The sequence below is a fragment of the Tiliqua scincoides genome, chromosome 4 (genome assembly GCF_035046505.1).
Source record: "Tiliqua scincoides isolate rTilSci1 chromosome 4, rTilSci1.hap2, whole genome shotgun sequence".
Lineage (NCBI taxonomy): Eukaryota > Metazoa > Chordata > Lepidosauria > Squamata > Scincidae > Tiliqua > Tiliqua scincoides.
Window position 1 is genome coordinate 126,573,530 of NC_089824.1, and position 254,420 is coordinate 126,827,949.

A 254,420-nucleotide genomic window follows, 5' to 3' on the forward strand; every position below is an offset into this window, starting at 1 on the left:
GACACATTCATGGAGGTAAAGGCCATCACAGGTTACAAGCCATGATGGGTATGTGCAACCTCTTGATTTTAGGCTACCTCAGAATGCAAGATGCACTAGAATGCAGGTCTCTTGTTGTCTTGTGCTCCCTGATGTGGGCCACTGTGAGGATACAGGAAGATGGGTCTTTGGCCTGCTCCAGCAAGGCTCTTATGTTCTTAACTTGCACCTGATGCAATGGGCTCTCCATGAAAGCATATGCCACAAGGTTGATGTCTTAAGGTGCCACAGCACTTACTAGGTGCACAGTTGATCCAGTATAATAAAAATCAGTTACTATACATTCTGCCACATTTCAGTGGGCTGCTTACTTCCAGGTAAAGTGGGTATAGCATTATAGCCCTAAAAGGGAGAGGGGAAAGAGCAATAAGAATTCAGGTAACTTAGGGAGAAGTAGTGAGGCCTGTCTTGTCTACAGCCGTGCTTGAGTAAGCTTTAATTGCCAAAGATTGATCAACAGCCCAATCCTAGGCATGTCTACTCAAAAGTAAGTCCCACTGAGTTCAGTGGGGCTTACTTCCATGAATGAGTACATAGGATTGCAACCTTAAATACCTAAAGGTACTGTCTTGTTGGCATCCTTCAGTCTTGGAAGACTATGGTATCACGCTCTGAATGGTGGTTCTGGAACAGAGTGTACTCTCCAGTGCGCGAAGCCTGGGTAAAGCAGATATGGAGGACAGACTGTTTCCCATGCAGCAAATCCCCCCCTCTCCATGTCGCTGAAATGGTCCAATAGAAAGGCAGAGGCCAATACGGTTGGTTCCAGTGGCGTTGCAGGAGTTTCCAGAACATGACTGTGTTCAGCCATGAACTGCCTCAGGGACTCTGGCTCCGGATTTTGCCTCGAGGCAGTGGAGGTTTGGGATCAGAATTTTCCTACAGCCCTCAGTTTGGCTGTACTTGTTGTAAGAGGCAACTAAACAGCCACCGAGTAGATGGGACTCATTAGCCTGGGAAGGCAGCTCATCTGAGAGAAGGAAAACTCTGATCCCAAACCTCCACTGCCTTGTGGCTACATCCAGTTATGGAAAAGGCTTCAGGAGTCAACCTCGAGGCAAAATCCAGAGCCGGAGTCCCTGGCCTCTGCCTTTCCATGGACCATTTCAGCGACATGGAGAGGGGGGATTTCCTGCATGGGAAACAGCCTATCCTCCATATCTACTATACCCAGGCTTCGCGCACTGGAGAGGACACTCTGTTCCTGAACCACCATTCAGAGCGCGATACCATAGTCTTCCGAGACTGAAGGATGCCAACAACTGAGGTTTTCATGACCAGAATGTCCAGTAGTCCAATTAAAAGTGTCTGGGCTTGAAGGCCCCAATTCAACAAAATAACTTTGCCTGATGTCTCATCCCTGTCTGTGAAGGGCAAAGGTTCCATGATCCAGAGCATCACCACTCCATTTCCCCTCCCTGGAAGAAAGCAAAGTTTTAAAAATGCCCTTCAAGCTCAGCCACTTTCAACTGGACTACAGAATTTCTGTTTGTGGCCTTGGAATCAATACTTAATCTTATCACTTGAGTTGTACATCGGAAGAGTTTTCTGCAGTGGCTCCTATCAGTTATACTAACGATATCAAAATATCTGGGCTAGAGTGTCAAGCTCAAGTTGATTATTCTGCTGGCAGCCAAAGATAATACACCTTAGAACACTTTGCACTTAATTGTATACACTGCATAAGAATGCTATTGTAAACTGTATGACACACATGTGCATCATTTACTATAAATGAACTCTTTCTAAATGCCTGAGGTGATAACCAGTAAAGTATATTTTGGCAAAATTGTTTCTTCTCAAACAAAAGACTGAAGCAGCAGAGTTAAATAAACCTGCAGCTACAGCTGTCCAGATTTCATAGCTAATATAACTAGAATTAAGAATATTTAAGTACATATGTAGCACAGGTAAACATAACTTGGGCAGGACCTCAAAGTGGGAGCAAGGCCTATTGAACTCAGTGGGACCTGCTTCCATTCCAAGTAACCATGTATAGGATTGGACTGCAAGAGTGACATTTCCTTGGTGATTTTTGGTTCTGCATTTACACTGTATTTTTCTGCTAAACATCCTACTGGGTGTACAGGTATTTTGATAAAATCAGCATCATTATCAACTTTTGCTTCCAAAGGATTGCCACAACTCTAGTTTAAAACATATCCTCTGAAATACAACCAAATTTTATAGGGAGGTCAAAAGCAGTTCCTTATGCTTATTAGCATTTAACATTCATTGATTAAACTCTCATCCACAGAGAACAAATTAGAACTGAACAAGACAGTCTGTAACTGTCTGTCACAAAGCACTGAACAATTAAAAAAAAATCCCAAGTCTATAGCACGAATGCACACTGCTGAATTTGTATGCCGAACGATACTACAACTTTTTAGAATTCATGAAAATATGAATGTAGCCCCACCCCCACCCTTTAAACAGTATGAGAAGTTCATCTTTTACAACATATAAACTGAAACCTGATTTGGGGAAGTTTTAAGACTGCCAAGTGTAGCCAAGTGTTAAAAAGAAAGACTAGGAATCCAAAAACTTAAAGCAGCAGTAAAATATTAGTCAATGTCTATGAGAAATGAGTCTGTCCCTTTATTCAGGGTGTATGTGTTTAATGGTAAGCTGGGATGCATATAAGCTAGTCCAAGCATGAAGGGCAGTAGGACACTCATATGGAAAGCCAACTTTGTCCCTCAGTTATCAAGATAAGAAACCTGTCATTTCTCTCATTCACTCTGTCAGCCTTGAGATACTCTAAGCAGACTTACCTCTGTGTTGTACACCCCATATATCAGGAAGATGAAGAGACCCTGTAAAATAAAATGGAGGGAAAAAGCTGTTAACTCTAATCATTTCAGCAGTAGAAATACCTGAAATAAACTTTCCTGGGAACAGACAAAAGAAGACACACTTCATCAAGGTCAATTTATTTTTCTATTTTTCAACATTATAAGCTGTACCTTGAGCATTTATTTGATAACGTGGGAGAGCAGTGTCTACCATCCTTGCGCTGCTGAACAATTGGGCATAATAGACTCCCAAGACCTAGAATGTTAATTAAAAAATAATGTCCTATCTAAATAATTGTTACTCTATGCATTGAAAAACATGAGATATGCTACTTTAACAAAAAAAATACCCAAATATTTGAATTAATAAATACTTCATTATTGTACTTCATTGCTGTGTTCCAGACTAAGATATGCATGTACATACTATGTAAGTAGGTACATTAAATTGAGAACGTAATACTACATTGGTTGGATAAATTAAAAAGCAGCATTTCAGAGATTCTAAAGCTAAAAGTAGAGACCGGTTTAGTCAGTTTTCCTTTAGGCAAATCTTTCTGTCAGATGTCAAAGACTAAGATTTTCAGGATGGACATGCTTCATAGTCAAGTAGACTTTCAAGAAAACTCACTTCCAATAGTGGATAGTTTTTTAAAGAAAAGAAAAGCATTCATTGAGTTCATTATGACTCTATGCCAATTCATGTATTTTCTGTGTACACTTTCAAGATGAAGTCTGCACCCAGCAGTGTGCACACTGCTAAGTCTACTTAGAGCATAATTATCATATAGATCTTAATACGTGGGATATGGATTTTCCTTTCAGGAATTTTGATGTTTCAATAAAATTTATTTCCAGTATTTTACATGCACAGTTCCTATCTGCAATAACACTGAAATAAATACATTTAAAAAATCAGTTACAGATTTAAAGCCCTCTTACAAATTGGGCAACAAGCTCCCCTTTTATGGCATTTTTATTTTCCATGGCATATGTATGCAGTCTGCAATATCACACTGCATACATCTTCCTAGAAATAAAAAGCAAAAGACAAAAAGTACATTTAAAAATCTACATACCTTTAACAATTATTGCAAAAAAAAAATTAGAATTTCACAATTATTTTGAAACCAAGATATAATAATTTTAAGAGTCTACAGAAATTCACCATCTGCCAAGCTACATCATGCAAAGAAGCTTGCAGAAAAATTTGCTTGTTCAAATACAATGCAGTTTATGCTGTATCTTCAGGCACAACTACAGTTGCCTATTTAGCAAGACACCCTGACAAAAGAACCCACACCTTGTTTCTCATCTACACTGTATTGCACCTTTAATAATTTTTTTTCTCTTGTTGTTCTTAAATCTACCCATGAATCTGCAAAAGCATGTAAATTACACAAAGGAAGTTATAAATGGTGTCAGGTGCATAAACTTTGAAAAATTAGTACTTTAATGTGAAAAGAGAAGCATGAATCATTGATTGTTAAATATCAATTCCAGATTTTCTGCAAATGCATTGGAAGTTCCTTGTTAACTGAATTTCAAAGACACTGACATCCTAGTCTCTATCAGATGTTACTTGACATTATTTTTCATTCATTTCAAGAGGACTGTATCAGGTATCTGAGTAATATGTTTGGTATCAAGGTAAAGCAGGTCAATGCTAAACATGTTTACATAGAAGCCAGTTTCACTGTACTCAGTAGGGCTTACTCCCAGGAAAGTGGTATAGGATTGCAGCCCTTAACCCACACCAATAAATGTCATACTGTAGCATACACACCATTTCACTGGGAGCTGCACAGAGGAAGGTGACAAAATTGCAACTGTTTAAACACTAATGTACTTAAGCATAGATGTGAGACTTCAAACTCTGAAACATTTTAAAGCTCAATCAGCACTTCATATAAATATAGTTGTTTTGAGCTTTTGTTAGCATAAAGTATTCTTCCCCCAAAACATTTATACTGAAGTTTTGCTCTGTGCATTGCTTACAGCTTCCTGGTTACAGATTTCCTGGCAATCAATCCAGGCTATTTTAGATAGTATATTCAATAAACAAGTTGCTATGGCTTAATACGGGTGCAGACTTCTGTTGCAATCAGTGAGAGTATCCAACAGAGTAAAGTTGCAATCATAGTATGGCAACTTTCACTGCAATCAGTAAGCCTATCATTTGGGCTGCATTCCTATGGACACCTAGCTTTATATTTATTTTATTAACATATTTATAGGCTGCCCTTCTAAGGAGACATCAATGTGGTTTACAAACTTCATAAAAGAGCAATAAAATCCAATAAAAATCTAAAACCACAAATAGCCAATAAACAAACACAGCAGACGAAAGTTGTGTCTCTAACAAGGAAATGCCAAATGGAACAAAAAATGATTAGAAATATGTCCCATTGTACTAAGTGGGACTACCTTCTAAATCAATAGGCATAGGGTCAGACTGTTAGTTTTAGAAAACTAAATCCATGGGACTAAGGTAATTTAAGGATTGTCTCTACTGCTCTAAATATGAGACAAAGGGCACAATCCTAACCAGGTCAACACAGAAGTAAGTCCTATTTTGTTCAATGGGGCTTATTCTCAGGAAAGTGTGGTTAGGATTAAAGCCAAACTCCTATATCTTTAAAAGCTGAACTAAGGGGGAAATTCAGTTGGTACAGTTTCTTGCACCACTGTCACCTTCCAAAATTCTCCCTTGTAAATCAACTGTTGAAAAGCACATGAACTCTAGTGGTTTGTAGATGCAAACCTGTACTGGATTTTGCAATCTGCAGGATTAGAGCCCTCTGCAGCATAGTAGACTAATTTACCCAGAGGGTGCTTTCACAGAATGTTCTGTCAAGACTTATCTGTAAGCTGTCTGGGCTGGGACTCTCACTATGCTGGCCAAAGTAATTTCCTGATTAGCCAATACACAACCTAATTGGAATCTTGTGGCGTTATGACAGACCTGGAACACACAGGATCATCTGTGACCATTTGAAACAATGAATCGACATGATAGCCTCTAAAATGATTACATCTTCACTAAACTAACATTACAAAGTCCCTGATACTTTGTAAGCTGCAGTCGTAATCTCTGTACAAATCTCCAGCTATGTCAACATCTGCGTTCAGCTAGAACTTTGAAACAGAATCATTATAGTTAAACTGAGTACGTTTGCAATCATCTGAAACCAATTCCTTTGTTTACAAGGTAAAGCAAAAAAATTACTTCAATAATATGTTACCCTACAGGTTTGAGCAATATAATAGTGGCACTTCATTACTGATTATTTGTAACAATTGTTCAGACTCTGTTTACACATTCTTGGGTTTCTGGCAAGTGTGTTGTAACCAGTTAGCTTATTTTATGCAGAGCTAAATAGTACAATAAAAATCATACACTGGTCAGTTCACAGAGTCACTGCTTAGGAAGTCCAGCCCAAGGCCCCCTGGTACCAGGAACTAAGGTCCAGTACCTTGCCCTTGATCAGCCTCTCTCCTGAATTACTTGGGGATTAGATGGCTGGGTTTGTTGGGGGGGGGGTGTCATTTTTCCTCTCTGCTCTTCTTGCTCCCAATACTTGTGGGACCTCTGCCTAGGAGCTCCTGGCTGTATTACCCATTGGGGAGGGAAGGGAGGATACAATCAAAGCACTTTTTCTCCCTTCCATTCCCAGCAGCCAATCGGTGTTGTTCTGAGAGGCCCTCAAGTGCCCTGGTAGAACATTACTAGCTGACATTGAAGTCGCAGCAGCCATGAGGCAGACCACTGAGATTCTAGTTCAACTTACCTCACTCATCCTCTTCCTCTGGCAATAACCCTTCTCCTCTCTGACCTCCTGCCACCCTTTCAAAAGGGTGAATGGGTGGGAAGAGTGGGAGGAAATAGGGAAAAGGGGTGGACTTCTGCTACACTCCCTTATTCCCTTCCTTTCCTTGTCTGCCTTGTGAAAGTGCCAAGAAACTTGGGTTAGGAAAGTGAAAAACAGTAGCACTCCAGAGGTGGCCATGTGTCTATGGCAACCCATTAGGGGAAGTGGCCCAGTCACTATCCCTAATGGTTTGCCCCGGTCCCATTGTGCCACCTCGTTCTATACTGACCTGCTGGTTAGATTTCTCCTTTGTGCCTCTTGCAGCTCAGTTTCTTGCAGTTTTTACATGGAAGTGTCACTGAGTTCCATGGGAATTGCTACCAAGTAAGTTCTCATAGCATTGCAGCTAAAGGGCAAAACAACATGGGTCTCCAGTTTTGAATATGCTGCAATATTTATGGAGAGTGCTTGCAGGAGAGCTCTTTTATACACACCTCTCATCTATATGATTCTGATAGTCAACACTTATTTTTACTGGGGAGAAGGAGCAGTTGCAAAAGAGCATGACTGAACTCAGTGAAATACATTTCTGAATAAATGTACATTGGAGGCAGCTGCATGACTGGTTCAAGAGCCGCTATGGCTCTGCTATAATGGGTTCCAGAAGGAGCTGGGAGCGACTCTCTCCTTTAATTTAGCCTCTATTTATGGCCCAATTTGACCCCACCACCACCATTTTACGCCATGCAGCCAAAGTGATAAGAGCATGCACTGCATGCTATGGCGGTCAGGGGACCAGATGGCCCAGTAGAGTTAAATGATATTTTTCTCTATCTCTCTTTGGGCTACCTGGCCATCAATGGGTCTCCTCTGACCTACGTCAGCTATTCTGCTGTCATACGTCCAAGGAGAAGCAGGGGGCATGCGCTGGGCCAGGTAAATGTGAATAGGATCCAGCATGCCCTGCTGCCGCTGAGATAGCAAGGATTGAACCTGAAATTGCACAAAACTCTCCCAAGAAAAACTAATTCATTTCAATGAAATCTGCATAAAATAAGCAGGAATGATTTGCATGTCTAAAGAAATTGTTAGCTTCGTTAGCTATCATCCAAAATGTTAACCTGAGCTGCAATGTTGCAGTATTTATTTTAATTGGTGGATTAATTGACCAATCAGTTAAATGTAAGACAGCGAAGACACTTGAAAACCTTTTAGCAGCTGACAGCTTGAACTTTAATGCTTAACATTTTTCAATTACTAAAATTAAAGCAGGAAGGAAACATACAAAATCAGGATTTCGCCCTTAGTAAATAAACTATAGATATGAGCAAAGAATACCACTTTAACATATGCATTTAATATTAACAACCTAATAAAACTGTTTATTAGAGAAATAAGTTCCTATGCTGAAAGATACTTACCGTTATATACACAGAGCATGGGGAGATAGACAAAGAAAGACAATACGTCACATGAAGACCCGCTGAATTAATTATGCTCATTTATTCCATGAACAAGAGTGAGGACATTTTTTCCTTAGCATTTGTCGAATGGCATTTTAAAAAATCTTCTACTTAGATTAGAAAAATATTTGCCACATTATTTATACAAATAATACTACCAAGTTCATAGGGAAATTATATCAAATGATGTTTTTGATGAAGAACATTTTATCAATTCCAGACCAGGCACTGTACTCCTAGCTATGTTTGTCTATGTAACAATGGAGAGAGGATCTCTGTCCTAGCACACAGCCTCTTAGTGGTCATGCTTAAAGTAGAATCAGAGGTATTTCTTCATTGATCAACAATTAACATTATCTACATTAAAAAAAAATCACATAAGTCTTCCATATTAGATCCTAATATTGCTTTGCATAATTATTGTTGAAAACTACAGTAAATTGTAGACTATTATTATATATTATTATTATTATTATTAAAAATATTTATAGACTGCTTTTTAACAAAAAGTGGTTCACAAAGTGAATTACATAGCTAAAGAAAGAAATCATTCTCTGTCCCTGAAGGGCTTGCAATCTAAACGGATGCAGAAGAATCACCAGCAAAGAAGCCTGTAGAAAAGACTGTGCTGGGGTGAATAGGGACATTTATACTCCCCCTCCTAAATACATGATGTGCACCACTTTAAAAAGTGCCTCTTTACCCAATTAGAAAGGGTTTGTGGAAGCCTCCTGGGATTTGCACATGAACTAGTGAACCATCCAAACTGTGTAGCCATAAATAGTGATATTCCTCTCAGTCCCACGCACAAAATAGCACAATGTACAAGCCTCAAGCATTCACAGTCTGTGACAACCTGTGTATTATGAGTAGGCTGTATGACACAGATGTCTCAAATCTATTCATGGACTGAAATGAACTCACAAGACATGAACTTTGCCAACTTTGCCTCACCACCACCACCACCACCACCCTGATTTTGCTGTTGTGTATGCGAGTCAAACTATTTTACCACATACATCTCTTTTCATGTGCACAACATGAATAGCAGCCCATGACTGAGCAGCTCATATGGACTGGACACCCCTTAGTTTTCAGGGGAAGTTGAAAATTTTCCAAAATGTTTGATAAGAGGGGAGAGGGGGCTACCTGACAGAACAAAACTGAAATTAAAAATTCAGTTGGTGCGTGTGTTATAAGGACCAATGCATAAATTAAGTGCATTTATTCCTGTCATAGTGCCTCTTGTTTCACAAATAGTTGCCACAGAATAATATGTTGTAGATTGAGGGCCCAGTCTGATCCAAATGTCCAATGCAGTTGCAATGCAGCCCTGAGGGAACATTTGTTCCCTTATCCTGAGGTGGCCTGTGTGACACCCCCCCCCTCCCCGCGTACAGGATGACCTGTGGGCACAGCTGCATCAGCAGTGGAAAAGTGGATAGGATTTGGCCGAGACAGCAGCGTCTAGAGAGGAGGATTTCACTTCTCCACCAAAAAGCCCTCCCCCTGAAAGGGCTATTTGCCTCCAAAGCAGCTGCTTGAGCAAATTATCACTCTAAGGGTGCAATCCTAAACTCTTATGTCCAGCACTGACATAAGGGCAATGCAGCTCTGAGGTAAGGGAACAAACATTCCCTGACTTTGAGGAGGCCTCTGTGAGTGACACTCAACTACAGGATGCAGCACATGTCCCATTGGCACTGCTATAACAGAAGGGGTTAGGATTGCGCCCTAAGGTATAGATTTTTGGAAGGAAAATAGCAGAGGGAGAAATGTTTAACAACTTCCTACTTATAAATCTGCTCTCCCCCCACACTGGCCCAAGTTTTTTTTTTTTTTTTTTGGGGGGGGGGGGATAGACTTTTCTGGTTTTCAGCCTCTCTTAATGACAAATTGAATATAATATGTAGTTTGATCCTGACCCATAGGGAGCTGAGACTTCTCTGACATGGTAACTAGTGCATACAAATGTTTTACTAGGGCTACTAGCCACATGTGTGTCAATCAAATGCACAGAACCCTGCATGGATCAGCTTTTGCATAGTATTGCAGGTAACATGATCTGTGCAGAGTTCTGACCATGACCTACAGTCACATGTTCAAATGCGGCAATGCATCACTGTGTAAGTGTACACAGAGGTGGTCTGATAACTAGGCTAGATCATACCAATCTATGTTTATCTCAGGGTGTAATTCAAAGGCCCAGTTGGGCTGGTGCAAGTCCCTTGTGCCAGCCCAAAGATGTTGCAAAAATGTAGACCAGGCCCAAGAGGAGGTGGAGCCAGTATCTGGCACTTAGGCCAGATCCTAACCCCCTCCTAGGTGGCCTGGCCTAGTGTCAGGCTGTTCAGATCTGCTTCACCTCTTTAGGTGGCACAGATCCAAGTAGGTTCATTCAGGTCACTACCACATTACTCACGGAATCAATAGCCCTTGCCCCTGGTTGCACTGCAAACCAATGTAGAATTGAGCTGCCCATCTTGTAATAAGTACATAAATTGATAGATGATGGTAGCTGTGGCTAGATGGTCTAGTCCTGGATCAGATTAAGGTTTAGTGGACAAAATGTTGAACTGGAAAACCCATTCTCAGCATACCTCACACCATTGCTGGGTGAGGATCATGTCTGCTGTCCTGAGCTCCTAAGAGGAAAGGTGGGATTGAAATGTAATAATAACTAATATAATTTTGGTCTTTTCCATCTGTGAGGCCTGGAGAAATGGAGAATCACAGTCCCTTCCTTCCTTACTCACTTTCACCCATGCTTCATGTTTCACTTGATACACTCATGTTTCACCCATGTTTCATTTGATACACTCATTCCCTGAGCAAAATAGTTTGTTTCATACATCCTCCTTCTGTGCCCTTGCAGTGGCTGTACTTTCATCTTATTTGTAATTGTTTTAGGATATTCAGTTCTGATATGTTGTATAATTTGATTTTAAATTGTAAAAGGCTTTGGAAATTCATATTGAGGTGAATTTGTATCACCTTAAATAAATAAATAACCTTGCAATGAAATAGTTTGCAAAACTGCCTATGGGCCCAATCCTATTCAGTTTTCCACTGCTGGTGCTGCTGTGCCAATGGAGTATGCACTGCTTCCTGTGTTGGGGAGGCAATTATAGAGGCCTCCTCAAGGTAATCGAACATTTGTTCCCTTACCTTGGGGCTGCATTGTGCCTGCACCTGTGCTGGAAAGTTGGATAGGATTGGGTCCTAAGTGATTAATAATGGTTAACAGTGAGTTTTTCTTCCATTCCCATCTTCTTTATTGAAACCATTGCTGGGGCAAAGCAATGCTGAGAGAACTACTTTTATATAAAGAGAACACCAGCACAATTTAATTTTGCTTCTCTTCTTGTATGTTTGCAAAACCTCTTTTTCAGTTTGACTTTGGTGACAGAAAAATAAGTAAAAGAAAGAAAACTAAATTGGTGTTTGCCTTTGGAAGGTGGGGGTACACCTTACATCAAGTGATAACCAGAGATTATTTCACTTTCACCATATATCAGACAAATATGCTTGAATGAAATATAACATTCACCTTCCAGCTTCTCGTCTATGATCTCCCCCTTTTTGACAGACACCTTTAATATCTTCTTTATTAAAATTGCTTACTGATTGCTTAGTATAAAAACAGAACACAAAATATTTGCCTTTTTTCCCCCTAACCCAACAATAAATTCTTAGAATTTATACAGTGTTTTTCAAAGTGCTAGGAGCCTAGAACCTGCATCATCAAGTGCCGGGAGTCAGAATATACTGTAGAACAACTCTTCTAGTGTATTACAGCCCATTCCTATGCATGTCTACTCAGAAGTAAGTCCCATTGTGTTCAATAAGGCCTACTCCCAGGAAAGTATGGATAGGATTGTAGCCTTAGCCACCTTGCCATCAGCCCTATTTTTTTTAAAACAAAACAGAAGGAAAATTCTACCAACTGGTAATAATTCCTCACTTTTATGAAGATGCTGTGCTTTGCAAATTATCTATTACCTTGCATTTTCTATTCTCTCTTCCTGTCTTCCTTGCCCACCTTTCCTTTTGTGTCTCATCTTTGTTTAGATTAGCAGCTTTTCTGCGGTGAAATGTCTTTTTAAATTCCATATAAAATTCCTAATTTATTTCAAGTGGCAAATTAATAATAAACCATAATTGTTGTTCTCTCCATATTGCAGATTATGGGTTGTGGCAGAGAAACTGTGGCTTGCCTTAGGCCGCCAAAGTTAAACCATAAATATATTCCATAGTGTGATGAAAGTGGTTTGAATGGTCCTTCAGTGCCCTCAAAACAAATACCTTGAATGGGGAAGTGCTCTTAACACTTCTATCATTTTAGTATGTGTGTTTCGCTGCACCGCTAGTGAGTTTATAGCAAAACTTGGGGGTTGGGCAATTTGGATCTGGAAAATGGCTGGGGGAGGGTTCAACACCTTGTGCCCCACTGACTTTATTCCAGGCAAATTCCATGTTTTAATTTTTCGTTCTTTCTTTTTTAAAAATTGCATTGTGTGTAGTTTGGCCCTTAGTTACAGAACAAGAGTCTGGCTCAGAGTGCAGCAGATACAGCAGCTTCAGGCATGTTCATATTGACTGAAAGGAAAATGAACTAGTGTTCAAGTCACCTTGAGCCCCACCCTCTCTCATTTTAGAAGTGACACATTTCCTCAGCCGCTCTACCTAGATAAGGAATCAGTGACATGAAAACGTTATAGTCAAATGTCCTCCAACATTTTCCCATTCCTTTCTTCCCTTCCCAGGGTAAACCATTTCCCATGCACATAACCGTTCTTCCTAGCACACATTTCCATCTCTTCATACCAATCACCCAGCCTTCCAAAAGCCCATCTCTTCCTGTGAATTTTAGAATTAAAGCTTCTTTCCCACCTCTGTCATTATCTCCTAAAACATGTGAATGGCCAAGGAAAACAGGTCATTACTGATAAACCATTGATATCGATAGACCATATTTAAATAGGAACTCATGCATATTATATCAGTAACTCCATATTGTGTGGGTAATAGACAAGTCTTGGGGCATCAGAAGATACCCTAAAGAAAGATGTAGTGTCAGTGAATTCCTAGCTATATTCACTTTTCTACTAGCTAAACAGAAATATCAACTGGCAGTGTGCTAGTGTCTTGGCCATGTGGGTAAAACCTATCACAACACTAAGAGAAAGAAATCCACAAAGTCCTCTTTACCAGAGCATGCTTAATATTCCTGAGATGACATCCCTCAGTATTACCGATAATGGATTGACAACATGTTTTGGTGTGTTCATACCACATGGAGTACTAATTGTATTCATGGAGTAAAACAAGCACCAGGGTTTTTGTTGGCCAATGGACTGAAAACAAGAACCCTGACTTATACGGTTACTCTGCTAAATAATAATTTGCTGGTTAACTCATTATGGAACACCTTCTATAAAAACGCTACAGTACATCTATTCTGGGATTGCAGGGTTCCAGCAGAATTATCTGTGATTTGTTTATGATGTAGTGATGATTGACTCTGTCAGTTACTAATAAATGGTAAATAAAAAAAAGTAACCTGTGATATTAAAGTACTACATTAGCTACATCGCGATTAAATTACAGTAACATCACCAGCTATAAACCTTTATAGAATCTTCTCAACCGTGCAGTAATTCTCCTAACTATACGATTATGTAGAGCACAAATATTTCTTTGTAAGTCCAGAGCAATACATCAGGGGAGCATTTACTGCTAAAGCTAGATTGAGAGTAAATGCATCTTGGGTTGCTATGAATAAAAGCTCTAGCTTCTCATTACTTTATGACAAGACACAGAAATTCACTTTACTTTTCATTTAAGCTTTTCTGCTCCAGTTTATAGATGTATGCCTTCACGCTTTTATTCTCTTCTCGCTTCAGCCGTACGTAATAAATGATTATAAATTTTCACATTTGACCACCTCTCTGCTAGTCTCATGCTTAATGCACAAAGTTAGGAAGCTGCAGGTAAAAATTTCACAAACACTTTTATTTATGATGTTGTCCTTGGTAACGGAAATTTCAATGTACTGAAATGAAAAGTATGATTAAAAGGATACGACGACCTGACAAGGATAGTAGAGGGCAGCCTTCTATTTCCCACAGAAAATATATAATACTTTTTTGACATCAATTTCATAGAGAATAGACATGGGCTATTCATGAAAAAAAAGACACAAACATGTTTCTAACTTCAGCGCTCTTGTCCCTTAAATGAAACTTCTGCCAAAACCCATCGAGCCTGAATTAATGAATTCTGATCTGGAAATTATTCAGTTGAAATCATAACTAATTGTCAATAAGTGTAAATGGCAAACCAATATAAAATAAATAGTTACCTTTTGACCTTAAAATCAGTATCTCTGAAGCTTAAAAAAAAATTGTACACGATCTAGTGTGTTTGAGATGCTTAACAAATAGTAAATAACATATTCTAGAATTATCACTTTATTATCACCCCTATAGATGTTTGATGTTTTTTGCCCATGTTATTGAAACAAACCAACGTCAACATTATAACAGATAATATTTCTGTCAACATATTTTATTACTTACTTAATTTTTCAAATTAATTACAATCAACCCTACTTTCTAGCCACTACAGGCTCTCAAGGCTCCTCACAATAAATTTCCTACAAAAACAAAACAAATTTAAAACACAGAGAGATAATGGTAAAATTAATTGAGCAAATTAAATGAAAATTAATAGATAAAACAAGATGAACCTGCTTTGAGGTTTACATAAATAGATATACATTCCCTGTGCAACATTAGCTGTGGTGTCAAATTAAACATTTCCAATTCAGAATTTTTTTTTTTGCCCAGCATTCCTGTCATATCCGCCTTATAGCAACAAGGCCAGGCTGGATGTGCATGTAACACCCCAAGTGCTTTGTACTCTGCTGAGAGGTGTATGTGCAAAGTTATAATTTCTGGCCTGATGATTAGCTAGCACTGATTAGCTGAACCGGTTCAATTCAGTTGCCCCGGAAACAAAACAATGTGATCCAACTTTTGTGAAGGACAAATTGTCAGTTTGGCTGGGATTACAACTTCCCACTAGAAGGTGTGGAAGAGAAACAGAAGTTCTATGCAGGCTGGTAAAAAGGCACATGATCTGTGCAGATGGTCAAACCAGGTACAAATATATATGTGGAAGGGGAGTGTGCAAGGAGGAGTCTATGGAACCTGCTGGTTCCACCCTTAATCATCATTTATTGTTCACTACTTCTGTGCAGGGCCAGGCATGGTTTGCTGTGCAGGAGTTCTGATCAATGAGGGAATGGCAAGGCCAGCTGCAATCCTGATCCCTTTCCACCCATATGCACACTTGCTTGTACCCAGTTTGACTATCTGCAGTGTAGGGCTAGGTTGGATAAAGGAAGTGGTTGCTATGGTTACAGTCTCTAGACCCTGACAAGGAAATTGTTCTTCAGTTTTTTTTCCCGGTTGCTGCTTCTCCCTCCTTACCTAACAGCAGCTTCAGTCAAGTGGTTTGCATCAGAGAATCAGAACCCTGGAAGCGTTAAACCCCAGCACCCAGTCTTGATCCAGATTGGATCTCCCACAACTGTTTTAAGTAACAGAAAAAACACACTGTGAGAGCGAGTCTCAGATCTCCTGTCTCACATGCAGTTTAGACCAGACTTTCCTATATAATTTGTTGTTGGGGCAGGGGCAGATGTTTTAATTTCTGTGTCCATTCAGGCTGGCTACAACATAGAACTAAGAAAAATCTAGAGCAGTGATTGTCTACCTATTTCATGGCATGCAGACAAGGCAGTGTCAATTTTGACAACTGGCAAGGTGCACTGCAGTGCCGGTGAGGAGCTCACATCCCCCAAAGGCCCTACTAATTAATGACCCCCCCCCAACTCCCATGACACACCTGCAGGCTATTCACAGCACGCAGGCTGAAAATAGCTGATCTAGAGTGAGACAGAATCTTCATTTCCAATACCAAATTAAAAAGTTGCATTAGGATTTTATAGCCATGATACAGGTAGGGGTGTTGTTCTATTCTGCATCTTTATGGTCAAGCTCCATGGGTCCTTGCCACCAGGAATTGATCAGTTCAGGTCCCAGCTGAGGGTCCACACCTATCAGAGGACCCACCTGGCAAGGCAAACCTTCTGGGGGCAATGGTAATGCTTGTGGTAGTGCACCACCAGTGGGTTGGTAGGGAGTCATCATGGCTAGTTCAAGGCTTTGCTACAAGGCCACTAGCAACCTGGTGCCAGTCACTCAAAATGGCCTCCCTTATCCAAAATAAGTAGCACTGCTCAGAATGTATTAGAACTTGGAGCTCTTGGGTTGAAGAAGTGTGCTTTGGAAGATGTGCAGAATGCTCAGCTGGTCTTAGTGGCCAAACATCCTGTGCAGGGGCTGTGAGCCCCCTCCCCATTCTGCACTGCAGGCAATTCACTATAGTCAGAAACTCTTATGCATTTTAATGGTACTGGATTATACCTTTTATGTTGGTGGGATCTGCATTACCTTCTATCACCAGGAATGCTTCTGTTGCAGGATCCAAGAAGTGCCATAAGAAATCTTGCTTAATGTATCTGCTGCTGTTGGATAATGAGAATAAGCAGGAGTGGGACTTGCTATGCTATGTGTGACCCTGCTTATTACCTTGTTAGGGAAATATTTCACCGATCTGTATACTTAATAATTTGCAATATGCACTTGTGCTCCATGAGCATTACAACCTTCACCAGGGGGAAGCTGCAAATACTTTGTGACAGATTCCATTTGTTGGCTGGCAATTGCAAACCCTGAAAACATATTATGTCTCATGTCAGCCATAAAAATAACACCACAAATTACAACCTAAACAAAATTATGTAGCAATTATCATTTGAGGGTTCATTTTAATCCATTTCAGATTTACTGTTAAACTTGGTCTTTTTTTTTCTTTTCCTTTTTCTTTTTTTACACCTAAAGATCTGATATCAGGTCAGGCAATTATAAGCTACTGTGGCCCTTTAAATTGCTCTCTTCACAAATCGTCACATTCTAATGCAAGCAATCTACATTGCTGGGCATTCTGTGTAGTGTCCCAACCCAGAAGTACATTGCTTTCTAAATAAATTTGATATTTGCAGTTTCTATTTGACAAGAAATGGTTTAAAAGCTGGCATGTGGGATCAATTAGGGAAACATAGCAAGCATGCAGGTTAAAAGTGCAACACCAGAGCTCTCCCTCTCTTTTAACTTCCTAATGTCTCTGACCCCCTTGGTACAAAAGTACTTTAATCAACATTATATATATTATATTTTAGTCTCACCATTTAGCAGGCTGTAAAAAATGTTTGTCCATCAATTATAGACATCAAGTTGATATGCTGCAGGACCAAGGGCCATTTAAGTTTGCAATTAGAGCAGAGGGAGTTTGGGGGAGCCCACATAAGGTACTAGAACACACAGCTTTTCTTCCCCTGTGGAAATATGCTTTAAAGTTTGCAGGGAGAATGAAAGGATGAACCTTAATAAAATAAAAACAAAGACAACTGTCTCATACACTTGGAATTTTGCAGAGGGTGTATTTGGGTTTCCTATGCATGGTGCTTTTGTTCCTGTCCCTGCATATACTTCTACTATAGCCAATAACAAGATTGTCCCAAACACGTGACAGCATTAGATAAATTTGGGACCTGATTTCATTTTAAGGCCCTAATACAATGTAGGAACGATGGCCTGAACCTGGCTACCAATAACTGGTATGAGTCATGGGTCAATGCACATAAGTGCTCTATTTGTAACCATAAACACAAGATAATGTATAGGATGCTAAACCACTGCTTTACATTCCCTTCACCTTATGAGGAAATTGATGGTCCATTTTCATTCAAGGAGGATGGGAAGAGAGTGGTCATTTAGAAACTTGATGTTTGGGCTGGCAACAGGCACATTTAAAGCTCCCTTTATTTCAAGTTCTTTTGACACTGTGGTTAAGTTTCACTGTCAACACTATTCTGGACTGCAACACAGGAAGCAATCTGTCCACCAGCTTCAGCTGCTTTAAGACCATCTTATTGGCCTGAACATTTTTTTTATGTAATAAGTAATCCCTCTATGACCCAGGGCTCAATACTATCCAATTTTCTAGGGCCGGTGCAGCAGTGTCGATGGGGCATGAGCTGCATCCTTTCGTGGGGAGGCAGTCCCAGAGGCCTCCTCAAGGTAAGGGAACATTTGCTCCCTTACCTCTGGGCTGCACTGCTGCTGCACTAGTGCAGGAAAATTGGATAAAATTGGACTGCCAATCTGATACAATTATCAGTCCCACCTCCAGTGGTGTCTATTTAATATGCACAGTTAATTCTTTTCATGTCCCGGTATCCCCCTGTATCCGTATATCCCCTATGTCCCAAATCTGTAGTTTCACTTATCCATGGTTCTCAAATTTCCCCCCATCGTGTTCAAGATGCACCTCTCATTGTTAGTAAATACTTTACAAAAGGCGGATTTTCCTTTCATTCGCTTTGGAACAGGAAGCAAGCAGCAAGAAACTAGATTCATAGCTGCTAGAGAAATGCTGCAGGAGACAGTTGTGAGAATGCTAACAGGAAGTGCACAGCAGAGGACTATCCACCTCCTGTAGCATTTCTCTAGCAGCTATGGGCCTTGGTTCCTGCTGTCTGCTTCCTGTTCCAAAGGAAGAAAAATCTTCCTTTGCAAAGTGTTTGCAAACAAAGAGAGGTGAGTCATGAGCGGGATGGGGGGAATTTGAGTAGGGTCCACTGCTATGCACGGTTTCAGGGTATCCACAGTTGCAGCAGGAACCTCTCTCCCATGGATATGGGGGACACACCTGTATACCAGTTGTTGTGTATTAAATGCTTGACCAAGTTTGGTGTATATCCTTAAGGATGGCTGTTAGGGCTTAGGCACTGCTTTGTCCTTACTCTTCAATCATAAAAAGTTAAAAAGACCCTAGGTGGGTTCAGAAAACCAAATAATTCATGGTTTATTTGGTTGTGAATAAGGGCCCAATCCTATCCAACTTTCCAACACTGATGCAGGCACAATGGAGCCCCAACGTAAGAGAACATTCCCCTACCTTGAGGAGGCTTCCACGATTGCCCCTCCACTCCAAGATGCAGCACGTGCCCCATTGACATGCCTGCATCAGTGCTGGAATTTGGCCCTAAGTCAGCACACTCACCCCCCATCCTCCCCTTATATTTGTTTAACCTTCGCAGACTTCAATTTTGCTTTCAAATGCTGGTTTAAATGTGGTTTGTAAACCACAGTTAAGTACAGTTCCAGGTTCAGATAAGCTGTGATTTAACAATATTGACAGATGCAAGTGAAAGAGGTAAGAGGTGGGAAAGAGGAAATGCGAAGGTTTAGAGTTCAGGTTTATTCCTATGAGTATCCACCCTGTTTTCAGAACATCTCTGAATGTACCGCAGAATACAATATGGCAGTGGTTCTCACACATTTGCACTGGGACCCACTTTTTAGAATAAGAATCTGTCAGGACCCACCGGAAGTGACATCATCCAGCAGGAACATTTTTAACAATCCTAGGCTGAAATCCTACCCACAAGTCCGATTTACTATCATTGTTGAAAGCATATACATAGTAGCTTGTTGAAAGTACAGGTCTGTAACATTTTCCAAAATGCAGTCACATACATGGTAGCATCATGTCTAATATCTTAAAAATAAAATATTGAAATGAATGGGGACACATCTGAAATTGGCTGGTGACCCACCTGGTGGGACATGACCCATGGTGCTATGGCACCATCTGGCAATATGGTGTCAGAAAATCCCTTAAGAACATAAGAACAGCCCCACGGGTTCATGCCATAGGCCCATCTAGTCCAGCTTCCTGTATCTCACAGTGGCCCACCAAATGCCCCAGGAAGCACACCAGATAACAAGAGACCTGCATCCTGGTGCCCTCCCCTGCATTGGCATTCTGACATAGCCCATTTCTAAAATCAGGAGGTTTTTCATACATATCATGGCTTGTAACCAATAATGGATTTTTCCTCCAGAAACTGGTCCAATCCCCTTTTAAAGGAATCTAGGCCAGATGCCATCACCACATCCTGTGGCAAGGAATTCCACAGACCAACCACACGCTGAGTAAAAAAATATTTTCTTTTGTCTGTCCTAACTCTCCCAACACTCAATTTTATTGGATATTCCCTGGTTCTGGTGTTATGTGAGAGTCTAAAGAGCATCTCTCTATCTACTCTATACTTCTCGTGCATAATTTTGTAAGTTTCACTCATGTCCCCCCTCAGGCGCCTCTTTTCTAGGTTGAAGAGGCCCAAACACCGTAGCTTTTCCTCATAAGGAAGGTGCCCCAGCCCAGTAATCATCTTAGGGCCCAATCCTATCCAATTTTCCATTGCTGGTGTAGTTGTGCCAGTGGAGTGTGCGCTGTATCCTATAGTGGAGGGGCAGTCACTGGGACCTTCTCAAGGCATGGGAACATGTGTTCCCTTACCATGAGGTTGTGTTGTGGCTACACTTGAGTTGGAAAATTGGATAGGATTGGGCCCTTAGTCGCTCTCTTTTGTGAGAGTGTAAAGAGCATCTCTCTATCCACTTTATCCTTCCCATGCATAATTTTGTATGTCTCAATCATGTCCCCCCTCAGGCATCTCTTTTCTAGGCTGAAGAGGCCCAAATGTCACAGCCTTTCCTCATAGGAAGGTGCCCCAGCCCAGCAATCATCTTAGTCACTCTCTTTTGCACCATTTCCATTTCTACTATGTTGTTTTTGAGATGTGGCGACCAGAACTGGACACAATACTCCAGGTGTGGCCTTACCATAGATTTGTACAACGGCATTATAATACTAGCCGTTTTGTTCTCAATACCTTTTCTAATGATCCCAAGCATAGAATTGACCTTCTTCATTGCCGCTGCACATTGGGTCAACACTTTTGTCAAGCTGTACACCACCACCCCAAGATCTCCCTCCTGATCTGTCACAGACAGCTCAGAACCCATTAGCCTATATGTGAAGTTTTGATTTTTTGCCCCAATGGGCATGAATTTACACTTACTGACATTGAAACGCATCTGCCATTTTGCTGCCGATTCTTCCAGTTCGGAGAGATCCTTCTGGAGCTCCTCACAATCGCTTCTGGTCTTCACCACTCAGAAAAGTTTGGTGTCGTCCGCAAACTTTGCCACCGCACTGCTCAACTCTTTCTCCAGGCCATTTATGAACAGATTGAAAAGCAGTGGTCCCAAGACAGATCCTTGGGGCACACCACTTTTCACCTCTTGCCATTGTGAAAATTGTCAATTGACACTCTCTGTCAGGAGACACTCTGTGTCTCCTGGTCTTCAATCCATGAGAGGACCTGCCCTCTAATTCTAACTGTGGAGTTTTTTTTCAGGAGCTTCTCTCCACAGAGCAGAATTACCACATTCTGAGGGCACAATGAATATGTTTTTCCAACTCCCAGCTCACTTTGGATTAATGTCCAATGAACAGTGAGCTCAAGGAAGCTCATAGAAACTACCTCAGCCCAATTATCAGAAATTCCTCCCTCCTTCTAAAACTTCCTGTACCTATCCCATCCTTTCCTGAAGGTGCCCAGATTCTTCAGAAAAGTTTTATTAGTGAGCAGGGCACTGCTGTGGGGAGTGAGGGGGGGAAGTTGCCTTCCAAAAGCTTTAGTAGTTGTTGTTTTTAATACAAGTCAAGCTAACTGAAGTTGCAAACAGCTGCTGTCTTTAACAGCTAATCTGGTCTTTAATGGTCAATTAAAAAAGATGGGAGCAGTGTCCCCACATTTGGATGGGACTCTCAGGAGCTAACAAAAAAATAGGAAGAAATGTCTTTATGTTGTGAGCAATACACTCCTGAAATGCCTGCTTTCTTTGCTTTATTGTCAACTTACACAAACTCTGGCAAAACAAATGTTAAGCTGACAATAAGGCAAACAAAGAAGGGATTTGTTGATCCTTTTTGTAGACCCGATTGCTAAAGGCATAAAAACAAAAAATTAAAAAATAGCACACAATGCACCAAAAAAAAATTAACCAGGCAATAGGACTATTAGACAATGTCGGTGTGAATGGATTATTGAAGAGGGAGAGGTAAATTGCAAAAGAACTGAATTTTTTCCTTTTTTTATCAGCTATTTTCATATGTCATTGAGCTGGGTATTCAGAATAGATTTTGGTGTTCCAATTTTTATAGCATAAGTTTCCATTTGCTGGGAAAATAATTATTTAAAAATCATTCCATTTATTGCAGTGATCTCTCATGTGCGCATAGAGCATTTCCAACAAGAGTGATCAGTTTAGTGCCTACAAACAATTCTCAATCCAATTAAAGCTGAATCCCACCACTTTCTCCCTGTCTCAAGGGATGGGTGGGGCTTAACAAATCTGGTCTTGAACTGCTTCATTTGGATGCAGATTCGGGCAGCTAGGCAGGACTCATAGAGTTCCATATATATAAAGAATAAAGAGACAATTGTAAAAAGGGTGGGAATTGACTCTGGATCTCAGATGATTGTTCTACCTTTTAATATTTTTGCACCCCTGGGTTTTTTGCGCCTGGGGCACATGCCCCACTCACCCCACCCTAGTAATGTTTCAGCTGCAATTGTTTTTGAAATAACAAGCACAATAGCCAGAACAATAATGATATAAACCTATGAAGATGTTCTCATTCACCTTTATAGAGATCCGCATGGGCTTAAACAGATGTCTAACCTATTACCTATGCGCAGATCCGACTTCAGCCCAAAAGTTGCCAAGGTTTTATAAGGAAGCAATAAAGCTTTCTTTGCATTAGCCAGCCAAGCACATAAACATTTAAATGAACTGTTTTTACACGGTTCATTGGAAAGCTCCCAGTCTCCTATAATACAAATCATTCCTCTGTCATGCTCAGTCCTCTCACAAGGCGCTTCCATTTCAGTTTACAAAATGCTAATTGAATAGCAGCACAAATGGAAGGTTCAGCAAATGCAGCAAGTTATGAAGCAGGGCCATCAGCCTCCTTTTTAACTGCACAGTGCTAACACTTTGTGTGGGGGGTGGTCACCCAGCAGCCCATAAACTATATTTGGCTCCTGTCCTGACTGCACCCACCGATCCTGGTTGGTGGCACTCCTGAAACAACTTCAGTCAGGGAACATGGTTGGGCAGGCCAAGCTTCCACCTGGTGGGCACTCCTCCCAGTGCTCAACAGGAGAAGACCCCATAGGACTTTGTGTTATCACAGACACCTGTGGAGTGCCCAGACACTTTACGGGGAGCCTGCAGAGTCATTGACATTTTGGGCGACTGGGCTCTCTACTAGGGAGTGTGAGGTGCAGCAGTGAGATAATGGCCAGGGGAGGGGTCTTGCCCTTGAATAGCTTCACATGGGCACATCCAGCCATCTAGACTGAAGAAGTTGATTGTCTTTCCTTTAAGGGACAATGGACCTTCCCCCTTTTATATTTATCAGGGAGGAGAGCAACTGTCCCTATTCACTCCAGCATAGCATCTTCTCCAAACACTCAGTATTTGCTGGTGCAAAGGCCTAAAGATGAAGAAGGAGGAGCCTGTGAATGCTTTTGGAACATGGACTCATTTGTTTAGCTACATGAATTGTTTTGCGAATTTTTTGTTGTTGTTTTTGAAACACTGTATGTAGAGGTTCTTGATGATGATGAAGAAGAAAGTCTGAAACAATGATCCATTGTAGGCAAGCCCCACATCAACAGGTTTCGGAAAGGCAAGCTTTATTTTTAATGACTAAAACAGTCTTGCAGTTACCATCTTACTTTTATGGGAAGACTTAAGACAGTCAATCTGACAGTGTTATAGTATGTTGGGGAGCTGGGTTATCATTAATAATCAGAGAAAGAGCTATCTCCTCAAGCAAGTATTTATTTTATAATGACCTGAAGGCAGAACTGAATTATTGAAATCAACATCAGTGCAGAACCCCTTAGAATAATTAAAGCAGGTTAGTGACAAACATTTGGGTGTGTTCAAGTTAACCTTCCAAAGCAACATGGAAAGCATCAAATATTGATTGTCATCTTGTGTGTATGTGTTTGTTTTTCTAATAAGCAGTAGTACTCATTATGTATTAGAGCTACCAGTCCCACCCGCCCCAGTATTTTACTGACCCAACCAGTAAAATGGATTTTCTGTCAGCTAATAAGGTCTTGGACCTAAAAGCTGTTAAAGCCCAGATTCTAACACACACATGTGCACTGTAACTTATCAGGTCCACCCCTATCCTAGCAAATTCCACCCTGGTTGCACTCATTGCCACATTTCTCCAGGTTCAGCTCCTAATTTGCTAGTTTGCAGTTCTGCTTCTAATCCTGGGCAGGAGGTCTGGTCTAGAGGGTAGAGCCTCAATTTGCCTGAAGATAACATCTGAAGGTTGCCAGTTCGAGGCCACCAGCACCGTGCGACCTTGAAGCAGCTGACAAGCTGAACCGAGCTATTCCATCTCCTCTGAGCGTGGGAGGATGGAGGCCAGAATGTGAAACCAGATCAGAAAGAAACATCTGAATGTTGTGGTTTCTTGAAAGATAGAAACTTTCTTTCAAATTGTAAAAATCCCTACAGGGATTTAAATTGCCTGCCTATGTAAACTGCCTTGAATAAAGTCTAAGGAGAAATCTGAGGACCAAGAAAGGTGGTATAGAAATACCTGTATTATTATTATTATTATATCCTCCAATTGCTCTTGTTCCACTTGCTCTGCCCAAGCTCTGCTCTGCACCAAGCCAGTATTTTTTAAATCAAACAGACAATCCTATTATGTATTTTGAAGATTAAAGTTTCCACCTCCATAGGATTCGGTAATGAATACAAATTATGAATGAATACTTAACAATGCACATCACGTTTTAATGTCTTAACATTTCCTTTGTCATTAATGGGGCCGAGTGAGAAATAGCTTGAGGAGAGACCATCCCACTGCCGGAGGAGCTGGTCTTTTCACCTTGATGTGGCCTTTTCAAAAACATTAATAAATTTGTTAGCCTTTAAGAAATGTTGTGTTAACATGATGACATAAAACAAAGAGAAGACTGTTTATATCCAACCAGCCATGCAATAATAGGTAATATTTATTTTTCTTATTTGGCCATTTAATTCCAAAAAAGATATAGAATGTTTATTTCTAAGATGAGCCCAGGATTAAGTGGTACTAATGGTACTATAAAGTTGTTATATGGTATTAATATAACCTGAGTATTAAAAACATAATGGATTCACTATTTATGAACCATTAAGTTTTACTTCACTCCTCAAATAAACTTCATATCATTATTGGCCTATTAATACCTTTTCCTTTCTGTCTGTATTCCTTCAACCCATTGTTTCTAACACACACACACACACACACACACACACACACACACACACACACACACCGTGATCATATCTGCTGCATGGTATGATATGTAACAGGATATGATGAGTAGTTCTGAACATGTGTTCAGCATCCACAAGATCAGTGCCTGAAGTCTTTAAAAAGTCCATTTATACTAAGTTCAGTATATGCAAAACAATGATGTAGATCAACCTGCTTGCTGTAAGACTGGAGCAGCAGAAGGCAAAAAATCTGGAGCTCAGGCCTGCAGATGCAAGATGCAGAGGTGTAACTAGGGTGGAGCCTGAGGCACACCTGCCCCAGGCGCTATGCCAATGGGAGGTGCAAAGCCACCAGTGCCTGCTCCTCTGGAGAGGACCTAGAAGTAACTGCCTTCCTCAACTTGCAGTGGTGGCTTCATGCCCCTCCTTTTGTGAAGGTTCTCCTTTGAAGAGGGCACCCCTTCAAAAGGGAGCCTCCACAGGAGAAGGAATGCCGCCAGCACTTCCTCCTCCAAGCCGCCAGCACTTCCTCCTCCAGGGAGAACCTGAAAGTGATGTCACCTTGTCACGTGACATCACTGCCTCAGGCAACGGGGCTTCTAGTTATGCCCCTGGCAAGATGGTAACCACAGGGAAGCCACCAAAACCAACCTCCCCACAGTAACTCAGCTTTGTAACCTCTATAACAACTTCATGTGGACCCACTAGTGGGTCCAGAGGACGGCAGTTAGGATGATGAGTGGGCTGGAGACCATGTCTTATGAAAATAGGTTAAAGGAGTTGGGCATGTAGTTTGGGGAAGAGACAGTTAAGAAGTGACATAAGGGGGCAGGAAGTGTGATCTAGGGATTGAGTTGTTGCCTTACCTGAAAAGTTATGCAGGATCAGTTGCTTGGATGGGAGACCAAGAATGCCACTGGTGTATCTCTGTGGAAGAGTGATTGAGAGCGGAAACCGATAACTGAGAAACCAGTCTGAAGCTTGATGTATCTGCCTATAAGAGCTTGAAAATGCAAGTCAACAGCCACAATGACAACTGCACTATGAGGGAAAACAGCTGGGAAAATGGAGGTTCTATGAGATTTTCTCATGGAATAATACTTGTAAAAACCCCATTAAAAATGGGGTTTATGTTCATCCTGCCTTTGTAATCCATCTTGATTCTGTGAGAAAGGCAGAATGTAAATACCGCAATAAATAAATGAATACCTGAGGAGCTGTCATGTGAAAGGAGGAGTGGATTTGTTTTTGGCTGCTCCAGAAAGTAAGACCAGTACAAATGGGTTTAGATTACAATAAGATGATTTTGATAAAAATGTTAGAAAGAACTTCCTGGTGGCACAAAGTGTTTGGCAGTGGAACAGTCTACCTTGGATGATGGTTCACTCTCAATCACTGGAGGACTTTAAGCAGAGGCTGGATAGCCACCTATTGAAGATGTTGTAGCTAGGGACATCCTGCATTGGCAGGGCATTGGACTTGATGATCTTCTAGGTCCCTTCCATGTTTCTGGGTTCACATCAGGGGCTCCTCTGCAGCCACTGGGAACATAGAAAGTAGATGTGGAGATTAATAAAGCAATAGAGCCAATTAGTTGTTTATTTATTCAGGGATTTTTACCCACTTTTTTGCCACTGAAGGAGCAAAAGGAGCTTCTCAGTGTGACTTACAAAACATTCACCAAAAATGCGATAATAAGAAGAAATGAAACAGACAATAATAAAATGCTAAATAAACTAGAACAATTCAAACAATATTTAAAAACAAAATCCAACTGAGATTAAAAAACCAGCTCAGAGAACAGGGAACATTTGGAGTGGAGGACATTTCGGCCTTACAGATGCGATAGGTCTGATTTTACCATGGGAAGGTTGTGTTTGGTAGGGTCCTCATAGCAACTGTAGTGTATGTGTGTGTCACCATCAATATGTATGGCACTTGACAACAAAACAGGTCCCTGCCCCAAGAGGCTCACAACCCAGAAGCCTCTATAGAACTACAATTGTCAGAGAGCAAGGAGGTCTAAACTGTACATGTGGAATAGCAGTGAACTGGCTCCATCTCCTCAAGCATTCTCTTGGCCCCTCTTTCACTAGGCATGTTTGCATAGGCACCCTTGTTGGGACAGCTAGGGATGTGATATAATGACACTACACACTAGGAGAAGTTTAGGAAGTCATTAGACTGCAAGCCCACAGGCAATTCCTGTCTGCAATTTTATTTATTACACAGTATTTTGTTTTGAAATTGGTGTAGCACTTTCTATTACCATCAGGGATGTGCGGTGAGTAGGGAAGCAGAGCTTCCCCACCAGAGTCCTTTGAAAAGCACCGCTGCCGTGGGAGGCACTCCAGCACTCACAACCATGCACAACCACTCCAGCAGGGATGTTCTACCTCACCTGTCTCCCTGCCCATCCATGCCTACCCACCCACCTGTTTTCTGGACCTTTTAACAAGTTGCTGTAAACTAACTGAAGTTTTGCTTCTTCACACCAGTGCATTCGCGCACATGGGCTATGAGTGCTTGTTCACCTCACATGGCAGCGGCAATTTTCAAAGGACTACAGTGGAGAGGCTCTGCCTCGCCTGCCTTCCCACCCACTGCACGTCCCTGGCACAGGTGTTTAGTGCAAGTGGAAAGGTCCTTCTCTGGTGCAGGGGGAGGAAGCAATGTCTGCTCGTTCTCCATAACTACAACACTGTGCCACTCCATCGCTGAATGTCCCTTGAGCTTCAGGATCTACTTTCCAGGGTGCAATGTGGTAGCACTGGTAGCAGGTAGGAAAGTCTCACTCCATAAGCAGAACGCTACTTGTGGGTGTTGACATTCAAGCCGTTATTTTAATAAGAGAATGACAAGAACAAATGACAGTTTGTTCAGCAGTGCAGTTCAGTTGTTCGCCATGAATCTTTCCGATTCACCTGGAATAGTTCTGGATCAGCCATTGCCATGACAACATGTTTGCACTGCAGCTTAGGCCAGCTGGGTGTTGCCTGGTCAATGTGTACCTAAAAGCAGTCTCATGGATTGCTGTTGCTGCTGCCAGACAGGTCATGAACACAAAAGGGCTGTGCTTGAGTACAGGCCCCATGCATCAACAGTTTTGCCCTACAAGGACAGAGCTTGCTATCTGGAACAGATTTCCATATCCACAGACTCTCAGATGCTCTCTAATCTTTTCCTCTCTTTAAAAAATAAATGCGTATTAAAAGAGGCATGAGGAAATGTAAGAACCTGTAAGCAGCAGTCTTCATCATAATCATCAAAATACTGGCAAGTGATATTGGAATAGGAATGCTGTTGTGTCGCATAATAAAATAATAAATAATAAAATAATAAAAGCTTCTTAAAATATGTTAGAAGCAGGAAACCAGCCAGAGAAGCGGTTGGCCCTCTGGATGGTGAGGGAGGGAAAGGGGAAATAAAAGGAGACTTAGAGATGGCAGAGAAATTAAATGAGTTCTTTGCATCTGTCTTCACGGCAGAAGACCTCTGGCAAATACCGCTGCCTGAACAGCCCCTCCTAACTGAGGAGTTAAGTCAGATAGAGGTTAAAAGAGAAGATGTTTCAGACCTCATTGATAAATTAAAGATCAATAAGTCACCGGGCCAGGATGGCATCCACCCAAGAGTTATTAAGGAATTAAAGAATGAAGTTGCTGATCTCTTGACTAAAATATGCAACTTGTCCCTCAAAATGGCCATGGTGCCAGAAGATTGGAGAATAGCAAATGTCATACCAATCTTTAAAAAGGGAAGGAGGGGGGACCTGGGAAACTATAGGCCGTTCAGCCTAACATCCATACCGGGTAAGATGGTGGAATGCCTCATCAAAGATAGAATCTCAAAACACATAGACGAACAAGCCTTGCTGAGGGAGAATCAGCATGGCTTCTGTAAGGGTAAGTCTTGCCTCACAAACCTTTTAGAATTATTTGAAAAGGTCAACAGGCATGTGGATGTGGGAGAACCCGTGGACATCATATATCTGGACTTTCAGAAGGCGTTCGACACAGTCCCTCACCAAAGGCTACTGAAAAAACTCCACAGTCGGGGAATTAGAGGGCAGGTCCTATCCTGGATTGAGACCTGGTTGAAGACCAGGAAACAGAGAGTGGGTGTCAATGGGCAATTTTCACAATGGAGAAAGGTGAAAAGCGGTGTGCTCCAAGGATCTGTCCTGGGACCTGTGCTTTTCAACCTCTTCATAAATGACCTGGAGACAGGGTTGAGCAGTGAGGTGGCTAAGTTTGCAGACAACACCAAACTTTTCTGAGTGGTGAAGACCAGAAGTGATTATGAGGAGCTCCAGAAGGATCTCTCCAAACTGGAAGAATGGGCAGCAAAATGGCAGATGCGTTTCAATGTCAGTAAGTGTAAATTCATGCACATTGGGGCAAAAAATCAAAACTTCACGTATAGGCTAATGGGTTCTGAGCTGTCTGTAACAGATCAGGAGAGAGATCTTGGAGTGGTGGTGGATAGGTCGATGAAAGTGTCGACCCAATGTGCAGCGGCAGTGAAGAAGGCCAATTCTATGCTTGGGATCATTAGAAAAGGTATTCAGAACAAAATGGCTAATATTATAATGCCATTGTACAAATCGATGGTAAGGCCACACCTGGAGTATTGTGTCCAGTTCTGGTCGCCACATCTCAAAAAGGACATAGTGGAAATGGAAAAGGTGCAAAAGAGAGCAACTAAGATGATTACTGGGCTGGGGCACCTTCCTTATGAGGAAAGGCTACGGCATTTGGGCCTCTTCGGCCTAGAAAAGAGATGCCTGAGGGGGGGACATGATTGAGACATACAAAATTATGCCTGGGAAGGATAAAGGGGATAGAGAGATGCTCTTTACACTCTCACATAACACCAGAACCAGGGGACATCCACTACAATTGAGTGTTGGGAGAGTTAGGACAGACAAAAGAAAATATTTCTTTACTCAGCGTGTGGTTGGTCTGTGGAACTCCTTGCCACAGGATGTGGTGATGGCATCTGGCCTGGATGCCTTTAAAAGGGGATTGGACCAATTTCTGGAGGAAAAATCCATGATGTGTATGTGCAACCTCCTGATTTTAGAAATGGGCTATGTCAGAATGCCAATGCAAGGGAGGGCACCAGGATGAGGTCTCTTGTTATCTGGTGTGCTCCCTGGGGCATGTGGTGGGCCGCTGTGAGTTACAGGAAGCTGGACTAGATGGGCCTATGGCCTGATCCAGTGGGGCTGTTCTTATGTTCTTACATTGGGAAGCAACCTTATCTGTAGGCTTGTTTAGCTCAAGTTGTTTCTTTAATGGGTACTGATGTTTCTTTAATGCATACTTATAGCTAAACAAAGGTTCCTTAAGTGAGCATTGATTGCTTTTGAAGGCCAGTGGCTACTAGCTGTTGAATACACTCTACTGTACTTGGAAAGAGACTTGGACAGTTACATTTGGCAGTTTGACTAGAGAACAGTGAAGGAGATGGAAGGTTGCCCCTGGGTGGCAAGAAGCCATCTTTTGTGGGGTATGCTGTTCATCTGCCCCAGTGTTTCAGATCCAGTGTGATTATTCCTCAGGACCGCCTGTGTTTCTGACTTTCTTACTGGTTTTACGCACTTACTATTTTTAGTGGAACAGAGTACTAGATGTACTCAGGCAGAAATCTCTTTGCTTCAAAAGGGCGACTGTATGAAGGGTTTTGCATCTTTTTAGAAATTGAGAATACATCTATTTTCATTTTTTTTTAAAACAGCCTTGGAATTGCTATTGTGTGCAGAGAAGTGGTAATGGGAAGGATTGCTTAGCTTTTTCCATCATCAGCTATGTTCTCATTCACTATTGTGCCCCATAACTGTCTCCCCACAGGATTACAGATGTGTGAAAGAAAGAAATGTTAGAGTTTTGAAGTGACAAAATGCACTCTGAGAAGACGTTGCCATGCAGAGAGGGAGATGCTCTGTGGCTTCTCTTGCCACTGCATCTTCAGGTGAGGAAAAACAGCAAAAGAGTTTGGGAAACAAGGGGTGGGACGCAGTGAGGGCTACGGGACTCAGAAGATATAATGGAACTTTCCAAGTTACCAACATTTCATATTTGCATGTGTCTGGTATGTGCATGTGCAGGTCTCGTTATCTGGTGTGCTCCCTGGGGCATTTGGTGGGCCGCTGTGAGATACAGGAAGCTGGACTAGATGGGCCTGTGGCCTGATCCAGTGGGGCTGTTCTTATGTTCTTATGGTATCCATAACTGCACGTTGAAGTTCAAGCAAGCAAGAAAGGCTAAGATAATGAACTAACAAATTAAACAGTTTAATTAAATGGAGGAAAACAACACCACCATACTTAAAGCATAAGCAGCATTATGCTAATTCCCAGGACAAGATTGCAAAGTGTTGGTTGAACTGAAAGTCACAGGTTCCCCAGAAAGCCACTCAGTTTTCTTTGGCTATAAACTGTATTCTGCCTTCAGGAAATAAACAACCATGGGGGGGGGGACCCAGGTACACAAGCAATTTAGATGTAAAAGGTAGCACTATTTGGACTTCAGTGGCGTGCAAACAGCAGACAAGGATCAAACAGTGGCTTCATACCAACAACAATGCTCTCAATATTTCTATATGCATCCTTAGGAGTGATGGGGGGGGATAAATTCTACTCAGAGGTATAGACAAAGGAGACAACATCCCCGAGGAGCCTAGCATGATAAGTAGCCATAGCAAGAAATGCTGTGATCAGTCAGAAAGGCAGAAGAGTTATTAGCTTAGCCCTGAACCTCCTACTTAATGTGGGACCAGTGGTGATAGCTAACAGACCCTGGCTAAGGTGACAAGCTTTGGACCTGCTCGAGGAAATCCAATTGAAAAGCAGCCAAGAGGAACAGCGAGTTAGAAACAGATGTTCCAGCCACCAGGATGTGCACACATTTAAACAGAACATGTTTTTTTAAAAAAAATTTATTTTCTAAATACAGGATTTCATCTCTTCCTGTGTCCCTGTTAGTGGCAGCTCCTGTTATCTTTAGGGGATAGAAAGGGAGCCTGGTAAAGGGAGGGGGCAGAATCACCCTTCTAATTATGAAATGCCTCTTAAACCACCTAGTTGCCCAAGTGACCATCTTTTCTGAACCAGGATTTAAAAATAGGAACCAGATTCTTGATTGATCCTGAAGATAATTACAGTGCTTTGGCACAAAAGAGAGAAAAAAGTGGTTATGTTCCAGTGGATAAGGATGAAAAAATTGGATTTCTAGCCTAATGTAAAAATGCTCAATACTTAACATTTAACATACAGAGGGCAAAAATGTTATTTAATTTTCCTTTGATTCTCTGGTTATTTTTAGCAACTACTGTTGACTGTATGTGCTGATACACATCTAAGTGCTCCGAAAAAGAGAGACAAAGGATTGTCAGAAGGAACTAATTATACTCCAAGGAGAATAATGTCAGGCGCAACAAAAGAAATGTCACTGCCCTGGGTAAGTCCTTTGTGCATCTTTATATTCGATACCGTGTCCAAGAGCGCACAGACGTCTGGCGAGGATATTAATATCTAGTACATAAAACATATATTGGGCTATATTCTCCTTTGGCTGTATTTCCATAATTCTCATTAACATTAATGGGAGTTATATATGCACCCCAGGAGGGGACAGTGGTCCCACTGTGTTGATTTTTACAACATATTTACTATTCTCAACACAGTATATCCGGTGCATATGATCCCATTTGAGGAAATGCAACAGTCCAAATGAATTTATCTGTAGTTCTGTACTAGAGAAATAAAACAAGGAGAAAGTGGTTCAGGAAATAACATATACTAATTACTGTGGGCATTATATCCTGTGAATATTTCTATCATTGCTGTGGAAGAACACAAGGATAGCAAGTCTGTCAACATTCTTTCATGTGCTTCCGTCTTAATCTTGTATATGACATGAGGAAAAAAATTAATATGTTTTCTCTTTAATTCTAACTATGATCTTTTATTTTTAAAAGGTGAATATAGTCAAGGTTCCTGGGACAGCTACAATGTAGGTAATCAGAAAGAAAATCTATGGTTGGCAACCTTCAGTCTCAAAAGACTATGGTATAAGTCTACAGCACCTGGTATTCCCTGGTGGTCTCCCATCTAAGTATTAACCAGGCCTGACCCTGCTTAGCTTCTGAGATCATCAAAGTTTCAAAATAACAATTCTTCAACTGAGAGAATGGGTAACAGAATAAACTGTGGTTTTTAGCCCGGTCATGGAGAATTTGGATTTGCACACTTCCTATCTCATCTTCACAACATAAGGGAGCTTTTTACTTCTTTTGCTGATTTAGAACAAACCATAATTTGTCATGATAGTCAAACCTGGCAAATTCTATCTTGTTCTAACCACAGTTTGTGAACAAGCCAAGATATGAAACTGGGACTTAATCATAAGCCATACTGGCATGATGTCTCAGCTGGGCTTATGTATGTGAAATGCTTTGTACCCCACTGGCATAGCTAAGGCATCTGCTACCCAGGTCAAATACGATTTTGTAGCCCTCCCCCCCGACAAAAATCAAATTTATTAAGTAAATAATTAAAACGTTTTCTGCTTAATTTGCCATACCTTTTGATTGAATACAAATATTCCAGCGTGATTTGTTTCATTGTATTCAGCATTAAATTACCTTTCCAATGATACATGATGGTAATTATTTGTACATACCAAGGTTTTCACAATTTTGGCCACTAGTGTTAAGCTCAGTTTGTTGCCCCCCTAAAGCTTGTTGCCCAGTGCAATTGCTACCCCCTGCATCCCCTTAGCTACACTGCTGTTGGACCCTTGAACCCTACTACATATGTGAACATACTGGAACAGTTCAGATTATATGTCCCATCATGTGAACATGCATTTCCCACTTTTCCTCCAAGTGCACTTTTTCTGCTTTACATAATAATGATGGTCTGTGGTTCATCTGAAGCCCTCCCTTATACCTGATTCAAATTGGTATATAATAGGGCAGTGTTTCTCAAACTGTGGGTCAGGACCCACTAGGTGGGTTGTGAGCCAATTTCAGGTGGGTCCCCATTCATTTCAATATTTTATTTTTAATATATTAGACTTGATGCTACCATGGTATAAGATTGCATTTGGGGAAATGTTACAGGTTTGTACTTTTAACAAGCTATGTATATTCTTTTAACAATGAAAGTAAATGGGACTTACTCCTGGTAAGTGTGGATAGGATTGCAGCCTAGGATTTCTACATATTTTCCTGCTTGATGATGTCACTTCCAGTGATGACATCACTTCCAGTGGGTCCTGACAGATTCTTATTCTAAAAAATGGGTTCCAGTGCTAAATGTGCGAGAACCATTGTATTAGGGCATAGACATCTATATTTTGCTTCTCCTACTCTTGCAATAGTAGAGTTCTGAGAGGCCCAATATAGTGTGGTACATTGGGTGTAGTAGAGGCTCATCTTCCAGTCCCTGCTCATACATGAAACTGAGTGGGTCAACCTGGGATAAGAATTTAAAGGGGCTAGTATATTTTAAACCAAGATTTCATTTGATCATTTGCGAACTTTAATTATGGTACTCTATTCATTAAGCAGGCTACAGAAACCACTGTTCCTTTTACTATTTGTAGTTAAGGAGAGAGTTGTGACTACCATATTGACAATTAATAACAGACAATGCTCAGTTTTAGATTTCTGTGTTTGATAGTGCTTAAAGTTGCTAACCTCTTGTTCTCTGCATTTACAATTATTTTGTCACTACATATGCATCAGATTCAAATCAGTCTGTTTTATGCTTCCCTTTCTAATATCCATTATAAAACCCATGACCTTCTTAGTACATTCAAATCTATTGCCACTACACAGCTGAGACCTTTTATTTAGAATGGCTTAACTACCTTTTGCTTTAGGCAACATGACATGGCTCATAACAAAGGCACACTCTACTTAAAAGATTTTCAGGATAACATGTAAAAGTAGAAGAAGAACTGTTCTACGCTATGGCCACAATAAAACACAAAGTTACGTTTAATGGAAAAATAAGTGCTAATACAGACATGACACAGGAGATCTACAATTAATGACTCAGTCCTATCAAAAACTATCACAGAATGAACATCCCACCAGTGCAGGCTGTCACAAAGCAGCTGTAAAGTACTTTGCAGCAGTGTAAGCAGCCGGCATGCTGGCGGGAAGGCCAGAGCCTTTCCATGTATGCCAGCTGACCTTGGGAGGCCTGCCAGAGTGGGTAAGCCTGGCACACAGGATGGAATGGGGTGGGGGAAGGTGGGGAGCGGGTGGAATGGGGCAGGGGTGGGCAGAAGGTGAGGAGATGGGTGGGAATGGGTGGATCAGGCCAGAGAGAGGGCAGGTTCAGCAGCTTCAGTACCTGCCAAATCCAAACCTCCTTCCCAGGCCTGATCTGCCTGCATACAATATTGCTGGCACAGGTCTGAATTGACTCATGGTGACTTCTGGAGCTTACCCTGAGGCCCGGAGGATACCTCCAGCAGCCAACCCCCCCCCCCACCACAGAATACACCAAAGGTCATGCTGGCACCACTGCTTCGCCACACCGGGGTGGGGGTGTTTAGGAAGTATTGGGCTGTGTATTTCTTGATATTGTTGTGTTTGTTACCATAGGGGTTGGGTTAATCCTTTCCTCCTGCTGTTCTAGATTGCAACTGAGATCCAACTCTTTTGTTTGTTGAACTTAAGGCAGTTGCAGTGTGTTCTGTTGTGATCAGAGCAGTGGCACACCAGAAAGTTGTTTTCATCTTTCCTCTGCACCAATTTCTAGATCTAAATAGATACAAGTAATAAATGCATCCAATCATGGATCTCCCATATCATCTCTGTTTTGGCCCTAAGTTAGCTTTTGCTCTTTCTCTTTTAAGCAATATAATCAATACACTCAGCTTCATCTTGAATGTCTTCCTAGTAACTGTATTATATGAATGGCAGATAAGTCAAATTCAAAGTCCTTCAACACTAAACCCAATAATTTTCCCTCTTTTTTTCCTAGTTATCATCCACTGACTGCAGGGAATAATCATTTTGTTTCAAAGGTCCCCAGTCTGCCTTGGATATTATTTAACTTGATTAGAGATTTTGGCATATTATTATACAAGTCTTCAACTTTATGCATGGCAAGTATAGCCAAAGTATGAGTCAATGACTTTCAACAGCACATCATTCATAGCATATAAATAAAACCAAAATCAACCAGAGAGGCTGCAGGCTTGAACTCAAATGCCTAACAAGTGCTAAATGAGATCCAGTTTCCCTTCTTAAAAAACACACAACAACACTATCACATCCATGCATTCCTTTGTGCCAAAATGGACATCAGAAAAGGGTTTCAGGTTGACGCATTTTATTAAAATATACAGGCACCCCCCCATATCTGTGTGGGTTCCATTCCAGCCCCCCCATGGATATAGAAACTGCGGATGCAGAGGAACCCTATATAAATAGCAGCCCCTCACACTCCCATTATAGTACCTTTGCTTTTCCTGTAATAGTGTATAGTCCTGCTTCCTGTTTACATTCAGTTAGTCTCCCTCTAGCCATAAAATTGAGTAGCCCCATTGTGGGGCTACTCTGCTCACCTGGAGGAAGGGAACGAAAGTGCCCTTCTGCTGAAGAGCCGCCAGTGCAGTCCGCGATGTGCACAGGATGCAGTGGCAGCCATTTTTGGTGCCTCTGCAGCCCTGGGAACACAGGGTTGGGCTGTTCGGTGGCAGGAGCTTGGTGGGAGCCACAAAAGGGAATGGAGCAAATGCAGAGAGGGTTGGCAGAGATGAGAGGAGAGGACAAGAGGAGTACAGATGATGGGAAGGATACCAAGAGGCTGTCTTGAGCAAGAGACACAGAAGGATGGGGCAGGGTCTGACCAGATACTAAGACCCAGGTCAAATGCCTCAGATAACCTGCTCCTACCCTGCCTTGCAGCATTCTGTGTACTGAACTACCCAACAATAAGCCTTTCCCTGCAGCATTTGTCTCTTTCAGGTAGCCCAAACTTACCTAAATCCCCCAACGTGGGGTAAGCCCCAACAATCACTACGGGTCAACTTGGACCTGCTCTGACCAGGCCCAGAAGAGGCTCAGAATTCAGCATGCACTGCCACCACTGATCCCACCCTCCTCCAAAGCCTGATCTGTCCATCCCTGTCCCATCTTTTCTCCATTCTATCTTCTCCTGCCCCATTCCATCCCATGCGCTGGGCTTACCTCCTCTGATGTCCAACATCTGCCGGTGTGCATGGGAAGCGTGTGCTGCCACATACAGTTGTTTTGTGGCAGTAGAACATGTGTTCCCCCAGCACTACTTTTGAATAAGACTGGGTTGCTAGTCTCATACATGTTATTCCTGTCCCCTAGTGACATTGACCCTCCGTTCTGGAAAGGGGTGGAGGCTTCCTCAAAATATCATGAGAACTGTATGTTACTGAGCGTTTTCTGTTCAATATCCCTATCACCCATCAAGAAACAACAGATCCCAGGGATCCCTGGAGAGAGGAAACAGCTTACATCTCATTCAGTTATACCTTGGAAGATCTGGGACCCAGTTTCTGTCATAGTCTTAAGGAAGTTAATATCTCTCAGCCACTATAATTCCACAACTATAAAACTGGAGAAATAACAATCCAATTTTAGGGATGCATTTGTGACTTATTTTTAAACAGGAAGGATATACCAGGAAGGATTAAAAAACAGAAAACCTGGGCATGTTTTTTCAAGTGGCACTCCTCTTATATCTAGAAGGGGGAAGTAACTATCCCTTTTCACCCCCAGCATGGTGTCTTTCCTAGTGGCTGTTTGCTGGGGTTCGTCTGCATCTTTTTAGATTGCGAGCCCTTTTGTCACAGGGAGCCATTTAGTAATTTGATTTTCTCTGTAAACTGCTTTATAAACTTTTTTGTTGAAAGTGGTATGTTATTATTATTAATATGAACACATTCCTCTAGTTCAGTCCAGACTGTGGTCAAGAACCACTGCATATTCTGCTCTTTGTGCATACAGAGTGCAAGATTGCAAGCTGCTACCAATGCAACAACCATTGTTTTCACTGGAGTCAAAGAACATATGAACATAGAGAGCTTAACAACAGACTCCCAAATACTGTAGACATTAATATTCTATCATTCTTTGGCAGAATTTTATATTTGCCAAATTACCACATTTAATAAAATACCAGCTCCATAGATATCCTTCATATATACATGTGTATGTTTATGAAAAATACAAATGTAAATCTCTTGTAAGTGATTGGTGTGTATAAAGTACGAAGTTGATTGACACACGCTTTCACTTAATGAGGGTAATTACAAAGAACAACAATTCCAAACCACATCTGTTCAATGTAACCATCTCGTAGTGCAGTGCAGAATACATTGAGAGCTATCAGAAATGCCAGTTTTGCCACAAATCATGCACAAGCACACTTGTAAGACAAGAAACAGATTAATAAGCATCAACACTTTCCCATAAACACTTGTTGAAGGGAATAAAAGCCGTTAGCAGTGAAGGAAATTATCCTGAAGTGGATACTTTCTTTATCAAACATGGAGGGGGGAAAAAAATCACAGGAAGGACAGAGGGAGAGAACTTATCAGAATATTTCTGCTGGTAAAGAACGTAACTGTTGAAAAGCCAACATCTATATTTCAGATAAAGAATAATGGAGTATTTCTATTCATTGTATTTAACTGCTCCGAGTAAAGATATGACTTTGGTACGCTAAAATACGCCATGGTTTTTTTCAACTGATCTTTCTTTTTGAGAGAAGGTGAGAACAACAGATTTAGCAGAAAAGTTGAGAATTTTTATATCTTGGGTTTTATTTTGAGACGCAAGTGATACAGGAAGTGCCCAAAAGGAAACTTCCCCACCCCCTCCTCCTCCCCACACCCTTGAAACTCCAGGGTTGGGGGAACCTCCAGAGCAGGGAACCTGAGATGCAGCATGAGGGACTCTTGAGGGGGCTGGCAAGAAAATCTCACCCTTGCACAAATGAAAGTGCCTTCTCTTTGTGCAGAACTGGCTTAGGATGCAACCTTTTAGGATCTAAGTACCCACTACATGGTTTCATCTAACTCCTGGAGGTTTTGAGTGGTGTTTTTTTTTTGTTAACTGCAATCAAGAGTAGAAGATCATATGGATGGACGGCTTTACCCTTATCCCTGACGGCCTTTTTCCTTTCAAAACCACCCCCCTGGAGTATTTTTCCCCTGTGGAAGAAAGTGGCAAGGATTTCTGTACAATGTGTAGTTTGACCCTAAGACTAGAGGGAGACAATTGTTGTTGAGTCCATTTGAAAGAGTTGAAAGCAGTGTGAAAGAGGGATCACTGTTGTCCAGCCATAGCATTTTCACCCCCGGTAAACGTATTTTACTGGCAGTTGTATTGTTTCATAAGCCTGTGAAACCTCAGGCTGCAGTCATATGCACAAGAGGGATTTGCATTGAACTCTGTGAAACTTACTTCCAAGTAAACATACATAGGCTTGTGCTGCACATCTGTAGTTTCATTTAATTTCAACAAAATTCATAGGAAGCATGAGATAATATTCAAATAAACATACGCAGAGAACCACAAAATGAAAGAAACTGAAACAGCAAAATCATAAATAATATCATGAACTTTCTTAACCATGTCCAAAGTGTAGGTGCTTTTATTCAAATGCTGTTTAAGATTCAGGGTCATGTTTTTAATAGCAAAGGGGCATGGAATTATAGCCAGTCAGTCATATGATCTCAGACAAGTCATTAATGCAACATGACTTTGTTTGCTTTTATATGACAGAAGACATTATAAGACATGGTTGACACATGGTATTATGGTTGAACAAATAAATAGCTTGATTTCGAAACACAAAGGTTCTTAGATATGTTTTGTAAAATAATGTTCCTTTTTATTTTTTTTAAACCCAAGATTTATTCATGTGTTTGATGCAGAAATAGTTTTCCATCAAATGTGTCTTGCTCAGCTACAAATAACCAAAGTAAGGTTTGTCATATATAAGTGTTAGCATACGCTATGGAAAAAACTAATAAGCTGTCTTCCCAGAGAAATATATATATATATATATAAACACACACACACACACACACACACAGGTTTTCCGATGTTGCCCTTTACACAATCCTTAGTAATAGACAGAACATCAGGATTTACTCAAACAGAATTAAGTGAGAATTTTTGTGTCATTTCATTTAGATCTGAGAACACTAGCCAGCCAGAATGAAACCGTGTGTTCCATTGATTTCGGTGACACAAAAGCATGTGCTTCATTTTGAACCTTTTGTGTCTTGTGCATCTTTTTTAGAGGGGAAAGGCAGGGTAAGAGTGCTTTTAAATGAATAAATAACTTTCCCAGTCAGATCAATGGAACTTAAAAGTGCTTGATTTTGAATAATTTAAAACCAAGGAATGATCCACAGGCTAGAATTGAAAGAGAACTTGGGCACATCTGACGAAATCTTTGATTTTTTTTTTCTTTGAGCCAAAACCTCCTAGTCCCTATTATGATCTATTCTGGAAATGCTCAAGTTCCCTTAGTTTCAAAAGTAGTTTGCCATTCAGGGAAGGATGTTGTTTAAGGAACACTTCTACTAGTTACTTAGTTCTTTAGACCCCCACCAGACCTTTAACAGAGACCATATTTTTTTTAAATAGGCATTTGGTGGCTGATGAAAATACTTACCTATTTTAAATCAATATAACATAACCAAACTACATGCAGTACTTATATACATTAGAGTTGATGTCATATAGTAGCTAACACTGCAATTCTGTACATGTCTCCTCAGAAATAAGCCACTTATGAGCTTATTATTTATTTATTTGCTTCATTTATACACCACCTTTCTCCCTGAAGGGACCCAAGGCAGCTTACAACAATAATTAAAAGAATACAGTTAAAAACCAGACTCCCAGGTACACCTGTTTAGGACTGCAGTCTGAGGGACTATGAATCAGGAAGTCCCGGTTTGAATTTCACATCTGCTAAGAATTTATTAGGCAAGCCATTCTTCCCCTCTTAGCTTCAACCTTCAGCTATCTACAATATGGGCATACTAATGTTCACTTACCTGACATAATTGTTGGAAGGATGAATCAAAATACATGCGATTCACTTTAAATACTCCAAAACATAGTATAATTTACTACTACTACAACAAATTACTTATCCATTATATTTCATATATGATATGGAACTGTAGGAAATATGAACTAATTCAGTACTTACTTATGGCTAAATTTCAGAGCTTTTGATTCTTTGGGAAGTGGAGTGATCCATTAATTAAGAGCCATTCCATCAAACTCTCCAAATCCACCACAACCCGAGAAGCCACTGGCATTGTTGTCAACAAGAGTTTCACAGTTTGTGATGTTGTATTGGGGTTGGTGGAGCACGGCAGGTTGGGATGAGGTCTAGCCTCCAAAGGAGCAAAAAAAGTAAACATTCTGATGAATTAGTGCAAGCTCCATGTGTAAGACAAAGCAATTCTTCAGATCCCAGTTGCTATCCATTACATCTATACCCCACTTTTCCTCCAAAGAACTGAGAGTAACTTAGGTGCAAAAGATAGCGATTAAAATTACTGGGCTGGGGCACCTTCCTTATGAGGAAAGGCTACAGCGTTTGGGGCTCTTCAGCCAAGAAAAGAGGCACCTGAGGGGGGACATGATTGAGACATACAAAATTATGCACAGGAAACATAAAGTGGATAGAGAGATGCTCTTTTCCCTCTCACACAACACCAGAACAAGGGGACATCCACTAAAATTGAGTGTTGGGAGAGTTAAGACAGACAAAAGAAAATATTTCTTTATTCACAGTGTGTAGTTGGTCTGTGGAACTCCTTGCAAGGGGATTGGACAAATTTCTGGAGGAAAACTCCATCACGGGTTACAAGTCATGATGTGATGTGCAACCTCCTGATTTTAGAAATGGGCTATTTCAGAATGCAAGATGCAAGGGAGGGCACCAGGATACAAGTCTCTTGTCTTGTCTACTCCCTGGGGCATTTGGTGGGCCACTGTGAGATAAAAGCAGCTGGACTAGATTGACCTATGGCCTGATCCAGTGTGGTTGTTCTTATGTTCTTATACCTACAATTCCCAGCTGGTCTCCCATCCACATGGCATAACGTACTAGACATCTTTTGCTTTAGCAGCAAACGCACATCACATGCCTTCAGACAATTCTCTCAATCTATATCCCACTCATTATGGGTTTTGGAATTCCAACGTATCATGATGAGAAACATGCTGGCTCCTTCCCACTTCTGCCCTGAGTACACCATTCCATTCCAAGTGAGAAAGCGTTTCAAGAAGGGGTGTTCAGCAAAGACTGACACAAATACATGTAGTTCCACCGACATCAGTGAGGCAGTTTGAATGAATTCAGCATCAAGCTGAGCTGAGGCATTGCCCTTTCGGATCATAACTACCATTCACCTCCTGGCAACTTGACCATGTGAAACAGCAATCCCAGATCTAACAAACATCACTGAATTTTTGCATCAACTTGAACTAGCTTTCAATGGAGGCTGAGCACATGTACACTGTAAGTCAACAATGATGTCTTATTGAGGGATAAACATCAGTAATATGTGGAATACATTATAGGAGTAGTTTTTTGGTTGTTGTACCAAAAGTTAACTCCTGTATATGAACCTTCTCCACCAGTACCATGTATAAGAACCTTGTCCACCAGGTTGTTTGGACCTCAGCTTTGCATGAAACTACCTTGGCAGAATGCAGTCCTCGGGGCCCTAACGCCCTCTTTTCACTGCTTCAGTAGGGAGGCATTGCCACAAGCAGTATTCTTACCCATACCAAATATGTAAGTCTGAAGCAAATTTCCAGAGAACCAGCTGTTTCTGGGGTATCTTGGCATCTGATTAAATGATTTGCAAAAAAAATTCCAAAGGGGAAGAAGTACTTTAAAGGCTGCCGGGGAGTAGGATAGGGTTAGAAGAAGAGTGAAGAGGCACAGCTGTGACAGCTGAAAGCAGCAGAAGCCGTCACTGATCTGTTTTCCTGCTTATCACAACACCCATTAATCAATTCCGATCTCAGCAGGCCCACCAAGTCAACCACACTCCAAGTCTCAAAAAACTGACTGCTCAGCCTTGTAATCCGCTGGAAAAACTGTTCATCTGAGGAAACGGCAGAGGAACTGTAACCAGCTAATAGTAATGGCATTACTGTACTAGGGTTTTTGTTTTTTTTAAGGACTCCATTTCCAAAGCTTTTACCTTGCAGAACTCTTTTACCTCACTTAACGTTTCTTTCTACAGTCTTGTTCAATTTTCACACAAGCGCCGTTTGTCTGACTTTCTTGTACGTGTTGCTACAGACTTTCCATTGTAGACAGCCTAAATCCCAGCTGTTAACTGTGACTAAATTACAAGCTAACCTTTACCCTAGCCAGAATGAAGAGCGTCATTAAAAATATATCCTAGGGGTATGTAAGGAAATTAATTAAGACTCTGGGATCAAGCTATGAAAATAATATCACAAAAATACATCAGCAATTACACAGCAAGCACTGTTAACCCAGTTGCAACTGAATAATGGACTGGAGACAAACAATAGTTTTGTTTTTTTTCCCCAAAGTGTTGAAGGTGGTATAGGAGAGACGCTTTATTTTCTATATTCATTCCACTACTACATATACTAAAGCAGCTTTGCAGATTTTGGCAACATTTGAAAACCTGTAAAATGTTTTTGAGCAGAGATGGCAGTGGTGCATGTGTGTGCACGTAAAGGACAACAACACTTTGGAGCACAAATTCAGGATGACATTTGGGAGAAGTAAATACTCCTCATGCAATCCCACAGGTTCAATCATCTTCAAAAATGAACAATTATTATTAAAAATATTTTTACCCCACCTTTCAAAGTTTAAAAACCTCTGTGGGTGGTATACAAAGTAATCAACAAAACAAAACCAATCAGCTAAAACCAGCAAACTAAAATGGGCCATCAATGCGCAGTGACACAAAAAAAGCTGTCATCACCTGCCAAAAAAAAAAACAAAAACCAGCAAACAAGGTCACTCTATAGATTCCTTTAAAAGGGGAGTTTCACAGGTTTCAGCACTGCAGAAATCACCCATTCTTGGTTCCCACTAGCTGAACTTGTGTCAGTGGCAGGCCAGAGGCGCCGATTTGAAAACTCAGACAGGCTTATGTAGGCAAAAGCAGTCCTTAAGGTGACTTGGGCCCAGAGGTCAATACTAACACCTTGGGTTGACCCAGAAATAGTCTTGTAACCAGTGTGCTGCTATCATACAACAATGTGATAGACTAGAGGTATATTACAAAACTCCTGTACTGCTTTCTTCACAGATGCACACACTTTTAAATTACATAATAGATATCTAGACTAAAAACGTAATTTCAGAATAATCATTCTGTTAACTGCCTGTTTATTAGCCCAGTCATCATTCCTTAATTGTTCATTTATATTTCTAGCCTTTTAAGTGGCGGTGCGGGGAAGAACAAATGTGTATGGATAGCGCTGCTGCTTCTCAAGAAGTGAATTTGTGCCATGGAAATTATGGGACATTTCTCAGGATTGTTCAAGCACTTGATAAAGATAGTATTGCAAATTCATGCTGTTTTTAGTGCTTTGTAACATGCTTTACTGGGTAATTTATGTGCTATACTCTTGCTTATACACCACCAACTCAGCTGACATTCAGAGGAGTGAATAAGTGCTCCAGCACAGTACTCAGTCATAGGTCAGCAGCATTTGTATAATTTATACTAGAACTACATTCCACATAAAACCATAGGAGACCTGCATCTTGGCCAAGTTCAGGTTATGCCTGCTAGTAGCTGGTGCAGTTCACTTTGCAGCAAAGTCCCAACTCTTTTGCTTATTTTACTCTAAAGTAAAGGTAGCGCTGGGGTCAGGATCCAAGTACTGCCCAGGGGGACTTTTGGCTTGTTTTTTCAGACAGCGTCCCCTTCTGTTCATAGCATGTGGCAAACTGCTTTTGAAACTTTCCAAAAACAGAATTTAATATGGCACAGGGACCTTCTGCTCAATATGGGCATCATCATTACTTCCCTGTTTACACTTCACCTCCGTCGTGCATCATAAAAAGGGATCGTCCATAGAGCGCTCCATAGAGCATCCACTGTAATCCAGCAAAAGAGATCTGTGCATGTTGCTGAAGTTTAGCTATACCTACCTCAACTGCATGATGATGCTCGTCCAATCCCTATTTAAATTGATGCATCTTTTGATGTAAATGGGGATGCGGTTCCTTAGTCAGGGTTACTAACTGTTGCACAAGTACTTGCTGGTTACAACTGGACCTGGCCCTTAGAATTGTTGAAGTAACTGCTACAGCCATTAAAATCTAAGTTAAGGTAATTCTTTTAGTACTGTACAGACCATTTTGCTTCTGTCCTTTTCACCTTTATTGGGACACACTGGCTTGGGTCGAGTATCCATAAGCATGCAATATATATGTTTCTTTTATGTGAATTATGTGTATGCCAGCCTATTCATCAGAGAGTTCTCTTTATCTTATACTTTGTTTAGCACTGTATCAAGAAATACGTTATAAAAGGTCTATTGCCCTTCTTGGGTTTGCATTTTTCTACAAGACTGGATAGAAAAGGAAAACAAATAGGCATTTAAGAGGGGTGTGGATGCATGAGCAAATGCGCGCCCTACTCCGCTTTCGGTTAAGAGACTTGAAATGTAACAACTTCTGGTTGTTTACTGACTTATTTGTTATTTTCAAATATGAAGACTGCTTGCAAGTCTTATTAAAGTTTACGTTCCACCTGTTATAGCTAGTATAGTTTCACAAGTCACATGGGAAGATCCAAGAGTTATGTTTGAATAAAAAAGACTGAATTAAGTTATCTGCAGACTGAAATCATTTTTTTCTGATTTATCCTGACTTTGCATCTGCCCCACGATTCTTGCCTCACAGTAGCATCTTTTGAAAGGTTTTTGCTGCTTTCTTCTTGTAGAGATGTTGTATAAGCCCAGTCCAATTGCAGCAGCTATGGCCCACAGACATGCCAACACAGCCACATATCATTGTCCAATATGGGAAAGACATTGCCCTATGAATTGGTACCATGCCACTGGAGAGCAGTTGTGAATATCACAATCTGAATACATTGGGGTGGAGCTGAATACATAGATTTTGCCTATTCCATTAGCACTTCTTCAGGTGAAAGGTCTCCATAGGGCTTCTTCCCAGTTGAAAGGTATCTGGGGGGTGGGAATAAGGAGTTTATTTTTAGCAGGACACTTAATCCTAGCTAAGAAAGCTAGGAGAAGGCTAGGCTTGTTTAGAGCAAACAGGTATATTGTACTTTGAGTAAGACCAATTTTATTTATGAACACTACCTGCAGATTTGAGTTAAGCAAAGCATTTCAAAAGGCTGCAAAATCCCCAAACACAGAGCCCCATCCTATGCATGACTACTTAGAAGTAAGCCCCATTAAGTTCAGTGGAATTTACTCCCATATAAGCATATTCAGGATTGCTGCCATAGGGTACAATCCTAACCAACTTTCCAGCACTGGCATAGCTGTGCCAGCGGGCATGTGCTGCATTCTGCAGTTGGGGGGCAGTCACAGAGGCCTCCTCAAGGTATGGCAATGTTTGTTCCCTTATCCATGAGTTGCATTGCCCTTGTCAGTGCTGGAAAGTGGGTTAGGATTGCACCCATAGTCTATAAGATTTTCTCCTTTATGTTTTCAGATGATGTACCTCTCATCCACACCAGCAAAGAGCCTAAGAAGAGAAGGCAGATAGACCCGCAGGCAAAGAGCTGGCCCAACAAATGAGGCAATCTAAGCCACACAGGGTGCCAGAATTCCAAGGGACTTGTCTTCGCTACATATTAAACCACTGCCTCCATTTGTTCAATGCATACCTATAGGTGAAATGAGGATTCTAATGATGAGACACGGGAATCTGGGGTTGTGCTGTACTCAGATTAATCAATCTGTAACACAATCGTCTGATAAATTACAGTAATATAAACAAGAAAATAGTATCCCAGTTCATTCTTGATCATTGAGTATGCTGTGACTATGCTGCTCAGCATATGCTAAAAGACAAGACAAAGATTTTAAGGCAACAAAAAAACACAACCTTAGGCCAGCCCTATATAGGCATCTGGGATAGCATTATTACAGAAGATTGTATTATACTGTATTATGTTCTGTCTGAGATGTCTTTCTCTGCTATCTTTTGTCAGAAGTAGAACAGGAACAGAACAGAAGCCAACCTGTACGAACCTTTTCGTCCCCTTAGATCAAGGGTGTCCAAACGTTTTGGCAGGAAAGCCAAATTATCTCTCTGACACTGTGTCAGGTGCCAGGGGAAAAAGAATTAATTTACAATTCAAATTTGCATAAATTTACATAAATTAATATATTAGAGATGGCAGTTATATGAATGAATGAAGATCTTGCAATAGCTCAAGGCCTATAAATGGCCTTGCACAAAGCAAGGCTGGCCTTTTCTTTGCTGCCACTTCACAGATATGAAACAGTAAGCAATGGAGGGAACCCTCAATGGAGGGAACCCTCAAGCAAGAGGTCGAACAGTTGCCCTCAAGCTGAAAGCAGTTGTGTCGGGCCAGTACAGGCTCCAGTAAGTCTTCCGGAGGCCATGGGCTCATTGAATACCAGGGGCTCCCTGCGGGCTGAATTGAGGGTCCTCGAGGGCCGCAAATGGCCCCTGAGCTGGGGTTTGGGCACCCCAGATGCCCTAGATGAATGGAAAACACTATTGCTTTTCAACACTGACAAGCATGGGACACCTGTGGGTCTCTATCACAGTTGTGATCCAGCTCACCACCACCTCCTGCTGCAAGAAGAACATTCTCAATAGCATCAGCAAAAGCTTTCCTCTTAAAACAAATAGCAGTATCCAGATCAGGGATCAGATGCAGGGATCCAGATCAGTACTGCAGACCGTGGATAGTTGAAGCCCCCTTCCCTTAACCTGTGGTCTCAGCCCAGATCAGAGTCCTCCACAACTGCTAATTGCTGAGTAAAGATCAAACCTGTTCAGCCCAGTTAATGAGCTTAAGGCTACATGAATGTGACCTAATATATCTGCCAACCAAGGATGTCATTTCATGCATCAGATGAAACAGACTTAAGTCCTTGAATACTTATGCCACAATAAATGTGCGTAAGCATAACAAATACAAAAAAACACTAAGCAGCAGAAAAACCAGACACCAGATAAAGAGTACATAAAAATGTAGCATATTACGTTAGGATTGAATTGTTCATCTTTCATGCGTTACTGAACTCCTTGTTAATTATAGTTCAGCTTCATGCCTAAATAATTATACTGACTGTACTACTGTATAGTACTGCTCCAGTTGTTACCCTGCACATGCCCGATCTCATCTGATCTCGGAAGCTAAGCAGGGTCAGGCCTGGTTAGTACTTGGATGGGAGACCGCCTGGGAATACCGGGTGCTGTAGGCTTATACCATAGTCTTTCGAGACTGGTTGCCAACCACTACTGTATATGCAAAGTGCCAAATAAAAAGGTCTTCACTTGGCTCCAAGAAGATATCAGACATGGTGTCAGGTAAGCCTCCCCAGGGAGAGCACTCCCATGCTGAAAGGTACGGCAGATAAGTAGAACCTTGCTGAACTCCACTGCATAACTACCACAGAGCAGAACAATAGTTCCTGAGCACCACCTTCCGAAAGGAACCATCTAGTTCCCAAGGGAACTGCTAAAGCACAGTTCATCTATCCATGTCTTACAGCCCAATCTTATCTTCCCCCCCCCATCAATGCCAAACTGGCAACTGCTGAATTAGATAATGATGTCCCTTAGTCAGGGGTAAAGGTACAATAGCACTGGTGGGTTTACTCAGACCTACAACAGCTAAATAGCTGGTACAGGTCCATGTGCACTTGCATCACAGGATTGGATCTGGGAAGGGGGGTTAGGATATTGGCAACGCTGATCCCACCACATCCCAAGATCCAATCCACCCTCCCCCACCCCATTCTGCCCTTGTTTGGCCTTCCTGCCACCCCTTCCTGCCTCCCCTGCCATCTCACCTCCTCCACTGAGTGGAAGACCCAATGATGACATGAAAGGGAAGGTGCGGGTGGGAAGGTACAGGGCGACCCCCCAGTGCTGCCAGCAAAATCCCAAGTAGTGCACTGCCAGGGCACCTTTTGTGGCTGGCAACAACTGCTTTACGGTAGTCAATACCAACAGAGGACTCGTCATGACATTGCACAGCAAGTATAGGATTGGGCCCTTAAGCAACCCATCCAGAACAATACTATGATCAGCGGTATCTACAGCTTCTAAGAGGTCCAAGCGAATAAATAGAATTACTCTTCTCCTAGCCTTCTCCCAATATAGGTCATCCATGGATGGTCCCCAAGCTGTTTCAGTGCCAAACCAGACCAAAAACCAGATTGAAATGGATCCAGAAAAATCTGCTGGATATCACTTCACTGGTCCCAGTTGAGATTTAGGCCCATTGCACACAACAAAATTTACCCGCAGATTATCAGCAGACCTGGCCTTTACAAGAGCCTCACCCAGACATGTTGCTTATGAATTACATCAGTATATACCTCATTTCCCCTGGGGGCTGGGGATAAGAATAGGCCCTCAGTTTGGCTGTACTTGTCGTAAAAGGCGACTAAACAGCCACCAGGTAGATGGGACTCGTTAGCCTGGGAAGGCAGCTCATCTGAGAGAAGGAAAACTCTGATCCCAAACCTCCACTGCCTTGTGGCTACATCCAGTTATGGAAAAGGCTTCAGGAGTCAACCTCGAGGCAAAATCTGGAGCCGGAGTCCCTGAGGCAGTTCGCGGCTGTATACAGTCACATTCTGGCAACTCCTGCGACGCCGCTGGAACCAACCATATTGGCCTCTGCCTTTCCATTGGACCATTTCAGCGATGTGGAGAGGAAGGATTTGCTGCATGGCAAACAGTCTATCCTCCATATCTACTTTACCCAGGCTTTGCGCACTGGAGCAGACATTCTGTTCCAGATCCACCATTCAGAGCGCGATACCATAGTCTTCTGAGACTGAAGGATGCCAACAACATACCTCATGGAACTTTTTTTTCATGAAAGATGTGAGCTTGTGGTTCGCTTATGAAAAGGACATGCTGTCTTCAGCTATTTTGGCATTGAAAATTAGTGCTCAGAAGGACGTTCTCTAGGACACGAGTCAGTTTGCAATTTGGAAAGATGAATCAAAATGGGCAGAAACACCCTCAGTACTCGGGTGATAAATTCTGCACAAATCATCACCTTGCTGAAACCAAAACTTGTGTGAGGTGTAAATACTAAGCTAGCTACACTAGACTCTGATAACACTGACTAGTTAAAAGGAAACATTGGATGCCTTTGATGAAGAAGGTTCTAACAGCTCATGAAAGCTCCTTCCACAAATAAGCCTTCCAGATGTCACAAAATGCTTATTGTGTTGCTGCCACCACAGGCTTAAAGTCAGTTTACAGAGCCATCATCATCATTCCCTGGCATGCAACCTCGACAAAGAGTGGGCATGAGAACAAGCAGAGAAAATCACTGTGGACCTGCATGTATACATGCACATTCCTATGCTTACAGTTGTGCCTCAGCATCTGCAGTGGTTCTTTTCCAGGAAGCTTTGCAAATAATAAAATCTGTGGGTCAGGCACCTGTAGCCCTCTAAATGTGACCAGAGTTATGTGACCAGAGTCACATCCTGAGGGCCTTCTGAGGACTGGGGAGACAGCGCCCTCCAGTTAGATAAACCCTCAGGCCCCGAATTCACAGATAAAGAGTCTGGACCTGTACAAATACATTATCAGCAGCAGGAAAGGGTGATGATGCTAGTGAAAACAGAAGAGTTGGGTTTAGTCTCCAGTCAAACCCAACTTGAATTAACCAAGTGGCAATTTGTGTGCACCATTCCATTCCAAACAGTCCATCCATTCACCATCTATTTCTCAGCTATTGGAAGAACTGACTGGGGGGAGGGGAAGGAGGAGTTTTAAATTTTCCCTATTTTTCTGAGGCAACTTTCTGTTTTGCCAGATTCCCGGTCCAGGCTTCACTTAAGACAACTTATGCCCACTTTAAGCTAATTAGCTCTCCCCTGTTCCCCAACAATGGCCCTAGTTCTGAACTGCAGCACTGCCAGATACCACCACCACGGTAGCTCGCGTGTTCAACCTGCAGAGGTCCTCCTTCCTCCCCTCTCCTGCCAGCAGCTTCTCCAGCCACCACAGCAACACCTTGGTCCTCAGCAGGTCTTGGACATGGCAGCCACACACCAATCTCCAGCAGTCCCCATTCCAGCAACCCTCAGAAGTCCATTTGCTCATCAGTCAGTTAGCCCATTGGTCAGTCAGCAGATCCCGTAGTCCATCAGCTAGTCCATTAGTTCCTCAGTTCATAAATGCATCAGTTTAGTTCTCTCTCCTCCAAGCTCCTTCGTTCTGCTCTCTCAGTCTCTCCAAGCTCCTTCCTTCTACACCCACACCCTTTTCTTTCCTGCAGGTGCTGCTGTTACCTCCAAGAGCCTTTTTGCCTCCAAGTGGCTGCAGTTGTGCAGCACATTCATTGCAATCTAAGGCCCTGGTGTTAACCCCATGCTTGCCTGCCAGAGCAAGGGGCCACTGTTGACACCACACCCTATCTCCTTGAGGGATCTTGTGCATTTCCATTACATTTCCTCTCCCAAAACCTGTTCTTTTCCTCCTTTCACCATATTGGTGTGAGCGAACACACCTGAAGCTGGGAAAAGTTGGTTTGGGGAGGGAGTAGCTCCTTGAAAGAAGGAACAGCAGTATTAAAATGTGAAAAAATAAACATGAGGCAAAGACAAGGGAGATAAAGGGGAGTTTGTGGGTCTTTGGTGAGCCTGCACTAAGGACCAAAGTTACTGATCCATTTCCAAGAGGCTTGAAAGTGTTACATTGCAGGAGACACAGTACCAAGAGAGTTGGGTCAAACAAGTAGCCCTGAATAAGAACTGAACCTCAGAGTCAGAAAGAGGGTTTTGAAACGAGCCCCTGCATACAATTTCAGTAGTAGCTGTAGTCACAGGGAAAAACAGGGCAAGGAGCCACATTGCTTTCCCAGAGGGCTTTGGGATGTGGCCTAAAAGTTAGCTGAACAGCCTGCACTGACTCACAAGTTTCAGTGGTGCTCAGGAATGCGGAGAGAAAAAGTCTGCAAAGGAAAGGCAGGATGTTACTGATCCTAGGGGCCAACTGGCACAGTGGTCCTTGGATGGAGGTTGGAGTGGGGGTGATTTAAATGCAGCACCAGCAGATTAACAATCCACAGACAGCAAGGCTGTACCTTCTATCAAGGCAGAATGGGAACCAGGTGAGAATGGGAATCAGGTGAGAGATATGCCAGGGAACAAAGAACATGAGGCTCTAAGTGCCTGTGAGATCATAGGTAGGGTGAACTAATCAGGGAACCTTTCTTTTGCTAACCAAGGGTGCCTACTAGGTTCTGCTTTTGTCTTTCATATCTAGTTGAGGGCACAGAGGCTAGTTTGGCTGGCCACGGGTTTTTGAGCATTATTATTATTATTAACAGTATTTATATACCGCTTTTCAACTAAAAGTTCACAAAGCGGTTTACAGAGAAAAATCAAATAACTAAATGGCTCCCTGTCCCAAGGACTCACAATCTAAAAAAATGCAAATGAATACCAGCAGACAGCCACTAGAACAGACAGTGCTGGGGTGAGGTGGGCCAGTTACTCTCCCCCTGCTAAAAAAAGGAGCACCCACTTGAAAAAGTGCCTCTTACCCAATTAGCAGGGGAAAGGGGTAAGGGGCATCCAATCAAAGCATGCCTCCTTTGATTGGATTACAGTCATGGGGTTGGTGTGGACCATTGTTCATTGTTTTGTTAAACTTGTTTTTCCCCCAAGTTAGTAGCACTTAGTCAGGCAGTGGTTGTTGTCACAAGGTATGAAATCTGCTGTTCCAATACAAATTGAAGTCAAGTTTCATGTGAATTTTGGCATTGTGGAGACTCCATTTGAATTTAAGGAGTGAACAAGTCTTCATGAGCATTCCATTAAATCAAGAATTGGGAACTATACACAATTATCTGGCTCCATCTTCATGGCCTGAGTGGTCTTCATGGCCTGTGAATCTGAGGCCTGTTGCCATCAGTCTAACAAGCAACCATGTTACTGGTCTGGTCCATGCTTTCTAATCAGGCGCTCAGTACAAGGACACGCATGTCTCCTCCACACCTTGAAGGAAAGGGAAATAAAATATTGAACATGTTACAAAATAGAAATTTGTAGATACATGTATGTGGTTTATTAAAATTGGAAATATTTTTAGGCATCATTGTCTGAAACACATACCATCTACCTTCAGAATTATTGCTACCCCAAACAACACACACACACACACACACACACACACACACACACACACACACACACACACACACACCCCTACACCTCTTTCAGACTTTACGAAACACTGTGGGGCAGCAATATAATTAACAGCAGCGTAATTATGATGTAAATTTCACTGGTCAGATAGCATGGGGGGTTGTTTTTAATTAGACAGAGAGTACAGGATGCAAATGTTTATTCCCTGGGAGAGTAATCTCTCCTAGTTATTTTCTACTCCTCAACAGATATTATCAAGAATAAAATGCACATTTAGAGCAAGTTCTTATTTTGCAAAAATTGTAGGTTTTCTGCATAAGGACTCTACCACCTCCGTTTTCTACATAGGGTATACCATACCACTGCTCGATGAATACGAGTCAAAATACCCTATGACAAAGTAGTGTACAAGAAGGGTTATTAAAATTTGTAAAATTTCATACAGTATTCAAGTTGCTGAACAATCCAACAAAAAAAAAGCTATTAAAAAAAACATTTTTTAAAAATCACAGAGCACCAAACTCTTGTCAGCCACTAAGGGCCCAATCCTGTCCAACTTTCCAGCGGTGATGTAGCTACAATGCAGCCCTAAGGCAACAAACATTCCCTTACCTTGAGAAGGCCTCTGTGACTGCCCCTCCACCACCACCACAGGATACAGTACATGCCCATTTGATAGGATTGGGCCCCAAGTTCTTTTACAAATTCAAAATAAATTCCTGGACCGACATCAGCTATCCATTTAAATATTTGACAAAGTACTTCACTGACTCATGACTCGGATGGGTTTCATTTAAAATTACAATCATGTTTAAAGAGCCTTGTTAAGCCACAGTTCTCAAAGCATGTAAGTGTTTTGACTTATTATATAAATGAGAAATGAAAATGTTTAAGTAATTTTGTAGAAGTTTTTTGTTTTTGATTTTAAGAAGGACCTCATCTCCTCTACATGTAGTTTGATTCCCAAATGACACAGGGCACAGCCACTAAAATGTTCACCTGCACATGAATGGGAGCTATGCAGTTCCGCTCTGGATCATTGACCATTCACTTTGATGGGGCTCATGAACATGAACTTCCTACTGGATGGCACCCAGAATTGGGAGCAAGGAGGAACCTTCACTGATTTTTTTCCTTTTCCCTTTTGCCATGATAAAGAACTCATACAAAGAGAGCTTCAGCTGCTGCTATGCATGAAATATTTTGTCCCCTTCCCATTTTAGAAGACTAATCTTATAAAGAAAATTTAAATATTCATCAGTCCTTGATTTCATAGGATATAGAGACAGAATTCATCACCCTGCTATGCTTAATATTAGAGCTGATTACCAGATCTCATGTTTTTCTCGGACAATTGTTTACATTTCTGCCCTGCCTTTCACTTTCTTATTTCAAAGAGCCTTACAAACAGTGAAACCCAAACAAGTTAATAACTATTTAAATAAAACCAAGAAATGGCAAAACAAATCAACAGCGAAATCCACAAGCATATATTTTTAGTGTGATGTGTGCATCCGTTCCATTACCTAATTAATTATACGGTACACAGGAAGGGCTATTTCTGTTGCTCCATATAGACACTACAGGGGGTTGTTTGTGTTTATGGGAGTCTTGTTGTTTTACACAGAAACTGCTTTTCAGGGTTCTGTTGAAAAAGGCTCTTTTTACTGAGCCTTTGTGACTTCACACCTTGGATGATATTTAAAAGCTCCTTAAAAGGCCCTCAATTTGTAATACCATTATGAAACACTTCCATCTAGTGGAAAAGGTGGGAAGTGCATGCCATTGCAATAAGCATAGAAAAGAATAGAATAATTACATTATTGCCCAAAACAGAAGAATACCCTATTCTGCATCCTATATCAGCACATCAAAATATCTGAATCAGTCTTCCTATCAAGACACTTATCAGCTTTGGTGATATATGTTGCTATCTGACTATGACATTGTTTGGCCCATATTTAAGTTTCTATTGGAGTTTTGTTTTGTTTTTTTAAATGAAACTGTGCTTCATGGCTGCTTTGCTTGAGATGACATGAAAATTTTCAAAGATAAGACTTGTCAGCCATCCACTGGCTCATTGATCAGATCAGCAAAGCTATATTCTACCAACTATCCAATACTAAGGTCTGACAAGATGAACACTTTTTTTGTGTGCTATAGCCACCACTCCAGACCTGCTTGCTGTCTGCCCCCCCTCCCCCAATGTACAATTTTCCAACCTGCTCTGCTCCCTGAAAAGTACATGAATATTTTTAAAATCAAAAGTTAGCAACTGTTGGAGCAGAATGATAGCCTTACTCAGCCCTTAAGAAAATTCTAATTGTGTCCCATCTACATTTTTCATTAGAAAATTTTTCATGCATTTGTTGAGTTCCTCTGTAAATGATGGAAAACAAAGTGATATTCTAAGATTAGCGGGTGACTTTTTGTATTGTCTTCAATATTCATTTTTAAATCTCGGAAATTTTATGCTGAATTAATCAGGATATCCCCTTATTGCATGTAATGCTTGGCACCTAATTCTGCTTCCTAGAACCAAAACAAATGGAACAATTTATTATTAACAGGGCCAGTCCACCCATGAGGCCAAGTAAAATGGTCACCTCAGATTGGCAGGGGACACCCACCTTCATCTACCCAGTTATCTCCTCTACTGTGATAGAGCATCGGCGCTTCTCCGTTCTTCCTCTTCTGCACCATCAGCTGCATAGCTGAGGGGGGAGGTCACAGGGATGTTGTGACCCTGGGCGGCTCTCCATAGTGGCCGTCCTCACTGCGGCTTCCAAGGCTCTCCCCCCCCACTCACAGCCAAGCTGCTCAGAGCAAGGTTGCCCACTTCAGCCAGCTGAGCTCTCAGTGGCGCCCAACCACACCAGTAATGACTACAGGGGCAGCCAGCTTCTCCTGCCTTCCCCCATGGTCGTTCTCTGTGTAGTTGCTTAAACCAAACCGACTACTTCTTCCAAAGTAGGTGGCATCACCCCAACCATTCTGGAAATAGTTGTAGTGACGTCATCACATCACCGCAATTACATCCAAGGAGGAGGGGGCGGGGCAGAGGGGACAGCAGAATGACCACTCTACCCTGGAGTGGCATGCCAGTCAGCTACACCACTGCACGCCATCCCTGTTTTTCAAATCCAGGGAGTGGGAGGAGTAGAGGCCAGTCCAATTCAATTTCAGCAACCTTTAATGGCATAGCAAAAAGAAAAAAAAGAGCTACAACATACACACAACATACATAATTAGTTAAATAAATAAACTGCACCAATACAAACCATCAGTTAATTATATATAACCACAGAGAGATTACGCCCACATGCGCCAATCAGGGCTGCTTGGAACTATTAGCAATAAGGACCTTTGTGAGGAATTCAGCAACGAGAGATGTGATATCGTGCGAGAAGTCGTGTAGAAGAAACGCTGCGAGAAGATGAGGGGGGCCAGAATAATTAGAGATAACAGGGCCCAAAATGGAGCAGCAGAGCTTATTAAATGTTGGGCAAATACAGAGAAAGTGGATAACAGAATCAGGCTCAATACCACACCAGTTACAGCGCCTTTGATCAAAGGGAATCCGAGAGTAACGGCCATCAGAGGCCAGTCCATTGTCAGGACAGCAGTTGGTACAGCTGCTCAGGTGCCAGGAGTCTTGGACTGGTCCTGATTAAGAATGTATAGACTGCTGTTCACCACCACCCCTCAAAAATTCACAAGGCAATTTACAGAGCAAAGTAGTTCCCTGTTCCAAAAGGGCTCACAACCTAACGCAATCTTCACTCTTGCACAACAGATTTTTAAAAATACCTGTACTCTCACATTTAGAGTTTACAGCTGGGCAGTTTCACCATCAACTGCTTTAAAAGGTTATAGAAAGGCTTTGGCCTTCTATTGCAATATGTAACCATGCTCAGCAGCTCAATTTAACAACAGAAAGATACTGAGGCCAGACGATTAAAATTTCAAAGGCTTTTCCTACAACATAAAGCTTCCCACCTCTGGCATTGTCTGTAAAGCCGCAACATTTCCCACCAACTGCAGGGGTGGGCGCCCTTCCTGGCTTGTATAGAAGATGTTCGAGTGGGTGGATATAGCTATAAGCTACAGTCAATACCATGCAATTATCGTTTAGAAACATAACCGTCAAGTGGTTCTACATTAATTAGGAGTACCAGTTTTTAAATTTAAAAATGCTCATGTTCTGCTTGCCAAAAAGGAAATGGATTTTACTTCAAAATCACTGGAAATAGAAGCAGATGAATGCTTTTCCCCTTGAATGTATATAAGCATTAAAACAAATACATGACATCACCATTCTTGCATTTCCCAGTAATTTTTTCCAGCATTGAACTTTAGTGGCTGTAAACTTAATTTTTTAAGGAATACCAGCTGCACTTTTTTTTTCTTTTCTTTTTTAAAGAAGCAGCAGCTTGACTTGCTAGTCAAGTTTTGGCTCCTGGGCACTGAATAAAAATAATGTTAATGCAAAAAGGCAAGTTAGTTTTGCTGCTTTTCTTTTATGGAGACATCAAGAATCGGGTACTGAAAAAACACTACTTTCCTGTATAATGCAGAAATTAAAGGAAAAGTCAAAGCAGGGAGGCCAACTGTACTTGAACCTAAGATAATTTTTTAGCCAGAATCACAACCCAAATCTAAAATTTCTCAATTGGCTTAAATCTAAAAACACATACGTTTGGCATTTTTACAATTTGTAACTGGTTCAGTAATCAGTTGCTCAGAATTTTCTTTTTAAAAAAATGATACAAAAATAGAAACATAACAATACTGTTATTTTATGAAACCTCTCCATGTGTACAACATTCAGCTTTCTCAGACCAAAGATAATGTCTCAAAGTAAAAATGACACTGGAGTTCATTGTTCCTGCTATAATATTGTGAGCTCACATATTTTTTGCAGGATGCTGAGAATGATGACACAATCTTAGAGAACCAAGCAAGAGCGGAGGCCTATAGTATCCATGATGCTTTCAGAGAATCAGGAGTATCGCTCCTGACTCCTTCATCTGCCTTGGGGCCAAGGTTCTGACTGCTTCTCTCAGAAAAGAACAAATAAGATAACCTAAACACACACGGAATAATATGAATATTCAAAAAAAAATCTTACATTCTAAATGATGTCATGTGTGTGCACATGATTTTTCAGTTAAGGTATTTGCTTTGGCATGGGAAAGGCAAGATATAGATTTTTTTCAAAGAAATAAATGCCTGGGTACTTCTTATGAGTGACTTGAGCCAATTTACAGGATCAGGTAGAAATCTTTTTTGCAGCTATTGTGGTCTGCCTGTGCAATCTGGCTGGGGTGTACCAAATGCAAGTCAGCTTGTCAGGATGTTGAGTTTTCCAAGTGCAAAAGTATACAGAGCTGTTGTCAAACACATGCTCTTAACTTTCCCATTTTCAGCAGTCCGTAATTCAAATAATTTCTTACAAATAAATGTTTGCAGGCTTTCCTTGCTACTATGGGTTTTAGTTTGGAATAATCAACTTTGCATACCTGTTTTAAAAAAACAGCTTTTCTGGCAGGAAAAAGTTGTTTGTAGGCATTATATTCATAAGTAAATTAGAAAGCAAAGAATAAAGCATACAGCATTTTGAGAAAAGGACTTACTGATAGTTGCATTTGCAGGAGCAAAACAGCTGCAATTCTGTCTCTTACCTGCAGGTGCCATTATTGAACCAAATTAAAGCTGAAACTGAAAGTTAAATGATTCAGAGAGACAGCAAGTCTATTTACTTAGTCCTAATGTTAAAAGGTTTATTTTCTTTTAAACATGTGCTTTTAAAAATGCATGCAAATTAAGGGATGCGTGTGTGTAGTTTATAAATAAACTCACTCCCTGTGGTCTCCCATTTAGGCATTCATCAGGTTCAGCCTCTCTTAACTTTAACAATACTACAGCATTAGGTGCTCCTAGATAATTGAAGCTTGAAGCAAATTGTTTTAGATACCTAAGGAATTTTGGCATTAGTTAGATAGAACATAAGCAGCCAGATATATGGGATAAACTTCTAGTTTAAAAAAGTTTAAAACTGATTAGACAGTGAACATCATGTACAATTAAAATCCAAACAGTTCCAATTGTTTCATCTAGTTCAATACCCTGAGAGGCAGTACAAAATAGTGTAACTTTGAACTTGATCCAGGAAAACCCAAGTGGAAATCCTCATTCAGCCATGAAGGTCATTGGGTAATATTAGAACAATCAGCTAATTTCACAACAACCTTGCAAGGTAGAAAGAAGTAGGGTAATGCCACTTATGCTAACCTGAGCTCATTGAAAGAGTAAAATACAATTAAAGATCTACAGTTCTTGGATAGTGGGTCCAATGTTACAAGAACTGACCTTTGTGTATGTCCATAAAACTGGCCTGTCAAGATGATCTGAGAGTTTTGAGCAAGATAAATCCTTTTACATCCTCCCAACATTTCATGGGGAAAGGATCCATCTCCAGAATCTTGACATTTCAGTATAAAAACGGACACTAATATACAGCTTGCTTACACACCAAGGAGGGAACACACACAACTTGGGAAAATTTTTAACAAAGTAAGCGTGTTGACATAGGTCTCAGCTAGCAGCACTAGGAGCGCAGGAGATGTGTACGTAAATCTCCTCCAGCATGGTATGGTCGCATGTTTTTCTAGCTTACTCACCACACTTGCAATGTTTCCTCTGACCTTGAAGGTATTAAACATAGTGGCCTGCATGCATCACGTGATCAGTTGCCTCCCAGATGAAGAAAAGCAATAATTGCAGTCAACAAAGAAAATTATGGATGAATACGTGCGTGTAAAAGTACAGTACTGATGTTAAATTTTTACCCAAGTTATTTTGGTATTTTATTACAGTACTCACATTGACGCCATTTGCCCTCTTCCCAGATGGCCGTGCGGCATTTTTTGCCTGCTTCTCTTAATCCTGGAGTAGTACGAGAAGCTGTGTTCTGTTCTTGTTTGTTAATGAATCAGCTCAGTAGCATGCTAGTGATGTCACTTCTTGCTAGCTGAAAAACACACGCGGCCATAGAAATAGACTTGGAGCAAAAATCTCACCCATATGACTCATGTGCAAATATGCGGCATTTTTGGGTTAGTCAAGAGGAAGTTAGGATCCAAGCCACCATTTGTGCAGAATGCCCAAGAGACATTTAGCTTGAAAGCTCTAAATGAGACTCAGAATGCAATCCTATCTACACTTACCTAGGAGTAAGCCCTATTGACTATAATGGCATTTGCTTCTTACATGCACAGGATTAGGCTATCAAAGACTTTAGCTTTCATTTTAGTTTCATTTTTCTGCTACTGCTTCAGTGATTGTTTTAAGAGAATTTTAACACTCTTTGCTACAACTCCTTTTGCTGGTTTTATTGCTGTCTTCTGTTATTTTAGAGTTTTTAAATTTTGCTGTGGGCATCTCCCAGTAGGGAGGGGAATAGCGGGATCTAAATAAGAAAAATGTATAATTTAACCTAGCGTGACTACGGGCTTATGCATGCGTTTACCTTTCAGTAAGTCAATAACTGGAATCCACAGGGCATGTGCAGAGTTTCACATGCATACAAGGGGTTTTCAGCTTGCCTCTTCTGGTGGCAGTGCTCACCCTGGTACTCTGAAAAGCCAACTCTCTGCAGCATCATCCCATGAGTCAAAAAACACTCCTGCTAGAAAAGAGGGCACAAGTGGCAACCATTTATAGATGCACCCTTGTGCAGAGTGCACAGAAGACAGATTTTGCTCACATACTAATTTAGGTCCCAGTCAACAGCAAAATTCCATTATCTGTCAGACAAATGCATGCACTACTAGTAATAAAATTTATAAATTTTATTAGTATGTGTGAGCTCCAAAATATAAATACATAAATAAGACAACTCTAGACTTGAAAACATACCTATATAATATGTAATATATTTATATAGCATTTTAACATCCTCCCAAACAGATTTCAAGGCTTATAACTTAAAGAAAATAAATGTTTGTCAAGGTTACACAAAATATAATTTGTCTAAATTTTTACAGTTCCATTTTAATATTTAGAAGCATTTATACACATGTGTGTGCGTACAAGTATATACACATGATTATGATTATACAGTTACATTTCCAAACATTAATCAAATCAGACCCTATAAAAAATTTGAATGCCAACATGGTATTTTTGTTTTAATTAACCTTTTTTGATTCACAAAACGTTTCCTAGCAAGCGAAATAGTTTGTGACAGGTTAAAATTCATTTTAAATCTGTTATGTTGCATGTATGTTACACTATTAAATAAATGAGAAAAAAATGTTGTTTCAAATGTCTCAATAACTATGTTGGCAAACCATAATTGTACTGAAAAACATTGCTGGAATGAAACAGTATTTTTCCCTACAAAATAGGCTTTTATTGATTTCCTCAAAATGCAAACCGAGGGAATCCACACATTCAGAGCTACCTCCCTTTTGTAAAAAATAAAATAAAAGTTTCCAAAATATTTGCAATCCCCAGAATGACATGATGCCTTCTCTTTATTATTTTTTTTTAAAAACCACCTTATACACCAACAGGGAACCAAAAGGCTATAATGCAAACTTTCTATCCCTTTCCTATTGCAGTCTTCATGCCTCCCAAAAGCTACCCCAAAGATCACCCCTCTGGAATGGCTTTCCATGAGGGTCTACTGTTGGAAAGGGAAACTGGCACCCACCTCGCTATATGCAAACAAGCCCAAGCACAAGCCTCCCTTAGAGATCAGACATACCAATGGGCAATAGAAGGGCTCTTTTGAACCATGTATTTTTAGAAATTGTGCTTTACTTAAGATGCTTTTCCAAAATGGTTGAAAACAGGAGTGTGTTATTCTTTGGTACCAATTGAAGAAAAGAAAAAAACTTACACACTCTAGCAGCCAAGCAACAATGCACCCATCTCCTCAGAAAGAAAGGATATCCTTTAAATATTTGGCCTTGTTACAGCCAATAAATACTGCAACTCTCTAGTAAAACATTAAACATTCATAAACTTTAAGAGTCAAGCAATGCCAACCCATAAGGTTTATACTGCTCCTTTAACATGGCATCATTTTGAAATGAGGCTGCTGCACTGCTGCAGAATGAATTCATTCAATAACACTGAGTGTTCTGGTTGGTGCATACCCCAAAATCTGTATTTTAAGATTAGATTGTATTCCTGCATGAATCAATGGTTTCTTCATGAAAGCGCCAAGCTGATTCATACACTCATCTAGCTGAAAAGCATTGCTCCATGGTAGAGGCATACACACTCTTTTCCACAACACATGTAAGATGTTTGGGACCAAGACATACAATACGCACCATCTTTATAATATAAAAAATAATTGATATGTACACTTTCCCCCTACTGCTCTATTCATATAGGCATACAGAGAACACCCAGCTCACACCACACCCTTATATGCACAGTGAGGAAAAGCTTGCACACTCACTCCCTTCACCACAAAACAGTCTTGAATGGGTAGCACATGAACCAGCCTGAAAGCCTTCTCATTTCAAAGCCTCAGAGATACTTGTTTCTACAACGAGATCATAACAGCCAATATAACAGTTATGGTGTTTCACTATTGCCTTCAATCTGAACTATTCTACAAATTAAGCAAGAGTTTATACCCAGTGTATTCCACTAGGTGAAGATTCCCTTAAGCTTTCAGGTGAAGAATAAAGTTCATATTCCTTTTTTGGAACTCCTTTCTGCTTCCAGGTAGTTGTAGCTTCTCTTCTTTCAGGTTGTTTTTCTTTAGTCTGAGCATTTCCTATACAATTGTCCTCAAATTTCAGTGAATATTGTCCCTGTTCAAGTTCAAAAATTATGATGAGTGACTTTGCTACACGGTCCAATTCCCCGCAGTTCACAAGAGGGCAATCCATTGGCCCAGTAGACGAAGCAGTTGAACTGCAGAGTGTGTTCAAGTTCTCAGCTAAGCTGCAAATCTGTTCTACGAAATGTCTGAGTGGACTTCCGTTCCTGTATGATCCTGTGGAAAGCAAAGTCAAAAAAGAACCAGGTCCAATAAGTTTAAAAATTAAATAAGAAGCAGTTGAATGGTCTCGACATTATTTGAAGTGACTCAAAAGGAAAAATGGATTTATGTACTTTGACTTAGTTTCCTTTCTGTTTGTTTTTCTTTTTCATTAGAAACCGTTCACCGAGTCTTTTGAACAACTGCAGGAATCAGATTGTTTACCTTGTTATAATTTGTTCCACAAGACGTGGACTTGCTCATGACTTCCACTGATAGTATCAACCACTGGCCTTGCATACAGGGCTTCATTCTCAAGAGTCATCCCAGAAAGTAATAATGCATGCAAGCTGTTTATCTAGGTATAAGTTATCCTTCTGTATGCCTTTTAAACTCATGTTTTTAAAAACGGACAAATGCTCTACACTTCCTGTACCACAACTGATTTATAAAGAGAAAAACATATGGGACTCAATTTGCTAATACCTAACGAAGTAAAAGTGGTAAAGGACAACAATGCAAACCATGTAAAACGAACCTTAGTATCCAGGAAAGTATATCAGAACTCAATCTAATGGAGGCTTACAATGATTTTGCAGTCATGCCGATTACCATGTGATACTTAGAAGGTGTCAACCTACTAGGTTCCCAAATACTTGGTGGAATCAATACTGTATGATACAGTATTGACTCCAGCAAAGCATTTGGGAATCAATGAATATTTGAAGAATATGACGCCTAAACATTTAGGAAAGGCTTCAGACAAGAGAGAAGCATAGGGAAAGATTTTCTGGTGGAGACAATACAGGTCATGCCTCGTTAACCACTGGGGTTCCGTTCTGGAACTCCCAGTGGATTTTTTTTAAAAAAATCAGTGAATACCAAATCAGTGCAAAGATTTCTTTAAAGCCCAGCTTCTGAATTTCTTGCTCCTCAATTGCTGCTAGAGAATGCATTGGTATAGACGATATTCCACTTTCAGCCATTAGAATGAATGGGGTGATTAATGGAATCTAATGGAAAGAAATTGCACATGACACATGATTCACTCTCACTCACTAATAAAAGGAAAAGATTCAGAGCTCATACAGTTAGGGTTGTCCTGGCATGTTGTGAATTTTTTTTCTTGACTAGGATCACTGCTCCGAAGTATAGAAAGCACATTAAATATTGTTCTGCACTATATCAGTGTTGCTCCCAGTTTCTTGTTCTGAGTAATCCAACTACAATGGCCCTGAAACTGTGCACTTTGCTTAATAAAAATGGCAAACACTGCATGAAGAAAGAGAAAAGAGTGCCATTTAACCTTAGTGAAACATAGACGTGTACAATATTGCATACATTATGGAATGCAGTCCATGGACATGGTGAATAAAGCTGGCACCTAAAGCTTTAGCATGCTGCACAAAGAAGAACACCCCAAGTGCCACGAGATTCCCCAGAATTTTTTTCCCCTCGTGGCTTTACTGATGTCTGCAGCAAGACTATCACTGCAAAATGGCATTCCGCATTGCACTGATGAAGCATATACTCCCCATGCCAGCACCTAGACCTTCATTCGTTATTAGGGTCACTGATGTTGGTGAAATACTGAGATGATTTGTGCAACCCAAGCAACCGGAATTTTTACAAGTTATCAAAGAAGTGTAGGAATGGCTTCTGAAAAGCGGTCTGCAGAAGTAAAGTGTAATTTTGGCCTTGATCATTGATCACAAAAAGAGTAAACACGGTAAAAACAAAATACAGTGGCTTATTTCCACTGCATATATACTATAGAGAGCCCCAGAACTGATCTATGCTTGTCTGTATCATAAAGAGCCAAAATAAGTTTTGCAAGGCAATTCAGCAAAAATACCTTCTAATGAAGAAGTAACGATCTGGTAGACTTGATCTAGACAACGATGTAATTCCAATAATTCCACAGCTTTACTAGTTGCTTTCTTCAACTCCTGGTCAATATATTCTTCTCTCTTTGATACAGCTGCTATTTCTTTCTGCATTATCAGTTAAAAGGTTTCCCAAAGGTGAGAGAAAATACAGATATTTTACCAAACAGACTTCACAGAGCAGTGGTTATGTCATACTGAGCTGCCTCAAATTGAGTCAGACTGTTGATCCATCTACATCAGTACTTACTGCATTGACTAGCAGCAGCTCACTGTGGTGTTAGGCCCTAGCTGGAAATGGCAGGGACTGAACCTGGGACCTTCTGCAGGTGAAGCCTGTGTTCTGCCACTCAACTACCATAGATGCTCGCCTATAAGATTAGAAATTTCTGCTAATAAATCCAGTGTAAATCATCTCCTTGCCTTATCTGTGGGTCACTCAGAGGTCTGAACTATTCAGGCAGGCAGAAGTCCAGAGGAGATCAGGACGGACAAGGCAGAGATAATTAAGTGCTATTAGTTTCCAGGGCAACCAGAGCATTAGTTTCTGCAAGTGCAGCCAAAATTAACCCTTTCACTTCTTCCTCCTGAGAAAAGTCTAAGCAGGGCTCAAGGCTTCCATTTAAATCAAGCAAGCCTCATTCTCTTTGGCAGGATCACACACAACCCTTCTGCACCATTTTGCAAACATCTGGCAGAGGTTTGGTTTTTAAAACACCAGGATGTAACCCTCATTTCCATCCGAAACAAAGTCCAAGGCTACAATCCAGTGTACCGTTACTTAAGAATAACAACCATGAAAAGCAATGGGTCTACTTCTAAGTAAATTGATTTGCAACTATGTGTAGCTGTGCTCAGTCCTTGTTGCTCCAGTCATGCTCAGTCCTTGTCGCTTATCTCTATGCTGTGAACTGAATCGCATGCTCCCAGTTATGTGTTATTAGTTGTATGTTCTATGCGGAGACTGGCTTAACACACCAGGCACCTTAAAGAAGGATTTGATTAATGGTTCTACTGGCATGTCATTTTCAGTGCACTTACTCTGATAGTGTTTGCTTAAAGGTTGTGAGAACCAGAATTAAAAAGTTAATGAATAAAAATGTATCTTATGATCTTTTACTATATTTTTAATAAATTAGAGACTGTACAGTTCTTGGGTAACAATTACTGGTAGCTTATTTTTCAGGATCTGGCCTTGGTTAAAAATCAGAAAAAATTATAGTCAGGCACTCCCCCCAGTTTGAACCCTCCCAGGTTTAAACCCCCCCCCTCCATTTATCCGAGGGTCATATAAAATTCAATTATTTTTGGTTCATAACCTGCCCTCAACTTATCTGTGGGATCAACTTATAGGCAAGTATCTATGGTCACACTTCCGTCACACTTTTGTCTGTCAGGGTTGCTTCTCATACTGCTTTTGAGAAACAAGTGCACTTGCGCAAGCTACACAGTTGTCTCAAGAAATTCAGTCAATTCGTTTTCACACAGTGGTTTGGTTAAGATGATCCAACAAACCACAAATTGTGGGAGAATGAATGTTAGCGCATGGGAAGAGAAGTGAGAAAATAAGCACCAAGCCTGCGTGGTCTCCCCTCATCTTTCCTCCTCCTCCTCGCACATGCTCAGCTGTGAGGGATAAATCCTAGTTAGCTCTAACTCAGGAGCTGTAGTTTACCTGTGGTTTACAACTAGTTTCCTTGTTTGAACCCAGAAACTGTGGCTTAACTAATCAAGTTGATTGTGTCATAGCTCTGCAACAAGGAAAGGTAAGGGAGAAATGCATGGGCTCAGTGCTCATTCATGCCACATTTACAACCCAGCACATCACGATGTATTAAATCTTCTGGTCTAGCCTATTATGATTTAAAATGTGAACATGACAAATGAGGTGTCTGAAACCCAGGAATCATATACTTATATTCCAATGTAAGGAGTTATCTCCCTCTTGACCATACACTTAGTGACAGACCTTTGGGAATAGAGGGAAAATGCTGAATTCCTGAACAGTACAGTTAATGACATTTTGTTGCAATGTAACAAACTGCTAAGTCTACAGTGAAAAATGTCAATGAGCAAAATATTTGATTTACCTTTTTACAGTCAGATATTATATTTTCAAGGCACTTAGCCACAGCAATAGCTTTGGTCTTTATTTGATTTTGAACCTGAAAAGAAAGCATTAGACATTTAAAGCCTGCAACAGACCTCCAACAGTCAAACAGGGCAAACAGAAGGCACCATGATAAAAAAAAATCAAAAAATCAAAACTTTAGATATAGGCTGATGGGTTCTGAGCTGTCTGTGACAGATCAGGAGAGAGATCTTGGGGTGGTGGTGGTGGACAGGTCAATGAAAGTGTCGACCCAATGTGCGGCGGCAGTGAAGAAGGCCAATTCTATGCTTGGGATCATTAGGAAGGGTATTGAGAACAAAACGGCTAGTATTATAATGCCGTTGTACAAATCGATGGTAAGGCCACACCTGGAGTATTGTGTCCAGTTCTGGTCGCCACATCTCAAAAAAGACATAGTGGAAATGGAAAAGGTGCAAAAGAGAGCGACTAAGATGATTACGGGGCTGGGGCACCTTCCTTATGAGGAAAGGCTACGGCGTTTGGGCCTCTTCAGCCTAGAAAAGAGACGCTTGAGGGGGGACATGATTGAGACATACAAAATTATGCAGGGGATGGACAGAGTGGATAGGGAGATGCTCTTTACACTCTCACATAATACCAGAACCAGGGGACATCCACTAAAATTGAGTGTTGGGCGGGTTAGGACAGACAAAAGAAAATATTTCTTTACTCAGCATGTGGTCGGTCTGTGGAACTCCTTGCCACAGGATGTGGTGCTGGCGTCTAGCCTAGACGCCTTTAAAAGGGGATTGGACGAGTTTCTGGAGGAAAAATCCATTATGGGGTACAAGCCATGATGTGTATGCGCAACCTCCTGATTTTAGGAATGGGTTAAGTCAGAATGCCAGATGTAGGGGAGGGCACCAGGATGAGGTCTCTTGTTATCTGGTGTGCTCCCTGGGGCATTTGGTGGGCCGCTGAGATACAGGAAGCTGGACTAGATGGGCCTATGGCCTGATCCAGTGGGGCTGTTCTTATGTTCTATGTTCATGATAAACCTTCTGGTCACCATGGTGGCCTGAACTACAGCTTCTGGCTAAACCTCCCTTCATGTGCCTCAAATAGTTATTATTTCCACATTACCTCATTTTGGGGATACCATTTTTGGAGTCCATTCTGCATCATCCTAGATGTTTTCTGTATACCATTCAAAAGATGCTCCAATCCCAAGGCCATGCCATCACAGATGTCAAATATGAACAGCTTCTGTCAAAAGAGAGAAGACATTTTTAAAAGATCAGCTATCAGTGTGAAGAACCTTGGCCAGTACTTATGAGTGCCAACAGTAGACTTTTAAAACCAGTTTCCTAGAGTAGGGTATCACAGCTTGTACATGACGTTTGATATAGAGGTCTTAAGCTGCAAGCCTACATACACTTACCTGGGAGTAAGTCATACTGAAATCAGTGGGACTTGCTTCTAAGTAGACATTCATAGGATTGCACTGCAAGAGGTTTACATGATTTCCTGTTTAAAGTTTTGCAATTAACCCATTTTTGCCCAGCCTACAGGTGTATACATTTTATCCCTATTGTGTATATGCAACATTAGGCAGAAATGGCTTAATTGGCTTCAAGACAGATGTATGAATCAATTCTTTAAATTTATTTAATTGAGAGCATTATCAAAAGCATAGGAACCTTTTTGATATATTGAAGGAAAAGTGAAAAACATTTTGTTTCATCATAAGCAAAATATTTTTAATATTTGCCTCTTCATTCCTACTACTTTAACAGATGAGAACCACAAGCAGTTTAAAAAAACTTTGTCCTAAAGTCCAATTAAAAAAGACTCCTGCTAATTAATCTGCCCATTAAGGCTTGCAGCTCTATAACATTTTGAATTCAGATTTGTCAGGATAGCTTTGTGTCAATTTTCTTTATACAATTGGTAGCCCACACCACTAGGAAAGATAAGAGTATTTACATAGGTTTAAGAAATATGCCAGATGTTAACTTTAGAGATATCTATGAAATTCAAACTATCTTGCTCTCCGATTTTTATATAGCTTCCAATCTAGAGCACGATCTTCAGGCGATTCAAAGTGCACTTACAGACATATTCATAGTCAGAGTAGCATGTCTTATATTGGGGTAGCATGCACAGTTTCTTGCTCCAGATGAAGAAATTCTGTAATTGCCTTATTTTTTATTATAAAAATTCGCTTGATCAGTGGTAGTTCTCCTTGGACCCCAAAGGACCCAATCCTATGCTACCCTGGCATCACGCAGTACAGCAACGCTGAAACAGCTGCCGCTGTATCCTGCAGGGCCAGAGCAGCAGCTGGAGGTCTCTTTGGGGTAAGGGAACATTGGTTCCCTTACCCCTATGTACAGCTCCAGCAGTCCTAATTAGTGTACTCAGTGAGGCCCCAGTTCTACTCAGAGCTGCGTACAATATTTAGCAGGAGCAGAACCCCCATGTTGGGCTCCAAGGTCAGGAGGGGGGATAGGATCTGGCAGCAGCCTTTGCCACCATCCCTGCCCCCTTCTCATGCCTGATTTGCCTTCCAGCCCACCTTCCCTCCACCTAGTTTTGACCCCTCCCCGCCTTTCTCCTGCCCACTTGGTGGGAAACGTACCATGTGCTGCTGCTTCTACTGCCAGTGAGGAGGCCCAGCACCGAATGGTATGAACCTCCCCACTGGCGCCACTTACCTGGCAGCCACCATAATATAAAGTAGAACTGGGGCCTCACTGAGTACATAACGTGCCTTACGGTATGTTTGCAACAGCCATTGACAGGGCAGCACATAAGCAAGCAGGTTCAGGATCAAGCTGAAAGCCTACTAGAATAATCTTTTAAAAGATGCTATTTTTGTGCTCTGTACTCTCACATATTTTAAGAGTTACTTTACCTTTGGCGTGCTTGTATCACCTTTATTCTCGGCTGTGAAATTTACATCAGTGCCTGTAAGCACCACCAAGTGCCCTACATATTTTACAATCTGCTTCAGCGTCTGCATGATTTTCTTCCGTGCTTCTGCTACAATGGAAGACAAATCCGAACAACCGCCCTAAGAGACAAAAATATGCTGTTCATGAATGTTGGCTCTACATATCTTCACCATAATTTCCAATTCATACGGCAGCAACATAAAGTGGATTATGGTTGCAGCATCAGTACGATATTTGTGATTAGCTCCCTCAGATAGCAATCAATCCCTTACCTGCAACAGCAATTGTAGATACCCTCCCAAACGTTTCACATCTTCCCTTAGTTCACCATGAATTTGCACAAATTCATCATTTTTGTGGAAACTCTTCAGCCAATGTTTTGTTAGAACCACAAGCTGTTCAAAAGCTGAAGTAATCCTAACGCAGCAGGACTGAGCAGCTTGGTCAACAGAAAAAACTAAAAACATAAGAAAAATAAATCAAGTTATTTTGGCAAAATGCATGCAGAGGCAGGGGGACGACACTTGCACACCCATTTTTTTGTAAATAGATGTTCACAACGGCTGCAATTTTTAAGAAGGGGCTACTAGCTCAATTGTAGAGTGCATGCAAAGGTTTCTATAGCAATTCTGGTTATAGAATCTCAGGAATCCAATGCGGAAGTGATCTGTGCTCAAGATAACCAAGGCTAGATGGAGCAGTGATCAGATTCAAAAGTTATCAAACAACTTCATATGTTCCCACAAAACAAGGTACAATTCATGCAAAAATGCACAAATTTTTTTAACAAAATGGCTCTTACAATTCTCTTGGCTTTCTTCAGCTTGATCATAAGCATTTGTCATGGCAGTCACGCCAGTACAGATGGTGAACAGTGCTGCTAAAAGACTCTGCGCCATGTTCACTTCTTCTTCGCACGACTGTCCCAAAGCATTTAAAGCTGAACCTATCAATTCCTTACAAATACCAGGTAGAAAGGATTCAGGTGGTTCTGAACTCAGGCTGCCCAGTTTATTTCTTGAGCCTGTAATAACAGAACAGCTTCATGAGATCTTACATTTAGAATTAAGTCAATACTGTGATGAATTTCTTGTCCATCTTTTTAAAGACCAGGTAAACATTAGGACTAAAGTCAAGTCAAGTCAAGCTTTATTAGGCATAAACATTAGGTAGGTGAACACTCTGTACGGAAACCGTAGAGATGATATAAACCTAAGTAATACACAAGTATATGTATACATTAGGACTAAAACAGAATTCCACCTTCTATAAATACAATTTAAGTCTTTTACATTCACAAGTTTTGGGTTTTTTAAGAAGTCACAGGTTGCTCAAAAGGGGCACAACATCAAAGGCGGCAGATGTTGAGGCCACACTATTATCACATACACATACCTGGCAAGCATGAATCATGTAGTCCCATCTTTACTTCAGATAGACATCCAGAAATTCGCTTGCTCTTTCTCAAACTGAAATTTGAACAAGAATAGAGCGGAACACAATTCTGATATACTGACTGGTGTTACCTTTCTGAAACACATTCACAAGTTTCCCTCTATCGCATTTTTAGATATGTTATTAATTTACATGTCCTGTACTGAATCAAAACAGCAACAATTCCCTTTGCTAAATTTCATCAGTCAGTTGCGGACCTGCCATTAAGTCTGATGGGGCGAATGACCCAGATGTGAGCCTCTAGGACCCCGTGGAAGCCTCTCTGAGGCTTCCTACAGGGTCGGAAACTGTGCTACCGGTTTTCTGAAAGCACAGTTTATAGCTTTGGGGAACCTCAGAGAGGTTTCCCCAACGCAGCCTTGGGTTGTGCAAGGCTCCGTGAGCTTCAGGTGAGTAGGGGGGACAGATTTTCGCGTGAGGGGAAGCAACAGCCTGCGGGGGGCGCCACTGCGGACTTTTGCCCCGGGGCGCGGAGCTGGGGAGGTCCGCCGCTGTCATCAGTGCTTATCCTTGGCTGCTTTGGTAGCAAACTCGGTGCTCTCTAGAGGGGTAGGAAAAAGCTGTATTAATTAATGGCCAGGCTTCACGTGAATTCTCTGCTTCTTGCTGGTTTGGGTAGCAGACTTATGGCTATGCCCCTAGATTCTAAAATTAAGTATTTTACAGTATAGATACTGCCAACGTGCAAACAGTATCTTACTGAACTACTGGCAAGTATCCTTACTGCCCATCCTTGCAGCTGCTTTCTGTTCACTGTTAGTGAGTTGTATCCAAAGAAAGCCAAGATTTAAGCACCACTGAAATTAATGACACAAGATGTTTATGAATAAGACTGCAATCCTATACACACATTCCTAGGAGTAGGGCTCATTGAACAAACATTCACACTTCTGAGCAGACGTGCACAAGATTACACCACTGAGTTACGTTCATTTCAATGGGATGTACTTTCTTTAGATACAAAGGTTGCGCAAAATGTCTTTATAGAACTAAATCAAACTTAACTTGAAATCTGAAACAACGAATTGCTTACCTCCTTCTGGACAAGGAAGAAACAGATGCATTTGAAAAATCAGGCTCCCATTCATCCATCGGATCATAAAAAATCTCATCAGCTTTGTCGTTACTGTTTGCCTAGAAAGAAAACAAATCAGTTTTCCTTAGAGTTAATGAGATGCTTTCATATTTACTTCAACCACCAATTAACAAGATTAGCTTCACATATTTAACTTGGAATGACTCCTTCACATTAAATTCTTATTCCTTGTTACAGTTTGTTACTTTCTCTGGCAAGATTAAAAGTACAGCAAGAACCTGGCCGCATGAATGCAACAGAAGATTATTGTCCAGGCCTCCACAATCTACATCAGTTCTCAGCACTTCCAGTTGAAGATAAAACTTTGGTTACATTTAGTGCAACAAGCAATCTGAAATAATAGACAGCCAGTGGGCAGAGAGCCTAGACCCCAATCAACGCGTCTAACTCCAAAACCAAACTGGCACACATGAAAACCCACATTGTTTCTTCCTATACAGGTAGACAATGAATTCTACATTTCTGTTAAAAAGTAATAAGCAAATAGTCTAACTTTACAATCATGTGGTAGTATTCCAGAGTGCTGTTCCTTTCATAAAAGCATCATTCAAGATATCTTCCATTAAAAAGTTGGTGAAAGTTAAGAAATAAAAAGCTGGGTGAAAGTAGGTTTCAGCTGAGTCTGGAAACCATTAAAAATGAACAATTAAAAATGGAAACCATGCATGTTGAATCAGAAATGGCTTTGCTTGCAATACAGAACCATGGAAAGCAGACATGCAAATCTCTCACATGCGTTCTTTCCTAACTTCATGGGAAGGGGCGACAACACATGCACTTCCAGTGCAGAGAAAGGCACAAGTAATCTTTGGGGAAAGATATGCAAGTCCTTCCTTTGCATAAGTGCATAGAAAGCCACAGTAGGAATCGCTCATGCATTCCCCACTGTCACTATCACATAATATATGAAGAGGCATCAAGCTGGCTTTTGCTCGGTTCAGAGCAGACAAAGACTGCAATCCTACACACACTTATCGGAGTAAGGGCACAATCCTAAGTGCGCCCTGGGTTGCGCAAGTCCCTTGCATTGGCCCAGGAGGGTCACAAATGTGCCATAAAGCATATTTGCACCTCCTCATGGGTCAGCTGGTCTGGCACAGGGACACGGGCTGGCCCATGGAGGCTGCATCCAGCCTTCACGCCAATGCAGAAGGGTAAGGCTGTGTCAGCTGAGCTCGGCCAATGCAGGGGTCTGTGGAGGGTGGAGAGGAGGCAGGAGGGAGGCGGGGCTGGGAGCTGGCAGTTATGCCAGATCTCAACCCCGTTCCCCAAGCAGCGCGGAGCTGCTCCATTCTCCTCAGACTTGCATCACCTCCTGAGGTGGTGCAGGTCTGAGGAGACCCATTGGGGCCATGGTGGCTTACTGAGGGGTAAGAGGAGGCGTTTCCGCTTGCCTCTAGCTGAGCCGATTCTGTCCTCAATCTTGTGCTGAATACAGCACAGGCCTCCTGGCCTACCTGTTCCAGTGCAAGATAGGGACTTACAGTGCAATCCTTTGTGCTTAGTGGGGCTTACTTCTGAGAGGACATGGATAGGATCGGCTGTAGATCCGGGACTGACATGCTGCTGCAGTTAGATGCAGAGCAGTTAAGAACATGAAACTTCATGGCATGCAGTGACACGGAAGAAAGCAAACTGTTAGAATGAGTTAGTTTAAACAAAACTTTTGGATCTATATGCATGACAAATAGATTTTATCAGGTTTTAAGTTTAAGGGTGGCAAATTCAGAAGGAAACTTTTTCACCTAAATAAAATATTTTAGAAGTCAAGGACTTTTTTTTTTTTTTAATTCCTCAACAAACCTCATAGAGTTCTTTCATTGCAGCAAGCTTGTACTCAAACTTCTGCAGACTCCAGAAAGTTGTAACACCCAGCCTGATATTCCGGACCTGGACTTGAAGTGAAGAACCAGTGCTATTTTTTTCATCCATTGCATCATGTCTGATAAAAAGAAAAACCACGAACTTCTCATCAGAAACAAAATACTTGAAATTATTACACATGTCCAATAGCCATCAACATTTGAAGAAAAAGAATCTAGTCTTTTTTGCATATATAACAATGCAAAATATTTTGTCATTTTATGTGGTCATTTTTCCTTGCAAATATGTGGTCATTTTTCCTTGAAAAGTGTAGAATTTAAAGCTTGCAACTATATTACAATGTTACAGCAGCATTTTTTTTTAATATTGAAAGAGCCAGAAGTGTCACTGAATTAAACTCCAATTCCTAAATGCTAAAACTGGTTTTAAAGGGAGACTATAGAAATTTCTCTAAAATGTATTGTCTTAATTTATAGAAAGTCATCAGACCACATCAGATCAATATAAAAAAACAAGCTGAGCACAGCTTCCAACATTTTAAAAATCATACTTACCTACAAAACACAGTGTGCTTCTCTAATTCACTGCTAATAGTGTTGGCTTCTTTGATCATCATGGACAGTTTCAAAGAATTCCAGTTTGGTTCCACTAAATGTTAAAAAAAATGGGCAGGTTAGGATTATTCCTTAATAATTATGCAGTTAGTTCAGTAAACTGGCACTTCCTGAAATAATGGAAACACTTAGTGAAGTGTATCCTAAGGCCGTCTTGCATTCACACAAGGGGGGGAAAGCAATTTGTTCTTGAATGTTGGGGGACTCTTGAGAGCGGATATTCAGAGTGGGAACAGGGAACTGTAGAGGGAATAGGAGGTCACGCCTTCCCAGTTGTGCAAACAGGGCTTCTTTCACAAATGGGATATGATCTTAGGGTATAACTCAATGCTTTCAAAATATTCTAATTATTATTATTAGCTCTATGGCGCATTAGTATAAAGGGCAGCCAATTCAAGAATTAGGCACTTTAAAAAGTTGCCAGATAATGTATCTGTATGGGCCTAGAGCTACAGTGAGATCTAAATGTCTCCCAGTTGACTCTGAATGGATGTATAGTAATCTCTTCTTTGGCTTTTCTTGCTGCATCAGATATTGCTCTGATTCTGGAAGCTAGTTTCTGGAGTGGCCTCAGAAATTCTGATGAAGCCACAGATGCTCCCTTTGCAACATCTTTTGCATCCCAAATATGAAGAGACCCTTGTGTTTAGTAATAAATTTCACATTTTATCCACACAATATTAATTTTTCAGGAAAGAGTTTTTAATTTACAACAGTTAGGCCACCACTGCCTCTCCACCTCTGGATTCTGTGCTGACTAATCACACTCAGCTACATGTTAGTCAGTTATACTTGTGTTAGAAAGTTTTGGATGAAAATGGTGGAATACAGATAAAAGCATATAAAGGTCAAACAGAAGATGCCCATGCCTTCTTTTCAATGCTTGTGTGCTAACCAGGAACTGTAGGAAAGTACCCTTGCAGCAGTAGGTACAATTTAAAAACCACATGCATAGGGCAACATCTACCTTAGACTACAAGGCTGACACCAATTCTGTGATTGCTTACACCTGTATTTGAGACTGGCTGTTGGACAGAAGTCTGGCTTGAGAGGAAGCTCTGGGCACATGTGGATTGGCTATGAACACCTGCCTCTGTTCAAAAGTTGTGAAGGAGCACACCAAGTAATACTCGTAATACCAGCACCCCCTCCCTGAATGTCTGTTGCAGGGAAGAGCAAAGTTGTCCTTATAAAGCCATTTCCATATATTTGCAGGCACCCAAACAGAAGTAGCCACATTATTTTATAACCATACCCTTATTTCTCCTTCCGCGACTCTGTTGAAGAGTTTGCACTTCCTGGGCAATTTTCTGCTTCTCAGCCTCCAGAGCATCAAGAATCTTGGCACGACGAATTGCATGATCTTCTAATGCCTAACACAAAACAAGAGCTATGAGCTTTTTCAGAAAAGGTTGGACACTGTTTAAAGAGGGAGGAGCAGATGTTTTACTCTGTTCAAGCTTTCTCCACTACACTGGTTTGGCAACATAAACGTGTGATCACTTTTATTAAATAACCTTGCCTTGCGCATAAGCATATTCTGCATTTAAAATAAATACAGAAATGGTAGTGAGATGAGATATTCCATCATTAATTCAAACTAGGGGAAAAAGGGGATAGACTCAGCTAAAGCTGACTTAAAGAAATCTTCATTTAAAATTATATTTACATAAAACTGAGGCAATATACTTCAATGACCAGATAACGGAGGCTAATGGCAATGAGGTTGCCATCACTTTCAGACCTTATAGCCTTCCAAAGGCTTCAGGCTGCTGTTGAAGACTGAATGCTGGACTGGGCAGAGCTCTTATCTGATCCAGCAAGGCTAAGAAAACCATCTGATGTTATTGAAAGTATCCCTAAACTGAATTAAGCGTTCCATTCACAGGGAGAGATCCTAAACAGTTTCTTCAATGTTCAGATTAGCTAAAATCTATTTTAAAAGATATTTTGGCTACTTCAAATATGTTTTGAAATATCTAGCATTGCAAAGGTACTTACACAACACCTCCTAAAGATATGCCTTTCAGTGGCCCAGTTTTGATAGGCACATCAGCAAAGCACCCAAGTTACATAAGCCCATCTTCCAAATAGCAGCTTGATTTCATGAAAGTACAGTGCTGGAGGGTACCCAAAACATATTTTCTTGAAGTCATACCGGATAAAGTTTATAGAGAAGTTATGTCATATCAAGATACGTTGTCCAATTGATCAGACAAGATGTAGTTTCTTTTTTCACATTTACCTCTCTAGCGGCCAGCGTCTCCATTTCCAAACGCTTCTTGTTGAAGTGTACCTCTAGCTCAAGGCCTCGCTTTGCTTTCTCCAGCTCTTGAATTTTATTTGCAACCATTTGATTATTCATTTCCTGCAACTCTTTCCTCTGTGATTCTTTTTCCTAGGTAAACAATGGAGAGAATGAATGGTATGTAGCACTAAATCGACATATAGGTGAACTTTACCCATCAAAGTCATTCTCCCAAACAAGCATTTTGTTATTGTCTATGCTTGAGTAATTTTGACAAGGACTATTAAATCCTGATATCTCATTCAGTTTCTCATTTTTCCCATACAATTCCTTCAAATATCAAATGATGCAATTTAATTCTAGATAGCATCATGGAGAAGGGGAGGGAAGGAAGTTTCAGACCAGAGAGGTAATAAAACTGCATGAAAAGGCTGCAGAGTCGTCCTGTCCCACCCAGTAAGGAAGATCCATGCACAGGCAGACAGTGTAGATGGTGGTGCACATCTACAGGTGTCCACCACTCATTTGACAGGTTAGGTCATTTGACAGGTCCCCCACTCATTTGACAGGTTAGCAACCAGAGCCATGGTGAAAAGCAGAAACCGTTGAAAAGTGGAATCTGGTCTTTTTTTAGTTCACTGATGATTTTTTTAGTTGACTGATGACTTTTTTTAGTTTACTGATGTTGCTTCCAATGCTTTTTTTAGCTAGCAAATTGCAAATGCCTTTTTTTATCTTGCAAATTCCTGCTGCCACACAAAGATTTCTGCAAATGGACTGTCACCAACGCCTAGTGGAAAGGGAATAATCCCAGAGTTAAAGTTGGCGCACTCTGCTCTCGCGCTCTCTCACTCTCACCCCAAAACAGTTTGAATCACCATGTCATTTGCAAATGAACATGGGAAGGGCACTATTAGCCTTTGGAACAGCAGAGAGAGATTGAAAGAGCAGAGCATAATTTCCGGGTACAATTGAAATGTGCTGAAAGAGCATATTGTCAGAAAACGAACCTGCAGAAAGCGGGGGATATTTGTACTGCATCGCAATGTTTATATAGGTCTGCTGAACAGGCAGCATGCATCTTTGGGAGTTACATGTTTCTGAATACAATGAGCGCAGCATCAAGGCCATTTACTTTAAATCTCCAAACAGTGACTTACTAGTTGTGCTTCTAAAGATTTTATCTGGCTCTCATACATTCTTTGCTGAGAAGCAAGTTCTTCTTGAGCCATTTCTTTTGCAATCTGGATACCTTGCACCATTTCTTCCTTGGCTTTCAGTCTTGCCTCTTCTATTTCTGATTCAAGTCTAAAGGTTAAAAGTAAAACAAGGCTGCAGTCATAAGCACACTGACCTGGCTGTAAGACATATTGAACTCAATGGGATTAATTCCCATTGAGAGACATGCATACAATTGGGATGTCAATTATACCCTAGATCAGCATGTTTTCAAATTTTTCAGTCTCTGGAACCCTTTACACTCCTAAATGGACTTTTGGGGACCCCCAAAATGCAAGCACAAACACAGAATGGCACAGTGCAGATCCCAAACACTGAATCCTCAAATATAGGAGGGGCACAATGAAAGCACGATGAGGGGCACAATTAAGGAGAGTGATGAACAGGGGAGGTGGGAGGGAGAGATGAGTAAACTGGGTAGGGGACAAGTGGCGGTCATGCTGTGCTTGTAGTGCCTCTAATGGGGTCTTAGGGAGCCCTAGGGCTCCTAGGAGCACACTTAGAAAAAGACAGAGGGGAAAAAATCTAAATACCACTCTGGTTATCACCAAGTACAAAATAACTTTTCCAATCCCCAAGCATACATACATTTCCAAAAGCATTAGCTTTAACTGTCTCTAAACTGTAATCCACTGCTTGAGGAAAGGATATTTAAAAGGTTCTGCACAGTACATTTAAACGTCAATCTAAACCTTATTCTTTTCTCTCAATGAAGGGATTTTTTTTTTTCCAAATTCAGGTATCATTGCATTGTATGTGACATGACATAATCCACTTAAGTCAAATAGGAAATAATAAAGCCAATAATGTTCTTGACAATCGCAACAAATGCATTTTACTATAGTTCAGTGCATCTACGTTAGGACTACAATGAAAGGCAATTCATTTTCTGTGAACTTTAAGGGAAACTACAGATGAGTTCCAGGGGCAAAAATGGCTATAAGCCATCTAGTTGTCTAAATTTTCAGGGTCAACAGCACTTCTAGCTTTGAATTCAAATACTGTTAAGATGCCTTTCTTACATATTCAGACAGGTTCGATCTCTAGCTTATACAAAAATAACCATACCATTTTGTTTGATTTTAATTATGTACACATCAAGTTCTAGAAGCCAGCATGAAACATTGTTATCATATGCAAGAAGGAATACACAGCCACTACTACTACTTACTGAGCCTTTTGGGCAGCCAGCAATTCGTTTTTTGCAAATTCAAAACCTTTTGAACCATCATCAGGCAAGGCAGCCCCAGAAGAAAGACTCTTTCCTTTCTGTACTTCTATTGGATGATTAAAACGAAAATAGTGGTCTCCTCCAAGAATTATGCGGTCGGCCTGTAACATTATTATTATTAACAGTATTTATATACCGCTTTTCAACTAAAAGTTCACAAAGTGGTTTACAGAGAAAAATCAAATAACTAATGGCTTAACATTCAAGTTATAACATTCAGATGTTATTTGCTAACGTCCTATTATAAAGTATACAATAAAATATATATAATATTATAATGAACTTAGAAAAAGTTAAATAGCATAATATCATGTTTAACCGTCAAAAGCCTACTCTAAGGCAGCATATGGATCATGAGTTTAAACTTTTATTTCAAGACCCATATATAAATCAATCTATTTATTGCCTGTTCCAATCAGCTTACATGATGCAGAAATGTAGGGTCCAAGATACATTTTCCATTAACATAGGTCTTTGCTTCTCCCAGTGGAATAATACTCACAACACCATCCATATGTTTAATAACACTGTAAGTAAGAAACATTCTGTTATGATAATAGAGCTTCAAATAAGAAAAAAAAGATGTGTTGATGCACATGTAGGTCAAGATCCAAGATTAGGTTCCCTCTAGACCAGTGGAATTCATGACTGCCACATCAGAACAACCTGCTTTGGAAACTACCCTAAGTCTCAAAGGACCATGTTGCATCAGGGGGCTCCTGTCCAAGAAAAAAGGCTGTAGCCCTCTTGGACTTGCACAAGGGGTTTGAATCTTATATGTTCATACTTGGGTACAGCAACTAGGGGACTTGAAATTCATATGATTTTGAAAACATTATGGAACTTAACTTGACCTACGAGACATCTGTATGGAATGCTGCCCCATTTACTTGCAAACAAATACGTTTTAAGACTGCACTGTGTCTCTACAGAGGCCGACACACAGATTTGTTTCAGTCAAAGTGCATTTGCCTTCACATGGTCATCCTACCCAGGGAAATTGTGCCACAGCAATGACCCTTCTCTTATTATATATAAAACGTATTTCTTTCGAGGAATACGCACCAGTGGTCATCAGCAATCAAGGCCCCAGACAGTTGGATATCGTGACGTGAATTGGGCTTGCTTTTTCCAACGGTTGTTTCTCCTTCCTTTATCATGTACAGCAACATCTCTGAGAGCTGTGGATCTTCATTGAGATTGACCAAGTTAGGCAGACTGTTGTCTACCTTGAAGGTAATGCCTGCTTTCTAAAATGAAGAATTCATAAAAAATATTTGTGAACAAAAATGATAATTATATTAATAAAAGAAACTGACTCTTCACTTGCAGTTACACTGTGTATAGTATAGCATTTATTACACTATAGTACGTAGAAACATACTATAGATCAGTGGTTCTCACACATTTAGCACCAGGACCCACTTTTTAGAATGAGAATCTGTCAGGACCCTCCGGAAGTGATGTCATGATCGGAAATGACATCATCAAGCAGGAAAATTTTTTACAATCCTACTCACACTTACCAAGGAGAGAGTCCCATTTACTATCATTGTTAAAAGAATATTAACATAGTAGCTTATTAAAAGTACAGGTCTATAACATTTCCCCAAATACAGTCATAGTATTTGGTAGCACCAAGTCTAATATATGGTATATTAGCATATATGGTAGCACCAAGTCTAATATATTAAATATATAATATTGAAATGAATGGGGACCCACCTGAAATTGGCTTGCAACCCACCTAGTGGGTCCCGACCCACAGTTTGAGAAACACTGCTATAGATAAAGATGAAAATGGATCTTTTGGAAAATTCCAGTATTTGTAGTATAATAAAGAATGGTACCTGCAACTCTCTGGTTTCTTCAAATTTCTTTTTTTCTGCTTGCTCAAGTTTTTCTTTCCAAGCCCTTTATGTATCAGAAAAGACGGAAGTTTAGCAGTACCAAAGAGTAAATGTTATTTTGCACAACATTGCAAAATATTGTTACATTGCCTTCTCCCATTTGAGCCCAATGTATGGTCCCCCAGGGTCATCCGAGAGGGCCGTCCTTCAAGAACTGAACATGCCTGAAGCCAGATTGGTTTGGATAGAGCTGTCCATGCTATTTTAGATGCTATTATTATCTACTTTTTATGCTTTTTTGTATTATGTATGTATTTAGCATGTTTTGTGCAGGTGTGTTTTGTTTTTTATTGTTTTTACCTTTTTATTGTATTTTTAATGAATTTTGTAAGTTGCTGGGGGGAAGGGAAGTATAAATCTTTTAAATAAAGTGTACTTATCATCTGTCATGTATATGTATTTATATACTATTAGCTAGATTTTAATATTGAAAACAAAATACATGACTCATTGAATAAAGAAAACCCAATTTAAGCCATTCATATTATTCACATGACTGGTACTTTACCTTTGCATCTCAGACATCTCCCTCTCTTGCTGGTGTAGCTTCATCCTTAGAGAGGTGATTTCCTGTACATAAAGTCTCTGTTTTTCAGGGTCAACATTCTGAGCCTTTTTCTGAGCAGATTTCAGCCTCTCAATTTCAGCTTTCAATTCTAGATTAAACAAGAGAGTTCAGAAACTAGTCAAAACAGTAACTCATATATTAAATAAATGTTCTGAATAATAAATGTTAGCCTTAAATTATTGTGACAACCATGGAAAGATAGATCCCATTAAACAAAGTCTACTGAAATAGTCATGCCTGCGAAAGCAATCACTATAGCTTTGATTCACATCTATCACCAATTTCGAGACAAAAACTCATGTTATATTTTAGATCAGCCCAGAAGGTCTACAGCAAGGCTGTAGTCGTGCCCACACTAATAGCACAGCCCTGTACCTGGAGGCCCTCTTCACCACATACTTTATGAACGTTATGAACCTGAATCTTAGCTTGCAGTCTATGGGGCTGGGCAATACTGAGGGATCATCAACATCTCTTACATCTGAAGCTTCCTCCCCTTTGCTGACTATTCCTTGACTCACTGAAAGCTGCTGGCCCAACAATGGCTACCCCTCCTAATTGGGTAAGAGGCACTTTTTCAAGTGGGTGCTCCTTTTTTTAGCAGGGGGAGAGTAACTGGCCCACCTCACCCCAGCACTGTCTGTTCTAGTGGCTGTCTGCTGGTATTTATTTGCATCTTTTTAGATTGTGAGCCCTTTTGGGACAGGGAGCCATTTAGTTATTTGATTTTTCTCTGTAAACCGCTTTGTGAACTTTTAGTTGAAAAGCGGTATATAAATACTGTTGATTGATTGAACAATGAGGCCTCATTCAGTAGAAGGGAGGGTGTTGCTTCACCCTTCCTCCTCCTCCACCCGTCTCTTGCTTGCCCCAGCCCCAGAGCAGCTCTCAGGTATCCTTCAGAGACTTCATCATCAGCCTCGGAGCATTGCCAGGGTTGTGAAGATTCAGCTGGAATCCCCAAGATGGTGTCCAAGATGGTGGGGCAAGTTTGGAAGTCGACATAAATATGTCCAACAGTTCTCCATGGGCCAATACCAATGCCTGACTGATGAGAATAAAATGACCCAACCCAGTCAACATTCTTAAAAAACAAGTATAATTGACTGGACGTGATTACCACAACCCCCCACATCAGCTATATCATAGCTGCGCTGAGCCCCCCACCATCCTGAGTGCACCATCACAGTATTCACAGATAAGAACAGAGTTGCAGATAACAAGAAATAGGTGGCAATTCTGCACCTCTGCGGACGGCAATTCTGCAATGTGAAGAAGCAAATTGACATATAAAGAGAACTGACTATAAAATGGGTGAAATAGCCCTTTTAAGGAAACAAGTCCAATACTGTTATGCTTACCTTGGATTAATTTAGCATTCATATCTTCATTTACTTTGGCAATGTTGATTATGAAACAAGCTTGCTTAGCATACCGAAGAGTACTAAGTGTTTCCTCTACGTTGCTGGCAGCAGGGCTTATTGTGGCAACCATAGCTGTTTTTGAATTTCCACCAAGACTCTCTTTTAGCAGCCTTAATTTGGAAGGAAACAAAGACACAGCTGAACTTCTTGCAGATTCTGAATGTTTTTACAGAATTGATTCCTTTATTTGAATCAAAGGAGGTGTGCCCAATTTCTTCACCTGTGGAATCAGATCTCTACCTTCCCCAAACAAGCTGCTCACTGGCCAGTCACCCCTACCAGTATGTCACAACTCAGACCCAAGAATATATAAATAATAATTAAGAAAAGGATGAGCTGAAAGCCTTTGAGATTATACAGCAGGTTCTGAAGCATGCCCCCTTTCAGCAACAAGAAGAGTGGGTTGGCTCTACTCAGAGGCTTTATTGCCAGCTCAGCAGCATCCCTCTCAGAGCTAGAATGAACAAACTCCCAGAAGCCTCTTCGCCATCACAACAGCCCCTGGTATCTCTCTTCCTTGAGTGCTGGCAGCCCTGTCCAGGCATGGTTCACCAGTGTCAGCAAACTGTCATGTGGCTTGTAAGTCCCATTAATTTCAATGGAAGGGACGTAAGCGCATGCTTAATTCTCTCAAAATTGCTTGGCAGGCTTGTGCCTATTGTAAATATTAAGTTGTTCTTGGTTTCCAGTAAGTGAAACTAATTCGGAGAAATAGAATAGGAGAAAATCAAAATAATTGCAAGTGAAGAGGGAAGAGTGGTTTGACTAGAGTAGGTCAGAGCTGCAACAAAACCCAAGAAGGAATGCAGTTCTAAGATTTACCACCATAGGCAGCATTCCCATGATGATTTGCCTAACTCAGTAATAATTCAATAGAGCCAGGAACCAATTGGGAAGGACAGGATCACTACAAAAAACAAGGAGGAGGGGGGGAAAAAACACACCTTACAGCATGTAAGATGGATACATACCATGTAAGGACAGAGTCACGATATGGAACGAACACCTTCGTCCTGCTCTGAGATTGCTCAGACAATGCAGAAATAACTTTCCCCAAAGTTAACAGGGATTTGTTAATACTCACACCTTCCTATATTAAAGAGAAAGAAATGCTCAGTGTAATCAATACACACACACACACACACACACACACACACACACACACACACACACACACACACAGAGTTGGACCTAGGTCTCCACAGGGGATCCGTTCCCAGATTCCCCCCCACAACAAAATCTGCAGGTTTAGTCCAATAGGACCTCTGGACAAAACCAGAAGCGCTCTGGTCACATCCGGAGGTTTTCTGTGGGTCCTTCTATGGATTCAGAACCCGCAGTAGAGCACACTGCTTTGGAGCAGAAGGTCCCAGGGTCAATCCCCGACATTCCCATCTCAGAAGGGAGGGTGAAGGAAGTCTCCTCTCTGCTTCCCTAGACAGACACAGCCAGTCAGTATAGACCAGGGGTGCTCACACTTTTTTGGCTCGAGAGCTACTTTGAAACCCAGCAAGGCCCGGAGATCTACCAGGGGGGAAGGAAGCATCTGACAGACATCCCCTTTAATGTATGGAGCCCCTGCTGGAGTCTAGTCAGTTTCGTCAGTTTTGTTGCTGCATGCCTGAAGAGCAGCTAAAGTGTCAGTTTCAGTGTCAGTTTAGTGTCAGCTAAATATGTCAGTTTCGTCTAGTCACTAGACGAAACTGACATATTAACAGTTTGGAGAGACAGGGCTCCCCGATCTACTCATTTTGCCTCGCGATCTACCGGTAGATCGCGATCCACCTATTGAGCACCCCTGGTGTAGACAATAGATGAATGCAATGGCCTGACTCCATATAAATTCCTCCACATGTTCACATGTTCATATTTTTGTTCGTCTTACCTGTTATACAGCATACGTTTACAAATTATGCTAAAGTAACATTTGCCTGCATGATGAACAAGGCAGCTCATTTCATTACAAAGCTGTCTCACATTGTTGTTGAGAGTAAATTCCCAGCACAGTAACTTATATCCACTTTACCTTCAGTCTATCTGCAGTGGCTTGAGCTGTAGAACAGCGTTCACTGCCTGCCAAGTCTACAAGATTAATGCGACTGACAATTCTATGTTCATGCTCCTCTTCTTCCACTATCTCTTTCTATACAAAGAAATAGCCACAGTTAGATATCTCTACCAAAGATGCAGTCTATGAATTACATTCAAAATTAAATTCAATATATATATATTTTTAAAAGTTATAAAAGTATATAAAACAAACACATTCTTAAAAAAAAATAGGATAACGATAGCATCAATAGGTAGTGCATGCTAATTTTACATTAGAAAATGAAACCTTATGGGGAAAAAATACTTATTAAAAACACTGAGTAGCATCCCAATTAGTGTGTCTGCCACATATGCCTCCTTCCATTTGTGGAGGGATGGTAGACATGCTGGCTTGGGTGCCACTTGTATTGTGCAACCAGCCTATTTGTATAAGACATTATGTAGATCAATGGTTCCCAAATTCACACAGAGGAGTTGGGAATCTCTTAAGTGTATGCGGGCAATGGGAGCGACAGGATGCTTAGCATATGTCTAGATATGCAATCATGCAGACTGGGAGTACTTAAAACATTGCTATTAGCACTCAGGCAACATAGTGATAATTTGAACTCCCATCCTTCCCTAAACTGTTTACAAGTACGTAACTGAATGTTCTCGTCAATTTCTGCTGTGCTACTTAATCAATAAAAACCCAGGTCACTGGCCAAATAGTACCTTTGTTTGTGTCATCACCAGAGTGAAAACAGAATGAGATCGGGAACTCTTGTCATTCATGCCTGTGGCAGCAGTAGCTCTGTGTTTATTTCCTAGCTGGAGCCAACTCTTGACAATGCAGAGAAGAAAGAGTTTTGAAAGCAGGTTGAACATATGAAAAAACAAAACAAACTTCATTAGCAGTGTAAGCTAAGGGAACCCACAGCTGTAATTTATCTAGATTTTCCGCTTGCCTAAAGATTTGAAAAGACTAGCAACATTTTGATGCAATGGAGAACAAGGGCATTAAAAAGGAATGTGGTGTGTGCAAGTCACTGAAGAAATCCACTGCTTATTCTTGGTAATTAAGGGTACAATACAAATCTGCTGGCTCTGCACAGTCTGAATAGTATATAGAACCATCCCACAGAAGCTTATAGCCCTTCCTTTGCCTACAAGGTTGCAGCTGTCAACACAACGTTTCTAGTTTGTACACTTCAAGGTGAGGTCTTCCATACCTCCTCCTAGATGTTCTCTGGGAACATCTAGCAGCTCAGCTTTTTCCGGGATCCTAAATGCAGCTCTGCCCCCTTTTTCTTGCAACATCCTGCACACTAAGGCCCCGATAAAGGACAAGCTATTAAGTGTTCTCAGAAAGTTGAGGAAGGTCTTACCTTGGAGCATACAGGTTGCACATGTTGCTGTACATCCAGCAAGGAGGCAACAACCCAACCGTGAAATAAAGGGCTAAACTGCCTCAGATAATCTAGTTTACAGACCTTTATTTCATGGTTGGGTTGTTGTCTCCTTGCTGGATGTACAGCAACATGTGCAACCTGTATGCTCCAAGGTAAGAGCATGCAAGTATGCTCCAAGGTAAGAGCAAGTACAAGGTAAGGTATGCAACTCTGAAACAGTAACACCAATACATAAAAATGAAGTCTTTGACCATTTATCAATGAGGTTCAATGAGCAGTAAACCCAAAAAAGACAGAGGGACCAATCCTCACCAACTTCCAGCGCTAATGCAGCCCCGAGGTAAGGGAACGTTTTGCTTGAGAAGGTAACTCCTGCAGGATACAGTGGACATCCCACTGGCATGGCTGCATCAGTGCTGGAAAGTTGGACAGGATCAGGCCCTGGTCCCACAGATAACTTTGTACCAGTGCAAAGATCCTATTACAGAACTAATCACTAGTTCAACTATTTATTATTTACTTGTACGGAAGCAAACAAGATGTTAGAAAAACCCACTCCACTATTAAAAAGTGATAATAAGATTTTGGCATGTCTTTTTTGAAAAGTTTATCATTAATACTGTACCAGACCAAAAAAAACTTACCTGGATATCTGAGTAAGAACTGACAACATTCCTAAGAGAGGGAAAAAAAGTGATTTCAACTGGCAAACAAACAAAACCAAGTATATAAAATACAGGTTTGATCCAACAAACTGTTTAGCTTAATGTTAAATATCTAATAACTTCAACGTGGTCAATGGATAAATTATTTTATTAATACACATTTCTGGCCGAATAAACCACATTCTTATTCCTAAAAGGACAGAAATACACACCTGCTTATAGAGCCCCTAGAGCAGTGGTTCTCAAACTGGTGGGCCACGACCCACCAGTTCGTGTAACACTTCCCCCGTCTTTTAAGGGGCAGGGGAAGGAGAGGGAGGCAGCCACACGATCCCCAGGATTGCGTCGCTAAGGGGGGCGAGGGGCGGTGCTTTGCACTCACTTTCAGAAGGCAGGGCTGCAGCAGGCTACAGGTGGTGCGGGCAGCCCTGCAGAGCGCTCCCCGAGACTTGGAACTTTCACTAAAAGCAGGCGCAAAGTACTTCCGTTTTCAAGGAGGTGCTTTGTGCCCGCTTTTAGCGAACGTTCCAAGACTCGGGGAGCACTGTGCAGGACTGCGCAGGGCTCCCCGCACCTCCTGTAGCCTGCTGCAGCCCTGCCTTCTGAAAGTGCAAAACACCCCCTCACCCCCCTTAGCCCCCCCCCTTATTGAGGGAGTAAAGCTCCCTCAAAGTTTGAGAGCCACTGCCCTAGAGTGTACATAAGAATTTATATTCTTTTGTGATTATGGTGGCAAGGTTTCCATTCCCTATTAGTTAAGCTATTGGAATATCATAAAAGTCAGATTCAGATAAACCATCAGCATGTACTTCCTTTTGCATGAACATTTGGAACGTGACAAACTGTGGTTTGTGCTAAACCAGAAACGGAAGCTGAACTTCCACTGGCCACAACCAGTAGGGGGCGCTGTAACCTATCTTGGTATTTGATTAAATGCTAATGGGTTGCTTTCCCCTACTGTTACTAGATTTGTTTAGCTTCTTTTTCCAGTTCTCTTGTTCTGCCTGTGTGTAACAATGGCTGCAGTTCTTTCCTTATTGTAGTAAAGTTCTTAACAAAACTCAGCTTAGCTGTGTGTAGGGCCAGTTGATTCACTCAGCTCTGCTAATAAAGAAGACAACAGAAGTACAGATATCCAAGACTTACTATGGCTCATTCATGGTTACCTAAATCATCATTGACTGAACTTAGACAAAGTCTTTGCAAACATCCCCATTGCTTAGAGAATGAACAGTAACAAAATGTTTGCAGTCCACCTTCTATAACAAAAGCTGTATGTTTGACTGGGATTAAATATCTGATGTAGGTGCTGGAGTATAAGAACCAAGTGAAAAGAGGATCCAGAAAATTAAAAAAGCTAAACGGCAGAGAAACAAACAGGAAGAAGCCTTAAGGAAGGGTGCTGAGCAGGCAATGGCAGGGCCCATGACAGAGGGTAATTTATATCCAGTCCTAGGATCAAAAAGGGACCCAGGAGCCAAAGGGGGCCCAGGAATTTCTTAGTATCTTATATTTTCCTAACTCACCTGGATTCACTGCCATCGTGGGATGCTGTGTGTATGAATGCTACTGCTGCTACTGAAAGCCATGTACTGGTCCAAATAATGCATTCGTGACACTCCTTAACACAGCGTCAAATCTGAGAGGAAACTGGCCTCTCAGCTCTACATGCCAAAGAGCTACTGGCCTACAGTAGCTCTTTGGCATGTAGATCCACTTGCCATGAAGGAGCATGTAGGAGCTCAGGGACACAGCAGCTACAGCTGCTGCAGAAGTATGTTTTGATGCAAACAGGACACTTTCCATTCTAGTGTGAGCCTAAATATAATAATGCTAATTTTCTGCATGATTTTCTATATTTAGAAGATTTTACAGAGACTTAGGAGTCTCTTTTGGTTTTACTGTATCTAGCTGCCGATGCTGCACAGGCAGGCAGACCTGGGCTCTTCATTGGAAAGCCCAGTAGACCTAGCTGTAGGCCTGGCTCCAGCTGTCACTATCCTCTCCCACTCTGTTTCCTTCAGGAGGGGGTGCAAAAGAAACTTTGTACCCTCTGATAAAATTCCTCTTAGAGGCCTGGGCAATGGGCTGAGAAACAAGAACAATGAGTTAAGGAGGCAGAAGCCCAGGGGGAATGGAAACATAGTTTGAAAGGATACTATGAAAAAGGCATGTTAAGGCTAACATGCAATTTGGTTTTGTCTCGGCTGAATTTTATATATTCGTTTGGAGCCACCGGCAAGTTTCTTGGCTGCAGGCTTCTAGTTAATTACTGTATCAACATAACAAGGCATATCACCCATCAGCACAAAGACATTTGGACAAAACTCAAGGTATAAAAACTTACACTGTCAAATCTTCCACATAGGGTCCAAAGACTGGATGTTCTCTTACACGAAGCTATTAGGTTTAAAAAAAAAAAAAAGTAGTGATTAGAAGACTGAATCAGTCCTAGAACCATTTGAAAATTATTCATACCACAATATACATTTCAAAAAATCCTCTGAACATGGCAATCTGCTTCTACACTTTGAAAATTAGCTTCACATACACACACCCGAAGAGCAGTTAAAGCTCTTGGCTACAAGAAGATCACCAGACAAAGTAGTATGAACACAATGTTTTAAACCAGGGGTGTCCAACCTCCGGCCCTGGGGCCACTTGCAGCCCTCAAGGACTCCCAATCCGGCCCTCAGAGAGCCCCATGTCTCCAATGAGCCTCTGGCCCTCCAGAAACTTACTGGAGCTCGCACTGGCCTGATGCAACTGCTCTCAGTGTGACAGCCAACTGTTTGACCTCTCAGATGAGCTGTGGGACAAGGGCTTCCAAGGGTTTCACGTCTGTGATGCAGCAGCGGCAGCGAAGGAAAAGCCGGTCTTGCTTTGTGCAATGACCTTCTTTCATTCATATAAGTTTCATCTCTAATATATTCATTTATGTAAATTTATTCAAATTTGAAATGTAAATTATTTTTTTTCTCCCAGCCCCCAACACAGTGTCAGAGAAATGATGTGGCCCTCCAGCCAAAAAGTTTGGACACCCCTGCTTTAAACAGTAAAATATGCAGCAAAAAGATAGTAGAACAAAATAGAGGAGGGAAAAGTCCTGTTGAAGGGGTATCCTTAGACTTTCTCCCAACTAAACTAGAGCCATTATCCACAAACAGCACCTGCACAGTGACAATTGCAGGGGTCATTCTCATGGAACTGCTGATGCTAGAATAAGAGTCCTGCAATCCTGGATGCCTTTAGTAGTAGGAAGCACTGACTTTATCAAAAACTCCACCAATTCACAACCAGGTTGGGTTGTGGAGAAATGCTGCATGGAGCCAACTGCCCCTGAGAATACTGAGGTCAATTCCTGATTCCGTGCTTGAAACAGCTAAAGTGGTCAAGCCAAGCAATGACCATTCTAATTCCATATACCGTAATTTTGAGAACCATCATGTCCAAAGTTACACGGATTACTGTGAAACATGCAGAACATTAGTAACTTACAGGTTGTTTCTTCAGTCCATTATCAGTTCTGGTGACAAGCAAATCATGAATTTTCTCATTGTAGACTTCAAAATAGCTCATCTCAAGATGATATGTTGTCTGGAAAAATAAACGTTTGGACAGATAGGCTTTCTGAAAGGGAAAGAACTGTGGAAATTAGACAGAAAGCAAATACATCTCTAGATCATGTTCCTTTTTATATATAGTAGTGTGCACATTTGAAGCCAAGGCCCAGGCCAGTTTCTCATTATATATACATTGGCTTCATGACAACTTCTTCCACTACCAGAAGGTACTTTCATTCATGTAAGGTGTGAGGGATTTTAGCTTATTGTCTCTTTACTATGCACCTGTTTGGGGGGGAGTCCCTCGATCTACTAGAATGAAGTTTCAGCAAATGCAAAAAACTGCTATGATGAGGAGGTAGACAGCAAGCTTGTTACATGAACTTCTTTCTGTGTATGCTCCTTAGGATACAGTTCACTATTTCAAGAATCTTCAGTATATAAGCCAGTCCTAAATGAAGATCAACTTGAGCAAAAGCTTGTAATCTTGTGACAAAATCTAGGACAAATCCTATTTCCTTTTCAATTATAATTCTGATGAACCTCAAGTATGTTTTTCCTGCTAGAAGAAAAAAGGTAGTTCAATCCTGTACAACAGAATCATATTAAATCAATACCTCTTGTGCTTCAGTTTTTGCTATTTGAGTAAAGAGATCTTCACAGAATCTTGGAATGATTCCTCGTTCCTCCTCATCAAATCCCATCATGCTGTAATTACAAATATATATACATATAGGCTAAAGTTTTAACTCTCCAGAAGCAGGCTTCACCATTTCTCTAACATTATATTAACATGCACATTTAAATGACAACTTTCAGCTGAATCAGTGAAACTTCCAGTAGAACGCAATAAAGCTCAACAGGATTAAAGATACGTAGATTAGCCAAATTCATTAGATCAGTCAGGAAAACATGGCCACAACAACAGGAGATTTCTCCTGAAACACCAGGTTTGTCTTTATATCCAAGGACGACCACAGTCAAGTTCTCTCTTAAACAGGTGTGCAACCAAGGTTATCAACTGTGTCAGCCTTGTTTACATTTCACTATGGGTGGATCCAGGTAACCAGGAGCAGCAGTTATCTGTATCAACTTCACTGGCTGCATAACTCACATAACCAGGTGGAAACGCACTCATCTCTAGCCTCCAACCATGTGGTTAAGCTCACTGTAGCCTCTTGGAACTTCAGGAAAGGGGGCTGATGGTTATGTTTAGCTGCATGATTTAAAACCACAGACAATCCACACACTACACAGTCATATTTGGCTACCACACAGCTTATCATAATTAAATCCATACTAAGTTGCTGGCAGGGATACCAGACCTATATTCATAACATTTTAACAATGTTCAACATTTATATTGTACTTTAAAAAACACACTTCCCTACTTACGTATATGACTTTCCAGAACCAGTCTGTCCATATGCAAAAAGGCAGGCGTTGTACCCTTCAAAGGCTCTTTCCAGGAGAGGTATGGCCAAAGACCGATATACCATCTCTTGGCTTGCAAAGTCAGGGCATTTCTCAAAAGACCAGAATGAAAAGTCAAAAATGAAACTGTATGTTTGCTTCGTATCAGGATGCTGCACAACAGTCTCTTGCCCAGCCATTGAAACTACTTGGAATGTTTCTTCATCTTTGTCTCTGAATAAAGACACAAAATAAAAATTATTTACAGGAGAGGGGGGAAAAAAACCTGAACTCATTAGGTTATCATGATGATTTGAGTAATACATCAGTTACAGTCCAGATCATGTTATATTCTAAGAACTGAAGCTGTGTTATTATTTCTGACATCAGCATTACAACTTAGTGTAGAAAGAAAAACCCATCTTATTCTTGCAGAGTGCAGTTCCTGAACAGTTTTCTTCAACAGTGATTTTATTTGCTCAGTTCCTTTTAAATAGCTTTTCAGGCTGCAGTCCTAAACACATTCACCTGGGAGTAAGTACCACTGAAGAAAATGGGACTTACTTCTGAGTAAGCATGTATAGAATTGTGCTGCAAGTGCCATAGCTAAAAAAATTCCAAAAATTAGTGTCCCTAGGACAGGGGTGTCAAATATAAGGCCCTGGAGCCGGATGTGGCCCGCTGAAGCTTTTTATTCGGTCCTCAAGCTCTCAGCAGCTGAAGTAGCACTGCTGAAAGGGTGGCCAGCATGATAAATGGGTTTTCCCATATCTTGAAACATGATTAAGATTTGCATATTTTCTCTTGCAAATGACAATTTGCAGCTAATGAGTTCCTAAGTGGGAAAAAGTGGTTATTTCTTTTTATGATCTGTTTAATGACATCACTTTCTACATAATGACATCACCTCCAGCCCTCAGCAGGTATCATGAATGCTAGCTGGCCAGCTGTATGAAACACGTTTGACACCCCTGGTCTAGGACTATGGTAATACAGCTAAAAAAAATCCTTGCTATACTTTTCTTGATCATCTCTCTAATTTAATACATTTATAACTCACCTTTCTTGCCTTTAAGACAATTCAAGGCAGCTTACAAGCAAAGAACGTGAACAAAGACTGAAATAAACTATCTGACATGACATTCAGGACAGAAAAACAGTTCAAGTATCTACCACAGTTTCCTACCTTTTGATGCTAGCATCCAGAAACACATAGCATTTTTTTTCTCAACCCGTTGCAGAGCCTAAAATTTAGAAGGTGGCCAAATGCGGACGAAATAATGCTGGGCCAGTTAACAATGGCTGGCTGGACTGCAAATGAATACCGAGACTACACACTCTTTTGTACGTCTTTGTCTTGCATGCCCAGCTGAACTGAAAACATTCTGGTTTCTTAAATCAGAGTTTCCCATGATGTCCATACTTTGGTTTGTAAGACATGCTCATTTGTTGGACCAAGATAATTAAACTTGCATTTGGCTAATGCTGCGGTTTTCAAACTCTCCAGGAGTTTGAAACCCGCAGTAAGTCTTTGCAGGGGCAGGGGGAAGGCAGCAGGGGCAAGGGGAAGGCAGCGACACAATCCCCAGGATCACATCACTCAGGGGGCTGCAGGGACTGGGGTGCAACCTCCAGTCCTTGCAGCAGCCATCCCTATGTGCGGGGAGCCCTGCACGAGCACCTGCAGGGCTCCCCAGGTCAGGGAAAGGGAGAGTGGAGTGATCTGCTCTGCCTCCGCAAAAGCAGAAGTGGGGCACGATCGCCCCACTCTGCTGCTGCAGGGACTGGAGGGTGCCCCCCAGTCCCTGCAGCCCCGTCAGAAGGGAAAGCAGAGTGATTGTGCACCGCTTCCGGTTTTGCGGAGCGGGGCGCAATCACTCCGCTTTCACTTTTCCTGACCTGGGGAGCCCTGCCGAAGGTTGCGCAGGGCTCCCTGTACCTCCAGGAGGCTGCAGGAGGTTTGGGCAAGTGCACCCAAGTCCCTGGAGCGCCACTGCCTTCCCCCTGTCTCATGGCTGCCGCCGCCTCTTAAGGGGGCACAGGCCAGGATCCACAGGCTGGGGCATCGCGACGCCCATTTGAATACCACTGGGCTAGTGGCTCATAACAATTTGATGCCACTACTAACAGAAAAACATTATCACTAGAAAAAACAGATTATCATTGAATATCTTGGTAGGATATAAGAACTGTATAATTACACACAGAAGTTTTCAAACAGGATGATTACAAACCTGGTGCTGAAGGGACGCACTCTCACAGCCACGATCACTTTACTGTTCTCCACCTTGAAAGGGTCATCTTTAGTGCACATGCTCTGCATTTGAGGATCTACTTTCAGTGAAGCACTTGGGGTGTACCTGGCATTTTCTTGTACCCTTCCGTTTTTATTATTTAGAGACACCAAGCTAGAACTATTAGTTGTCTTTTGTGATGCTGTCTGAAAACAGTGTGCCTTATTCTTTATGGTGGTAGCAGCTGGAGTCTTGACACATGGAGCAAGTTTGCATTTGGGTGTAGAGCTAATTCTTTCTCCCGTACCTTTGCTTGGTGTCTTCTGTCTTTCCAGACTCACCGTTTTAAGTGATTTATTTTGTAAGCTTTCACTTCCATTTTCCTTACTGAAACTGAAATTTCCTGTCACTTTCAACAGAGATATCTTGCTTTCAGGTTTTGCGGTAGTTAAGAGCAATGATTTAGCAACCTTATTTTGGCTCTGAGAATCAGCAACCATTGTCCTGTGTTTCAAAGGTGTGCATCTACCAGTTCCATTTGAACCATTCTGATGAAAAAGCAAATCCTTTTTTAAATCAGATGTTCTCTCTGCTTGGCCTTTAAGTAACTGAAAGTCAGTTTTTAAAAGTGGAGGATCACTGCCACTAGCTTTTGGTCGAAATAAAGTGTTGTTCTTCTGTGGCACAGACTCTGCACTTTCTACCGTAGCTGTGCAAGTGTTATTTGTTTGACTCTCTTCTGTTGATGCAGGCCTCATACGACGCTGTAGCACCAATCGTCTTTCCACTTGTGTTTTTCCGCTGTCATGCCTTGTGTTTGCATCCGATTGTTCTTTGCTTGTCACAGTTCTCCTTTGGAGAGTCAACCTGTCTGCAGTTTTAACTGTAGCTGAGGCATCGTTCAGCCTGTGACAGGCAGAAAGCACGTAAGTCCTATTTATTTCTTTAATCTTACACAAGGATTGCGACAGCAGATTATCTTTCTCCTTCTCCGATACTTGCAGTGCAGGCTGCTGTCCAAATCTGTTGCTTCTAGACAAGTCATTTTCTGAGGCATGCTTTTGTGAAGAAGCCCCAGACACACCAGTACAGCTTCCTTCACATTCAATATAGATAGGCATTGGAGCGGCAAGCAAGCTGCAACTGCTGAAACTATTTCATACAAGCTCTTCCCAATAGATATGCTTGACTTTCTTATTTTCTCTATAATAGAGACAAAATATGTCACCATGGGATCTGTTTTAAAAAAATGTGATCATTATTTTCTGAGATATATTGAGGCAAAGCATATTCCCCTTTCCACCTGCACCTCATGCAAATCTCCTGCCTAACCCAGACTATGCAGCTGGTTTTCAACCTCTGTACCTGGAGGCATCATTTGGATAAAACAGCTACATTAAATGTGCAGCAACAAATCAGCAGTGCCTGTTTGTATTGGCATGTGTGGAAAAGAAAACTTTCCATTTAAGGTAGTGGTTCCCAAACTTTTTTGACTGGCCGCTCCCTTGACCTACCGGGCCATTGGCAGCAGCTCCTTGTTAGGGATACAATCCTATATATTATATAGGATGATGGGGTTTTAGCAGGGATTCCGTGGCTGGTTTCTGTGGCTCCCTGGGGAGCCACGGCTCACAGTTTAGGAACCACAGGTTGAAGGAGAAAGAATAAAAGCATGCTTTGGAGCAACATTGGGTCAGCTCCTTCACATATAAAAAGGGAAGAAAGCTTCCCTCATCTTTCTCTGTTGCTCCTTGCCTTGTGTCAATGTGAGGTTATAAGCCCACTGGGGCTTCTCTTGACTTGTAAAGGGTTATTCGCACAAGATGATCCTTTAAAAACATTTCTTTGGGTCCCTTTGGGGAGAAGGGCGGGATAAAAATAAAGTTTATTATTATTATTCTTGCAAGAGGGAGAAAAGCAGGATTCCACGAAGCAGAAGAAAGTCCTTTTCCCTTTCACACAACACCAGAACCACAGGACAGCCACTGAAATTGGGTGTTGGGAGAGTTAAGACATAGAAAAGAAAATATTTCTTTGCCCAGTGTGTAGTGAGCCTGTAGAACTCCTTGCCACAGGATGGGACCTGACCTCAGTGCCTTTAAAAGGGGATTGGACAGATTTCTGGAGGAAAAGCCCATCACAGGAGACAAGCTATGGTGGGCACATGCAAGCTCCTGGCCTATCTCAGAAGGCCAGGTGCAAGGAGTGGCACTAGGATGCAGGTCTCTTGTGGTCTTGGGTGCTCCGGGAGACATCTGGTGGGCCACTGTGGGATGCAGGAGACTGGTCTAGGGGGTCCTTTGGTTGATCCAGTGGGGATCCTCTTATGTTAAAGGTCCAGGCATTCCCCTCCTCTCCAGCCAAGAGGGGTCTTGAACTGCCTCACATACACTGGACCCTGAAAGCCCAAGTCATCGGACCCCCAAGAGACAGCAGCGGTTGTCCTACACCTGCCCAAGAGCGACCCCCCCCCCGCTGTGACGACTTACCTGCCCTGCAGCAAACCACCAACAGACCCTCCCTTCAGCTGTATCGCTAAGTCGACATTCGAATGCGCCGCCGCCGCCTGCTATTGGCTGGAACGGCCGATGACATCACAAAGCCTCTCGAGAGGGAGGCAGGGAGAGAGAGGCCAAAGGGCCCGCACGGACTCAAGCACACTTCAGGCTCTCAAACGCCGCCCTGTGCCAAGGCTGCAGTCCTAACCTGCGCTGTATTCACTTACTTGGGAGTAAATCCATTACACTCAATGGGACTACTTTTTTCTGAATAGGCGTGTGCTGAAAAACACAAGGACAGGACTCGTCCGCAGATATGGGCAGGTAGCGAAGATTAAAGCCCAGTCCTATGCGTGTCTACTCAGAAGTAAGTTCCATTGTAGTCACTGGGGTTTACTCCCAGGTAAGTGTGCATGGGATTGCAGCTTGCGTCCATTCCCCGCCGCATGTGGCGGTGCTCAAATGGCCGCTGGAGTAAGGCTGCAATCCTATTCACACTTACCTAGGAGTAAGCCCCATTGGCTATAGTGGCGCATACTTCTGAGTGGACATGCATAGGATTGGGTTCTCAGGCTGCAATCCTATCCACACTTTCCTGGGAGTAAGCCCCATAGACTGTAATGTGACTTACTTCTGAGTAGACATGCATGGGTTCTCTGGCTGCAATCCTATTCACACTTACCTAGGAGTAAGTCCTATTGACTACAATGGAACTTCCTTCTGAGTAGACATGTGTGGGTTGGGCTCTAAATGACTGTGTGTAAACTCTTGTCTGTTTTGCACCACAATCCTAGGCATGCCTACTCAGAAGTAAATGTCATTGTATTCAATGGTACTTACTCCCAGGAAAGTCTTATAGGATTGCAGCTGTGCTTCTGCATTTTTTATGGAAATAGCAATAATTTTGATCCTGAAACTGGAATTACAAAAAGAGGAAATTTTGTTTTTTAATTTTCACCCAGACTGGGAAATCGGCAACAGTTACTACTGTAATTAATATAGTACTTTTGCCAGAGATACAGAAATTTAAATCTTCCCTCCTCCCATGGGTAACTGAATTCAGTTTTAAAAGCTGTAAAAAGAATCTTTGAATAGACAAAGCTAATAATTTGGCATTTTCCTCCTGAAATGGGTGGCTGTTTGGGGGGGGGGTTGTACTGATCTAATATGGGATAACAGGAATTCAACCCAAATGAAGAAGCTCACGGCCCAATCCTATCCAACTTTCCAGCACTGATACAGCCATGCCAATCCATCATGTTCTGCATCTTGCAGTGGTGGTGATCATGGAGGCCTCCTCAAGATCAGAGAAGTTTCCTTACCTCAGGGCTGCATTGCAGCTGGATCAATGCTGGAAAGTTGGATAGGATTGAGCCCTTAGGACAGGAGTGGGGGTGTTGTGAAACCTAGCAGTGTGCGGTAGATCCACAAAAGGAGCTAACCAGCGCAGATGTCCTTCCTATTTAGATAAAACTCTAATAATTTAAACTCCAATCCTTTGCATGTTTGCTCAGAACTCTGTGTTCAGTATGGCTTACTCTCTAGTAAAGGTGTTCAGTGTTGCCATCTTAGAATATTTGCTTCCCCAAATGCAAGGGAGGGCACCAGGATGCAGGTCTCTTGTCTTGTGTGCTCCCTGGGGCATTTGGTGGGCCACTGTGAGATACAGGAAGCTGGACTAGATGGGCCTATGGCCTGATCCAGCAAGGGTGTTCTTACGTAAATGGAAGATGTAGCTGTTTTTAGTAGTCATTCATAAGTAGGCAAAGGTTTTAGCTGTATTTGCTAAAAAGCATTTTTGCTATTTTGTTTTACGTCCTCCTTGATTGTCCACTCAAAACTAAAAATATTGTGTTTGTGTCATCTCTGCAATTGCCAGTTTCTCAATTTTTTTTTCTCAGTAGGACAGGCAGCAAAGATTAATCTCAGGCAATTTTTTGATGGAAGCTACAGCTAGGCTTTACCCCCTTACCACAGTAGCAAATAATTTCCCTGTTTTTCCAGCAGACAGTCTTCTGATATCATAGGCCCACCTCAGAATCTCAGGTTGAATGCAACTAGCCTATTAACTTTTCCTCCCAGTGCTCATAGAAATGTACTGCCTTTCAAAATGACCACCACATATATATAATACAGGAAATACTTAAAGTTCCCCCTTTAGGGAGAAAGGCAGGGTAAAAATGCTGTAAATAAATAAATACACTGTGATGGAGATACACTTCTTTCCCACATGTCTCCCTTGATATAAAATTGCATAATGCTGGTTGACCTATTTAAGAAATACTTTACATTTTTTCCAAAGGAATATTTATATAATGCCAATGAATGGAAAAACACAGGACTGGGGCAGTTAAGTATTGTAGATCATTCCAGCTGTAGCTGATTTTCACACTCAGCAGCGAGGAATATTTATAACTGGAGGCAGGATCACCTGTCTTTAAACTGAAGCATCTTTCTTCCAATTCCCACAGTGGCCCTCACCACAATCCAGATGTCTTCAGCACTTTGTGTAAGACAGTTCACTTACCAAACTGTTCAAACATGTATCATGTTGTGAACACTCTCTCTTTCCCAATACATGCGAGGTTCAAACTAACTCCATTTTGGTTTAACTCCATTTTTTATTTAATTCAGGCCATTAAGGGTTGGAGTCTGGGACATGTGCTGGATACTTACGGCTGGTGGCTCTTGACGGTCATCCCACCAGCATGGAGGCACAGCACCAGCTGGCATATGCCCTCTCCCACTGGTGCCCATTTTTCTCCCAGCCACTTCGACATGCCTTACAGTATACTGGCGATGGTTATTGCCAGGCCAATGGGTGGGAGGTAGGCACTGCCCAGTAATAGGATCAGACCGTGAATGACCTTGGGTTTATCACCATCCTACACCAATGGGACTTCTTGCTTTGGATTGTAGCTATAGAATAAAATTTAAATTCAGCATTTATTATTATATTTACAAATGCAGTACAGTTCATTACTTTTGAGAAATATTTCTGTCATGTTTTTTAATAAGGTCCATGAGATTGTCGCTTGTTACAAGACCATTCTCTGACTGTTTATTTCTCTGCTGTTCTTTTTTCTTCTGGTCATATAGATAAGGGGAATTTAATAACTGGGGTGGGAGAATAGTGCCTGTTGGTTGAACTCGTTTTACCACCTCCCAGAAATGTTTCTTGCTGTTGTTATTGATCAAAGTAATTGCTGTTCCACTGTGACCAAGTCGTCCTGCTCTTCCAACCTGGAATTGAAAAGCAACAGTATTTAAAAACTGGCCAAGTTATGGGTTGTCTCCAAAAATTGGCCAAGTTATGAGTTGTGTTCAGTGGCCACCTGTTCCTTCCATGAATAGAAGACAAGCTGTGCTCATGCAAAGGGCTCCTTTCACGAGAATAATGCTGCTTCCGTTCATTAAAAGAGCTTTATAAAGATATGGTCACCCAAACCTGCGAGCCATTTGGACTTAATTCCAAATTACAACCATTATTTATAAACACAAGGGTCTACATTCTCAAGTGTCCCTTTCACTAAAAGCCACATTTAATCCAACTCTTTACCAATCCTGTAGCATTAAAGTTGTGGAGAGGGGGCCTGAGAGGTAGGGAATTGCTGCAGAATACCCAGGATAATATAGCTATTACATAAATTGTATTTTCCCTTAGTGAGCAACTGGGTAGCACTCTGTCTATGCTTTTCTGAGATCTAGTAACTGGGATTCAGCACGCAAGCCAAACTAGGTTCTCCACCAGTGCAGTGGCTGCTGCAGCAGCTGAGAGTGTCACAAAAATGCCATAAAGCTTGTTTGCCTGCACCACCCTGCCAACACTGCATCCAGACCCAACGCATCTAGACACACATATGTCTGCATCCAGACATAAGAGTTGCACTAGGTAGCAGAGGGGCAGTGGGAGGGTGGATTAGAGGTAGGGAGGGGAATTTCTGGGCAGGGGAGGGTGGAACAGGCCTGGGAGGAGGCGGATCAACAGACCAGGCCTCTACCATATCCTATTCTTCCTCCCGAGCCTGAACGCTCTACATGAGGCTGCTCAGACTTGTGCCTGCTATTTAACAGGGGCAGATCCGAGTAGTCCCATAGGGCAGTCTGAGGCATTACTCAGCATAAGGGGAAAGACATCCCCTTACCCTTAGGAGACCTCCAGCCTGCTCTAAAGCTGCAGTGGATACAGCAGAGGCCATGCAGCCACAGCAGAGCTGAGCCACTGCAGCTTAGGATTGGGCTGCCCTTGAATGAAAACTGAACATTCAGGAGTATGTATCTAGAATATCCCTGAGGAGGCCAGGAGTCTCTGTGGCTATAGGTCCTGCTCTTTACCTTTCAGCTCTTGTGAAACTGCAACATTTAATAACACTCAGCCAAGGTTATTTCAGCTTCTCTTGTGCTGGAACATGTAAATTTCTCTAAATACTCATACATAAATGGCTCAGCCAATTAATATATAAAATCCTCTGATGCTTCAGTAATGCAGCCCCATACAAAAACCAGAATGCAAAGAGATGGATGAGATGGACACCATTGCCACAAACAAAAATGATTCCTATTTGCATCAATCAATAGATTATAGCAGTGGTTCTTGAACTTTTCCGGCTCACGCCTCCTCTGATCCTTGTAGCCACTGGCCATGGCTCCCCATTACAACACCTCACCTCAGTTACCCCCAAAATGGGGATGAAGGTGTTATAATTATACACTAGAAACAAGGCTACCAGCACTCTGAGGCTGCAATCCTAATCACACTTACCTGAGAGTAAGCCCCATTGAACAATATAGGACTTACTTCTGAGTAGACCTGGTTAGGATGGTGCCCTGAGTTTGTTAGCAGCACACCTGGAGGGTTTTGGAAAAGGAGGGGGGAAGTGATGAATTTGCTGGGGGAGGGAAAGACTTTGTTTTGTGTGTATCTGCTAATTGCAAACTGATGCAAACTGAGACCTAGAGACTGTTTGGCTGGAATCCTAACCCCACTTTTCTGGGAGTAAGTCCCATTGAACACAGTAGGACTTACTTCTGAGTACAACTAGCTAGGATTGTGCCTTTTGTCTTACAATAGCAGCCAACAGAGTACCCCCCCCCCCAAAGGGAGGCAGGAGGATAAAGGGGAATGGCTAAAAAGGAATGGGAATTTTTATTTTTAATCAATTTTTGGAGACAAAGCCATCAAGAGTGGCTTTTTTTCTTTTTTGAAGGGGGAGGAAAAAGAGAAAGGTGAGGATCCTTGGTTAAGTTGACACAGACCCCAAGCCTATGTAGATCTACTCAGAAGTAAGCCCCATTTGAGTCAATGGAGCTTACTCCCAGGAAAGTGTGGAAAGGATTGTAGCCACACCCAGCAAGATTACAACTCACCCCAAAGAAGATGGGGCCTGCTCACACACACACACCCAACATGCAGATGCCACCCCTGTTCCCCCCAGGCAAGACAGAGGGATGCAGTCTGGGGCATTTGGACACCCCCCCCCCACTAGGCGCAAGCTGGCTCCTTCCTTCCCAAGCAGAGGAAAGTGCTGCACTGCCTGTACTTACTTTAAAGCCTGCCAGGAGCGCACCCTGCGCTGATGAGATGCAGCACCTCCACACTCAGCCTTGACCAATCCCAGGATGCCCAGGGTGAGGGCCACACTGGGAAATATAGTTCCTGGGTTGCACATGGAGAGAGCTCCATGATGAGATGCAGCACCTCTGCCTGCCTGCCCAGCCAGCCTTCTCTCCCACCTCCCCCCACCATGTTTCACACACCCTCCCAGCCTCACACTACCCCACCCACCTCATTCACAGCTGCAGAAAAGCAGCAAGTCAGCACATAGAGCAGAGCAGCCTCTCTCCCTGAGATGCCTGGCGACGCCCCTGGAGGCTAGCCACGCCTCACTAGTGAGGCGGGACGCACAGATTGAATACCTCAGTATTACAGATTTGTAGGGGATTCATTTCATATATATACTCTAGTTCAGCATTTCTCAAAGTTTGTCTCTTGCTGTACCACTTTGCATGATCCATCTGTTGGAAGTACCACTGACATCACCAGTTACTTCCAGATTGGGAGGCCAGGTGCATTGCAACAAACATTGGTAAGAGGCTCAAAGTAAACATGAAGGTTTTACTGAGCACACAAAAAGCACACACTGGAGCTCTGCCCACCAAGCTGAGCCAAGCCTCCTACTACTGCTGCTTGTCATGTTGCACTGCTGGTCTCACTGCAAGGCGGCGGGGTAGGGGGGGTCCCACGTGTACCATCAGACACCAACTGGTTATACAAGTACCACTGCTTGAGAAACACTGTTCAGGTTCCATGAAATGCACATGTTCTTAATGAAAATGTAGGTATTGTGCTATTCACAAGAGAATAGCAAGAGAACAGCACCTGCTATTTAGGTATTGTGCTATTCTCCTATAATTAAATGAACTTGAGCTATACATGCATGTCCTATGTTCAAGATTCATTGCTGAATCTGTGTATTCTTGGAATTTGATCCAGAAAGCACCTTTAGGCATATTCAGAAGAAAAGGCTTCTGAATTATCAACACCACTCTGGTCTACTGTAATACACTCGGTGGTAGCACCAATTTCATGACTTGCCTTCCTTGCCGATATTAGTCACCATTCACATTAGAACACCAGGTGACTGTTTCAAAAGGTCTTTGGAACAGCTCGTTGTGAATATAAAATAATTTGAATGAGATGTGATAACACTGGGAGTATTTTTGCTACTGTTCTTTAATATTAATTTTGTTAGCCACTTTGGATAGAAACAGCTGCTTGCATTGCACTGTAAGCCACTTTTGAACCTTCTCCATTGTCAAGCTGGTGCAGGGACCCGGAAAAGAGAGAAAGCATTAAGAATTCACCACCCAGACCTCTATCCAGTGAATCTAATTAATCCTTCTGAAAGTTCTAGTAACATTATTTATGAAACATTTAAAACCAACAAGTGTATTTACCTGATGTACATATTCATCCATACTAGATGGCATGTCAAAATTTACTACCAGCTTAACATTGACAAGGTCAAGTCCTCGTCCAAGGATTCCAGTGCTAACTACAACATCGTATTTTTCTTGAAGTAATCCCTAGTAAAAGAACAGACAAACATTATTCCAGTCCTCTTGGAAGTATAATACTGCTGAGGTGCAGGATATAGGAGATTCTCACTAACTGCGTGTCCATTAATTGATTTCCCACACTTATGAGTCCAAAATTCTCCACAGTTACAAAGATCTTCAAATAAGTGCCCTGAGTTTCCAAAATTATTGTGCTGTCCAATCTTACTATCCACACAGTAGTGAGACACTACTGGACCCATAGTACCTGCACATTGTTTGGCGTGTCTCCCACCAAACAGACTTGCAGTGCATCCAGTTCCTGCATTGCCACACTCCTCTGGTTCTGTTACTCCCTCCCCTTAAACCTCACCCAACCTTCATCAATATCCATCCAATCAATCCAGAGATACTTATTTTTAAAAGATACTGTGCGTAAAATAAGTACTGTTACAGCACATTTCTGTTATGTCTACTTATAAGAAAATCCCACTCAATTCTATGGGACTTACTCCCAGGTACATGTGAATACAATTTCAGCCTAAGTGATTGTTTACCATAATTTACTTTTAAGTTCAGTCTTCTTTTCGTACAGGAAATGGGAGTTGGGTAGACATAACAAAAACCAAGTTTTGAACTTGGAGATAGTGGAGGTAGTGGAGGGAGGCGATGACACATTTCATGAGTGAATAAGTTTAATATATCCTACATCATGCATAGCCTAATAAAACATATTTCTTAAAGGTTTTACAATAAGAATAATATATATGGTTATAATAATTCACAATCATTTATTTTTTTTAAGTGTTCAAAATACGCTTTTACAGGGTTGTTTCAAATCCTCCAGCCCCAATCAGTGCCTCTTCCATTATTTCCTATGATAATTAAATTTAAAACTACAATCCTGAAATACACAAACAATTGCATCATTCTTAAGTATCCTCATAACCTCATAATTAAGAATACTAATCTTTTCGAAGCTGGGAGTGTCACAAACGTCTACAAACCTGTAATATGGTCATTCTTTCTGTCTGCAATTTATCAGCATGCATAGATATTGTTTGTAAACCTGTGATTTTATGAACAGCATCACTAAGAAGATCTGCACCCAGTTTACATTCAACAAATACCAGTACTGGAGGCTTGAAGAGTTTCTTATCCTATAAAAGGAGAAAAGACAATTGTTTAAGGTATCACATATCAGTACAGTAAGTAGACTGTCAACAGTAATTACTGTACTGTGCTGAGGATTTGAAACTGTTCACTTTCTCTGAAATACGAGAAAATACGATGTTTTCTCGTAGTTCATAAACATCATGGTGTGCCAAAGTCGGATGCCCTGGGAGCTCAGGATTGGGCTCTCGGTCTCCTCTAATCAAATGCAAATATAGATATTTGATTAGTTGAGATGGCCATCACAAAAGTTAAAAATATTTAACTATTATGGCTAGAAAAGTTATATCACTGGCACAGGTCCAAGCTGACCATAATAGCTACTGGGGCTTTCCCTAGAGCAAGGGGACAAATGACCCCTTACCGCAAGAAGACCTCTAGCACAGCAGGCAAAAAATCCCCTGAAGGATGCAAGGTAGCATGTGCTGGCACTGCAGTGTGGAGATTTAGTTAGGATTGGACTGTTTGTCAAGACTAACTTTTTAGGACACAACCCATTGTATATAGCAATGTCCAAGCCAAAGTTACCAACAGCACTGCAATGCTGGGCAGGAGGTCTGGTCTAGAGGGTAGAGCCTCCATTTGCCTGAAGATTAACATCCACAAGGTCGCCAGTTCGAGGCCACTGGCACCGTGCGACCTTGAAGCAGCTGACAAGCTGAAGCTGAGCTGTTCCATCTGCTCGGAGCGTGGGAGGATGGAGGCCAGAATGTTAAACCAGATCGGAGTGTAACACCTTGAATGTGGTGGTTCTTGAAAGAGAGAACCTTCTTTCAATTTGTAAAAATCCCTGCGTGGATTTAATAAGCCTGCCTGTGTAAACCGCCTTGAATAAAGTCTTGAATAAAGACCAAGAAAGGCGGTATATAAATACTGTATATTATTATTATTAATGGTTAAAATGTTGTCTCTGCCTCCACAAATTTTAGTAGAGATGTTGGCCAATATGAATTCATCTGGAACAGGGTAAGGAGCACAGAACATCTAGGCAACTGAAGCCTGTCAGCAGTTAATCTAGCACCCAGCTACTATGCCTAGCTCCTCCCTCTTTGCCCCTGGACAGTAATAAGGCCCTGTGGTGCTGGGAGAATATAGAAGGGAGATCTATCTTATGTTTGCAACGTTGTTTTGATTTTCTCCCCCACCAAATCATTCTCTTTTTAAGATTGTGAGCCCTTAAGGGACAAGATTATTAAGAAAAATGCTATAAGCAGCTCCTCTGAATCTATAGGGAAGAGCAAATCTATAGGGAATCTAGCAAATAAATACATTATAAGATGTTTACAATATACTTCTCTAATAAGAACTGTTCAAGAACAAACTTGAATTCGCTCAGTAGCCATCTTCCATATTTTTCCCCTGCCCCATCCCAAGGTATACACAATCTGATGAGAAACAAGGAGTCGTCCTTCCATTGATACTAACATTTAGTATTTCAAAAAGTTTTTTCTTTTTGGAGGGTTCTTCCACCCACAAGATAATCTGGCGAACGTTGGAACATGGCAAATTCCTTTGTCCAATGGTTATTTTCACAGCGTTTTGCAAAAGTCGATTTGCCAGCTGCTCAGTGCCTAAAGGCATTGTGGCTGAAACCAAAATGGTCTGATGATCTCTGGGGATGTTTTCCAAAATATCCAGCACTTGCTGCTGGAAACCCATCTTTAACATGGTATCAGCCTATTTTAAAAATGAGAAAGAGACAAATTAGCATTAATTTTCATCAACACCAGGGCTTTTTTATGATGATAACATGGTTCTCCCCACCCGTTATGCAGTACTGAGCTTATTGGTGGAGGATATAAACATAACGGAGAATGAAACAACATGTTTTAATTGCCAGCATGTTGCATTTGGCAACTTTGACAATAGGTCAAGAAGACTGAACTACTTCTTTTGAAGAACTGGTATAACTATATTGGGAAGCCTGTATTTTTATTTTATTTTTTTTGTAAGAGAAGCAACTGGATACAGAGAGGTTCCTTGTAATGAAGGAACAGTGACCACTACATACACTGCCAACTTTTGAACTCTTTTGTACCCTTTCTCTTGCCCCTCCCATCCCAGCAACACAACTCACTAGAGCAACGCGGTTGTGTGTGGCAGCATCCACTCTGCAAGAAGTATGGGCATGAAAGCCTGATGCACTTTTAATTCTCAGCTGGTTTGTTTGCTGCTAATGGAAGGAAGACCTTTCTCCAAAGGTCAGTGACAAACAGTATATAGACATTAGTTTATTACAAGGGTAAAGCATGAACTAGCCCTAAGACACCAATTGAACTACATTCTGAGCACTTTGTTCCCTATTCAAGGAAGTACATACATGCTTGAAAATCCACTACATACCAAAGGTTCATTGAAATCTGTACAGATTTTGCTTAGTAAGGCCACAATCATAAGAGAAGAACTCAGTTATTCCAATAATGGCCTCTAGATTTAAAAATGTATACTTACTTCGTCCACAACGACAATTTTAATATTATAGAGTTGAACAGAGCTCTGCTTTACAATTTCAAGAAGCCTCCCAGGTGTTGCTATGATGACCTAACAAAAAGGGAGAGGGGATCAGTTGTTTTAAATTCTTAACACCACAAAATCAAGTTTAATTGTGCAACTAAATGTATGTTTTCTTGGAAGCAAGTCCCAATGTGTTCAGTGGGGCTTACTCACAGGCAAGTGTGGACAGAACTGAAGCTTTAATCTTGAAAGCTCCAAATAAGAAATCAGATTTATGTGTCACTCTGTACTTGAATTTCAGAGTGTCCATTGCTCTTTTCACTTAAAAAAAAAACCATAGTTTTTAAAATAACAAACACACCAAGTTTTACCTTAACATTTTGTTTCAGGCGATGAAGTTGAGGAGGTAATGGCAAACCACCAACTAGAAGAACTGTTCTCATGTTGGGGATGCCAACCATGAGCTCTTTTGCTTGTTTCTCTATTTGTATAGCTAATTCTCTTGTTGGCGTCAGAATAAGAGCAGATGGGGATTCTGCCTAGAAAGGAAAAAAAGTTAGGATAGCAATCTACACTCTCAATTTATAATATTAAACCTAAAAGAGCAGTAATTTAATATCAGACCAACTTAACAACACCTTTTTCATCCAGTGGTCAATGGAGATACTGTGACTGTTCTGGTGCAACTTTAGAGACTGGGGATGGAAGTCTACTCCCACACTATGCTGCCTTTGAGTGCCGAAATAAAAGTGACAGTTACAGAGAATTTCTGAAGACTGGTTCACACATACATATTCATCACAATGTCTGCAATATGAAGTAATGTGTGACTGAGCCATTACAGACCTAAACTACAGACAGATCTTTGTATTGCCCAATGTCTCCTCAAGCACATTATTTTCCTATAGAATTTATTCATGCTTTCAGCTGTGAGCCATCAACTGAAGCTTAAATCAAGAGATGTATAAAGTAAGCTGTGTGATATAAAGAACTAGTTATAGAAATACAACTTTCTCCACTGGCATCTGTAATTTATGTAGTGTGGATAACAAAATCCAATACAAGCCTCATAAAATATTGGTACGAAAGTGTTGCAATTTATCGTAAAGAACTTGTAAATATCCCAAAAATATGATACCGTATATTCATCATATACACTTTACAGTAACTTACAGCCAATTCAGAATATGAATTGACTGTAGTGCAAACTGTGTCCATTAAGTTTTTAGAAATTTATAAACTAAGATCCTCATTCATGCTGTTTTACAGTATATTTCATTATTTCTATGGAGTCATCATTGGTGTTATTAAATTCACATTCCTAGATAACTAATAATGACCTCTCATTCATCTCAATGATGAGAAATGGAAGACTCAGATCAAGTTCAAGAAATCCTCTCTTTACTTCCATAATAAATTGCAGCTTTGAGAAGATGATCTCCTCAGTACATTTCCATTAGTATTTTATTTTCAATCCTACTTTAAGTCATTTTTTATTGGCCAGCCAAGAGGAGCAGGAAAAATGGGAACAAACATAGCAGAAAGCAGGCTTTGGTGACTGGAAAGGAAGATCCATCATCCTTGTACTGCAATGACATCTCATCCACCACAAAAATAAAAATTCCATCTTCTCAGTGTAAAAACAAACGGGAAGAGCTTGCAAAATCTCTGGGTGACCAAGAAGTTTGATCTTGGCACCTAAACATTTATAGTTATTGTTAAGCCTGCACAGGTTTGGCACCTAAAGAAATGAAATGCTATTTTGGCCCTGTAAATGGAACAAAGGACAGAGTCAGCAATTACATTAGATATCCAAACAGTTTGCACTTCCTCCCAATTAAATTCCAGTTTTCCTCCCAATTTAATCACTGCTCCATCCCACAGGAGCAGAAGTTCAACGAAAAAACAACTAGACAGTAATTATACTGACACAAAAACAAGTTGCAGAATCCTCACAACTTAAAAAAAAATATAGAGAGGTGTGAACTTTACCTCTCCCCAAGCTTTAATTATAACTGGAAGCAGGAAAGCAGCGGTTTTTCCGGAGCCTGTGTCAGCAGTGGCCACAATATCCCGGCCCTGCAATCCAACTGGAATCATCTGCATCTGGACAGGAGTTGGGACTTCATAGCCTGATTTTTTTAAATTGGAGCTTAGAATGTCAGGGAAACCACAATGCTCAAACTCCACAATGGGCCTCGCAACTCCTTGACCTTGGACAGCAATGCCTAGTTGCTGCTGTAAGTTTTCAATCTGCTCATCTTGAAGACTTAACACAAAGGTATTCTCTTGATAGACGTAAGTACCATCAAAGAAAGGAGACTTGGTTTGACATTCTGCCTTTTCACCACCTGCAGGTTTTGAGATTTCATCCTCCTCGTTACGTAGAAGGTGCTTGGCTTTACACTCCAAGCTACAGACATCCTCGTCAGTCTTGTCACAGATATACTCCCCATAACGACCACAGATCACACAGACAGGTTCACCAGGCTGTGGCCAGCGTTGTGTTTTACTGAAAGATTTTATGGGCTCCTCTGCAAGAGAACAGTCTTCACTGTTTGCATTTTCCAAGGCTGTTTCACCAATGGCCACAGCTGAATGTACAGAAATCTGTGGCTCAGTGCAAACTTCAGGTTTCCATACATCACTCCGAGAGGCTAATGCATCTTTTATGTCCGGGCTGGTGTCTCTCAAGTCTGCAGCCTTTTCCAAGGATTCATTTGAAGAGGACTTACTTTTTTTCGCTACGCAGGTCCCATCGTCAACTACATTCCTCTTGACTTTAAGAGATCTTGGAACAAACATTCTCCTGCAGTCTGTGAATAAAATATACAGTAATTACAACTGTTCACATCTGAAAGATTAATATTTCAGGATAGCTCAAGAATGTATGGCACATAGCGAAACCATTTTTTCAATTTTTGCAATAGAAAATTTTTTACAAGAAAAGCGCTGTTTGACCAGGCCAAAGGGCCATCTAGTCCAGCGTCCTATCCCCTATAGTGGTCTACCAACTGCCCCAGGGAAGCCCCAGAACCAGGAGAGACCTCTCCTGCCATTCCTTCCCTGCAAGACAGGCGTTCCCCCTGTGAAGACAGGCGTTGAAGAAATAGAACATTATCTCTTCATTCTGTCTACATCACATACTCATAATTTTAAAAAGGTAGCCACTTGGCCAACTGAAGGCAGTTACATCCAGACAAGATGGACATAACAATTTGGGTTGGCAGCCAGGGAAGGACAAAGACTCCCATCATTGAAAGGGTTCAGTCACCCTCATTCCTCAGTTTTATCAGCACAGGGTGTTGTTGGACCAGCTGATCTACATTCCTCAGGGAGACAACTGTGGATTGCCCAAGGCTACCTAACAAGCCCATGACAGTGATGACAGCTTAACTGGGTCTCTTCTGCATCACAGCTCACATTCTTACTTATCATATTTGGCAGACATTAACCTTGAAACAATAAACACACACAAATATATACACAAACATTATCTCTTTTCTGTGTCTTGGGGAGTAATGTGAAGCACTTTAAGCTGTAAACTTGATAAATGCCATTTATCAGACATGATGAATGCCACTGGATTCTCTGCAATGGGTATTTAGAAGCTTAAACTAGTACAAGCTGTAGTTCCCCATATCGTGGTAGTAACTGCTCCCTCAGAGTACTTTACAACAACACTAGATCATCCTACTGACTTTGGGGCACTACAGTATTTGAGTTCTAGTTAATAAAAAGACAGACCACTGAGCCAAATAATTGTTCTTGATGGAACAATTCATCTTCTATGCCCCCTTCAGTTCCTGAAATAGACAGGTAGTAGTTTGTTTAACACAGCATCATTGCACCAAGTCCAAATGCAGGGTGATGTGTTGTCATTCCACTACCCCTCACTTAGAAGCAGCTGTTTTATTTGCAATGCCTTTTAGTCAGGATATACCAGTACAGAACTAGGACAAAGTTTTGTATGCTTTAGCTGAACTTTATTTGCCCCAGGCATCTTTATAAGCATCATAATTTGAATGAATAAATAAACCAACCTTTGTGTTGTCCCTGTTGTCTTCCTTTACCCTACTCGCCATCTACACTTTAAAAAAAATACAACAGCAAACAGTCCAATCAAAACGTAAGTTGTGAAGTCTTTGTTTACAAGATTATCTCCCTCCTCCTCATCACCAGTCAGCACAAAGCAGATGTGTGGCATAAGATTCAAGCAAGAAGGACTCCAGTTAAAATGAAATTCTGTTCCTTGAAGAGATCCTTCTCTTCTAAAATAGGGCCACGGGGGGGGGAGGGGGGGATGACTACTGTACTCAGTTTTCTGAATTCTCTGTGTTTGATAATGCTGGTATCTTTCTGAACTTCTGCCTAGTTTTGAAGCATCCGGCACAAATATTCATTGACTGCCAAGAAGTCATAAATAAATAAGGGCCAAATCCTATCCAATTTTCCAGTGCCGGTGCAGCTGTGCCAATGGGGCATGCACTGCATCTTGTGGTGGGGAGACAGTCAGAGGCCTCCTCAAGATATGGGAACATTTATTCCTTTACCCTGGGGCTGCATTGCCACTGCACTGGTGCTGAAAGTTGGCTAGGATTGGGTCCTAAGTGTGTTCATAATGGGGGTGTAGGTAGGTATACCTCAGTGTTTCTCAAGTGGTTCACTTATTTGAAGTACCATTGGAAGTAACTGGCAATTATGTCATCACTAGTTACTTCTGAGTTCAGAGGTCAGACACGACACAACAAGCTTAAGTAAGAGGCTTAAGGTGGATGGGTGGGCTTTCTTGAGCACAGAAAAGCATGCTTTAAAGTGCTGCCCACTGAGCTGAACCTGCTACCACTGTTCATTGCACTGTGGTCATCAGGTGGCAGGTATTTAGAGGTCCTGCGAGTACCACCAGACACCACCTCAAGTACCACAGGTGGTACCTGTACCACTGGTTGAGAAAACACTGATATACCTGACATACTTATAATTGCAAGTCTATTTCCACAAGTGAGAGGAAAGAGATACACAGTGTTGGGGTCACCGGGTATAAAATGACTAGCAGCACAGTCCTATCCCTGTCTACTTACACATCCCCCTGTGTTCAATGGGACTTACTCCCAAATAAGTGTGCAGTGTGCTTAGGACAGCAGCCCAAGAACCACTGCAAAACTTTAGAGAGAGCCCTGTGGCGCCTTAAAGACTAACACCATTAATCTCTAGCATCAACATTCGCAGACCACAGTGCAGAAAGCAGGTTCGCTTTTAATGTGCCACAGCAGGACTCCCTCTCTGCAAATGAAAGATATTGTGCTGCTGTCACTGTGAGCTCCGTGGCCCTCCCTCCTCTCAGATTCCCCTTTGGTGAAGGTTACTTTGAGCCAGGGGCAGATCCAAGGGGGAGCCATGAGTGTGTGGCTGACACTTGAGGAGAAGGGCACCTACCAGTACAGGAAATAGTCCAAGCACAGCCAGGAGCCCAGGTCTACCTGCCTGGAAGAGGGGGCTTGGGAGCCCAGGTCTACCCAGCAGGTGGCTCTGGGCTCCTAGTCTGGTTGAGAGCCCAGGCCTACCCGCTAGCAAACCTTGGCCATAGAGGCTCAAGTTCAATAGGGAGCCCAGGTCTACCCACCTGGGCTCTTGGGTTAAGGTAGTGCTCACACCCCTCCCTGCACTCCATGGTCTCCTTACCTTACAGCCCAGACTTTCATCCGGGTCACATCTCCCCGACAGGATGTCGTCATCATCCTCCTCCTTGCCGCTCTAGGCGGGTCTTCTTAATGATCGCTGCCGCTCTAGGCTCTTGGAGAGTCAGTGGTTTTTTTTGTTTTGTTTTTAAGACCTCAAAGAGAAAAAGAAACTACAGTACTGTATACACTTCCGGCTCCCATTCGTCACCTACAGAAGTAAGAACAATCCAAACACACACAGAGGTGTATATTCAGGGTGACCTGATAAAGGGGAGGATAGAGTGCCTATCCAGTGTTTCTCAAACTGTGGGTCAGGACCCACTAGGTGGGTTGCAAACCAATTTCAGGTGGGTCCCCATTCATTTCAATATTTTATTTTTAATATATTAGACTTGATGCTACCATGGGATGTGACTGCATTTGGGGAAATGTTACAGACCTGTCCTTTGAACAAGCTACTATGTATATTCTTTTAACAATGATAGTCAATGGGACTTAATCCTGAATAGGATTGCAGCCTAGGATCGTTGAAAATTTTCCTGCTTGATGATGTCACTTCCAGTCATGACATCACTTCAGGTGGGTCCTGACAGATTCTCATGCTAAAAGGTGGGTCCCAGTGCTAAATGTGTGAGAACCACTGACTTATACCATTAACCACTGTATAGAAGAGGGAATGTTGGCAGGTGCAGCTCAACATGGAAGGGCTTAAAAAGCTGCACCTGCCAACATTCCCTCTTCTATACAGTGGTTAAAGGTCTGGGCCACTTATTTTCAACCAATGTGCCGTGAATGATCCACAGGTGTGCCATGGGAAATTGGGAGAGGATGATTTATTAGTAAGGTCATTGGGGGATGTGAGCCCCCCACTGGCAGTGCAGTGTGCCTTGTCAGTTGTCCAAAAACTGATGGTGTGTCTTGAGCATTTTCTAGCCTTGTTAGTGTGCTGTGAGATGAAAAAGGTTGAAAATCACTGGTTTAGGCACTCTGTCCCCCCTTTGTATATTTGATCTCTACATGTTGTCAGAAAGAAGCAAAGATTTTATACCAGCCTGCAAGGGCCAGCCAAGTGTCTCTTAGAATAGACTCTGAACTAGCAGTGGGGGGAACAACCTCTGGTTAATTGACAGAAATTCAACTGCATCTCCAGAAAAAGCATGGGGAGGGGGGTATATATATAAGCAAGTTGAATTCCTGGCTGCTCCGTAATGCATCACTCCTGTGAGCTTTTGGAGAAACACCCTTCATCTATGCGTCACCATCCACTTTGTTTCTGCTTGTCATGAAGCTTCTTACACAGGGTGACCAGATGTCATAACTGCAAAAGAGGAACAAGGCACCCCAAAAGGACATCCAAGAAAAATGGAGAACATGGCAAAATAAAAGCTAAAAACATTTGTCAATTGATTTAATGTGGTTAATTTAAACACTATATTACTTATTATTAAATTTAAAGCTATATTACTTATAATTTATTAATTATAAGAAGGCTATGTGCTGCCTACAAGGGCCCGCTTATAGGGAAAAGGAGGACATTTAAATTATTTTCCAGGATACAAGGCTAAAAAAGAGGACATGTCCTGGAAAAAGAGGATGCCTGGTCACCCTGTTCTCACAGCAGGGGAAAGAAGGATGTCAGCCCCTTGACTAGTTCTTTTTGTACCTTTTTGGATGGGGATGGTTATTTCAAAGCCTCACAGTGAGAAGGCACCCCTGGCTTTGCCTTGCTTTATTCGAATCTGTACAATTTGTATGTATTTCTATCTCTTGTGGCACCAGGGTGATCAGATACTATGGAGGACAGAGTGCTTAAGCCATTGTATAGAAGAGGGAGTTCTGCCAGGCAGAGCTCAACATGGAAGGGTTTTTTTAAGCTGCATCTGCCAAAATTATTGTTTCTATACAGTGCTTAACATATAGGCACTTTGGCCCCCCCCCCTTTGTATCTAGTCACCCTGCATGGCACCCATGTATTGAGGAATTTGGAACCGGTGCACTAGTAGACTGTGCAGTAGTGGATGACCATGGCCTCTTCATAGCAATAGGATAGGACAAAGGCCTCCTCATCTCTCTTGGCTCCATTTGCTACACTCTGGTCTCCTCCTGCACAGGTCACCTCACTGGTACTGTAGATCTAGGTCCCCTATAGTCTAGGTTTAAAGTCCTATGAAGTGCCAGGGTTCTGCTGGTATAAAGGCTTTTCAGCTACGCACAATTCTGCCTGGTGCTATAAAGTAGCTCCAAAGCCTGCACATAATGTACACCTACAGAAATCCAGTCCTATAAATTGTCATGAGTTCACACATCTGGGGAGGTAGGCTGGCTGTCACCTAGGAAACCCACACACTTGCTGCAATGAGTCAATTAAAGGTGCTATGCTATTACACTTTATACATTCTATAGCCATGTTATTGCTTTCACTCACTTTAGCAGAACAAACTCTGTTCTGTTTGCATCTCCTACCAGTCTCCTTATCTCAAAGGGGCATATGGTTGCCACTCTTTAAAAAAAAATGTCTTGGCATGTTGCTGTGCTGTTAACACAGCTTGTTTCCTATCATGCCCCTAGCTGAAGCATTCCACGTCTTTATAGCTCCACACTAGGGAAAAAAATAGCTGATTTCCAGGCTGAAGGGTCAGAGCAAACTAGTGTGCCATGAGAGGAAGTATCTATCATGTAAAGTGAATAAAGATTGGGGGGAGTCATTCTATTTCATTGTATGATTTGTCTTTAAAAATAGAATCATGTAGTAGAGTGTCAGTATAGAAAAGGCCAAGAGATAAATTTGAATAGAAGTAAAACTGAAACAAAAAATCATTGAAAGCAGCAGTAATTTTCAATTTGTTGGCCAATTATTTAAAGTCACAGAAATATTTTTAAGATCCATGGAAAAGGTTATAGTACTGTTCATAACACAAACAAGATGGACACTAGCTGTGGTTATGGTGTAGTACTCAACAGGTTTCCCAGTGTGTATGGGAATAACAAAATGAAATGGGTGTTTCCTGTGCTCAAATAATTGGTGACTCATTCCTGGTTGAATGCACTTCTGTTTTTGAAAGTACACTGCATACTATTTGAAGATTATAATATAAAAATGTACTCACATTCTCCCTTGGTTAGATCTGAGTTTTCTACAGCTATTACTGGAAGCTAAGTATTGCAAATGGACAAATCTGAGATTTTTTTTTCTCACCTGCTGACCAAATATTTGCATGTTTATTCTGACTGTTATGCTTTTTTACATTTGTATGCAACTGCTGGAGGAGGTCATCCAAGATTTGGGGACTAGATGTCACCAATATTAGATAACACTCAGCTCTATTTCCATCATCTTCCATCAGGGAGGCTGTGGAAGTTTTGAACTGCTATGTGGAATTGGTGGTGGGCTGGATGAGGGTGAAAAAACAGAAATTAAACTTGGACAAAGCAGAGATGATGATATAGTTAGGAGGACTGCAACCTAGGAATTAAATTGTCAGCTGGTTCTAGATGAGGTTGCACTTCACTTGAAGGATCAGGCCAGCAGTTTGGAGGTGTTCGTAGTTCTCCAGATGCTGGTCATGGCCCATAGTGCCTTAATGCTGGTGTTACTTTTGCAAAAAAAATGAAAAAAGAGGGTTGCACACTCTGTGTGCAGTGCAGCACCTAGAGTGCCATTTTCCATGAGTGAGGGCCAAATCCTATCCAACTTTCCAGTGTCAATGCAGCCATGCCAACAGGGTGTGTGCTGCATCCTGCGGTGGGGCAGTCAGGGAGGCCTCCTCTAGGTAAGGGAATGTTTGTTCCTTAACCTTAGGGCAGCATTGCTGTTGCACTGGTGCTGGAAAGTTGGATAGGATTGGGCCCTTAGTTTCATGGCACTGCTTTGTATTTAAAGTTCCACCTGTATAAACCAGAATAATTGGATACATCCTTTTGACTGAATGACTTTTTAGTATTTTTAGTTTAGGCAAAAACTAAATGTGACAGTGGTACATGACACAAATTGGTTCATACCAAATTCCAACCAAGCAAGGAATGAAGGGTAATTTAAAGCACATTGGGGGAGGTGGGGGGGGAGGTGCTGAGCCCTTTACTCCACCAGTGCATTTCCCCCTGAAAGTGATTTTAAGCCTTTTTTTCCCCTCCTGCAGAAGGTAATTTCAGATTAGAGCTCCAAATGTGAAAAGCAGACATTGAAAAAGGAGGTTTGGACAGTCATTAGTTACCTGCTGACACTGGGTATTAAGTCCCATTGAGTTGTCTTCAGTGAGCTGGCTTGAAGCAACAGAGTAGAATGGAGAGGTCTAACTTGGAACGGACTGTATCCGAATGCAGATGCTTTAACAGCAAATAATACCATCTGAATTGTGTGGGTGGATCAGCATCAAGTCACGGACTTGCTGTGTGCATTCTTGACTGATTCTTACCAAATCTATTTCTGATTGCTGTTCAGTTCAGGATTTTATTTACTTCACATCATTTTTAACATTCCTCTGACAGTTGTAAATGTTCTGCTGCAGGATTTGACATCTGTGATAGTGATTCCTATTTTTCTCCTCAAGACAACAGCTTGTTCCTACCCACTCTATGACTTCCTTTTTTTAATATACTGATATACTAGGCTGCAATCCTAACCACATTTTCCTGAGAAAATGAACAAAATAGGACTTACTTCTGAGTAGACCTGGTTAGGATTGTGCCCTGAGTCATGTATTATACTATGTCATGTATTATATAAATTAAAAATCCACCATCATTTGTTTATCTTTTTCTATATAAGCCATCTTGAGCATTCGACTTGGGCATGGAATGGCAGGCTAGACATTTCTACAATAATATAGAAAATTAATAATGATGATGATAGTAATACAGATTTCCAAAGCATATAAGACTCCTGGTGAAATTATTTTATCTGATTTTGCTTATTGCAGCCGCCATTCATCGTTTATAGATTTATTTGAAAGTTAAATCACACTGATTTCAATGAGGCCTACTCCCAAACCATTGAGGTTTTTATCTGCACTGGGACCTTCTGCATGTTTACTTGGAAGCATGTCCTATAGCACAATCCTATGCATGTCTGCTGAGAAATAGATATCTTTGTGTTCAGCGGGGTATACTCCCAGTAAATTGTGTATAGGATTGTGGTTTTGTTTCAGTGGTGTTTCTTGTGACATAAGTGTGGACAGGATGTATCTTCAGTTTTATTTTATTTATGGCTCCATTAAGCAATTTCTACCCAACATTGGGTATACCCAACAAGGATCAAATGTGTACACTTGTGGGCTGGGCTGAAATGGGTTAGGGTTGTCCATCTGTTTTTCTGTCAGGGTTTATGTGCCAACAGCTTCATAAGAATCAGAAATTCAGTAGGTCAAGCTTTTTCCAGCATAGGGATGCAGGTATGGTGAATGTTTCAGCTACTGAATATTCTTACCTTGGCAGGGAGCAGAGGGTATTTTGAAAATAAATGGAATTCAGAACCTTCATGTGGTCTTACATTTCCTCACTAGAAATGTCCAGAGTCTATTACTTTTAAAAGCCCCAGGTAAACATGGCACTTGGATTTACATTCCAGCAGTTGATAATTGACTGCAGGGCATAAATGAAACTGACATGCATTCAAAGAACTTCTCTTTCAGAGGCAGTCACTGGAATGATTCTCTCATATTAAACTACTAGACTAAGGGACCAATCCTATCTACCTTTCCAGTGCCAGTGCAGCCACAATGCAGAGCCAAGGTAGGAGAACAACCATTCCCTTACCTTGAGAAGGTCTTTGTGACTGCCCCCCCTGCAAGATGCAGCACATGCCCTGATGGCACAACTGTACCAGCACTGGAGATTTGGATAGGATTGGGCCCTAAGGCTGCAGTCTTATGTACACTTTCCTGAGAGTAAGCTGCATTGAACAGAATGGGACTTTTGAGTAAACATGCATAAGATTGTACTGCGATAGTTAGACCAGGGGTGTCAAACTTGTTTCATACCAAGGGCTGAACAGCATTCATGATGCCTGCTGAGGGCCGGAAGTGATGTCATTAGGCAGGAAGTGATGTCATTAAACAGGTCATAACCAAAAATAAGCACTTTTTCTTACTTAGGAACTCATTAGCTGCAAATGACAAAAGAAAAAATACACAAATCTTGATCATATTTCAAGTTAGGGGAGAGTCCAATTTTCATGGGGGCTGCCCTTTTAGCAGTAACACCTCAGCACTGCTCAGCAGCTGAGAGCTTGAGGGCCAGATAAAATGCTTCCATGGGCCGCATCCGCCCCCCAGGCCTTATGTTTGACACCCCTGAGTTAGACAGAGGTCAGTTCCACCTTATGTGTTTGAACTTATCCTTAAATGACTATACGTAACATTGCAGATGTTTGATGTGTTGATTCTTACACAACCCTCCTTGTATTTTCATAAAGAACATTGAGAACTGGTCCTTCCTTGGAGGCTGTTCACTGGGCCCAGTTAAGACTTTGTTTAGAATGGTTTTTGACTATGAATGCAGACTCTTGACTTTTGGATGTTTGACTGGTGATCCAACCGGTGCTGGTGATCTGCTGCCTCATTTGAGGTTTTATTGTCTTGTTTATTGTTTTATAATCTTATTTATTGGTTGTTATTTTTATTGCTTAGTGTTTGGATGGTTGTGAGCTGCCTTGGGTGCACTTACTGGGAGAAAGGCAGAATAGAAATACATTCAATTGATCAATCAATCTTTTTTATTTCATTTACTTATAATAATAAAAGAAAAAGGAAAGGAAAAACACAGTAAAAGAGGAAAAAAGAGAAAAAAAGAAAAACAGATACATAAAAAATGCAAAGAATACCTCTAATGATGAAGCATGGGTGAAGTCAAATGTTCTAATTAATTACAGCTTTATATCTTAATAATCTAAATTTCCACCCATGTATGCATTATATCTCCAACAGCCCCTCTTATCTTCTCATTATAACTATTCCATTTCAGATTATTATTTCAGATTAATGTTCTCTATTCCTTTCAAAATAATAATCTTCAAATCCACAACTCATTAACTCTTTCTCTCTCTCATGCAGAAAGTCAATAATGGATTTCCAGTTCTTCATAAAATTTTCTGCTTTCTCTTTAAGTAAGGTTGTAAGATTGTCAGTTTCTGCAAAGTCTATAAGACAGCACTGTCTGTTCTAGTGGCTGTCTGCTGGTATTCATTTGCATCTTTTTAGATTGTGAGCCCTTTTGGGACAGGGAGCCATTTAGTTATTTGATTTTTCTCTGTAAACCGCTTTGTGAACTTTTAGTTGAAAAGCGGTATATAAATACTGTTAATAATAATAATAATATAACTTTCATCCACCAAATCAATCAATCAGTCAAAGCCCTCTCTGTTAATACAGCAAACTAGCCATGTTGGAACCCATGCAATATACACACATTGCATTGGCCATGGCAGACAAGAATGCACAGGTCCAGCCAATCATACAGGCAGATAAGGCTGATTCTCTAGAACTGATAGTAGATTCTCTAGAACTGTGATAGTTGCCTTATCTGCCTGTATGATTGGCTGGACCTGTGCATTCTTGACACAAACTTTTGGGAATTCATCAAGAAATAGGATTAATTTAAACATTTACATTTTAGCAGTAATACAGCTAAAACCCGATTTTAAAAGCACAGTTCTGATTATAAGTGTGGCAGGCTGAAATAAAGGATTTGCATTAGTCACCATTTGATATAGATGGCTACCAAAATGATTTTCTTGTTGTAACAGCAAGAGTAAGGCAGGAAGACTGGTAAATCTTCAGAGCATAATAAATCACCACATTCTGAATGTTTTGACTGGGGGACAGCAACGCAGATAAAAATATATGACCTCTGAGGATTCTTTGCATCTCAATCAGTCAGAATGACAGGGTGATTTTTTGATTTTTTTTAAAGCATCTAATCTAGCTGCAGTTATACTGGCAATCTTTAATACCCTTAGGGAGCAAATACAAGATCACTTAAGATGGATTAGTTTACCTCTTAATACTTTTTAGTCCTGCTGTCACACTGCAATCTAACTGCATAAAGGCTGTTGCAAGAGAGGATTTACACCTTTCCAGTCTTTCAATCCATGCTTCTAGATGAAGTGGGGATTCTCACTCCAATGCATGGTAGAGATCATAAATACAAATCAAGGAGGTGGCAATTATTTCAACTTAAGCCATTTCTGCCCAACATTGCATATATGCAACAGGAATCAAATGCATACACCTGTGGGCTGGGCAGAAATGGGTTTAAAGCAAGCAGCAAATGGGTAATCTTACATCTGCATAACTGTTTGACAATTCTTCTTAGCACAAATGTCCCTTGTGCTTTTTTGTTGGCTATAGGCCAGTTTGTGTGTACTCTATACCAGGGTTTCTCAAACTGTGGGTCGGGACCCACTTGGTGGGTCGCAAAAAGATGCGGGCGGCCATCTTGGAAATTGGCAAATTAGGCAGCCGGTGCCATCTTGAAGCTGGAACTGCCTTTGCCTCAGCTTGCCTGTAGTCAAAGCTCCTCCCAGGAGCAAAAGGGCGGCTTGCACAGGCGCACAGGAGTGAGTGTGGCTGCTGAGTGTCTCAGGGAGCGTTGCTGGATTGTCTTGAGGTGGGCTGCAGCCTCTCCCTGCAAATGGGGGGCAGGTTTGTTTGTTGTGCTTCCTCTTTCACCACCTCCGTCCAGCTCAAGCTCTGCCCTGTGATCCAGCCCCCTCTCCCCCCACTTGCATCCAGCCCAGCTCTGCCCTTCTCACCCCCCTCCAGGCACTTAAACCTCAGCAGATCCCTGAAATGGGGGAGGTTTAAATAGGTTTCAATATGTGTCAAGATTTAAATGGGTTTTTTCTCCTTATACTTTGCTATTGGAAAATGGCTGAGAAATAACCCAATCCAAGCTAATAAAACACCACGAGATACCCTCCCTTTAATACAGTGAACAGGTGGGATGCTTGGTAGTAATGGGGGGGTACAGTGAGAATTGAGACAAGCTTCTGAGCTGGACTATTTTCTCTTGTCATTTGCAGCTTATGAACTACTAGGTGAGAAAAGTGATGTCACTTCCTGCTTGATTATGTCACTTCCAGCCATGACATAACTTACAGGTTGATGACATCACTTCCAGTGGGTCCCGGACAGATTGTCATTTTGCAAAGTGGGTCCCGGTCTAAAAGTTGTGAGAATCACTGCTCTATACTAAATTATGAAATTCTGCATCCAGGCAATCCAAACTCTGTACCAAAAAAGTGGAGATCTGTTTCAAATATTCAAATAATGTACACAGTTTAACTTACGTTGCACAACTCTAGCTTGATGACTCATGAGGAGGGGCAAGAAGCTATGCAGGCCGATGAAGCCCCACCTGAAAATAATGCTTCTCTGGTTTAAGCACATCTTCACAGCCATAAGCACTAGAAACGTGCTTTAAAAAAAATGGGCACTTCAGGAAGCTGAATTCTATACCCATTTCCACATTCAATGCTGTTGAGGGAATTGATCATTTCCACATTCTGTGCTGTCCTTGTATATGCCCTTGTCTCCGTCACCTGGAATGAGTATGTGCACATATTGAATACAATGTTTCATTCAGGTCCCAGTTCATGAGTAGAGTTAGCCATGTTGGAAACGATGTAAGAGCCAAGGAGCTCACACCGCCTCCAACGTGGCAGGCAACACTTCAACTGTGTCACACAAATAACTTGCTAGTCTGGATGTGTGCTCAAGATGGCCCTCATTTAACTGAGGAGAATTAATCCAGCCATGGCCAAAAATCTTTCACATTCTCAGGCAGAAAATCTGGGGACTTAAGGCGCCTGCCACAAGGCATAGCGAGGGATGCAGCTCACTGACTTCAAATTGCACCAATTTCATCCTTGGTACCTGGAGCATTAAGTTTAACTTTGAAATCATTTTTTAAATGATAACTTTTAATAATCTTGTTTGGGACAATGACTTTGTCCTCTATCTGCATATCATGACTTTCTGACACTGACTATGGATTTTTTTTTGGTATAGTTTGCATTTATACAATCTAGAAAACTCTTATACAAATGGAGATCCTCAAACAAAAGTGGCTGAAGACCTGATAGGATGTTTACATGTCATTATAGGAGTTCAGGTCCACTATGAAGCATTCCTTGCTTTGTCCCAGATATACCTCTGGTGCCAACAACAGTTTCACCAACTTCTTAATTCCTTTACTCTGCAGTTCAGTCCTGATATGCCCAAAGAACAACGTGAAGAAGAAAACATTTTCTTGCCTTCAAAGATCACCTCTCAACTGCTGAGCTAAGAAGTGATGTCTTCACAATACCGGTACTGTTGGCCCTCCCCTCCTTGGCCTCTTTCTTCTATCCCTTCTTCCTGCTAGTTTTCATCTTCATGTCTCGCTCTCTCTTCCACTCTTCTCTTGCCTTCCCTCCAATTCCCTTGGAATTGACAGTACCTGGCCATAATGTCATTGCTGGGTACCACCTCACCATGCCAATGTCCAGAAGTGACAGCAATAAGTAGGTGATGACCAGATGTAAGCAGTTTGTTCCCATACAGAAACTCATTAACTGCAAATGACAGAAAATATGCAAATCTTGATAATATTTTCAAGATATGCAAGAGCCCAATTATCACATAGGCCACCCTTTCAGCAGTGCTGGTACTGCCAAGGCATGACTCCTTAGCTCACAGTTGAGAGGTGGTCTGCGAAGCAAAGCCTTGGCAGAAGCAGCACTGCTGAAAGGGCAGCCTACTTGATAGTTGGTTTCTCCCAACACCTCAGCAGCATCTCCTTCTCTCACCCCTCTTGTTCTGCACCTTCCCCCTGTCATGTTCCTTCCCTTCTGAGGCATCTTTTCATCTCTTCCTCCCACAGCACTAGCAGAAGTGATGCCCAATTCTGGAAGAGCTCAATTATCACCTGGGCCTGATAAAGAGCTTCTGCAGGCTGCCTTATGTTTGACATCCCTATTTTAGATCCTATTACTTTACTTCCCCTGGGGGTAAGCATGAGAGAGGCCCATGTACATATTTATATATAATTTTGTATATCTAAAGAGTTCCAACTATGTAGAAACCACAATGTTATGTTTTCATAACATAAAACATGTTTTATGTCCCTTTTTGGGAGAAGGGCGGGATAAAAATAAAGTTTTATTATTATTATTATTATTATTATTATTATTATTATTATTATTATTATTATTCATGGCCCCAATTCACATTCAAACTGATAGGTGCTTGGCTACCTGAGTTTGCTTTTTGAGAGAACTGTTATAATATCTGGGCAGGCAGATATGGGAGAAATTCTGACATCTATTCGTCTCTGATATGTACAGGAGACATCTATTCGTCTCCTGTCTCTGATATGTACAGAAGGCCTCTCAGGGCTATAGTCCAGAAGATGATAGTAGTATCTAAATCCCATTGAAATAAATAGGAAAAGGTCATTGTGAATACCACAGCGCCCTTAATTTCAATGAAAACAAGGAGGAAAAATGGTAATATTTGAAGAGGAAGTGTATATACTTTTCTACACCAATAGTATGAACAAAAGTGTCTTAACTTATTGTGCTTCATTTTTCATGGGCCCTTCTAGACAATTAAAATATTATAAATCCAGCAGCACCAGCTAACAGCAAACTGTTACTAGTGCATGCTATCTTGGGAACATAGAGGCAAATAAACAAAAAAACAAGTGGTGACCTTTGAATTCTGTGTGCTTAATTGCCCTTCCTTTGCTGCTCTAAATATGGCATTAAAAGCAGACTAGAAGCTTAGTGGAAACACCGTTTAGCATATTTCTTACAGCTCTAACTCTTAAACTACCCAAGGTCATTGACTTTGGCTGATACATAAGGCAGGGTGACATGGAATCCTATTTCTCTCTCCCATTTCTGTCTTGTGATAGTTAGAGAAGCATAAGTTCCTGATCGGTGAACTGAACTGAATAGTAGACTTACAGGCTGCTCTTGATCAGCTAATGTAATCAAGTATTAAGGGAAAACCTTTACACTTTGTCTTAACATTTTTCCATTTATGCATCCAAGCACAATATTTTCACATTGTTATTTTCTACTACACAAAAAGGACATAGTGGTAATGGAAAAGGTGCAAAAGAGAGTGACTAAGATTATTGCTGGGCTGGGGCACCTTCCTTATGAGGAAAGGCTACGGCGTTTGGGCCTCTTCAGCCTAGAAAAGAGATGCCTGAGGGGGGACATGACTGAGACATACAAAATTATGCATGGGAAGGATAAAGTGGATAGAGAGATGCTCTTTCACATAACACCAGAAACAGGGGACATCCACTAAAATTGAGTGTTGGGAGGGTTAGGACAGACAAAAGAAAATATTTCTTTACTCAGCGTGTGGTTGGTCTGCGGAACTCCTTGCTACAGGATGTGGTGGCGGCATCTGGCCTGGATGCCTTTAAAAGGGGATTGGACAAGTTTCTGGAGGAAAAATCCATTATGTATTCATTATTCATTATACATACAAGCCATGATGTGTATGTGCAACCTCCTGATTGTAGAAATGCGCTATGTCAGAATGCCAATGCAAGGGAGGGCACCAGGATGCAGGTCTCTTGTTATCTGGTGTGCTCCCTGGGGCATTTGGTGGGCCGCTGTGAGATACAGGAAGCTGGACTAGATGGGCCTATGGCCTGATCCAGTGGGGCTGTTTTTATATTCTTACTTTTAAAAAGTTAGGGAATATTTATTGACATCACGTTGACATCTGCCACAGAAACCCTGGACTTGGCAAATGATTGTGGGGAATGATGTTCACACTCAATTCCTGTACAATACTGGTTGGGTCTCCCCATCATCCCTTTCATGAACCAAGAGTGTGCTACAGATCATACCCAACACTTCCCTGTGGCTGTGAACTGCAAGGGAATATTGGTAGTGGTGGGCGGTCTTCAGTGGAACTTGTCTGCCATTATTATTCTTCTCATGGAGGAACCCTGATAAAGTTTCCAAGGATGCTCTGGATCTCCCACAATGCAGTTTCAAAACCACTGTCATAAAGAATAAGAGAATCCATGGGCTGACAATCATAAGAAAAGTTTATTAGGAGCCAATTGTGATTTTTTTTGCTAAACTGAGGAAAATATGGAGTTAAGTCTAAGCAAATTGCCCTCTCCCTTTTTCCTCCCAGATATAATTTTGATATTCCTGATGTAATTTAGCGTGGTACTTCTCAAACTGTCGGCTGTGGTGGACTAGCAACCTCCCATAATGTGCCTGGGACTGGTACCACCACTTTGAGGAGCACTGGCCTAAATCCAAAAAAATATCCAACCGACAAAGCATTAGGCCCCTTTCCACCACTCCCTCACACAAAATCATAACTTCCCTATGTTGATTTTTAAATTTTTTTTTTAAGCTGGGGCTTTGGTACATGTATTTGCATGTAATATACAGTTTGCCACTCAGTACAGTATGGCTGGAATGGAATAACTACAGTTTCTATCTCTGGCCTCTGTGGTGGCTAATGTACAGCTGCCTCACCTGACACAGCGAATAGGGCTCTCTAGATTCAACCCAGAGACCACGTTAAGATCAATAATGTTCAATAATATGCATCCCTCACAACGTTAAAAAAATGTTTTCATCTCTTCCAACAGAATTCTATGCAAGTTGACTTAGAAGTAAGCCACACTGAATTGAATGGATGTTGAATGGAATGGCTAGGAAACAGGAAATTACTCTTCCTTCTAGCTTATCTGTCAAAGTAAGATGTATACAGTAATTGCAAGAGGCTGCATACCTGCTTATTTGGTTCAAGCAAGAGCCATTTAGTGCAATTGTTATGAACATAAACAAAGGTACTGGACTGCAGGGGGGGCATGGAGATAGGGTTCCCCCTTACTCGTGGTTTACACTATCAGCGGGAGAGGGCCAGGAATGTATCCCCCACGGGTACCAAGGGATGCCTGTATTACATTCCCACCTTTGCAAAAATGCAAACCTTCATTTCCACACACAATCTGTATGGAAGTTGTGAAAGGAAACATTTTTTTTCCTCTCACAGATGATTAATCAATTGCAATATCATGTTGTGGTCTGAACTTCCATTGCTATTTAAAAAAATGATGTATAAGATTAAAAACAAGGCCCTGAGGTTACCACGGGATGTACATTTGTTTCAAGCCATGACAACTCACAGTGCTTTTGAAATGCATAATCTGCAGTTCTCCATGACAACAAAGCTGAACAGGGCAGCCTGACTCCAGCAACAGAAGCAGAAATAATATTTTTAAAAATAAAGAACTTTGGAAGTTACCTGAATTAAGTGCTGCTGAAAAGCTAAGATGCATAAACTGCAAACCAGGAAATAAATAAATACGTTCTTCAAGAACGTACATGAAAATAAATGCCTTTCCTGAATACAAACACTTCTTTGCAGCCTGATCCTAAGCATACTTATTGAAAGTAAGTCACAAGATGCTTTACTATTCTTAGGGCCTAATCCCATCCAACTTTCTAGCACTGTTGGAGCCATGCCAATGGGGCACACACTGCATCCTGAGGTGGGGAATGTGTGTGTCATGGAGGCCTCTTCAAGATAAGTGAACATTTGTTCTCGTTCCTCAGGGCTGTATTGGTGCTGGAAAGTTGGATTGGGTTCAAGCCAGCCCAGTGCCACGCTCAGTGTTGCAAATGTGCTGTAAGGCATGTCTGCAACACTTACCACTAGGCTGGTGCTGGCACTGGCTCAGCACACACCTGTGTTAAACCAGGGCCCGGCAGAAGCCAGTCAAATGCCACCCAGAGCTCCAGGCAAGTGCAGGGTTATGGAATGGTAAGTCAGGGTGGGGGAGGCATGGTGGGGGTAGGAGTAGGGCGGGAGGGGACAGAGATGGTGGCAGGCTCTGCCACCATATCCTGACCCTTCCCCTCCCAGTTCAAGAGACCCAACACAGATCTCTTTGATTCTGTACCCACTCAATAGTGGGCGCAGATCCAAGGAGACCCACTGGGGCTGCCTGGGTCTTACACAGAGTAAGGGAGCATAAGAGGATACCTGGTGCTGCTTCCCAGCCCTGGTGACTGCATAGGAGTGCAGCCTGAGGATAGCAGACATCATACCCAAATCATAGACTTTACTGAGAGGTAAGCCCAATTGAGTATACTACAATCAGTTCTCTTTATATGCTAATTCGCTATATGCAGAATTGCTACCCTTTCTCATTATCCGTGCCTCTGTTCTCGTTATGCACTATGCAGAGACCCTGCGGAGGCTGCACCTTCAGAATGGTGCCTCTAACAAGCTCAGACCCCTTTAAAATGGATGGCGGAAGCTTCCGCTGGTCATGTTAAAGGGGTCTTCGCTGGTTGCAGGTGCCATTCTGAAGGTACCTGAAGCCTCTGGAAGGTCTCTGCAGCTTTCCAATAAATTTTGGCACTTCCTGCTACACTCTGAGGGTCCTGAGGGTCTCTGCTAGATTCTTCTGATGGCAGGGAAGGTCCTCCTTACCCTCTAGGGTACCCCTTCTACCTAATCTCTTTGATCGCATAGGATCAATGGTTCATTATCTGCAAATTCACTACTAGGATTTCAAGGAACCTAACCTTAGCGGGTAACAAGAATGACTGTAATAGTGTGCACATTGCTGCAGCTCTATATCCTAAACATGATTGTTCAGGATCAAAATAATTCAGACTTGTGTTCATCTGAGTCCAAAGGGGTTATCCTTGTGTGTTTAGGACGGTAGTCTTATGGACCAATCCTATGCATCCCTAGTGCTGGTGGAACACATGTTCTCTTGGCACGTGCTGTCGCATAAGCATTGTGAAGCACTTTGTGACAGTGCTACGTGCCAGCAGGAAGCTCAGAGTTTTCCCCCTGTGCGCTGGTGGAGTGAAGGATGCCTTCTGGCCCAGGTAAGTCTGGTGCAGGGGTAGGGAGAGGTGGGTTGTGCAGATCAGACCTAGGAGAGGGGTGGAAATGGTGGCACTGTTACATGCAATATCTTATCCTTCCTGGACCTGATCCACCTGCACGGATCAACTTGAACTTGTGCCAGTGCTATTGCTGGTGCAGGTCCAAATTGACCCACTGTGGCTGCTGCGGTTTACCCTGGGGCAAGGGAACAAATGTCCCCTTCTCCAAGGAAGTTACTGAAATTCCCCTGCAGGGTACAGTGAAGCCCACATCAGTGCCACTGCATCACCACTCAGGAATTTAGTTAGGATTGGGCTGTACATCACCCAACATGTACCATTAACATGGTACATGCATGCAATGATTTCTATAAATGAATCTCTACACAGAACGGAGAAAGTGATCATAGTCAATAACTATTTTTCACAAGAAGTACACATGAATCTCAGACAGTTCACCTGTGCAGTACAATGAGTCTAGGTGGTAGCCTAAAGTGAAATTATTATTGTATGTTCAGCGTAAAACTGGCTAATAACATGTACAATCAGCTTTCACCATTGTTTCTCTTAATTATCATGCAGGAACAGCTTGCAAAATATTCAAAACAAGCCTATGCAACAAAAACAGTATATTTGTGCTATACTGCAGGCAAGTGTTTCCAAATTTTTTTAAAAAAGGAAAATTATCTGTCTGAAAATGCTGAGATGGTACCACAAGCAAAACCAAAACCAGATGCACACCCAACCACTTTAAAAAGCTCATGCAGATGTGCCCTAAAATAACCAGTAAAGCTCATCCATTGTCACCACATTCACATGAACTGCAAGGAGGAGTTTTAGTATATCAGACTAAAAAGAAAAAAACTATTGTGGCATCAACGTTTGCAGAATAGACAATACTTCTTCACATTTATCTAGCAAGTTTATAAACGGTCTTTATTCGCATACATAATTAGACAATAAATACAATAAAAATAGCAGTCACATAATCAAATAAAGCAGAACAATTAAACCAGATATAGAATGTGTAGGGAATGCTCAGCTAAATGCAAAAGATCTTCACAAGCTGCTGGAAAACTAGCACCAGGTAAGCTTACCTAGGAAAGGAATTCCTTATGCACAGTGCCAGTCTTCTCACTGGTCATCATCTGCCTAACTTCAGATAGTGGGAGAGCAGATAGGGTTGGCAGCATCATCTGCATCTGCTTCCTCCACTGCTCCTTCTTCTATGCTTGCTGAATTTGGAAACAAAAATGGGGAACAACAAGGAAGAGAAAGAGAGATGAGTGATGGGCTAGAGCAGGGGTGTCAATCTTAAGGCCCACAGCCTGAGTGTGGCCCCCAAAAGCAGTTTATCTGGCCCCCCTTATTATTGGGTTCTTGCACCGTGATAATTGGGCTCTCTCACATCTTGAAAATATGAACAAGATTTGCACATTTTCTCTTCTGTCATTTGCAGCCAAGGAGTGTCTATGCGAGAAACAAGTCCTTATTTCTGGCCATCATCTGCTTAATGATGTCACTTATTGCCCTCAGCAGGCACCAAAATGCTAACTTCAGCCCCCTGTATGAAACAAGTTTGACATCCCTGGGCTAGAGCATTCTATCTCCTCCACTTCTGCTCTGCTCCCCAGGTGCATCATTGGGTTAAGCCTTAAGGAAAGAATATCATTTGGCCTCAAGTGCCAGATGATCTTGGGATGATCCTGAACACAGAGAAAGGCTTCTGATTTTTATATATACAATATATACACCCTGACCCAAAATACCAGCGATGACCCAATGTACTGGAACATATGAAGCTGTCTTATTCTGAAGCAGAAAATTGGTCTATCTAGATTAGGTTTACCTGGCCCAGTTACCCAAGGGTCAAACATGACCTGACACAAGATGTCTGTGAACATGATTTCCCAATGCCACAAATCTCCTGCAAAATGTGTGTGTGTGCATATGTTTTGCCCCATGAGGCAAACAGCAGCTTTGGGGGTGATTTTTATTTTGGGAAAATGGGGGGAAAGGATCTTCTCTTCCCCTATTCTATGGATGGTCCCAATCCACACCATCACCGCCTCCAGGCCACTATAATAGATTTCACTGAAACTTACTACCAAGCAAATACAGTATAGTTAAAGATGCAGCATTACAGCAAAGATTCTAAGCATGAAGTGAGTGTGCAGTATTGCCCGCTTCATGCACAGAACTTTTTCAGCAGTATTTAGCACCGTCATGGAAACCCAGATGCCTCTAGTGCTCTGCAGGAAGCATTCCAAAGGGCAACCACAAGTCATATCCTGAAACCATTAATTTAGCATTTGTTCCACAGGCTCATGAAGTGCAGTGGTTTGAATGCTGGATTTGGACCAAAAAAACAACAACACCTGAATGCGAAACCTTGCTCAAGATAGGAAGCTCCCTGTGGGACTACGGACCAGTCACTCTCTTTTCACAGCCAGCCCTAGCCTACCTCATAAAACACTTCCAGGATAAAATGGGATACCCTCATGTATGCCACCCTAAACTATCAAAGAGAGTATCACATATAGTAGGTGCTCCTCTTTTATTTAGCAGGGGGAGAGTAATTGGCCCTCCTCACCCCAGCAGTGTCTTTTCTAGTGGCTGCCTGCTGGTGTTCTTTTGCATCTTTTTAAGATTGTGAGCCCTATTGGGACAGGGAGCCAATTGTTTAATTTTCTCTGTAAAACCACTTTGTGAACTTTCCGTTGAAAAGCGGTATATAAATACTGTTGTTGTTGTTATTATTATTAATTTATTAATTAAATAATTATTTAAATAATAATAATAATAATAATAATAATAATATACAGAAACATTATCAGGCACAGAAATAGGGCAAGAAGATTGAAGTATTCAGTCCAATATACAGCACAGTCAAATACCACCCACCTTTACCCATTTCCGCCCCCTGTTGCGGATATGCAACGTTGGGCAGAAATGGCTTCACCTACCTCACAGGGCTGTTGTGAACTTAAAGGCAAGGGAAGGGCCATGCCCTCTGCCCTGATTTCTTTGGAAAAAAGGTGGTACACTCTGTCAAAGAAATAAATATACCTGATTCTTTTTGTTTGTTTCTTAAGGTGCCCAACGTGACCCACTGCAGCCTCATGCAACCTGGGCTCATTGGAGGAAGAAGGTCTCGTTGGAAAATGGGGGGGGGGAAGGATCTTCTCCTCCCCTATTCTGTGGGTGGTTCCAATCCAAACCATCACCCCTATTTTAGAATCCCATCACCACATCCATTTTAGAAATGGGCTATGTCAGAATGCCAGATGCAAGGGAGGGCACCAGGATGAGGTCTCTTGTTATCTGGTGTGCTCCCTGGGGCATTTGGTGGGCCGCTGTGAGATACAGGAAGCTGGACTAGATGGGCCTACGGCCTGATCCAGTGGGGCTGTTCTTATGTACGCCCTCCAGGCCTGCTGCCACCCTTCAAAGTGCCTCGCTGTACTTTCCAAATTGCCAGCCGCTGATCTTTTTCAGAGGCTCTCTGGGTAGCTATTGGGTGACGCCCCCCTTGCAAGAGGGGCACAGCTCCCCTGTTGGCACACCTGCACCAGGCAGGCAGCCAGCCTTCGAAGCGCCCTTTGGCTGCCAAGGCTCTCCCACCCTTCTTGGAGGGGCCACCGCCTGCTCCAGCCTGCACAGCCCGCGACGAGGATGCGCCTGGATCAGCAGCCCGCTGGTGATGATGCGCGCAGGTTTGGCACAGCGTCAAGAATGCCCCATTGTACAGCCCGCAGACCACGTGAAAGGCGAGGCAGGACGGCCCGGCCCAGACCCCTCCCCTCCTCCCCCCACCCTTGGTTTTCCCCTGGCAGCTCCGCCCAAGCCGGAGCTGCTCACAATGAGGAGGGGGCTGTGGAGAGGCAGGGAAGCGCGCATGCGTTTGGTGCCAGGCTGCTTTCCTCTTCGCTTTCCAGCCTAGCGCTGCAGTAGCAGCAGGGGAGGTTGTCTTGGGCCGGCAACAGCATTGGCCTCCCAGTCGCGGAAGAGGCGACGCTCCAGAGGGCTCCTTCGGGGCTCAGGCAGGGAGGAAGCCCCGGCTTTGGAGAAGGCAGCGCCGCGCCCAACCTCTGCTGGTGCCTCCTCCCAGGCGTGCAGCGCCAGCTTGCTTGGGGAGCCGGGCTGGGCGCTCGGACATCTCCCAGCCAGCCTGCCAGCCTCCGCCTCCCCGCCACCAGCCCCTGCTGCTGCAGGAAAATCCCAGCCACCTCCCTCCAGGCTGTGGTGCTCTCCCCGCCCCCTCTGCAATTCGGAAGGAGGCAGAAGCAGGGCTGCTCGGAAGGCTCCAGTCTCTCCCTGGAACCTCCCTGGAAGTTGTCATTGATTCCATTGTTCCTTCCAGGGATCGAGACAAAGCGCCCCGGGGAGGGGGAGAAGAGGAACCCCGGGGTGACTCCACATTCCTATGCAGAGGGAAGCAAGAGCTGGAGGGGGGCACCTTCTCCCCAGCCGCCCAGCTGGCTTCATTGCACCGGCTCCATCCTCAGCTGCGACAGTCCTCTCCCGACAAGCCAGATCCACCTTTTGCTGGGGGTCTTAAAACGCTTTTTTTTTTTAAAAGGTTGCTTTTTTTTGGGAAGGAGAATCATGTAAATCAAACCTGCAGCCAAAAAAAATAAAAGAAGACAGAGGGGGGGCTCTGTGGGCCGGGTGGGGGGGGAGGGAAGAAAAAATGGGGGATGCCGCTGCAGACGTCAAGGAGATGAGGAAGACGTTCATTGTCCCTGCCATCAAACCCTTCGATCACTACGACTTCACCCGAGCGAAGATCGCCTGTAATCTAGCGTGGCTGGTGGCCAAAGCCTTTGGGACAGGTAGGCTGGTGCGCCTGGTGGCTTTCCTGCCTCTCATCCGGTGGGGTGGGGGCGCCTGCGCTCGTTTGGGCTTGATTCTCCTGTCCGTGTGAGGCTCCATTAACTATAATGGGACATGCTCATGCGTAGACATGCCTAGAATTGGGCTGCAATCCTATCCACACTTTCCTGGAAGTAAGCTCTATTTACTATAATGGGACTTGCTTCTGAGTAGACATGCCTAGGATTGGCCTGTGAGACTCCTAGGCTGCAACCCTATCCACACTTTCCTGGGAGAAAGCTCCATTGACTATAATGGGACTTGCTTCTGAGTAAACATGCCTAGGATTGCGATCTGAATCACCCAGCCCTGGGGTAAATGTGCAAGGAAGAGGCATGGGGAAAGGTGTCCAAATGCACCAATAGGGTGTTTTGCTATTTGCTTTTTAAAAATTGTGTAACATCTAATTGTGGTTAGAAACCACTGTTGTTTCTATCAATAAGTAACTGTAATTTGTATTTCTGTTCAGTTTTAGAATATAGATCTGACAGAGTGAAATGTCTAAGTGCTTACTTCCTTCTCTTCCACCCCCATGTCTTGGCCCCCTTGTCACAAAATAGACAGCGTTTTTCCATTTAATAACTGATGTGGAAAAAAGAGGGAAATGGGTGAGCGCTGTTGGTTTTGACACGTGAGAGTAGCCTGCAGTCATTGGGAATGGTAAAGAATACATCTAATGGAGCTCCTGAGAAAAGGAGCATTTAATGCGAATTGTCACCCTTCACTAACCAAGAGGGTTCCCTCTTGTCTGGATATATAAAGTGAATTCTTTGGATGTCTTCCAAAAGGTGAGAGACAGCCATGTTGCTTAACATCAAGGCCTTGCAGACAGCGAGTCTTACTGTTCTACTGTCGATGCAGTACATTAAGCACCTTCTTTTCTGAACACAAGCTTTCAAGCAGTATTTTATAGTATTTATAATTTGAAATAAGTAGAGTACACTGGCAGTTTTAGAGGTTATTCCCAAAGGAGACATAAAGACATAGCAGTCCATCATTTTCTTTTCTCTGTAGAATAACAGGAAAAGCCTCCTCTTCCTCTCAGTAAATTTTGCAACCGTTGCATTTGAAGCTAGTGTATCATTGTGCATTATAGTAGGATTAAAATATGGCTTATTTTGAACTACTCTACATGGGAATTGGCAATGCTGCACATGAAATAAATGTTAAAAGTGCTCCTAAGAGATAATTACTTCCATTCTCTGTGGGTTACAGGTCCTGCACTTTATATAGCTACAGTTAGCTGTCCAAACACTGGTTTTTTTTTGGGGGGGGGGGGGCGCTGCAAAAGTATATGCTAGTTCTTTTTGTACTTTGCAAAACAGTGATTTTCTATTTATCTCTAATTATCATAGATTTGTGTAACAAAGTGCTGACGTGTGGAAAATGTGGAGACGACTAACTTGGGGAGAATTTCAAAACTGGTGTGACTTTTTTATATAATTCAGTTCTGCAGGTACAATCATGCAAATGCTTCTGTGGTAATGTTGAAATTGCATTCTTGTCTGGTAAGCAAGTGAAACAGCACTTTTTGCATTCACTGGCATAGTGCAGACTATCACTGTGTAGCATAGTGTCTGACAATGCCTGTTTACTTGGACATAACTCCTAATTTTTCATTGGGGCTTGTGTCCTAATACATGTGGTTAGGGTTGCTGTCTGATTCTAATCTTCAGATCAGATTTTTCTTCTGTCATTAGTTTTGCTTTAGGTAAGGCACTCTGTTCCCCTTTCCCTGTAGGTAGAGGTGTTTGTTTCTGGTGGGTAAGAAAGGATTACAGCCCAAATCTTACTGAACACAATAGGCTTACTTCTGAGTAAAGTAAATAGCACAGTTTTCAAACACCTTTACCCACGCTGCAGTGTAAATATTGGTATAAATTCCATGTCTGTTGGAAGGATTATTGAAGTAATATATGTGAAAGAATTTGAAAGTGTTTCTAATACTATTACAACATAGTTTTGTGCACAGTAAAGTGGTTTGTCAGGACTTGTTCTGATCCTTTTGAAGCATTTGAAACATGTTAGGCTGCAATCCTAACCACACTTTCCTGAGAGTAAGCCCCATTGAACAAAATAGCACTTACTTCTGAGTAGACCTGGTTAGGATTGTGCCCTTAGTTGACATCACTCAAAGTGGGAGATGGCAATAGACAATGTCATACAGAAAACTTCCATTATTTCAGAATTTAGTAGTTTTTAATATAAATGGTCTAAAGTCTGGGTGTCAGTCACATGATGGTAATGGTGATAAAAGTCAGAGTGATGAATATGGATGTGATGTCTTGTACAGTACTGTTAAATGGAGTATCACATATTTCACACCAAGATAGAATGGTCACACAATCTTAGATACAGATACTTTTTTCATGATGTCAGTTTGCACACTCAGTTACTAGTCATCAAAACTATAGTTATAAATGATGGGCATGCATGTTTGAACCAGTCTGTAAGCTAGCTATCCTATCCATTCATTCTGAGAAGTCCCATTGAACTTAGTGGAACTTAATTGCAAATCAAAATGCACAGGACTGAACTGAAAAAAAATGTGTGACTTCTCTATGTAAACAGATAAATTAGGTCTGAGAGATATATAAGTTGTAGGCTCTTAAATAAACTTATTGCTAATTAAGCTGGCTTAGTTAGCTCAAGTCAACACAATGGAAGAATAGAGCACTGCTGCACATAGCACTTTAAATTGTAGACAGTTATGAATGAGTTCAACCAAGGATTCTAGGTTAATCTGTAGAGGTTACAGGCAGTTGGAAGTAGGAAATAATACATACGTGTAGTGTGAATGAACTGTATTATCCACTTTGCATTAAGCAGAACTTGAAAAAAACAAATCTGTCAGAAGACAGTTAACATCTTTTGTTTGTTTGTTTGTTTGTTTGTTTGTTTGTTTTTTTGGCAACATCTCTATACAAAGAGAGCCATAGTTTACTTTGCAGACGCATGAACTTATGGGTCAAAGGAACAGTTATCTAAGTGTAAGTGAGGCACTTGTATACCAACTATGTATTGTTCAATTGTTCTAAGATGATATCTGAAGTGACTGTTCATTTGAGTCATCCTTTACCCTTGAATTGGAATGGCTACTGACCAAGAAATGACTTGTAGTCCTATGGTCCAGTACATCAACTGTGTGTGTGTGTGTGTGTGTGTGTGTGTGAGAGAGAGAGAGAGAGAGAGAGAGAGAGAGAGAGAGAGAGAGAATTTATTTAACCAGAAGGCACATAGTCACTGTCCTTTTCATAGGAATGGAGGGTTCATTTGAAACTTATTTTGTTTTTCTTCTCTGTGGACTACTTTGTGAGCTTTTGTTGAAAAGCGATATATAAAAATTATTTATAATAGTATCTTGTATTACTTTAGATCCATGAAATGCTTTGTTTGCATGCCTTAAATAGCAGGGGTGTCATTATAATGCCCAAGAGTCTTCGGTCTCTTTAGAGGTCTCTAATATAGCTTGCAGTGCTCTACCACTTTCTGTGCAAATCACTGAACTATATTCAACAGCTAGAGAACTGATACCCTTATTCGTAGGGCAGAGGGGCTGACACACTTTCTTATAGCTGCTACAGTGTCAGTCTGTTCTTCTGTTATTTTAAATTAGCAATGTGAGTGTGAATTAGTGAAGCAGTATAGTGACAACAAGTGAGTAGAGTGTGATAAATGATTCAAAAGCATTCTGAAAAAAAAATGTGAATGATTCACAGTTCAGTGTTTAATAGAGGTGGAGTGGATGACTTCGTGTTGAATTATGGTAGAATAGACATTCTGGGGTAGAACAATATGGATGAGTACTGGATATTGGAAGTCTGATGCTGCAGTTCATACAAGTGTCTCACCACTGCCTGATAAACTAAGAGCACGTCTTCACAAACGTAAGGAGAACTACACTGTTACGAAGGCTATACTCTGTGTCAGTGATTTTCAATCTTTTTCGTCTCATGGCACACCAACAAGGTACTAAAATTGTCAAGGCACACCATCAGTTTTTGGACAATTGACAAGGCACACCTTTCTGTTGGTGGGGGGCTCATATCCCCAATGATCCTATTAATAAATGACCCTCCATGAAACTCCTGCGGCACACCTGAGGACCATTCGCGGCACACCGTTGTGCCACGGCACAGTGGTTGAAAATGGCTGCTCTATGTAGTTTGAAAGAAAGAGTTCATAAACAGTGAGGAGTAATAAAATTGCAGGATTAGTCATTACTGTAATGGAGTCTATTTCATTTCATTGTAGTTCCTGTTTACTACTGTATAATTGGTGCAAGCATAACTGAAAGGTGAGACATACTGCTTCTGGTACCTTTTTTGGAATGTTGCGGGTGGCTAAATTAGCCGGAGACTTGGGTAATTTTTATGGTTAATGAAGTTATTGCAGTATAAGTTTCTTTTTGTAGAGCAGAGTTCACTGTCAGATGCGTGATGAAACATCACACACCTGCTGAAGTGGACTGCGGTGCATAAAAGCCAGTGCTATAATAAATCTGATTAATCTTTTAAGTGCGGTCCATGTGATAATTGGGCTTTCCCATATCTTGAAAATATGATCAAGTTTTACATGTTTCCTCTTCTGTCATTTGCAGCTAATGATTTCCTGCTTGAGAACAAAGTGCTGATTTCTGGTCATTACCTGTTTAATGACATCAGTTTCTGCTTAATGACATCACTTCCAACCCTCAGCAGGCACTATGAATGCTATTCAGCCCACTGTATAAAGCATGATTGACACCACTGATGTACAGGTTACATGAATGAAATTGTATTGGGAACAAAACTAGTCTATCTGAAACCCACTTACCAAACTGAGCAGGGGGAGGGTGGGTTGGAGAGCAGTTCTGGCCCGGGAGGGGGGCAGGGATGGCGGCAGAGGCTACTGCTGCATCCTCTCTCCCCTCCTAAGCTTTGGAGCCCAACACAACCCTCCTTGGTTCTGCCCCAGCTAAATAAGTGGTGCAGCTCCAAGTAGATCTATCGGGGTCACTAGAGGTCTTCACGGGTTATGGGAACTTAAGGGACTTCCTGTTTAAACACTTTAGCAGTGGTTCCCAGACTCTGAGCTGTGGCTCCCTGGGGATGCCATGTTGTCTGTGGAAACCTCACAGAAATTCCCCCACCTTAGTATATGCAGCGGTTCTCAAACTTTGGGTCCGGGACCCACCAGTGGATCATTACCCCATTTTTGGTGGTTCATGAAACTGATAGGGCAGATTAGTCTATGTGCCTCAAGGGTTAAAGAAGATACTACTGGCAGGGGCACTGCTGCCCAATCACCATTATGGATGAACCGCCATCCATGAGGTGTCTGTTCCTGGTCCCCTCATGGATACCAAATTCCAGGTGATATCAAATCAGCTAGTTTTGGGGGTCCACTGAGCTCCGAATGCAACTGGAGCCTTGCTCTGGTCATGTCCAGAGCTGTTCTGAAGACTTTGGAGGCTGCGTGTAGCTTCCACAAGCCTCAGGAAGGCCCCTATAAATGTCGGAAGGTGAAACTGGAAGTCGCCTTTCTATGCTTTGGGGGGCCTCAGAAGAGCCTGCGGACACAGCTCCAGTCGTCTCCGGAGGCTTCAGATTGGACCAAATTCAGGGTCTCCAGAGAACCTGCATTGAGCCAAATCCACGGATCAAAAATCCGTGGATAAATAGGCTCAACCTATATAGCCACAACCCTTGACATTTAGAAATCAGGCAGCAACTGCTAGGCAGTTTCGGAACCACTGGTATTGTAGCCTTGATGGGGAGCCATGACAAATGGCCCAGTAAGTCAAGCGAGCTGCCAGTCAAAAAATTTGGGAATCGCTGCATGAGGTATACCTCTTGTATTCAAGGCATATCATTTTTGTGCTGCATGACTAGACAGATAAACTGCAAATACATTTTGTTTGCAATTCATAATTTTGGATTGTTTAATAAACATTGCAAAAGTCTCCATTTTGATTTCTGTAAACTGAAGTGAAGTCCAGTTGCTCTTTTGATTCTTGATTATATTTGTTTTGACAAATATCCAATATGACATATCCAATATGTCTGTGACATAGCCAATATGTCTCAGTGGAATATTACATGAATAATGCCTGTGGATTCGATATAGTAATCTGTATACTCTGGTCAAATATAATCTAGCAGAGTGAATTGTCGTATTGACTCTGTCTCAATGTAAGATATTGATGTGATTGAAGATTTATGGCTCCCATCTCCCAATGGCCCTACTAATATATGACTCTCCTCCAAATTCCTGTATCACACCTACAAACCATTAGTGGACAACACTGTGCCATGGCACAGTGGTTGAAAATCTCTGCTTTATTGTTTTATTTCAGAGTACATGGTTTCAGGCTGTCAGAAGTACCAATTATGTGTGCTAGGAAAGTTTCTGAGGTACATTCCTACTAGGCCCAGTAGAATGAGTGGGTGTTTATGGAAAGATGTTCTGGTCAAACAGCTTGAGGTGAAGACATGTAGCTAGAGTGCTTGTTGGGTGCATTGTTAAGCAATAAACCTGGGTTGCTTTGATTTAGAACAGGGGTGTCCAAATGTTTTAGCAGGAAGGCCACATCATCTCTCTTACAATGTGTCAGGGGCTGGGAATAAAAAAGAATTAATTTACATTTCAAATTTGAATAAATTTACATACATTTACATAAATGAAAGATTGAACTTGAGTGAATGAAGGTCTTGCAATAGTTCAAGGCCTATAAAAGGCCTTGCAAAAAGCAAGACCGGCCTTTCCTTTTCTGCCCCTGCTGCATCACAAGATGTGAAACAGCAAGCAGTGGAGGGAGCCCTTGTCCCATAGCTCATGTGAGAGGTCAAACAGTCACCCTCAGGCTGAGAGCAGTTGCATCCGGCCAGCACAGGCTCCAGCAAGTCTCTGATGGGCCAGAGGCTCATTGGAGACTAGGGCTACCTGTGGGCTGGATTGGGAGACCTTGAGGGACACAAGTGGACCCGGGGCCAGGTTTTGGGCACCCCTGATTTAGAACATCAGATCTAGCAGTTCAATTCAAAGCTTTTTCCACTAGCTTAAACACCAGCAGGGGACCTCACAGCTCCGCACCCGGGGCAAAGGTTTGCAGTGGCACCCCCCCCCGCAGGCTTTCACCACCCCCCTGTGCAAAAATTCATCCCCCTTACTCACTTGAGGCTCACAGAGCCTCGTGCAAACTCCACCAACTTCCAGAAAACTGGAAGCACACTTTCTTGCGCCTGGACCTGGACCTGGGGTTTTGCCCTATCAGACCTTATGGCAGGTCTGCAACTGGTAAACTCCACCATTTTCTACTCTCAACAAACTCTTTTCACATTGATTTGCTTGCCTTACTGATGGATTGCTTTGGATTCTGGGTCGCAGTTGTCAGTGCATTCTCTGTGTTTTTCACCAAGCTACAGCAAGGCTTGTTCAACACAGCTATTGTTCAGTGCATTGCTTTCATGGATAACAATTTGAAAATGATTGACTAAAAAAATAAGGGCTAAACATTACAGAACTACTTTTGAGGTATCTCAAGCTTTGACTACAATCAGGGGTTTCAAACCCATTTTGTACATTCATGGAGCTTGCTGAGGGCCAGAAGTGATGTCTTTAAGCAGGATGATGTCATTAAGCAGGTCATGAGAAGAAATAAGCACTTTTTTCTCCCTTAGGATCTCATTAGCTGCAAATTACAGAAGAAAAAATATGCAAATCTTGATCATATTTTCAAGTTATGGGAGAGCCCAATTATCACGCAGTCTGCCCTTTCAGCAATGACGCCTCAGTTGTTGAGCTGACAGCTGATAGTGGTGCTGGGAAAACCTAAGGGTTGGATAATGAGCTTTTGTGGGTCATATCTGGCCCACAAGTCTTGTTTGACACCCCTAGCTTAGGTTGACTGATGGTGCTTTCGGAATCACGTCTTACGTCAGATAGTGTATAGCAGTGGTTCTCACATTTTTAGCATCGGGACCCACTTTTTAGAATGAGAATCTGTCAGGACCCACCGGAAGTTATGTCATGACCGGAAGTGACATCATCAAGCAGGACCATTTTTCACAATCCTAGGCTGCAATCCTACCCACACTTACCCAGAAGCAAGTCCCATTTATTCTCATTGTTAAAAGTATATGCACAGTAACCTGTTAAAAGCATAGGTCTGTAACATTTTCCCAGATGCAGTCACATACCAGGGGAGCATCAAGTCTAATATATTAAAAATAAAATATTGAAATGAATAGGGACCCACCTGAAATTTGCTCGTGACCCACCTAGTGGGTCCTGACCCACAGTTTGAGAGACACTGGTGTATAGTGTTAGTGAGAAGCAAGGCTAAATATCTCTGATGAAAAGATGTGCAACCGAACACAAGGTTGAATCTTGATTTTAAAAGCCCTTTGTTATTTCTGAAGAGTGAGCTAAATCTAACTGTATAGGATGTTAACTTTTTATTTTATTTTAATAGTTTAATGATGAACAGTGTTTGAACCATTTTTTATTCCGTCTGCCTTTTTTATGGGCAAAGGCAGAGCCTATGTGGATGTGATTCCTAGAACTCAGGTTGGCAGCACTAGCAACTGCGCGTGTATGCTGTATGACAGTGTCCCTTCTAGTTCAAACAGTTGGTAAAATGATAGCATTTTCTCATTGTTTCAATGGGACTGCACCCGTTTATCCCCACATCATACCACAAACGTCATAGTGCCATGATTTTTGCAGTCTACTGATGGATCCTGATCTACTGTTAGTTTCTAAGTCTGTATTAATATGGAACATGAGGCTGTTTTGTATAAAGAGTCCATGTTGTCGAACTAAATTGAAAGGTCTGAGGGCCCAAATAGGCATGTCAGGAAGTTTGTGTTCAGATTGCCTGCACTTTTCTTTAAGGAAGGAAAAATGGCTCTGGAGGTAAAGATCAGGGTTGTAGTACAAGGAAAGGAAAGGTGACCATTCCTTCCCCCATGCCACTTTCCCATGCTAAATTGGATCCCCTCCCCAGGTGCTATTTGCCTATGAGGTAAACTCTTTTGAAGTTGCATGTCATTTGACTCTGAGATGCAAGAAAAATTATCAGAGTTGTAAGGAAATAAAAAATGGAGTAGAAGACCACCCAGATTACTGGAATATCTTTCTGCTTGTCACTTCAATCAAGTTCTTAATTGTTTGGTTTTTAAGCCAAATCACTCTACTGATAATTGGGATATAATGTGGAAATGGATATCTGTTGGTCTAAAGTTCATGTGCATATTGGTCAGGCAAAGTTAAACATGGAGATTCTGCTGCCAAAACAAAGCTGTATTTCCAGATATAGCTGTTTTGGAATGTAGCCATCTTTGTAGAATTTAACTCACTTGTGTTAATCCAATTCAGTTGCTTAATTGATTTGTTTGAATGGCCTTACTTTGTGAGACTATCTCTTCCTTGCTGTCATCCTTCTTTTAGTTAATATGTGGTGGTACTAGATGTGAGTACCATCACAAACAAATTTTGGACACCCAAACAGAATCTTTTGTCTCCTTAGGATGCTTCGATCTATCACCTTCTTTTGCAGGATAAATCCTAGTTCAAGAAGACACCAGTCTCTTGGTGTCAAATTGAAGATAAAGACAACATTCATTTCTCCTTTCCATCTGAACCAGGTGTGGTGGTTTTGTCCCATGGTTATTCACAGACTAGGTGAGGGTGAATAAATTGAATCTCAGTTCAAACACGGTGGGGTTTCTTATAGAGCAGGAGTGTCCAAACACTTGACAGGAGGGCCACATCATCTATCTGACACTGCATTGGGGGCTGGGGAAAAAAGAATTAATTTCTGTTTCAAATTTGAATAAATTTACATAACTGAATCTATTAAAGATGGAACTTATATGAATGAATGAAGGTCTTGCAATAGTTCAAGGCCTATAAAAGGCCTTGCACAAAGCAAGGCCAGCCTTTCTTTTGCTGCCACTGCTGCATCATAGATGTGAAACAGCAAGCAGTGGAGGAAGCCCTCATCTAACATCTCATGCAAGAGGTGAAACAGTTGACTGTCACACTGAGAGCAGTTGCATCAGGCCAGTGTGGGCTCCAGCAAGTCTCCGGAAGGCCAGAGGCTCATTGGCGACTGGGTGATCCCTGAGGGCCGGATTGGGAGTCCTTGAGGGTCGCAGGTGGCCCCAGGGCCGGGGTTTGGGCACACCTGTTATGGAGGGTGGTCTTGTGTTTGACCTAAGGAGTGAATGTTTGGGAAATTCAAAAGCTAAATCCCATTGTTTCTCAAGTATTTAGAAGCTAGGTTCAGAGACATAAATAGAGTGGTTTCCATTACCAGATTAGGAATTTTGTATCATAATAGGGCCAAGGGTGTCTAATTCCACTGCACAACTATGGCTCCAGTGGTATAGCTCTGTGATGTTTCTGGGGTGCTGGGAATGCTCTGTGCTGATTGTAAGCAGCCAGACAGGTGACTAGTACAGTATAAGAAGCTTATATATATACAGAGAGAGAGATGGTTTAAATGGGATTTCGAGTAAAATACAATTTTAAGAAAGGAGGCAAACGCACACAAAAGAACACACTTTAATGTGTCTAGCTAAACTTCCTTAGTTACAACTTACTTGAGGTGATTCCTTAGGTTGCTTCACCTCCCAGCAAAGGGAGGGGGCTGCATCAATCCTTAGCAAAAGCTCCCACCACTGCCGCCAGTTTTATACCATTAATCTTGAGAGAACTGAAGGCACAGAACATCCTTTGGCTTACTCTTTTATGATCTCTGAGGATGAAGATTGAGAGCCCGTTTCAAAATAACTTAACCTGTTAAACCTAAAAAAAGATGCACAAAAGTCTTTGACCTTGTTATCAAAATACTACATGAGAAGGTGTCACTTTTGAATAAATCTGTCCTCAAGTTATCTCCTTTCCAGTGGCATTGCTAGGGGGTGTGGGCCACACAGGCTGACACGCATGGGAGGGGGGGTGACACCACTACTGCCAATGTTTTTAAAATCTTGGTATTTTTGAATAATACCATCATGTGACGTATCACTCAATGTGTAATTTCATGCAGAATGCAGTGAAACAGACTGCCTTGAAATATCTCTATCAAGTTACAGCCAAAAAACCAGTGGGGGCGGGGCAATGGTGCATCACCACGCCCACCACCCAGGGCATTGCCCTGCCCTTTGCTTGGGAAGAGGTCCATCACAGGGGTGACTCGCTAGCTTTCTGTACCGGGTGTCACTAACGCTAGTGACATTACTTCTCCTTTCTTGTACTGTGCAAGTACGAATTTTTCTTGTACTGGGGTTTGTCAGCTTGGCCTTATGAGCCATATCCCTATAGAACTTTTATAATGATAAAAGCATGCTTATCAAATAGTCATCAGAGATTTTCCAGATAGAAGAGGTTGATCTATTTAGATAGGCAATTGTTCTTCCCTTTGTACATTTGTATACATTGAGATACAGATTATGAATTTGTTTTTCTTTATAAATCTGAGAAAACATGTAAATTCCCAACCTGCCAAGTGAAGCAGTTCATTCCAATCAGAACTGCACCATGTGATTCTGAGGACCATCTAGATCAGGGATACCCGAACCCCGGCCCTGGGGCCACTTGCGGCCCTTGAGGACTCCCAGTCCGGCCCAATGAGCCTCTGGCCCTCCAGAGACTTGCTGGGGCCCTTGCTGGCCCAATGCAACTGCTCTCAGTGTGAGGGCAACTGTTTGACCTCTCACATGAGCTATGGGACAAGGGCTCCCTCCACTGCTTGCTGTTTCACATCTTGTGATGCAGCAGCGGCAGAAAAGGAAAGGCCGGTCTTGCTTTGTGTAAGGCCTTTTATAGGCCTTGAGCTATTGCAAGACCTTCATTCACTCAAGTTCAATCTTTCATTTATGTAAATGTATGTAAATTTATTCAAATTTGAAATGTAAATTAATTCTTTTTTATTCCCAGCCCCTGACACATTGTAAGAGAGATGATGTGGCCCTCCTGCCAAAATGTTTGGACACCCCTGGTGTAGATTACAGTCCTTTAAGGTGAGAAGTGTTGGAAAGAAGGGAGGGAGTAGCTCTTTCAGAGCAGAGTCAGGGAAGGGACATAGTTGGAGTTGATTATGCAATTTGAGGTCAGGGAAAGCCCAAGATCCCCAGGCATCTGAAGCAGTATGCCAAATGCTGACCCCCTCGCTTAGTGATACACCAGTCTCTGTTTCTTCCACTCCCTTGATTGGACAAGGAAGAGGGAGATGGAGTGGGGAGAGGCAGAATGGTTGGCTGGAGTATCTGGATGCCTTTCTCCCCACTTCCTCTTCTGCTCCATCCTCCAGTTTTTCAGTCCAGAAAATGGAAGAAGGAGTCGTCAGTGGAGACAAGTAGGCTAGCAGAAGTGGGTGCCCCACACCAGTTGGCCACCTTTGACGACCACTTCAGGAAGCTTCTTGGGCGGGCCTGTTCTCCTTGTATAGTACATGTTACAGTAGCGTCAAACCTCTGCTTGTGCCACAGCATCCTCAAGAAGACATAAAACTGGGTTATACTTCTTAAATCAAGATGACAGACTTTGTGGTCCATGCTTTCTGAAAACGGAACACAAATTACTCCCTGATGTTGGTTTTCTCCAGCTGAAAGTAATTCTTATTCATGCCAGTTGATAACCATACCAACATTATGGCAAGCTAGTGTTGCACAAATAGCTACTTGAGAGTTCTCATCAGCTATATAGCATAACTTCAGAGCCCTGCAGGATGTGGGGGGAACCAAGAGAACATGTGTTTTCCAGATTTAGTATCAGACTCCCAACACCTAGCATATTGTGAATTTGAAGTGAGATATGCTTATGCTGCTTGTTGAAAAGTGTTATGCACTTCTTTCTACTTACAGTATATACACTCTCTTAAAAAATAATCCTCAGGGCGCAGTCATTTATCTTTATATTCATAAGAACAGTTAGTCAGAGCTCCCAAATATATAGCATTTATAGTGTGTATGTGTGCATGTATTCGGCGAATGTGTTAATTATTTTAATCAGAGCTATTGTGATTTGTTTTGCTGTATATTAATTTATCAGTTATGAGATGTTTAACTTGAAATGCAGGGCATAAATCTTATTTATCTGAAACAGTTGCTTGATATGAGGGTTCTTAGTCCATGTTTCAAAGAGCTACGGCCCTGGGAGCTTCCTGGGAACTATAGCCCCTCATGCCAACTTTGGAACTACTTTTGAAAGTTTCCTAGCTTCAAGCAGGATGTTTGTAGAGATGACAAAGCTGCAGAAAAAGGAAACTAAAATGGTTCAAGTGCTTGGACAGCTTTCCTGCAGCAAGACTAAAGATGTTGAGAGTGTTTGTTTTAAAGCAGTGGTTCTCACACATTTAGCACTGGGACCCACTTTTTAGAATGAGAATCTGTCAGGACTCATCGGAAGTGATATCATGACCAGAAGTGACATCATCAAGAAGGAAAATTTTTAACACTCCTAGGCTGCAATCCTACCCACACTTACCCAGAAGCAAGTCCCATTTACTATCATTTTTTTTTACTAAAAAAAAAAAAGAATAATAGCTTGTTAAAAGTACAGGTCTGAAACATTTCCCCAAATGCAGTCACATGCCATGGTAGCATCAAGTCTAATATATTAAAAATAAAATATTGAAAGGAATGGGGACCCACCCGAAATTGGCTTGTGATGCACCTAGTGGGTTCCGAGTCCCTACCCACAGTTTGAGAAACATTGTTTTAAAGCAGGGGTGTCCAAACTTTTTGTCAGGAGGGTCACTTCATCTCTCTGACACTGTGTCTGGGGCCGAGGGAAAAAAAAGAATTAATTTATGTTTCAAATTTGAATAAATTTACATAAATGCATATATTAGAGAGGGAACTTACATGAATGAATGATGGTCTTGCAATAGCTCAAGGCCTATAAAAGGCCTTGCACAAAGCAAGGCCAACCTTTTCTTTGCTGCTGCTACTGCATCAGATGTGAAACAGCAAGTAGTGGAGGGAGCCCTTGTCCCACAGCTCACGCAAGAGGCCAAGCAGTTGGCTGCCACTCTGAGAGTGGTTACATCAGACCAGCACGGGCTCCAGCAAGTCTCTGGAGGGCCAGAGGGTCATTGGAGACTGGGGGCTCCCTGAGGGCCGGATTGGGAGTCCTTGAGGGCCGCAAGTGGCCCCAGGGCTGAGGTTTGGGCAGCCCTGTTTTAAAGGAAAGCTATTGGGGGGGAGTTGGTTGTGATAGTTTAAAAAATATTTATGGAGGTGGGTAAATTAGATTGACAGTACATTCAAGATAGACCAAAGGAAGCCCTTCTAAGTGCAACATACAATTAACTTTAAAAAATTTAATTATAAGCTAGATGACTTTCACAGGGGATTGGCTTAGCCATAGCAATTACCTGTGATTGCTAAAAAGAGCTTCCATGTCTGGAAACAGTATAGTTCCTGTTATCAGATGCTAGAGAAAAACAGGAGGGTGAGATGTGCCCTGCTTGTGAACATTCCTACAGTATGTCATTGTCCACTTATGGAGGCACAGTGGCAGTTAGAATGGCCCTCTAGTATATTACATCAAGATAATTTTGTCTTTATGCTGAATGGCAGGAAGGGAGGACTAATGTTAGATATAAAAGTCACAAATGGGCGGAAAAATACAAAACTGGCTCAGCCAGCCACAAATGTTTTGTTAGCTTGAGACTGCACTTCCAGACTCATCTATTTCGTATTATGTTGTCATGTACCGTGATATTGGATTTATAGAAAGTGATGGATGGCTTTCAATGTAGACTGGGGGAGGAAGAGAAAATGGGGATGCAGCTGCTATGAAGTAGGCTGAAATTCAAAAGACATCCAAGCTAATGTTAGTAACAAACAATAAGTGGCTACTTGTGTTTTTTCTTGTGGAGGAGGAGCTGTGTATGATATATATACACTGTGGAGCTGTGTATGCTAGTCGTCCAACTGAAGTATATGTGCCATAATTTTGGAAATAATTTTTTAACTTTTATTCATGGCTAGCCCTAGAATAAAGCGCCTTAGGTTGTATGCCAAATGCTGCTGTCCTTTATGTGATGGTGTTCAAGTCGCCGGGCCAGCCATGAATAAAAGTCCAGAAATTTCCACCATTATGGTACATGTATACTTCAGTTGGACAACTACCATGCACAGTCCCACAGTTATGAATGAGTGACTTGAACTAATGTGAATTTCAAAATTCAAAACTGTACATTCATTGGAGATATTTAATAAGGTAGTAGAAATGACTTTGCCAAATATTCAGTATAACTTCACAAGCACTTGGACATTGTACTCTTCCGCATAAGTCAGTGTTCTCATGAATTCTGGGCTGAAAAGTAAACTTTTTTGTCTCTTGGAGTAATTGTAAATTTGTTGTCACTTCTGACATTAGTTAACTTCTTGCTGTTTTAAGCCTAGGTAATCACACAAATTATTACCTTTGCAGTTCTTGTGGAAGTAAGCGGCTGTTGTATTAAGCTAATTGATTTTCATATGTAACTTTCTAGATGGAGAAGGAATAGTTATTTTAGCTTGTTAATACCTCTTGTCAGCCAAAATTGGAGCAACTTAATCTACAAAGACAAGATTACTTTTAGAATGCATTCTGCCTAAAAGAAAAATTAATTCAGCTAGAGCCCTGTGTTTCTTAACTGTGTGTGTGTTTAAAATTACCATAATTTAAAAAAATGTGTTTGTGTTCTGCATACATTAATGAAAGATTCTATAGGACAAAATAACATTTCAGCCCTTATAAGGGAAAGATAAAGTGATGCAGACCCTTTGGGTATGTGAATTTCCCCTTAGGGGGACTGTAGACCACTCTTGCCATATTAGCAAATGTTAGTAAATATAGTTGGGCAGAACAAGGAGGTCAATATTTTGATACACAAAGAGGATTTAAATCTTGTTGCTTTCCCTTCCATTGTTTAGGTTTTGCAAACTATCAAACTACATTCCCCCCATAAAGGAAAGCATGATTTTGTTTGACCTCCTGACTTTACCCCTACCACTAATGTTTCTTTTCCAAAACCGTCTTTGTGAATCTGATCAAAATTCTTAGTTTATAATTATTTCAGCATCAGATTTTTTTTAAAGAGATTGAACTTTCAACACCTAGATTTAGATATGTTTTAAAGACCTCTGCGGATATGACAGTTGCCCATCAATTCCACCCTATGCTATAACCAGATTTCCAGTCTTCCTACCTTCTTGTTGTTTGTTTTAATTTCAAGTAAATTGAAATTCACTTGCATTTAAATTAAATTAAAACCAAAGTAAACTGCATGATTCTTAAACTTTTAACCTCTCAAGTATGTTAAAATTTTGGAGCCATTATATCTTGGTTTTTTCTTAGCGGCTTGTACTGTTTCTAATATCTGCTTCTGGTGACTTCAAGTTTGATGTAACACCATCAAGTTTTTGGTTCCAGTATTTAGCACTATGTGGGTGTGGGGCCCTGTAGGCGGTGTCTCCTCTAAGGTGCATGATGGCACAACTGCACACCTCCCAGCCAAGCTCTGCACAGCACAGAGCTCAGCAACCCGGGAGTTTGGCAATGATGAGATCACATCATCACCAAACCTCTGGAGGTGAATTGTGATGCTACACAGCTGCCAAAGGGATCTGTGCACCAGTGCGGACCCCTTAGAGGGAACAATGGCTGTAGAAGAGCATGCAGAAGTATATTGATGCATTCAGCTATATGTGGGAACAGGTTTATAATGGTCACATCTTGGTTTGGTATTCTAGTTTTGCATAAGTCATAGTTTCCTGTATTTAGATGAAATGGGAAGCTGCTGTTTGTTACAGACTGTGAAAAGAATCTTTAAACATTCTCCCTTCACATGTGGACGAAGATCGGAGCACTCACTGAAGCATGTTCTCGTTTTACTAAACAATGGCTTAGTGTTCCAGTGCCCTGGCTCAGACACATTTGGCAGTTCGTTAGGTTATGAAGTCTGCACAGCATGTTTTGTGATACAGTGCCATGCTATGTGTTTTCCGAAAGGATTCTTGCGCAGCTACAGGAAACTGTAGAAATTAATCAAGAATAACTTTTCTACTTGTATTCTGAAAGTGCCTGTAGAAAATTGACTAGAGCAGTGTTTCTCAAACTGTGGGTCGGAACCCACTAGGTGGGTCGCGAGCTAATTTCAGGTGGGTCCCCATTCATTTCAATATTTTATTTTTAATATATTAGACGATGTGACCATGGTATGTGACCGCATTTGGGGAAATGTTACAGACCTGTACTTTTAACAAGCTACTGTGTATATTCTTTTAACACGGATAGTCAATGGGACTTACACCTGGGTAAGTGTGGGGTAGGATTGCAGCCTAGGATTGTTAAAAACTTTCCAGCTTGATGATGTCACTTCCAGTCATGACATCACTTCTGGTGGGTCCTGACAGATTCTCATTCTAAAAAGTGGGTCCCAGTGCTAAATGTGTGAGAATCACTGGACTAGAGTATAGGTGCCGTTTTTTGTGGAAATGACCAGATGTGGGTGCCTGGTGAAGATCATTCTGTAACACACCTATGTCAACCTGCAAAGTTGTAGGTGTTAGTAGTGCCTGTGCAATCACTGTTGGCATAGTGTGGGGTTAAGACACTGAGATTTGAATCAAGATCTTCCTGTTCAAATCTTTCTATTTCCGCAAACTCAGTACAGGTAGGTGAATTTAGGAAACCAACATCTCTGTCTCAACTTATTATTTGCAACGTGGGCATAATACTAGCCTCCTTTGCAGTTCTGTTGAATTTTTCTCCAATGATGCATGTGAAACATATCTATTTTAAAGCACTCTATGAATGTTTTGGTGGTGTTACTACTATATTTGTATCTGGTCACTTTGTTATTGGAAAAAGATAGCCTGAAGCTACTTTCTTGCCTTTTAAGAAGTGAGTTCCTAAGTTGAGAAGTCTAAGTTGTGCCATGAACAGTGATATCCCCTTCAGAGATTTATGTGTGGGGACAGACTTGAGGCAAATGGTAACTATTGTAGCCAGCTCCTCATGTGAAGAGGTCATCATCTAGAAAATGTTTAACGCGCACGCACACACCATGAAGCATAGCAATTTTCCCTACAATCTAAAAGTGAGTGAATCAGTTCAGTGTAGGGTAGCCACCATGATCCCACTATATGATTTTCTTAGCTCTACAGCAGCAGATGAAGGTACAGTACTAAATAATAAGAGGCACCCATTTGCATGTCTTTTTACTTAAATTGTTGTATGTCCCCCACTTGGAACTTAAAGATTCATTCTTTAAAAAATATACCTATTAGGGATGAACAATTTCTTTTAGATCCTGTGTCCCAACTGAGATTTATTTTAAAGAAAGTTCTGTTTTCTACAAGGAATAATTTTTTAGATGTCAGCTTATGTGATGGTTATTTTGTTCACGAGGCACTTTCAGGGTGAGCCAGTCTGCTATTCAGGGAGACAGACCTTTTCTTTCTCTTCATCCCCTTGCTCACTGACCTTTAATGTCTTAAACTGGCAAAAGTCAATTGGCTGTAGACCTTAGTTACTGTACTTTTCTTTGTTCCATACTTTAGTTGTCTTCATTCACAGAGCAAATGCAACTCAGCAGCTCTGGGTGTGATATGCAAGTTTTTGTTTTAGTAACTAAACAGTCCTGCTGATGGGGTTTCATAATCATACTTCCATTTAATAAAACAGCTTTTTAAGTTTTAGTAGTGGAAAATCCATCTTGTCTTTCAAACCTCTTTTTCTATTTTCTTAATGGCCTTCCTGACCTACATAAATATTCTGAAGGTTTTTCTACATTCGTTAACATAAGTCTCCAGGCACTGCACATATACATAAAGTAATCTATAGTACAAGTAATCTACATGCTCATTCTCAAACTCATCTAAACAAGACAAAGTCTCCAAGCTTTTCACTGGTCTCAGTTCTGTCTATAAAATGGGCTTGGACAAAAAATCTCTCCCAGACCAAAGCTGCCTGAGTGGACCTGATCAAAAGTAGATGGTTCAATTTCCCTGGATGTATAGCAGTGGATAAGATACTCTTAATAATGAGCACATACTGATTTGATTTTTACAGATTTTACAATTTTTACTGAATTGTTTTTACAGTTCAAAATAATTTTTTTTCCTTAGGACAAATATGCAAAACAAAAACTGACAACAGAGGCTTCTTTTAGAGCCAGCATGTTTGAAGTTTAAGAGATTTCCATTCAACACTTTACAGTTCTTTTATTAGTTTATTTCTATCCAGATGATGTTATCCTTAACAAGTCATGTTGCAGGACAGCCATGTTCATGTTGCAGGACAGCCTGTGGGTAAAACAAAAATGCACTCATTAGCCCCATGTGGTAGTTTTAATGGTCAGGCAAATAGCACTGGGGGAGATGGTGTTTAGTCCTTTTACTCCTGAATGGCACCACCCCACTGCCATATAGCAACTGTTGTGGCCATTTTGACCAGGGACATGGCATGGGAGGGAAGTGCTGAAGCACAGCAGCACATCCTCAGTCTTCACAGTGGCCACATAGGTTTTTTTTTTAAAACGCCAATTAGTGGACCTTTCAGGGTATTGTAAATCTCAGATATTTTGTTTAGTTTGACAGAAAGATACTTGGTTTCAACTGGAGTCAGCTGAAACTGCAAGTTATAGGCAGATCGACTAAGCCTCAGGTGCCAGTTTTTAATGTAAGGGTTTTTGTTTTGTTTTCATAGGGAAACATTCAATAATGCAAACTTGAATTTGTAGTTTGACATGGTATAGTCCAGATACAGGTTTCCCACCACAGTGAGAACTAGGCCTCAGTCTTGCTCCACAAGATTATGTGTCACTTATTTTATATGGTGACTCCTTTGCATCTATGAGCGTCCATTTCAAATGCCCTTGGATTCTTAGCACGTTTAAATGGTGATGACACCAACAAGTGGGTTTATAATTGCATGTGAAGTAATTGGTTTGGCGTCAACTCCATAGAAACCGTTTGTTACGAATAGTGAGCTACTATGCAAATAAAATTAAATTGGCCATTGTTTGCCTCTCAGGGTTTTCAGTTAGGCTTTTATTGTTGGCTCAGCAAGATTTGCAGCATGGGGAGAGAAAGCTGGTCTAAAGTGCCTCTTTCACACTGTGTACATTTGTAGAATTAGGTATTTGTACAACTATGATGTGGTTTCATTTAGTATTGAATAATTCTTTTAGGTAGATTCTCTGAAGGTGCTTGCCTGGTAATTAGACCCTCTAATCCTTTTTCTTTTTCATTTTTGTAGAAAATGTACCGGAGGAGCTTCGAGAACCATTTTATACAGATCAGTATGACCAGGAACATATTAAACCTCCTGTTGTTAATTTGCTGCTATCTGCTGAACTCTACTGTCGTGCTGGGAGTCTTATTCTCAAGAGTGATGCTGCCAAACCCCTTCTGGGTCATGATGCCGTTATTCAAGCCTTGGCACAGAAAGGCCTCTACGTCACTGACCAAGAGAAACTGGTAACGGAGAGAAACTTGCACAAGAAACCTATTCAGATGGTGAGTCAGTTGGCATTAGATCTTGGCTCCTGTAGTAGTGTACATTGTTCCTAGCAATATTAGAGCATTTATTTCCAGTCTTGTTTTAAGCTGAACAAATTGCTTTTTATAATGTTTCATAAACTTCGCACATTTATTTCCTAAGAAATAGACTCGAGTGGATGTCTTTTTTTATTTTTCCACGTTCCTTGCTTTCATTCACCCCTCCCCATTATTAAAATTCAGGAATTGTGAGAATTCCAAGGAGATGGTGGTTTTCAGGTGGAAATAAATGCTCATACTGCTAGACCCAGTATGTAGGGGACTCCCTCAGGATGAGAAGTGTGTGTGCATTTTAAAAACCACTAGCTTAGAGCGACTTGGTGGGTCTGTGGCAGGGCTGTGTTTCTGAACAAGGTAGAAAGGACTTTAAGTTAAAAGGATATTCACAGTTTAAAATGGAGATACTGAAAAAATATAAATATTACAAACCTGGAGAGTATAGGGAATTGTAGGATTAGGATCATTCTGTTTTGATGTTTTTCCTGATTGTTGGGGGTGTTTGGATCAAGATACTTGGCTACCTGAATGAAATACTGCTTTGATCCTATAAAAATCTTCCACCCTGCCTTGCAGTAGTTTCTTGTCTCAGTGTGCTACAATTCTGTTCTTTTATGTAGGAAGGTTTATAGTGAAAACTGAAATGCTTTTAGCTTGTATTTTGATGCTTTAATTCAAAGAACTGGTGACTGAATAACCTCTGTACTAGAGACATATATTTGTTAATTTTATATTAATTCCCATGACTAGTTTTTTTTTAAAGATTTATTAATAGCTAGGTCTGTGTATGACACTGATAGGTTGTATATAACTTGAGTAATATACACGTACGTGACTTTGAGTTGTACATGTTATGGGTGTCATAATGGGTCTGATTTCTATGTCCTTGATTGCCATTCTGCTGTGTGAGTTTCCTTGATAGGATGGAAATATGTTGACTGGAACTGCAGGTTTTGTGTGTTTCAGGCAATGCATGTTAAATGATTGTATTGTAGGAATTTCTCCCAAGGCTTGTCTCCTCGTTAACCTCTTTCCCACAAGAAAGAGCAAAGTAAATAAGGAAGCAGAAATTCTGAACAGTCAGGAAGGATTGGGGGGAATGGATGGAGACACACAACATTGTCACACAAATATGGCATCAATTTCAGATATCCTCTTCACAGTACCAGTATGTACTAATGGCCTTTCTGTGCTAATAGTGATGTTTGAACAACTGTTTTCAACATTTTTTCACCTGGGAATTTTAACCAGTTTTGTTAGAGCCTTCAAGAATTCTGCCAACAGTGACAGGATTCTATTAGCAGGGCTGTTTGTGCCCCGCACCACAAGATTCACATTTCATGTTTTGTTCCCAGAATAATTCAGGAGCATATCTTCATGTATGCATTGTGCATAGTTCTGCTCAGATGCAAGCTTTCAGGGGACTGCTTTTGAAATGAAACTATCCCAAGGCAGAAGGTTAGGTAAGGGATGAAAGAAAGGAGCAGTCTTTGCATAGGTGTCGGTGCCCATTAGCTAGTTTTGGATATGGGTAAGGTGAAATGGGCCAAGAAAAATCAGAATACATTAGGTCTCTGCTTTATGATGGACCCACAATGCAATCAAATTGCTTTACAGTGGACTTTATGTGGCAGAACAAAGCTCACTGTACTGTAGGTTATATTCTGTATGATGGGCTTATGATTGCCTCCAACAGAACATCGTGGGTGTTAGATAAGCCAATCAGCAACTTCATACACTCAAAGCCACAATCTTAAAAAATGTTGCTTTTGGCTAAGACACTAGCATTTAGTAGTGTTTCATCCAATAGCAGCATGTATAGCATTGTGGCTATACATGAGTGAGGAAAGTAAGTGAGGCTATACATTGTGGCTTTCCTGAGTGAGGAAAGGAGCAGATTCCAAGGCAAATGCAAATATAAGGCTTTGAAGGAGTGTTTCAGCTCTTGTTAATGTCATCGCTGTGTGTGTGTGGAGGGTAAAATAGAGGATGAGGGAAACAGAAACGTTTTAAGCAGCTCCCGTCAGCATGTTAACATCATGGCTCTGTGTTTTTGAGGGAAGGAGAGACAGAAGACAAACTCTTTTGAAGCAGCATCTCGGTTCCAGTAGGAATATTTTAAAAACAGTAAAGGCCCCTAAGGGGCATTATAGGCTCCTTAGCATCTGATCCTGGTAGCAGCATCAGAGCTGACTGTGTACTGAGTGAAGGATTTAGCTGAAGGTGAAAGTCCTAGGAGCGTATTTAAACTTTGACCCCTAACGAGTATAATAGGCACCGTTTTTAAAAATCAGTTTTTAGAAAAGGAAATAGCTTAGTTCTGTGGCAGAAGTTGAGGTCTTGAGGAACAAATTACCTAAAAACACTGTATTAATGGATTCACATTACAGTACTTTCACAATATCGTGGTGACTCCAGAATGGAATACCATCATTAAGTGAGGGTACACTTTAGCATCCACTGAGATGGTGAAAATACATTGACAATTTACTTATGTACTATGCATGCCTATACATTTTGCTTTAGTTCAGTATCGTCAACCTTTGCTGCCTGGCACCATCATTCCAGGGTTTCGGACTAAAATTGTTGCCAGGGATTGAAGGCTGTGACCTTTTGCATGGAAAGTCAATGCTCTCCTACTTTCCTGAAACAATACAATTACGTACTGTTAAATAACCCTACTTGATAGTACCTCCGGTTGTCACTTAGGATGCAGTGGGCCACCTTGCACATGTCAAGGCTCTGTTTCAGGCTTCTGAGCTTTCGTCATACACTGTTTACATAATTTCATTGTAGAAATCTCTCACGATGTCAGATTGTGTGTTGTGTTTGGTGCTTTGGAAGCACAATTATTGTTGCATACCAGATAATCCCTTTTCATTGTTTCTCAACCGATGACCATTGGTGGTACTTGATGTGGTGTCTTGTGGTACTTTTGGGACCTCCAGACCCCTGCTGCCTGGCAGTAAGATCATCGATGCAACAAGAAGCAGTCGGAGACTTGTCAGGCAGAACTTCAGTGTGCACATTTTGCACACTCAGAAAAGCCATCCTGTCTACCCTGAGCCTCTTACCAGTGTTTGTCGCATTCTGCCTGGCCTCCCCATCCAGAAGTAACTGGTGATGACATGCAAAGTAGTGGACCATGCAGAGTAATACAATGGGGGACAGATGTTGAGAAATGCTGCCTTAGGTGGCTCCAGAGTGTCTTGGGGATTGCTGTCCACTCCTCCCCTTTTTTGAGTAGCCAACTAGGTATGGATAAAGTATTAAAAAACCACAATCTGGGAATACTTTTATTAGAATTATTGAACTGTTATAATGGACAAAACAAGTGGCAAAGTACAAAGGTGTTCAAACCAAGAGAGATGATGGTGATTCTAAGACTGCAGAATTGATGATCAGAACGTTAAAGAAGTTCTGAAACTGGCTCCTTGCATCTGGTTGAGATGTGAAATTGAGCATTGATGAAAGAGAATACGTAATTGGTAACAACCGTTCTTAAAATGACTTCTGAAACATGAGCAAGTTATCCCATGTGAAGGGAAGACTAAGAAATAAAGTGGGGGGTTGGGCTTTGAACCAAGTTTTAAAATGCCTTATTTTTTTTTACTTACCAGGATTTTTTACTGATAATACACTGCAGGTATTAAGGATATATGTTCCCAAATTCTGAAAATGGGACATTGTGTGTTATGCTTTAGTCTTTCGTAAGTTTTTGAATACTGGGAAAGTTGCAATGCAATAGAAAAACTGTTTGGAGAAACAATCCTGGAGAAGTGGTTTTGCTTGAAAGTACGGTGCTGGCTCATAATATGGGAAGTGTTGCTGAAGTTCACTGAAGAGGTATGGGACCACAGTATAAATATTTTGAGTGGTGTATGCAGCAGTAAAGCACTGTGGGGTGGGTGATGAACATATTAAATGTTTAAGGGCTGTTTTATTTACCAGCCAGGATGAAGCACTCCATCTTTTAGTTATGCTGTACAGGCTGCAATCCTAACCTCACTTTCCTGGGAGTAAGTCCCATTGAACACAATAGGACTTACTTCAGAGTAGACCTGGTTAGGATTGTGCCCACAGTGTAAAAAAATATCCGATCTGAATTTTGCTAATCTGTACTCACAGACTTGGCAACTGCTCTATATTTTGAGCAAGGTTTGTGTGATAACTGTTAAGTGTTCTGTGAGGGTCTTAAACAGCTAGAGTTTTGCCTTTGGAAGAATGAGGTCAACAACATGATTTACTCACCAGTTTCTCAGCTGTATCTCAGTAATCCATATTTAATTCACACAGATGCTGAGGGTTGTGTTCTTTTCACTGTTCAATACCTGCACACACAAGCATCAGTACACATATGGGACATGCAAACTTGAGTGTCAACAAAATCCTATTTTATGTGATATGATCTGCACAGGGAGTCTGCTTGATAGATCTGTGTGGAGCACTTGACCCCAGTATTGGCTATTTTCTGTGCTATTGTATCCACACCACTGCAATTAGAATTTCTGTCACTGGCTTGTAAAACCATGAAAGAAAAGCAGCATGGTAGCAGTCAGTCCATTTGGTGACTCTTTTATTTAACTATGGGCGCAATCCTAACCCCTTATGATTTTTCTCTGTAAACCGCTTTGTGAACATTTTGGTTGAAAATCAGTATATAAATACTGTTGTTGTTGTTGTTGTTGTTATGTCAGTGCATTCCAGCACTGGCATAATGGTGCCAGTGGGACCTGTGCTGCATCCTGCAGTTGGGTGTCAAGGGGTTAGGATTGCGCCCTATGTGTGATTGACTTGCCCCAGGCTATCTTGTGAGGCTTATGGCTGACCAGAGGTTTTAATCTGGGTCATTTTGTGGCCATTGAAAAACACAACAGTTCCTACTGTGTTAGCCTGCAGTTTTATTTTTCTATTACCTATGTTAGGCATGGGCGGAAGGTGGATCCTGGTTCAAGTTGTACCTGTAGGATGCTGAGATATTTGCAAAAATGCTGAACTAGATCGATCTGATTCAGAAATCACTTAAGTTCCTGAGCAGGTGCATACCACTTCACCAAGTGTGGATTAGTCATGCCTTAACTGTTAAGGGAACCTGAGTATGCAGTTTTGCTTTATAAATTTAAAACACATCAGTGGATTATAGAGATTCTGGTTTAAAAAAACTAAAAACCATGATGAACTAGTTAACCTGGTGAATCTGAATGGCATTGGACAGACTAATAATTGCCTCAGTTCATGCAGTGAGTCAAGATAAACTGGCCTACACCATAGCTTCCTCATGAGGAAGCTGCTTGAACCATTCACTAAAGAGACTATGCCGTGTCTCCAAAACTAGATGTAATAGGGCAAAATGGATGCCATTTTTGGAATTGGCACCCCAAATTCATGTCAAACCACCATAAAGTTTGGGAAAAACTTTTCTGACCCTCAATTTTGTAGGCCTGTTTTATTTATCTGATATCTACTTGTATTTTTATTTTCTTTATACTGATGTTAGAGGTCTTTTTTTTTTGTTCCAACAGCTAAATCTTAATTGCATTTTGTTTGCAATCTATATACTTTTTTTAAGACAGTGATTTGATAACATTTACATAGGCATCTCATAAGACTTGTCTTGCAAACAGAACCACAGATAAGGCCTTCAAAATTACTTTCAGGTTTTATTAATGAGGATCAAAGGATTCTTTGTTTAAAATTGTTCCTTGAAAGGCTTGCCTACATAGTTATTTTCTTTAGTGCATCGTCTTTTCCTTAACCTTTGTTGAAGCATGGGAAGTTTGATTGCAATCATAGATAAAGACGATTGTAAACTGTAAAGATGGTAATTATGATTCAACAATATATAATCTCGCTTTATTCACTAATTGGAAAGAGGATGTTGTCTTGCTGAATAGACAAATACAAGAATGCAGACAAATCCTTTCTCCTGAAGCTCTTCAATTTGTTTTAATCCCATTCCCTTCTAATGCAGATTCATATGATTAAGTTCAATCAGTATATAAAAAAAGATTGTGCAGCAGGTACTAGTAAATGAAATTATTAATTTCTTTGTCAGATTAAGATATGAGATTGGTTATTTAAAATTCAGTTTTCTACAACCATGAATTTGTCAGTGGCAAGTGTTCCTGGCACTTTTCCCGCTGAGGCTGTCCCCATTTGCTGCCTCTGACCCGGAAGTAATTGTGGTGATGTCATTGACACCGCAGTTACTTCCGTGTCACCTCCACCTTTCCCCCTTTGAGGAAAAAAGGAGGGAGGAAGGACAGCCCAAGCTCTGAGGGAGCGCTTCATGTTGCTGCTAAGGGATGTGAAAGGCTCCATCTGAACTTTTTTGCGCTGCTAGTAGTGGCACCCAGGAGACAAGTGCTGTGCAGATGAAGTGACGCTTGCCTCCTGGAAGTGCTGCTAGAATTGATGCTTGTGTCCTGGGTGCCACATGTAGTGGCGCCAAAAAACTCTGATGGAACCTTTTGCGCTGCTTAGCAGCAATGCGAAAGGCTCCATTGGAGGTAGAAGAGGCAGAAGCCTCCTCTGAAATCGGAAGATGTCAGCACCGCTTCTGGTTAGCTACCTGGCCATTCTGAAGGCTGCCCCCTTTTCCTCCCCTTTAAAGAAAGGGGAGGAGAAGAGGGCAGCCATCAGATGTGGTCAGGAACCGCACCAGCAGTGGCTGCAGGAGCGCAGATTGGTTTCCTACCAGTATGGGGACCGTCCTCCTCTCCTTTAAAGAAAGGGGAGGAGAAGGGTGTGGCCCTAACAATGGTGCAGAACTGCGCAGACAGTGACAGTGGAACTGCAATCACTGTTGGTGTGGTTCCCAACCACAGCAAGAAACCAGTGGCGAGGAAGCAGGACACAATGCTACCCCCAAAGCCTGATGCCCAGGCCATTTGCACCCCTGCCCCCTAGATATGCTACTGTGATCTTCCTAATGCCTTATATATTAATTGAATACTGTTAAATAGATGTAATATTCTTTACAATTCAGAATATGTGGTTTACAATGGTAAAATACCATACAAAAGCCTTTGTATAGCATTCATCTCTTAATTTGTCTTTCAGTCATTTGAACTGATATGAAAGCTGATGATGGAATTCACTTTTAATGCTTCCTGAAGAGGGAGACAGTGTGTGGGGGGGGGAGGGGGAGAGAAGTAAATGGGAGTCAGCAGTTATATAATGTCTCAAAATATATTGGGTAGTTTGGGATAAACACACAGCACATGGAGATATATAAGAATAGGGGAAGTGGACAAAGCCAATGATGTCAGTTATCAATTATCAAGATGTAACCAGTCAGTTGTTTTCCTTTTTGCAAACCAGGGATGTGAGTAATGTTGAGTTTAGGTATGGGAGATATAGGTTCAAATCACAGCTTAGAAACTCATTAGGAAGACTTAGACAAATTGCTTCTCTTGCTGCGTAACCCACTTCATGCAACTGTTAAAAAGGAGAGTGTTATAATCGATTCCTTAAGAAGGGATCAGCAAAGAAATTAAATGCATTTGCCTGAGACTTCCCCAAAGGAATGGCTTGCAACCTGATATAGGGGATAATCATGTCATCTACAACATGGTCCTAAAAATGTAGTGAGATGCATGCCTTGATGTTTAAAGATGTTATTTTTTGCACACTTCAAAACCTAATTGAAGCTGACCTCTATATTTCGGTACTTGGAAGATTGCATGCCAGTTTCTCAGGAAAGATGCATGATTTCCAAATCTTGTTTTACTACAGTCCCTCTTTTCTTGGGTTGGTGTTTCCTACCTCAGGTTACCACATAGTTTAAAACAGTGGTTTGGTTTAGATGTGAACTGTGGTTTGTCATTACATTAATCAGTCCTGGATTCATATACTCCTTCCTTTTTCATGGCAAACTGGTTTGCTGTTGCTAACTGGGCAATTCATGGTTTACTGTGAAAGAGGAGATGCAGAGGCAGTATGCTAACCTGAGGCTTAAACACGTAATGCCAATGAGATGTATCTTATATGAACGGAACCGTAAAATTAAAAAGGGAAAATGGACCAATGCGACTTCATGGCAAGCAGATTGCTCCTGATACTTATGAACAGTTGGAACAAGAATATTCTTGGTGTTTTCCCCAACAAGACCTCAATATCAAACAGTTCCAAATGGATGGAATGACTGAGGACAATTTAAATGTGACACCTTCAATGCGCCACATTTATGCGCCGTCATAAATGCTTAAGTGATTGTTATTTGCATTGATCTCCAAGTATGCTGCTTCTCTCTACCAATGTATGATCCAGGGAATGGCCCACGATAACAGAGTCACAGCATTTCAACATCTACATGGCTCAGCATCTGACATTTCTTAGAATTTTTGCATGCACTGGCTAAAAGGCCTAAATAAGTCATATGCTCTTTCCACTGATCTTGTTAGAGAAGCCTAAGCCAGGGCAAAAAGCTACTAAAGCTGCTTGGGTAATCCAGGTTTGAGTATGCATTAGGAAGAATTATTACACTATAGTGGGTGTTTTCTGCAGATTGCTTCTCATTTCTCAAAGGACTAATTAGCCTGATTGTTGGTGTAGGAATGTGTGGAAGAAAGGGGAGTTTCATTATAATGCAGTTAATGTTGAAGACAGCCCTTTAGCCATTGCAAAGTTAATTTGGTACTGTTAAGAGAATAGGGTTGCAATCCTAACCACAATTTCCTGAGAGTAAGCCCCATTGAACAAAGTAGGACTTACTTCTGAGTAGATCTGGATAGGATTGTGCCCTTAGATGGTAGATCTGTGGAATAATAGTTCATCTTCTGATACTCATTTTTCTAGCAAATTTCATTTCTAGAGTTTGTTAAATAAATGGTTTAAGCTTATCTGCTACTTTGCTGCTATGCCTTGTATATCTAGATAACCTCTGTTGTATACTTGGTGCCAGCTCAGAGTTCTATATAATACATTGTTGGTTGGAAACATACATGTTCATTTCCCTTGTATGCAAGTTAGCAAGTCTTCTGCCAATTGACAGACTTCTGCAAGTTGACACTTCTGCCAGTGTCCATGTCCAGCTTGTTCTTTCTCTTTTTGAGTGAGCTGGAATCGTGTAAATTGGATGTATGAGCATATTATCCATGTTGGGACAAACAATGTGTTTTCATGCTAGCCTATATAATATTAGCCCTTTTCTACCTGAATAACCGCTTTGAGAAGGATGAATAGGTGTGAAGGAGAGGGACAGAATAATTAAGTAACACATGCTCTGCTCCAAATTTCCCCTTCTCAGCAGTTTTCTATTAGAGGAGTAAACTGCATTCAGGCCACTATTGCCTTGGGTTGGCCTGCATAATATCGTAATTCAATATGGGAAGGGAGAGGGGAGGATGTCTGACTCCATGTAGTCAGGCTTCCACTGGTGGTCCAACTGTGGTCCTCAGTTTGAAGCTGTCTAGTGCAATGTTTCCTAAACACTGTGGCTGGGACCCACTGGGTGTGGGTTGGGACCCACTGGTAGGCCAGGACCTAATTTTGGTGGGTCATTAAATGCTGAGCAGAGCTTCCAATGTAAACACAGGTGATGGCAAGATCAGATAACTAATTGCTTCAAGCCATGATGCTACTCAAAAATCAGATAGCTGCTAATTATTCTGCTAACAGGTCAGCTCCTAGAGTTTGCAAGATAGCCACTGAGCTCTTTTGCAGGGCAATTAGCAACTATTTTGCAAACTGCAGAGTCTAATTGCCTCCAAAGAGCTCCGCTTCTGCAGTTTGCAAGGAGTTTGCAGTTTGCAATTTGCAGTTTGCAGTTTGCAATTTTTTTGGTGACTCGCAAGACGAATTTTTCTATGGCCATGCTTCGCAAGACAAATTTTTTTGCATATTTTTTTTGGTTTGTTTTAAATCGCACAACTGTTAATACCCAGGATGCATTGTGCATGTTTAAAAAGTTGAAGTTTTGTGCTTGAAATTTTTGAAATCCTCTGTACAGTATGTATGCCTTTAAAGAGCACTTAATAAACACTTTGTAAACCAAATTTGACTTTGTTCTGACTTTTTTTGCCCATAGGAATGCATTAATTAAATTTCAATGCATTCCTATGGGAAACCGCGCTTCGCAAGATGAAATTTTCGCAATACGAAACGACTCGTGGAACGAATTAATTTCGTCTTGCGAGGCATCACTGTATCTTAGCTGATGCCTCCAAAGGAAAGAATTGGGGGGGAGGGAAACCTGAAGTTTTTTGTTTTTTGTTTTTATTTTCTGGGGTGAAATGGGAAAGAAAAGAGAATTCATTAAATTTCATTAGGACTGCCTTATTAAAAGAAATGGATAATTTTTTTTTTAAATAATAAATTATTTCTAGATCAGTGTTTCCCAAACTATGGGTTGGGATCCAATTTTAGGTGGGTCTCCATTCATTTCAATATTTTATTTTTAAGATATTAGACTTGATGCTACCATGGTATGTGACTGCATTTGGGGAAATGTGACAGATCTATACTTTAAACAGGCTACTATGTATATGTTTTTGGCAATGATAGGCAATTGGGCTTACTCCTGGGTAAGTGTGGATAGGATTGCAGCCTAAGATTGTTAAAAATTTTTCCTGCTTGATGATGTCACTTCCAGCCATAAATCACTTCCAGTGGGTTCTAACAGATTGTAATTCAGTTTGCCACTCAGTTAAATTCCACCCCATTTGCTACTGTCATTAAACATAATCTTTTACTACTGCATTAAATATTGCAAATTATCTTTGTTATATATCAAGTTGTGTGTCTGGGCTCTACAAATGAATGTATTAGCATCACCATCTACAGTAGAAGAAAATTAGGTTGAAGAGACATATCCTATATGAAGAGCCCACTGCACTGTGAATCTGCCATGATCTTTGTTGCTTTCTCAATGTCTGTTTCTAGCACAGCAGCAAGTTGAGTGCTGATTTGTTTGTCTTGCCCTATTCTGCTCACTTGCCTTTCTTTGCACTACTACTGTCACTGCCTCTGACTGGGAAACAGTGATGTGTTGCCAAGTGTCTGAGAAGGATGTACCACTTCCCTTTCAGTTCTCCACAGCAGGACAGTGTTTCCCAGGCAAGAAGGAAGCAGCAGTCACAGGCAGGGCAAGAAACTGACACATTGGCACTCTGTTAGAGATGACACTAATACAGAAACAGAACTCCTGGCATATTCACAGGGCATCAAGCACTCTCTCTGTATTACATGCATATTTAGCCTTGCTTCTAGAAGGTCATATAAAAGTATAGGCCAGATTAATTGATGGATAGGTATTATATGAAAGGTTTTGATTGGTACTTCCATGAGAAAATTGTTTTCCTGTTCTTGATTTCAGACATTTGAAGGTGTTGGAGGGTTGAAGAGAGTTAAACATGGCAAGTTGTATTAAATGCATTCAGTGTGCCATGGAGTGCTTGGTGATAAGGGCAAAGTCTGGCACTGAAAATATTATTGTGAGAAAACAGTGGGCACGTTTGAGATTGCAGAGATATTCATGAGACAGTTTACGTAGGAAAAATAAATGAAAAGCTGGTTCCCTAGTCCAGAGGGAAATTTCAGAAAAGATGTCCAACAAAACCATGGAAAAAGATGCTATGACGGGGTGATTAAGCTTTCCCCTTGCTTAAGTAGTAGAGTAAGGTCACTTAAGTTTGGTACCAGACCAAGCCCATCCTTAGTATCGTAGGTACTAGTCACTGAATTTTTTAGTGTCACTGAATAGTATCCTAGGTGCTAAAAATCACTGAATTTTTACCTAGCCCTAAATATTTGAGGGCTCATCTGCACATTCAGTGAATAGGTATGGCAGACTATACCCCCACCATACAGCAGCATCAGAAAACAACATTCTACAAGCAGTAGAGTACTAGGTCCTAAAAACCTGTTTGAATGGCTGAATTGTGTTATGTTAAGGCATCTGCCTGAATTTGCTTCTGCAACTTTTAATCTCCAAATACTTATGTGAAGCAAATAAAAGATTTAGGTTAAAATAGTTTCTGAAAAGATGACCTTTATGTTTATTGAGGCCCAATTAATGAGTAGTAAGCACTGAACTCTGCATTGTAAGTAGAACTATGTTAGCTACAGTTCATTGCATGTTGTAATTATCGTAGAAATCAGTAGTTTCTAAGTGGTTAGCTGAGGTTATCCACCAGTGAAATGTTATCCTTGTTTTTCTGAGCTAGGAAATACAGTTCAGTTCATCCTTCTCTGTGCTGTATGTTCTTGTTTTAAAGCTAAAATGAAACTGTTAATGCATATTCTATATGAGATCTGATCAGACAGCTGAATTATAAAAGTTACAATTAAAAACCATTTCTGCCCAATGTTGCAACAGGGATCAAATGTCTACACTTGTGGGCTGGGCAGTAATGGGGTAAACATTACAGTGTATTATGCACAACTAGGTTTTGAAGGCCTTAACATTAAAAACTGTATTAATTGGGACAAGCATCTTATGTAAATAGTAATTTCTCAACAAACACTCCTGAACATTACTACTGACAGTTCCATGTTTACTCCGTTACTTTCAGCAAGTTTACGCAGAGTTGTTTTTATTTTTAGGGGGGCAAATAGCAGTAAACCCATAAATTTTGTCAGCAAATATACTGTTGGGCCTGTAACTTTATTGTGGATCTAAACCAACAATTTTCAACCACTGTGCTGAGGCACATTAGTGTGCCACAAATGGTCTGCAGGTGTGCCATGGGTGTTTGGGGGAGCGTAATTTATTACGAGAGCCATTGGGGGTGTGAGCCCCCTGCCAGCAGTTCAGTGTGCTTTGTCAGTTGTCAAATAACTGTAGCGCCTTGTTGGTGTGCTGTGAGATGAAAAAGGTTGAAAATATCTGATCTAAAATGTATTTTAAATTGCTGGCAAATAAAAAAAAAAGTTAGAGGAGTGAAAAAAAGTTAGAGGAGTCAAGTAAGGACCAAGGCAGATTATGTATGTGGAGGGTTCAAGATGAGAGAAATTAAGAGAGTAACAATCACACTTGCCCCAGGATGATTCATTTTTGTCATGTGTCTGCATTTCAGAGATCCTTTGGTTAGAATAATAGCATTTCTTTCAACATTTCACAAAGCAAGAGCTGTCAAGTCAAACAGCAACTAGCTTGATTCTTCATCCAGGTAGAATAAAGCCCCTGCAGGGCATGATCATGCCCTTTTATGTTGCAGAGGATACCTATATGCAACCTATGGGTAAGCTAGCAGTGATAAAAGCAAGCACACAAAACCAGTGGTTTCTGAAGTAGCATCAGAAAAGTACACTATAGCGGTTGCATTTTCAAACTTTCTAAGCTGCCTTTCCTGGGGAAAAAAGTTTGGGTTCAATGCATTGGTGATTCAGACAGTCAACCAATCAGTTATCAATAGAGTGCTGGAAAGTTGGTTAGCATTGCACCCTTAGTTGACCTTTGTTCATCCTTGTCCTGTAGCCTAGATTAGATTATGCTAGAGCAGGGGTGTCCAGACATTTTGGCCGGAGGGCCACATCATCTCTCTGACACTGTGTTGGGGGCTGGGGGAAAAAATGAATTAATTTACATTTAAAATTTGAATAAATTTACATAAATGAATTTTTTAGAGACTGAATTTATATGAATGAATGAAGGTCTTGTAGTAGCTCAAAGGCCTTGCACAAAGCAAGGCTTAGCCTTTCCTTCGCTGCCATTGCTCCGTCACAGACGTGAAACAGCAAGTAGTGGAGGGAGCCCTTGTCCCACAGCTCAGGAGAGAAGTTGAACAGTCGTCCTTATCTCAGAGCAGTTGCCTCAGGCCAGCGTGGGCTCCAGCAAGTCTCCAGAGGGCCAGAGGCTCATTGGAGACTGGGAGCTCCCCGGGGTCCAGTTTGGAAGCCCCCGAGGGCCGCAAGTGGCCCCCGGGCCGGGGTTTGGGCACCCCTGTGCTAGAGTTATGCACACTGCACCCATTTCACAGGCAAAGAGCTATAAAGATACAACCATATCTTTTGAAAACTCTTCAATTGGAATTCTCATGCTCACTAGAGTTCATGCTATGGCTTCTACCAGAAAGGTTCAGAGAGTTCAGATTTCTGACTCAACTATTGTGTCTCTTTATGGATCTTCTGCAGCATATAAAATATGACTTACCTGCCTACTATACCTGCTAAGTCAAGTTTTGGGAGTTAGAACCAAAATCGTATCTTTCTTTGACAATAATATGTGCTTTGTTTTTGTGTTTTTGAGAAACCTAAATTTTTTTATTAACGATTGTGCTCCTCTCTGGGGGATTCTGACTAACTGTGTCACCCCCACGAATGCCCTGGGCATCTCTGTCAAGCTACAGCTAAAGCTTGTGCTGACCTACTTGGGGCAGAGACTAGAAGCTGAATGGGCAGAGACTAGAAGCTAGCAGAGTGGTGATTAGATATCTCTAGTCCCTCCAATTAGATATCTTTTTCCCTTCCTTCCCAATGTATCTTTTGTAGTGTCGTATATTGATTTTTGGAGTACAGGTATTTGGTGGATTTTTGGTGGATTTAGGCCCAGTGCTAAAGCTGGAGTGATTAAATATCCATCTAATTCTACTTACCTAGGGATCCCTTTGGGTGCCAAGTATGAAGAGGAATCAAGGCTCTTCAAAGGTCCATATAAAAGATACTGCAAGCATTTTCATTGATTATTATTTACCAGATTTCTCTTGTCACTTTCATTCAACAAGTAACTAGAACTTAAATAAAGGTATGATTTGCTATTGAATAGACATTCGTCTGGTTGCCTATAAATTATAGGCTGCACAGTAATAAAGCCAAAGGAAGTTCTTCAGTTTACGGCAAGCGAGTGATTGAGAGAAGAGAGTCAATCTCTATAGTCTTTAAATGTCTAGGTCAGCCATTTTCAACCACTGTGCCATGGCAAACTGGTGTGCCATGAATGGTTCCCAAGTGTGTTGCGGGAGTTTGGTGGAGGGTCATTTATTAATAGGACCATTGGGGGATATAAGCCCCCACCAACAGCATGGTGTCAATTGTCCAAAAACTGATGGTGTGCCTTGACAATTTTAGTACCTTGTCAGTGTGCCATGAGACGAAAAAGGCTTACAATAACTGGTCTAGGTTCTTGTCTCGTTTTTTAGAGATTCTCCTAAACAAACCCTTTCAAAAAAAGCTTTCTTAGCTTTCCAAGAAAACCCTTCATTGTGACTTGTATTTAGCATTTAACATTACATATGCTTCAGTCTATTGATGTAAAAATGCTGTCCGTCTCCACCTATGCTGCTTTAACTATTTCCCAGTCACCAGGCGTCCTTTTTTGTCTCGCCATCATTGCTTTGCTGGTCTGTCACAGCCTCTTATTCTCTAGATGGAAATGTGCAGGTCAGCTTTCTGGTAAATCTGTAAGTCAGCAGCTTATCACTCTGAAGGGTTTGAATTACAGTAATGACCAAAGGGGACAAAAGTGTGGAAGTGATAAGTATATTTTTCACTTGTCCATCTTCATTACTTTCATGCTGCTAATGCATTTGTTTTAAGTAGAAGCCTGGGAAGTGCCCCATGGAGACCTGCTAACCTGGATCTTTGTAAAGGAGAGTCTGACAAAATCCATCCATCTCATCACTTCCAGCTGTTATACAGTGCTGTTGCTTTTCCTCTCCAAAACCACTTACAGGCATGTCTGTGTATATATATAGATATGTCCTTTGCTGTTGTGTCGCTTTGGAGTGCCTTAAGCTTGCATTTTATCTAAATATGTCATTTTAGAAAATAATTTAAAACTTGATTTTAAATAAAATACATTAGTCTGAATTTCTTTTTTAAAAGCCTTCCAAACAACTCAGAAAAAGTTGCGATGGAGGCCTGACCTTCTATCCTCAAAATAGCATTTCCTGAATTTAAATTATACAAAAGTGGATAGTACTTTTGTGACCCTGTTTTGAACTTTTTTGTGTTGTTTTTTTTTACAGAAGCTTTTAAAAATAAATGAGATTGTTTTTCTCTCATTTAGAAAATACATTTGAGTCCATTGAGAGATTTGAATCCTGTAATTTAACTACTTGGCTTAAGATCCAGTGTCCAAAATGCCTTCTCTACATAAGAAACATCAGCTGGATGGCAGACACATGGAAATGTGATGTGGTTTGTATGAACCTGCACATCTTTTTTGTTGGCATCGTTCAGTCTTGGAAGACCACAGTATCGCGCTCTGAATGGTGGTTCTGGAACACACTCTCCAGTGCGTGAAGCCTGGGTAAAGTAGATATGGAGGATAGACTGTTTCCCATGCAGCAAATCCCCCCTCTCCACGTCGCTGAAATGATCCAATGGAAAGGCAGAAGCCAATACGGTTGGTTCCAGCGGCGTCGCAGGAGTTGCCAGAACGTGACTGTGTTCAGCCATGAATTGCCTCAGGGACTCCGGCTCCGGATTTTGCCTCGAGGTTGACTCCTGAAGCCTTTTCTATAACTGGATGTAGCCACAAGGCAGTGGAGGTTTGGGATCAGAGTTTTCCTTCTCTCAGATGAGCTGCCTTCCCAGGCTATTGAGTCCCATCAACCGGGTGGCTGTTTAGTCACCTCTTACAACAAGTACAGCTAAACTGAGGGCCTATTCTTATCCCCAGCCCCCAGGAAAAGGAAGGAAACATCTTAAGGAAAGGACATCTTAAGGAAAGTGCTATTCCCAACTCTTATGATAATGAATGAAATCATGGGATTGTTAATCTCCACTGATGTATGTTTTCCAAAAGAGGGTTACAGAAATTTCAGGCAATTAAAATCTTGACTTTTAAGTGAGACAGGGTTGGTACCTAAAATTCTGAGACTATTTCCCCCCAGTTACCTTCCAATGTCTTTCTTGGGAAAGATATTTCCAGCCATAGCAGTGACCTGCACTGGATTTTCAAAAACATTTATAGTTTACATATTTTATAGGCATGCCCCCTTATCTGCGGGGGTTTCATTCCGCAACCCTCGAGGATACAGGCAAATAGTCATCCCCACAGTCCAGGGAGCCACCCCCCCTCCGGAGGCGAGTCTGCTCAGCAGAGGCCAGGGATGTCTGTCCCTAGCCTCTGCTGGGCTCACACTGAGTTCTGTAATAGAAAAAAAATGCAATTTCCAGTTTCTCCGTGAAACTCGAAGTGGCATTTTCAATGCCTTATAAGGCATTAGGGGGCCCAGGGAAGTTCCGCTCCCCTCACCTCGAGAGGGGGTGCACGGGGCGGGAGGGTGTTAGAGGACCTGATCTGTGGATAACTGAATCCGCGGATATGGGATCCAGGGATAAGGGGGGGGGGCCCTGTATTTGAAGAAAACACATGCTATCTTTGGTATCTGTATGTGTGTGAGGAATTTATATTGCATATAATGTAGCTAAACAATATTGTGTGCACAAGTTATACAGATTCATTTCATGAAAGTCATAAAAAGAATGGGGATCTTGTGACTGTAAAATGTAATTGACATATGTGGTCTAACCTCGCATCTCTGAACATGATAACAAATTATTCATTTCAGCTTTGTGCCCTGACTTGAAAACTTAGCTGTATACTATAGTTCTTAGTGGCTGACCCTCAAGTTCTTTGCGAACACTACTACTTGATATTTGTATTCAGCTGTGGAATGGGTTTTACTGCACTAAATCATTGACTCTCTAAATCAGTGGTTCTCAAACATTTAGCACCAGGACCCACTTTTTAGAATGAGGATCTGTCAGGACCCACTGGAAGTGATGTCATTAAGCAGGAAAATTTTTAACAATCCTAGGCTGCAATCCTACTCACACTTACTCCCAGGAGTGAGTCCTATTTACTACCATTGTTAAGAGAATATACAGGTCCAGCCTATTTATACACGGATTTTTTATACATGGTTTTGACTCAGCACGAATGGGCACTGCAAATGAGAAGGAATGTGTGATCCCTGGAGAAGGGGAAAAACGCATCCCTTTAAAATCAGTTTAAAAAACTGTCCTTTAACAATAGCCCCCTTAATGAGAGGGGGGGCAGCTGTCTGGCAATCCATCAATCCTTCTCTCTCCAGTGAAACCTTCCCTTCCCTCTGTCCCTCTGAGCACCTCATTTTGCATTGGTGAAGGGAGGGGCTGAGTGTAAGCTCTCAGCTCTTTGCAAACTCTTAGAGGAGGACCGATTGATGGATTATCTTCTTAAGGTCTCTTATGTTGTTGGCGTCCTTCAGTTTCGGAAGACTATGGTGTCATGCTCTGAATGGTGGTTCTGGAACAGAGTGTCCTCTCCAGTGCGCGAAGCCTCGGTAAAGTAGGTATGGAGGATAGGCTGTTACCCATGCAGCAAATCCCCCCTCTCCACGTCGCTGAAATGGTCCAATGGAAAGGCAGAGGCCAATACGGTTGGTTCCAGCGGCATCGCAGGAGTTGCCAGAACGTGACTGTGTTCAGCCATGAACTGCCTCAGGGACTGCCTCAGGGACAAGGATTTTGCCTCGAGGTTGACTCCTGAAGCCTTTTCCATAACTGGAAGTAGCCACAAGGCAGTGGAGGTTTGGGATCAGAGTTTTCCTTCTCTCAGATGAGCTGCCTTCCCAGACTGACGAGTCCCAAAGGTCATCAAGGCTGTTTTTAAATCACCGGAGCAAAGAAACTTTGTTTTTTTAATGGATTTGCAATAGTGCTTTTTGCCATCCACGTGAGTGTTTGTAACAGAACCCACCCGAATAATTAGGCTCAACTTGTATGTAATAGTGTGTTAAAACTACAGGTCTGTAACATTTCCTGAAATGCAGTCGCATACCATGGTAACATCAAGTCTAATATATTAAAAATAAAATATTGAAATGAATGGGAACCCACCTGAAATTGGTTTGCGACCACCTAGTGTTTCCTGACCCACCGTTTGAAAAACACTGCTTTAAGTATTACAATATGCATTTAAAAACAATTCTATCCCAAAGCTGCTTTATACATCATGCCTCAATCTTTATTAAATAAAGTCTGAGGAGAAATCTGACGACCAAAAAAGGCGGTATATAAATACCTGTATTATTATTATATTATATTAAATTATCTAGTGAGAGGGTATATGGGCAACAAGAAGTAGGCTTCGACACACAATTCTTGTTGGGTAAGTAACCATGCACTTGAAACAGTTGCAGTGCTTGTGGCTCTATCTATCTGATAGATCTATATCTATCTCTATCAGATAGATCTGTTTGATCTATCTGCTGGAACTACTCATGACAATCTGTCAGCACCCGGCAGAAGTGATGTTATTAACCTGGAAGTGGTGTCTTGGCCAGAAATGATATGTTCAAGCAGGAAAAATTTTAACATCCCCCATATGACAAAAATCCAATCAAGTAAATTAAGATTACAGTAAGTATAGCTTTAAACATTTATTAAAAATAAAGAATCCTCCTAACCCTCCCAAGCACTTGCTAATCTGTTTGTTTTTTTTAATTCCCCAAACATCCCAAAGGCTGCAATCCTATCCACACTTACCCAGGAGTAAGCCCCATTGTTAAAATTGTATACACAGTAGCCTATTAAAAGTACAGATCTGTAACATTTCCCCAGATGTAGTCACATACCATCAAGTCTAATATATTAAAAACAAAATACATGTTGAAATGAATGGGGACAAACCTGAAATTTTCTCCTGACGCACATTTTGAGAAACACTACTCTAAACGTTAAAGTTACTATATTGAATGAACATTTGTCAGCAATATCCTGAACTGTTTGGGCTTCCACTAAAGTTCTGACTTTCAACCAAAACGCCACCTTTATTTTTGTTGAAGAGTTGCGTTAAAGGCACACACCCCTTACACCAGGAAAAAGGAAAAGAAAGAGCTTCCTGCATTTCCGTAGGAGAAATATGCTATTTTATTGCAAGTGCACTTTTATGCCTTGAGTTTGGAATTAAATTGCAGACTGCCTCATCTCAAAGCACAGTGTTTAAAAAAGAAACAGTTGGGTCATTACTAAACACTTAATCCCTGTCTCTTCTGTTTTTGAAGGAAAATTTTTCCCCTTGATAAAATTGTGCCTCAATTATTTTAATCTAAGTGTTAGTCAAGAAGTGCGTATATATAGCAACAAAAATAGAGGTTCAATACAGTTTTCCTCTGTATTACAAGTAACAGCAGTCATCATGAGTAATGTTAGAAGAACCATTTAGTTTCCATGGGAATAGGCTTCTGAGGTGAAGCCTGCCAATTTTGAAATAATTACTGTAGCAATCCCTTCTAGTACGTGTTGGAGATGTATGCATAACAGGTTGTTGTTGTTTTTTTGCAGTCTTTAGAACTCTGCAGGTAACAGTCAAGAGTGCAAATTGCTCTTTTTGTATTTAAAAAGTCTGCTTTTTCTGCTGTATTTTTGTCTACAAGTATCACAAAGAATGTGTTCTGTCTTTATTTTTGTTACAGCTAACATGCTGCTGTACTTTCAGCACGTTAAATTTTGCATTCATCCGTAACTGTAATACCATAAAACACTGAATTGCTCAGAATTTTGTTTAATATTTTACCGATTATGAGCTTTACTTGCAATAATGCTGAGGTCTCTATTACAACCAAGATCACAGTTCATAGAATAAATTTTAAGGTGTGGTTGATTCGCTTCATTTTTGCCCAACATTGCATATACACAGCAGGGACCAAATGTGTACACCTGTGGGCTGGGCAAAAATGGGCTAATGATACTGAATTTTTCATTTGTCTTTGTCTAACATTGGGTCAGATAAACTGAAAGAGTAGAAATCTGCAGCATGATTTTCCTTTTCATTGTGAAGCCTTAAAGAAAAATCCATAGACATGGCGAAGAAGTTACTGTATTAGAGACTTGCAAAACATAATAGTCCTGAAGCTGTTGGATAGGAAGAAACTTGAAGATCATTCAGTCCTCTTGTCCTGCTGGGCTTCCTCCAATATTAAACAATATTCCCATCACACAACTGTTCTTTAGTTACATTCCACCAGTGGTCCCCAAACCTTTGAGCATTGGGACCCACCTAAAAAAAAGATTTCAAGTTTACCAGACACTCAAACATCTGTGGCTATAATGGTGATTGGGCAGCAGTGCTCCCCGCAAGTAGCAGGTTGTTTAACCCTTGATGCACTTAGCCTAATCTGCCTTGTCAGTTTTGTGACCCACCCAAAATAGGGACATGACGCATTGGTGGGCCACAGACCCACAGTTTAGGAACCGCTGCATCACACTAGTCTTTTCCAACTCAGAATTGGGTATAGTTGGGTATGTAATTACAGCATAAAGTTTAAACATGGTAGGAAATAAGTAGTATAAACTTGTCGAGTTTTACTTGTGTCATTTGCTCTCTGATTTGAAGCTGTATTTAAGTTAAATTAACTCTTCCTTTGGGCATGATCCAAATGGGAAGAAGGCAGCGTTATGCATGTATATTTAAATTGTTTACCATAGGATTGAAAGTGTTTGCAGTAGGAAGAACATTTTTGTTTTCAGTTCTAGAAGACATTATGAAGAATTCATCCCAATTATTTTCTTCAAGTGCCTTAAGTGGGAACTCTTTTGAGATGGGAAATTTCTTTATTTATTTATTGCCAGGAAAACTGCTTGTTGAAAAGCAGTACTGTATATAAGTATTCTTAATAATGATGTTATCCTCCTTCCTGGGCAGTAGGAGATTGGGGTTGTTTTTTTTAGTGTGAATCTTCTGGCAGGTTAGTCATCTTTTTACCCAGTCTCGATGCTTACAGGGATCCTCTACACAGAGGTTTTCTATTCCCATGTTGTGACAGTACCAAGATATACTCTATGAACGAATCACGTAGGTCAGTGGTTCTTGAACTTTTCCGGGTCGTGCCTCCCCTGATCCTTGTAGTCGTTGGACACGGCTCCCCATTACAACACCTCACCTCAGTTACCCCCAAAATGGGGATGAAGGTGCTATAATTATACACTAGAAACAAGGCTGCCAGCACTCTGAGGCCGCAATCCTAACCACACTTACCTGAAAGTAAGCCCCATTGAACAAAATAGGACTTCTGAGTAGACCTGGCTAGGATTGTGCCCTGAGTTTGTTAGCAGCACATCTGGAGGGTTTTGGAAAGGAAGGGGGAAGTGATGAATTTGTAGCAGGGGAAGACTTTGTTTTGTGTGTATCTGCTAATTGCAAACTGAGACCTAGAGACTGTTTGGCTGGAATCCTAACCCCACTTTTCTGGGAGTAAGTCCCATTGAACACAATAGGACTTACTTCTGAGTAGACCAAGCGAGGATTGTGCCTTTTGTCTTACAATAGCAACCAACAGAGTAAACCCCCCCCCCCAAAAAGGAGGCAGGAGAAAAAAGGGGAATGGCTAAAAAGGAATGGGGATTTTTATTTTTAATCAATTTTTGGAAACAAAGCCATCAAGAGTGGCTTTTTTCTTTTTTGAAGGGGGAGGAAAAAGAGAAAGATGAGGATCCTTGGTTAAGCTGAGGTCTACTCATAAGTAAGCCCCATTTGAGTCAATGGGGCTTACTCCCAGGAAAGTGGAAAGGATTGCAGCCACACCCAGCAAGATTACAACTCACCCCAAAGTAGATGGGGCCTGCTCACACACACACACACCCAACATGCAGATGCCACCCCTGTTCCCCCCAGGCAAGACAGAGGGACGCAGGCTGGGGCATTTGGACACCCCCCACTAGGAGCAGGCTGGCTTCTTCCTTCCCAAGCAGCCTTGACCAATCCCAGGATGCCCAGGGTGAGGGGCACATTGGAAAATGTAGTCCTTGGGGTGAGGTTGCACATGGAGAGAGCTCCATGATGAGATGAGATGGGGCACCTCTGCCTGCCTGCCCAGCCAGCCTTCTCTCCCACCTCCCCCCACCATGTTTCACAGCCCTCCCAGCCTCATGCTGCCCCACCACCTCATTCACAGCTCAGAAAAGCAGCAAGTCAGCAGGCAGCACGTGCAGCAGAGGAGCCTAACCCAGCCTCTCTCCCAGAGATGCCTGGCGACGCCCCTGGAGGCTAGCCATGCCTCACTAGGGAGGTGGGACGCACGGATTGAATCCCTCAGGCCTAGGTAAAAGACTCCCTTTTGCAAGCTTTTTTATTCAGGAGTAGGGAAGGAAACAACCAATTTATCCTCTAAGTGTTTAAAAAAAATTCTGTCCAAGTCTCAAAGAATGAATATATTTGAGACAGATCTTTCAGGTGTATTTTCCAAATGTTTTTATAGAACATGAAGATAGTTTTGTATAGTTTTTCTCTTGAGATGCCTGTTTAAATTTATGATTCAGTAAGTTTTGTAAGAAAAAAGAAATCTGCCTTAGCTCCTAAAACCTGGTACACTTCTTAAAGCACATGTTTTTGTACGAAGATACATTAAAAAGTCAGTTAAGATGTGTGTGTGGGGGGGGGGGGAGAGATGACTGAGCAGGGAGCTTGGGGAGGGAGTGTGGGTGGAACTGTTTTACAAGGTGAGATGTAATGTGAGCAACTGCTTTCTAAAAGCAGAGGTACCACAAATCAACCAATCAGCTGAAGTTATTGACGTCTTTAGATATATTATGACTAGGCAGACTCAACACGCTCTGTGCTTGCAGGCTGTGGCTTTGTTGGTATGATGCCAGAGATGATGATGATGCAGTTTCTGAAATAAAGAGGAAAGCTTGATACATGTGATGTAAGCTTGTAGAAGTGACTGTATGTGGCATGAGTTGACATTGGATTTAGCTTATTTGTGTGTTAAGGTTTTAAGATGGTTTGTATATATGTTGTATGTAGCTCTTGCTACTACACCAGCTTCAAGAGCTATATACTATCCAGCATAAACAATATACACATCTAAACCCTTGGGCTTGGTGTACCATAGAGACCTGCAATGTGGAGATAATCAGCCAGAGGACTAATGACCCCTGGAAAGGGTCTCTCCCTGCCTCTCAGGAAGAAGACTAAAGTTGTCTTACACCATTTGTCAGAGAAGAAGCCAGACTAACTCTGATTGCTGCAGAGCTTCCAGAGAGCTTACTTCCTCCTCTTCCTCGACCTTCCTGAAAAAAAACCTCTCTTTGCCAGTTGCCTAGGAACTGGAGAAGCAGAACTCCTCTGCCAACAACCAGAAGACTACTGCATTTTCTTGTAGTGATGTAGTAAGCAATCTTAAGGATCATTTTGATTAAAAGGCAGAGTATAAATTTTATGTACATGTGCACACACACACACAGGCTTACAGAGTTAAAATTTGTATTGGCAACCTTCAGTCTCGAAAGACTATGGTATCGCGCTCTGAAAGGTGGTTCTGGCACAGCGTCTAGTGTGGCTGAAAAGGCCAATCCGGGAGTGACAATCCCTTCCACACCGGGAGCAAGTGCAGTCTGTCCCTGGTCTGTCTCCCTGGCTATGGGCCTTCCTTCTTTGCCTCTTAGCCTCAGACTGTTGGCAAAGTGTCTCTTCAAACTGGGAAAGGCCATGCTGCACAGCCTGCCTCCAAGCGAGCCGCTCAGAGGCCAGGGTTTCCCACTTGTTGAGGTCCATCCCTAAGGCCTTCAGATCCCTCTTGCAGATGTCCTTGTATCGCAGCTGTGGTCTACCTGTAGGGCGCTTTCCTTGCACGAGTTCTCCATAGAGGAGATCCTTTGGGATCCGGCCATCATCCATTCTCACGACATGACCAAGCCAACGCAGGCGTCTCTGTTTCAGCAGTGAATACATGCTAGGGATTCCAGCACGTTCCAGGACTGTGTTGTTTGGAACTTTGTCCTGCCAGGTGATGCCGAGGATGCGTCGGAGGCAGCGCATGTGGAAAGCGCTCAGTTTCCTCTCCTGTTGTGAGCGAAGAGTCCATGACTCGCTGCAGTACAGAAGTGTACTCAGGACGCAAGCTCTGTAGACCTGGATCTTGGTATGTTCCGTCAGCTTCTTGTTGGACCAGACTCTCTTTGTGAGTCTGGAAAACGTGGTAGCTGCTTTACCGATGCGCTTGTTTAGCTCAGTATCGAGAGAATGTGTGTCGGAGATCGTTGAGCCAAGGTACACAAAGTCATGGACAACCTCCAGTTCATGCTCAGAGATTGTAATGCAGGGAGGTGAGTCCACATCCTGAACCATGACCTGTGTTTTCTTCAGGCTGATTGTCAGACCAAAATCTTGGCAGGCCTTGCTAAAACGATCCATGAGCTGCTGGAGATCTTTGGCAGAGTGGGTAGTGACAGCTGCATCGTCGGCAAAGAGGAAGTCACGCAGACATTTCAGCTGGACTTTGGATTTTGGATGTATGATGGTATCAAGCAGGCCCTAGGTCCAACACAGAAGAAAATTGCCCCTCTGAAGTCTGCCACAGGCGAGGTCATCCAGGATCGGGCGCAGCAGATGGAACGCTGGGTGCAGCACTACTCTGAGCTATATTCCAGAGAAAATGTAGTCACTGAAGAAGCACTGAACAACATTGAGTGCCTGCCTGTGCTGGAAGAGCTTGACAGTGAACCAACCCTAGAAGAACTTCACGTGGCCCTGGACTCCCTTGCCTTTGGCAAGGCACCAGGAAAAGACAGCATCCCTGCTGAAGTCCTAAAATGCTGCAAAGAGATCATAGTCACTGAGCTGCATGAAATCCTCTGTCTCTGCTGGAGAGAAGGTGGAGTACCTCAAGACATGAGGGATGCAAACATCATCACGCTGTACAAGAACAAAGGTGACAGGGGTGACTGCAACAACTACCGCGGCATCTCTCTCCTTAGCATTGTAGGAAAGCTGTTTGCCCGAGTTGTACTAAAGAGGCTCCAGGTACTTGCAGAGAGCGTCTATCCAGAATCGCAGTGTGGATTCCGAGCCAACAGGTCCACCACTGATATGGTATTCTCCCTTAGACAACTGCAGGAGAAATGCAGGGAACAACGACAGCCAGTCTTTATAGCCTTCATAGATCTCACAAAGGCTTTCGACCTGGTCAGCAGAGACGGCCTCTTCAAGATTCTCCCCAAGATTGGATGTCCACCCAGGCTCCTCAGCATCATCAGATCTTTCCACAAGGACATGAAAGGCACTGTTGTCTTCGATGGCTCCACATCAGACCCTTTTGACATCCGAAGCGGAGTGAAGCAGGGCTGTGTTCTTGCACCAACCTTGTTTGGGATTTTCTTCGCTGTCCTGCTGAAGCAGGCCTTTGGAACTGCAACAGAAGGCATCTATCTCCGGACCAGATCAGACGGAAAGCTCTTCAACCTCTCCAGACTGAGAGCAAAATCCAAAGTCCAGAGTTAAAATATGCTTAAGAGTATTCTGAACACTCTGAAGCTTCTCAATTGTGCTCCTTGGAGCCCTGGGACTCCCCAAGACCCCTTCAGGGGCTCCATGAGTAGCCTATAAGTGGCTGCCATCTGCTTGGTGCTGCACCACTCTGTGCGTGCACCAGCCTTCTGGAGCTTCTCAAGATTCCATGCGTGCGCTGGTGGGGCTTTCCGAGATGCATTTTAGGAGTTTAAAGGGCCCTGGAGATTGAAAAGTTAGAGAACCTGCTACTCCAAAAAATATCATTTAAATGCTAAGTAATTCACCTTAAATACTCATGTATCATGTAACGTTTCCTAACAAAAAATTACATTTCTTTGTAGGAGCAGAATGGATTTTTGAGTAGTCACCACACATGGGTCTTGAGATTTCATTTTGTACAGATTGAATGTATAGTAGAAAATTTCTTTTTTAGTCTTAAAATGTTTGCAATAGTTAAAAAAAATGCTGTAGCTTCAGTTCTAGCAGCTACTATTGAGATGTGTTCCAATTAGTTTCTTCAAGTTACTTGTTTAGCGTACTTAAGTGACAGTTACTGTTGCATTTTTAAAAGTATAATCAAACTTCAAGCTGCTTCTCATAACAGTATACCAGCTAGATCACCTTCTGCCTTGTGACATATTTGTCAGCAGTGCCTGTGTCAGAACCACTCTTCTCTTACTGGCCTCACTTAGAAAATTACCAGTAATTAAGAGTCAGCAGAATAGCAGAGAAAGAAAAAATCAATTTGGATGGTTGAAGTATTTTTTTAAAAAAATATTTCTGACACTGAACACATACGTACTGTCTACCTCCCTCAACAATTCCAGTACATAAAATAAGAGTACTCGTATTCTTTCACATGTAAGTCATTTTGGATCTTTATAAACCCTAAAGAATGGACTTAATAAAATCTCCAGATGAATCTATTGCAGCATCGGGGTTAAGAGTTAACCATGAGCAAGAATGTCACCAGATCAAAAATGTCCTCCACCATAAATCTACTGGGTAGCCTTAGCTTAGCCTCTTTCAATCTCCATCTGCATTATTTACTACTTTCTTGGCAGCAAATTTGGAACCAAAGTAGGCATTACAGAACAGCTGCATGCATTTTTTATGTCTGTACGCCATTTACATATAGAAGGGTAAACTCTACATTTAATGTGGAATGAAGCTCATGGACAAGGGGAGCTAAATCTTTTCCCACTTTGCTTTCCTCCATTGCTTGAAACGAAACAAGTTCCTTCCCAGCCCACCTCCCATACTGGAAAAGAGCAGGGCATGGGGGAAGAAATTGCTTCAAGTGATGGAGTGCAGCAAAGTAAGGTGGGAGACGGGGTAGAGCTAAGCTTCTATCAACCTCATACTTCATTTCATGTAAAATATAGGTGCCCTTATCTCCTGCATAATCTGTGAATGAAGCAGACCTATCTAGTCTATTTTCTCTTCCCAGTTGAAAAAAAAATTAATGTGCAGCTGCTGAGTCAAGTTCTGGCAAACTGAGAAATAGTATTCTAAAATAACGTCCTGGAGAAATTAAAACTGTTGACTTTTTCTTTTAAACTTAAACATATTCAATAGTTTGAAACTATCAACACTCAACAATTACTATCGATTATATTTTATTATAAGTTACTTCAAAAATTCATGGACTGGGGCATCAGTGTGGGTGGTGTCTCTGTGTAGGCTTAAGTGGCTTCCATCTCAAATCCTCAGAATGTCACGCTTAGGGACACTGTGATCCTGCAGAAAAAGAAAACTACAGATATTTATAAATATTCAGTGTAAAGTAAAACACTAGACTGGTAAAGATGAGATTTTTTTTTAATTTTAATTTGCAATATACGTAGTTAGATGTGGGCAGTGGTGCAGTCCTGTTTGGAGGAAAAATTTAATATCAAAGGAGAGCAATGCTGAGATGTTGTTAAATAAAAGTGAGCAAAGAACTGCCCTTTCATTATGTAACTTTGCACTGGTAATTGGCAGTCTTGTATTCTTTAAAACATGAATAAATGTAACATTTCAATCTGTTTAAGCATGACAAAACCGGAAACAGGTTATATGAGACTGGCTCTGTGATATATATTTAGAATCTAGTTCTAAACTAAAATAATTATTTCCAGTTTTAGAAACCATATGCTTTCTGTGGATGATACAGACAATATATGATTTAAAGAGAAGAAGGAGGAGAAAAGTTTGAAACGGGGCAGAGAAGATTGCAGAGGGGTGGTGGCAGGGCAGGAGGTGTGGGGGTATTGCAGCAGGGGAAGATGGGATAAAAATTTACATGGCATGTTTTGTGTACCATAGGAGGCACCAGGTAGCCTTTGTCCAAGATGGCATGTGGGCTTGGGCCTAGGCTGGGCTTGATTAGGCTCAATATGCCATTGACATCCAGTTCTGTCTCTCATTTCTGTCATCTAACCTGGGAAAGCAACAGAGGTTCTAAACCAGCATCTGAAGTGTACTAGGATGAATGAGGGGAAAGAAACTGAAAGACATAAATTAATTGAGGGTTCAAATAACACAGGACAGAATCCAACCTGTTGTTGATGGGGGTCACGCTCCTCCTTAAGTTTTAGGCCCACAGTTGGGAGTAGTCTTGCATCCTCATTCTGGATGCACAGGTGGTGGTGGTCATCCATTATTTCTGCAAAATTTATCTATATGCTGACTGTGCCCTTTTCTGGAGAAATCAGACCTGACCTTGACCTAGGTTTGAAGACAGGTAATATTCTTTACACAGGACTGCCTTGAACATAAAAAGAACCCTGCTGGATCAGGCCAAAGTTCCATCTAGTCCAGCTTCCTGTATCCCACAGTGGCCCACCAGATGACTCCGGGAGCACACAGGACAACAAGACACCGGCATCCTGATGCCACTCCCTTGCACTTGGCATTCTATGGTAGCCTGCTTCTAGAGAGCCTAGAAGTTTCAGCTGATCTAGAACACGACTTCCAGAGTCTTATCTAGTTCCATCAGATTGGATCACACCAATCCTTCAGCTGCTCAGTTCAAGGAGTTGGTTTTAACTTTTAATTCTTGTATTAATGATCCATTTTTCCCACAATGTGTCAAAGTGGAAATGGGAAAACATCCTGTTTTTGCACTTTGCAGGTACTCTGTTTCCTCACAGGAAAGACCAAAACGTCACTGCAACCTTCTCTCGCTGTCATTACTGTGTCCCAGCCTGACCTGGGGGGGGGGGAGATTCACTGTCATCAGAAAGACCGACATTTTAAGCTACATCTTAAATCTGTCTTCCACTTTGTGGGGAGCCCATTGATCTAGGTTTCCCTTGGCACTAAAGCTTGTTGCTAGAGAAGAGAAAGTGGTGCCAGTGGATTTAGCATCCCTTTGTTCCTTTGCCCATACGCATTTTACGGACACAGACACACTCTCATTCCAAGTCCTTGTAGTGGCTGGCCCATGCATTCAAATGGATGAATGTAACCATTGGGCAAGTATGACCAGAACCCACTGGGGTTCATGACTTAATTTAGGCCCACTGGTCTTTAGCCGTGTTTGTCAACATTTGTCCTCCACTGTACCACTTCATATAGTCTACTTATTTGAAATACCACTGGAAGGAACTATGACATTATCTCCAGTTGCTTCTGGGTTGGGAGGCCAGATGTGATATGACAAACACCATAAGAAGCTCAGAGTAGACTGGAGGGCTTTTTGAGTATGGCAAAATGTGCTTTGGAGCTCTACTTGCTGAGCCAAGCTGAGCCTCCTACCACTGTTTGTTCTGTCACTTTCCTGGTCTCGCTGCCTGGTGGCAGGTGTCCAGGGATCCTGCGAGTACCACCCGACACCACCTCAAGTACCGCTGGTGGTACCTGTACCACTGGTTGAGAAATACTGCTCTACAAGCCTTGTATTATTTAGGCAAGCCTCTTAAAGTGGCCTCATGAAAACTCATTTTTGTTTGTTAAAATATTCTATACATTGAAAAATTATAAACCATTTTGAATTTTCTTTTGCTCAAAGGCAGATTATAAGTCCGCAAACTAAAATACAATCCTGTTTGGCATGCACTGCATCTCCACATTGGACCTGACTGGTTTTGTTTGATTGTTAAGTCTCTTGCATAGAGCATTTGCTTCCAACCACCAGCACTTGCAAAAGCTGAGGGTGGCCCAGCTTTTGAAGTCAGTCAGACTCCTTTATGGCAGAGAATGGTAATTGAAACATCTATCATGAAAGCTGCTGAATTATCCAAATCTCTCAACTTCTTGTACCTTATCTTGACCTTCAGGGACAAACATTGCTTAAAAGTAGTTGTACCAGAAAACACATGCAAAGGCATTTTACATTATCAATATTGTATGTTCTCTCTTGCATGTACAGGCAATCTGATATGTACATAACTAAGATTTGTGCACTTAAAATTTCATGACATGTATAGAGGATCAGTGAGCATTCTTACAATTTCCCATGGTCTTTGTCTGCCATGTATAAGGTGCAACCTGAACTCCTGGACTTAGTAGCAAATTTGGTGGCGTTTTCATTATTCATAGAGACTGAGGACAAACTGTCCTTACTGTGCTTCTTTTAATCCTTTACCCCCCTATCTGAGGGAGATTTGAAAAAACACGTGGGACTGTCTGTGATTTCTTTCCCCCCTCCCTACTAGGACAGCATAGTTTCTCGTGAGGGAGGGGAAACAGACTTGAATCCCTTACATTATATCTAATAAATAATACCCTGAGTTCTCGGGGAAAGTAAATACTTCCCTGGTGACTTTGTGCGCTGAGCACGTAGGAGTGTTATGCTTATCTTCCTCCTCCTTTTGTTTTCTGACTGTAATCTTGTAATGTAGATGTGAGCAAATTAAAGAACGATTACTCATTAATGTGGAGGGGAAGAATATACTGTGATTGGGTCACCTTCAAGGCCAGTATAAAGTCATTATGATATCCGTCACTTGTTTCTTCGTTCATTATTATTATAGCAAGCCTGTGGATGCATGGAACTGCTGGATACAGTGAAGCAAGTCAAGACAAATAAAGATGGGTCTGTACCCAAGTAGTAAACTTACCACACTTTCTGCATGTAACCGCTTGGTAAGCTAGTAATCTCTCCTGCCGAATAATGAAGAGAATTGCACCACCTCTCCCAGAGTTCTAGTCGGGTGCAAATGGTTTGTTCAGATTGTCCTGCCAAGAACTGAGGAGAGTTCGGATAAGAAGGTAACCAGCTGGTTATATGCATACGCTAGTTGGTTACCCATAGAGCCGAAGCCTCAAGGTAGATAGTTCCGTGGCAAGGAAGAGAAGGGGCAGCAGCAAAGGCTCCTCATTATGCCAAAAAAAGAACAAACTTGAATAATAGTATACTGACTATTACAGACTATTACAGACTATAGTATACAGACTATATATAGATTTGGATAATAGTATACAGCTCTGGTCCTCTCACATAGCATACAGTGTGTTGCTATCCAAGAGTCTTTGCCAGTCTGACTTCTTGCGCTGTAGCTGCCACCCTTGGGCACAGCTTGCTTAACAAAGAAAAAATTGCAACCTGACATTCCTTAAGTGCAAGATCCATTGCAGACTCTAGTCCCAATAATGCTGAATACTATGAGGTCAGATATTTTTTCCCTCTTTGCTATGTGTTTCCACAATTGTCCTTAGCTATAGCCTATTCCAGCAGTTTTCAACTGCTGTACTGCGGCACACTGGTGTGCCGCGAGGCAGCCTCAGGTGTGCCGCGGGGCCAGAGGAGGTAGACAGCAGGCAGCAGCCATGAGCGGGAGAAGCGGCTGCTTTGACCCTCACACAGCAGCAGCGAAAAAGGAGCAGCCGCTTTGCATCTCCTGCTGTGAGCAAGAGGAAGGCAGCAACCCGATCATCCTTTACCTGGGAGTAAGCCCCATTGACTATTATGGGGCTTACTTCTGAGTAGACATGCCTAGGATTGGGTATCAAGTCCGCCTGCGTGCTTATTGGGCAACTAGAGAAGCCCGCGAAGTGAGTGAGAAGGAGAGAGGCAGGAGCAGGCAAGCAGGTTGAAAGGGAGTGCGTCTGCTGAGGCCACCAGCCCAACAACTGGCTGGCCTGGCAAAGGGTCCACGAAAGTCCCTTTTCCTGCCACAGTTGCCTGCAACTGCCTAAGGTGACCCTCCCTGCCTTGCCTTTCAGAGGAAGGGCTTTGGGCAACAATCCTATCCACACTTACCTGGGATTAAGCCCCATTGACTATTCTGGGGCTTACTTCTGAGTAGACCTGGTTAGGATTGTGCCCTTTGTCATGTAATGATTTAATTGTATTAATTAAAAATTAATTGTAATGTAGTAATTTAATGTAAGTAAAAAACTGGTAGTGTGCCTTGACAATTTTAGTGCCTTGTCAGTGTGCTGTGAGCTGAAAAAGGTTGAAAATGGCTGGCATATGCTTATATAGGCAGGCTTCCGTATCCATGCAGGATCTGTTCCAGTTAACTTCCTGCTTTCTGTTAGCATCAATCTAGTTTTTTCAAGCATTCAGCCTATCAGCAGCCTGCCTAAGTGTTGCTATAAGATTGAATGCTTATTGGGACCGGTAAAAGCAAGAACATTTTTACCATGATAAGACTCTAAACAATGTTAATGGGCATGTGGAACGAATGGGGGCCCACAGATCCATGGATAAACGAACCTGCAGATACTGGATCCATGGATACAGGAGCCCACCTATATTCTTCTTTTTCTTAGTGACTGTCATGAATATGTACAGTTCAGGCCTAGTAGCATTGCAAGGCCTGAACCAAGCTAAAACAGTAACACAGAAGTGGCTTGCATTTCCTAGCTGCTAGGATTTACAAATCAATGGAAGGTGATTATGTAGCACCTAGGCAGCCAGAAAGACGCCCATCAAGGAAGGAATGCAGCTGCAGATCTCCAGGGGGAGGGAAGAGGAGAGGGCGAGCTTCCAGCCCCACTTCCGGAGGAAAGGGTCTTTGTTCCTTGTCTCTGGGTGAGAGAGGTGGTGGGTGCACATCCTGCCCCACCAGGACCATGTGGCCTCTTAGGTAACTGAGGATCTACAAAAGAAGCTGACCCAGGTGAGAGTCAGGGATTAATAGAATTAGCCAGTTAGCTTTGTTGTTTTATGCTGATATGTTTCCTAGAAGGTTTTTATGCCTCTAGCATTTGCTGCCTTTTGTAACCTTTTTGTAACCCTATGTATTTAATAAAGTAGAAAATCTTTTTACCATGTTGGTTCATTGTCTGTTGGGGACAAAGGTTCAGAATCCTGCCTAGCTGTTCAGCAAGCTACCAAAAATCCTCATTGTGGACTAGAAACTTGAGGACTGAGACTTTAAGTAAAGAAAGTGCTCAGTGCCTACAAGGGATATAGTTAAGCCTAGAGGGTCTCGGTTTCCCTGGGCTGAGGCACTGGCTCTTACAGGTTGGTAGCAGTACTACCGAACAGGGATCTTTGAGGGCTCTAGGGTTCAGAACCAACAACTCTGAGCACCCAAAACCCTGGGAGTGAGACCCAAGTGTACGACAGTGACCCTTTGATGTCTACTGATGATAATGTCTATGATAATGAATGTTAAAAAGATGTCTAAAAGAAAAGCTAATATATCTGGATTTTAATTTTTTAAATAAAAGTATTTAAAATTGCCTCTTTAATATTGGGCAACAGCATTGTTACAGATATTTTGTTTGAAATAGTATAAGCAATGAAAAAAAATTACTTATAACACTGTATTAAAAAAAATGGTTTATGGTAATCTACAAACCATAGGGTATATTCTGTGAGCCCTCTCCTACTCAGCTGAGATCTGATGAGATAAATATTATCTTGCTAGCTTTGAATATCTTTATTACAATATTAATATATTTTGTCTTTTTTTTTTACACTCTGTGTGTGTGTGTGTGTGTGTGTGTGTGTGTGTGTGTGTACACACTGCAGAGAAGACTGGGGAAATTGAGATTTTTGCCCCCTGTACAGTGTTGAAACCTTTAAACAAGATTTTTCTGTGCAAAGAGTTCTTAACTCCCAAATAGCTTTTGGCAAATAGAGGAAGCATTAGTCTTGGTGCTTGAGAATAATTGTACTTCTGGATGCAATAAGCTTCTTAGCAAGTAGACCTAAATCTCTAGCATGGCTGAAGCTTCTGGAATTCACACAAAGCAAGCAGTAATTACAGGAGATTTTAGAGATTATTAGCTGATCATGTCAAGTCTAAATGCAAAAGATCCAATTGCAGCTTTGTATTTGTTTTAAAAATGCTTCAAATTTTTAGTACTGAAACTGAATTTTGAGTAGTATTTAGTATTACCTGCAGTGATTTTGTAATGTGAGGAAGGAGGGGACGGGGGGGGGGACACTTGCTATCTATCCCTTTGCTCTCACTTTCAGTGATTTACTTGGGTTCTATATGAGGCTAGATTTACAGGTTAGGAGGAGGCTGGAGGTCTCCTTGGGGGCAGGAGATATTTTCCCCCTTACCCCGTGTTGAGCCCCAGCCTGCCCTATGGGGCTTCTCAGATTTATTTAGCTGGCGCATATCTGGGAAGCCCAGTGTAACTAACGCCTGGGAAGGGGGTTAGGATATAGTGGAGGAGGCCTCTGCTAATCCTGTCCCCATTCTACCCTACCCAGAAACACTGCCTGCCTGCCACCCTCCCCTTGCCCCTATTTTTTAACAGATCTTATTGCCTTATTTTTATACTTAAGATGTGCCTCTTGTTGCAGTTGGTAAATTTAAGAGAATTCATTCTTGGAGATGGCAAAACTGTATATTTTTGTCTGCCTAGGTAACTAAGAAAAGAAAAACAAAAAGTTTGTTTAATATTTGAAGAAAAGTAGTCTCAAGATACCTGTGATGACTTCTTTTTGCAGAGTGCTCATTTGGCTATGATTGACACTTTGATGATGGCCTATACCGTAGAAATGATTAGTGTGGAGAAAGTGATTGCGTGTGTACAGCAGTATTCATCCTTCTTCCAAGCTACAGACCTGCCCTATGACATAGAAGATGCCATTATGTTTTGGATCAACAAGGTAACACCCACAACAAAAACAGCCTTCATCCAACATAAAATGTTTGTTTTCCTAAGCTGTTTACAGTAATAGGCTTCAGCACTTCACTGAAATCAGTTTGCTGGACTGAAGACTTTGTGGCTGAGTTAAGACGAAAAACAAGCTATGTGCTTTTGTACTACTTCGCTTACAGCTCTTTACATTGGAAAACTATGATTAGTAGTATCCCTTCAAACCAGAACTGAGAAGTACAGGAATGCCCCTGTATCTTGGGGGTTCCGTTCCAGAAACCCTGCAGTTAAGTGAAACCGCGGATACAAGGAAACACCCCCCACCCTCTGGAGGCGAGGGGAGACAAATTCCCCTAGCCTCTGGAGGATCTTCTGAGCCCAGCAGAGGCCACGCACATCCAGTCATGGCCTCTGCTGGGCTCAGAGCAACTGTTACAACTAAAAATAGCTATTTTTCATTTTTTGTCAAAACAAAGTGATTTTTTAATGCCATATAAGGCATAGGGAAATCCGGGGGGGGCATGTGCAGGGGAGCCTGCAGACCCGATCCACGGGTAACTGGAACCATGGTTACTGGATCCGCGAATATGGGGGACTCCCTGTACAGTGTTTCCAGTTCTGATTTGGAAGGCAAGCTCTGACCCTAGTTTGCTAATTCATATGTCATGTCTAATTATGGTTAGTCTTAAACTGAAAGCAGAGCCACACAGAAAAGGGGAAGAGAACATGTTGAAACCAAAGGCTTGTCTGAAAGTGAAGTGAGTCTGTATTGTACAAAGTTAAGGTTTCTGAGAACAGGCTATGGCTGATGTCCGTAAGCATTCATTGCTACTCATGTAGAATGATTATCTCCCATGTGCTGTGTATACAGCAGCGCATACTGTGTGTAAAGTGCTGAACGCACCTTCATAACAGCGACATGCGGTGTGGGGGCGGCAGGTGAGGCAAAGTTCTCACGCCACCAAAGTTCTTCAAAAGCTGCCATCACCAAAACTGTGAGAGCGCAAATGCTCACAACCCATGCACTCTTAACGGTGACCAGAGCATTTGCGCTTGTGAGTGTTTCTGCACTCACAGCTGTGGCAGCGATTTTTGATGGGGAGGTTCAGCCTCACCCACTGCCCCACACTGCACATCACTGTCTCATAAGTCTTCTTGTTCTTGCCTAATGAGATTGTTAAAGTCTCATTAGAAGCTATTAGCACTAAGGAATGGCAACATCTTGCACCTTCCTTGCTTGGAGTGGTTGCCAGTTTGACTATCGGAGGACATAATACTCCTGAAGTTCAAATGTCTGTCTGTACATGAATATGTGCTCTTATTCTGCTGAACATTCTGGATAGTAAACAAGAACACTGAAAATAACAAATAGTTATGGCACACCTAGTAGTGGGTGTAATAGATGGACGTTCACACCTAGGGCAGTCACTTGAAGTGTTTATCCATATTCCTCCTGTTCTGACATGATGCAAATTAAGGATCAAGATGGTACCTTTACTGATCCAACGGATTGCAAAAATAATTTGATTGGGTTTGTTACCTGAACTCTTCCCCCACCTTTGCTGCTTTTTATGTGTCTTTTTGCTATTTTTTTGTTTTATTGTTTTAGTATTGGCTTGCTTTAGTGAGAAGTTGGTACATTCATTAAAATAGGATAAAAATGAAGTCTGTTCAAGAATGAGGTGGAATGTAAATCTTTTAAAATAAAAATATAAGAGGAGATTTCATTTTTAAGGCATGCTAGGCTCAAGAAATTTGGTAGGTTCAAGTCCATATATCCTCTAAGATTTTTGTGTATCTTTCTCAAGGCTGAAGCTTAGTGTATTGTGATTATAAACACTGCAGTCCACTGAAATTATCTCTGATACGTTGCATAATCATACTAATGTCTCCGTAAGAATATATAACTTGTTTGGTTAGGTGTTGCTTTAAGCTGAGGAAGAATGGCAAATGTATTTAATAGTCCTTTTTTGTCATAGGTAAATGAGCACTTAAAGGATATCATGGAGCAGGAGCAGAAACTAAAAGAGCACCATGGTGTAGAAACACCAGGAGGTCAAAAGGTATGGAAATATGATAGCCTTGCAGAGAGCACTTAGAGTAGGTGTAACTAAAGACTTTCCTTCTTGTAATATGTTAGCTTACACGGCGAAATTATTCTACAATACTGCCCAAATGCCAGAGTTTCTTTTAAATATTGTGGCCTCTTTTAGGTGCCCAGCCTGTGTTTTAGTGGTGAGTATTCCTGGTTGTGTTACTTGTACAGTCAGTACAAAGATGTTTCTAGGAAAAAAACACTGCTTGCAACAAATTCTAGGTAATGCAGACTGTACAGAAGGATAATATCACCAGCTTTTAGCACATCACCACAGCCACAGGTAATTGGACACTTTACAGTATGCTGTGAGCCAATGAACGTAGAGGTCATTACACACTAACAGTGGTCACAAACCTATATGTTCCCAGGTGCAGTGCTGGAGTTGCGACTTGGTGCTGGCTGTGTGTCTTCTAGCAGCAGCTGTACATTGATGGGATCGTGCACTTTGGCCCCATAGGCAGCTTGTATTTTTAAATTACTGTAGTCTACTGCGTTTCTTTAGCCCTGGGGAGGAACTTTATTTTTTCAGTCCAGTAACATGTTTCAGTTCCCATTAATAGCTAAGAAAAACCTGACAATGTGGGAAGAGATCTGTGGGAAGTGACAGCTCCATTTAAAAAAAAAAAAAAAAGAGCGGGTCCCAAAATAGTGAGTGAAGAAACATGATTCTGTGGGGGGGGGGGGATGTGTGTGTTACACCAAGACTATAACTCTGTGCACACTTACCTGATCTTATGTCATATTGAACACAGAAAGGATTTCATTTGAGTAGACATGTTTAAAATTAAAGAATATTTTTGCAAAAATATTCTTTAATCCTTCTATTGGTCCCAGAAAAACAAAATAGCACACAAGAATAGCACACAGGTAGTCCTTATAATGCTTTTTGGCCTAATTAATTCACTGGAGGGCACAATCAATTGATGTTATCTGTATTCAGGATGTATTTTTTGTCTTGGTCTGTGAAACAGACTTTTCTCCATGAGCTGATGAGTACAAATTTTTCCAAAACCTTCACTGTTTATGTATCTGATTAAGGAGTCTCTTGCTTATACTGGCTTATGCCACAATATTATTATTAATTTTTGTACAGTCATGTTGTTTTAGACTGGATTTTGTAATTATCCACCTATCAATTCCTTTCCAAGGACCTGGGATAGGCAGCTATTTTTTGTTTTTATGTTGTGTTACAAATATTGCCATAGTGTGTATGCTGTTCCTAGTAAGGTGGCCTTTTGATTGATGGTGCTTGTGTTCATCCCAATGGTGTTCAAGTGGTTTTCCAGGTGTTTTGGGATAGCACCCAAGGCCCTGATGATGATGATAATGAACTACTTCACCACAGCCTATGCTGGGCTGATTATAGTCTGTAATTTGGGATCAAACCAAGATCCTGGGTGTCACAGAGATACCTATGTAGGATACTTGCTGTTCCAGGTAGTGTTGTTTTCTGGAGCTGAGCTGGTGTAATTATTATTTGAGAGCTGGTGTGGCATAATGACAAAGGCTGCAATCCAAAACATATTTACTTGAGAGTAAGTCCCATTAAACTTTTTGGGGCTTACTCCTGAGTAGTCATGCATAGGATTGCCCTGTAAGAGATTGTGAGCCCAAGCCTATGCATGTCTACCCAGAAGTAAGTCATAGTCAATGACTATGAAGTCAATTTACTTCCAAGTAAATGTGGATAAGATTGTAGCTAATGTTATGAATCAGAACTTTGTCACCTTGAATTTTTCCTCTGCCATCAACTTACTAGGTGGCTTTGGGCAAGCCGTTCCCTCTCAGTCTTACCTTCCCAGCTACAATATGGAGGGAGGTATTAATACCAATTGTGGTCCTGGCCCCTGTGCCACCCGGGACCACAAAATGCTGCCCCAGGCCTTAAAAACATCACTTCCAGTTTTCCTCTAAAAACCAGAAGTGACATTTTTAGGCCTTTTGAGGGCTGGGGAGGCCATGTGCAGCCTCCCTGGCCCCCAATAGGCCTTCTGAGGTGTCCAGAAGGCCTAAAAAGGTCACTTCCAGTTTTCAACAAAAACCAAAAGTTGTGTTTTTAGGCCTTCCGGAGGCCCTGTAAAGGGGCGGGGGGGGGGAGGGAAACAGGTGGCGGGGGGGGAGGGAAACAGGTGGCGGGGGCGAGGGGGGTTGCAGTGGCACCCCCCTCTCAGAGACACCTCAGGGCATTTGCTCCCTAAGCCTCCCCAGGTATGCCAGTGATTAATATTTACCTTACATGGTTTTTGTAAGAACCACATAAAAAAAAAATTATGAACCACTTTGCGTGCTCAGAAAGCACTGTGTATAAATTTACCTTTTTCATCTCATCTTATTAAGTATTTTAATACAATGTCAGAAGAGTTTATTTTTGATACAAAATAGGTAGGTTGCTATAGTTTTGTTTCACTTAGGACAGAAAGTAGTTGATCTTGGATTGTCTCACACAATTCTGGTTTCAAGCATGAGAAAAGTGTGGGGAGGGAGGTTGTAGTACAAGAGGAGCTAGAGGGAACTGGATGCCATCAGTGCCCGCTGGCTTTCTCTGGGCCCTTTAGCCATATCTGTTGCCTAAGAGAGCTGTTGTCAGTGACAAAAATTATCGAACAACGTCATGACTTCACTTTTAAAAGAGAATTGGGACAGGGAGAACTACTAGCTATTGAATAATTTATTTGAAAATATGACATCAGATAAATTATGAAGCACTTACTCAACCAGAACTAAATTACCAGTAACTTGAAGGAGTAGTTTTTCTTTTCCCTCTGCTGCTGCTTAGGGCAACACCACATCTTGGATAGCAAACTTTATTGCTGCCTGTTACGATGACATTTTCCATAACAAGCATGTAAAATCAGAATATGTACCATTTAAGCACCCTAGTGCATGTGGTGGGGGAGCTCTGGTTGGGTCAGGGCTCCCCAGCATACATGTATCCAGGTGTTTAAACATGACATCCGTGCTTCATACATTTCTTGTTTGAAACAGTGATAATTCACCCATGTATATTTAATGTGAAGCTGCCTTCAGCCGTTGGAAATGGCCATGTTAGTCCTGCATCTCACAGGAGCTTGTCACTTTGACAATAAACTATCTTACTTCTGTTCACTATCATTTCAATAGTATTCTGTTTGTACTAGACTAGAGTGCACTCCATGAAGCATTACCTATCTATTGATCAGATCCCTGTACACGTTTCAAATGTGTACATTTTCAAATACACATTTTCAAATGTGTATGCTGCTACTGGGATCCAGAAAATTCTGTCTTGGAAAGAATCTGTATTGTTCTCCTTTTCCTCTCCTTGCTCTATTTATTTTTTGCAGTTGATGGAGAATAAGCCGCCATGTTCTCTACTTTCCTGCTGTACCTCTAAATTGTGCTGCTCACAGTGGTGCTGCCATCGCAATTATGTTCTTGCACCAGTTTCCTAAACTTGCTGACATCTATGCATAATTGCAGCTGTCACTGATGATGACTTTGGTCTCCCTTTTTGCCCTGACCTCCCCCACCCCACCCTTAGTTTTTTTTTTCATTCTGTAAATGGGAACGAAATTATTTGCTTCACTGGAGACTATAATTAACTGACTCAGAACTGGGTCATATTAAGGAACCCCACTGCACTGATGCTATGATTGGAGGACCACATTGTGATTTTTTTAACCTTCACTTGGAAATGCAATTTTTCCTTTCTCCACCCAGAGGAGAAGCAGTTGCATTCTGCAGTTGAAAGCAGGCACTCATCCATCAGGGTACTATTCCACTTACGTATACCACCTTAATCGATGCCAGCATTGTTGAAGTTCTCTGGAGAAAACTACAAACTAGCACTGTGCTGTTTGTATCTGTTGGGTGATTGGCAGAGGCAATACTTGCTATCGTGTTGTCATACCATGCCCCCTAACCTCAGTAGCATTTCCCCCGAAGCTTCCTTTCTCCCTGTTTCAGAATCTGCAGGGGGAAAAAGATGATGTCAATGATTCCTGCCTTTGGGGTTAGAGCTTCCTAGCGTACAGCTCAGCTCTGGGAAGGAAGGGCTGGCTTCCTACTGCTGGGGATGCCCCTCCTCCTGGGAGGAAGGATTGGAACCTCAAACTGGATACTTCTCCCTTGGTGAGGTGTCCTCAATTCCAATCCTACCGTTCAGGAGACTGGATGGACCTCAGTCAAGCTCCTGCTTGACCCAGCATTTGATTAAAAGAAAAAAAAAAGCAGCAGAGGAAGAGAGCAGTGGAGGGAAAAGGAAGAGAGCCCCGCCACATCTGGCCCCCCCGTACACCTTCCAGAGCCCCCACCCCCAGACTTAGGGAGCGCAACCTCACCGACCTCTCAGGGCCAGCGCCAGGAGAGCCAGGCACCAAGAGAGAGTGGGCTCCCTGGCGTGAGGCGAGCCCACTGTGTTCAGTAAGGCTGCAATCCTGTCTTACTCACTGGAAACAAATACCTTCTTCTATACCGGGGTGCTCAATAGGTGGATTGCGATCTACCAGTAGATCGCGAGGCAAAATGAGTAGCTCCTGGAGCCCTGTCTCTCCAAACTGTTAATATGTCAGTTTCGTCTAGTGACTAGACGAAACTGACGTATTTAGCTGACACTAAACTGACACTGAAACTGACACTTTAGCTGCTCTTCAGGCATGCAGCAACAAAACTGATGAAACTGACTAGACTCCAGCAGGGGCTCCATACATTAAAGGGGGTGTCTGTCAGACGCTTCCTTCCCCCCTGGTAGATCTCCGGGCCTTGCTGGGTTTCAGAGTAGCTCTCGAGCCAAAAAAGTGTGAGCACCCCTGTTCTATACCATCTCCTTACCCAAGGAACCATTGAACAGGTTAATAATTCAGTAAACTACAATAAATAAGGACCTGAAGCTTCTACATTCCAACCAACTACATGTTCTGTTGCTGTAGCATCTCACTTCAACACTAGTGTGCTGTTAAGATTCTCTTTTTCAGTGCCCCTGTTCAGAGTTACACACTCCATTTGTGGCCAGTGTTTTTAACGATAATTGATAACTGGACAATTTGGTACAACTTATCCAAACGATAAATAGTCAAGGAGGGTATGGGGAGTACCAGGATTTGATCTGTTTTCCTAATTCAAAATAGTTAACTATAGTTAACTATAGTATATGTATAATATGCAGTCTTTTCATACTCTTCAATATAGTGGTACGAGGCAACAACTCCCAGCATGAGCAGCAGTAAGGGGAATAAAAAGATCCAATGGGGAGTAACTAAAGTATATGGATAAAACAGAAGCAAAATAGATAATGTAGATATTAACATGGAAATCATTTATATAGGTATGCCCCTGTATACATGGGGGTTCCATTGTGGAACCCCTCATGGGTATCTGAAACCACAGATACAGGGGACACCCCTATCCTCTGAAGGCAAGGGAAGCTGCACTCTCTTTGCCTCCAGAGGCTCTTCTCAGCCCCGCAGACGCTGTGCACATTTGCCCACAGCCTCTGTGGCCTTCAGAATGGTCATTTAGGCCTAAAAAATGCTACTTTTTTTTGTAAAACCAGAAGTGGTGTTTTTATGCCTTTAAAAGGCATTATGAGGACCGACCCTCATAATGCCTTTTAAAGACATAAAAACATCACCTTGTGTACCAAAAGTCAGAGGATGATAGACCAAGGCCCTGTGCTTTCTGTAATAGTGGAAGACTGCCAGTAAGTCTTTATTCGCCTTGCTTGCCTCTGTATTGACAGCCAGCTGGTACTGCTTGTGGGGGAGGAGGAGGGGAAGATTAGGCTCTGAGTTTGGGCCGGCATAGGAGGGTCGCAAACGTGCCATAAAGCACATTTGTACCTCATTGAGGGGAAGCCAGGCCGGCGCTGCGGAGGCTGACATAAGCCTCCATGCCAGCTTCCCCTCAGCTGCTTGTGTCGGCCCACCTGCGCCAATAAAAGTGGAAAAGGTAGACGTGGGGGAAGCAGGGAGGAGGAGGGAGGGAGGGAGGCGTACTTGTGTGGGGTGGGGGTGGGTGACGGGCGGCCCTGGGAGCGGGCGGGCGGGCGGGAAGCGGGAGGCAGGACTGAGATCTGGCAGTAATACCGGATCCCAACCCCTGTTCCTGGGCAGAACCGAGCGGCTTCAAGCCGCTCTGCTCTCCTTGGAGGTGGCACAAGTCCGGGGAGACCCATTGTGGTCAGCAGCCCTTACCCAGGGGTAAGGGGAAACGTTTCCCCTTACCTCTGGCTGAGCCGCTTCTGGCCACAATCCTGCGTTGCATACAGTGCAAGCCTCCTGGCTTGCCTGTTCCAGTGCAGGTTAGGGTTGCGCCCTAAGTTTCTGATTTTCAAGTAGCTGTAAGAACAGTGTGTGAATCCCAGGGTGGTATCAAAGAAGCTTAAATAGTTTTGTTGTCATCTTAAAATCAATTTCACAGTACAGCTATGTTAAATGAGCTTAGGATTGGCAAAGCAGGAAGATAAGCCAAATTAAATCTTGTGGAAACGTATTTTATAACTGATGTCATTTGGTTCCTTTGGAACCACCCTACCCCATATGGAAAAGGGCACATTTAAAAAAGATGATATAGTACAACTGAGTTAATGTATTTTTAAAATTAATTTCTAATATTTAATACCTTGCTGACTAACTTGAAGGATTCTCACAGCAGCATACAAATAGAATACAAAATAAAAACAGGAAGCAGATTCAGATCAAATCAACCAGCAATCGATAAAAGTAAGCTCAACTGAACAACTGGAAGGATTTCTACATTAAAAAAGAGAGGCTGTAAATTTTTTCTGTCTGATGGATAAAAGAGAGTTGGCCCCAGATAGAGAGTTAGAGGCATTAAGAAGACCTTCACACAGGTTTCACTTGCTTTTCTTCAGCTACTCATGTGGTTCTAAACAAATTCTCCCTAGCCCAGGACTTCCCAAACTTTTTTGCACTGGGACCCACTTTTAAAAATGGCTATCTGTTGTGACTCACTAGACAAAAAAAAAACAACAACCTAGAAAAAATTTATTAGTAATGATAATAAATAATTAATAATTGGGGTCCTGTGCTCCCAAGGCTGCTAGAGACTTTAAATATAGTATGTGGGTGTAGACATTTGCTAAAAATGGAGTTCAAGGGCTGTTCCTCCAAATCTTTTTAGTCATTCCTGGGTACTCAGAAGGCTGAGCTGGAGAGCAAGTTGTGCAGTTAGGAACTTCCAGGCCACACAGAAGGCTGAAACGGAATAAAAGGCTGAAACACACGTATTTATGGCATGCCAGTTAGTAGAGAATATTGAAAAAGTGACATTTTAATTTGGGGGTATGAAGATTACCTCATACCACAGGTTAGCATTCCAACTAAATTTTCTTCTGCAAACTAGACAAGGATTGGTTGAAAAAAAAAATTTAAATGTTTCAAAACCTTTTCACAACTCACCAAAAATCAACTCATGATCCACTGGTGGGGAAACACTGCCCTGGACTGTGCTGAGGCATGGGGTAGGGGGCATGGAAGAGGTACTCCATATGCAAACAGTATAGTATCTGAAAGGCCCAAATTAACACTTCGAATTAAAAATTAATTACGGACTGCTTAAAAAAAAATGACTGGAGAGTTGCAACAAAGGTGTAAAACTACAGGAAAGAAAGAAATAGCATGTGCATGTTAGATGTGAAATCCCCAACAATGGTGTCACAAGGGTTTGTTTTGTCAGGTGTGGGAGGTCAGCGGTGTGAGTTTATAAAAGAACCTGCCAATAGTGGCAGGTTCTTAGAACTTCAAAAGTGAATTTACAGGTCAGATGCATTTAAAAACCTGAGATTTATATGGCAGAGCCTGGTAAGGCAGAATCCCTTGAAAAATGGGAAAGGGAAGCAATCTGGTACTGTGGCAGTGCATAGTGGAGAAAGGGTAGAGTTCAGCTGTGTGCCTAAAATGGCCTTGGATTAACCTTTGCCATGGAAAAAAAATGAAGAAATGGGTCATTTTTCGCAGACAACCAGCCCTGCTTCAAACACATGCATTAACATTGGGTAGCATTCTTCTGGATTATGGCCTTTTGCCAATTTTGGTTTGTGACTAACTGCTATTTCTGGATTTACTAAACAACATTTTACTCTGTCCAGCTGCTACCGCTTTCTACTGTTTAACTTAGGCTAAATGTTTAGCTCAAATATTATCCTCTGTATTTCATATCATTGCCCAGAATGCGTTTATTATTATTTTTTGTCATTACTGATAAGAAGTAATGGTAAGAGGTCCAGTAAGAACCTCCTTATTCTTTTTAGGATTCTTTGGACTGCGTCCAAAATTATTTTGTTCGTGCAATGGGAATGGGGCAATTTTGCTGATCTCCCCTTTCCTGAATATTTTCTCCTAAAGGTCGCTCAACCTTCAGGATCAGATATTTGAGGGTCACAGGCAGCTACAAATGGAATATTAGTGAAGTTTGTCCCTTTCCCTTACAAAATGGAGCTTCTTTCACTAGCGAAAAACCTTCAGATCCAACATTCAGTCTTCTTTTGTGTGTAATGGAGATTAAATAGTGCATATTTCTTATAATCAGTCCCTGCTATGCAGAGCTTTATAAAATTTCTACTACGTCGTTTCTTGGTTTCTGTGTTGCCTCTCTTTTTTTCCACATTACTTTGATGTTCTAATGTCATGAAGTCAAAGAGTGAATTAATTATTCAGCTGGAAAAATGGATTAAAAATAATGGTGCTGCTGCTGTTCTAGTGATAAAACCAGATTGATTTATGTAAATCTTTATCTCATAATGAATGATAATTCTGTTGGAATATGATGAAGGGTACAGCAAGTAAATCATTTTTTCAGGAGTCTTCTAACTACTTTTATAATGAAGGTGCTGACTGGGTTCACACTGTACAATTAAACCTCACTGTTACATAAAACTGAGAACATAAGGAAAATGTCATGATGGAATTAAACTATAAAGTCTGGTCCAAATTTTCACTTTCTTTGCTTCTTGCTTTTTTTTTCCCCTGCTGCTTCCTCTGAAGTCTCCTTCCAAATGGTTTTGGAAACTGGTTCCTGTAAGTTTGCCCAACTGCTTCACTTTGATATGCTAGTTTTTATTTTATGAGTGGCTCTGTTCATATCATGCGGGTCTAACCATTCACTTCATCTGTGCCTGTCAGATACCTTTAAGTAGTTTAATGTCCAAAGCGGCAGCATGGAGGTAGAATTCCATGATTTTCTGGGAACGCTGAAGTGTGTTTAAGATGTAATTAAATTGCCTTGAATAACTTGTGCTCATCTATGAGATTTCACGTTTGTGTATCCAAACTTCTCTTATTTCAAATAGGCCCATAACAATGGGTTCAAATGCACACTCTTGTTGAGTACAGGTGAGAATAACTTGTGCATGTTACACAAATAGGTCTTCAGCAGAAACTACTCTTTGTAGCTCATTTTGCCTTCTCACAGCTTCGGTCCTTTGAAGTAGCAGAAGTCTGAAACAAACCATTGTAAACTCAATTTTAATTGGAAATATATTGCATTTGCATATTTGGATTAACTTTTATGTTCTGTTTATGACTGGCTTTTCTTAAATCCTATGTAAAGAATGTATGCTCTTGTCAGCATCAAGACTAAATGCATTAATTGTGTACATCTTTGTTAAAAAATGATTAGACAGTGTCCAATATATGCTTGTTTATTGGACATGACTTTTGTACTCCAAATAAATTCGTTTGTTCTACTTACAATCCAAATGGTGGGCATATTACTAATTAGGAAATGAGTTTCACACATGATTATGTGTGCCTTGAGGCCCTCATCTATTTGCTTTGCTCCTCATTGATTACCAGAGCAGGACATATTTGGTGCATCTAAATGGCATTTGTGAAACACAGAATATGAGACCTGTCCCAAAGTTTGGGTACCTGAATTTATCTGCTATTTTCCCCCCAAGAAAATTGAGTTCTTGTGAAATATTCTTCTCTTACCCTATATCCTTTTTATGGAAGAACATTATTGGTCAACTTTTATTATTATTTTTAAGCCTTGTGCAGATGTCACTCAATGCCCAGCTTCTCCCTGGTAGAGCATTTGTTGCTTCAGACAAGCACTATACATATGGGAGGCAGGGCTTTGGCAGCAGGTCAAAATGAGCACATCAGCATGGGAGTCGGGCTCTCCAACATGCTCTCACTGCCCCCCCCCATCCCCTCCAAGTGATATCTTCACAGGACTTTAGTGAAGCAGCAATACGGAGTGCATGAATATTTTCCTACTTCTGGTTGGCAACCTTCAGTCTCGAAAGACTATGGTATAAGCCTACAGCACCCAGTATTCCCAGGCGGTCTCCCATCCAAGTACTAACCAGGCCTGACCCTGCTTAGCTTCCTACTTCTGAACATGTAAAAAATATTTTTTAGTACTCCAGTTTTTCCAGGTAGAGTTACTATTGCTCTTCCCTTCTATAAAACCTTGCTGAAACAAATCAGTTGAACGGTCTTCTTTTTTGCATTCACCTTTTGATTAGTTATATTGAATGTATTGGTCTTCAGTTTGTCTTCTAAATATGATGTGAATGTTGGTCCCATGTTCTTATGTTCTTAGGTTGATATACCTTATGCATGTGACTGATTAAAAAGGGACATATCTCTGAATTATAGGTGCTGTTTTTCCCTCTAAATAGAACAATATTTTACTTACCAATGCTAAATCTGTATAAAGTATGATAATTATGTCTGCTTTGGGGAACAGTTGTCTATGTAGCTACAGATTAAAGAATCTGCAGTACAAATCTGTTTTCACATATATTTCTGGGCATGTGTCTGTGTTAATTTTGTTTTCTATCTTTATGTGGCAGGCTCGTTACAGGAAGGAGCAAACCCTGCTTAAGCAGCTGCCCTGCATTCCATTGGTGGAAAATCTGTTGAAGGATGGTACAGATGGCTGTGCTTTAGCTGCCCTGATCCATTTTTACTGCCCGGATATAGTCAGATTAGAGGGTGAGACTGATAACTGTGGTTAATGACAATACCTCTGCTAATGAGAGAAAAGTATAACATTTAGTATCCTTTGTGTGCATTGAATGATTTAGATTGCTGTCTGAAATAATAGCCAAATTAGCGACTATTAAGAGTTGCTTATCCTGCTTAATCTTAAATGTCAGGAGGCATGAACCAAAAACGTTAACAGGCAATTTCATAAAGAAATTGTTCATAATTGAATGTGAGAAGACCAGGAGCACAGAAGCACAGTTTACATGTAAACAGTTCTGTGAATCATAAAATGGGTTAATGCAGAAGATGGAGTTCTAATATTGGAAAAACAAGTTTCAGTTCTCTTGGTTACAGGGGGGAAAAAATCTGAGAACATGTGAAATGTTTCTGACTGCTGGAGAAATGCAGGGGGATCACCTTTTTACCATGACTCATAGTGTTATCTTCATTGCTACACCTGAGTGTTTTGTGAAACTTCTTTCCTTGGTTTAATAAAAATATCCAGTGTTATGCAAAAATAATGAAATAAACAGTATGTCTAGGGTAAGACAAATACCCATTATGGTTTACTATTGAGTTGTTTTTATTTGTTATATGCTACCTTGAGCATTGGAAAAGTGGCTAACAAGTTGTTTTTAAAAAAATAAATAAATTTAAATGATGATTATTGATTAGCTTTCCAAAAGCTGATCCTTGCGATAACAGAAAAACCTGTATTTTCAGTCTATAATTTCACATTATAAAAAAAAAAAGATAGAAGAAGCTATTCAGCAAAACCCCAAACCTTACTATGTTTTATCCCAGTGTTCTTCAACCTTGGGGACGGGAAGCCTCTGTTGTGGGCAGTGGCATCACTAGGATTCATGTCACACGGTGCGGGACGCCTGCTGTAACCCCATGCAGTGGGGCAACGCCCCAGGTGGTGGGCATGGTGATGTACCATTGCCCTGCCCCCACTGGTTTTTCAGCTGTACCTTTTGTTAGAACACAGATATTTCAATATGGTTTGTTTCATTGCATTCTGCAGGATCTGCATTCTGCATGAAATTACGCATTGATTGTTGTATAACATGATGGTCTTATTCCTCCAAACTCTGATTTTAGTGATTTTGAAAACTTGTAGACACACGCGCACGCACACACGCACGCACGTGCGCGCACACGCACACGCACACACACACCTCTGTGTCAACTTAGTAACAACTTATTGCAGCAGTTCTCAAACTTTTAGCACTGGGACCCACTTTTTAGAATGACAATCTGTCCAGGACCCATTGGAAGTGATGTCATGGCCAGAGGTGACATCATCAAGCAAATTAAAATAAATAATTATAAATAATTAAATTAAAATAAAAGAAATAATTAAATAAGGGGGAGCCAGTCTTGTTCCACCAAGTGAATCTGCTCTGAAGTAAGTCCTATTGTGGTCAATGGGGCTTACTCTCAGGAAAGTGTGGGTAGAATTGCAGCCAGTGAGCCCAATCCTGTACATGTCTACTCTGAAGTAAGTCCCATAGTGGTCAATGGAGCTTACTCTGTAGCCTGCCTGCAATACGCCTCCCCCAAAAGAATCAGTGAGGTTTTCAGCCCTCCCCATGGCCCAGTTTAAAGTTCTTCTGTTTCATGCTTATCAAGATAAAGACCCACCTGGCTTTGCAAGTGCAAAATAGAAAACTTTCCCCTTACCAGTTCAAGCCTCTTTTTTTGTCCTTTTTAGTGGGGGGGGGGGAGGCGAGGCTGCCTTCTGGAACATTTGTTGCGCTCCAGTTCCATCGGGACCATTCTGGTGTCCTCACATTCCCCTTTGCCTGGCCTGACCACCAGCCAAGGCTCGTCTGCCTACTCGTGAGTAAACGCAACAGTGAGGCTGCTTCGCTTTCCATAGGGCTCAATAGACTGCAGCTGGGAGGGAGGGATGTCCTTCTCAGGTATTTTTGGGGGCTGCATTCATTGGATCAGGACCATTCTGATGTCCTTGGAGTCCGCTCAGCCTGCCCTTTCCGACGGACTATGGCAACTACACCTACTCACGAGTAAATGCGGCCATGTGACTGTTTCCGGTTCAATAGACTCAGCTGGGAGGGAGGCAGGAACCTCCTTCTCCCTTTTGTGTTTTGGGGGCTGCATTCATTGGATCGGGACCATTCTGGTGTTGTTGGATTCCTCTCAGCCTGCCCTTTCTGATGAACCATAGCAAGTACGCCTACTCGTGAGTAAATGCACGATACGGTTCACTTTCCATAGGGCTCCATGCATTTTTTCTTTCTGGTTTTTTGGCCATAACTTTTGAACGAAAGGAGCTATTTCAATTCTGTTTTTTGTATTGCACTCCACTGGACATTCCACATCCAACGGTGTATGGCATGATGGGCTAGCTCCTAATGCTGTGATGTTAACACATCCTCCCCCCAGGGCGCATCACCCCCCAGCACATCACCTGGTGCGCCCCGCATCCCCTAGCGACGCCAGTGGTTGTGGGATAATAGCAACTTAACAAGAATGGGAAAAGGTTGAAGGGTATTGAGTTAGAGCGCCATCAGGTAAGGGGGGGCATCTGGTGTACCACTTCAGGTACCAGGAAATTATATCCCAGTCCTGCTCAGGTTCTTAGCAATTGTGCTAAAGTAGCTTTCACAAGTGCTTTCATGGTAATTTCTGCAAGTGCTAGCGAGGACAAAACCTATAATTTAAAAAAATCTTTAAAAGCTTACAAAATACAGTTCGGTTTTGTTTTGGAGTGGAATCAGTTAAAAGGTACTGTATTCCAATGGATACAAGATGATCAAAATTTTAATTTTGAAATTTGATAATGTATATGGAAAGTCGGTAACTTTCCTTAGAGGGAAATATTACAAAATAATGTCAAAATTGTACCAAATAGTTTATATTGCACAAAATAACTATCACAGTCCAACTTACTGGAAATGCAAAAAAGAAATTGATATTGGTAGTCATGTTCTATAGATCAAACACTCTGATCTAATAAGATAGTAGGTTTTATTTTACTTCAGACGCTGTCTTGTTTTTATTAAATTTATGTTAAAGCATTTCCCAGTGCCTCACTGTGAAATGCAGATATGTGGATGATACCACTCTGATGGCAGAAAATGAGGAGGATCTAGAGAACCTCTTGATGAGGGTGAAGGAGGAAAGTGCAAAATGTGGCTTGAAACTGAACATAAAAAAACTAAGATCATGGCATCTGGTCCCATCAACCCATGGCAAATAGAAGGGGAAGAAATGAAAGTTGTGACATAGTTTATCCTCTTGGGCTTCAAGATCACTGCAGATGGAGACTGCAGCCACAAAGTTAAAAGGCTTGCTTCTTGGTAGGAAAGCTATGGTAAGCCTAGACAATTTAATTAAAAGCCGAGACATCACCTTGTGGACAAAGTCCTTATAGTCAAAGCTATGGTTTTCCCAGTAGCAACATATGGCTGTGAGAGATGGACCATGAGGAGGGCTGAGCTTTTGATGCTTTTGAATTATGGTGTTGGAGAAGACTTTTGAGAGTCCTCTGGACTACGAGGAGATCAAATCAGTCAATCAGGAAATCAACCCTCACTGTTCATTGGAAGGACAGATGCTGAAGCTTAAATATTTTGGTCGTCTCATGAGAAGGGAGGATTCTTTAGAAAAGACCCTGATGCTGGGAAAAATTGAAGGCAAAAGGAGAAGAGGATGGCAGAGGATGAGATGGTTAGATAGTGTCACAGAGGCCATGAACGTGAATTTGGACAAATTCCGGAAGTTAGTGGCAGACGGGGGCCTGGCATACTGTGGTCCATGGGGTCACAAAAGAGTCGGACACGATTTAACAACTCAATTTAACAACACGACAACAACAATAACACTGTGAAATGACTACATTGCATATATGAGTGAAATTACTGGAGTACTATATGCTAAATGTTGGAGGCTAGATGGTATACCAATTATTTATGAATGGGAAAATACATAAATTGCTATATCTCCAATCTCTCCACTTTCTACCCTTCCTCAAGGCTCTTAAAAATTACTCTAGAATCACGCGTGAGAGTTGGGTCAGATTTGTTAAATTCATAAAAAATTCTTTTTCTTCATATTGTAGATATCTGTTTGAAGGAGACCATGTCACTGGCTGACAGCTTGTATAATCTACAACTGATACAGGACTTTTGTCAGGAGTACTTGAACCAATGCTGCCATTTTACACTTGAGGATATGCTCTATGCTGCTTCTTCAGTAAAGGTAAAAAAAGAAAATGCTACCATGAGTTTGAGTGATTCTTCACAGTAAGCCATGTACTCGTATATGTGTGATCATGCCTTTTGTAGATGGGGTTATAGATAATTATTGTTGATACTGTAGATAATTACTATAGATGCGGTTATAGATATTCCAAATGGCTTATAGTGTCTTGACGTTTTTGCTTATGCTTCCTACCAGAACTCTTGGAAGTTTCAGATTTAGGTGCAATTTTTAAAATAATGATCTTGCCTTTGTAAATGAGTATTGTGCCTGCATTAGCTTTATTTTCTTGATTGGAGTTCTAGTTCTCATGCTTTTAACAGCTGAGGCACACTAGCTTTCTGAATAAATGCTGGATGCGTATTTCACTTTTGGATTCCCAAAGAGTTTACTTGTTACGATTGAATCATGCTGCAAATTTTAATGAATAATTTAATTATTGAACTGATTTTAAGAAAATGCAAATGAAAAATCTTTGCCTTGCTACTTGCAAACTTGTAGCCTGATCTTCTCCCTGTTTCCTTTGAAGCAAGTCCCTTTGATTTGTGCCATTTTTTCCTGGCCTTTTTTGTCAAGTTGGTGTGCTTAGAATCGGTGCTAAAAAGTTTGCGAACCACTGTCTTAAACCATCTTCAGACATCCTAGTTCTAACTAGTCAGAACCAGAAATTACTATTTATTTTCAAGTCCAAAGTCCAGCTGAAATGTCTGCGTGACTTCCTCTTTGCCGACGATGCAGCTGTCACTACCCACTCTGCCAAAGATCTCCAGCAGCTCATGGATCGTTTTAGCAAGGCCTGCCAAGATTTTGGACTGACGATCAGCCTAAAGAAAACACAGGTCATGGTTCAGGATGTGGACTCACCTCCCTGCATTACAATCTCTGTGCATGAACTGGAGGTTGTCCATGACTTTGTGTACCTTGGCTCAACTATCTCCGACACTCTTTCTCTCGATACTGAGCTAAACAAACGCTTCGGTAAAGCAGCTACCATGTTTTCCAGACTCACAAAGAGAGTCTGGTCCAACAAGAAGCTGACGGAACATACCAAGATCCAGGTCTACAGAGCTTGCGTCCTGAGTACACTTCTGTACTGCAGCGAGTCATGGACTCTTCGCTCACAACAGGAGAGGAAACTGAACGCTTTCCACATGCGCTGCCTCCGACGCATTCTCTGCATCACCTGGCAGGACAAAGTTCCTAACAACACAGTCCTGGAACGTGCTGGAATCCCTAGCATGTATGCACTGCTGAAACAGAGACGCCTGCGTTGGCTCGGTCATGTCGTGAGAATGGATGATGGGCGGATCCCAAAGGATCTCCTCTATGGAGAACTCGTGCAAGGAAAGCGCCCTACAGGTAGACCACAGCTGCGATACAAGGACATCTGCAAGAGGGATCTGAAGGCCTTAGGAATGGACCTCAACAAGTGGGAAACCCTGGCCTCTGAGCGGCCCGCTTGGAGGCAGGCTGTGCAGCATGGCCTTTCCCAGTTTGAAGAGACACTTTGCCAACAGTCTGAAGCAAAGAGGCAAAGAAGGAAGGCCCATAGCCAGGGAGACAGACCAGGGACAGACTGCACTTGCTCCCAGTGTGGAAGGGATTGTCACTCCCAGATTGGCCTTTTCAGTCACACTAGATGCTGTTCCAGAACCACCTTTCAGAGCGCGATACCATAGTCTTTCGAGACTGAAGGTTGCCAATGATGCTGAGTACTTCTAATTTTTATTAGGCTCAAGCAGCCATTTTCAACCACTGTACCACATTGGTATGCTGCGTGTGGTCCACAGGTGTGCCACAGAAATTTGGGGGAAGGTCATTTATGCATGGGGCCAGTGGGTGATATCAGCCCCCTGCTGGCAGCATAGTGTGCCATGTCAATTGTCAAAAACCTGATAGTGTGCCTGGACAATTTTAGTGCCTTGTCAGTGTGCCATGAGATGAGAAGGGTTGAAAATCACTGAACTAGAATCTCTGAAGATCTACCAAGCTTGTAGTCGGAACTAGTTCTGACTGAATTTTGGGATTTTATTGTAACATTTTTCTGATATATACTGCTATGCTGTTTTCTGAGGGTCAAATAAACATGATACATGGAAGATGCATTACCTGGTCTTCTGATGTAATTGTTATTACAGTGGTATCACTTGTAATTCTTCTTACACAGAACGGCTCCAATTTTGATTGGAGCAGAGGTATTGGGGGATGGGGGTGCTTAATGCCCTTCCAACCTTGAAGCTGCTGCTGTTCTGCTTTTTTTTTTCATCTATAGGGCTGACAGCAGCTTTGAGAGGCAATTCTGAATAGAAAAATTAGTTTGATCTTGTTTCTGGTACTTTGTTTGTATGGCAGCTACTAACTATAGCTTGCCAGTCTGGCAAAATGTTAAACTAGTGTTTGGCTCAAACTATGGTAGGACTTGGTTAGTCCAGTGGTTCCCAAACTTTTTAGTATTGGGACCCACCTAAAAATAAAGTTTCATTTTACCAGCTGCTCAAGCCTCTGTGGCTATAATGTTGATTGGGCTGCAGTGCTCTGCCCCACCCCAGTAGCAGGTTATTTAACCCTTGATACACATAGCCTAATCTGCCTTGTCATTTTCTCAACCCATCAAAATTGGGTCCTGACCCACCCACATTTTGGGAACCATTGGGTTAGTCACTGTGTGTGAAGGAGAAGGAAAGTCAAAAGGGAGCTCATGACCTCAAGGATCCTGATGGCTTGTTCACTTAACTCCAAACCACAGTTTGCTGCTATACCTGAATCAAGTGTCTCTGTGAGCAAAATGCATGAAGGATGACGAGTCATTTTCCTCCTTATACTTGCTTCAACAATGCTATTTTTAGCTGCTCTTAGGGCTTACCTCTTATATAATTCTTTGGAAAAGGAAGTTGCATCTGTTACAGCATAGTGCTTAAATTTTAACTTGTGCTTGGATTATAACATAGTGCTTAAATTATAAATTATAACATATAAAATGCACACATCGGCTGTATAAGTTATCATTTCCTCCTGATGTTATATTGGCCTCTTAATATGAAATATATCTGCCTAATTTTTTTAAACATTTATTTTAAAATATCTGTGTAACTTTCTAGTTTCCAATAGGAAGGTTATAGGGAAATTATCTGGAAGTATATGTGGAAATCTAAACTCTTTGTACTCCAGCCTGCAAAGAATATTCAGTCTAGAGTGAAAAACCACCTAAATTATGTGCTAGCAAAAGCTGAATTTTTCTAACAATATGTGGTTTTAGCATGAATATTTTGGTTTCTTCTATATTTGAATGCTTTTTCCTTGAGTCTATAAAGATTTCCATCCTTTTCTAAGAACACTGAAATGGACAGCAAGTTATAATCTTAATGCTGTTACCACAATTTCCACTTCTCCAGTGGTTCCAGGGTGGCTCAGACTTGATACAGTCAGTTCTCTTTAAGTGCAAATTCACTATCTGTGAATTTGCTTATCTCCGAGTGACAGAATTGTCTCCTTCTCTCATTATCTGTGCCTCTGTTCTCATTACCTGCTTCAGAATGGTGCCTGTGACCAGTGTGGACCCCTTTAAAATAGCTGGCATAAGCTTCTGCCAGTCATTTTAAAGGGGTCTGCACTGGTTGAGGGTGCCATTCTGAAGGTCCCTGCAGCCTCTGGAAGGTGTCTAATTCAGATATATTTTGTCACTTCCTGCTATGCTCTGCTGGCTTCCTGAGGGTCTCTGCTGACTTATTCTGATGGCAGGGAGGGTACCCCTTCCCACCCTGTGGCACCCCTTGTACCTAACAAACCTGCAAATTCTCTGCAAATTGCAAATATTGCAAACCTGCAATATTATCTGCAAATTTGCAAGGGTTTCCAGGAACCTAACCTCACAGATAATGAGAACTGACTGTATCAAAGCCCCTCCCAGACAGGCAGGGTGAGATTATCCAAGTTTGCTACTGCTTAAGGGTGCAATCCTAACCTCTTATGTCAGTGCTTTCCAGCATTGGCATATCGGTGCCAATGGGACCTGTGCTGCATCCTGCAGTTGGGTGTTACTCACGGAGGCCTCCTCAAAGTAAGGGAATGTTTGTTCCCTTACCTCAGAGCTTCATTGCCCTTATGTTAGTGCTGGAAAGCACTGACATAAGGGGTTAGGATTGCACCCAAAGAGGGGAGCAATGGTTAGTGTTAACTACTTGTTGGTATTAGTGCAGATATAACACTGAACCATAGTAGAGGCCAGCAAGGGAAAGGGGGAAGGAATTCATTCCAGAGAAGCAGGAGGGAGTGTGTGTTCCCGAGGCTGGGTCCTGGTTTGCAAACAGTGGTTTGCAGGAATCTAGCAGTCCGTCTGTGTCAGACCTGTGCAATAGTGCCCATTTTCATGAAAATAAAAGGGGGCCGTAGCCAAAGGTAAAGTGCACAGTTGTTAGGCATTCTGGGGTGCAACAATGCTTTGCATTGTAATAGGAAAGCATTGGGCAAGCCCACCACATGAGTGAGTGTTACTGAGTCCAGCTATGGTAAAATTTGTTTCATTATAAGTTGTTTCACTTGAAATTATACTTTCCAAGAATATATTGGCAACCTTTAAGTGAGGACTGAAAAAACTCCACAGTCAGGGAATTAGAGGACAGGTCCTCTCGTGGATTGAGAACTGGTTGGAGGCCAGGAAGCAGAGAGTGGGTGTCAATGGGCAATTTTCACAATGGAGAGAGGTGAGAAGCGGTGTGCCCCAAGGATCTGTCCTGGGACCGGTGCTTTTCAACCTCTTCATAAATGACCTGGAGACAGGGTTGAGCAGTGAAGTGGCTAAGTTTGCAGACGACACCAAACTTTTCCGTGTGGTAAAGACCAGAAGTGATTGTGAGGAGCTCCAGAAGGATCTCTCCAGACTGGCAGAATGGGCAGCAAAATGGCAGATGCACTTCAATGTCAGTAAGTGTAAAGTCATGCACATTGGGGCAAAAAATCAAAACTTTAGATATAGGCTGATGGGTTCTGAGCTGTCTGTGACAGATCAGGAGAGAGATCTTGGGGTAGTGGTGGACAGGTCGATGAAAGTGTCGACCCAATGTGCTGCGGCAGTGAAGAAGGCCAATTCTATGCTTGGGATCATTAGGAAGGGTCTTGAGAACAAAACGGCTAGTATTATAATGCCGTTGTACAAATCGATGGTAAGGCCACACCTGGAGTATTGTGTCCAGTTCTGGTCGCCACATCTCAAAAAAGACATAGTGGAAATGGAAAAGGTGCAAAAGAGAGCGACTAAGATGATTACGGGGCTGGGGCACCTTCCTTATGAGGAAAGGCTACAGCATTTGGGCCTCTTCAGCCTAGAAAAAAGACGCCTGAGGGGGGACATGATTGAGACATACAAACTTATACAGGGGATGGACAGAGTGGATAGGGAGATGCTCTTTACACTCTCACATAATACCAGAACCAGGGGACATCCACTAAAATTGAGTGTTGGGCGGGTTAGGACAGACAAAAGAAAATATTTCTTTACTCAGCGTGTGGTTGGTCTGTGGAACTCCTTGCCACAGGATGTGGTGCTGGCGTCTAGCCTAGACACCTTTAAAAGGGGATTGGACAAGTTTCTGGAGGAAAAATCCATTATGGGGTACAAGCCATGATGTGTATGCGCAACCTCCTGATTTTAGGAATGGGTTATGTCAGAATGCCAGATGCAAGGGAGGGCACCAGGACGAGGTCTCTTGTCATCTGGTGTGCTCCCTGGGGCATTTGGTGGGCCGCTGTGAGATACAGGAAGCTGGACTAGATGGGCCTATGGCCTGATCCAGTGGGGCTGTTCTTATGTTCTTATGTTCTTATGACTTGGTTGTATTTACTTTTAGAGTGAATTTTGCGTGTTATTTACTATCACTTTTAGTAACTGCAAATAAAAAAAGTTTCAAATATATTTTCACTTATAAGAGAACTTAATTGTTGGCTAAATCCATTTAGTTCAAGAACTCCCAATCTCCTGGAACTTTGACACTGTTTTCAATTGTTTTTCATGATGTATCTTAATAAATTAATAAAAGTTATTGTAGCCAGTGAGAAATACCTTTTCAGCTGTCTGTCCAAATTAACATGTTCTGTCATACCAGCACACTGCAATGAATGTGAGTAAGAAAATGGAAGAACAGATTAGTTTTAATTTGAACAGTATGCTGTGATGATAGATCTTCCTCAACTTTTGTTACTGCATATTAGGATGTAAATATGAATAGATCTTGTCAAACATATTTGGACACACAGAGTTGGAAGCTCACTTCCTGAGTATCTTTTCTGAGGCAGATTTATGGATAGTTGGAACACTTTATTAGGAGTGTATTGTGGTTGTGGTTTCACAAGCTTTCCATCACACAGATACTTATTTTAACATAATGCACTGGAAGGATTGTCAAGTTTGCTTCCAAAATTTTGGCAATGAAGCACTTAACTGGTACTCTGAGCTGTGCTGAGCACATGTGACATTGAACTGCTTTTTAAGGAGTTCACAGTCAATTCTTTTACGAGTTCTCCATTGGAATCTCCATGTCAAGTTCAGTCCTCCAATTGGGTAGCTCCTCTCTCTCAGGTAGGCAGACCAGATGTGAAGAATTTCCTGAGGGGCAAGGAACTGCATGGACTTCTCCAGTCTGTAGTCAAGACTAGTGGAAAAATATTTTGGCTTGTAAGTCTAAAACATGGCTCTCCAAACTACGACCCACAGGCCTGATCTGGAGTTCAGAGAAAGCCCTCCCCTTCATAAGCAACACTTACCATTCTGTAGAAAGTGATGCTCTGGTCAGTCACATCTGCCCAGAAATCCTGCTGCAAAGCTGCTGGGACGATGAGCAACAAATGCAATTGTCCAGAGCATCACTTTGTCCAGATCGGGAAGGGAGATTATGAGCAGCACAGTGGAACGGTAAGCACTGCTCCGAATGGGGATGGTTTTTTCGCTGCACAGCAGTCATGAGTTTGGTGACCTAAAGACCTTGGCTGGTCTAAAGGAAATGATAATTTTTTGTTTGTTTGCTTTTAAAAGCACACTCAAATTTATTGAGTTTGTGAGAACACATTTTGGTAGGCATATGACAACATGGCCTGCTTTTGTAGTTTAACACAATATTGGTTCAGCTCTCTTCCTTGTCCCACTCACCTAGATTCCTTTGATACACTGTAACTGTTCCTGCTTTGCTTTCCATCACTGCTGTTCTAAGGAATGTACCACTTCTTAGCAAAGAACTGCTTTATATCACATCTGCAGCATGTGTGGACTGCAGAACATCTGATTCTGCCTTCAACTGTTCTCTTTGATGCAATAAATATCACAGACCTAGGTAATTTTGGTGCATTGATTATAAGCTACATTTGCCCATATGTCGTTTTTGTTGCCTTTCTCAATGGTAATCAAAATGAATAGCTTATTATAATACATTATTTAATGCACATTGAGGCTGAGGGATGACTTTTTTTGCAAGGCTAGAAGACTATGAATGCAGTGGAGTCACATCTTACACAGTGGTTAGGTCAGTGATGGTGAACCTATGACACGCATGTTAAGAATGATATGCCACAATGTTTTTACACACCCGTGTTCACCAACGCCCAACAACAACTGAATTTGTTTTACAAGTATTTCACGTTTGTAATTATTTGACATTTCTTTATATAATACATAGCACCACACAAGATTAGGCTGTATTTTTTAAAATAAATGAATATGTAAAGAATTGTTTCTCTCTCTTGTGTGTGTGTGTGTGTGTGTGTGAGAGAGAGAGAGAGAGAGAGAGAGACACCAGCAGAGTCAAGTTAGGCATTTTCCAAATTTTTGACACACCAAGCCCAAAATATTCAGCATCACTGAATTAAAGGTACATATAGTCAAAACTACCTTTGGAAACCTTTAAATTGTCTGTAATACTATTGGTTGTTCATCAGGGTTGGATGATGGGAAAAGATAAATATTAGAGGGAGCAAGCAATCAATACATACAGCAAAGCCCTGCTGACTCAAAACTTAGCAGAAAGGCCCCCCTCCATCTGAAAATTGCAGGTAGTATCTGAGTATAGTCTTTTCTAGGAGGAGATTTTGAGAAAAATGTGAGCACTAGCAAAAAAAAAAAAATTTAATGGTGTATCATTTTATTGTAGAATTCCTTTTTTGCTTCTGGTTTGGCAGATGCCTCTGATGCTCAGGACATTTAAATAGTAATTGAGAGCACTAGGGGGGACACAGGCTTATAAGCAGTTATTTGTAGCTTGTAGTCTATCAAGGGGTTGATAAATCTTTTTACTTGCACATTTGCGACTGCGAAAATGGAGGTTATTGGTTACCTGGCAAGCTATCAGTATATGGCTATTGGCTGCATTTTGATTGGTAGGTTGCAAATTGTGCATACCTGCTTGAGAATGGACCAAACCTGGAATTTAATCTGATTTGCTGATTTCCTTGCAGTTTTCCTTTATGCATTGTGAACTAGGTCATGTTTAGCCACTGTAAGTTAATTGCTTTCAAAGGGAATCGAGAAAGAGGAAGAAAGTGGATCATTTTCCAATTCTTTCTGACACATGGCCTACTTTAGACTATTCTAGGAGTTCTCTGGTAAACTCACAGCTGGCCAAAAGAACATGGGTGTTCATCTGGGCCTTATGGAATAGTCTGGTTTCCTTCTCTGCTATGCACCAACTACTTGCAAAATATTAATGTTGAAAGAGCTCCCATCTAAACCTACTTTTCTCAGAAGTCAGTCAGCTGGAATTGAGATGCATCAGGTCTAATGCATGCTTCACTTACAGGGAGACAAGACAAGTGCTGGTGTACATTAACTTGATGGTTTATGTGTAGAAAATAGCTAGTACTGTAGGGCAGTGGTTCTCACACATTTAGCACTGGGACCCACTTTTTAGAATGAGAATCTGTCAGGACCCACCAGAAGTGATGTCATGACCGGAAGTGACACCATCAAGCAGGAAAATTTTTTACAATCCTAGGCTGCAATCCTACCCGCACTTACCAGGAGTAAGTATCATTCTTAAAAGAATATACATAGTGGCTTGTTAAAAGTACAGGTCTATAACATTTCCCCAAATGTAGTCACATACCATGGTAGCATCAAGTCTGTTATATTAAAAATAAAATATTGAAATGAATGGGGACCCACCTGAAATTGGCTTGTGACCCACCTAGTGGGTCCCAACCCACAGTTTGAGAAACACTGCTGTAGGGGATATGTCAATGAAACAGTGTTGCCTATTTTTTTTTAACCTACTAATTTATTACTATAGGTTGAATGCATTCTCCTAAACTTTTCTTGCATTTAATGGATTGATAAACCGGTGGGTGAGTGAAGCATACTAAAGTGTATTCTGGTGTAATCTTTACCATAATCCTGTATGTTAGGTCAATATCATTGTGGATGGGAAACTGAGGCTAAGAGAAGTGTGACTTGTCTTAGAGCACAATCCTAACCCCTTAAGTCAGTGCTTTCCAGCACTGACATAAGGGCAATGAAGCTCTGAGGTAAGGGAACAAACATTGCCTTACTTTGAGGAGGCCTCTGTGAGTGACACCCAACTGCAGAATGCAGCACATGCCGCATTGGTACTGCTATGCCAGTGCTGGAAAGCACTGACATAAGGGGTGAGGATTGCACCATTAGTGAGTTAACCACAGAGATGAGAACAGAGTTGGGAATGTCTCCGTTTATAGCTCGGTCTCTTAGCCACTGTGGTACACTTCATCATGATCAGCATCTTGCACAAAGGATGAGAATTCCTCTGATAGCGCTCAATACTGTAATGCAATAAACTCCTTTTTATTCTGGTGCATTGTGACCTCATTTTTTGTGATGTTGGCAATTAATCTAACATAAAGTGAGGCTAGAAGACTCAAGTTTGCCATCTAGTGTTAAATGAAGGAGTGTTTGAACTAGGAAAAAATGTTGTTGTGTAGATAATGTTAGCTAGAAATCAGCAAACATGTCAGTAATAACTATTGCGGCCTGGGTTGCAAAAAGTGTGAATCTTGTTCCATGGCCCCTAGAGGGCTTTTCGTTTGTTGACCTCTTTCTTCTTTGCCCCTTGCCTCTTTGCTTCATCTAAGGTCACCCTAGAATGCATCATGATGCGTTCTGGAGTGACATTGGGCAAAAGGAGGAGCTTCCGTGTGACCAGGAAGGAGCTACAGGCAGATCAGAAGACTGCCTGGAGCTCTCATAATGCAGTGGTTTCCCTTCAACAGGATAGGCAAAGACATTTTTCTTTACTTACCTGATGGTTTTTAAAGTGTATCCCTGGTATCCACAATTTCCTGGTATCCTCGGAGGGATCTGGAAGGGAACCCCCACAGATACCTAAGTACACCTGTATTCCATGGGGCTAGTAGTGCAAGCCTTCTTGATTGAGCTGAAGCATATCCAAGCCTGTAATGCATGAAATACTTAGCTCAGCATAATATATTTTTAGTTCAAGGAGAAAAAGGTTTAACTGCTTTTTGTTTTCCTCGTCCCTCTCTTGAATGGAAAACATTTCTGTATGTTTCCATTCCTTTTAATTATTGTTGCACTGAATAGAAAAGGCAGTATTCTTGCTTCCAGGGCTATTTGTAGCTTGTATTCAATAACTATGGCAACAAGGAGCTTGTTCTCTGCTCTAGGCATACAATGACTTTCACAGTGTTGAGGAGGCTTGAAAGCAGTCTTCCGTTAGTTTGTTCAGAAGTAAACATGGGGGTTAGACTATGGACAGTATGTGCATGTTCATGTTTCTAAATGTCAGAAGGTATATGTTTGTATTGAGTATTTTTTTCTCTCTCCTAACCTTTTCATGTTGGGGAAACCCACTGTAGGTTAAGAACATAAGAACAGCCCCACTAGATCAGGCCATAGGCCCATCTAGTCCAGCTTCCTGTATCTCACAGCAGCCCACCAAATACCCCAGGGAGCACACTAGATGACAAGAGACCTCATCCTGGTGCCCTCCCTTGCATCTGGCATTCTGACATAGCCCACCTCCAAAATCAGGAGGTTGCGCCCACACATCATGGCTTGTACCCCTTAATGGATTTTTCCTCCAGAAACTTGTCCAATCCCCTTTTAAAGGCGTCCAGGCCAGTCGCCATCACCACATCCTGTGGCAAGGAGTTCCACAGACCAACCACACGCTGAGTAAAGAAATATTTTCTTTTGTCTGTTCTAACTCTCCCAACACTCAATTTTAGTGGATGTCCCCTGGTTCTGGTGTTATGTGAGAGTGTAAAGAGCATCTCCCTATCCACTCTGTCCATCCCCTGTATAATTTTGTATGTCTCAATCATGTCCCCCCTCAGGCGTCTCTTTTCTAGGCTGAAGAGGCCCAAACGCCGTAGCCTTTCCTCATAAGGAAGGTGCCCCAGCCCCGTAATCATCTTAGTTGCTCTCTTTTGCACCTTTTCCATTTCCACTATGTCTTTTTTGAGATGCGGCGACCAGAACTGGACACAATACTCCAGGTGTGGCCTTACCATCTATTTGTACAACGGCATTATAATATTAGCCGTTTTGTTCTCAATACCTTTCCTAATGATCCCAAGCATATTCTGCTGTATTAACTGTGGCAAACTAATCTTGCACTGTAACTGGAAGGGGAATTCCCTAAATTTTCAGAGGGGCACAATTGTACTTTCATAGGTTTTGGGAAGCATTCACATATTTATGGCTATATAAAGGAATTCTAGGACTTTAGCCCTAATAAGACATTCTCCTCCATTTCTTTTTGGCTCCTCACAATTCTTCTATGGTTTGTATTTATTTTTGGTCTGGCCCCTTACTGTTTCTGCATTACCTTGCCAGTTCAGTGTGGGTTTCTGAATGATACAGGCAGGCTTAGCTCATAAGGGTTTCCTCAGAAAGGCATGGGCAGCTGGAGATCAACATGATTTATTTCCCTCTCTATTTCCAAAAGCTGCTCCTTGTCAAGAGTCGCTGTACATTGGTGACAATGGAGGGGAAAGGCAAGGGGGTCTTGTGCACATGACAGCAGAAAGTGGGACAATATGTTTAAGCTTGCACACCCTTGTTAGAATTGTGGAGGAGCTGGTTTTACAATGACATTCCATAGCAGCAATTTTCAAGCATTGTGCCATGGCACATTGGTGTGCTGTTTATTTATCATATGGCACATTCACATCACATTTCAATAAAAACATATAGATTAAAAATACATTGGTGTGCTGCCAGTGGTCTGCAGGTGTGCTGAAGGAGTTTGGGAAAGGGTCATTTGTTAATTGGGTCATTGGGAAATACAAGGGGTGTGCCTTGTCAATTGTCAAAATACTGGTGGTGCGTCTTGACAATTTTAGTGTCATGTCAGTGTGCTGTAAGATGAAAAGTTTGCTGCTCCATAGTAATTAATATTAAACAGATCTGTTTTGTCTCCAAGTGTAAGTAGTTGCCCTACTTTGACAGTGTTCTATGTGACACATGAAAAACAATGCTTTAGTCTTTTTCTGTGCTGCCATCTTGAGGCCAGGTAGGGAAAATTGTTCTCATCTGTTAACATATCTGAATCTATTTTAGAGGTAGATTCTGAAAGTAATGTTCAGACTTCAAAAAGACTGTGTAAGCCCCTTCTTTTGAAATGGAGAATTTATTTTTTTTATTTATTTTTCACATTTTTATACCGCCCTTCCTCCAAAGAGCTCAGGGCGGTTTACACAGCTGCTCCTCCCCTCTTTCTAGTCCTCACAACAACCCTGTGAGGTAGGTGAGGCTGAGAGAAAGTGACTGGCCCAAGGTCACCCAGGAAGCTTTGTGGCTGAGGGGGATTTGAACCTGGATCATCCAGGTCTAAGTCCACCCCAAGCATAATTCTGTGTTTCCTGTGGACTCCCCAGTTTAGTCGCCAGGCTCTGAATTTCATTTCTCTCCTGTTGTCTCAGACTCGATGGCTTTGCCCACTCTTCCTTACTATTACTACATCCTTATTATTGGGACCTGGGCAGCCTAATCCAACCTAAATTCCCACATGGTGTGGACAGCACTGCATATCACAGGGATTTTTGGCTGCTGGAGGTCTCCTCAGGGTCAAGGGACATTTGTCCCCTATCCCCAGGGTAAGCCTCAGCAATGACAATGAATCAACTTTGACCTGTGTCTGCAATATCATGTCAATGCGTGCAGGTAGATCAAACTCAGAGAGACTCGGAATTTGGTGCAAGCCACTGCTGCCTATCCTGCCCCTTCCCGGCCCCAGTCTGCCCATTCTCTGTCCAGCCCCCTGCCCTCCCCCCATCCCTGCAATGGACTTACCTACTCTGAGATGCCTCTGTCACTCCACCAGTAGGAAGGCTCTGACCTTCCCAGCACTGGACCTGGGCCTTGTGCTGCCACAAAGTTTTACAGAGCTTTTATAGCAATGCACACTGGTGAAACACAGGCACAGGTTCCTCAGTAGGATTGGTCCATAAGTTAGTCAGTTTGTCAGAGTGGGGCTTGAACATCAGGAAAAGGTGTCTGTGCAGCTGCAAGACAGGAAAGAATATGAAGGATGTGTATTAAGGAAGCTGCATCACTGCTATCCATTCATACATGTAAACTTAACAACTGGTTTCACTATCACATTATTGAACTTATTTTCCCCCTAAATGTGCTGTATGTGGTGCATGTTTTATTTTTTCATTGTTTTGAAGCATCCTTTGAGACTGTCTATCAGCTCTGTTTCACTCTTTAATAATGGTCTCCAATTTTAACACAAAACTGATGTGGCATTGGTAAAGCAGACAGCTGCTGGCGGTCGTCAATTCTAGACTGGCAAGCTTCTTTAGGATTTGGTTTTATTAGTAACACTCTCATCTCTTCTTGCAGAGTAACTATTTGGTGTTCATGGCAGAGCTCTTTTGGTGGTTTGAAGTGGTGAAGCCATCATTTGTCCAGCCCCGGGTTGTACTTCACCCTCAAGGTATTTTTAAAAAGTTGCTTCTTGTTAAATTGAACTCTAACTCCATGTATATCAAATTAGAACAGTGTTAACCTGATGCTATTAGCAAATATAAAAATGTGAGTATGACTTCTCAATTATTGCTTTTTAATAAGGATTGTTTTTTGATGTGGCAAGGACTAGTGGTGCCTTGCTGTTAGCACATGCAGAATCTCTCCTCACCAGAGTGGATAGCAATGAAAGCTTTGTCAGAGTTCTTCCTTTATCTGTTGTAGCTGCTTATTCTCCCTTTGTTTTTGACTTGGCTCATGCACTGGAGTAAGCAACTGATGGATGCTGGGAACAAATCTGCCAGTGTTCCTGTTGCTGCTGGGGAGGACCAAGTCAAAGAATCCTTACCTATGTCTCAGCTTTGCTTAAATGCCTTGTAGTATTGGGGTGATTCTTAAGGTCTGTACTGTAGGCCAGACAGTGCTGTAGGCTTGAACTGCTTTAGATCTCCTGATCACCAGTTGGCTCTGCCTAATAGGGTTAGCCTACAGATCTGAAAATGTAACCCTATTAATGTGCCTGAAAAATCTAGAAGAGTCACTACAAAGTGGGGAGCAGGATTACACTTGCCCACCCCAGAATCCACTGTGCCCATACACGTGAGTGTAATGTGTAACTGTTGTACACATGGGTAGGCTCAATATTGTTCAGTCCTTCACTGGGCAACTTCAGAGGGGTTGAGAGAATTGCACGTTTATCAAAAAGGGTTCCAGGGCATGCAGATGTGATTCTGTGCCTGCGCATTGATTTTGCATGTTTTGTGTGTCACATGAACAAGTGCAGTCCTTACCAAGAATGTATAAGACAAAATTATTAATTTGAGCACTTGGTAGTTGGGAGAGGGTAACTGCTTATTGGAACAGGAATTTCCTTATCTTCAGTGTGTGAAGCTCATGGAGTTTCCACCTGCATTGTCCATAAATGCTCTTAGACACCACTCACATGTCCATTTTGGGTGGTGGGTTGGGGTTCCTGGGAAACTGGCCAGGGGTGCCCGCAACCTGCATCTATGCACCATCTCATCTTCCACTCCACTTGCCTGTTGCCCGTTGGGGGTGATAAGCTCCCCATCTGCTCTGCCAGTGCTACATGATCCTATTCCCAAGCACGCACCTGAGCATTTGAGAGAAAAAAACATTGCCTTTCCTCCCAGTCAGTTCTTATAAAGTACGTGGGTGGGAAGGATGCTAGAAGAGGCTTTGCTTCCAGGATTTTCCTACCACTTCAGAAAAAGCTGAGGAGGTGGTGGTAGAGGAAAACAACAAGAATGGTGACGTATATGCAAATGCTGTTTGCTGTTTTGGGCAATGGATAGGCTCTTTACACTCTCACATAACACCAGAACCAGGGGACATCCACTAAAATTGAGTGTTGGGAGGGTTAGGGCAGACAAAAGAAAATATTTCTTTACTTAGCATGTGGTTGGTCTGTGGAACTCCCCACCACAGGATGTGGTGACAGCATCTGGCCTAGATGCCTTTAAAAGGGGATTGGACAAGTTTCTGGAGGAAAAATTCATTACAGGTTACAAGCCATGATGTGTATGTACAACCTCCTGATTTTAGAAATGGGCTATGTCAGAATGCCAGATGCAAGGGAGGGCACCAGGATGCAGGTCTCTTGATATCTGATGTGCTCCCTGGGGCATTTGGTGGGCTGCTGTGAGATACAGGAAGCTGGACTAGATGGCCTATGGCCTGATCCAGTGGAGCTGTTCTTATTTTCTTGGGCCACTTCTGAGTAAACTAGCTGATATAAGTCTTGCATATGGTGAAATGAAAGTGATTTCTATTTTCTTTTTACTGGCTTCTATAATAATATATAAATGTTTATTCTTGATTTAGCTGAATCTTCAAAAGAAGCACCCTCTGTTTCTGCCACAAATGCCAATAGAAGAAATTATCCAGATGTTTCACATGATTCTGATCTAATTGCCAGGTAATTTCTAAAACTCTCCTGTGTGTATTTTTCAAGTTTTAATTCAGCCATGTATGTGTTCTCTTTTTTTAAGCAGTGTCAGAAGTCTCACCTAACATAGGGGTACACCAGTTTTTCTCGTTGAAAGTAAGGGCAGATCAAAGTGTGTGTTCTGCATTTTCATTTGACTTGGCCCTATTCTTAGGATAAGCAGCATCAGCACATTTTATAGTATACCATATTTTTAGTATAGTATATTTTAACAGTATTTAGTATAGCATATTTAGTACAGTATATTTTTGTAGTGTACCCTATACACATTATATAGTATAGGTGTTGATTGAATAGTTTTGCTTTATAATCAATAACCGAACACAAAAACTGGGAAAGTAATTGTACAGATTTATCAATTAATTTTGAGAGGCAAGCTAGATATGATTTGGGAGCTCTGTATCTGGAACTTCTGATGTCTTTTTCTTTTCCCAAAAGTGGCTGCAGGTATCCTGAGCCAGGTCAGAGTCATGGTATAGTAAGTAGAGGGTAACCTTTTTTCCTCCACATCCTTAAAAGCTGCTGTTTGCCCCAATTGTGTGTCTAAATGTTTTTCCAAAGGGGGGCTGAGATTTAGGAAAATGGTATGAAGGGGAAAGGAGTTAAAAGAAAGATACCCCTTCACACACCATACTATGGATCAGGGGCTGGAACAGCTTTTTTTTTCTTTTTCTTTTTTTAATTGTAAAGGAAAAGACTTTGGGAGTTCCAGACATAAGTTATGTGTTTCGCCCTCAGTTCCAAATTCAGGCGCAGGGTTGCTTAAAGAGTTCAAGTCTGCAAGATTTAGATATATTTGGTCACAATTTTTAAATGTAACTAACAAGATCTTGTGTGTGTATGTTGCTTTTTAGCGTGGAGGGTTCAACTTTTGCACCGTCTCATCAGATTCTGCCTGCTAGCCGCACTCACCATCAGCCTTATTCGTCTGCTCCAGGTAATAACATAGAACTGATAGAGCAGGCTTTTTATCTGTTTGCATCATTGTTTTAAGTCTCAGGCTCTCTGCACACAGTGTTGCATGTGGAATGTGGAGGGTGATGGTATCTTCCCCTCTTATTCTGAAGAATGATATGCATGATCATAAAAACTAATTCATCACAAAATTGACTACATTGCAAAGAGTAACACAGAAAAATAACAGCATTTTTTTTGTTCATTGAAAATTAGTTGTGTCAGTGAACATTACCCCCAATGTTAAAATACAGGTGCAGCCTATTTATCCACGGATTTTTTATCTTTTTTATCACAAATTTTTTGTGATATGTAACATTTTGTAGTTATGGCTCCATCTTTTTCTAATGATAAACTTTTTTAAAAAAAAGTAGAAAGAATTGTCTGCATCTCAACTCTCATTAGCAGTTATTTTCATTTAACAAGATTTTACCTGAATAATACAGTATAAAGGTATAGAAGTACATTCTTTGTTCCTTTGCTGCAAAAGATGCATTCAGGATATAACTAATATGTGTGGCTTCTTTTAAATTCACATCAGCAGTAGAGATAACTTTATGATTCTTCAGGTTTGATATGGTAACTAAAGTTTAGATCCATTTTATTTGTTTGTATTACATTTCGGAAGAATTGACCTTTATGTTGCATTGTCTTGAATTCTTTTAGGCAGTATTAGAAGATCTACATCTTTGTCTTATATGGATGGATATGTAGGGACGTGGCCCAAAGAGAAGAGGTAAGCCCTTTGTCCGTTAAGGCTATATTGACAATGAAGTAGCATGTCACTTAATATTGCTCTGTGATGCGAGAATATCATGCTTTGATGTTCTGAGGCATAATATTCTGATATGAACTGAGCCAGGAGGCCTGATATGAACTGAGCCAGGAGGCCTGGCTCAGTTGGTAAAGCTGCTGCCTTGTATGCCTGAAGATCTGAGGCTGCCAGTTCGAAACAACCGGAAGTACCTGAGAACTGACGATACGCTGATATACTGATGAGCTGACCCTAGGTGGCAGAAAGGAGTTGCCGTCAAGTGGAGCCTGGGAGGCGAAGGGCCAAGGAGGTCAGACCAGGAAGGAATCCAGCTGGAACAAGGAGTTCTATGAAAGACTAGAACTATTCAATTGTAAAAATCCCTACGGGGGTTTAGAACAGCCTGCCTATGTAAACCGCCTTGGGTTAAAGTCTGAGGAGAAATCTGACAACCAAAGAAAGGCGGTATATAAATAACTGTATAAATAAAATAAATATTTAATTTTGTTTTTGACTGCTGGCAGAAAAATCGTTTACAGAAAAATCATTTAGAAGCAACCAAAATATGAATTTAAATTACATGGGAAAGTGTGACAATAAGATTAGAGTTCCTGTCCTCTCTCCCACTACCACACACAGATTCAAATGCATACCAAGGCCTGTTCATAAGTTTCACTTGCACAAGTCATATACCTGTCTTTTGCAGAAGATAAATCAACCTAGTAGCATCTTCACAGACAGACATACAGGTGTGTCCCAGTATCCATGGGGGCTCAGTTCCATAATCCCCGGGTTCTGGCATGGGGGTTCCATTAACTGAAACCACGGATACCAGGGAATGCCCCACTCCAGAGGCGTGGGGAGCAGAGAGCTCCCCTCACCTTTGGAGTGTCCTCTGAGCCCAGCAGAGGCTGCGCACGTCTGTCTGTGTCTCTGCTGGGCTCAGACTGAGCCTTAGAGTAGAAAAACTGTCACTTCCAGTTTTAGCACAAAACCGGAATTTACTTTTTTCTACTCTAAGGCTCAGTCCGAGTCCAACACAGGCCATGAATGGATGTGTGTAGCCTCTATTGGGCTCAGAGGAGTCTCTGGAGACGCACGTGAGGGAGCCCACAGACCTGATCCGCAGATAAATGAATCCCCAGGTACGGGATCCATGGATATGGAGGTCCCCCTGTATATGTAAGGAGGCCCTATATATGATAACAATGTGCAAACCTGGGAATCATTCTTGCACCCCATCATGTGTAGTAAACCTTCATGTTTGGGCCTTGTATGAACTGACACATGGCTTATCACTAAACGTACAAGATCTACACTACCTGCCTTCCTTGGCATAGTGCCAGTTTCTCAACTACTATAGTTTTTGTAGGCAAGATTATGGATGTTCTGTACCATTTGAGATCCTGTCTTTGTGGCTCCAATTAAGTGCAGAATCTTCCTTTCTGCCTTATTTATATGCTCCTTTTGCCTGTTCCCAAGAGAGCACTTGCTTTGGAAGGAATTTTCACTTTTTACTTATGAAATTATATGCTTATTATTAACAAAAATCCTATAAATTCTTGAGTTCAGTTGTTGATCTTGTCTGCCAGACAAATCAGCATAGGGAATAGACTAATCATTGGATATAAGTGAAAACATTTACATTATGGGTCCGAACTTTTCATCCACAGATTTTGTATCCATGGATTAGACTCAACACGGGTTCCCCAACCTGGGTTGAAGACTGAACTGGATCCTCTGGATGTGACCAGAGGTATTCTCTGGTTGCTCTGGAGGGTGTTCTGAGGCATGGTGAGATCACGCACGGCCTCCCCATGTCTCAGAACACCTGTGGGACCCATCTAAAATGCATTTCTGGTTTTTCAGAAAACCAGAAGTACACCTTAAGCTCCTCCCACAGGCATTCTGAGATGGGAGGAGGCTGTGTGCAACCTTCCCATGTCTCAGAACACCTGCCAAACGGTACAGGTGGGCCCGCTCCCATGGATCCTGTTATCCATGGATTTTGGCATCCACAGGGGTTCTGGGAACAGAACCCCCACATATGATAAGGTCAGACTGTATTATTAGGACTAAGTTAAATGGTATGGGACCATTTTTTGCAAACACTTTTATAAGCAGTCACAAGCACCCTTTCTTGCAATTATTTTTCAGGGACTGTAACTAAAGAAGGGTGAAAGTATTCACCTATTAAAAGTGAGGGTAATATTGTGAGCTGGAATCACACACATGACCGGTCCAGAAAGCATAGCCCTAACTCTTGTTTGATTCATTTGCCTTCAGTGTCATCATCAGGTAGCCATATCTGGCAGGCTGTGTAGTCCTTTTGTGGCCTCATGATCTCTCATTGGTTTGGGATCATGTAGTAAAGCAGGAAGAAGCCCTGGCTAAGGGGAGAAGGACAATAAAGCAACACCAGATCTCAGAAACAAACAGATGCAAAAAAGAAGCAAGCAGTCGTTAAATGTAGGGAGTCTGGGGGGCAATGTTTCTGGGGAGGCAGAAGCACTGCTATGTTGCAAATCCTAAAATAGTCAAGCATTTGCTAAAATACTGGTGATGCACATTTTCAGCATTTTGCTACAAGTGTTTTGAAGTTAGCATTAATGTTAGAGAGTAAAGAAGGCAATGATTCAATTTTAATATTAAATTGTTGGAATAATTTTTAATATTAAATATGGGTTTGGTTTTTTAAGGCTTTCTCAATTTGATTCCTTTTTAGATCTTCAGTGCATGGAGTTTCATTTGACATTTCTTTTGATAAAGAGGATAGCATCCATATGACTACTCCAAGCAGAGGAATTACTAGATCTCTTAGTAATGAAGGTCTTGTGCAAAATACTAACCGCATGCCCAGACATATTAAAAAGAACCTATCCTTCAAGCCTGTGAATGGAGAAGAGGAAAGTGGAGATATTGAAGAAGAGAAGGATGTAGAACTTCACAGTGATCTAGAGCACAACAGCAATCAAAGAAATGCCAACCAAGTCAGCCCATACAACCTCCCAAATGGAGCACTGCAAAACCGTTTGGCTACCGATGAGTTTGGCAATCAAATTGAGATGCCGAGCATTGAGCAGGCTTTGCAGATTATTCATGATACTGAGAAATCTCCCAGTGTTACTCAGCTGGAACAAATTACAAATGGGTTTTTCCTTCATGGCAAGGAGATGAGCATCTTGAATTCAAACATTAAACCTGATCAGAGTAGTCCTGATATTATTGCAGACACAAAAGGTGCCATCAGTCCTGTGACTGATAATACAGAAGTGGATACTGGCATACATGTCCCATCAGACATTCCAGAGACTCTGGATGAGGATTCTACACTGAGGGATTATACTGTAAGCCTGGACTCTGACATGGAAGAACCGTCTCGATTTCTGCATGAATATGATAGCAGAGGTGTCAGTCAGAAGGAGCAGTTGAGTCCTTGTCCGAGCTCAATCAGTGCCAAATCGCAAGCAGGCAGTAGTGCTTCTTCAAGTTCAGGAGTTAAAATGACCAGCTTTGCAGAGCAGAAATTTAAGAAATTGAATCACACAGACAGCAGAAGTAGTGGAAGCAGTTCTCAGAAAACAACCCCAGAAGGCTCTGAGCTGAACATTCCTCACATGGTTTCTTGGGCTCAAATACCTGAAGAGTCTCCTCTCCCTCAGGGAAGAGACACTACACAGTTACTGGCCTCTGAAATGGTGCAATTGAAGATGAAACTAGAAGAGAAAAGGCGAGCAATTGAAGCCCAGAAGAAGAAGGTTGAGGCCGCTTTCACTAAGCAAAGACAAAAAATGGGAAGAACAGCGTTCCTTAATGTTGTGAAGAAGAAAAGTGATGGAATTTCACCACTTAGAGAAGAGGCAGCTGGAGCAGAAGATGAGAAAGTGTTCACTGACAGCAATAGGCTGAAGGAAAAAGAAACTCAAAAGTCAGGGGAACAACTGAACAAGACTTCAGAGGTAATCAAATCAAGCACTGAAAATCCCCAGGCCAGATGGCCGAGGTCCCCAAACACTCCACTTGATCCCGAAAAGACATGTAATTTGGTAAGTCCTTCTGAAGAGAACTTAAATGAAGGTGACCTTTTGGAATATACAAAATCTATTGAGAAGCTCAATTCTTCTCTACATTTCCTGCAGCAGGAAATGCAACGCCTGTCACTTCAGCAAGAGATGCTAATGCAGATGAGGGAGCAGCAGGCTTGGGTTATTTCACCGCCTCAGCCTTCCCCTCAGAAACAATTTCGGGAGCTTAAGTCTTCACTGAGGCCTACTGGCTCATCATCTCCTGTTGCCTCATTTTCATTGGAGTCTACTCGTCCTTCCCACCCGTCCCCACAGTCATCTTCTAGGAAGAATTCCTCTCTCCCCAGCAAAATACAAAGGACTCCTAGGCCAAATGAATTGAAAATAACACCTTTAAATCGCACTTTGACAGCTCCACGATCTGTGGATAGTCTTCCTCGTTTGAGAAGATTTTCTCCAAGTCAGGTTCCAATTCAGACCAGATCATTTGTTTGTTTTGGAGATGATGGTGAGCAAGTGTGTGAACCTCAGCTGAGGGGAAACCTTCTGAAAGAGGTCAAAGATGCTACAGAGGAGCCTAGCAAACAAGAAGCAAGTGGAAAAGAGAGAGACCAAAAAACTACTGAAGAAATAATTGAGGAAAAACCAGAGGAACAACAGATTGCACCTCTGAAATCTGTAGTGTCTGAAGTGCTATCGCAGCCCATTGCTGAAACTGTCTGCCTTACTCCAAGTGAGGAGCTGCTGAATCCACCCAAAACTACTAACCTCATAGAAGTTTCCCTCTCAGATCTGAAGCCATCAGAAAAGTCAGAAGAGCCCACTGAAAAATCAGAGGGTGAGAGTGACAGAGAACAATTGGAAGATGACCAAAAACTGTGTTGTGGATTCTTTTTCAAGGTAAGTGAATGAGTCCATTGTGCAATGTGACAACTTTACTAAAATAGGTAACATAAAAATTATATTTAAGAGTTATATATAAGAGTTTTCAGCAGCTGTGTTGAAAATTGGTATATAACTTTATTGTTATTATCTTTTGGTCTCTGTTATTGTTTAAACGAAACACTGCAGCAAAAGATAATTGTTATTATCTTTGCTAAGCTGTTTTTTAAAAATAATTTTTCAGGAAAATTAGTGCCCAGATTCTTTTGGAAAAGAGAAAATACAGGCGTGCCCCCATATCTGCGGGGGATCCTTTCCAGGGGCCCCTAGCAGATACCAGATCCGTGGATATGGGGGCCTGCCTGTACTCATTTAAGAATTTCTTTTCCCAACATTTAAGGTTCCAGCTGTCTGGCATCATGATAGAGCTAAAATGGATCCTTTTGCCTCTTTGAAAATATGCTGCAGATTGTGGCCACAGTCCTGCACCAAGTTAGATGCACCTCCCCACAGTCCATTTCCTGTCATCAGTTTCCCTTCATCTGGGCTCTAGTTCTGGAAATGAGCTTGGCTTGCAGAAAAGCCCCTGGAGGAAGCGCTGTGGGACACTAAGTGGCAGGTGGAGATTTGTTCTGCATTCCTTGCCATGTACTCCCCGCCTCCTGCTTTTCTGAGGGATAGAGCTGCTAACTCATTCTCTCCCTATTGTGGCACTATAAGAAATGAGGGTAGGTTTTCAAGCAGGAATGGTGTGAAGCAGTGGTTCACAAACTTCTGTTCAGAAGTTGGGAACCACGTAAGTATTTGCAGGGGTGGTGTGCAGTCTTGGTACTGCAGTGATCACACTGCTACCACATTCAAGGGGGGTAGCTCCCTTTTTAACTGGGGGGTAGCTCTGGCCATCTGGAGGGTGCAGGGGGCTCACAGCCCCCTCTGTGGGCCTCCCTGCTGCTCAGAACGACACTTGCTGTGATCATGACCCACTTGCGGGTTCATGATCACAAACCAGAAGTAGGTTGCAATTGCAGCAAAGAGCCTTCCTGAGCAGCAGGGAGGCCTGCAGAGGGGCTGCAAATCCTCTCCTGCACCCTCCAGATGACTGGTGCTACCCTGAGGTCCTTGGATCATGGAGTGTCGCCACTGCAGTCATTTTTTGGCCTTTCGCACACAAACATGGAAACAGCACAAGACAATGTGTGGGGTAGATGTACTTTTTGTCCATAAAGGATTGCAATGTAGGATGTAGAATTGGCACACAAGAGTAACTCCTGAGGGGTACTAAAACTATAGCGCAACTGTCTCATTGATTAAACAGGTCTATGCATATTTTGTTGTCTTAAAAGTTAGACCTCTCTTAGGTATATTGGGGTGCTAAATCCAAAAATGGCATAGGTTTTGCTCTATTGGCTCTAGTTTGGGGTTACAGCATAAGCACCTTATATGCAGATTCAAGCAGCTTCCTCGTGAGGAAGCCATGGTGTCTGCTTCCTTACAAGGAAGCTGTTTGAATCAGCCATGGGAGTTTGGGTGAGGGTATTGGTAAGGCCATTGGGGAATGTGAACCCCGCACCAGCAGCAAGGTGTGCCCTGACAAGTTTAGTCCCTTGTCATTCTAGCCTCCTATTTTAGCTCAAATTGTAATACTGTGAGATGAAACGTGTTGAAAATCGCTGCTTTAAGCTTTCTTCTCCTTGATTTGAGAATAAAGCATTCTATTGATCCCAGCTCTCTTGAGCAGAATGGTTGCCTTTTGGATAAAGTCTACTAACAATTGTTAAGCATCACTTAACTTATTCCTTTCTTTAAATATTGCTACTAGGATGATCAAAAGGCTGAAGATGATATGGCAGTGAAACGGGCAGCACTATTAGAGAAGCGATTGAGAAGGGAAAGAGAAACATTACTTAGAAAGCAGCAGCTGGAAGCTGAGATGGAACATAAGAAAGAAGAAACAAAGTAAGATTTCCTGCAACTAGTCATGCTGAGATGCAGCTGAATCTTTAACTCACCTGTCAGAATTTCAGTTGCTCTAGAAGTCATCCTTCTCATCTGACTGCAGTGTTTCCCATTTTCAGTTCCATATAGCATTTAAAATGTTCTACTAACATGATAAAAAGGTCAGTTTGAGTGCAAGAGCAATATTCCAACAGTTCTGGAAAACAGTGTTTTTTGTGCATATAAATAGAATTAAAAATATGGTGGCTAAACAGTGGCAGTAGAATAGTGACTAAATCAGAACTACATTGTTTACGCCCTTAATAGGACAATAGCTTTTGAACTACAAGTGCATTCTGAAAAAAAAAAAATAAGCCATTACCTTAAGCAGTTTTTTCATTCCTGTTTTATTCAGTCATTCATTCATTACACATGTTCCACTCTTCCTTTGAATCTCTCTGCCTATGTAAATAGGTTTGTATGTACCTATGTACATAGGTTTTGCTATGTAACAGAAAACCTCAATACTCCAAAATATTTGTTTTTAAGGAGGGCATTACATTTTTCTTTTCTAGGATTATATGAAGAAGCACAATAAATCATTGATTGTCACCGACATAGTACTAAATTTTTCTTGGCAGATGTATTGTGATATCAGCTAGTCAAAATGGTACTGATACGTTAAGCAGGCAGCTTTATGAATTTTTGAACCTATAGAACTATGCCAGTCTTTTGCTAGTTGTCCCATGAACCTTAATTTAAGCATGCCAAACTAAATCCAGTTCATTATGCTAATATTTGAAAATTGGGTAAGCGTTGGCAGTGTAACAAGTACACTGCAAACAAACAACTTCAAGTAATTACATTCTTTTGTTGGCAAGAGGCCATGTTTTTACTAATAGTGACTTGAATTCCCAAGGAGGAAGTCTGAAGAAGAACGTCAGAAGAAGGAAGATGAAAGAGCACGACGAGAGTTCATTAAGCAAGAATATATGAGGCGAAAGCAGTTGAAACTTATGGAAGAAATGGATATTGTCATAAAGCCGCGCTCCCTTTCATCCAAGCAAAAAAAGCCACGCCCAAAATCCATACATCGGGATCATGTTGAGTCACCAAAAACTCCAATCAAAGGTCCTCCAGGTAACAAATATGGGGAAGAGTCTGTTTCTGCTAAAACTCTTGACTTGCAGTACCGAGTAACTGAAATATGAGGTGCAGCTTCTTCTAGGGTCTGTTGTTCTGGAAACTTAATACACAGTAAGACCCCTCAATGCTTCACTTATAAATTAATTTTATAATTAGTCTGCTTATGTGATTTTTCTTTATTGGCTAAAATATAGATAATACATGCATAGAACCTGTAAAGATGAAACTTTTTTTAAAGGAACTTTCTGTTCGTTCTATTGAACAGATGCTGTGTTCTGTATCTGCTGTCTTTTAAAGTTCAACGTTGTGTTTATCTAGATTCACAGCTTTATTATGTTTTTCCCCCCTAGTGTCCAGTCTGTCCTTGGCATCACTAAACACAGGAGACAATGACAGTGTGCAGTCAGGCAAGAGAACACCAAGGTAAACTTTTGGTTACAATTCCTATTTGACTAAACTTATTTGGTTGGAGCCTAAGAATTATTTGAGTGAACTGAGGATGTTCTGTTGCACAAGAGGAGAAGGATCGATTTTTGCCAATTCCCTCCTCAGCCACCTGTGTGCTTCCCTATCTGCTTGTGAGAGCTGAATTCTTCGTTACCATATGGCATTCATCTTAAGGGCTTTCAGCATAAAATGTTATTCATTTTAACATTGCAAAGTGTTATTGTTAATATCATTATATAGCACCATCTATGTACGTAGTACTTTATACAAGAGATTGGCAAGTTGTTTTTAAAACTTTTTAGGTCTGAGTCAGTGGAAGGATTCTTGTCTCCGAGTCGCTGTGGTAGTCGTAATGGGGAAAAGGATTGGGAAAATGCATCTACAACCTCTTCAGTGGCTTCTGCTACAGAATACACCGGTTGGTATTATAACTGTAGTTTGAAGGAGTTGGCTTGGAAATCCTTACATCGTCTTGCTTAAAAATACTCCAATCTCTTCCTGTTCAGTCTCTTCCTGTGTGCACAGGTTTGGGATTTCAACAGGCAATCTGGGAGGACTCTTTTTCCAGTTTATTCTTAGCTCTCTTTTCCCCTTCACCATCTGCTCTCAGCTTGGTATGGATCATTCAGACCTTTCACAATATGCCTAGCCATAATTTCTGTTGTCAGAGCCATCAATGCTTTCTCCAGCAGCTGTGTGCACCCAACAGTGCTGCTGACAGTGTGTTTTCACTTAACCTGTTTATCCCAAGTAACTACATAAGTTTTTCCTTCCCTTTAATGCATGGGTCTCCAAACCCTGGCCTGGAGGCCAGATGCAGCCCATAGTGAGCCTCTGTCTGGCCCATGGCCAGCCACTGGTCCCCTGTGAACCTCTGATCCACTCAACCAAACACGACTGGAGCTGTGCTCTGATTGTGTCTGGAGGGTGTTCTGAGAGCCAGGGAGACTGTGCACAGCCTTCCTGGCCCTCAGAACACCTTCTAAAGACCTAAAAACATCACTTCCTGGTTTTTCAAAAAAACTGGAAGTAACTTTTTGTGCTCTCTAAAGACCATAGAAGGTTTCTGAGGGTCAGGGAGGCCTCCCCAACCCTCAGAACACACTCCAGGTGTTTCCTGTGATGTGTTAGTTCTGAGGTATTTGCTCCTGTATATTTAAGTAAGTTGCTTGGGATGTGGGGAATGGAAGTCCATTTAAGTATGTGCTTTATTTCTGTGGTGTGTGTGGGAGCTTAGAGAAATCCTGTAAATTTGAGCCCATTTGTTCATTCATCTAAGTTTCATCTCTAATGTATTTATTTGAATTTTATATTTAAATTTTTTTTTCTGGCCCTTGACACTGTGCCAGATATTTGATGCGGCCCTCTGGCCAAAAAGTTTGGAGACCCCTACTTTAATGCATATTCCGGGATTGCTACCCATTTGTACCACTTCCTTTTTTGCATGTTCATAGTGGGGATGACCATTTTTGACTTTTATTTCAGACCGTTAGATGTCTGAAGTCCAACAGGCATCAAGGTATCTAATACCTAGAATATTTTCAGGAGCTTCAGTTAGAACAAGAAATTGGGGAGTTTTGATTTTTCCTTGTGCAGAAGACCCTTTGGGTTCAAGTTTAAGGATTATAATCCTAAGAATCATTGCTAAGAAACAAATCCCATTGAAAATGGTGCTTACTTCCAAGTAACCATGTTCAAGTTCCTAGTGCACAAAGAAATGTAGCAAACTTCTGTATTTTTCTGTTGAGATCAAATGATTTTTTAATTACATTTCTAAGGCTGAAAACTTATACCATGGGCCCTTGGAATCCACAGGGGATCCATTCCAGGACCCCCAGTGGATACAGAATTCTATAGATAATGAAATCCATGGGGAAGGGGGAAGACTTGCTTATGTGATCCTATGAGAAAACATTAACAACTCAATCCTAACCAATTTGCCAACCAACTTGCTGATGCAGCCACGATGCAGCCCTAAAGAAAAAGGAAAAAACATTCCCATACTTTGGGGAGGCCTTTGTGGCTGTTGTCCTCACCCCACCGCAGGATTCAGTGCATGCCCTGTTGGCATGGCTGCATCAGCGCTGGAAAGTTAGTTAGGATTGGTCTCTGAATGAACTAAAGTACATGAAAAGAAAGCAGCCGAAACAGCACTCTTGAAATGATGCTCTGAATTGTTATGTGCAGTAACACTTATGGGTTGATGGGCTTTTCTGAATCACATTGACTTGGCTTGATTTTGTTTTCTATAGGACCAAAGCTCTTCAAGGAACCCAGTGCAAAATCCAACAAGCATATAATACAGAATGCTCTGGCTCATTGTTGCTTGGCTGGAAAAGTAAATGAGGGTCAGAAGAATAGAATATTGGAGGTAAGATTAACTTTTATTCTAAAAATAAAGGAAAACAAGAGGAAATGTGCATCTAAATCTGAAGCTGCAGGATTTGATGGAAATTTGATGAGGAACAATGGCTACATAGATTCTGCTATATTTCACCAGTGTCCAGTAGAAGGCCTGTCATAACATGAATAGATGGGATAGCTGTCCCTAGACCCAATACAGAGGTGGTCCTGGGCTTTCACCTGCCCAAGGCCACCTCCGACTTTGCAACCCCCCCCAACCCAGAAGTAATTGCAGTGATGTCATCATCACCGCAGTTACTTCTGCGCAGCTGCCTCCTCTCTTCCCCCTTTGAAAAAAAGGAGAAGGAAGGAGGCACCCCACGCTGCAACAGAACCTTTCATGCCACTTCTAAGTGGCATGAAGGGTTCCATCAGAGCATTTTGGGGCCACAACAAGCAGGGCCCAGCACAGAGATGAGTGCTGCTTCCAGTGGCCCCAGAGTGCTCCGCTAGAGCCTTTCATGCTACTTAGAAGCAGTGCGAAAGACTCCATTGCAACCAGGGAAGTGATGCGCATCTCGTCCAAAATCGAAGGAGAGGGCAGCCTAGAGAGGCAGCACGCCTGAAGCTGTGAGCAACTCCTGGCACGCTGACTCTCTAGGACAGGGGTCTCCAAACTTTTTGGCCAGAGGGCCGCATCAAATGTCTGGCACAGTTTTGAGGGCCGGAAAAAAAATTTAAATATAAAATTTAAATAAATAAATTAGAGATGGAACTTAGATGAGTGAATAAATGAATGAATGGGCTTAGTCATTCCACCTCTCTGGCCCTTAGAACACCCTCCAGATGCAACCAGAGCAAAGTTTCAGTCATGTTCGGCAAAGTGGGCCTGGGGAACAAGAGGCTGGCCACGGGCTGGATAGAGGCTCACCGCGGGCTGCATCTGGCCCCAGGGCCGGGGTTTGGAGACCCCTTCTTTAGGACATCCTTTCCTCTGTTATAAAGGAGGAGAGGTGGTGCAGTCCAGTGCTAAATCGCTGCCAGGGAGAGGGCAGTTCACTGCCTCCCCAGCAGTGATTCTGGGCCGCCCCCTCCATTGGGAGAAGGGTTTAAAAAAAAATTTTTTTTTAAACGAAAGAAGTCTGCAAAGCTGCTGGCTTTTCTCGCTTTAAAAAAAAAAAAGACAAATGGGCAGTCACATGGGCAAGGCTGGCGGTGGCAACCCCAGAGGGGCACTACCCAGGGCCTTTGTCCCTCTTGCCCCCCTTTAGGTCTGCCACTGACACAATACTCAGGATAATTCCCAGAGAGAGGGTTACCAGCAAGAAACCGCTGACCTGATTGGAATGGCAGATGCAGGACATGTACCCTCTGGGTTGGGAAGGGTACTGACTAGGTTAGAGGCACATTGTGAGTGTTGTGCTTTGTTTTTCACCTGCCAATGCTCCTTCTCAGGAGAATGATGCACCAGGTCTGAAACAACGTGTGAAGTGTTGCACCTCTCCTACAGCTGTAAATAGAGAGGATGACCTTGAAGGATCTCTAAGGTGGAGTCAGTTCCACATTGAAACAGCAATGCATGTTCATACTATATGATGCAATTCCTATATCACAATTATGCAGATTGTCAGTGTCCTCTGTTATGAAAATGACAGGCAAATTATCACATTTTCAGAGTACCATGCTTTATTCCACAAGATTAGGCCCTAGAAGCACTGAGAAATTACAGAGGAATGACTTCTGTTTGAAACACATTAACCCACTTTTGTCCGGGCCAGAGGCATACACATTTGGTCCCTGTTGCGTTTATGCTACGTTGGGCAGAAATGGCTTAAAATTTGAGTTTAAGTACATTGTGGCCTGCTCTGAATAAGCCATCAGGATTAGGTTTCTAGTTTGTACATGACAATTAAACCAAACCTCCCGACTTCAGATTGTCAGGTTTTGGGCATCCCAGGCTTGAGATTGTTATTAGCCAGGATGTGGCAAGAGGTCCTGATATCTGGGCCTGGTGTGAAGCAATCAGCAAGGCAGCACAGCTGATGCAATCAACTATGCCTGCTGCAGGTGGGAGTCACGTGACTCTGGGAAGATGTGTGCAGAGTCACGTAGGCTATGGAGCAATGCACCACTGGACAGCCAATCAGAGTGGGTCACAAGACTGTCTTGTGACTATGAGGTCGCCCTACTCTGATTGGCTGGCCCCGGTATATATGGGGGCAAGCACAGACTCCAGGTGTGGGTTGTTGTGCTGGAGTTTCTGCGAGTTGTGCTGCTGGTTTGTGTACTGATTTGGACAGCCTTCTCGTGACTGTGACCTGCTGTATCCCTGACTTCTGGACCATTTGACTGACTACTCTTCTGCCTGCTCCTTTTACCAATACATGCTTCTGCAACAAACAAGCCTGTGTCTGCTTCTTTGGCTCTGTTTGGGATCGCCTGCTTCTTTTGCTATCTCCCTATGCTCCCGTGCCACTCTGCTATCAGGAAAGCAAGGGCTATCCTCCCCTGCTGACCTGACACAGATGATCTGCTGAGCTGTGATTTACCAAGTGAAGATTCCTTTGTGCACATGATGAGTGGGCTTGGCATTCCTTCAGATCACATTTCCAGTTCAACAAATCAGTATTAGTTGGCTTGTATGAAGCGGACCACTGACCAACGCATTCAAGATGTATCTATCTTTTTATGTTTTCCTTGGTACCCTGTAAGAGTTGTGCACACATGCACATATGTCACTCTATGAATGAATATTCAAAAATTGATAGCCACTGAATGTGTGAACAAATGCTCTTGAAAAGCAATGTGTTTGGGAACTAAGAAAGCTGTGGTGGTAGATCTGTGATGACCTGTTCACCCATGCAAGGCACTGCAGACTTCCAGTGATGACCATGACTGTGAAAAGCAACCTATGATTTTACTACATTCTCAAGAACATAGTTTTGTGTAATCACAATTTAAGTAAAAGCCTAGCATTTCTCCTTAAATGGTCCACAAATTGCATTGTAATTCTTGCATGCCATGACGCAATCTTTCTCTTCTTTCCCTCCTTGAAGGAAATGGAGAAATCGGATGCCAACAACTTTCTCATCCTCTTTCGGGACTCAGGTTGCCAATTTCGTTCTTTATATACATACTGCCCTGAAACGGAAGAAATCAGCAAATTGACTGGGATAGGCCCTAAGTCCATCAGCAAGAAAATGATTGAGGGTCTCTATAAGTACAATTCTGACAGGAAGCAATTCAGCCACATACCTGCTAAAACACTTTCTGCCAGTGTGGACGCAATTACTATTCATAGCCATTTGTGGCAGAGCAAGAGACCAGTAACACCGAAAAAACTCTTACCGGCAAAGTCCTAATATAACTTGGGAAGGATATCTTGCTGCAGACAAACTTGCACTTCATTTTTGCTGCCTATTAGAAAATAGATCCTTATTTGCCAACCAGACTTCTTTGAACTCTGAAGACCAAGCTCTGTTGACAGGCACAACTGGAATGTAAACACAGTATTGAAGACTTACTGAAAACTGACACAAGTGATTTACGCATTCATGTGCTCATGAAAGATTGAGTCACAAGTGGAGATGGGTATGTGCTTACACACAGTTAATGGGGTTTGTTTCCTCTCTATTTTAAAAACACTGAATGTTTGAAATCTTTAGTGACTGAAATTAAATTTTTTTACATTTATTGCCTTATACATTGGTGTGTTATCCTGGAATTTGCTTTTGCTCTTTATATCTTTACTGAAGAAAGGTTTAGTCTTGATTTACCACACTATTAAATTTTTAGCATCCTGCAGATAACAAAAGACTCTTTGCAATGAAATGGGGTTATCCATTCATTTGGCTTTCATTCATTCAAAGCATAGGAAAAGTTCTTGGCAGAGAATTGATAGGATTAAGTGTCTCTAATGCATCCTAAATTTTGGCAAGGAAATGTGATTTTTTGAAATATTTCTAATTGTAGAAATTTAGCTTCTTTGCAGAACAAGGACAACAAAGAAGCTAATTCTCTACAATTAGAAATATTATATTTCAAAATACACCATGGCCCTGATCCAGAGATCTGTGTATGCAGTGGTGCTTTTTTGCCTTTTCCCACCCCTTTGTCTCCTGAACAGGAGTCCATTTGCAGCTCATCCCAGACCATTGCTGAAACACCAGCTTGGGATCCAGCATAGGAATGCCATTTGGTCATGGGCATGAGAGGAAGCAAGTAAAATTGCATCACAAAACATGTGCAAGTCCAATCACCCATGTAAGGTGTCTCTTGGGATCAAGGCCCACGTGCTACTTTCATTTTGAAATTATCAGGAAAATGGTATTAACCATGTTACTTCTAGACATTTGGGCAAGTCCTTTTTGAGAACAAAAAAAAGACATGTCTACAATAGAAAAGCTATTCTGATAGGCCACCAGAATAGCACACAGGAAGGACCAAAGTAAATTTTCTTCTAAGACTTGGAAGTAGAGGTGTTTGAAAACAGTGTTATTTATTTTACTCAGAAGTAAGCCCGTAGTGTTCAGTAAGACTTAGGCTGTAATCCTATCTTACTGGAAACAAACATCTCTGCTTGGAAGATATGGATTTAGTCTTGTTTAATATAAATAATTGTATTGGTTAGGATACATAACATCTTGAATGTATTCAAACCAAGAATGGCAAAGTTCCACAAACTTAGCAATGTAGCTGTTTTCAAAACACTTGTTCGGGCATAATTTTCAGTATTTACAAAGGGCTGCATGTCTGATTATATTAGAAAGATTGTTTCTGCTTTATTTTTATAAAGAATCCCATTCAGTATAGCAAGCACTGTTCCAGTTGATGAAAAAGTTCAAACTTGAAACATACCTTTGTGTTTGTGATTTTCTTCTTTGACATACACCAGAGGACTTTGTTTGGGGAGGTGGGGGGGGTGGGAGGGGAGCCAGGTGGAACCTCATTCTCAGGAAAAGACTTGAATTATTGCTAAATCTGTTCTGTTTCAGTATTGTGACAAGTGTTGGAACGTAAAGACAGTATTGAATTACCTGTCTGAAGTATGTACTTTTTATTATGTGTCCTAAGGAGGAGTATTTAAAATTTCGCACATTTCTCCGATAGTACTGCTTGATTTGGAGAAGGAATACTTCACTACAATCTACTTGTGTTCTTTATATAGATGTACAGGAATGAGAAGTCCTTAAATAATTTAGAGAACAGTACTTTTTTAAATTATTAAAAGGCCTTAGGCGTCAGTGCATCTGAGTTTATCAACACTTTCTCAGAAATGCAGTCAATATTTTACTGTAATATGTTCTTTATGTATATTTGTTAAAATTGTAAAAAAACACAACATCCTCCTATTTAATTGATATGTGGCTCAAATTATTCATGGTTAGCTGTTTCCTATTGTTTGCATGTATATGAACCAGGATATCTAACCCATTTGCTATTTCAAGTGTAAACATATTGTGTACATATTATATATATAATAATGAAAATAGGAGATAAAGTCTGTACATTCTACCTGCTAGACATATCCCCCACCCCACCCGTCCACAAAAAACGACATAAGGAAAAAAATCTTTTACATACCTGTGTAAATGTACATCTAAATTTAGCTCAAATGCATCCTAGTTTGGGAGAGAGCTGCGAGGAATATAATGTTTTAAAAAGAGAAGATGACATGGAAGGATTTTTAATTCAACTATTCTTGCTAAAAGAAAAATTTAACTTAAAAGACACACACTATTTACTGATTCATGCGCACCTAATCTAAATAGGATAATTTCTAAAATGCAACAAGAGAGAGTGTCATTTTAAATTATTGAATGTATTATGGAACTCGTCTACAGTTCAGAAATAAGTCTGTGCAATGTCTAAAGAGAGAATGTGAATAATACACTTGGAATAAAATTTTACTAAATACTAGGAAAGTAAGGACACTTCTTTTTCTTTTTAAGCTTGCAAGTTTTCTAATGACAGTGTATATTCATTTGGGATCATGTTTAGTACAAGAAAAGCTTTTCATGAAGTCTGGAATTCATCAGTGACCTCAGAACTCACTGGTGCTTTCAGTATGTGTGTGTACGCGTGTGTGTGTGGGGGGGGTGTTTTTATTGTTTATATATGACAAAAATTGCCAAACGTCCTAATTTCCAGGCCAGGTGTTCAAACTCTGACAGTCATGATGGCTACTGAAACCGTTTTTGGATGACTGTTGGTGTTTTTTATTTTTAATTCCTTGGCTGTTTAAAGCCAAAATTTTGTTCTTTATAATTTAATGGGCACAGTCCGTTGACAAATGTACAGTGTATTGTGTGCTTACTTGTCCACTTTTGTGGAGCATTGCTACCCTATTTTTTCAAATGCTGTGCTGTAAGATATTGTCATATTACTACTTACCTAAGACAGTGTAGTTCTTCCCTTCCATCTAAATAAAAAGCATGGCACCAAACAACGTTGTGGTTTGTAGTGCTTTTGTTCATTCAGCCTCTGCAGCATTCATAAATACAAACCTCTGTTAGCAACTACTTCACTATAGTGCCTGTTTGGCCCACCACCAGCTCTCCTCTTACAAATTCCTACTTCACCCTCTTGCTTCCAGTTTGACAATTTCAGGGCCAGTTGCTGTCCTTCAGGTGAGCAGATTTGGCCCTTCATGACTACTCTCCTGCTTTTTAAAACCTGGATGATCCAATTAGTTCAGGACTTTGTCCCCTCAGCAATCTGAGGCCAGCAATCTGATGCCAGCACTGGTCTGATGTATGTTTAACAGCATTTCTTATATGGAAGCTATTTTATACCAGTAGCTTCTCATGTAAAAATACAGGGTTCACTTCATCAGTGTGTGGACATTACTACTACAAATAAAAGGCATTTGCAGTGCTCTCCAGCCAACCAGCATGTGCTCTGTCTAGGGCTGAACCTGTTCTGAGCAACCATGCTTCCAGTTCATTGCTCAAACTAAATCATGCAATGTGAGTATTCACAGGCAATTGGGTTTTCTAAAGGGTTATTGTGCCTCCAGTGTCAGCTCATATTTTTCTGCCAATAGTGTAACTTTAGGTAGTGGAGATCAGCAAATGTTTAAATACAGTAATTTTTAAGTGGTTTCAGAGAAGCATCACTTTCCATGGTTATGCACATACTTTTTTGTCCCACTATTGCCTCTGCTTAAATGGATTTTGCAGGATAAAAAATACAAAACATGCAACAGCTGTTTATCACAGGCAAAAATGAGAGGAATATGCTGAATGCAAGAAGTAACCCATTGTTTAAAATGCTTCCAAATCATCATTTGACTCTAGCCATAAATGGCTATATCTTTTGGGATATGGAGTCAAAACTGAAAATGAACACCCTGCCTTCCCCAAGTGTACCACAGCTGTTAATCAAGTTTTCCTGGGTGTCTTTTCCATTCTTTCTTAAAATTAAATTAAGACTCTAATGCAAGAATTCTTGCTGGCATTTTAGGGTTGTTTTTTTTTTAATTTCTTCCCTGTTTCCTTTCTTAGTTGCTGCCTACTATCATTCCAAATTAAGCAAGCTGTGACCATAGAGTGACCCTGAGAACCATCAGTCTGCCAATTGACTTTAGCTGGTTAAGCTTCTCAAAGAAGAGGATGCCAAGTAGGCTTAGTTCCAAGTAGGCAAGAATTTCAAAGTGAACTTTTCAGGATTACACCCTTCCTTAAATAATTACAGGTTTAAACGTTACCAGGCTCCCGAAATGTCCACCTATATCCTGGATCTTGTGATTCACTTAATTAGGTCCAGTCATATTTGTAAAAAACCTGCCTGGTTGACCTGATGGGACCCCCGCTAGTTAAACTATATATCAACAAATATCTTAATATTGTGACAGGACCCTCACTACCACTGGCTGAGCTTGTCCAACTCTGACAGCTGATGGTAGCCATTAACTGGCCTGTTCTTACCTTATGGGTGAACTGACCTGACCCATGAAGAAGGAAGTAGTCAAAGGGAGAAGAAGAAGAAAAAAGAAAATTAGAATAAGGTGGAGAAATTGAAGTGATGAGGCCAGTGAGATGGATTTGAGAGGGGAAGAAAAGCTGGAAAAGAAAAAGCAAACGCACACAGCCAGAAGCTGTTGAAGTGAGAGTGGCAGTAGTTCAGATTGATTTGAAACAACCAAATCTTAGCAAAATTTAATAAGGCACTATGCTAATTCTGCAATGGCCCATATGAGTGTTCTGTGTCCTCGCAGTAGGTCCCATGTGGTAGGTCTCATAGTAGGTCTCACATGTGCCTGTGTTCTCACAGTAGGTCCTACTGAGGTCAGAACACCCTCCTTCCCAAAACATGCAATGCTTATCATGCTATAACAACAGTATTTTGTGAGTTTCCCTGACCCCGATCCATATAATTACCTATGGAGAAACTCGCAAATGATGATGTCACATCATGGGGTGTTTCATAGAATTTGGAAGCCTGAAGTGTTCCTCTTTAGAGTGTTAATAACATGTTTCAAATCAGCAATATTTGAGATTAATTGCATAAAATTTGTGTAATGATGAGCTAAGCTATTGGCAGACTACTTCTAGTAGAGCTAACAAACTCCGAATCAAGTAGTAGTTTCATCACCTATCCAGTACATCAAAGAGATTTATCCTGGCTAACAAGTTCTGGCAAGGTTCTCCTGAGTGTAAGCACACTTATGAAAAAATTATCATCCCCTTAAATCAATATTGCTTATTGGTTTGACATGCCCTGAAACTAGAAGTACAAGAATCGGAGAGTGCAGGACTGGTATGAATGCCGCAAAAGGCTCTGTAAGTGATTTCAGTTGCGCAGTGAACAACTGTCATCCCTGGAGTGTGTTATTCAGAAGAGATTTTCCACTCCTGGGACAAGTTGTGTGAGTGAAAGTCTTTAGAACAAAACATATGCTTATCAATTTAAATCAATACGGCAGTTGTAAATCAGGCCTACACAAGTTGAAAACCATCAAGCTCGACTGTGTCTCATCAGCTATGTGTTTTGTCCTGCCAGATGCTTGACTAATCCCTTGTTTATGGAGATCAGGTGAGTGAGCAAGAACAAGATTCATCTAGTCCCTGGTGAGTCCCCATGTTTGGTGGGTCATACAAAATTATCTAGGTCTGGTTTATAATTTGGATATATATAGAATCTTTGTGTAGATCATGAATTATTCTTTTCAGGATCCAAGCACCATTTTTTACACTGCCATTTTTTACTTCTGGATACCTAGGATTGAGCTATTTTGTAATATTGAACCATATTTCAGGAGTTCTGTCCATAATAGGTAACCTACTTACTACAGGCCTTTAATTGTGCAGATAAACCAATCAGTCCTGCCTTAAGTTAACTTAACTGCCTTAACTGTGAGGGGAATGTGGCTTCTGGAAGCAGCAAAGAACAGAATTAACTCTAGGCTGCTTTTTAAAAGGAAATAATGCATTATCTTTGTCATACCCTCTATGAAAGCTAAAATAGCTGTGAAAGAAAATAACTTTCCGCATTTAACTGAAGTAATTAAAGCAATAATTATATAGTTGCTGCAATGTCATTGTGGCTTCTTTCTCATTTTGCTCCAGGAATGTGGTAATGACAAAACTGTCCACAATTTCTCAGGTAGTAATTCCTATGGATGCCTATCCAAGAAAGTGTAGAAACAAGTGACCTAATTAACAGCTTCCCAAATGAAAGATGTTGGTTAAATCACAACCAGTTTATTTGGATAGTATCACTTTGCTGTTAAAAGTTAGCCAGCAAAGAAATGCAGAACAGTGCGTTTGGGCCCAACAGTGAAGATTCCTTTGCTGCAATCAACTTTATTTTTCAGAGTTCTGCGGCTCAAGGGAATTAAATACCTCACAGCTTTGAACAAAATTTGGGAGAAAAAAATGTTGCATGGTTATCCCCAAAGTGGCCCATTTCAGATGTAATGCTAAGCCATGCTTGAGCATTAACAGAATGTGATGCTCAGACTTGGGCATTCCTCCATCCCCTACCTTTCTCCTTTATGTACAGTTAGAAGCATCTGTTCTTTTGAAGGATATTTATATAGCACTTGTCATCACAGAAGTTCTCAAATGTCCTGTTTTTTGAAGTTTATATTCTCAACATTCCTATTTATATAGGAACAGAAAGAAGGTGGTTCTTTCTTCCAAAAGGGCTTAAAATAGACACAAGGGAAATTCCATCAACCAGCCCCTGTGAAGATGCTATGCTGGAACGAATAGGGACAATTTCTCTTCTCCTGCCAAATATTAAAAAGCCAAGTTGTAAAAGTTGTCACTTGCCCAGTTAACAAAGGCATATTGTTCATGTTTTGTGACAAATCGTACAAAAAATCCAAGATAAATAGAGCTTAGTTTATAAAAAATGTAGTTATCAAACCAGAATATCAAACCAGGATTGCACAAATCACTGTTCCCTTACCGCAATGGCAATCTTTAGTTGGAAAGAAACAATGAATACAAGCTTTAAACTGCCTCCATTCCCTTCCTCCTCAATGCATGAGGCAAGTGCACAAGCCTAAGCATTGTCGCAGTACATTCCTGCAGTGCTAAACCACAGCTTAGCATCATGTCTCAACTGGCTCTGTGTGTACTTGCATCTGATTCTCAGTCACCAAATTAAGTTTCCCCCCTCTTAGGTAGTTGTCTGTACTTGTTAGGATGTTCTTTTATTCATATTCATGATTGTTAATACAGACCCTTGAGATACTACAGACTGGAGTTAAGAAACAAGTTACTAAACATGGTGTTGCTCTTTCCTTCCAGGAGTCAGTGGCTGATTTTCTTGATTCCTTCTTGCTGAATGTCACCCAGAATTTTGTCATCACATGCAACTACTAGTTGAATATGGTACTGTGTTCCTGTGCTAGGCTACTATCGCTGTGGCAATAAAAACCCACCAAAAGAGGCTGCTGGCCACAATTATTCATCCCTGTGTAATTGTGCATTTCTTCCTCCATCAGATAATATTTAGAGGGTATCAACTATTGTCAGCAATCCAACAATTTAACATGTCCTGGTGGGAAGACCACGGTTGTGTCAAAGGATTAAAATCCATGTTGTTAAAAAGATCCAGCGTTTTGTTCTGTAGCTTTTTCAGAAGTTCATCAGGGAACGAGCCTAGATAGGACACATTGCTAGGCTCGTTCCCTGACGAAGTACTGAAAAAGTTACAGAACAAAACGTTGGACCTTTTTAACAACATGGATTTTAATGCTTTGACACAACTGTGGTCTTCCCACCAGGACATGTTAAACTGTTGGATTATTGCTGGCCATGCAAACGTATGGACGTACATATTGTCAGCAAATTTGATAGTTTATGCACCAGTTTATGGTATCTGGATAAAGTACAAGGATGAGGCTGCTTACTGGTAGGGGCTCCTTTCTTTTTCTCTTCTGATGAACAGAAAGAGATCACCTCCAACTGCGCAGGCACCAAAGTTGCTGGGTGTCCTTTGGCAAAGCCATGCAATGGTCCCCCCATGGCACCTTCTGGCCAGCTTCTGATTGGTTTGATTTATTTTTTTGTAAAAACAAAATATAGAACAATATATAAAAAAATATAGAATATAAAAACAAAATATAAAAACAAAATAAAAACAAAAAATAGGACTCAAATTTTCAAGTACTTCCTGTTTGCACCCAGAGGAGTAGGGCAAAAGGTCACTTCTAAAAGTATTCTGTCTTCTTTTAAGATTTTCTACCCTACATTTAAACACTTAAAGAATTTAAAGCAATTGATTCATTTCATGAATAACATAACTATTAAACATAACTTCTTAAACATCTATTTAAGAAAAGACTTTGTGTAGTCAAAATCACTAAGGCAAAAACAGATTTGCTGGAGCAGTGGAAAATATGAGAAAAGACAAGGACAGATAGGAAAAAAAGGCTCTCAGATGGAAATTATGTGTATTGGCTACAAGCCAAAGCTTTCCACAGCAAAAGCAGAGGAAAATATGAATTTGATGACAGACTGTGGTGCTGGGCCCAGCATTGGCAAGATTGCCATGTCTAAACCAATCAGAGCATGGGTGGGGGAGGGGGAAGAAAAAGCAAGGAGGCAAAACCACCAGAGAGAATAAAGGCTGAAAGACAAAATGGGACAAATATTAGTCATCAGAATAATCAAAAACCCTCACAGAACTGCAACTGGTGTGTTCCCTTCCCTCTACCCAACTGTGGGTGTATGTACGTAAGAGAGTGAGAAAGGAAGGAGATGCACTCATACAGCTCTTTAAACTGCATAGCTGCTGCTATTCCTGCACTCAGTCAGTGATGAAAAACGATTGCAGTACACTATGTGTGGGTGGAATTCCACTTTTGTCATTGTTCTGGAGGCAGGTTTACTTATTCCTGTAAAGGTGTTGTATTGGCAACCTTCAGTCTCGAAAGACTATGGTATCGCGCTCTGAAAGGTGGTTCTGGCACAGCGTCTAGTGTGGCTGAAAAGGCCAATCCGGGAGTGACAATCCCTTCCACACCGGGAGCAAGTGCAGTCTGTCCCTGCTCTGTCTCCCTGGCTATGGGCCTTCCTTCTTTGCCTCTTAGCCTCAGACTGTTGGCAAAGTGTCTCTTCAAACTGGGAAAGGCCATGCTGCACAGCCTGCCTCCAAGCGGGCCGCTCAGAGGCCAGGGTTTCCCACTTGTTGAGGTCCATCCCTAAGGCCTTCAGATCCCTCTTGCAGATGTCCTTGTATCGCAGCTGTGGTCTACCTGTAGGGCGCTTTCCTTGCACGAGTTCACCATAGAGGAGATCCTTTGGGATCCGGCCATCATCCATTCTCACGACAGGTGCCAGGTGCCAGGTGTAAAGGTGTTACTGCAGCAGGAATGTGTATATCTTCCTGGGGTCATATGACATTGTAATGTGGGCAGAACCTCTGTACACTTCAACTTCTGTGCGTCTTGGTTCTTCCTTCAGAAAATCTACTGCTAATCATACTTGGTTAGGTGTCCCACCTTTCCTACAAATGACTCTAAGCAACACAACTGGAGCCAGGCCCAGCCCAAGTTGAAGTGTTGCCCAAAGGGGCACCTTAGTTTTCCAACCCCATTTTTTCTTCCACCTCGTCTATGTTCCCCCTCCTCCTCGCACAACCAGCCATTTAAAGTGGCCTGGGCAAGGAGAATGCAGCACCAGGGTAGTGGGGGATAGCTTCCTCAGATGGAGCAATCCTGTTATGATCGCCTTCCTAGAAAGTACTGATCACAATAGAATTATTCCGCTGCCTCTTCTCCAGCACAGCTGCCAGGAGTGCTTGCAACAGTAGTGTTGCAGGAAGAAGTTGGTTGCTGTTACCCAGGGCCTATGAGAGGAATTCAAGCAGGGAGTACAAAGTTTCTTCTGGGCCCCTTCCCAAAGAGGAAGGGGAGCAATGGGGGCAGGCAGAACGGGGGGGGGGGCGGCGAAATAGGGCAGGGGAGGGTGCTGACAGCCACAATAGTCTTTGGAGCTCAAGTCTACTAGACTTCTTGATGCATAGTCCAGGTCAACCTGACCATGCAGCATTAGCAGCTAGATAAAGTAATATGAAAAACCAAACACACTCCTAAGTCTCTCTAAAATTTTTGAAATATAGAAAATGGTTTGGAGAATATTAGCGTTATCATATTTAGGCTCACACTAGAATGGAACAAAATGAACTTCTGCAGCAGCTGTAAACCCACAGCTGGGTACTTGAGCTTCTAAACACTCTTCCATGGTAATGGGATCCACAAGCCAAAGAGCTACTGTAGCAGGCCAGTTTCCTCCCAGATTTGACACTGTGTTAAGGAGGGTCATGGATGCTTTCCTGTGCCTGGTGTGTATGGCTTGTAGCAGCAGTTAACACTGCATGCACATGGTTGTGCCCCAGCATTATGCGCTGGCAGTTAGTTCAGGTAAGATGGGAAAATGTCAGGTCCCAGGAACTTTCTGGGCTCCCTCCTTTAGCTCCTGGGCCCCCTTTCTGACCCTGGACCGGCTACAAATTACCCCATTTACCCCCCCTCTCCTATGCCCTGCTATTACCCCAATCTTCCTTTTGTGTGCATGCAATCTCTCTCTCTTTCCTAGTGAGAAAAGGATTGGAGCATATGGTGAAGTGGGTGAGGGAGAGGCAGTCCAAGGGTCGAGGTGGACAGGTGTTTCAGGGATAAGGTATCTCTTAACAGTTCACCATCTTCTCCAGCCCGCCTCATGAAGTGAATGCAAGTTCAGGGGTGTCAAACATAGGGCCTGGGGACCAAACGTGCCCCCTGGAAATAATTATCGGGCCTCTGTTATAATTGGGCTCTCTAATATATATAGAAAATATGAACAAGATTTGCACATTTTTTCTTCTGTCATTTGCAGCTAACAAGTTTCTAACTGAGGACAAAGTGCTTACTTCTAGCCATTATCTGCTTAATGATGTCACTTCCGGCCCTCAGCAGGCACCATGAATGCTAACGTCAGCCCTCTGTATGAAACTAGTTTGACAACCCTGCTTTAGTCTGTCTCAGGGCTGGGCCAGCCCTGTGGGAAACTGAAAATAAACAAAGCTGCCTTCTACTGGGTCAGGCCATCAATCCATCTGTGGCAGTATTGTTTACTGGTAGCAGTTCTCCAGAGTTCTTTCCCAGATTTACCTGGAGAGGTAAAGAATGGTACCTAGGAGATCTTCTGCAGGTAGATCATGTGCTCTGCCTTGGAACTAAGGCCACTCTCCATTCACATCTTCACAACACCCTTTGATGTAGGTTAGGCTGAAACACACTCTGCATTTCATCTTTGCCACATTACTTCCAAAGTAAATCTCCCCCACAAAACCCAGGCAATACTTATATGACCATACCCTACTCTTCAAATCCAAGAAGTAATCCCAACTGGATACAGGGAAAGGTACAATTTTTAAACTGCTGTACTTGGCCAGTGTGCATTTTTTTTAACATACTGACATTCCAATGTTTGCAATGATTTCTCCCAAACAAGCAGAATAAATATCTGCATTTATTCTAAGTGATTATTCTTTTCTCAGTGATTTGAGAGAGATGCGGAGGTTCGTCTTGGTCAAATTATGAGGAGGAAAACAGATATCTCAAGTTTTGTGCTGGGTGTTGTATCATAAAAAAGAATATGTAAAGATAATTTTATCTGTATCAGGAAATGGGAAGAAGCATGCACAATAAAGCTTAAGGCATTACTATACTAGTTTATAGATTTAAAATTGTTTATGCCATTTGCAAAACAAAAATCTTAACTGATTTTATCATGTCATTGATATTATTTGTGAGGACTTGTATTCAAACTTATGGTTTTATTACACATAACTCCTCAGCTCACATTAGTACACACCTACAAACTTAATAGCTGTCGTAATTGCTAAGATATCCAATTTTTATGCTATAACCTTATAGTTATAAATTGCATGTTCTTTGTTATACTAGTCTGTTCTGTCCTAGAATTGTTTGTGAAAACAAACTTGCAGTTTGTAATTACAAATTAACAGCACATGTTGGCATTTCTCAAGTCTCTCTCGTTGACAGGCTTTTATTCCTGGTGGCTAGTCCAAGATGATTGATTTTGAAGACACTCCATAATGCACTCACTTTTCAGTTTTATTATCAAAACATCAGCAGAATACCCATGGAAATGCAAATATTAATAAAATGGCTGGGGTGGGAACAGATTCTTTAAGTAAGCTTTCATTAGTATTCTTTCATCTTGAACCGTTAGCACTTTGTGTAGAGGGAAAGTGTGTATATATGTAGCTAAGGACTTCATACAAACGTGCTTATTGTTACGTCTTAGGTGTATACATAGTTTTAAGTACCAAAATCGGTTTTGCTCAGGAAATGATCAAACAGTTTCAAGTGTTCCAAGTATAATGGCAGAGTCAAATTATTGGTTGACATATTGGGCCATTAAGAAGAAAAAATGGAAAAGCCACAATCCTAGGACCAACCCAAGAAAACAGAAACACTTCAACAAGCAAGTTCTCTAGAACTTTTTATCACACTGGATATTAAGCACAGCAAAAAGTGGGAGAGGGGGAAGTAGCAGGGCATGATGTGAAGAACTGCAAAAGCCTGGAATTTCTTCAAGTCCTCAGGTGGCATATACAAGAATTAAGCAGACTCATGTTAATTTGTCTTGCTAGGTGTGAGGCAGGATCTCAGTCTGCACCCAAGGTTTCTGGGAAGAAAGACGGACAATAACTGGCGCTCCCCCACTTTTAGAATATAAAGTTCTGCAATTGTTTTGACCCAGCACTAGTTAAAGCACAAAGGTCCCTTATCAAGCAGATAACTGAAATAAGATAAACCTGGTAGTCTTTAAGTTGACAAACTGGAGAGTAGTGATGCAGGGGTGGCCCATCCATTAGATGAGGTGATGCAAGTTACATCAGTGGCAAACTGCAGGTGGGCAAGAAGATGGTACCCTTTATCCCAAGACTGCCACTCTCCAGCCTGCCAGAGATGCAGCCTGCACTGATTCTCTTTCCGCCTGTTAAAAGCAAGTAGTGGATCACAAGCCTCCTTACCATGCTCCTCATGCAGCTTCTTGAGACATGTGAGTGCAGTACAGTGCAGTACTTCTGGTTTGATTTACAGGCACTGTGTGAATGAAGGAGCTTCTCTTTAAATTGAACGTGAAAGTGCTGAACTTGTGCTGTCAAAGAAACCATGCAAGGAGTGAGATAAGTTGCTGCTTTGGTTTGCTTGTTGTTGTTTTTTTACTTTTTAGAGGTGGAAGACCAGAGAAGGTGGTGTTCCAGGTCATGCTGCTGCTGGATATAGTGCACTAGGTAGAAAGGCAATAGAGGCCAGATGGATCATTAGAGGATACATAGTGGTATCAATGGTTGGAGGAATAATTACCTCCAAGAAATAAAGTCCAATCTTCCGGAGGCGGAGAAATACTTCTTCTCCAGTTTCAAAATCATGCTGCTAAATATTACACTGTAATAATTACAGTAATAAATGATGGATGGCAGACCAGATCCAGCACCTACAGACTGGTGACTAGCACCTGTACCTTTGTTCCTGCTTCACTCTTTAACCCATTTTTGCCTGGCCCATACATTTGATCCCTGTTGTGTATATGTAACTTTGGGCAGAAGGCTTAAAGCCTTCTCAGTGTCTCTAGTTACAAGGTCAAATACCTGACAGTAGCATCTATTTGAAAAAAGTAACTTCAGGAGGAAGAAATTGTTCGGGGAGGGGGATGAGGCTGCTGGAGAGGGAGGTGTTTACCCCTTTCCTTGCCTGCTGTTTTTCCACTGGGACCCTCCCTTTTCTTGTTTTCTAATGTCAAAGAAAAACTGGGTCCAAAGGTGGTGCCTGCCCCTCCTGCTGCACTGGTTCTGAGGATGCCTAGGATTGCAGTTCCAATGTCACAAACGAAGGGCCCTTATTAATGGGTGTGCTCTCTATGACTACAATCCTTTCAAGGACACGCAGTAAGGTGAAGCAGAGCCTCTCCACTGGAGCCGTTCAAAAAGCACCACCACATGAGGTGAGGCAGGTGAGGCAGAGCCTCCCCACTGGAGTTCTTCAAAAAGCACCACTGCCATGTCAGGTGAGGCAGAGCCTCCCCCTGGAGTCCTTCAAAACGCGCCGCTGCAGTGAAGAGGCTCTAGCTCTCCTGCCTCACCGCACACGGCAGCAGCAGTTTTCAAAGGACTCCAGTGGGAGGCTCTGCCTCACCTCCCACTGCGCCTCCCTCAGTCCCAGCCCCCCTTTCCTGGGAGTG

At 41.7% G+C, this 254,420-nt stretch overlaps 3 protein-coding genes, 1 long non-coding RNA gene and 1 pseudogene across 11 annotated transcripts; 2 read left to right on the forward strand and 3 right to left on the reverse strand.

The window, feature by feature from the left end:
• Nucleotides 1-48,836: 48,836 nt before the first annotated feature.
• Nucleotides 48,837-48,953, forward strand: LOC136650857 (5S ribosomal RNA; annotated as a pseudogene).
• A 14,576-nt stretch (nucleotides 48,954-63,529) lies between these two features.
• Nucleotides 63,530-96,850, reverse strand: KIF14 (kinesin family member 14). The gene is made up of 29 exons (XM_066624553.1): nucleotides 95,730-96,850; nucleotides 93,478-93,729; nucleotides 92,700-92,790; nucleotides 92,018-92,116; nucleotides 90,867-90,919; nucleotides 88,499-88,529; nucleotides 87,178-87,285; nucleotides 86,438-86,554; nucleotides 85,383-85,501; nucleotides 84,349-84,521; nucleotides 82,928-83,075; nucleotides 82,360-82,423; nucleotides 81,575-81,759; nucleotides 80,934-81,036; nucleotides 80,450-80,610; nucleotides 79,200-79,347; nucleotides 78,037-78,189; nucleotides 77,047-77,164; nucleotides 75,732-75,825; nucleotides 75,157-75,295; nucleotides 73,291-73,391; nucleotides 72,198-72,271; nucleotides 71,605-71,826; nucleotides 71,075-71,259; nucleotides 70,763-70,921; nucleotides 68,989-69,111; nucleotides 67,862-67,936; nucleotides 65,741-65,879; nucleotides 63,530-63,900 (listed from the first exon to the last, which is right to left on the reverse strand). Exons 1-29 carry the CDS (start codon nucleotides 96,848-96,850, stop codon nucleotides 63,530-63,532), a joined length of 4,926 nt encoding a protein of 1,641 aa, XP_066480650.1.
• A 3,978-nt stretch (nucleotides 96,851-100,828) lies between these two features.
• Nucleotides 100,829-114,628, reverse strand: DDX59 (DEAD-box helicase 59). Of its 5 annotated transcripts, none has more exons than XM_066624114.1 (9): nucleotides 114,593-114,628; nucleotides 112,954-113,000; nucleotides 110,903-111,726; nucleotides 109,282-109,449; nucleotides 108,908-108,997; nucleotides 107,882-108,133; nucleotides 106,291-106,443; nucleotides 105,185-105,313; nucleotides 100,829-101,470 (listed from the first exon to the last, which is right to left on the reverse strand). In XM_066624114.1, the coding sequence occupies exons 3-9, from the start codon at nucleotides 111,713-111,715 to the stop codon at nucleotides 101,207-101,209; spliced, it is 1,869 nt and encodes a 622-aa protein (XP_066480211.1). In that variant the 5' UTR covers nucleotides 111,716-111,726; nucleotides 112,954-113,000; nucleotides 114,593-114,628; the 3' UTR covers nucleotides 100,829-101,206. The 5 variants fall into 5 exon arrangements, with proteins under 5 accessions (XP_066480211.1, XP_066480214.1, XP_066480212.1 ...); XM_066624117.1 differs by having other exon boundaries at nucleotides 112,954-112,995; nucleotides 114,593-114,613; XM_066624115.1 differs by lacking the exon at nucleotides 114,593-114,628 and adding an exon at nucleotides 114,534-114,586.
• Nucleotides 114,629-122,096: 7,468 nt separating this feature from the next.
• On the reverse strand, nucleotides 122,097-131,693 carry LOC136649418 (uncharacterized). Its single transcript, XR_010794397.1, has 3 exons — nucleotides 131,563-131,693; nucleotides 123,875-124,126; nucleotides 122,097-123,210 (listed from the first exon to the last, which is right to left on the reverse strand). It is a non-coding gene; the product is annotated as an uncharacterized lncRNA (long non-coding RNA).
• Nucleotides 131,694-135,158: 3,465 nt separating this feature from the next.
• On the forward strand, nucleotides 135,159-241,609 carry CAMSAP2 (calmodulin regulated spectrin associated protein family member 2). 4 transcript variants are annotated; one of them, XM_066624802.1, is made up of 18 exons: nucleotides 135,159-135,300; nucleotides 155,588-155,847; nucleotides 190,893-191,054; nucleotides 193,024-193,107; nucleotides 202,124-202,156; nucleotides 203,941-204,082; nucleotides 208,167-208,306; nucleotides 222,129-222,222; nucleotides 224,097-224,190; nucleotides 225,075-225,157; nucleotides 225,841-225,910; nucleotides 228,654-230,853; nucleotides 232,655-232,791; nucleotides 233,690-233,910; nucleotides 234,267-234,339; nucleotides 234,666-234,781; nucleotides 236,616-236,734; nucleotides 239,763-241,609. In XM_066624802.1, the coding sequence occupies exons 1-18, from the start codon at nucleotides 135,159-135,161 to the stop codon at nucleotides 240,066-240,068; spliced, it is 4,476 nt and encodes a 1,491-aa protein (XP_066480899.1). In that variant the 3' UTR covers nucleotides 240,069-241,609. The 4 variants fall into 4 exon arrangements, with proteins under 4 accessions (XP_066480899.1, XP_066480896.1, XP_066480897.1 ...); XM_066624799.1 differs by lacking the exon at nucleotides 202,124-202,156; XM_066624801.1 differs by lacking the exons at nucleotides 155,588-155,847; nucleotides 202,124-202,156 and having other exon boundaries at nucleotides 135,239-135,300.
• The last annotated feature ends 12,811 nt before the right edge of the window (nucleotides 241,610-254,420 follow it).

Bases quoted from the DNA above. Each gene is read 5' to 3' on its own strand.
- KIF14 (XM_066624553.1), bottom strand. From the start codon at position 96,850: ATGCCTATCTATATTGAATGTGAAGGAAGCTGTACTGGTGTGTCTGGG. The intron at 83,076-84,348 runs GTAAGCATAACA...TGTTTAATCTAG, and splicing joins GAATGCTAAATTAATCCAAG to AATTGAAAGCTGAAATTGAG. The intron at 78,190-79,199 runs GTAAGTCACTGT...TTGTTTACCTAG, and splicing joins AATCTTTAGAAGCACAACTA to GAAAAAGAATCACAGAGGAA.
- DDX59 (XM_066624118.1), bottom strand. From the start codon at position 111,715: ATGTTTGTTCCAAGATCTCTTAAAGTCAAGAGGAATGTAGTTGACGAT. The intron at 108,134-108,907 runs GTAAGTATACAT...TTTTTAAAATAG, and splicing joins AAATTGTCGTTGTGGACGAA to GCTGATACCATGTTAAAGAT. The intron at 106,444-107,881 runs GTTAGTATCAAT...CTCCTTTTATAG, and splicing joins AACTTTTTGAAATACTAAAT to GATAAGAAACTCTTCAAGCC.
- CAMSAP2 (XM_066624802.1), top strand. From the start codon at position 135,159: ATGGGGGATGCCGCTGCAGACGTCAAGGAGATGAGGAAGACGTTCATT. The intron at 202,157-203,940 runs GTAAGTTTGCCC...TTTATGTGGCAG, and splicing joins GGTTTTGGAAACTGGTTCCT to GCTCGTTACAGGAAGGAGCA. The intron at 224,191-225,074 runs GTAATTTCTAAA...GTTGCTTTTTAG, and splicing joins GATTCTGATCTAATTGCCAG to CGTGGAGGGTTCAACTTTTG.